The following is a 288358-nucleotide window of genomic DNA, read 5'->3' on the forward strand; positions in this document are numbered from 1 at the left end:
GGCAAGAGCTTTCCTTGGCCATGTTTAACTTGAAGCCATGAGGCTTCATGGAGTCCAGAGTCAATGCTGAGGCCTCCTAGAGCAACACTGTCCTGACTGCACACCACTGTGCCACCACCTCTGCTGGGTCTGTCCTGCCGGTGAGAGAGGACATATCCAGGGATGGTGATGGTGGAGTCTGGGACATTGTGTGAAAGATATTATGACTGTGTCAGACTGTTGATTAACTAATCTGTGAGACAGTTCTCCCAATTTTGGCACTAACCCCCAGATGTTAGTGAGGAGGACTTTGCATGGTCGACAGGGCAGTTTCTGCCATTGTCTTTTCTGGTGCCTAGGTCAATGCTGTGTGATTTATCCAGTTTCATTTCTTTGAGTCTAAGTAGTGGTTGGTCCAACTGAGTGGCTTGCGAGGCCATTTTAGAGGGCAGTTGAGAGTCAAGCTCATTGCTGTGGTCAGGAGTCATATGTGGGCCAGACCAGGTGAGGTTGGCAGATTTCCTCCCTTGAAGGACATTAGTGACAATGGATTCATGGTGATCGGTAGATTCTTAAGTCCAGACTTCTTTTTAAAATTAAACTTCCACCATCGAACCCAGGTCCCCAGAACATTTTCTGGGTTTCTGGATTAATAGGTTAATGATAATACCAGTAGGCCTTGAGGACTCATGCAAAGAATTTATTTAACTCTTCAGCCATTTCCTGGTTCCCCAATATTATTTCTCCAACCTCATTTTCTTAGGGGCTTGTATTAACTTTGGTCTGTCCTCCTTTCTATATATTTAACAAAGTTCCAGTTGCCTGTCCTGATATTATTTGCAAGTCCATCCTCAAAGTTTACCTAATCCCCTTCTTTTTTTGGTTGTTTTCTGCCTTTTAAGAATTTCTCGATCCTCTGGCTTGTGATTAATCTTTGCAACATTATATCTATTCTTTCTTTCCATTTGATAAAAGGATCCCTTTGCCTTGTCATGTAGGATAATACGATACAATGTTTTATTTGTCTCTTCTTGCAATACAGAGTTTTTATAGAACATTACAGCATAGTACAGGCCCTTCGGACCTTGATGTTGTGCCGACCTGTCATACCGATCTCAAGCCCATCTAACCTACACTATTCCATGTGCGTCCACATGCTTGTCCAATGACGACTTAAATGCTCCTAAAGTTGGCGAATCTACCACCGTTGCAGGCAAAGCGTTCCATTCCCTTACTACTCTCTGAGTAAAGAAACTACCTCTGACATCTGTCCTATATCTTTCACCCCTCAATTTAAAGCTGTGCCCCCTCGTGCTCGCTGTCACCATCCTAGGAAAAAGGCTCTCCCTATCCACCCTATCTAACCCTCTGATTATTTGATATGTTTCAATTAAGTCACCTCTCAACCTTCTTCTCTCTAATGAAAACAGCCTCAAGTCCCTCAGCCTTTCCTCGTAAGACCTTCCCTCCATACCACGCAACCTCCTCGTAAATCTCCTCTGCACCCTTTCCAAAGCTTCCACATCCTTCTTATAATGCGGTGACCAGAAATGTACGCAATACTCCAAATGCGGCCACACCAGAGTTTTGTACAGCTTCACCATAACCTCTTGGTTCCGGAACTCGATCCCTCTATTAATAAAAGCTAAAACACTATATGCCGCCTTAACAGCCCTGTCAACCTGGGTGGCAACTTTCAAGGATCTGTGTATATGGACACCGAGATCTCTCTGCTCATCTACACTGCTAAGAATCTTACCATTAGCCCTGTACTTTGCCTTCCAGTTACTCCTACCAAAGTGCATCACCTCACACTTGTCTGCATTAAACTCCATTTGCCACCTCTCAGCCCAGCTCTGCAGCTTATCTATGTCTCTCTGCAACCTACAGCATCCTTCATCACTATCCGCAACTCCACCGACCATAGTGTCATCTGCAAATTTACTAACCCATCCTTCTCCGCCCTCATCCAGGTCATTTATAAAAATGACAAACAGCAGTGGACCCAACACCGACCCTTGCGGTACACCACTAGTAACTGGTCTCCAGGATGAACATTTCCCATCAACGACCACCTTCTGTCTTCTTTCAGCAAGCCAATTTCCAATCCAAACTGCTATATCTCCCACAATTCCCTTCCTCCACATTTTGTACAATAGCCTATCGTGGGGAACCTTATCGAACCTTGCCGAAATCCATATACACCATACATCAACCGGTTTACTCTCATCTACCTGTTTGGTCACCTTCTCAAAGAACTCAATAAGGTTCCTGAGGCACGACCTTCCCTTCATAAAATCACATGATACACCAACTTTGGATGCTTGTATGCTTGCTTGTTTGCTGATCAAAATTAAATAAGTGAAACAATTGTACTGAGGTCACCAATCAGCCAGCACATGACCCTTCCTGTGCATTGGCTGCATGGTTACAAGGAGGAAGAATGAAGTGTCTGGTTCAGCTCAGTGAGACAGAAGCTGTATATTTTGGAAGTTTTGGATTTGACCTTTGAACAGGACAGTTCCATTTATGTATCTAAGTTATATTTATTCACTGCTTCACAGTGGAAGGACACAGTGGAAGGATGGCAAAATGGTCAACTCAAGGATGAATCTTGGGGATGTTTGCTAATAATTGCACAGTGTTTAGCATCAACAGCAAGATGTCGATAATACTCGGGCTTGGACTGATGAGTGCCAAATAATGTTTGCACCACAGAGGTGCCAGGCAATGATCATCTCTAACAAGAGAGAATCTCACCATCTTCCTTTGTTGAGTTTCAACACTGAAATTCTGTTATCAACTTCATGGGTGTTACTACTGACTTGAACCTGCATGAGATAAGCCATATAAATACTGTGGCTACAAGAGCACGTCTGGGAATCATGTGGTTAGTATCTCCTCTCCTTTCTCCCCAAAGCTTGTCCATCTCTGACAAGGCAAAGTTGGGAGTGTGATGGAATATGATTGCCTGGATGCCGCAGCTCCAGTAACACTCAAGAAGCTTGATGCCATCCATGCTTGATTGGCACCATTTCCATCACCTCAACATTGATGTTTGTCTACTGCTGATAGACAATGGGGGCATTGTGTACCATCTACAAAATGCACTGCAATAACTCATCTGACAGCAGTTCCCACTAGAAAAACAAGGGTAGTTCACCTGTATTGGGTACGTGTGACTGCAATAAATCAAATAAATCAGATCAAATGCTGGGCCAGAATCCTGGCCATCCCTATCTATCAGCCTTGTGCAGGGTATCTATCCCAGATGAACACTTGCGGTCCATGAAGTTAGTTCAGTGCCTTTGCAACAGTGATAATGTGTGACCAATGTATGCTGGCCTTGCGCAGGACCAACATAGAGCCATACAAATGATATAAACCAGAAGGGAGCCATTCAGCCATCTTTGTCCATGCTGACCCATAGACATCTGATGCCTTTTTTAATCCCAAATTGTTACAAACGTACATGGACCTGCAGCACTTAAAGTGCAGATCCAGGTACTTCTTAAAAGAGTTTAGAATCTCTTAGTCCAACACCAATTCAGGCAGCAAATTCCTGACACCCATCACCCTCTGCATAAAACGGATTTTCCCACATCCCCTCTAACCCTTCTGCCACTTAGCTTGACTCTGTAACTGCTGATTTTTGAATTCTCTGCCAAGGGAAGCAGCTTCCTCCTGTCTACACTAACTCTACCCTATCTCTGCCCTTCACTGTTTTGTATACCTCAATCATGTCATCCCTCAGACTTTTCTGTTCCAAGGAAAACAGCCTCATATTTACAATTCTCCAGCTTTGGCAATATTTGAGTAAATCTTTTCTGCACTGTCTCCAGAGTTATTATATACTTCCTGGATTGTGATGAACACAACTGCGCACACTACTCCAGTTGTGGCATCATCAGTATCCTGTACAGTTTTATCATGATGTCCTTACTTTGGTAATCTACACTTTTCCCAATGAGGCAAAGCATTCCCTGTGCCTTCGTCAGAACATTACTGACCTGTAGTGCTACCTTTAGGAACCTGTTCACTTCCATGCTTAGATCCCCCACTTCATCTACCCCTCTCAGTATGTTCCTATTTATTGTGTATTCCCTTTATGTCCTCATGAAAAGCAATGCATCACACTTGTCAGAGTTGTGCTCCATCTGTTGCTTTCCTGCCTTCTCCGCCAACCCATCTAATATCATTTTGGAACTTGGAGCTATCCTCTGTCCTATCCACCTTACATCCAATTTTTCAGTTGTCTGCCAATTTACCAATTGTGCCCCCCATGTTCAAGTCTGAATCGTTCATCTAGAAAATAAATTAAAGGGGCCCCAAAATCAAGCCCTGTGAAACACCAATGGAAATTGCTTTCCGTTCAGAAGCACAGCCATGAACAATTACCCTTGTTTCCTGCCACTAAGCCGATTAGTCAACACATTACTCCGTATCCCATGACCCATGAGCTTTCACTTTTTTGCACTTCTCAGGTGGGACGTTATCATTTGCTTTGCTAAAATCCATGTCGACAAATTCATTGCGCAACCCTCATCGATCCTCCTTGCCACTTTCTTAAAGAATTCAACTAAATTTGTAAGTAATGACCTTACCTTGACAAAGCCGTGCTGACTATCCATGACTAGTCCATGCCTTTCTCAGTTAGTTTATTTGATCTCTCAGATCGATTTTAAAATTTTCCCACCACTAACATAAGACAAGCAAGCTTTTAATAGTTTGGCATTTCCTTCGTACCCTTTATAAACAATGGAACCACATTTATATTCCTTCTCTAATTGATTTAAAACAAAATTTGCCCTGAGGATGATTAGTTTAGTCTTGCATGTGCTGGTGCTACCCTCCTAATGGAGGAAGGGGGACTTTTCATCCAAATTCCCTACTTGTTTCCTTTGTTTTAATTTTCTTTTCTTGTAAATATTTCACCCAGTTCCCTTTTAAGTGAAGCACTAGATTTTGCTTGAATAGTCACTTGCAGTAAAAGCATTCCCTATTCCATTATATGGAAACTTTTCCTCTAACTTTCCCATCATTGTTGTGTGAACAAATCCTGGCCTGAATCACAAGAAACAAACTGTGTCTCTTCAGAATTTTTTTTTGTTTGTTAGGGGTCTTACCTCATGAAAAAACAAAAATCAAGCTCTGTTTTTCTGAAACTGGAACAGCAACATTAGAAGCTGCAAGTTCTTCAGTATGTTTGGGAGATCTAGAGTGAATTGTCCCGGTAACCAGATGTTCCACAACATGGTTCTGTACTCGTGACCATTGGCCTTGAGATTGGTCTCATCTGTCCAGTATTGGAGAATCAGCCTTTGCCTGCTAGAATAGACCAATCATAAAGTCACCAATTGTAAGAGATGCAGTGTTTACCTTCCCTGCATTTGACCTTACTATTGAAATTTTTTTTACAATTATGTGGCTTCTGTCAGATGCTAGTAACTATTTGGAGCCACAGGTGAGAGCTGGTGAAGGTGAGGATGAACCCAGCATGAGCTGCTCAAAAAAAAAGTGAATCAAACAATTTTTTTTGCCCTCTCTCTTAGTCACTCCAAATCCTCTTGAAGCATCTTTGTATCTTCCTCTCAATTCTCATTTCCAACCAGTGATGTGATTTGTCAGTCACGGTGTTTTTCTGTAAATATGCCCATCTTCATCCTTTGTCCCCATCCACAGATTAGCACATTTAATATGAAGAACATAATATGAAAAACATATAGACCGCATCAGATGAATTTCCCTCTTCAACACTTCTGATATCTGATAAATAGAGGCCTTCTAATGGGCATTAACATGTTGTGTCAGCATTGCTTGACTGATGCTTAAGGTTGCGGTGGTAATTAGTCTTTCTGCATTAAATATACTTTCAATATTAGAAACTTAAGTGATTGACTACTTCATTGGAACCTAATACAATTATCAGTGTTCTTTTTTTTTGACAGTGCTGATTGATTGGATTTATTAAATGGAAATGTACAGTGTTGCTTTCAAATGGTGATAATTTCTTAATGGAATTTCACGTGCAGGCACTCAGACATGAACTAATGGATAAGGAGGAGACAATCATAACTGCTTTGGATTCAGCCCATAGAAGGGCCAGAGGAGTCGCGCTGACACCTTCACGTTTAAACAGGTCAGCCACTTAATCTATTGCAGGAACAACCACTTTTCTGCAGAACACTTGGCTTTATAGAGCAGTAAGAGATTAGAAATAAAGTAATGCTAAACTGGAGAGTGAGAAATAATGCAGGGACTCGTATGTTATTTAAAGAAACATGTTACAGCGCATGACAGAAGATTCTGTGACAGTTACTTAGAATTGTATGTTGTGGGAACAATTGAAAATGTTTCCACTCACCTAGTGATTGTGGTAACTTCAAATTATTAGAAAATTTATAGATCAGCATCTTGAAATATTTTTTTTTCATTTTCACAAAACGTTACATGACTTTACGTTCTGCAATGTGTTCTTAATTACCATATTCAAAAGCAAAAAGCATGTGTTTACTGTCCTACCATATTTTGGTGATGTATTGATGTGTCTCATTTTCAGAGGACACTTTTCTGCGTGCCACTAGATGTATATCAGCCATACCAAAATGCTGCCTTTGCCTGAGACAGGGAAGATGAAATGACTTTGGGGAAATGGAGAATCATTCATGAATCCAGTTACTTTCTGATCTGACAGCTTTGTGGCATCTGAATGGATAACAATTTGATCTGGTAATCTCAATTGATAGAGTGCAAATGTGTAGTGATGCATTTTGGGAGCTCTGGTAAGTGAAAGATGTTCACAATGACTAGTAGATCCCTAGAGAGCACTGAGAAACAAAGGGACCTTGATGTCCAAAAGCAAGAGTTCATGCCCTCTGCTTCTGGCCTTTCAGGCAATGTTGGATCCAACACTCCACTGAGCCTTAGATCCCATGAGCTCTTGTTTTGTTGACCAGTCTGCTATCACTGACCTTATCAAAAACATATAGACCACATCAGATGAATTTCCCTCTTCAACACTTCTGATATCTCCTCAATAAAAATTAGATAAAATTTGCAAACCATGGCATTACCTCAACAAAGCCATGCTGACTATCCCCGAACATTCCATGTTTCTCCAAGTGCAGCGACATTTTGTCCCTTAAAATTCTTTCTGATAACTTCCCTACCACCAAGGTTAGACTGGCTTGTAACTTCTGGATCTGTCCTTTCTTCTTTGAAATAAAAGTATGAGCGGTCCTCTGGCACCTTAGCTGTGGCCAGAAATGACTTGAAAAATCTTTGCCAGGACCTTTGATATCTCCTCCCCTGCTTCATAAAGTCATGCAGTATAGAAACAGGCTCACTTGATCAACATCAATGCCAACTAACAAACATCAAACTACTAATCCCATTTACCTGCACTGAGTCATTACCTACCATACCCTGGCCCTTTAAATGCTCATCTGTTGCTTCTTTAATATTGCAAGCGTATCTGCCTTCTCCACCTTGTCAGGCAGCATATTACATGTTTGTATCGCTTTTGGTGAAAACACTTGCCTCAGATCCCCTCTAAATAGCTGACAGTTCACCTGAAATCTATACCCCCTGACTTAAACTCGTCTACTGGTTCTCACAATCAATCTATGCCTCCTCATAATTTTGAATACGTCGATCAGATTTCCCCTCAGCCTCCTCTGCTGCATGGAAAACGCACTTAGCCTACCAGTTTCTCCTCATAAAACTTGCATTCAATCACAAAACAACACCCTGAAACATATACTATCAACCAACCTGGCCAACATCTCTGTCTCCGGCTTGCTACAGTGTTCCAGTGAAGCCCAGCACAAGCAGACAGAACAACACCTCATTTTCTACTTGGGGACCTGACAGCCCTCCAGACTTAATATTGAGTTCTGCAATTTTAGGGCCTAAACTCTCCCATATCCCAGCGCCCCCACCCCACACACCAGGCTTTGTTACCACGCAGCCTGCCACTACACACTCCCTGTTGTTAGTGACTAACAGTCCCCATTGACAACTTCCCAGCCTGATCGTTAGCAACTCCTTTATCTGTCCACCTGTCTTTCTCTCTCTTTGGGCTCTATCCTATTGTTTACTCCCCCCCACCCTCCTCCCTATTTTCGGCATAGAAACTGATGTTTTCCCAGCCACCATCAGTTCTGAGGAAGGGTCACCGGACTGGAAATGTAAACTCTGTTTTTTCCTCCAACATATGTTGCCACACCTGCTGAGCTTTTCCAGCAACTTTGTTTTTGTTCGTCGTTTACAGCATCCGCAGTTCTTGTGGTTTTTATCACTAAACCTGTCAGACTCATCAATGCTCTCTAATGCTCCAACTTGTTGCTCAAATTGCTCCAATAAGAGGCACCTGCTGTACACATGGTCATGCAGACCAGCAGGAGCACTCAGCATTTGACATGTAGCGTCGGATGTACCAATCATGGGTCAGATCTTAATTCCAGGCATACCTTAACTCAACAGAACACGGATCTTTGCTTTTAATTTACTCATTCTCCTGCTTAATTGTAGGGGACAAAAACCGGTGTTCACTCTCAGGTCTCTGCTGGTATGCCTGCTTTTCAGGGAGAGCCTTATCTCACCCACTCCTCTCAATAACATTCTCTGACTGTCACTGGGCCAACCCTCTGCTCTCAGTAACACTGTCTGCCCGTCACAGGGCCCTCACCCCCTCCTCTCAGTAATACTGCCCGTCACAGGGCCCTCGCCCCCTCCTCTCAGTAATACTGCCCGTCACAGGGCCCTCGCCCCCTCCTCTCAGTAACACTGCCCGTCACAGGGACATCACCCACTCCTCTCAGTAATACTGCTTGCCACAGGGCCCTCACCTGCTCCTCTCAGTTATGCACTGACTGACTGTCACAGGGCCCTCACCCCCTCCCCTCAGTAACACACTCCGTCACAGTGCCCTCAGACTGTCACAGAGCGCTCACCGCTCCGCTCAGTCACACTGCCAGTTACAGGGCCCTCACGCGCTCCTCTCAGTAACACTGCCTGTCACTGAACCCTCACGCGATCCTCTCAGTAACACTGCCCGTCACAGGGACCTTACCCGCTCCTCTCAGTAACACTGCCCATCACAGGGACCTCACCTGCTCCTCTCAGTAACACTGCCCATCACAGGGACCTTACCGCTCCTCTCAGTAACAATGTCCGTCACAGGGACCTTACCTGCTCCTCTCAGTAACACTGCCCATCACAGGGACCTTACCGCTCCTCTCAGTAACACTGCCTGTCACAGGGACCTTACCCGCTCCTTTCAGTAACACTGCCCGTCACACGGACCTTACCCGCTCCTCTCAGTAACACTGCCCGTCACAGGGACCTTACCCGCTCCTCTCAGTAACACTGCCCGTCACAGGGACCTTACCCGCTCCTCTCAGTAACACTGCCTGTCACAGGGCCCTCACCCGCTCCATTCAGTAACACTGCCCGTCACAGGGACCTTACCCGCTCCTCTCAGTAACACTGCCTGTCACAGGGCCCTCACCCGCTCCTTTCAGTAACACTGCCCGTCACAGGGACCTTACCTGCTCCTCTCAGTAACACTGCCCGTCACAGGGACCTTACCTGCTCCTCTCAGTAACACTGACTGTCGCAGGGCTCTCACCCGCTCCACTCAGTCGCACTACCTGTTACAGTGCCCCTACCCGCTCCTCTCAGTAACACTGATTGTCACCGGACCCTCACCCGCTCCTCTGTTCCACTGACTGACTGTCACAGGGCCCTCACCCGCTCGTCTCAGTAACACTGACTGATTGGAAAGGGCGCTCACCCACTCCTCTCAGTAACATCCCCTGACTGTCACTGGGCCCTCACCCGCTCCTCTCAGTAACACTGCCCGTCACAGCGCCCTCACCCACTCCTCTAAGTAACACAACTGTCACAGAGCCCTCACCCACTCCTCTCAGTAACACTGCCTGTCACAGGGCCCTCACCCGTGCATCTCAGTAATACTGCCTGTCACAGAGCCCTCACCCACTCCTCTCCGTAACATTGACTGCCTGTCACAGGGCCCTCACCCTCTCCTCTCAGTAACATTGACTGACAGTACAGGGCCCTCACCCCCCCCTCCTCTCATTAACACTACCTGTCACAGACCCCTCACCCGCTGCTCGCAGTAACACTGACTGACTGTCACAGGGCGCTCACCCCCTTCCTCAGTAACACTGTCCGTCACAGGGCCCTCACCCACTCCTCTCAGTAATACTGTCTGCCACAGGGCCCTCACCTGCTCCTCTCCGTTACACTGACTGACTGTCACAGGGCCCTCACCCCCTCCTCTCTTTAACACAGTCCGCCACCGTGCCCTCACCCCCTCCTTTCAGTAACACTGCCAGTCACAGGATCCTCACCCGCTCCTCTCAGTAACATTGACTGACTGCACAGGGCCCTCACCCCCTCCTCTCAGTAACACTGACTGCCTGTCACAGGGTGCTCACCCGTTGCCCTCAGTAACACTGACAGACTGTCACAGGGCTCTCACCCGCTCCTCTCAGTAACACTGCCCATCACAGGGCCGTCACCCGCTCCTCTCAGTAACACTGCCCGTCACAGGGACCTTAGCCGTTCCTCTGAGTAAGACTGCCTGTCGCAGGGCCCTCACCCACTCCTCTCAGTAACACGGCCCGTCACAGGGCCCTCAACTGCTCCTCTTGGTAACTCTGACTATCTCCCGGCCCGAAACCCCTCCTCTCAGAATCACTGACTGACTGTCACAGGCCTCTCACTCCCTCCTCTCAGTAACACTGCCTGTCACAGAGCCCTCATCCGCTGTTCTGAGTGACACTGGCTGACTGTCACAGTGCCCTTACCTTGCCCACTTATCTGAATTAGAGACAATATCAATGTGGTTGCTTTATCAAGAACAAATACGGAGAGAAATTAATGTCACAATCAAAGTGAACTTGATTAGTAAGAGAATGTGATGGAATGTCTTTATTTATTTAATATCAGTATGTTATGACTGATTTTATGACCTGAAGTCACAGCCGTATTCAATCAGCTTCCCTGTCTATATTTGCAACTCATTGATATAAAGTATTTAGTGACGTTCAAAATTGATCCCAATGTTTCCTAATCAGATTTTTTGAAAAGCCAGTGCCAGACTTTGTGAATAACAATACCTGACACCAGGTTTATAGCCAAAACAAAAGATTTTACAGTTTATGAACAATATAGTATCTTTTTTAAAAAAAGTTAAGCAAAAAGGTATTCTGACGAACGCCTATGACTTAAACATCATCTTCTTTGATTCTAGCCCCAATTCTAGCAAAGACAGAAAGACACACAAACAGATATAATTAAGGAATGTATCAAAGGGAAAAAACTAAATCAAGTGTAACTGGCCAGTTTACTTAACCAGACTGCATGATCTTTAAAATGGAAAGAACTGTGGATGCTGTAAATCAGGAACAAAAACAAAGCTGCTGGAAAAGCTCAGCAGGTCCAGCAGCATCTGTGAAGGAAAAAAAGAAGTAAGATTTCAGATCTGTCAACCCTTCTTCTGATCAGCTCTGAGGAAGGGCCACCAGATCTGACATCGTACCTCTTTTTGGCCTTCACAGATGTTTTCAGACCTGCTGAGCTTTTCCAGAAATTTTGTTTTTGTCCATCATCTAAAATCTCACAGTCAGATGAGATTGTATGTTAAGTTAAAATCTGAACAATCTACAGATGCTGTAAATCAGAAACAAAAACAGAAGTTGCTGTAAAAAACCAGCAGATCTGGCAGCATCTATGGAGAGAAAACAGAGTTAACATTTTGGGTCGTATCACCTTTCCTCAGAATTCCTTATTTCTAAGTGTCACAGGATCTGAAATGTTAATTCTAACTTCTGTCCATAGATGCTGCCAGACTCGCTGAGCATTTCCAGTAATTTCTGAGCTTCTGTCTTGGTTTCTGAAAACATTGAGCTATGCAAATACCTTTCAGTAGGCTTTGGGGGATATTTAATTATTACTTGTAACAGAGGACCTCTTAACTTAGAATAAGTTGATAATGGGAGGACAACCAGTTGGCAATCAAACGTCTGTCCTGTAGCTTTTGCAGGGACAATCCTTCTGATTTAAAGACAGTTCAATATTGGTTTCTCTTTGCTAGTGACTCATCAACAGAGTTTTCTTGGAAGAAGAATTGACCTGCAATTAACCTCCAGACCTAGCCTCATAAACAAATATCAAATTGTTTCTTCTTTTTTCACATAAGCTGCTGCTCACAGTCCAAAGGTCACTCTCAGCTCACAGTTCACAGCTCCAAACCAAAAATGATAATGAACTTAAGTACTAGGAGGAGTAAGACAATTCAGCTCCTCGAGCCCCGCTGTTTGATATGATTGTGGTTGATCTTATCTCTGCTGCAACTTTAGTTTCCTACCTGCTCTCCATAATTCTTGAACCCATTATGAACTCAAAAATCGTTCTATCTCCTCTTCAAATTTGCTCCATGTCACAGCCCTCCAATGCCTTCTCAGGGAGTGAATTCCAGAGATTCATGACCCTTCCGGTGTAGAAATTTTTCATCGTCCCTTTAAACCTTCTTTCCCTATGCTAAAACTATGACCTCTTGTTCTATTGCCTGCATGAGGAACCATCCTTTCCACGTCAACTTTATCAATCTGCTTGAACATATTATATCCCTCAATTAGATCCCTTCTCATTGTTCTGAACACCTGAGAATGTAGGCCGAAACTACTCTGTCTGTCTTAAGACGCATTCTCGTCTCTGGAATCATCCTGGTGAACCTCCACTGGACTGCTTCCAATACAATGACACCTCTCCTTAAGTAAGGAGACCAGAACTGTACACAGGGCTCCAGGTGTGGACTCACTAATGCCTTGCATAGTTGCAGCAACCTTCTTTTGTATTTGTATACTCTCTTTCTTGAGCAACAAATGCCAAAATTCCATTTCCCTGCCTTAATACCTGCTGTACCTGCTTACTGAGTTTCTGTGATTCATAAAACTAAAAAAAATGAAGGTTTCAATGCTGTTAAAATGAAATCCATCCAAGTAAAATTAAAATAATGATAAGAGGACATTAATAGAAAATGAAAACATTTTTCTCTCTCTGGAGAGCAATATTGAACAGGCTTCACATAATAATGTTATTTGTGAGCTTGGATTCTATACTGGAGGAATGCTGCGCAAGTTTTAAGTTTGAATTGTACACCTATACCGTGTGTAGTGAGAAGGACAAGACGTGGGTTTTAATCTAATAATTTTCTGTGTTCTTCTGTTATAAATATACATAGGCATCCGCTTGTGAGCATTTTCAGTAATTGAATACCACAGTAAAGAGAATGAAAATTTATCTCACCCTGGAATCTGAATTGTCCAGTATCACCATCAACTGGGATCATAACACTTGTCATTTCAAAGGCCAAACCTGATATTACCACTCGATTCCTCAACTAAAATGGAATTTGATTCATTCAATTGTCATACATGAATGACCTTGATAGTGTGTTGTAAATCATAAAGTGAAACAAAATAGCCCTTCACCATTTTTCTTGTAAAGCAAATCCATCATATTCGATTGTTGTAGTGGTATAAAACACTAGTAAGTCACACATTGCAAAGTCCTCCTGAATGTGAGCCAGACATTTACATAGATCTGTGGTTAACCTCAAGAGGCAACCCAATCTTGTATTTGTTTCCTTTTTAGGCCACTTTTCTGACAACAAAGACTTCACCAGTCTCCTTAAACAGCTGAGATCAGACTAATTACAAAGCTCTATTTTGTCCATAACCTACCCTTGATCAATGCTAAAGAAGATAGACTAGCATTTAAATAAAATTGTATTTATAGAGTCATAGAGTGATACAACACGAAACAGACCTTTCAGTCCAATTAGTCCATGCTGACCATAATCCCAAACTAAAGTAGTCCTGCCTGCCTCCTGCGCTCGGCCATATCCCTCCATTCATGTACTTACCTGGATGTCTTTTAAATAGTGAAACTGTACCCGCATCCACCAATTCTTCTGGAAGTTCATTCCACATATGAACAATCCTCTGTATAAAAATATTGCCCCTCATTTCCTTTTTAAATCTTTTTCCTCTCATCTTAAAACTATGCCCCATAGTTTTGAAATCCTCCACAGTAGGGAAAAGACATTTGGCGTTCACCTTATCTAGATCCCTCATTATTTTATAAACATTCATCGGGTGACCCCGAAACCTCCTAAGATGCAGTGAAAAAAGCCCCAGTCTATTCTCACCTTAAATCTCAAAACCTCCATTTCTGGCAACATCCTGGTAATTCTTTTCTGAACCCTCTCCAGCTTAATAATATCCTTCCTTGAACACCGACCAGAATTGGACACAACAGTGTAGAAGAGGCCTCACCAATATCCTGTACAACTTCAACATGGCATTCCAACTCTTCTCCTCAAAGGTCTGAGTCATGAAACACCTTCTTAACTACCGAAAGAACTACAGATGCTGTAAATCACGAACAAAAACAAAGTTGCTGTCAAATCTCAGGAAGTCTGGCAGCTTCTTTGAAGGAAAAAACAAAGTTAACGTTTCAGGTCCGGTGACCTTTCCTCATAACTGGCATTTCCCCTCTTTGCTGTGCACTGTACCACCGATTTTGGTATCATCTGCAAACTTACTAACCAGGCCTTCTATATTCTCATCTAAATCATTTATATAAACGACAACCAAAAGCAGACCCAGCAATGATCCCTGTGGGACACCGCTGGCAACAGGCCTCCAGTATGGAAAACTTCCTTGCATCACCACTCTCCATCTCCTGCCTTTTATCCAATTTTGTTTAGTTTCTACTTAATTAATATTCCAGTAATAAACATCCCTGATGAGCTGCGGAACGGTCACCGCACCCGAAACGTTAACGCTGTTTTTGTTTTCCGTCACAGATGTTGCCAGACCCGGTGAGCTATTCCAGCAACTTTGTTTTAGTTCCTGATGAGCTGCGACTTTGTACTTGACTGATTTCCAACATCAAAAGTTCTAAATGTTGGAAGAGATTGGTTTACCTTGACTTCCTAGCTTGAAAATGTGCCTTTTATGCAAAGAAACTGTACTCTGGGACAGTGGTTTTGCAGATTTACCTGCAGGTCCAGCTGTGAATCGGAGTTGAAGTAGTTGCAAGCACTGATGAATAGGCAGCTATTTAGCCTCTGGATGTAATCCTGTGGAAGCGACGAGGGTCTAGGCCATTGACTCGAGAACTGATGAGGGAACGGCTTGCCCCAACCAGCTTCCCTTCAGGGGAGCGCCAGCCTCAGGTCGCTCCCCTCAAGGGGTACGTCATCCTGACCTTGCTCCTCTCATGCGTAGGCAGCTACATCTTTCTCCCCTCTGGCACATAATAGACCGGCGGCAAACCTGGTGGGATGCCACTTTCCATGAGCGGTTGGCTAACCAGAACCCAGCAGGTGTAGTAAGCAGCAGTGTCACTTGGGAGGTGATGATCTCTGTTACCATTGGCAACCAACCTACGATTATTGCTCGATCTCGGGCCAGGATTGAGTGAAACACCATTAGCACGCCACTTCCCCTTCTTGATGTTGCACATTGAATGCCTTTGAAAGCCTGTTACATTTCTTAATGGTGACACCCCTGCCCACTGTTGAGTCAATACCAGTTGTTGTGGGATGATGTATGTGTACGTCAGTTGCTCAATTGGGGACTTTAACTCGCAATGAAGTTGGGAAGTTATGCACAAGTCTTCTCACCATGGATTTAATCTGGCTCTAAGCAGAATTGTAGGTGGTGCCATCCTTCCACCTGATTAAATGTCCTCTATTTTCAAACTTGCCACAAGGGAAAGTACAAAATCCCGCTGTTTTTGTTATCAATTCATGGTTTTTAATTTTGCAATCAGTGTCGTAAGCAGCAGATTAGTTCAGTCCTTGTGAAATTGAAGGCAATGCAACACTTTAATTGGTCACTTTTTAACATGGTAGGTTCTCAGACTGAGGAAATGGTGAATGTTGTTGATCTTTAATGCAACATAATGGAGGAGAGAAAAATCTGGACTACAGAGCCCACAGGAAGAAAATTATAATCTGTCAGTGCTGCCTCCATGAGAACAATGCCAAGTAAATACCCGTCCCCATATCGAACAATAGAAGTTTCCTGCATATCAGAACATACCCATTGAGTGGGGAACTGATGAATAATGCAGGAGCACCATCGGATTGAAATACTTTTATTCTAAGAATTTCAGAACATGCTGGGATTTTTATAGCAAGCAATACTTGTGATGGAATATTCTTTTAATGTCAAAATGCTGCAACAGTTTGGAAGAACCAATATTAAATGGATATTATTGCAGATAATATATGTGAATTAAATAAAATTGTTTGCTTAAAGTATTTTGTAATTCAAATTGAATGTCGCATTTTTGTTGTATCTTAGTTGTCTTCTGTTTCTACTTTTTCTTATTTTTATAGAGCAGGTATTGTCCTGGTCACTTGTAATGCTGCCAATTCAAGATTAACTACATGGATGGTCTCTATCAGTTGCTTAATCCCCGATGTCAGTTTGCAATCCTGAATCCAAGATTGTCACTTCATCTTTCAATTCTGTGTATAATCAAAGTCTGAGATCAACAGCTTTCATTTTACTATCTGGAAGTCAATCAGTGCAGATTTTGTTTGTAAACCAGCGTTCTGTATGTAAAACTGCTTCGTTTAATTAGATTAGTTAGTTAAGATTCATTTTAATGAAATGAATCATAACTAAGCTTCATCTCTTCCTCATTCTGAACACATGGTATGTCACGCAATGGCAATTCAATTTTGCATTGGTGCCGGTTCAAACCATGTGTATTCCAACTACAGATTGATACAGATGAAATTGTACCATTTCCTTTTTAGTACCATTCTCACCATACAGTGTTTCTGTTCATTACGTTTCTGTGTACAGTTCTGAACCAGTCCCCTTGCCCCTGAGCTTGCCAAATGTCTCAATGTTGTCGTGACATTGTCAAAGAATTCATTTCTTGGTAGATTCAGAGATAAATTAATGTAAACTAGTATGTGTTAATGCCTCTGCTGTAATCGGGCGAAACACTCAGGCCATTGTCTTAATTTTTCTCTCTTGTATTTATATTGAAATGTTGACCATGCCATTTGCGCCACTTACTGGAATTGGACTTGTTACAGAAGTGCTGAACGTCAACTTGCCAAATACAATTGGATGAAAAGTATGAGGCCAATCAGTCTCTTGAAACACTTTCTCTATGCAATCAACATAACAACATTCATTGACAATGAAAAATTACGTACGTGCTTAAGAAGATTAGATTTGAAACAGAGATTTGTGAATATGAATGGAGCTATATATGTCCCCATCTCAGGCACCCACCTCAAGTTCACCTGGACTATCTACAACACCTCTGTCACCTTCCTGGACCTCTCTGTCTCCATCTCAGGTAACCACCCAGAAACCGATATCCATTTCAAGCCCACCGACTCCCACAGCTACCTAGAATACACCACCTCCCACCCACCTTCCTGCAAAAATTCCATCCCCTATTCCCAATTCCTTCACCTCCGCCTCATCTGCTCCCAGGATGAGGCATTCCATTCCCGTACACGTCAGATGTCCTCGTTTTTCAACGACCGCAACCCCCCACCCCCCACCCAACCACACACAGTGGTCAAGAACCATGTCTCCCACATTTCCTGCAACTCATCCCTCACACCCCATCCCCGCAATAAGCACCAAAAGAGAACCCCCTCATCCTCTCATACCACCCTACCAACCTCTGGATACAACGCATCATCCTCCAACACTTCCACCATCTGCAATCTGACCTCACCACCAAAGACATTTTTCCATCCCCACCCTTGTCTACTTTCTGGAGAGACCACTCTCTCCATGACTCCCTTGTCGGCTCCACGCTTCCCTCCAACCCCACCACACCCGACATTTTCCCTGCAACTGCAGGAAGTGCTACACGTGCCCCCATACCTCCTCCCTCACCCCCATCCCAGGCCCCAAGAAGACTTTCCACATCAAGCAGATGTTCAACTGCACATCTACCAATGTGGTATACTGCATCCGCTGTACCCGCTGTGGACTCCTCAACATCGGGGAAACCAAGGAGAGACTTAAGTGTTCTGCAAAGCAGTCCCTATGCTCGGTTCACAACAAACAACTGCACCTCCCAGTCGCGAACAATTTCAACTTCCCCTCCTATTCCTTCGACGACATGTCCATCCTGGGCCTCCTGCAGTGCCACAACAATGCCACCCGAAGGTTGCAGCAACAGCAACTCATATTCTGCTTGGGAACCCTGCAGCCCAATAATATCAATGTGGATTTCACAAGCTTCAAAATCTCCCCTCCCCCTACTGCATCCCAAAACAAGCCCAGCTCGTCCCCGCCTCCCTCACCTGTTCTTTCTCCCACCTATCCCCTCCTCCCACCTCAAACCACACCCCCATTTCCTTCCTACTAACCTCACCCCTTGACCTGTCCGTCCTCCCTGAACTGTCCTATCCCCTCCCTACCACCCCACCCACACTCACCTCTACTAGCTTCAACTTGTCTGTCTCCTCTCCAACTATCTTCCCCTCTATCCATCTTCGATCCACCTCCCCCTCTCTCCCTATTTATTTCAGAATCCTCTCCCCCTCCCCCTTTTCTGATGAGGGGTCTCGGCCCAACATGTAAGCTTTTGTGCTCCTAAGATGCTGCTTGGCCTGCTGCGTTCATCCAGCTGCACACTTTGTTATCTCTATATCACGTAACAACCTCATTGAGTGAGTTCTAGAGCGAATTGTGCAGGGTAGACTTCGGGTTTATCATTCTAACTTGCCAGTCCTGAAAGATGAAACTTGGTTTGTGTTGGATGTTTGTTTTAATAGCTATGAAAGATATCCTGAAAGGATATGTCAAATCTTTTGTTGAGAATTTAACCCATTTAGTCACTCTAATCTTTTTCCTTTTTTAAAGTTTCCTTGGTAGTCATAAATTTCAAATATCTGCACAATTTTATTTGGCTTTGTATTGGTTCTCTGAGATTCTCTGTTAATGGCTCCGTGACCTGCTAGCTCATTACAGAATTTATCATTGATGTGCCTGTAACAAAATCTTTAGTCTTATACTATATATTCCCAATTTCAGGATAAAGTCCAGAGAGACCTTTTAAAGGAAAGGGGTTTCGAAAGAAAACTTCAGTTCCATCGATCAAAGTCATGAATAGTTGATAAATTATTTGCATTTCATATTTCCAGAACCTAACCCGGAAGAGAGAGCCCAGAGAATTGCCAAAGCTGTCCTCAAACAGTCAATAGAAGTGAAGGAAAATTGGGAGCAATTGAAAACCCATGCAAGCAACTGGCAGAAACAGGTGGAAAAGGCATTGGAGAAACTTCAAGAACTGCAGAAAGCTCTGGATGATCTTGAGGCTCGTGATAACAGCTGAGGGGGTCCACACTGATTGGCAACCTGTGGGTGACCTGCTTATTGACTCATTGCAGGATCACATTGATAAAACCAGACTAAGTGCAATTACATTACACTTCACTTATGAACAGATGTAACCGCAATGTTGTATCGAGACGATCAGTAATATGAGTACTTAAGTAATATTGATTGAATGGTTGTTAACTTAATTTGAAAATTAAAACTTAGTTGAGCATGCCTTCTGATGATATCACATCGGTAATATTAGTATAATTGAGGATTCTATTAGTCAGTGACATCAGCTGAGTTATCTGCTTGTTGCTAAGTTATCAGGATTAAAGGTAAAGTCTTAGCACGCCATTTGGCCACTCCTTAGAGAGAGACAACTGGTTATGATTTAACCTGAAGATCACCATGCCTCGGGCAAGTAGAGGTTGAGGCAAAGATCCTTTGTGGTCAGCTCACTGGTGTGGCAATTAAGCCCTCTCTGCAGGGCATCACTTTGCATCACAAACCAACCGTTCAGCCAACTGAATTTGAATGGAGTTTAGGATTGTAGAGTAATCCATGCAATTGTATTTTTTTGAATGAATGTTTCTAACTGGGACTCTCTCACTGGCAAACTTTTTAAAAGCCAGCTCAGCCATACAGGTTAGATAAGTTCCTGATCTCAGCTGAATTTTTTGATCTGGGGTGGGTCAGCGTTAGGAGTTCAGTGATTGGAATGAATTCTCATTAAATTAGCGAGAGGGATACTACACGTGAATAGACCGATGTTTTGAAAAGAGGATGAGATACGAGCAAAAGTTTAATTGATGGAGAAGACCAGCCACAATCATCATCAACGGTGGAGCAGGCTTGAGCAGCCATGCAACATTGTGCTGCCGCTATTTGACTTGCTCCGTGAAGAGGAAGGAAAAGGGTCAAAGTTTCAAAAATGCTGAAGACCACATCATTCTACAACCTCAAAATTTGATTGTGTTCAGCATATTATCAGTACTGGTACCCCTCTTTCCTGGTCTATCATCTCAGCAGCTCTACTCTGCCCAAAAGCTGGTTACCAGTGACATTTTTGAAGGCTCTTCCCAAGTCTGAAAATCATTTTTGTTACGTAGAATCAGAGTTGGCGTGTGGAAGGAGGTCTTCTGGCATATCACAGCTCTTTGAAATAACTCCCCAATTCATCCCCATCTGCTGTGCAATGTCTTCAACCACTTTATATCTCTTTAATGGAGGCAAAGTTTTGAAGGCATCTGAAAGGAGTATTAACGATCCCAGAATACAACTGAGCCTTATTAAGTTCTTAGTTCTGATGATCAAGAGCTTGATCAAAGAGGATTGTTTTAAAAAGTGCCTTAAAAGAGGAAAGGTACAGCGGCTAAGAGGTGGAGGAAGTCTCTTGTTGGGTTTGAAGCCTACACAATTAAATGTTTGACAACCAGTCGTGGGCCATTTAAAATCAAGAGTGGGCAAGAGGACATAATTAGACGAGTGCAGATATCCTGAAGTATGGTTGGACTGGTGGAGATTACCAAAATAGCGATAGGCGTAGCCAAGGAACGATGTGTAAACAAAAATGAGAATTTAATAAAATTACTGTTAATAGCATCAGTGAGTTAGAAAGTACGGAGAATAGGATTTGTTTCAAGATGAGACTCAGGCAGTGGAGTTTTAGATGACCTCATAACACTCTTGGTCACCTGTAGAGAGTTATTATCTGACACTCCACTCAGGCCAATTCTATGATCTTTTGATCTTTCTGCTTATAAATTGTGTGTCTGTGTGGTCACCTCACAAAATGCACCTGGTGAAGGTGGCTGCACTCCAAAAGCTTGTGTGATTTCAAATGAACCAGTTGGACTACAAGCTGGTGTCATGTGACTTCTGACTTCAAACAGTTATAGAATATGTTTTCAATCCTACCTTGACTTGATAATAAGACATCTTCCTAAAATTTATAAAATGAGAAGTATGTCTAACCCTGAGCCTTAGAGTGTTTTAGATGCCATGGGCAAATGTGGGACTCCAGCAGGGAATGCATTGGAATTGTCAGGTCCAGAAGTGAAGTAGTTCCAGATGAAGGTTTCACTGCTAATGAGCCAAGACAAGAGACAGGTAGGCAGTATTAAAAAGATGTAAAGAGACAGCTTTAGGGATTGCATGAATGTGTGGTCGGACCACAAACAGTGGTCTTCCCAGTTTTAAATTGTTGTCTCCACATAGTTCCGCAACTTCATGTTCTGTTCAAAGGGCATTACTGACAAGAACGCAGAAGTTAGCTTGATTTTCCCACCATGTTCTCCAATTATGAACACCACATGTGCACTGTACAAAGTGAACCATTCAAACCTTAAAAGGAAATGTTCAAATTGTGGAATATAAAGTTAAATTTATTTTATTGAAAATTTAAATAAATTACATGAGGGTTTGACCAAGACCGAAAGGAATTAGATGGAACACCAGCTGAATAAAACAAGCAGTAGTAAGGTGGTATTAGCTGGATGTTCCTGAAGAAAGAGAACGCAGCCAACCTTTCTTCCATCAGGGGGATTAATTGTGTGGTGTCAGACACAGTTGACTAAATCATTCCTTCTGTCTTTACTGTCTGACTGTACTATGGTTGTAATATTTCCTTTTTAAAAGGCTCAGGGTTAGACATATTTCTCATTTTATAAATTTTAGGAAGTTGTCTTATTATCAAGTCAAGGTAGGATTGAAAACATATTCTATAACTGTTTGAAGTCAGAAGTCACATGACACGAGCTTGTAGTCCAACAGGCTCATTTCAAGTCACACAAGCTTTTGGAGTGCAGCCCCTTCATCAGGTGCAGTTAGTGAGGTGACCACACAGACACACAGTTTATAAGCAGAAAGATCAAAAGATCATAGAATTGGCCTGAGTGGAGTGTCAGATAATAACTCTCTACAGGTGACCAAGAGTGTTAGAGGCAAGTAAAGTGTTTATAAAGTCAATGTCAGTGCTGTGCTGTCATGATAATCAGGCAGCGCAACAGGAATGCACAAAAGGTGACATCTCAGGTCAGACTCTGACTTGTAGTTTAGAGGCTTGTGTTCAGAATCTGTCTGAGAGTTTTAAGCTTTATTTCCAAAGCAGGAATTTATAAGATACCACACTGACTGTAACTACAAGTTGTGTGTTTCTTCAACAAAACATCTGCAAATAAACAGACATCCTGGATGAAGACTTATTATCTGACACTCCACTCACACCAGTTGTATGATCTTTTGATCTGTCTGCTTATAAATTGTGTGTCTGTGTGTTTTCCTCTCTGACTGCACCTGATGAAGGGACTGCATCCCAAAAGCTTGTGTGATTTCAAATAAACCTGTCAGATTATAACCTGATACCATGTGGCTTCTGACTTTGTCCATCCCAGTCCAACACCAGCACCTCCATATTGTAAGTGTTTGGAACCAAGTCAGTGCAACAGGTATATGTCGAACGTTTGACTTCGAAAGGATGCCTAGTGCTGAAAAGTTCATTAATAACAAAGGATTTCTCCATTATGCCATCTATCGTAACATGCTGCGTCTCACAGTCATAATGAAAGGATGGCCACTTCAATTTAGCAGGGCCAAGAACAGTTATGGACATTTTTAGCATGGGAGGAGGCCATTCAGCCTATTTTATCTGTACCAGCTCTCTCCCAGAGCAACAAAATTAATCCTTTTCTCGAACTCATTCCACCTATTTCACAGAATTGAAATATATAGGTACATACTTAGGACATTTTAACATCAAGTGAGCAGTTCTCGCACTTCACCTTGTCACTAAAAATTGAAAACGTGACTTACAAAGAGTGAGTTTTTATTTTGTTCTGTTGTGATGATGAAGAAGATGCAAGTCAAAGTGCTGGAACTGGCCTCTTGAACTAAGAAACTTTTAAATGTGTATAAAATGAATTCTGTGCGCATCTACTAAAAGCAGCTCTATGGAAGGATAAGGTGCCAAAGAAGATTTGGTGTATTGTACTTTACCCTATTATACTCCAACCTGTGAAAACAGAACTCTACGACTGTGAGTGTTGAGTTCTGAGAGGTTGCTATCTTGTTTGAATTTACATTGCTCAGTAGAGGCCTATTTTCCCAACAGCAAAATTGGCAATCCAGAAAGAAATGGATATTGGTTTCTCGCATTTGTTAGCTCTAAGTGTCTGTGTAAAGTTTGAGTACAGTTTCCTTATGTACAGGTGCTTAACCTGCTTTTACAGTTTGAACATTTATTATGCTAATGAAAATTTTTTGAATGGTTTCACCTCCAGTTTTCTTCTTTATGCCTATTTGGTATTTTTTCAGGGTAAGGACGACCTGCAAAATCTGACATTGGGTTTTGAAAGACGTCAGCCTTTATTTTAGAGAGATAATGGGAACTGCAGATGCTCGAGAATGCGAGATAACAACGTGTGGAGCTGGATGAACACAGCAGACCAAGCAGCATCTCAGGAGCACAAAATCTGACGTTTCGGGCCTCGACCCTTCATCAGAAAAGGGGGAGGTGGAGAGGGTTCTGAAATAAATAGGGAGAGGGGGGAGGCGAATTGAAGATGGATAGAGGAGAAGATGGTGGAGAGGAGAGTATGGGTGGGGAGGTAGGGAGGGGTTAGGTCAGTCTGGGGAGGCTGGACAGGTCAAGGGGGCGGGATGAGGTTAGTAGGTAAGAAATGGGGGTGCAGCATGAGGTAGGGGGCGTGGATAGGTGAGAGGAAGAATAGGTTAGGGAGGCAGGGACGAGCTGGGCTGGTTTTGGGATGCAGTGGGAGGACCGGAGATTTTGAAGCTTGTGAAATAAACATTGATACCATTGGGCTGCAGGGTTCCCAAGCGGACGATGAGTTGCTGTTCCTGCAACCTTCGGGTGGCATCATTATGGCACTGCAGGAGGCCCAGGATGGACATGTCATCTAAGGATTGGGAGGGGGAGTTGAAATGGTTCGTGACTGGGAGGTGCAGTTGTTTCTTGCAAACTGAGCATAGGTGTTCTGCAATGCAGTCCCCAAGCCTCCGCATCATTTCCCCAATGCAGAGGAAGCCACAACGGGTACAGCGGATGTTTTGGATGTTTCTTAAGCATTGATTTTCATTCAAAGTTGGTTGGATTTTGCTGAAGCAATAGACATAACTCACTCTGACGTAGACAATGCCAGAGATAACGTTTCGGGTCCTGTGACCCTTCCTCAGATCTCACTCTTCACTGATGCTGCCAGACCTGCTGAGCTTTTCCAGCAACTTCTGCTTTTGTTCCTGATTTACAGTGCCCACAGTTCTTTTGTTTTTTATGACACAGACAAAACTTGATCTCTGCAGGTAGCATGATGCTGCACTCTCCAACTTCCCTGTCTTTTTGTGATGTAATATTGTCTTTTTAGGGCAGAAGTGGCTTTTTTTTTTGTTTGTTTTAACTTCTGCACATACTTTCTTTGCAGGTTAAAAGTCTACACCTTTTTCAGTTCACTGCAGTGCTGCGTAATGAAGACATTCAACATTCTTTTTTTAAAAAAGCAGAAAATCAGTGTTGTTTGTTTTCCAAAATGTGATGTGCAAGTGCAACACTTAACAGTGTGTTCATCAAACTATTGTTTCCTTTGATATTTGTGTTGCAGAAATTTCTAGAACCATTTCATATATATTTTTCTTGATATATTTTAGCAGCTTTCCTGGAGCAAGTCTGTTTTCCTCAGGATGAGATGACTTTCAGACGTACTTCCTTTATTGTGAGATTTAATTGGGGTAAAATGAGGAGGATTTTTATTCACTGTTACACACATGACTATATATTGAAAGCATTGGAAAATGCATCCTGTTAGGACTGTCATGTTATCTGGTGTTTGTACCAGGCTTTCTGATTAACTGCAAGTGATTAAGGATGCTAATGGATGCTATATGTTATTACAAAAGGAAATGAACATACAAGTAAGGATTTTATGCCACAGTTATACATAGCATTGAAGCCGTACCTCAATTATGGCATATAATATAAGTTGCCTCATTTAAGGAGGCAGTTCAGATTTAGGTTTACAAGAACAATACTTGTAATTAATGGGTTGTCTTATGAAGTAAGATCAGAAGGACTGGGAAGGATTAGAAGGACCTCCTCACCTATACTCTCCTCTCTACCTATCTTCTTTTCTCTCTATCTTCAGTCTGCCTCCCCCTCTCTCCCTATTTATTCCAGTTCCCTCCCCCCATCCCCCTCTCTGATGAAGGGTCTAGGCCCGAGACATCAGCTTTTGTGCTCCTGAGATGCTGCTTGGCCTGCTGTGTTCATCCAGCTCCACACTTTGTTATCTTAGAAGGACTGGACTTGTTTTTGCTGAAATTGAGAAGAGTAAGGAGGTGATTTCCTTGAACTATATATGATTCTGAATGGTCTTCACAAGGAATATGTAGAAAGATTTTTCCTATACTTTGGCGAGCGCAGAACGAGGGACACATGCAAAATTTGAAGTTGCCACTCAAGGACAGATGAGCAGAGCATTTTTTCTCTGATAGTTGTATGACATTGGAAGTAGCTGCCTCCTAAGATGATAGAGTTGGGGTCATTGAATATTTTAAGGTGGACTTCGATTCTTGTAAGGCAGGGAAAAGGCCTCTATTAGTTGTAGTCATACCAAGCACAAAGGAAAACTTTTGTGGTTGTTAGACATAGTCATCTCACCTCCAGGACATCTCTGTAGGAGTTCCTCAGGGCAGTGTCCAGGGCCAAACATCTGTGCTGCTTCAGCTTCCTTCTATAAAGTCAGAAGTGGGAATGTTTGCTGATGACTGCACAATGTTCAGGACCATTTCCAACTCCGTAGACAATAAAGCAGTCCATGTTCAAATGTGGCAAGACCAAATATATTATCCAGGCTTAGGCTGATACAGTGCTAGGTAACATTTGCACCACACAAGTGCCAAGCAATGGCCATCTCCAACAAGGGAGAATTTAGCCATCATCTCTCGACATTTAATGCTGTTACCACCGCTGAATCCCCCACCATCAACACCACGGGTGTTACTGTTGACCAGAAACTGAACAAGATCAGCTACATAAATACTATCGATTCAAAAGCTGGCCACCTTGTTGTGTGCAGATGATTTTCATCACTCCATTTTTACCAAGATTTAACAGTGGAAATTTGGGATTTGCCATATTTCTGAAGAGTCAAACGGCAGCATGCTTTTCTTTTCGTGAATTCTTTGCAATTTATTGCATTAAAAACTCCTATTGCCAGAAAAAGAAATTATGTGGCTAAGCGACTTTCTTCCAATGTCTTGTGAGAAGTGCCATTCAGAGGTGGTTACATTCTTACCTTGTGATCAGTCGGGATCAGTCGGGCTGGATATGAGATGAGGCTGGTGGTGGGAAGATTTTGAAGCAGGTACTTCAGAGAAGGCAGCCCCAACCCATTCAGCCTCTCCCTACAGTCAGACTCTCCAACCCTGGCAATGTTCTTGTAAATCTTTTCTGAACCCTTTCAAATTTCACGACAACTTTGCAAAAGCAAGGAAACCTGAATTGAGTGCAGTATTCCAAAAATGGCCAAACCAATGTCCTTTGTAGCTGCAACGTGACTTCCCAACTTCTGTATTGAGTGCTGACCAACAAAAGCAAGCATATTAAACGCCTTCTTCACTACCTGCAACTCCACTTTCAAGGAACTCTGAACCTGCACCCCAAGTTTGTTTGGCGACACTGCCGAGGACCTTACCATTAAGTGTATAAGTTCTGCCCTGATTTGCCCAACCAAAACCTAAAAGCCTTTCCACATTAAACCTAATTGTCTGCTATTTGCTTGGTGGTATATAAAAAAAGGGAACAATTTATGCTTGTTCAGGCAACCCATACCCGACATCCAGAGGTTGATTTCCTAATGGCTTGAATTGGAACTGGTTAACAGATTGAGTTTTGGGATGCCTCAGGATGTCTTTATATATGCTGTGCCTCAGGCAGGTGTCAAATTGTATTTTCAAATACAGTTCTGCATATAGATAGCATAACATAAGAAGAACAGGACTAAGTAGAATTATCCTTCAAAGCCTTGTTGAGTTGATTTGTCCACTTTTTTTAAAGCATTCTTTCACAGGATGAGGGCACTGCTGGCAAGGCTAACATTTGTTTCCCATCCAGGAATGGCTTGGTGGGCCATTTTGGAAGTCAGTAGAGAGTCAGCCATATTCCTGTGAATTTGAAGTCAGATACCAGAATTGCTCAGGAAAGCAGATTCCCTTCCCTCAAGAATAGATTAGTGAATTCAGTTTTCTGTTACAACAATTTGTGATAGTTTCATCGACACTGTTACTTTGAGCTCGAAATCTTCATTAATTGAATGTCATTTCCAGCAGATGCTTTTGTATTTTGTATTTAATATTAGGATGTTAGTTTTAACTTAATTTCTTATTAACATTTAATCATTAATTTCAGGACGTTTCTCAGATTTTATATGCTTCCTCTCCATTAGGCTTTTAAAGAAGAAATTGCCCCAGTGAAACAAGAAGTCAAAATATTAAATGACCTGCCCAATCAGTTATCTCCACTTGATGTCTCTTTATCTCCAAGGATTTCTCACCAGCTTGATGACCGAAATATGAGGTGGAAATTTATACAGGTAATGGTGAAAACATTTTCAAAGCCAGCCAATCTGTTGTAGAAAGCATGTACAAATAATTTGGCTTCAAACAGATGAGCAAGATAAAGAACCCTTTCAATTTAAGCAAGCAATTAATATTTTATTATCATGGTTTATAAAGTTATTCAATTTTATAATATTTCTTTTTCAAAAATACAATGTTCTGGTCTGCAGTCTGCACTTTAGAATGTATTCGCAAAACAAAATCCAAATAGTGAGAGATGTGAGCATCCAAACCACAGTCTGAAATGGTTCAGGACTGGACAATTTGAATATATTCATAATGAAGCTGCAGGTAGCAGATATTTTTCCCGATCCATCCAAAAGAATTTGGAATTGGACCATTGTGATAACTGCTGTGCACTTCAGTATTATGTATTTTTTCATATATTTTAAGTCCCTGAGAAAGACAAACTTGAATGAATTACAACAAAGATATACTTGATGCATTGAAGGGAAGAACAACATAAAATTTTATGAACTGCATGTATTTCTTTCAATTGAGCAGATTTTGATTGATGTCAGCAAAGTAGTACATGAAAATTTCCTTTATCCCAAAAAGCCTCATGAAATGTTTTATTGAGCAAATTATTTCAGTCTTGTTCTGTGTCAGTAGCTCGCTTGGCCATGTAGCACAATAAAACTCCTTACTGGTTCTAGGAAGCAGACAAAAACATAAGAAATAGCACCAGGATCTGGATGTTCTACCTCTCGACCCTGACTCACCATCCAGAACATGGCTGACCGCCCCAGGACTCAACTCCTCTTCCATACCAGCTTCTCAGAGCCCTCAACTTCTCTATTTCAAAAATCTTATCTACCACCTTCTTTAAATACTTTCAGTGATCTACCTTTCACAATTCTCTTGTATTCTAAACAATCACTACCTGCTGAAAGAAGAAATTCCTTTGCATCTCAGGTTTCAATAAATGTTCCCTTCTTCTGTAACTATGTCGCTGAGTTTGAGATTTCCACACTAATGGAAACATTGTCTTCACATCTAGCCTGTCAAGCCCTCTCAAAATTTTGTGTTTCAGTAAGATCACCCCTCATTCTCCTAAACTTGAATGAATAAAGACGTTCTGTGTAACCATTCTTGATAAATCATGATCCGATGAATCAGCCCGGTGAATCTCTTTTGAACTGCTTCCCATGGCTGTGTATTCTTTCTTGTATTTCTCCAAGTGTGACCTCCTCAATAGCCTGATCAGTTGCAAAAAAGCTTCCCCTTTTTTGAACTAAAACCTCCTTACAATAAAGGCCAAAATTCCATTTGCCTTCTTAATTACTTGCATCACCATAATCATGGCTCACATCAACTCCAACATACCAAAGTGCTTTGATCCTCTGCAATTCACCTACCACTGCAACAGGTCTACAGCTGATCCCTGGCCTGACAGTCATCCTTGGAATGTCTGGATAACAAGGATACCTACATCAGGCTGTTACTTATTGATCAGAGCTCCACCTTCCACACTGTAATTCCAAACAAACTCCTCTCTGAACTCTGAGACCTCGGCCTCAGCATCCCTCTCTGTAACAGGATTCTCGACTTCCTGACCCAGAGACCGCAATCAGTAAGGATAGGTGACAACACTTCCTCCACCGTAAGCCTCAACGCCGGTGCCCAGCAAAGCTGCATACTCAGGCCCCTACTCTATACTCGTTATGCAATCATGACTGTGTGGTCCCAACTCTATTTATAATTTTGCTGATGACGCTTCCATTGTAGGTCGGACCTCAAACAACAATAAGTCAGATTACAGGAAAAACAATTGAGTGCTTGCTGGCATGATGGAAAGATAACAGTCTCTCCATCAACATAAGCAAAATGAAGGAGCTGGTCATTGATTTCAGGAAGCTTGTGTCTGCAGCAATGGTGCTGAAGTGGAGATGGTTGACAGTGTCAAGTTCCTGGGAATGTTGCTCACCAACAATCTGTCCTGGTCTACCCATGTCGACGCAATGGTCAAGGTGGCTAAGGAAATTCAGCATGTCCATGAGGAACCTATCTATTTTTGTCGATGCATCCTATCTGGATGCATCACTGTGTGGTATGGCAGTTGCTGTTCCCAAGACTGCAAGAAGCTGAAGAGAATCATGAGCACAGCCCAATCCATCACGCAAACTAGCGTTCCATCCATTGACTCCATCCACACTTCCCACTGCCTTGGGAAAGCAACCAACATAATCAAAATACCCCCTCACTCTGGTTATACTCTCTTCCGTCCTCTTCTGTCAGGCAGAGGACATCAGTTTGAAAACGCGTACAAATAGATTTAAGAACAGCCTCTATTCTGTTGTGACTTTTGAACGGACCTCTCAAATGTTAATTCTGATCTCTCTCTCTCAGCATCTTCTCTGTGGCTGTAACACTGTATTCTGCACGTTGTACGGTATGATTTGCCTCTACAGCATGCAAATCAACACTTTTCACAGTATCTGAGTACATGTGACAGCAATAAATCAATCAGTCACCTGCATGCTAGTATGTGTTTCATGGACTACAGCATCCAAGTCCCCTACCCTGCAATTTTTTAGAGTCTTCCCCCTATTTAAGTAATAGTCTATCTTTTGATACCCCCTACCAAAGTGTACTTTCCTACATTAAACTCTATCTGCCAACTTTTTCCGACTTGCTCAACCTGTCTATCCCCTTGCAGATTCTTTGTCCTCATGAGAACATTCCCTCCCACTATTTTTGTAGCATCAGCAAATTTGGATGGATTTATGCCTTGTCCCCTCCTCTAAGTTATGAATGTAGATAGTAAATAATTGTAGTCCTAGGACTGATCCGTGTGGCACTCCACTAGTTATGGCTTTCCGGCCTGATAAAGATGGTGGTTAGAAAATAATTGGCTGAACCATTGAAATGAAAAATGTGAAAAAAAAATGCATTTTCATTGTTTGTGAAATTGTCAAATTGTCGATAATAAAATATAAATATTACTGTAGTTCTTGATGAATACAGTTTATCATTGAGCTTTATGAAAATTCTGAATATAGTTCATGATTTATTATAGCATCAGTTTTCATGCATCTTTATCTGAGAATTCAGATTTTTTTGTCAAAAATTGTGCTGTGCCACACATGATATTTGCTAAATCTCTCCTGTCCCAGCAGTTCAACTTGTTCAGTTTTGACATTACTTTTGTAAGGACCCCACAGTTGAGCTACCTTGCGTTGATAGCTCACTACACACTTCTTGCAGTAAAACAAATGCTCCTCAGACCAAACTTCGGAACCCCGCCCACGGCCGACGGAACCCCGCCCATGGCCGACGACCTCATTGCTCCGCCCACAACCTCCACAGCCAGCAACCCCAGAGGAGACAGCCACACCGAGCCCTGCCGCATCTTTACCTTCCCCCCAGACCTCCCACTGACTGAGGACGAACGGTCAGTCCTCAGTAAGGGGCTCACCTTTGTCCCCCTACAACCACACATCAACGAATACTAGTCACAGTTGGACATAGAGCAGTTTTACCGCCGTCTTTGCCTCCATGCCTACTTCTTCAACCGGGAACCTAACCCTCCCTCCACTGACCCCTTCACCCGCTTCCAACACAAGTCCTCCTCCTGGACACCACCCCCAGGCCTCCTACCCTCCCTCGACCTCTTCATTTCCAACTGCCGTCGAGACATTAACCGCCTCAACCTCTCCACCCCTCTCACCCACTCCAACCTCTCCCCCGCAGAATGGGCAGCCCTCCGCTCCCTCCGCTCCAACCCCAACCTCACCATCAAACCCGCAGACAAGGGTGGCGCAGTGGTAGGATGGCGCACTGACCTCTACATCGCCGAGGCCAGACGCCAACTCTCCGACACCACCTCCTACCGCCCCCTCGATCATGACCCCACACCCGAGCACCAAACCATCATCTCCAACACCATTCACGACCTCATCACCTCAGGGGACCTCCCACCCACAGCCTCCAACCTCATTGTTCCCCAACCCCGCACGGCCCGTTTCTATCTCCTTCCCAAAATCCACAAACCTGCCTGCCCTGGTCGACCCATCGTCTCAGCCTGCTCCTGCCCCACCGAACTCATCTCCACCTATCTGGACTCCATTTTCTCCCCTTTGGTCCAGGAACTCCCCACCTACGTCCGTGACACCACCCACGCCCTCCACCTCCTCCAGGACTTCCAATTCCCTGGCCCCCAACACCTCATATTCACCATGGACGTCCAGTCCCTATACACCTGCATTCCGCATGCAGATGGCCTCAAGGCCCCCGCTTCTTCCTGTCCCGCAGGCCCGACCAATCTCCCTCCACCGACACTCTCATCCGCCTAGCTGAACTCGTCCTCACCCTCAACAACTTCTCTTTTGACTCCTCCCACTTCCTACAGACTAAGGGGGTGGCCATGGGCACCTGCGTGGGCCCCAGCTATGCCTGCCTCTTTGTAGGTTACGTGGAACAGTCCCTCTTGCGCACCTACACAGGCCCCAAACCCCACCTCTTCCTCCGGTACATTGATGACTGTATCGGCGCCGCCTCTTGCTCCCCAGAGGAGCTCGAACAGTTCATCCACTTCACCAACACCTTCCACCGCAACCTTCAGTTCACCTGTGCCATCTCCAGCACATCCCTCACCTTCCTGGACCTCTCAGTCTCCATCTCAGGCAACCAGCTTGTAACTGATTTCCATTTCAAGCCCACCGACTCCCACAGCTACCTAGAATACACCTCCTCCCACCCACCCTCCTGCAAAAATTCCATCCCCTATTCCCAATTCCTCCGCCTCCGCCGCATCTGCTCCCATGATAAGACATTCCACTCCCGCACATCCCAGATGTCCAAGTTCTTCAAGGACCGCAACTTTCCCCCCACAGTGATCGAGAACGCCCTTGACCGCGTCTCCCGTATTTCCCGCTACTCATCCCTCACACCCCGCCCCCACCACAACCGCCCTAAGAGGATCCCCCTCATTCTCACACACCCCCCTACCAACCTCCGGATACAACGCATCATCCTCCGACAATTCCGCCATTTACAATCCGACCCCACCACCCAAGACATTTTTCCATCCCCACCCCTGTCTGCTTTCCGGAGAGACCACTCTCTCCGTGACTCCCTTGTTCGCTCCACACTGCCCTCCCTCTCAACTTATGACGGTGAGTTCACTGCAATGCTTATTTCAGTGAGAGAAGCGCTTCAGAAGACAAAAATCTCAACTTGACCAAACAAATAAACTTTTGATGCTGGCTTCACTGAAATGCTTATTTCAGTGAGATAAGCAATTCAGAAGACAAAAATATCAACTTCACCAAACCACTCAACTTTTGATGCTGCGTTCACTGAAGTGCGTATTTCAGTGAGATAAGCAGTTCAGAAGATTAAAATCTCAACTTCACCAAACGATTCAACTGTCGATGCTGGGTTCACTGAAGTGCTTATTTCAGTGAGATAAGCCCATCAGAATACCAAAATCTAAACTTCACCAAACCACTCAACTTTCGATGCTGGGTTTACTGAAGTGCTTATTTCAGTGAGAGAAGCACTTCAGAAGACCAAAATGACAACAACACCGAACGACTCCATCTCTGATGCTCGTTTCACTGAAATGCTGATTTCAGTGAGATAAGCACTTTTTGAAGACCAAAATCTCAAGTTCACCAAACGACTCAACTTTCGAAGCTGGGTTAAATGAAGTGCTTATTTCAGCGAGATAAGCACTTCAGAATGCCAAAATCTCAACTTCACCAAACCACCCAACTTCCGATGCTGGGTTCACTCAAGTGCTTATATCAGCGAGATAAGCACTTCAAAAGGACAAAGTCCCAACTTCACCAAACGACTCAACTTTTGTCGCTGGTTTCACTGAATTGCTTATTTCAGTGAGATAAGCCCTTCAGAAGACCAAAATCTGAACTTCACTATACGACTCAACTTTTGATGTTGGAATTACCCAAATGCTTATTTCAGTGAGATATGCACATCAGAAGACGAAAATCAAAACTTCATCCAAACCACTCAAATTTCGATGTTGTTTTCAATGAAGTGCTTATCTCTGTGAGATAAGCTCTTCAGAAGGCCAAAATCCCAACCTCACCAAACGACTCAACTTTTCATGCTGGTTTCACTGAAATGTTTCTTTCAGTCAGATAAGCAATTCAGAAGACCAAATTCTCAACTTCACCAAACCACTCAAATTTCGAAGCTGGGTTAAATGAAGTGCTTATTTCAGCGAGATAAGCACTTCAGAAGGCCAAAATCCCAACCTCACCAAACGACTCAACTTTCAATGCTGGGTTCACTGAAGTGCTTCTTTCAGTCAGATAAGAACTTCAGAATACCAAAATCTAAACTTCACCAAACCACTCAAATTTAGATATTGTTTTGAATGACGTGCTCATCTCTGTGAGATAAGCTCTTCAGAAGGCCAAAATCCCAACCTCACCAAACCACTCAACTTTTGATGCTGGTTTCACTGAAATACGAGTTTCCGTCAGATAAGCACTTCAGAAGGCCAAAATCGCAACTTCATCAAACCCCTAAACTTATGATGCTGGGTTCACTGAAGAGCTTATTTCAGAGTGATAACCACTTCAGAATGCCAAAATCCGAACGTCACCAAACGACTCAACTATTGATGCTGGTTTCACTGAAATGCTTTTTTCAGTCAGATAAGCACTTCGGAAGGACAAAATCTCAACTTCACAAAACCACCCAACTTTCGATGCTGGGTTCACTCAAGTGCTTATTTCAGCGAGATAAGCACTTCAAAAGGACAAAGTCCCAACTTCACCAAACGACTCAACTTTTGTCGCTGGTTTCACTGAATTGCTTATTTCAGTGAGATAAGCCCTTCAGAAGACCAAAATCTGAACTTCACTATACGACTCAACTTTTGATGTTGGAATTACCCAAATGCTTATTTCAGTGAGATATGCACATCAGAAGACAAAAATCAAAACTTCATCCAAACCACTCAAATTTCGATGTTGTTTTCAATGAAGTGCTTATCTTTGTGAGATAAGCTCTTCGGAAGGCCAAAATCCCAACCTCACCAAACGACTCGACTTTAGATGCTGGTTGCACTGAAATGCTTATTTCAGTCAGATAAGCACATCAGAAGTCCAAAATCCCACCTTCACCAAACCACTAAACTTATGATGCTGGGTTCACTGAAGAGCTTATTTCAGTGAGATAAGCTCTTCAGAAGGACAAAATCCCAACCTCAGCAATCGACTCAACTTTTGATGCTGGTTTCACTGAATTGCTTATTTCAGTGAGATAAGCACTTCAGAAGACCAATATCAAATCTTCACTAAACGACTCAACTTTTGATGCTGGATTTTCCCAAATGCATAATTCAGTGAGATAAGCTTTGCAGAAGACCAAAATCTAAACTTCACCAAACCACTCAACTTTCCATGCTGGGTTGTCTGAAGTGCTTGTTTCAGAGTGATAACCACTTCAGAATGCCAAAATCCGAACCTCACCAAACGACTCAACTTTTGATGCTGGTTTCACTGAAATGCTTCTTTCAGTCAGATATGCACATCAGAAGGCCAAAATCTCAACTTCACCAAACCACCCAACTTTCGATCCTGGTTTTACCCAAATGCTTATTTCAGTGAGATAAGCACTTCAGAAGTCCAAATTCCAAACTTCACCAAACCACAAAACTTAGGATGCTGGTTTCACTGAAGAGCTTATTTCAGTCAGATAAGCACTTGAGAAGGCCAAAATCACAACTTCACAAAACCACACTTCTTTCGATGCTGAGTTGACTGAATTGCTTATTTCAGTCAGATAAGCACTTCAGAATGCCAAAATCCCAACCTCACCAAACGACTCAACTTTTGATGCTGGTTTTACTGAAATGCTTCTTTCAGTCAGAAAAGCACTTCAGAAGACCAAAATCTAAACTTCACGAAACCACTCAACTTTCGATGCTGGGTTCACTGAAGTGCTTATTTCAGTGAGATAAGCACTTCACGACGCCAAAATCCTAACCTCACCAAACCACAAAACTTATGATGCTGGAAACACTGAAGAGCTTATTTCAGTCAGATAAGCACTTCAGAAGGCCAAAATCACAACTTCACAAAACCACACATCTTTCGATGCTGAGTTCACTGAACTGCTTATTTCAGCGAGATAAGCACTTTAGAATGCCAAAATCCCAACCTTACCAAACGACTCAACTTTGGATGCTGGTTACACTGAAATGCTTCTGTGAGTCAGATATGCACATCAGAAGGCCAAAATCTCAACTTCACCAAACCAACCAACTTTCGATCCTGGATTTTCCCAAATGCTTATTTCAGTGAGATAAGCACTTCAGAAGACCAAAATCTAAAGTTCACTTGACCACTCAACTTTCGATGCTGGGTTCACTGAAGTGCTTATTTCATAGAGATAAGCACTTCACTACGCCAAAATCCCAAACTCACCAAACGACTCAAATTTTGATGCTGGTTTCACTGAATTGCTTATTTCAGTGAGATAAGCACTTCAGAAGGCCAAAATCTCAACTTCACCAAACCACCCAACTTTCGATCCTGGATTTACCCAAATGCTTATTTCAGTGAGATAAGCACTTCAGAAGACCAAAATCTAAACTTCACCAAACCACTCAAATTTTGATGTTATTTTGAATGAATTGCTTATCTCTGTGAGATAATCTCTTCAGGATGCTAAAATCCCAACCTCATCGAACGACTCAACTTTTGATGCAGGTTTTATTGGAATGCTTCTTTCAGTCAGATAAGCACTTCAGAAGTCCAAAATCCCAACTTCACCAAAACACAAAACTTATGATGCTGGGTTCACTGAAGAGCTTATTTCAGTCAGTTAAGCACTTCAGAAGGCCAAAATCACAACTTCACAAAACCACACATCTTTCGATGCTGAGTTCACTGAAGAGCTTATTTCAGTGAGATAAGCACTTCAGAATGCCAAAATCCCAACCTCAGCAATCGTCTCACCTATTGATTGTGGTTTCACTGAATTGCTTATTTCAGTGAGATAAGCACTTCAGAAGACCGATATCAAATCTTCACTAAACGACTCAACTTTTGATGCTTGATTTACCCAAATGCTTATTTCAGTGAGATAAGCTTTTCAGAAGACCAAAATCTAAACTTCACCAAACCACTCAAATTTCAATGCTGTTTTGAATGAAGTGCTTATCTTTGTGAGATAGGCTCTTCAGAGGGCCAAAATCCGAACCTCACCAAACGACTCAACTTTTGATGCTGGTTTCACTGAAATGCTTCTTAGAGCCAGATAAGCACTTCAGAAGGCCAAAATCTCAACTTCACCAAACCACCCAACTTTCGATGCTGGGTTCACTGAAGTGCTTATTTCATTGAGATAAGCACTTCAGAAGACCAAAATCTAAACTTCACCAAACCACTCAACTTTCCATGCTGGTTTCACTGAAGTGCTTATTTCTGAGAGATAAGCACTTCAGAAAGCCAAAATCCCAACCTGACCAAATGACTCAACTTTTGATGTTGGTTTCACTGAATTGCTTATTTCAGTGAGATAAGCACTTCAGTAGACCAAAAACTGAACTTCACTATACGGCTCAACTTTTGATGCTGGAATTACCCAAATGCTTATGTCAGTCAGAAAAGCACTTCAGAAGGCCAAAATCCCAACCCCAGCAATCGTCTCATGTATTGATGCTGGTTTCACTGAATTGCTTATTTCAGTCAGATGTGCACATCAGAAGGCCAAAATCCTAAACTTCACCAAACCACCCAACTTTCGATCCTGGATTTACACAAATGCTTATTTCAGTGAGATAAGCACTTCAGAAGTCCAAAATCCCAACTTCACCAAACCACAAAACTTATGATACTGTGTTCACTGAAGTGCTTATTTCAGTGAATAAGCACTTCAGAAGTGCAAAATCCCAACTTCACCAAACCACAAAACAAATGATGCTGGTTTCACTGAAGAGCTTATTTCAGTCAGATAAGCACGTCAGAAGGCCAAAATCTAAACTTCACTAAACGACTCAATTTTTGATGCTGATTTCACTGAAATGCTTCTTTGAGTCAGATATGCACATCAGAAGTCCAAGATCTCAACATCACCAAACGACTCAACTTTTGATGCTGGTTTCACTGAAATGCTTCTTTCAGTCAGATAAGCACTTCAGAAGGCCAAAATCTCAACTTCACAAAACCACCCAACTTTCGATCCTGGATTTACCCAAATGCTTATTTCAGTGAGAAAAGCACTTGAGAAGACCAAAATCTAAACCTCACCAAACGACTCAACTTTTGATGCTGGTTTCACTGAATTGCTTATTTCAGTGAGATAAGCACTTCAGAAGACCAAAATCTAAACTTCACCAAACCACTCAACTTGCGATGCTGGGTTCACTGAAGTGCTTATTTCAGTGAGATAAGCACTTCAGAAGTCCAAAATCCCAACTTCACTAAACGACTCAACTTTTGATGCTGGTTTCACTGAAATGCTTCTTTCAGTCAGATAAGCACTTCAGAAGGCCATAATCTCAACTTCACCAAACCACCCAACTTTCGATCCTGGATTTACCCAAATGCTTATTTCAGTGAGATAAGCACTTCAGAAAACCAAAATCTAAACTTGTCCAAACCACAAAACTTGTAATGCTGGTTTCACTGAAGAGCTTATTTCAGTCAGATAAGCACTTCAGAAGGCTAAAATCACAACTTCACAAAACCACACATCTTTCGTTGCTGAGTTCACTGAATTGCTTATTTCAGCGAGATAAGCACGACAGAATGCCAAAATCCCAACCTCACCAAACGACTCAACTTTTGATGCTGGTTTCACTGAAATGCTTCTTTCAGTCAGATAAGCACTTCAGAAGGCCAAAATCTCAACTTCACAAAACCACCCAACTTTCGATCCTGGATTTACCCAAATGCTTATTTCAGTGAGATAAGCACTTCAGAAGACCGATATCAAATCTTCACTAAACGACTCAACTTTTGATGCTTGATTTACCCAAATGCTTATTTCAGTGAGATAAGCTTTTCAGAAGACCAAAATCCCAACTTCACCAAAACACAAAACTTATGATGCTGGGTTCACTGAAGAGCTTATTTCAGTCAGTTAAGCACTTCAGAAGGCCAAAATCACAACTTCACAAAACCACACATCTTTCGATGCTGAGTTCACTGAAGAGCTTATTTCAGTGAGATAAGCACTTCAGAATGCCAAAATCCCAACCTCAGCAATCGTCTCACCTATTGATTGTGGTTTCACTGAATTGCTTATTTCAGTGAGATAAGCACTTCAGAAGACCGATATCAAATCTTCACTAAACGACTCAACTTTTGATGCTTGATTTACCCAAATGCTTATTTCAGTGAGATAAGCTTTTCAGAAGACCAAAATCTAAACTTCACCAAACCACTCAAATTTCAATGCTGTTTTGAATGAAGTGCTTATCTTTGTGAGATAGGCTCTTCAGAGGGCCAAAATCCGAACCTCACCAAACGACTCAACTTTTGATGCTGGTTTCACTGAAATGCTTCTTAGAGCCAGATAAGCACTTCAGAAGGCCAAAATCTCAACTTCACCAAACCACCCAACTTTCGATGCTGGGTTCACTGAAGTGCTTATTTCATTGAGATAAGCACTTCAGAAGACCAAAATCTAAACTTCACCAAACCACTCAACTTTCCATGCTGGTTTCACTGAAGTGCTTATTTCTGAGAGATAAGCACTTCAGAAAGCCAAAATCCCAACCTGACCAAATGACTCAACTTTTGATGTTGGTTTCACTGAATTGCTTATTTCAGTGAGATAAGCACTTCAGTAGACCAAAAACTGAACTTCACTATACGGCTCAACTTTTGATGCTGGAATTACCCAAATGCTTATGTCAGTCAGAAAAGCACTTCAGAAGGCCAAAATCCCAACCCCAGCAATCGTCTCATGTATTGATGCTGGTTTCACTGAATTGCTTATTTCAGTCAGATGTGCACATCAGAAGGCCAAAATCCTAAACTTCACCAAACCACCCAACTTTCGATCCTGGATTTACACAAATGCTTATTTCAGTGAGATAAGCACTTCAGAAGTCCAAAATCCCAACTTCACCAAACCACAAAACTTATGATACTGTGTTCACTGAAGTGCTTATTTCAGTGAATAAGCACTTCAGAAGTGCAAAATCCCAACTTCACCAAACCACAAAACAAATGATGCTGGTTTCACTGAAGAGCTTATTTCAGTCAGATAAGCACGTCAGAAGGCCAAAATCTAAACTTCACTAAACGACTCAATTTTTGATGCTGATTTCACTGAAATGCTTCTTTGAGTCAGATATGCACATCAGAAGTCCAAGATCTCAACATCACCAAACGACTCAACTTTTGATGCTGGTTTCACTGAAATGCTTCTTTCAGTCAGATAAGCACTTCAGAAGGCCAAAATCTCAACTTCACAAAACCACCCAACTTTCGATCCTGGATTTACCCAAATGCTTATTTCAGTGAGAAAAGCACTTGAGAAGACCAAAATCTAAACCTCACCAAACGACTCAACTTTTGATGCTGGTTTCACTGAATTGCTTATTTCAGTGAGATAAGCACTTCAGAAGACCAAAATCTAAACTTCACCAAACCACTCAACTTGCGATGCTGGGTTCACTGAAGTGCTTATTTCAGTGAGATAAGCACTTCAGAAGTCCAAAATCCCAACTTCACTAAACGACTCAACTTTTGATGCTGGTTTCACTGAAATGCTTCTTTCAGTCAGATAAGCACTTCAGAAGGCCATAATCTCAACTTCACCAAACCACCCAACTTTCGATCCTGGATTTACCCAAATGCTTATTTCAGTGAGATAAGCACTTCAGAAAACCAAAATCTAAACTTGTCCAAACCACAAAACTTATAATGCTGGTTTCACTGAAGAGCTTATTTCAGTCAGATAAGCACTTCAGAAGGCTAAAATCACAACTTCACAAAACCACACATCTTTCGTTGCTGAGTTCACTGAATTGCTTATTTCAGCGAGATAAGCACGACAGAATGCCAAAATCCCAACCTCACCAAACGACTCAACTTTTGATGCTGGTTTCACTGAAATGCTTCTTTCAGTCAGATAAGCACTTCAGAAGGCCAAAATCTCAACTTCACAAAACCACCCAACTTTCGATCCTGGATTTACCCAAATGCTTATTTCAGTGAGATAAGCACTTCAGAAGACCGATATCAAATCTTCACTAAACGACTCAACTTTTGATGCTTGATTTACCCAAATGCTTATTTCAGTGAGATAAGCTTTTCAGAAGACCAAAATCCCAACTTCACCAAAACACAAAACTTATGATGCTGGGTTCACTGAAGAGCTTATTTCAGTCAGTTAAGCACTTCAGAAGGCCAAAATCACAACTTCACAAAACCACACATCTTTCGATGCTGAGTTCACTGAAGAGCTTATTTCAGTGAGATAAGCACTTCAGAATGCCAAAATCCCAACCTCAGCAATCGTCTCACCTATTGATTGTGGTTTCACTGAATTGCTTATTTCAGTGAGATAAGCACTTCAGAAGACCGATATCAAATCTTCACTAAACGACTCAACTTTTGATGCTTGATTTACCCAAATGCTTATTTCAGTGAGATAAGCTTTTCAGAAGACCAAAATCTAAACTTCACCATCCACTCAACTTTTGATGCTGGGTTCACTGAAGTGCTTATCTTTGTGAGATAGGCTCTTCAGAGGGCCAAAATCCGAACCTCACCAAACGACTCAACTTTTGATGCTGGTTTCACTGAAATGCTTCTTAGAGCCAGATAAGCACTTCAGAAGGCCAAAATCTCAACTTCACCAAACCACCCAACTTTCGATGCTGGGTTCACTGAAGTGCTTATTTCATTGAGATAAGCACTTCAGAAGACCAAAATCTAAACTTCACCAAACCACTCAACTTTCCATGCTGGTTTCACTGAAGTGCTTATTTCTGAGAGATAAGCACTTCAGAAAGCCAAAATCCCAACCTGACCAAATGACTCAACTTTTGATGCTGGTTTCACTGAATTGCTTATTTCAGTGAGATAAGCACTTCAGTAGACCAAAAACTGAACTTCACTATACGGCTCAACTTTTGATGCTGGAATTACCCAAATGCTTATGTCAGTCAGAAAAGCACTTCAGAAGGCCAAAATCCCAACCCCAGCAATCGTCTCATGTATTGATGCTGGTTTCACTGAATTGCTTATTTCAGTCAGATGTGCACATCAGAAGGCCAAAATCCTAAACTTCACCAAACCACCCAACTTTCGATCCTGGATTTACACAAATGCTTATTTCAGTGAGATAAGCACTTCAGAAGTCCAAAATCCCAACTTCACCAAACCACAAAACTTATGATACTGTGTTCACTGAAGTGCTTATTTCAGTGAATAAGCACTTCAGAAGTGCAAAATCCCAACTTCACCAAACCACAAAACAAATGATGCTGGTTTCACTGAAGAGCTTATTTCAGTCAGATAAGCACGTCAGAAGGCCAAAATCTAAACTTCACTAAACGACTCAATTTTTGATGCTGATTTCACTGAAATGCTTCTTTCAGTCAGATATGCACATCAGAAGTCCAAGATCTCAACATCACCAAACGACTCAACTTTTGATGCTGGTTTCACTGAAATGCTTCTTTCAGTCAGATAAGCACTTCAGAAGGCCAAAATCTCAACTTCACAAAACCACCCAACTTTCGATCCTGGATTTACCCAAATGCTTATTTCAGTGAGAAAAGCACTTGAGAAGACCAAAATCTAAACTTCACGAAACCACTCAACTTTCGATGCTGGGTTCACTGAAGTGCTTATTTCAGTGAGATAAGCACTTCACGATGCCAAAATCCTAACCTCACCAAACGACTCAACTTTTGATGCTGGTTTCACTGAATTGCTTATTTCAGTGAGATAAGCACTTCAGAAGACCAAAATCTAAACTTCACCAAACCACTCAACTTGCGATGCTGGGTTCACTGAAGTGCTTATTTCAGTGAGATAAGCACTTCAGAAGTCCAAAATCCCAACTTCACTAAACGACTCAACTTTTGATGCTGGTTTCACTGAAATGCTTCTTTCAGTCAGATAAGCACTTCAGAAGGCCATAATCTCAACTTCACCAAACCACCCAACTTTCGATCCTGGATTTACCCAAATGCTTATTTCAGTGAGATAAGCACTTCAGAAAACCAAAATCTAAACTTGTCCAAACCACAAAACTTATAATGCTGGTTTCACTGAAGAGCTTATTTCAGTCAGATAAGCACTTCAGAAGGCTAAAATCACAACTTCACAAAACCACACATCTTTCGTTGCTGAGTTCACTGAATTGCTTATTTCAGCGAGATAAGCACGACAGAATGCCAAAATCCCAACCTCACCAAACGACTCAACTTTTGATGCTGGTTTCACTGAAATGCTTCTTTCAGTCAGATAAGCACTTCAGAAGGCCAAAATCTCAACTTCACAAAACCACCAAACTTTCGATCCTGGATTTACCCAAATGCTTATTTCAGTGATATAAGCACTTCAGTACGCCAAACTCACCAAACGACTAAACTTTTGATGCTGGTTTCACTGAATTACTTATTTCAGTGAGATAAGCACTTCAGAAGGCCAAAATCTAAACTTCAGTAAACGACTCAACTGTGATGCTGAATTCACTGAAATGCTTCTTTCAGTCAGAAATGCACATCAGAAGGCCAAATTCTCAACTTCACCAAACCACCCAACTTTCGATCCTGGATTTACCCAAATGCTTATTTCAGTGAGATAGGCACTTCAGAAGACCAAAATCTAAACTTCACCCAACCACTCAACTTTCGATGCTGGGTTCACTGAATTGCTTATTTCAGTGAGATAAGCACTTCAGAATGCCAAAATCTAAACTTCGCTAAACGACTCAACTTTGGATGCTGATTTCACTGAAATGCTTCTTTCATTTAGATATGCACATCAGATGGCCAAAATCTAAACTTCACCAAACCACCCAACTTTCGATCCTGGATTTACACAAATGCTTCTTTCAGTGAGATAAGCACTTCAGAAGACCAAAATCTAAACTTCACCATCCACTCAACTTTTGATGCTGGGTTCACTGAAGTGCTTATTTCAGTGAGATAAGCACTTCAGAAGACCAAAATCTAAACTTCACCTAACCACTCAACTTGCGATGCTGGGTTCACTGAAGTGCTTATTTTCAGTGAGATAAGCACTTCAGAAGTCCAATATCCCAACTTCACCAAACCACAAAACTTATGATGCTGGTTTCACTGAAGAGATTATTTCAGTCAGATAAGCACATCAGAATGCCAAAATCAGAACCTCACCAAACGACTCAACTTTTGATGCTGGTTTCACTGAAATGCTTCTTTCAGTCAGATATGCACATCAGAAGGCCAAAATCTCAACTTCACCAAACCACCCAACTTTCGATCCTGGTTTTACCCAAATGCTTATTTCAGTGAGATAAGCACTTCAGAAGTCCAAATTCCAAACTTCACCAAACCACAAAACTTAGGATGCTGGTTTCACTGAAGAGCGTATTTCTGTCAGATAAGCACTTCAGAAGGCCAAAATCCCAACCCCAGCAATCGTCTCATGTATTGATGCTGGTTTCACTGAATTGCTTATTTCAGTCAGATGTGCACATCAGAAGGCCAAAATCCTAAACTTCACCAAACCACCCAACTTTCGATCCTGGATTTACACAAATGCTTATTTCAGTGAGATAAGCACTTCAGAAGTCCAAAATCCCAACTTCACCAAACCACAAAACTTATGATACTGTGTTCACTGAAGTGCTTATTTCAGTGAATAAGCACTTCAGAAGTGCAAAATCCCAACTTCACCAAACCACAAAACAAATGATGCTGGTTTCACTGAAGAGCTTATTTCAGTCAGATAAGCACGTCAGAAGGCCAAAATCTAAACTTCACTAAACGACTCAATTTTTGATGCTGATTTCACTGAAATGCTTCTTTCAGTCAGATATGCACATCAGAAGTCCAAGATCTCAACATCACCAAACGACTCAACTTTTGATGCTGGTTTCACTGAAATGCTTCTTTCAGTCAGATAAGCACTTCAGAAGGCCAAAATCTCAACTTCACAAAACCACCCAACTTTCGATCCTGGATTTACCCAAATGCTTATTTCAGTGAGAAAAGCACTTGAGAAGACCAAAATCTAAACTTCACGAAACCACTCAACTTTCGATGCTGGGTTCACTGAAGTGCTTATTTCAGTGAGATAAGCACTTCACGATGCCAAAATCCTAACCTCACCAAACGACTCAACTTTTGATGCTGGTTTCACTGAATTGCTTATTTCAGTGAGATAAGCACTTCAGAAGACCAAAATCTAAACTTCACCAAACCACTCAACTTGCGATGCTGGGTTCACTGAAGTGCTTATTTCAGTGAGATAAGCACTTCAGAAGTCCAAAATCCCAACTTCACTAAACGACTCAACTTTTGATGCTGGTTTCACTGAAATGCTTCTTTCAGTCAGATAAGCACTTCAGAAGGCCATAATCTCAACTTCACCAAACCACCCAACTTTCGATCCTGGATTTACCCAAATGCTTATTTCAGTGAGATAAGCACTTCAGAAAACCAAAATCTAAACTTGTCCAAACCACAAAACTTATAATGCTGGTTTCACTGAAGAGCTTATTTCAGTCAGATAAGCACTTCAGAAGGCTAAAATCACAACTTCACAAAACCACACATCTTTCGTTGCTGAGTTCACTGAATTGCTTATTTCAGCGAGATAAGCACGACAGAATGCCAAAATCCCAACCTCACCAAACGACTCAACTTTTGATGCTGGTTTCACTGAAATGCTTCTTTCAGTCAGATAAGCACTTCAGAAGGCCAAAATCTCAACTTCACAAAACCACCCAACTTTCGATCCTGGATTTACCCAAATGCTTATTTCAGTGAGATAAGCACTTCAGAAGACCAAAATCTGAACTTCACGAAACCACTCAACTTTCGATGCTGGGTTCACTGAAGTGCTTATTTCAGTGATATAAGCACTTCAGTACGCCAAACTCACCAAACGACTAAACTTTTGATGCTGGTTTCACTGAATTACTTATTTCAGTGAGATAAGCACTTCAGAAGGCCAAAATCTAAACTTCAGTAAACGACTCAACTGTGATGCTGAATTCACTGAAATGCTTCTTTCAGTCAGAAATGCACATCAGAAGGCCAAATTCTCAACTTCACCAAACCACCCAACTTTCGATCCTGGATTTACCCAAATGCTTATTTCAGTGAGATAGGCACTTCAGAAGACCAAAATCTAAACTTCACCCAACCACTCAACTTTCGATGCTGGGTTCACTGAATTGCTTATTTCAGTGAGATAAGCACTTCAGAATGCCAAAATCTAAACTTCGCTAAACGACTCAACTTTGGATGCTGATTTCACTGAAATGCTTCTTTCATTTAGATATGCACATCAGATGGCCAAAATCTAAACTTCACCAAACCACCCAACTTTCGATCCTGGATTTACACAAATGCTTCTTTCAGTGAGATAAGCACTTCAGAAGACCAAAATCTAAACTTCACCATCCACTCAACTTTTGATGCTGGGTTCACTGAAGTGCTTATTTCAGTGAGATAAGCACTTCAGAAGACCAAAATCTAAACTTCACCTAACCACTCAACTTGCGATGCTGGGTTCACTGAAGTGCTTATTTTCAGTGAGATAAGCACTTCAGAAGTCCAATATCCCAACTTCACCAAACCACAAAACTTATGCTGGTTTCACTGAAGAGATTATTTCAGTCAGATAAGCACATCAGAATGCCAAAATCAGAACCTCACCAAACGACTCAACTTTTGATGCTGGTTTCACTGAAATGCTTCTTTCAGTCAGATATGCACATCAGAAGGCCAAAATCTCAACTTCACCAAACCACCCAACTTTCGATCCTGGTTTTACCCAAATGCTTATTTCAGTGAGATAAGCACTTCAGAAGTCCAAATTCCAAACTTCACCAAACCACAAAACTTAGGATGCTGGTTTCACTGAAGAGCGTATTTCTGTCAGATAAGCACTTCAGAAGGCAAAAATTACAACTTCACAAAACTACACATCTTTCGATGCTGAGTTCACTGAGGTGCTTATTTCAGAGAGATAAACACTTCACGACGCCAAAATCCCAACCTCACCAAACGACTCAACTTTTGATGCTGGTTTCACTGAATTGCTTATTTCAGTGAGATAAGCACTTCAGAAGGCCGATATCAAATCTTCACTAAACGACTCAACTTTTGATGCTTGATTTACCCAAATGCTTATTTCAGTGAGATAAGCTTTTCAGAAGACCAAAATCTAAACTTCACCAAACCACTCAAATTTCGATGTTGTTTTGAATGAAGTGCTTATCTTTGTGAGATAGGCTCTTCAGAGGGCCAAAATCCAAACCTCACCAAACGACTCAACTTTTGATGCTGGTTTCACTGAAATGCTTCTTAGAGCCAGATAAGCACTTCAGAAGGCCAAAATCTCAACTTCACCAAACCACCCAACTTTCGATGCTGGGTTCACTGAAGTGCTTATTTCATTGAGATAAGCACTTCAGAAGACCCAAATCTAAACTTCACCAAACCACTCAACTTTCCATGCTGGTTTCACTGAAGTGCTTATTTCTGAGAGATAAGCACTTCAGAAAGCCAAAATCCCAACCTGACCAAATGACTCAACTTTTGATGCTGGTTTCACTGAATTGCTTATTTCAGTGAGATAAGCACTTCAGTAGACCAAAAACTGAACTTCACTATACGGCTCAACTTTTGATGCTGGAATTACCCAAATGCTTATGTCAGTCAGACAAGCACTTCAGAAGGCCAAAATCCCAACCCCAGCAATCGTCTCATGTATTGATGCTGGTTTCACTGAATTGCTTATTTCAGTCAGATGTGCACATCAGAAGGCCAAAATCCTAAACTTCACCAAACCACCCAACTTTCGATCCTGGATTTAAACAAATGCTTATTTCAGTGAGATAAGCACTTCAGAAGTCCAAAATCCCAACTTCACCAAACCACAAAACTTATGATGCTGGGTTCACTGAAGTGCTTATTTCAGTGAGATAAGCACTTCAGAAGACCAAAATCCCAACTTCACCAAACCACAAAACTTATGAGGCTGGTTTCACTGAAGATGTTATTTCAGTGAGATAAGCACTTCATGACGCCAAAATCCTAACCTCACCAAACGACTCAACTTTTGATGCTGGTTTCACTGAATTGCTTATTTCAGTGAGATTAGCACTTCAGAAGGCCAAAATCTGAACTTCACCAAACCACCCAACTTTCGATCCTGGATTTTCCCAAATGCTTATTTCAGTGAGAATAGCACTTCAGAAAACCAAAATCTAAACTTCACCAAACCACTCAACTTGCGATGCTGGTTTCACTGAATTGCTTATTTCAGTGAGATAAGCACTTCAGAAGGCCAAAATCTAAACTTCACTAAACGACTCAACTTTTGAGATAATAAAATGTGAGGCTGGATGAACACAGCAGGCCAAGCAGCATCTCAGGAGCACAAAAGCTGACGTTTCGGGCCTAGACCCTTCATCAGAGAGGGGGATGGGGGGAGGGAACTGGAATAAATAGGGAGAGAGGGGGAGGCGGACCGAAGATGGAGAGCAAAGAAGATAGGTGGAGAGGGTGTAGGTGGGGAGGTAGGGAGGGGATAGGTCAGTCCAGGGAAGACGGACAGGTCAAGGAGGTGGGATGAGGTTAGTAGGTAGCTGGGGGTGCGGCTGGGGGTGGGAGGAAGGGATGGGTGAGAGGAAGAACCGATTAGGGAGGCAGAGACAGGTTGGACTGGTTTTGGGATGCAGTGGGTGGGGGGGAAGAGCTGGGCTGGTTGTGTGGTGCAGTGGGGGGAGGGGATGAACTGGGCTGGTTTAGGGATGCAGTGGGGGAAGGGGAGATTTTGAAACTGGTGAAGTCCACATTGATACCATATGGCTGCAGGGTTCCCAGGCGGAATATGAGTTGCTGTTCCTGCAACCTTCGGGTGGCATCATTCCTGCACTGCCACAATGATGCCACCCGAAGGTTGCAGGAACAGCAACTCATATTCCGCCTGGGAACCCTGCAGCCATATGGTATCAATGTGGACTTCACCAGTTTCAAAATCTCCCCTTCCCCCACTGCATCCCTAAACCAGCCCAGTTCATCCCCTCCCGCCACTGCACCACACAACCAGCCCAGCTCTTCCCCCCCACCCACTGCATCCCAAAACCAGTCCAACCTGTCTCTGCCTCCCTAACCGGTTCTTCCTCTCACCCATCCCTTCCTCCCACCCCCAGCCGCACCCCCAGCTACCTACTAACCTCATCCCACCTCCTTGACCTGTCCGTCTTCCCTGGACTGACCTATCCCCTCCCTACCTCCCCACCTACACCCTCTCCACCTATCTTCTTTGCTCTCCATCTTCGGTCCGCCTCCCCCTCTCTCCCTATTTATTCCAGTTCCCTCCCCCCATCCCCCTCTCTGATGAAGGGTCTAGGCCCGAAACGTCAGCTTTTGTGCTCCTGAGATGCTGCTTGGCCTGCTGTGTTCATCCAGCCTCACATTTTATTATCTTGGAATCTCCAGCATCTGCAGTTCCCATTATCTCTGACTCAACTTTTGATGCTGGTTTCACTGAAGTGCTTATTTCATTGAGATAAGCACTTCAGAAGTCCAAAATCCCAACTTCACCAAACCACAAAACTTATGATGCTGGTTTCACTGAATTGCTTATTTCAGTGAGATAAGCACTTCAGAAGGCCAAAATCACAACTTCACAAAACCACACATCTTTCGATGCTGAGTTCACTGAAGTGCTTATTTCAGCGAGATAAGCACTTCAGAATGCCAAAATCCCAACTTCACCAAACGACTCAACTTTTGATGCTGGTTTCACTGAATTGCTTCTTTCAGTCAGATATGCACATCAGAAGTCCAAAATTTCAACATCAACAAAGCACGCAACTTACGATCCTAGATGTACCCAACTGCTTATTTCAGTGAGTTATGCACTTCAGAAGACCAAAATCTAAACTTCACCAAACCACTCAACTTTCGATGCTGGGTTCACTGAAGTGCTTATTTCATAGAGATAAGCACTTCACTACGCCAAAATCCCAACCTCACCAAACGACTCATCTTTTGATGCTGGTTTCACTGAATTGCTTATTTCAGTGAGATAAGCACTTCAAATAGTCAAAATCTCAACTTCTCGAAACCATTCAACTTTCGATGCTGGGCTCACTGCAGTGCTTATTTCAGCGAGATAAGCACTTCAGAATGCCAAAATCCCAACCTCACCAAACGACTCAACTTTTGATGCTGGTTTCACTGAAATGCTTCTTTCAGTCAGATACGCACTTCAGAAGGCCAAAATCTCAACTTCACCAAACCACCCAACTTTCGATCCTGGATTTACCCAAATGCTTATTTCAGTGAGATAAGCACTTCAGAAGACCAAAATCCCAACTTCACAGAACCACAAAACTTATGATGCTGGTTTCACTGAAGAGCTTATTTCTGTCAGATAAGCACTTCAAGAAGTCCAAAATCACAACTTCACAAAACCACACATCTTTCGATGCTGAGTTCACTGAAGTGCTTATTTCAGCGAGAGAAGCACTTCAGAATGCCAAAACCTCAACCTCACCAAACGACTCAAATTTTGATACTGGTTTCACTGAAATGATTCTTTGAGTCAGATATGCACATCAGCAGGCCAAAATCTAAACTTCACCAAAACACCCAACTTTCGATCCTGGATTTACACAAATGCTTATTTCAGCGAGATAAGCACTTCAGAATGCCAAAATCCCAACCTCACCCAACGACTCAACTTTTGATGCTGGTTTCACTGAAATGCTTCTTTCAGTCAGATATGCACATCAGCAGGCCAAAATCTCAACTTCACCAAACCACCCAACTTTCGATCCTGGATTTACCCAAATGCTTCTTTCAGTGAGATAAGCACATCAGAAGACCAAAATGTAAACTTCACCAAACCACTGAACTTTCGATGCTGGGTTCACTGAAGTGCTTATTTCAGAGAGATAAGCACTTCACGACGCCAAAATCCCAACCTCACCAAACGACTCAACTTTTGATACTGGTTTCACTGAATTGCTTGTTTCAGTGATATAAGCACTTCAGAAGGCCAAAATCTAAACTTCACCACACCACCCAACTTTCGATCCTGGATTTACCCAAATGCTTATTTCAGTGAGATAAGCACTTCAGAAAACCAAAATCTAAACTTGACCAAACCACTCAACTTTCTATGCTGGGTTCACTGAAGTACTTATTTCAGTGAGATAAGCACTTCAGAAGTCCAAAATCCCAACTTCACCAAACCACAAAACTTATGATGCTGGTGTCACTGAAAAGCTTATTTCAGTCAGATAAGCACTTCAGAAGGCCAAAATCACAACTTCACAAAACCACACATCTTTCGATGCTGAGTTCACTGAATTGCTTATTTCAGCGAGATAAGCACTTCAGAAGGCCAAAATCTAAACTTCACTAAACGACTCAACTTTTGGTGCTGATTTCACTGAAATGCTTCTTTCAGTCAGATATGCACATCAGAAGTCCAAAATCTCAACATCAACAAACCACGCAACTTACGATCCTGGATTTACCCAAATGCTTATTTCAGTGAGTTAAGCACTTCAGAAGACCAAAATCTAAACTTCACCAAACCACTCAACTTTCGATGCTGGGTTCACTGAAGTGCTTATTTCAGAGAGATAAGCACTTCACTATGCCAAAATCCCAACCTCACCAAACGACTCATCTTTTGATGCTGCTTTCACTGAATTGCTTATTTCAGTGAGTTAAGCACTTCAGAAGACCAAAATCTAAACTTCACCAAACCACTCAACTTTCGATGCTGGGTTCACTGAAGTGCTTATTTCAGAGAGATAAGCACTTCACTACGCCAAAATCCCAACCTCACCAAACGACTCATCTTTTGATGCTGGTTTCACTGAATTGCTTATTTCAGTGAGATAAGCACTTCAAATAGTCAAAATCTCAACTTCTCGAAACCATTCAACTTTCGATGCTGGGCTCACTGCAGTGCTTATTTCAGCGAGATAAGCACTTCAGAATGCCAAAATCCCAACCTCACCAAACGACTCAACTTTTGATGCTGGTTTCACTGAAATGCTTCTTTCAGTCAGATAAGCACTTCAGAAGGCCAAAATCTCAACTTCACCAAACCACCCAACTTTCGATCCTGGATTTACCCAAATGCTTATTTCAGTGAGATAAGCACTTCAGAAGACCAAAATCCCAACTTCACAGAACCACAAAACTTATGATGCTGGTTTCACTGAAGAGCTTATTTCTGTCAGATAAGCACTTCAAGAAGTCCAAAATCACAACTTCACAAAACCACACATCTTTCGATGCTGAGTTCACTGAAGTGCTTATTTCAGCGAGAGAAGCACTTCAGAATGCCAAAACCTCAACCTCACCAAACGACTCAAATTTTGATACTGGTTTCACTGAAATGATTCTTTGAGTCAGATATGCACATCAGCAGGCCAAAATCTAAACTTCACCAAAACACCCAACTTTCGATCCTGGATTTACACAAATGCTTATTTCAGCGAGATAAGCACTTCAGAATGCCAAAATCCCAACCTCACCCAACGACTCAACTTTTGATGCTGGTTTCACTGAAATGCTTCTTTCAGTCAGATATGCACATCAGCAGGCCAAAATCTCAACTTCACCAAACCACCCAACTTTCGATCCTGGATTTACCCAAATGCTTCTTTCAGTGAGATAAGCACATCAGAAGACCAAAATGTAAACTTCACCAAACCACTGAACTTTCGATGCTGGGTTCACTGAAGTGCTTATTTCAGAGAGATAAGCACTTCACGACGCCAAAATCCCAACCTCACCAAACGACTCAACTTTTGATACTGGTTTCACTGAATTGCTTGTTTCAGTGATATAAGCACTTCAGAAGGCCAAAATCTAAACTTCACCACACCACCCAACTTTCGATCCTGGATTTACCCAAATGCTTATTTCAGTGAGATAAGCACTTCAGAAAACCAAAATCTAAACTTGACCAAACCACTCAACTTTCTATGCTGGGTTCACTGAAGTACTTATTTCAGTGAGATAAGCACTTCAGAAGTCCAAAATCCCAACTTCACCAAACCACAAAACTTATGATGCTGGTGTCACTGAAAAGCTTATTTCAGTCAGATAAGCACTTCAGAAGGCCAAAATCACAACTTCACAAAACCACACATCTTTCGATGCTGAGTTCACTGAATTGCTTATTTCAGCGAGATAAGCACTTCAGAAGGCCAAAATCTAAACTTCACTAAACGACTCAACTTTTGGTGCTGATTTCACTGAAATGCTTCTTTCAGTCAGATATGCACATCAGAAGTCCAAAATCTCAACATCAACAAACCACGCAACTTACGATCCTGGATTTACCCAAATGCTTATTTCAGTGAGTTAAGCACTTCAGAAGACCAAAATCTAAACTTCACCAAACCACTCAACTTTCGATGCTGGGTTCACTGAAGTGCTTATTTCAGAGAGATAAGCACTTCACTATGCCAAAATCCCAACCTCACCAAACGACTCATCTTTTGATGCTGCTTTCACTGAATTGCTTATTTCAGTGAGTTAAGCACTTCAGAAGACCAAAATCTAAACTTCACCAAACCACTCAACTTTCGATGCTGGGTTCACTGAAGTGCTTATTTCAGAGAGATAAGCACTTCACTATGCCAAAATCCCAACCTCACCAAACGACTCATCTTTTGATGCTGCTTTCTCTGAATTGCTTGTTTCAGTGAGATAAGCACTTCAGATGGCCAAAATCTCAGCCTCACGAAACCATTCAACTTCGATGCTGGGCTCACTGCAGTGCTTATTTCAGCGAGATAAGCACTTCAGAATGCCAAAATCCCAACCTCACCAAATGGCTCAACTTTTGATGCTGATTTCACTGAAATGCTTCTTTCAGTCAGATGAGCACTTCAGAAGGCCAAAATCTCAACTTCATAAAACCACCCAGCTTTCGATGCTGGGTTCACTGAAGTGCTTATTTCAGTGAGATAAGCACTTCAGAAGTCCAAAATCCCAACTTCACCAAACCACAAAACTTCTGATGCTGGGTTCACTGAAGAGCGTATTTCAGTCAGATAAGCTCTTCAGAAGGCAAAAATCACAACTTCACAAAACCACACATCTTTCGATGCTGAGTTCACTGAATAGCTTATTTCAGTGAGATCAGCACTTCAGAAGGCCAAAATCTAAACTTCACCAAACCACTCAACTTTTGATGCTGGGTTCACTGAATTGCTTATTTCAGTGAGATAAGCACTTCAGAAGGCCAAAATCTAAACTTCGCTACACGACTCTACTTGTGATGCTGGGTTCACTGAATTGCTTATTTCAGTGAGATAAGCACTTCAGAAGGCCAAAATCTAAACTTCACCAAACCACCCAACTTTCGATCCTGGATTTACACAAATGCTTATTTCAGTGAGATAAGCACTTCAGAAGACCAAAATCTAAACTTCGCTAAACGACTCATCTTTTGATGCTGGGTTCACTGAAGTGCTTATTTCAGTGAGATTAGCACTTCAGAAGACCAAAATCTAAACTTCACCTAACCACTCAACTTGCGATGCTGGGTTCACTGAAGTGCTTATTTCAGTGAGATAAGCACTTCAGAAGTCCAAAATCCCAACTTCACCAGACCACAAAAGTTATGATGCTGGTTTCACTGAAGAGCTTATTTCAGTCAGATAAGCACGTCAGAATGCCAAAATCAGAACCTCACCAAACGACTCAACTTTTGATGCTGGTTTCACTGAAATGCTTCTTTCAGTCAGATATGCACATCAGAAGGCCAAAATCTGAACTTCACCAAACCACCCAACTTTCGATCCTGGATTTTCCCAAATGCTTATTTCAGTGAGAATAGCACTTCAGAAAACCAAAATCTAAACTTGACCAAACCACTCAACTTTCGATGCTGGGTTCACTGAAGTGCATATTTCAGAGAGATAAGCACTTCACGACGTCAAAATCCCAACCTCACCACACGACTCAACTTTTGCTGCTGGTTTCACTGAATTGCTTCTTTCAGTGAGATAAGCACTTCAGAAGGCCAAAATCTAAACTTCACTAAACGACTCAACTTTTGATGCTGGTTTCACTGAAGTGCTTATTTCAGTGAGATAAGCACTTCAGAAGGCCAAAATCACAACTTCACCAAACGACTCAACTTTTGATGCTGGTTTCACTGAATTGCTTCTTTCAGTCAGATATGCACATCAGAAGTCCAAAATCTCAACATCAACAATCCACGCAACTTACGATCCTGGATGTGCCCAACTGCTTATTTCAGTGAGTTATGCACTTCAGAAGACCAAAATCTAAACTTCACCAAACCACTCAAGTTTCGATGCTGGGTTCACTGAAGTGCTTATTTCAGAGAGATAAGCACTTCACTACGCCAAAAACCCAACCTCACCAAACGACTCATCTTTTGATGCTGCTTTCACTGAATTGCTTATTTCAGTGAGATAAGCACTTCAAATGGTCAAAATCTCAACTTCTCGAAACCATTCAACTTTCGATGCTGGGCTCACTGCAGTGCTTATTTCAGCGAGATCAGCACTTCAGAATGCCAAAATCCCAACCTCACCAAACGACTCAACTTTTGATGCTGGTTTCACTGAAATGCTTCTTTCAGTCAGATAAGCACTTCAGAAGTCCAAAATCCCAACTTCACCAAACCACAAAACTTATGATGCTGGGTTCACTGAAGAGCGTATTTCAGTCAGATATGCACTTCAGAAGGCCAAAATCTCAACTTCACCAAACCACCCAACTTTCGATCCTGGATTTTCCCAAATGCTTATTTCAGTGAGATAAGCCCTTCAGATGACCAAAACCTAAACTTCACCAAACCACTCAACTTTCGATGCAGGGTTCACTGAAGTGCTTATTTCAGAGAGATAAGCACTTCACTACGCCAAAATCCCAACCTCACCAAACGACTCAACTTTTGATGCTGGTTTCACTGAATTGCTTATTTCAGTGAGATAAGCACTTCAGAAGGCCAAAATCTAAACTTCACTAAACGACTCAACTTTCGATGCTGATTTCACTGAAATGCTTCTTTCAGTCAGATATGCACATCAGAAGGCCAAAATCTAAACTTCACCAAAACACCCAACTTTCGATCCTGGATTTACACAAATGCTTATTTCAGTGAGATAAGCACTTCAGAAGACCAAAATCTAAACTTGACCAAACCACTCAACTTTTGATGCTGGGTTCACTGAATTGCTTATTTCAGTGAGACAAGCACTACAGAAGGCCAAAATCTCAACTTCACAAAACCACCCATCTTTCGATCCTGGATTTACCCAAATGCTTATTTCAGTGAGATAAGCACTTCAGAATGCCAAAATCCCAACCTCACCCAACGACTCAACTTTTGATGCTGGTTTCACTGAAATGCTTCTTTCAGTCAGATATACACATCAGCAGGCCAAAATCTCAACTTCACCAAACCACCCAACTTTCGATCCTGGATTTACCCAAATGCTTATTTCAGTGAGATAAGCACTTCAGAAAACCAAAATCTAAACTTGACCAAACCACTCAACTTTCTATGCTGGGTTCACTGAAGTACTTATTTCAGTGAGATAAGCACTTCAGAAGTCCAAAATCCCGACTTCACCAAAGCACAAAACTTATGATGCTGGTGTCACTGAAAAGCTTATTTCAGTCAGATAAGCACTTCAGAAGGCCAACATCACAACTTCACAAAACCACACATCTTTCGACGCTGAGTTCACTGAATTGCTTATTTCAGCGAGATAAGCACTTCAGAAGGCCAAAATCTAAACTTCACTATAAACGACTCAACTTGTCATGCTGAATTCACTGAAATGCTTCTTTCAGTCAGATATGCACATCAGAAGTCCAAAATCTCAACATCAACAAACCACGCAACTTACGTTCCTGGATTTACCCAAATGCTTATTTCACTGAGTTAAGCACTTCAGAAGACCAAAATCTAAACTTCACCAAACCACTCAACTTTCGATGCTGGGTTCACTGAAGTGCTTATTTCAGAGAGATAAGCACTTCACTCTGCCAAAATCCCAACCTCACCAAACGACTCATCTTTTGATGCTGCTTTCACTGAATTGCTTGTTTCAGTGAGATAAGCACATCAGATGGCCAAAATCTCAGCTTCACGAAACCATTCAACTTTCGATGCTGGGCTCACTGCAGTGCTTATTTCAGCGAGATAAGCACTTCAGAATGCCAAAATCCCAACCTCACCAAATGACTCAACTTTTGATGCTGGTTTCACTGAAATGCTTCTTTCAGTCAGATGAGCACTTCAGAAGGCCAAAATCTCAACTTCACCAAACCACCCAACTTTCGATGCTGGATTTTCCCAAATGCTTATTTCAGTGAGATAAGCACTTCGGAAGACCAAAATCTAAACTTCACCAAACCACTCAACTTTCGATGCTGGGTTCACTGAAGTGCTTATTTCAGAGAGATAAGCACTTCACGACGCCAAAATCCCAACCTCACCAAACGACTCAACTTTTGATGCTGGTTTCACTGAATTACTTATTTCCGTGAGATAAGCACTTCAGAAGGCCAAAATCTAAACTTCACTAAACGACTCAACTTTTGATGCTGGTTTCACTGAAATGCTTCTTTCAGTCAGATAAGCACTTCAGAAGGCCAAAATCTCAACTTCACCAAACCACCCAACTTTCGATCCTGGATTTACCCAAATGCTTATTTCAGTGAGATAAGCACTTCAGAAAACCAAAATCTAAACTTGACCAAACCACTCAACTTTCTATGCTGGGTTCACTGAAGTGCTTATTTCAGTGAGATAAGCTTTTCAGAAGTCCAAAATCCCAACTTCACTAAACCACAAAACTTATGATGCTGGTTTCACTGAAGGGCTTATTTCAGTCAGATAAGCACTTCAGAAGACCAAAATCACAACTTCTCAAAACCACACATCTTTCGATGCTGAGTTCACTGAATTGCTTATTTCAGCGAGATAAGCACTTCAGAATGCCAAAATCCCAACTTCACCAAACGACTCAACTTTTGATGCTGGTTTCACTGAATTGCTTATTTCAGTGAGATAAGCACTTCAGAAGGCCAAAATCTAAACTTCACTAAACGACTCAACTTCTGGTGCTGATTTGACTGAAATGCTTCTTTCAGTCAGATATGCACATCAGAAGTCCAAAATCTCAACATCAACAAACCACGCAACTTACGATCCTGGATTTACCCAAATGCTTATTTCAGTGAGTTAAGCACTTCAGAAGACCAAAATCTAAACTTCACCAAACCACTCAACTTTCGATGCTGGGTTCACTGAAGTGCTTATTTCAGAGAGATAAGCACTTCACTACGCCAAAATCCCAACCTCACCAAACGACTCAACTTTTGATGCTGGTTTCACTGAATTGCTTATTTCAGTGAGATAAGCACTTCAGAAGGCCAAAATCTAAACTTCACTAAACAACTCAACTTGTGATGCTGATTTCACTGAAATGCTTCTTTCAGGCACAGGCAGGCAGGCAGACAGAGACAGGCAGGCACAGGCTGACAGTTTAACAGAGACAGTCAGGCAGGCACAGGCAGAGAGACAGAGACAGTCAGGCAGACAGGCCAAGACAGTCAGGCAGAGTGGCAGAGCCGGGCAGGCAAGCCGACAGGCAGTCAGACACAGACTGTCAGACACAGATACAGGCAGACGGAGACAGGCAGGCACACAGGCAGAGACAGTCAGGCAGTCAGGCATACACAGTCAAGCAGAGACAGTCAGGCAGGCAGGCAGGCAGGCAGACAGACAGTCAGGCACAGGCAGTCAGACAGGCAGGCGGAGACAGCCAGGCAGAGACAGTCAGACGGAGTCAGACAGAGACAGTCAGGCAGGCAGGCAGAGACAGGCATACAGACAGACAGAGACAGTCAGACACAGAGAGACAGAGTCAGAGTCAGACAGAGACTGGCAGGCAGACACAGACTGTCAGACAGATATAGGCAGACGGAGACAGTCAGGCAGACAGACAGACAGGCAGGCAGAGACAGTCAGGCAGACAGGCAGGCAGACAGAGACAGTCAGGCAGGCAGGCAGAGACAGTCAGGCAGGCAGGCAGGCAGACACAGGCATACAGACAGGCAGAGACAGTCAGGCAGGAAGAGACAGGCAGACAGGGACAGACAGGCAGACAGGCACAGGCAGACTGGCAGAGACAGTCAGGCGGACAGGCAGGCAGGCAGACAGAGACAGGCCGAGACAGTCAGGCACAGGCAGGCAGGCAGGCAGGGACAGACAGGCAGAGACAGTCAGGCGGACAGGCAGGCAGGTAGAGACAGACAGACAGGCAGGCACAGGCAGAGACAGTCAGGCGGACAGGCAGAGGCAGTCAGGCAGCGACAGGCAGGCAGGCAGAGACAGGCCGAGACAGGCAGACAGAGACAGTCAGGCAAGCAGACAGAGACAGGCAGGCACAGGCAGACAGTCAGACAGACAGAGGCAGGCAGGCAGGCACAGGCAGAGGCAGGCAGGCAGAGACAGGCAGGCAGGCAGGCAGACAGAGACAGGCAGGCACAGGCAGACAGTCAGACAGACAGAGGCAGGCAGACAGTCAGACAGACAGAGGCAGGCAGGCAGGCACAGGCAGAGAGACAGACAGGCAGTCAGGCAGAGAGACAGTCAGGCAGAGACAGTCAGACGGAGCAGTCAGGCAGGCAGAGACAGACTGGCAGGCAGGTAGAGACAGGCAGGCAGAGACAGTCAGGCAGGCAGGCAGACTGAGACAGGCAGACAGGCAGAGACAGACAGGCAGAGACAGTCAGGCAGGCAGAGACAGGCAGACACACAGACACAAGCAGACAGACAGGCTGACAGGCAGAAACAGGCAGTCAGACACAGGCAGACTGTCAGACAGATACAGGCAGGCGGAGACAGGCACGCAGAGGCAGGCAGGCGGAGACAGGCACGCAGAGGCAGGCAGGCGGAGACAGGCAGAGGCAGGCAGACAGAAACAGGCAGACAATCAAACTGACATGGGCAGACAGAGACAGGCAGGCAGGCGGAGACAGGCAGATGCAGGCGGAGACAGGCAGTCAGACACAGGCAGACTGTCAGACAGTTACAGGCAGACGGAGACAGGCACGCGGAGACAGTCAGAGACAGGCAGGCAGACAGAGGCAGTCAGACACACAGACAGTCAAACCGATACAGGCAGAGATAGACAGGCAGGCGGGTGCAGGCAGAGGCAGGCAGGCAGACAGAGACAGTCAGACACAGACAGGCAGAGGCGCAGACAGAGACAGACAGACAGAGACAAACAGACAGAGACAGTCAGGCAGACATGTAGAGAGTCAGGCAGACACCAGAGAGTCAGGCAGACATATAGACAGGCAGACAGAGGCAGGCAGGTGGGCAGAGACAATCAGGCACAGGCAGGCAGAGACAGAGACCGTCAGGCAGACAGACAGAGACAGTCAGACACAGAGACAGAGTCAGACAGAGGCAGGCAGGCAGACAGACAGACACAGGCAGTCAGACACAGACTGTCAGACAGATATAGGCAGACAGAGACAGTCAGGCTGACAGGCAGAGACAGGCAAGCAGAGACAGGCAGTCAGACAGAGACAGGCGGAGACAGGCAGACAGAGGCAGGCATACAGACAGGCAGAGACAGTCAGGGAGACAGGCAGACACAGTCAGGCAGAGGCAGGCAGGCAGGTGGAGACATGCAGACAGGGACAGACAGAGGCACAGGCAGAGACAGTCAGGCGGACAGGCAGAGGCAGGCAGGCACAGGCAGACAGTCAGGCAGACACAGGCGGAGACAGTCAGACAGGCAGGCAGTCAGGCAGACACAGTCAAGCAGAGACAGGCAGGCAGGCAGACAGACAGACAGTCAGGCGGAGACAGGCGGAGACAGTCAGGCGGGCAGGCAGAGACAGGCATACAGACAGACAGAGACAGTCAGACACAGAGAGACAGAATCAGAGTCAGACAGAGACCGACGGCAGGCAGGCAGGCAGGCGGAGACTGTCAGGCGGAGACTGTCAGGCACACAGGCGGTCAAGCAGAGACAGGCAGGGAGGGACAGACATAGAGACAGGCAGGCAGGTAGGGACAGACAGGCAGACAGAGACAGGCCGAGACAGTCAGGCAGACAGGCACAGGCAGACAGGCAGGCAGGTAGAGACGGGCAGACAGGGACAGACAGACACAGGCAGAGGCAGGGAGGCAGATAGAGACGGGCAGACAGGGACAGGCAGAGACAGGCAAGCAGGTAGAGACGGGCAGACAGGGACAGGCAGGCAGGTAGAGACGGGCAGACAGGGACAGGCAGAGACAGGCAGGCAGGTAGAGACGGGCAGACAGGGACAGACAGACAGGCAGAGGCAGAGACAGGCAGGCGGACAGGCAGAGGCAGTCAGGCAGCGACAGGCAGGCAGGCAGGCACAGGCAGACAGTCAAACAGAGACAGGCAGACAGGCGGAGACAGTCAGGCAGACAGGCGGAGACAGGCAGTCAGACATAGACTGTCAGACAGATACAGGCAGACGGAGACAGCCAAACAGACAGGCGGAGACAGTCAGGCAGAGAGACAGACAGGCTGAGACAGTCAGGCACAGGCAGGCAGTCAGGCAGGCAGACAGTCCAACAGACAGGTGGAGACAGTCAGGCAGAGAGACAGAGACAGTCAGGCAGACGGATAGGTGGAGACAGTCAGGCAGAGACAGGCAGGCAAACCGACAGGCAGTCAGACATAGACTGTCAGACAGATACAGGCAGACGGAGACAGGCAGGCACACAGGCAGAGACAGTCAGACAGGCAGGCACACAGGCGGAGGCAGTCAGACAGGCAGTCAGGCAGACACAGTCAAGCAGAGACAGGTAGGCAGGCAGACAGACAGGCAGGCACAGGCAGACAGGCGGAGACAGTCAGGCAGAGACAGTCAGACGGAGTCAGACAGAGACAGGCAGGCAGGCAGAGACAGGCACACAGACAGACAGACAGTCAGACACAGAGAGACAGAGTCAGAGTCAGACAGAGACAGGCAGGCAGAGACCGACGGCAGGCAGGCAGACACAGACTGTCAGACAAATATAGGAAGACGGAGACAGGCAGTCAGACACAGACTGTCAGACAGATATAGGCAGACGGAGACAGCCAGGCAGGCAGGCAGAGACAGTCAGGCAGGCAGGCAGACAAGCAGTCAAGCAGAGACAGGCAGGCAGACAGAGACAGTCAGACAGAGACAGGCAGGCAGGCGGAGACAGTCAGGCGGAGACAGACGGAGACAGTCAGGCAGGCAGACAGAGACAGGCATACAGACAGGTAGAGACAGTCAGGCGGACAGGCAGAGGCAGGCAGGCAGACAGAGACAGGCCGAGACAGTCAGGCACAGGCAGGCAGACAGAGACAGGCAGACACAGTCAGGTAGAGACAGGCAGACAGGCACAGGCAGAGGCAGTCAGGCAGCGACAGACAGGCAGGCAGGCAGACAGAGACAGGGCGAGGCAGACAGGCAAACAGAGACAGGCGGAGACAGTCAGGCAGAGACAGGCGGAGAGACAGACAGTCAGGCAGACAGGCGGAGACGGACAGTCAGGCAGAGACAGTCAGACGGAGCAGTCAGGCAGGCAGAGACAGACTGGCAGGCAGGGACAGACTGGAAGGCAGAGACAGTCAGGCAAACAGGCACAGGCAGGCAGGCGGAGACAGACAGGCGGAGACAGACAGGCGGAGACAGACAGGCAGAGACAGTCAGGCAGACAGGCAGAGACAGTCAGGCACAGACAAACAGAGACAGGCAGACACACAGACACAAGCAGACAGAGACAGGCTGGCAGGCAGAGACAGGCTGTCAGACAGATACAGGCAGGTGGAGACAGACAGAGTCAGGCAGGCAGACAGAAACAGGCAGACAGAGGCAGTCAGACACAGACAGACAATCAAACCAACACGGGCAGACGGAGGCAGGCAGACAGACAGAGACAGGCAGTCAGACACAGGCAGACTGTCAGACGGAGACAGGCACCCGGAGGCAGGAAGGCGGAGACACACAGAGAGAGACAGTCAGAGACAGGCATGCAGAGACAGGCAGGCAGACAGAGGCAGTCAGATACAGACAGACAGTCAAACCGATACAGGCAGAGACAGACAGGCAGACGGATGCAGGCAGATGCAGGTGGAGGCAGGCAGGCAGACAGAGACAGTCAGACACAGGCAGAGACGCAGACGGAGATAGGCAGAGACAAACAGACAGAGGCAGGCAGGCAGACAGATAGACAGACAGGCAGAGACGGTCAGACAGACAAAGACAGGCAGGCAGTGAGACAGCCTGACAGGCAGACAGACAGAGGCAGGCAGGCCGCGGCAGACAGAGGCAGGCAGACAGGGACAGGCAGAGACAGTCAGGCAGGCGGAGGCAGACAGGCAGATGGAGGCAGGCCGACAGACAGTCAGACACAGACAGGCAGAGAGGCAGGCAGACACCGACAGGCAGAGACAGGCAGGCAGGCACGCAGAGGCAGACAGAGACAGAGAGGCAGGCAGGCAGAGACAGTCAGGCAGAGACACAGAGAGTCAGGCAGAGACGCAGGCAGTCAGATAAACAGAGGCAGAGAGTCAGGCAGGCAGACAGAGGCCGTCAGGCCGAGGCAGACAGAGGCAGGCGGGCAGACAGAGACAGTCAGAAGGCAGTCAGTCAGACAGAGGCAGGCAGAGACAGTCAGACAGACAGAGACAGACAGACAGTCAGACAGAGACCGCCAGTCAGGCAGGCAGAGACAGTCAGACAGAGACAGACAGTTAGACAGGCAGAGGCAGACAGAGATAGAGAGGCAGGCAGACAGAGGCAGGCAGAGAGTCAGGCACACACGCAGAGAGTCAGACAGACGTGCAGGCAGGCAGACACGCAGTCAGTCAGGCAGGCAGAGAGAGACAGTCAGACAGAGACAGGCAGAAGGCAGACAGGCAGCCAGACAGAGACAGGCCGCCAGACAGTCAGACAGGCAGAGACAGGCAGATAGACAGACAGTCAGACAGAGACAGGCAGGCAGAGACAGTCAGAAGACAGACAGAGGCAGGCAGACACGGACAGTCAGATAGACAGACAGACAGACAGACAGAGACAGTCAGGCAGGCAGGCAGGCAGAGACAGTCAGAAGACAGACAGAGGCAGGCAGACACGGACAGTCAGATAGACAAACAGACAGACAAAGACAGTCAGGCAGGCAGGCAGAGACAGTCAGAAGACAGACAGAGGCAGGCAGACACGGACAGTCAGATAGACAGACAGACAGAGACAGTCAGTCAGGCAGACAGACAGACAGAGACAGTCAGTCAGGCAGACAGACAGAGACAGTCAGGCAGGCAGAGACAGTCACAGAGAGACAGGCAGGCAGACAGAGGCAGGCAGAGACAGTCAGACCGAGATAGGTAGGCAGAAACAGTCAGATAGAAAGACAGTCAGATAGAAAGACAGTCAGACAGAAAGAGGCAGGCAGGCAGGCAGACAGGCCAAGGCAGAGAGAGACAGGCAGACAGAGACAGTCAGAAGGCAGGCAGACAGTCAGTCAGACAGAGGCAGGCAGAGACAGACAGACAGACAGTCAGACAGAGACAGGCAGGCAGGCAGGCAGAGACAGTCAGACAGAGACAAACAGACAGAGACAGGCAGGCAAACAGTCAGACAGAGACAGGCCGACAGTCAGACAGAAACAGGCAGGCAGGCAGAGGCAGTCAGACACAGACACCCAGTCAGACAGAGACAGAGAGACAGACAGGCAGGCGGCACCAGGCAGGCAGGCAGAGACAGTCAGACACAGACAGGCAGGCAGGCAGACAGAGACAGGCAGGCAGGCAGACAGACAGACAGAGACAGACAGACAGAGGGAGGCAGACACAGACAGACAGACAGTCAGACAGAGACAGGCAGGCAGGCAGAGACAGTCAGACACAGACAGGCAGGCAAACAGTCAGACAGAGACAGGCCGACAGTCAGACAGAGACAGGCAGGCAGGCAGACAGGCAGACACAGACAGGCAGGCAGACAGACAGAGGCAGGCAGGCAGAGGTAGGCAGGCAGACAGACAGACAGAGGGAGGCAGACAGAGACAGATAGACAGGCAGGCAGACAGACAGACAGACAGAGGCAGGCAGCCGGAGACAGACAGACGCAGACAGACAGACAGTCAGAGGCAGGCAGGCAGAGACAGACAGGCAGACAGAGACCTTTTTAAAATTAACAAGAACATGTGATTAACACACTTAATAGCTGCGACCGAGTGTGATTTAAAAGAATGCTGATTACCAGAAGTTAAATAGGGGTTGTAAGATCCACTATTTGAAACGAGTAAAGAGCCAATTCGATTGTACTTTGGATTTGGGTGTAATGAGAATGCACGTCGGTTGAAAGAGATTGATGTTTTAGTTTAAACTGTTCTGAGTCCTGCTTCATAAATATAAAGGAGGGCTTCATAACTTATAAAGCTGCTGTTCCTCCACCATTGTTCTGCAGAAATTACTGAATCAAACGACAGAGTATGACCAGCATCATAAGATAGGAGTAGAAGTAAGGCCATTCGGCCAATCAAGTCCACTCCGCCATTTAAATCATGGCTGATGGGCATTTCAACGACACTTCCCTCAACTCTCCCTGTAGCCCTTGACTCCTTTTGAGATCAAGAATTTGTTGATCTCTGCCTGGAAGGCATCCAACGTCCCGGCCTCCACTGCACTCTGCGGCAATGAATTCAGAAGCCCACCACTCTCTGGCTGAAGACGTGTCGTCTCGTTTCAGTTTTAAATTTACCCCCTCTAATTTTAAGGCTGTGCCCACGGGTCCTACTCTCCCCGCCTAACAGAAACAACTTCCCAGCGTCCACCCCTTCTAAACCATACATTATCATTGACGGTTCCCTAGTTAGATTTGACATATTGCATTTGAGAAGGAAATGGCCTGTTTCCATCATTCCAGAGTACTTTTCTTAATCATTGTATTTATTTGTCGGCCCAATAAAGGAATTAATTTTATTTGATAGCTCAATAAGTTAAAACTGTAATCGAAGTTAGTTTTCTTCCTCCTTTGTAGTGGATCTGTTGGAGTTGCACACAGCACAACACGTCTTTGATCGACACAAATTGACACAAAACGAGCAACTTCTAAATGTAACTGAAGTAATCAACTGTTTAACGTCCATTTATGATGGTTTGGAACAAAATCACAAAGACTAGGTCAATGTGTCACTCTGTGTCAACATGTGTCTGAACTGGCTGCTGAACGTCTTTGATACGTATGTATGATTTACACTTGAATGTAGTATGTTTAGATTGTCCTAAGGTGCATTAAACTGCATCCTACATTTTGGATTTTGATCAGTTAAGTAAATGTGAAGATTGTCAACTGATTAAAATCAATCCTAGTATTGTTGACATAAGGTTTCAGTATGTTCTAATTTCATTTCAGTGCAAGTGATAAAGTAGTTGAAAGTTTTAGCGACTTTTGTTTTAAATCATAAAATTGAAACTGATATAGAACGTAGAACGTAGAACAGTACAGCACAGAACAGGCCCTTCAGCCCACGATGTTGTGCCGACCATATACTTTTGATTCCATTTGGTCAGATCTGTACAGGATCATGGAGACATCTTGACACTCTGATTGTAATGCTCTTCACGGTGACAAATGTTAGTGCTGGAGAAAGAAGTGTATAAAGTACACAATATGAACATCATCCAGTTAATGTCAAGGAATAAACAGCCAGATGCAGAATAAGTTTTTATGTGACCCTCAATCTCGTAGAGTCATACAGCATAGAAACACCATGTCTATGCCTCCCAACAAACACCAAACTACACTAATCTCATTTATCTACACTTGGTCCATAGCCTACTTTGACCTAGCATTTTAAATGCTCATCCCAGATGCTTTTTAAATGTTGAGAATACCTGCCTCAACTACCCTCTCAGGCAGCGTGCTCCATATGTCCACTTTGTTGATGAAAAAGCTTTTCCTCAGACTTCCTCCAAAGCATTTAATCCTCACCTTAAACTTGTGCCATCTGGTCTTAGACACATGTGCCATGGGGAAAGGATTCTCACAATGTATTCTGCCAGGGCCTGTCATAATTTTGTCTGCCTCAATCAGATCCCAACCCCCACCTCAGCTTCCTCTGCTACAAGAAACACAAATCCAGCATACCAGTCTATCTCGTAACTGAGACTTTTTAACCTAGCCAGTATCTTGAAGAGCATTAACTGTGCCATTGTGGTATTTTCCAGACTAATTGTCGTTCAGCTTATCTCAGTCAGATTGTTTAGTAAGCTCCATTTAGGAATAATGTTATGCACTTCACTTGGAAATGTATTAAGACTGTGACAGTATATTGGGGAATCCTTGCAAGTGGAGAGATTTTTATTTTCTTTCAGTCCAAGCTGGATATAATTCTAGGATTTGGAGATGAACGTCCAGGGTTAAACCTCCGGTGTCCTTCTATCCACCCCAAATCACCTCCAATTTTCCATTTATATAAAATTGAGCTTTGTTTGCATGAGGTGTGTTCCAATATTAAATCGTTATTGCGACTGTAAATTTTGACATTCTTCATTAGGTACGTACCCTTCATATTGATAGCGGCTCAAGGTGCTTCAGGGTGTCAAAACCAAAATGTTGCATTTTCCAGTGAAATTGTAGACATTGAGCTGAAATTCTCGCGAGGGAGCACTGAACGGCATGCATTATTTCTGAGTACCGCCCTCATTAATACTTATTCCATTTTTGTACCTGCCAGACAGAAACTAGACGCTCAGAATTAGCGAAATGAAATTCTGAGTGGGTGTGTGATGCTTGCACATTGCTCAATGCTCCTCTGGACCTCCAGCTTGGGCAGTAGTCACCAGCATCTGCAGCCACACCCATCAGTAGCACCCCATGTCCACAGTTTTGACATGTGGCATGTTCCAGCCTCAGCACATCATGGCACATCTCAGATCTGCTTTCAGTACTCTTCTGTACTTCATTGCTGCATTTTGGATTGCAGCAGCCCCCCTCATTGCAGTGCTACTGCCAGGGCACTTTTATATGCAGGGACAGGCACCCATTCGTGTATTGGGCCACGTTACACATCAGGACACCTTGCTTGAGCTCTCCACTCTCATTTTGTCCCTGCATGAATGCTAACAGCTCCTCTGCCTTGTCTTCATTTGCTTTGTCTTTTTATGGGTTGCCCCCTCCGCCACATCTCTCAGACTCATAACACTAGTATGTTGATTAACCTTTTGGCATCGAGACAAAGCCAGACAGCTTGCCATGTTTGTCAGCAGTCATCAATCAAAGGAGTGGGTGTGTTGCCGTTTAGCACCGTGATATGTTGATCTCACACCTGCAGCATGTGCCAGCTGCAGAAGCACAGAACGCGTTGCATTGTCTCCAACCACATGGTCGTTCTTCAGGTTCTGAGGGGAATGGTCTGTAGTCAAGGGAGGCAGTTCCAGGCAGCAGATCGAGGTAACTCCAGGGCATTGTCTGATATCACTCAAAGGGCTTGGATGCAATCAGTTGGCTGCTCAGGATGATCATGGTCAGGACACTGTCCTCATAGGTTGTGAGAAGTCAAACGTTAGACACCTCACTACCTGTGTTGGCTCTTTCTGCCCTACGGTGGGCTGTTTTTCCTGGAATGAAACAAAGGGAGTGATTGAGTGAGATGAAATGAGCTGGTGCATTTGTTAGTGCTCATGTATGTTTGGGAAGGGAGGTGAGGTCTCCTGGGTGAGAGCAAGAGGCACAGAGAACATAGAGGATTAATCGCCTTGGGCCCTCAAGTAGGCGAGAGCAAGTGAAGACAGACATTGAATGCTTTGGTGAGAATGGTATTACATGAGCTGTGCTGAAGGGTGGTGCAGAATTAGAGAGAGTGTGAATGTGAGGTAGCACAGACCAATGATACCAGTCACGGTTGGACATAGAGCAGTTTTTCCGCCGTCTTCGCCTCCATGCCTACTTCTTCAACCGGGAACCTAACCCTCCTTCCACTGACCCCTTCACCCGCTTCCAACACAAGTCCTCCTCCTGGACACCACCCCTAGGCCTCCTACCCTCCCTCGACCTCTTCATCTCCAACTGCCGTCGAGACGTTAACCACCTCAACCTCTCCACCCCTCTCGCCCACTCCAACCTCTCCCCCGCAGAACGGGCAGCCCTCCGCTCCAAACCCAACCTCACCATCAAACCCGCAGACAAGGGTGGCGCAGTGGTAGTATGGCGCACTGACCTCTACATCGCTGAGGCCAGACGCCAACTCTCCGACACCACCTCCTACTGCCCCCTCGATCATGACCCCACACCCACATGACCAAACCATCATCTCCAACACCATTCACGACCTCATCACCTCAGGGGACCTCCCACCCACATCCTCCAACCTCATTGTTCCCCAACCCCGCACGGCCGTTTCTATCTCCTTCCCAAAATCCACAAACCTGCCTGCCCTGGTCGACCCATGGTCTCAGCCTGCTCCTGCCCCACCGAACTCATCTCCACCTATCTGGACTCCATTTTCTCCCCTTTAGTCCAGGAACTCCCCACCTACGTCCGTGACACCACCCATGCCCTCCACCTCCTCCAGGACTTCCAATTCCCTGGCCCACAACACCTCATATTCACCATGGACGTCCAGTCCCTATACACCTGCATTCCGCATGCAGATGGCCTCAAAGCCCTCTGCTTCTTCCTGTCCCGCAGGCCCGACCAGTCCCCCTCCACCGACGCTCTCATCCGCCTAGCTGAACTCGTCCTCACCCTCAACAACTTCTCTTTTGACTCCTCCCACTTCCTACAGACTAAGGGGGTGGCCATGGGCACCCGCATGGGCCCCAGCTATGCCTGCCTCTTTGTAGGTTACATGGAACAGTCCCTCTTCCGTACCTACACAGGCCCCAAACCGCACCTCTTCCTCCGGTACATTGATGACTGTATCGGCGCCGCCTCTTGCTCCCCAGAGGAGCTCGAACAGTTCATCCACTTCACCAACACCTTCCACCGCAACCTTCAGTTCACCTGGGCCATCTCCAGCACATCCCTCACCTTCCTGGACCCCTCAGTCTCCATCTCAGGCAACCAGCTTGTAACTGATGTCCATTTCAAGCCCACCGATTCCCACAGCTACCTAGAATACACCTCCTCCCACTCACCCTCCTGCAAAAATTCCATTCCCTATTCTCAATTCCTCCGCCTCCGCCGCATCTGCTCCCACAATAAGACATTCCACTCCCGCACATCCCAGATGTCCAAGTTCTTCTAGGACAGCAACTTTCCCCCCACAGTGATCGAGAACGCCCTTGACCGCGTCTCCCGTATTTCCCGCAACACATCCCTCACACCCCGCCCCCGCCACAACCGCCCAAAGAGGATCCCCCTCGTTCTCACACTCCACCCTACCAACCTCCGGATACAACGCATCATCCTTCGACACTTTCGCCATTTACAATCCGACCCCACCACCCAAGACATTTTTCCATCCCCACCCCTGTCTGCTTTCCGGAGAGACCACTCTCTCCGTGACTCCCTTTTTCGCTCCACACTGCCCTGCAACCCCACCACACCCGGTACCTTCCCCTGCAACCGCAGGAAATGCTACACTTGCCCCCACACCTCCTCCCTCACCCCTATCCCAGGCCCCAAGATGACATTCCACATCAAGCAGAGATTCACCTGCACATCTGCCAATGTGGTATACTGCATCCACTGTACCCGGTGTGGCTACCTCTACATTGGGGAAACCAAGCGGAGGCTTGGAGACCGCTTTGCAGAACACCTCCGCTCAGTTCCGAACAAACAACTGCACCTCCCGGTCGCAAACCATTTCCACTCCCCCTCCCATTCTCGAGATGACATGTCCATCATGGGCCTCCTGCACTGCCACAATGATGCCACCCGAAGGTTGCAGGAACAGCAACTCATATTCCGCCTGGGAACCCTGCAGCCATATGGTATCAATGTGGACTTCACCAGTTTCAAAATCTCCCCTTCCCCTACTGCACCCCTAAACCAGCCCAGTTCGTCCCCTCCCCCCACTGCACCACACAACCAGCCCAGCTCTTGCCCCCCCCCCCACCCACTGCATCCCAAAACCAGTCCAACCTGTCTCTGCCTCCCTAACCAGTTCTTCCTCTCACCCATCCCTTCTTCCCACCCCAAGCCGCACCCCCATCTACCTACTAACCTCATCCCACCTCTTTGACCTGTCCGTCTTCCCTGGACTGACCTATCCCCTCCCTACCTCCCCACCTATACTCTCTCCACCTATCTTCTTTACCCTCCATCTTCGGTCCGCCTCCCCCTCTCTCCCTATTTATTCCAGTTCCCTCTCCCCATCCCCCTCTCCGATGAAGGGTCTAGGCCCAAAACGTCAGCTTTTGTGCTCCTGAGATGCTGCTTGGTCTGCTGTGTTCATCCAGCCTCACATTTTATTATCTTGGAATTCTCCAGCATCTGCAGTTCCCATTATCTCCAATGAGGCTCCTCTTCTGTTGGAGCAGAAGTCACTGATCTTGCAGCACTGCTGTATGGCTCTTTTGGTGGTTGAGACTGCATTGACACTGGACAGACTCAGATGAGTCTGGCCGAGTCTTGTGTCGTGGCCTCCTGTGCTTGTCTTTGGGAAAGAGGACAGTCCTCCACTGCACCAATCCATCCACCAGGATTTCCAGGTCTCCAACTGTAAAGTAAGGTGCTAATTTCCCCTTTCCTGCCCTGTCTGGGACAAATGCTATGAACTGTATAAGGCAGTTCTGGATTCTGGGCATTTTACTGGTTCACAATAGCCTTTAAACATGGCACTAGTGCCAGTAATACCGGGATGTTTCAGTGGTGGCAAACACTTGCAGTTACGATGAGTGGAAAACTAACGAGCGTCGGCTGAGAGAGGCACAACAGGAGCATTATTGCTAGTTATTGAAAAGGTTTGCAACAACAGAGTGAGAAAATTTGTTAGGTGTTTTGGAGAGATACTGTCCTTGCAGTGCAATAAAAATAACACTGAACTGATTCACTCCAGTGTTTTGGACCTTCAGATTTCAGAACAGAATTAGACCATTCAGCCCATTGAGTGGGATCTATCATTCTCAACCTCCTGTGTCCTTACTAAGCAAGAACATGTCTATCTATGCCTGAAATCAACTCTGACTTGGCTTCCACAGCTTTCTGCATCAATGAGTTCCACAGATTCACAACTTTCTGACTGAAGAAATTCTTCCTCAACTCCATCCTGAAGGGTGGTCCCTTTGACTCTGAGGCTGTGCCCTCAGGTCCTGGTCTCTCCAACTTAGAACATAGAACATAGAACATAGAACAGTACAGCACAGAACAGGCCCTTCAGCCCACAATGTTGTGCCGACCATTGATCCTCATGGATGCACCCTCAAATTTCTGTGACCATATGCATGTCCAGCAGTCTCTTAAATGACCCCAATGACCTTGCTTCCACAACTGCTGCTGGCAACGCATTCCATGCTCTCACAACTCTCTGCGTAAAGAACCTGCCTCTGACATCCCCTCTATACTTTCCACCAACCAGCTTAAAACTATGACTCCTCGTGCTAGCCATTTCTGCCCTGGGAAATAGTCTCTGGCTATCGACTCTATCTATGCCTCTCATTATCTTGTATACCTCAATTAGGTCCCCTCTCCTCCTCCTTTTCTCCAATGAAAAGAGACCGAGCTCAGTCAACCTCTCTTCATAAGATAAGCTCTCCAGTCCAGGCAGCATCCTGGTAAACCTCCTCTGAACCCTCTCCAAAGCATCCACATCTTTCCTATAATAGGGCGCCCAGAACTGGACGCAGTATTCCAAGTGCGGTCTAACCAAAGTTTTATAGAGCTGCAACAAGATCTCACGACTCTTAAACTCAATCCCCCTGTTAATGAAAGCCAAAACACCATATGCTTTCTTAACAACCCTGTCCACTTGGGTGGCCATTTTAAGGGATCTATGTATCTGCACACCAAGATCCCTCTGTTCCTCCACGCTGCCAAGAATCCTATCCTTAATCCTGTACTCAGCTTTCAAATTCGACCTTCCAAAATGCATCACCTCGCATTTATCCAGGTTGAACTCCATCTGCCACCTCTCAGCCCATCTCTGCATCCTGTCAATGTCCCGCTGCAGCCTACAACAGCCCTCTACACTGTCAACGACACCTCCGACCTTTGTGTCGTCTGCAAACTTGCTGACCCATCCTTCAATTCCCTCGTCCAAGTCATTAATAAAAATTACAAACAGTAGAGGCCCAAGGACAGAGCCCTGTGGAACCCCACTCACCACTGACTTCCAGGCAGAATATTTTCCTTCTACTACCACACGCTGTCTTCTGTTGGCCAGCCAATTCTGTATCCAAGCAGCTAAGTTCCCCTGTATCCCATTCCTCCTGACCTTCTGAATGAGCCTTCCATGGGGAACCTTATCAAATGCCTTACTGAAGTCCATATACACCACATCCACAGCTCGACCCTCATCAACCTTACTAGTCACATCCTCAAAAAACTCGATAAGGTTTGTAAGGCATGACCTACCCCTCACAAAGCCGTGTTGACTGTATTTGATCAAGCCATGCTCTTCCAGATGGTCATAAATCTTATCCCTCAGAATCCTTTCGAACACCTTGCAGACGACAGACGTGAGACTTACCGGTCTATAATTGCCGGGGATTTCCCCATTTCCTTTCTTGAAGAGAGGAATTACATTTGCCTCTCTCCAGTCCTCAGGTACGACTCCAGTGGAGAGCGAGGATGCAAAGATCTTCGCAAGTGGCGAAGCAATTGCATTTCTCGCTTCCCAAAGCAGCCGAGGACAAATCTGATCCGGGCCTGGCGACTTGTCAATCTTAATGTTTGACAAAATTTTCAGTACATCAGCTTCCTCTATCTCTATCCATTCCAGCATGCACACCTGCTCTTCAAAGGTTTCATTCACTACACAGTTCGATTCTTTCGTAAAGACAGAAGCAAAAAACTCATTTAGGGCTTCCCCTACCTCCTCAGGCTCCACACACAAGTTCCCTATGCTATCCCTGATCGGCCCTACTCTTTCTTTGACCATTCTCTTATTCCTCACGTAAGTGTAAAATGCCTTTGTGTTTTCCCGGATTCCTTCTGCCAAGCCTTTCTCGTGCCCCCTCCTGGCTCTCCTCAGACCATTTTTGAGCTCCTTCCTTGCCTGCATGTAATCCTCTCTAGCTGAACTTGACCCTAGCTTCCTCCACCTTATGTAAGCTACCTTCTTCCTTTTCACTAGAAGCTCCACCGCTCTCGTCATCCAAGGTTCCTTTATCTTACCCCTTCTTGCCTGTCTCAGAGGGACATATTTACTCATCACTCCCAACAACTGTTCCTTAAACCATCTCCACATGTCTATAGTTCCCTTACCATGGAACAACTGCTCCCAGTCCATGCTTCCTAACTCGTGTCTAATCGCATCATAGTTTCCTCTTCCCCAATTAAATATCCTCCCATTCTGCCTAATCCTCTCCTTCTCCATAGCTATGTAGAATGAGAGAGTGTTATGGTCACTATCACCAAAATGCTCTCCCACCACAAGATCTGATACCTGCCCCGGCTCGTTTCCGAGCACCAAGTCTAGAATGGCCTCTCCCCTCGTCGGCCTGTCAACGTACTGCGTTAGGAAACCCTCCTGAACACACCTTACAAAAACAGCTCCGTTCAAATCTTCTGCTCGAAGGAGGTTCCAATCAATATTAGGAAAGTTAAAGTCACCCATTACAACAACCCTACTGCGTCCACACTTTTCCAAAATCTGTCGACCTATGCTTTCTACAATCTCCCTGCTGCTATTGGGGGGCCTGTAGTAAACCCCTAACGAGGTGACTACTCCCTTGCTGTTCCTAATTTCCACCCATACTGACTCAGTAGGCAGATCTTCCTCGACAATGGAAGCTTCTGTAGCTGTGATACTCTCTCTGATTAGTAGTGCTACACCCCCTCCTCTTTTTCCCCCCTCCCTATTCTTTTTAAATGTTCTAAACCCTGGAACATCCAGCAACCATTCCTGCCCATGAGAAACCCATGTCTCTGTTATGGCCACAACATCATAGCACCAGGTACTGATCCATGCTCTAAGTTCATCACTTTTATTCCTGATACTCCTTGCATTAAAGCAAACACACTTTAACCGATCCCTTGGTTCCTTCCCAGGAAAATCCTTCCCACTAGCTGGTCTACCTCTTGCTACTGCCTCACCTGCATCAACGCTCACCTCTGGTATACAGCTCAGGTTCCCACCCCCCTGCCATACTAGTTTAAACCCTCTCGAACTACTCGAGCAAACCTTCCACCCAGGACATTGGTCCCCTTCCAGTTCAGATGCAACCCGTCCTTCTTGTACAGGTCCCACCTTCCCCAGAAGGCATCCCAATTATCAACATATCTGAAGCCCTCCCTCCTACACCAGCTGCGTAGCCACGTGTTCAGCTGCGCCCGCTCCCTGTTCCTCACCTCGCTATCTCGTGGCACCGGTAGTAAACCAGAGAACACTACTCTGTTCGTCCTGCTCTGCAGCTTCCATCCTAACTCCCTGAAATCACTTTTTATATCCTCAAACCTATTTCTGGCTATATCATTTGTGCCAATATGTAACACGATTTCTGGCTGTTCACCCTCCCCTTTTAGAACTTTATACACCCGATCGGAGACGTCCCGGACCCTGGCACCAGGGAGGCAACATACCTTCCGGGAATCCCGATCTTGCCCACAAAATCTCCTGTCGATTCCCCTAACTATCGAGTCCCCTACCACGAGTACATTTCTATTCTGCCCCCTTCCCTTCTTTGCCACAGTGTCAGGCTCAGTGCGAGAGAACTGACTACTATGGCTTGTGGAAACATCATCTCCATGTCCACTCTATCCAGGCCTGAATTACCTTCAGTGTGACCCCCTTCATCCTTCTAAACTCCTTCAAGTACAGGCCCAGAGTTCTCAGCCACTCCTCACTTCATCCCCAGGATTATGTTTGAGAACCTCATCTAGACCCTGACAAAGGCCAGCACATCCTTCCTTAGATAGATGGCCAAAAACTGCTCTTAATATTCCAAATGCAATATGACCAGAGCCTTACACAGCCTCAGCAATACATCTCTGCTCTTGTATTTTTGCCGCCTTGAAATGAATGCTGACATTGCATTTGCCTTCCCAACTGCCAACTGAAACTGCATGTTAAAAGAATCCTGAATTGGGTCATCTTTGTGCTTCAGATTTCTGAAGCCTTTCCCAATTTAGAAAATAGTCTATGCCTGTACTTCCACTTCTCCACAGACTCTCTGTGACCTCCCCACTTCCTCAACACTACTTGCCTCTCCACCTATCATAGAACATAGAACACAGAAAATAGAACAGTACAGCACAGAACAGGCCCTTCAGCCCACGATGTTGTGCCGACCATTGATCCTCATGTATGCACCCGCAAATTTCTGTGACCATATGCATGTCCAGCAGTCTCTTAAATGACCCCAATGACCTTGCTTCCACAACTGCTGCTGGCAACGCATTCCATGTCCTCACAACTCTGTGTAAAGAACCCGCCTCTGACATCCCCTCTCTACTTTCCTCCAACCAGCTTAAAACTATGACCCCTCGTGTTAACTTTTTCTGCCCTGGAAAATAGTCTTTGGCTATCAACGCTATCTATGCCTCTCATTATCTTGTATACCTCAATTAGGTCCCCTCTCCTCCTCCTTTTCTCCAATGAGAAGAGTCCGAGCTCAGTCAACCTCTCTTCATAAAAGCCCTCCAGTCCAGGCAGCATCCTGGTAAACCTCCTCCTGAACCCTCTCCAAAGCATCCATATCTTTCCTATAATAGGGCGACCATAACTGGACGCAGTATTCCAAGTGCGGTCTAACCAAAGTTTTATAGAGCTGCAACAAGATCTCACGACGCTTAAACTCAATCCCCCTGTTAATGAAAGCCAAAACACCATGTGCTTTCTTAACAAACCTGTCCACTTGGGTGGCCAGTTTAAGGGATCTATGTATCTGCACACCAAGATCCCTCTGTTCCTCCACACTGCCAAGAATCCTATCCTTAATCCTGTACTCAGCTTTCAAGTTCGACCTTCCAAAATGCATCACCTCACATTTATCCAGGTTGAACTCCATCTGCCACCTCTCAGCCCATCTCTACATCCTGTCAATGTCCCGCTGCAGCCTACAACAGCCCTCTATACTGTCAACGACACCTGCAACCTTTGTGTCGTCTGCAAACTTGCTGACCCATCCTTCAATCCCCTCATCCAAGTCATTAATAAAAATTACCAACAGTAGAGGCCCAAGGACAGAGCCCTGTGGAACACCACTCACCACTGACTTCCAGGCAGAATATTTTCCTTCTACTACCACTCGCTGTCTTCTGTTGGCCAGCCAATTCTGTATCCAGACAGCTAAGTTCCCCTGTATCCCATTCCTCCTGACCTTCTGAATGAGCCTACCATGGGGAACATTCTCAAATGCCTTGCTGAAGTCCATATACACCACATCCACAGCTCAACCCTCATCAACTTTTCTAGTCACATCCTCAAAGAACTTGATAAGGTTTGTGAGGCATGACCTGCCCCTCGCAAAGCTGTGTTGACTGCATTTAATCAAGCCATGCTCTTCCAGATGGTCTTAAATCCTATCCCTCAGAATCCTTTCTAACACCTTGCACACGACAGACGTGAGACTTGTTCTATTGAAATGTCATCTGCAAACTTAGCAGCAACCCCCTTTGGACGACAATACCATTAGTTCCTTTGTCCGGATTGCTAATGTATAACGTGAATGGCTGTCGTCTGAACTCTGATGACTGCGGAACTCCTGTAGTTGCTGGCTGCCATCCTGAAAAAGACCCTTTTATTCCCACTTTCTGCATTCTGCCAGTTAGCCAATCCGCTATCCATGCCAGTACTTATTCTCGAACACCATAAGCTCATTTTTTATTTTGAAGCCTCCTGTGTGTCACCTTGCCAAAGGCTTTCTGGAATTCCAAATAGGTAAAGTTCAATGGCTCTCTTTGGTTTTAACTCACTGGTTACATTCCCAAAGGATCTAACAGAGACCTTCCCTTGACAAAGTTGTGTTTTCTCAGCCCAGTTTACCATGTACTTCCACGTATTCTCCGGTCTCATCCTTAATAATAGACTCTAAAATCTGACCCACTGACCAGTGCCAGGCTAACAGGTCTATAATTTCTCGTCTTTTGCCACCCTCCATTTTAAACAGGGGTGTTATGTTTGCCATTTTGCACTCCTTGGGACCCACCCTGACTCCAGTAATTCCTGAAAGATCACCAATGCCTGCATGGTCTTCTCACTTATCTCCTTCAGAACTCTTGGAGGCAGTCCATCTGGTCCATGTAATTTACCATCTTCTCGGAATTATACAATTCCTACAGTGCGGAATGAAACCATTGGGTCTGCACCACCTCCGCAAAGAACATCCCACCAAGACCCAGCCCTGTACTGTTTCCCCGCAAGCTCACATTTGCCATGGCTGATCCATCTTGCCTGCACATCTTTGGACTGTGGATGGAAATCAGAGCACCTGTCCGAGACCCGTGCAGACATGGAGAGAATGTACAAATTCCACACAGACCCTTGAGCTTCCCCTGTACCTTCTCCTTAGTGATGGCCACCACACTCACTTCTGCTTCAGACTCCCTTAAAGGTCTAATACTGGTGCCTTCCAACCTGAAGACTGATGCAAAATATTTGTTCAGTTCCTCTGCCATTTCTTTGTTTCCCAACACTACTTATTTGGCCCCTCTTGAAATTTCCTTTGGATTTTCAGGGGTGTTTTACAATAACAATATCTACTTTATTGTGTTGACAAATGGATTGTTTAGATCATCACAGAAACAATAAGAAAAATTCATCAGTCCTCTCATTTAACAATTATATATATATATATTAATATCACAATCAATGCATTTCCATCAGGTAAGTACATAGCTGGAACTTTCTAACCTGGCGTTTTCATTTTTCATTTCTCAGATTTCACTCTCAGACAGAACAGTTGATGTTGACACACTGTTCATTAAAAATAACATCCACTGTATTTTTCCCCATGTTGTAGCTCGTGGACTTGTGTAACCTTAACGTATAGAGTCCATGTTCATTTTCAAGGAAGTTATTACTTTAGTGATTTCAGGTGTTACATTCAGAAGGGTACCATGCTGCAATTCTAGCCTGCTGTTTGCAGAGTAATCCCAATGTGGAAGATTTTGAAAAGTATGTAAATTTCCCTAATTTACCTGTCTTTGCAATCCAAACTGATAGACACCACGGTCCAGATTTCTGTTGTTCACAAGAATGCCTGTTTATGACAACTGCGTAGATTCTAGCATCAGACAGACATTTACAAAGATTGGACACATATCTGTACGAATTAAAGCTGTCAAACCCCCTGTAAACTCATCTTGCTGCAGACAAACATCGAGGGGAGAGGGATAAAACATGGATATTATAGGTGTAAAAAAAAGGCAAAGTAGGCTGTTCACTGGTCCCTGTTCACAGGATTTGCGAAGATGATCTTGAGGATATAAAACAAATGAATAAATATCGCACAGTGACTTATTATCTTTTGCAACAAGTGTTGATGATATGGCATTTCTGTGATCATAAAATAGAACATTGTCCAATTTCCTAAGAGCATTACTGCAGTTTTCATTTGTATTCTCCATTTCGGGAACATACTTAATTGGTACTTTACTGACTAAGTGACCTTCGCTCATCTACAGTGTTCGGTTGCAAACAGCCAATATTTTATTATTCTAATTTAGTAACTTAGGTTTGGAATTTTGTCATGGAAATGTATTTCACTTATGCTACTCTGCGTAAACACACAACTACCGCAGTTAATAAAAGAAAGAACTGCATTTATGTAGCACATTTTATGGTCTAAGGCATAAAAAGTACTCTATAGGCAGCTAAACTACTTTTGAAATGCCGTCATTGATGCAGCATAAGAAAATGTGTAGTGTTTAAAATAGTCAGAAGTAAAGAAATATGAAATGAAGAAATCATAAATAGTTAAAAAAATGAAATTATGAATATGAAGAAATATAAAATCTTCAGTCCCTTGCGAGTGGAGACATAGAATCAGGAGATGTAGAGTCAGTATGGAGCCTATCAGGGAGGAGGCAATTCTGGATCTGGTGTTGTGCAATAAACCGGATTTGATCAGGGACCTCAAAGTAAAGGAGCCATTAGGAGGTAGTGACCGTAATATGATCATTTTTAATCAGCAATTTGAGAGGGAGAAGGGAGAATCGGAAGTGTCAGTATTGTAGGAACTATGGAGCAATGAGGGAGGAGCTGGCCAAAGTTCAATGGTTCAATACCGTAGCAGGGATGGCAGTGGAACAACAATGGCAGGTATTTCTGGATATAATGCAAAAGGTGCAGGATCAGTTCATTCCAAAGAAGAAAAAAGAACCGAAGGGGAGGCAGGGGTGGCTGTGGTTGACGAGGGAAGTTAAGGACTCTATAAAGATAAAAGAGAAGAAGTATAACAGAGCAAAGATGAGTGGGGAAGCCGGAGGACTGGGAAGCTTTTAAAGAGCAACAGAAGATAACTAAAAAGGCAATACGCAGAGAATAAAATGAGGTACCAAGGAAAACTGGCGAAAAATATAAAGGAGGATAGTAAAAGCTTTTTTTAGGTATGTGGAAAAAAAATGGTTAAGACGAGAATTGGCCCTTGAAGACAGAAACGAGTGAATTTATTTAATGGGAACAAGGAAATGGCAGAAGAGTTGAATAGGTACCTTGGATCTGTCTTCACTCGAGAAGACAGAAGCAATCTCCCAGATGTAATAGTGGCTGAAGGACGTAGGGTAATGGATGAACTGAAGGGTATTTACATGAGGCAGGAAATGGTGTTGGATAGACGGTTGGGTCTGAAGGCTGATAAGTCCCCGGGACCTGATGGTCTGCAATCCAGGGTACTTAAGGAGGTGGCTCTAGAAATCGTGAACACATTGGTAATCATTTTCCAATGTTCTGTAGATTCAACATCAGTTCCTGCGAATTGGAGGGTGGCTAATGTTGTCCCACTTTTCAAGAAAGGAGGGAGAGCGAAAACAAGAAATTATAGACCGGTTAGCGGGACGTCAGTAGTGGGAAAGATGCTGGAGTCAATTATAAAAGATGAAATTACTACCATTTGGATAGCAGTAACGGATAGGTCAGAGTCAGCATGGATTTACAAAGGGGCAATCATGCTTGACTAATCTTCTGGAATTTTTTGAGGACATAACTATGAAGATGGACAAGGGAGAACCAATGGATGTCGTGTACCTGGACTTTCAGAAAGCCGTTGATAAAGTCCCACACAGGAGATTATTGAGCAAAATTAGGGCACATGTTATTGGGAGCCAAATACTGAGTTGGATTGAAAATTGGCTGGCTGACAGGAAGCAAAGAGTAGTGATAAATGGGTCCCTTTCGGAATGGCAGGCGGTGATCAGTGGGGGACCGCCAGGTTCGGAGCTGGGACCGCAGCTATTTACAATATACATTAATGATATAGATGAAGGCACTAAAAGTAATATTCGAAAATTTGCTCCTGACACACAGCTGGGTGGCAGTGTGAAATGTGAGGAGGATGTTATGTGAATGCAGGGTGACTTGGACAGGCTCGGTGAGTGGATGGATGCATGGCAGATGCAGTTTCATGTGGACAAATGTGTGGTGATCCACTTTGCTGGCAAGAACAGGAAGGCAGATTACTATCTAAATAGAGTCAAGTTGGGAAAGGGGAAGTAAAACGCAATCTAGGTATTCTTCTACATGAGTCAATGAAAGCGAGCATGCAGGTACAGCAGGCAGTGAAGAAAGCTAATGGCTTAGAAAGATGAGAGGAAGTCTGATTGAGACGTATAAGAGTATTAAAGGATTGGACACTCTGGAGGCAGGAAGCATGTTTCTGCTGATGGTTGAGTCCAGAACCAGAGGACACAGTTTAAAAATAAGGGGTAGGCCATTTAGAACAGAGTTGAGGAAAATCTTCTTCACCCAGAGAGTGGTGGATATGTGGAATGCTCTGCCCCAGAAGGCAGTGGAGGCCAGGTCTCTGGACAGTTTCAAGAAAGAGATGGATAGAGCTCTTAACCGTTGATTCCACTATCTTTATGGGGATAAGGCAGGGACAGGATACTGATTGTGGATGATCAGCCATGATTATAATGAATGGTGGTGTTGGCTCAAAGGGCCGAATGGCCTACTCCTGCACCTGTTGTCCATTGTAAAAGTTAATTGTATAAGAATGATGAAGACTGTCCCTTTATATATGATGTTGGCAGCTTGTTCAGAGAGGGAAAACAACATGGTTGATCTTGATTCTGCTCCTATTTGTTACACAGAAGCCTCTTCGAACAACAATTCTTGAATGTTGATGGGACGTTGAAACACAGGTAGATTATCGTGATCACTTGTTGAAAATGGATAGCAGCCAGTAGTTCTCTTTCCACTCAACTAGTGACCAGTAGGCAATGGTCAAACGGTACCTAACCCAGAGGCCGCAAGCTCCCCTAAGACATGATGTCAGTTGAGCCTCATGAATAACTACCTGCAGATGAACTATCTGCAGATAAAGCATGGTATTAAATCTCACATATACTGCTCTCAACCGTTTTAATCAAAGTATTTATCACTCGTTGCATAGAAACAGATCACAAAACTGAAATGGCATATGCACAAATGCCAGCATAGAAGTTCTATACAGTAGCATTTTGTTTGAAGTTGTATTTGTAAAATAAAAGGGTGAAGTATTAACTTTCACAAATCATATTAACATGCTGGAGAAATCTGTGGAAGTGAGAAATTTGTTTTTTGATTCAATACATGTCTGACAAATGACAATTCAAAGATTTCTTTGTTTCAGCTGGAGTGGGTTGTGGAGTCGACCTCATTAGGGGCATTTAAGTGACTATTAGACAGGCATATGGGTGTTAATACAAGATAGGGGTGGAGGTTAGATAGACCTGAGGTTTAGGGTAAAAGTTCAGCACAACATCATGGGCTGAAGGGCCTGTACTGTTCGATGTTCTATGTATCTTATGCTGTATTCAAATAAGTAAAGTCAGTCAGTGACATTCTGGAACTTCCTTTTCCAGGGGTAGGAGTGGAAGAATCAGAGTGTTTCTTTGAAAATTGGCTTGATGTGTCTGTCCAAGGGTCATCTGGAGGAAAAAATACAAGTGTAAGTACTAAATCTATCATTGCTGATACACATGTAAACTGTAGATTTAACTGTACGTAAACTTTGTTTAACAAACTAGCCCACTCAATAAAGTGACAAAAATTACACACCAGATGTTTACTGTATTCTCATCATCTCTGTGATGTCTGGTGAGGGTGCAAGTGAGAAGGCTCTCTGCCATTAAGTTTTAGTTAAGGCAAAGTTGCATCATTGCTGAAGTTATTTATGCTGTAAATGAAGGAGAACAGTAATGCGTATATCCCATGCATTATGTTCCTATTATTGAGTGTGTGTTTTTTGTGTGTGTGGAAATATTGATCAACTGGAATTTTTGATTACTCAGCACATTCCTGGTACCACGGGTACCGTTTAACAAAAGGTTTGCTGTCTTAGTATATTTCTCTATTTAGTCACTGCCACTATTAATGTTTAGTTATAGCGTGGTCTTTACAGAACCTGCACAGTGCATTCCTGCTGGATAAATGATGCACTACATCTCTATGATGCCATTGCTTCTCAACGACACCAACTTAGCAGCTGTTTTTGTTACCAATAATGTTTTCATCATTAGAATACTTGGAAAATATTCAGAAGTGCTGTATGAATCTACTGCTCACTTGCAGCAGTGATAACACTTAATGTGAGGTCATGTTTTTCCCCATTTGATGTTCTGTTGTCAACAATGTATCTCACAACTAATGGGCATATTTCATTGAAACCTGGTCTGTACAGGTATGGTCCAAGGAAGAACTGATTAGTTTTTGACAGATCTAGATTTATTTCTCTATTTTTTAAAAACACCAGTTAAAATTCGTTGGATAGGCAAATGATCATCTTTCTAGAATATTGTTGATTGATTTCGAATGTTGTGGATTGTGACAGCCCTGATAGTAGAATTTTTCATAACTATCAAAATATGAGCAGAATTTTCAGAGCAGATTATCAAATTGGCCTGAAGCTTTCTCAGTGAGATGGAAGCTTTTAATAAAAGGATTTATTTTGTCGGCCTTGCTTTTACAAAGAATCAGTCAAGTGGAGAAATGCCTCAAAGAAAAGCTGTGTAATTATAGAGTCATGGATGTTTGTTGCACAGGAGGAGGCCGTGCGATCTGTCATTACTGCACTACTCAACAAAGATCTGTCTACATTGAACTCACAGTACATTGATTTCCTTTTTGATTGTTTGACCCATAGCCCTGGAGCCTACGGCAACAGAAGTGAATATCTAAATACTGCTTAAATATTCAGTCACTTTCTGAATCAGCCACACTTTCAGTCAGTGAGTTCATGTCAACTAATGGAAAAAGCAGCTTCCAGTTATCCTTTCTATGCCCTTCAAAATCTTAAAACACCTTTTACCAGGTCCCCTTGTCTGCTCCAATCTTGTCATCGGTCAGATGGGCAGGTCAGTGGCAGATTGATATAGCCTGAAGAAGGAATAAGATAAGAGAGTACTTAATGTGGCAAAGCCTGTCGTGCCTGATGGAGGTCAGCAACGGCAGTCAGCAGTGAAGTCCACTGGCAAGGATGGGTGGGTTTTAGCCCAGGGCAGGGAATACAAACCATCACGGGGGAAGCCTCGTTCAGAGTGTCTGCAAACTCGTGGCTTAGGAAAGGACTGTAATAGAACATAGAACACAGAACAGAACAGTACAGCACAGAACAGGCCCTTCAGCCCACAATGTTGTGCCGACCATTGATCCTCATGTATGCACCCTCAAATTTCTGTGACCATATGCATGTCCAGCAATCTCTTAAATGACCCCAATGACCTTGCTTCCACAACTGCTGCTGGCAACGCATTCCATGCTCTCACAACTCTCTGTGTAAAGAACCCGCCTCTGACATCCCTCTATACTTTCCTCCAACCAGCTTAAAACTATGACCCCTCATGCTAGCCATTTCTGCCCTGGGAAATAGTCTCTGGCTATCAACTCTATCTATGCCTCTCATTATCTTGTATACCTCAATTAGGTCCCCTCTCCTCCTCCTTTTCTCCAATGAAAAGAGACCGAGCTCAGTCAACCTCTCTTCATAAGATAAGCCCTCCCGTCGAGGCAGCATCCTGGTAAACCTCTTCTGAACCCTCTCCAAAGCATCCACATCTTTCCTATAATAGGGCGACCATAACTGGGCGCAGTATTCCAAGTGCGGTCTAACCAAAGTTTTATAGAGCTGCAACAAGATCTCCTGACTCTTAAACTCAATCCCCCTGTTAATGAAAGCCAAAACACCATATGCTTTCTTAACAACCCTGTCCACTTGGGTGGCCATTTTAAGGGATCTCCGTATCTGCACATCAAGATCCCTCTGTTCCTCCACACTGCCAAGAATCCTATCCTTAATCCTGTACTCAGCTTTCAAATTCGATCTTCCAAAATGCATCACCTCGCATTTATCCAGGTTGAACTCCATCTGCCACCTCTCAGCCCATCTCTGCATCCTGTCAATGTCCCGCTGCAGCCTACAACAGCCCTCTACACTGTCAACGACACCTCCGACCTTTGTGTCGTCTGCAAACTTGCTGACCCATCCTTCAATCCCCTCATCCAAGTCATGAATAAAAATTACAAACAGTAGAGGCCCAAGGACAGAGCCCTGTGGAACCCCACTCACCACTGACTTCCAGGCAGAATATTTTCCTTCTACTTGTCTTTCTGTTATGCCCCGAGCGAAAAAGCAATGAAAGTGCCGCTAATTTTTTGCACGGCGAGCTGCTGAATATTAACCAGTCTCTCACCATTGCCATCACCTTGCTCTTGTGAAGACAGACATGGATAAAGTTCTCAAAGCTGATAGAAAATTGAAAGCCCTCACATCCTGTGACGATGGTAAGTTTCCTTTCTTTAAAAAAAAATGCTTGCAGTTTAATTGGCATAATAAAGACCACAGTGGCTCTGGTTAACACTGCTGCCTCACGGCACCAGCAACTTGGGTTCACTTCCACCCTTTGGTGTGTGTGGAGTTTGCACGTTCTCCATGTGTCTGCATGGGTTTTCTCCGGGTGCTCCAGTTTCCTCCCACAGTCAAAAGATGTGCAACGTAGGTGGATTGGTCATGCTAAATTTCCCAAGGTGTTCAGTGATGTCTATGTTAGATGAGTTATAGGTGGATGGGTCTGGGTGGGATGCTGTGAGGGGCAGTGTGGACATGTTGGGCTGACGGACGTGTTTCCACGCTGTAAGGATTCTCTGATTCATGATTCTATGATCTTACTGAGTGCAAAGGTACAATATTGGCTGGTCATGTTTGTCTCACCTCTTTACACATGGACAGTAAAGCTTTAATTTCAGTTTCTATGCTTTTGCAACGTGTCTGCTGTCTATAACAAGGCTGACTATATCTCCTTCTCTAATGCGCATCTCCTGTCCCCTAACACCAGGAGGTGACACTTGCTTTTCACTTAGTACAATCAGTAAAACAATAGCCTCCATATTACATCCAGCGGTTTCTCTTAACGCTCACATACTGTTCTTTTTTAGCTCCAGGTATTGACTGCTCGTCATTTCTTATTCCTCATCTCATCTCTCTCTCACACACTGTCTCTCTCGCTCTCTGTCTGTATCTCTCCTCTCCCTATTCTCCCCCAACACTTCACTCAGGCACAAACAGAAGTTCACGGTCACACTATGTTGCACATACATATCCTATCCCTCATGCACAAACGTACTATCCACACACAGACACAGACACACACACACAGAGGCACACACGCACGCACAGGCACACAGTCACATTCTCACTCATTCATAGTCCATACTGTCACATAATCATGCATGGTCTTGCACACATTCCGTGGCACACTTGCATGCCCTGTTGTAGGATCTTTTGCCAATGTTCATACTCTCAACACACAGACACACGCACACTCCCACAAAACTCTCCCTCACACACTTAGGCTTACAAATTCACTTCCTCTCAAGCTCACTCGCTCTCACAGACACACTCACTCCCTCATGCATGCTGTAACACTCCCTTTTGTGCTGATTCTCGTTTACACACTCTCGAGCACAGTCACTGGCGCACACATTCTGTCGTGCGCACGCTCACACTTTGATGCACTGTCTTTGCACTCTTGAACACAATCATATGCTCACCTCTCTCTTGCACACAGTCAATTTGATTTGAGTCATCATTATCACATGTGCCTAGGTACAGAGAAAAGTTTTGCTATGCACGCAGTATAGACAGATCATACCATACAAGGTGCATTAGTGAAATGGAACATAGTGACAGCTACAGAGAGCGAGATCAAAATTAGATTTAAAATTTTAAGTGTTCTATTCAGATGTGCAGGAACAGCGGTGAAGAAGCTGTTCTGGGATCTGTTCACACGTGAATACTAACTTTTTGACATCTTCCCTTCAGAAAAGGGTAGAAGAGAGTGTAATTGGGGGGTGAGAAAGGCCTTTGATTATGTCAGTTGCTTTCCTGAGGCAGCGGTAAGTATAGGTGGATTCAATGAATGGAAGGCTGATTTGCATGGTGGACTATGTTATTTTCATGACTCTGGAGTTTGTTGTTTTCTTCGGAAGAGCAGCTGCCATACCATGCTGTGATATGCATCCAGATAGGATGCTTTCTCTGGTACATCAATGAAAGTTGCCCTTTATATTTGAATTGCCTTAGCCTCCTTGGAAGTAGACACATTGGTGTGCTTTTTTGCCCATTGCGACAATCTGGGTGGACCAGATTTTTCACAGTCATTGATGTGACTCCATTATGGCGTGTTAACCAGGTCAACCATGTCATTCAGGGTATCCTGAAGGAGGAGGACCGTAAGACACAGCTCAATGTACACATTGGTAAGATGAGTGATGAGGTCTTGCATCAAGCGTTCCGAGAGCTAGGCAGTGGGTTAAATAGCAGGACCTGTAAAGTTGCAATCTCTGGATTATTCGTGGTGCCACATGCTGAGAAGGCAAGAAAAAGGGGAAGAAAACAGATGAATGCTTGGCTCAAGTGTTTGTGTTTGGGGGTGGATTTAGACACTTGGATCTGAAGGACAATTTGTGGGGATGGTATATCCTCTACAAGTGGGCTAGTCTGCAGCTGAACCAGAAAGGAACCAAAATCCTTGCACGAGGGTTTGCTAATGTGGTGAGGAATTTAAGCAAGAGGCCTGCAAGCAGTGGGCAATGGAAGAGCAGGTAATTCACTGAGGGGTGAGAAACTAATAAAATAAAGATTATATTAGGGGATTTGAACTTTACAACATTGATTGAGATAACATAAAAGTTTGACTTGGGAAATAATTCTTTAAATACATTTGAGAGATGATTTAACATCAACATGTCGACGAGCTTGTCAGGGACAGTGCAATGCTGGACCTATTTCTGGGACACAAAGCCAGTGTTCAGGGTGACAGTGGCTAAGTGCATAAATCCCTGTGACCATGACAACAGACTTTTCAACATGGGAGAGGAGATCTGTTTAAAACAAATGTTTTTGGCTTAGGGTAAGGCATATTTTATTGAAACAAGGCAGGATCTGGGTAAAATATTTTGGGAAGTGACTTGCGGGCGAATCTACAGCTGTATAGTTGGATACGTCCAGAAAAGGAACTGGGAGAGTAAAGGCCAGTTATATTCCGTTTTGGGTGAAATTTATGATCAACAAGCCTGGAGAACCCTGGATCTTGAGGAATGTTCAGGACATGTTTATGACAAGTGCAAAGGGAGCAAATGAATGGATGACTAGTGACGTATAAAAATGAAGCGTGAAGAAACGGTGGTGGCCAAGATTGGAAAGAATATCAAGATATTCTACAGGCATATCAAGCAGGAGAATAACCAGGGAAAGAGTAGGGCCAATTAGAAACCGTGGTGTACGAGGGGTGATGGGGCAATCTGTGTTTGGAAGTGAAGGGCATTGATACAGTAGACAAGTGCCTCCCATCTGTCCTCCCTTCAAGGAGGAGCATTGAATTCTATAAAGCAGGAAGATGCAGTGTGAAATTGAAATTATTGGCTGGTTTAAAAGTGAACAAATCCCCAGTTGTTTCCAAGACTGCTGTGGGAGAAGAGAAAGAAAATCTCTTCAGAGATAGTAGGAACTGCAGAGGTAGCACAGAACAATGAGGCTCTTCCTCTGTTGGAGCAGAGGTCATTGATCTTGCAGCACTGCTGGATGGTTCTTTCGGTGGTTGAGACTGCATTGACACTGGACAGCCTCAGATCAGTCTGGCCGAGTCTTGTGTCGTGGTCTCCTGTGCTTGTCCTTGGGAAAGAGGACAGTCCTCCACTGCACCAATCCATCCACCAGGACCTCCAGGTCCCTAACTGTAAAATAAGTTGCTAATTTCCCCTTTCCTGCCCTGTCTCGGACAAATGCTATGAACTGTATAAGGCAGTTCTGGATTCTGAGCATTTTACTGGTTCACAATATCCATTAAACGTGGCACCAGTGACAGTAATACCGGGATGGTCCAGTTACGATGAGCGGGTGAACTAACTAGCGTCGGCTGAGAGAGGCACAACAGGAGCATTGTTGCTAGTTATTGAATAGGTTTGCCACAACAGAGTGAGAAAATTTGTTAGGTGTTTTGGAGAGATACTGTCCTTGCAGTGCAATAAAAATGACACTGAACTGATTCATTCCAGTGTTTTGGACCTGAAGATTGAAGAACAGAATTAGACCATTCAGCCCATTGAGTGGGATCTATCATTCTCAATCCCATTCTCCTGTGTCCATACTAAGCAAGAACATATCTATCTATGCCTGAAATCAACTCTGACTTGGCCACCACAGGTTTCTGCATCAACGAGTTCCACAGATTCACAACTTTCTGACTGAATAAATTCCTCCTCATCTCCATCCTGAAGGGTGGTCCCTTTGACTCTGAGGCTGTGCCCTCAGGTCCTGGCCTCTCCTACTCGTGGAAACATCATCTCCATGTCCACTCTATCCAGGCCTAAATTACCTTCAGTGTGATCCCCTTCGTCCTTCTAAACTCCATCGAGTACAGACCCAGAGTTCTCAGCCACTCCTCACATGACAGTGCCTTCATCCCCAGGATTATGTTTGAGAACCTCCTCTAGACCCTGACAAAGGCCAGCACATCTTCCTTAGATAGATGGCCAAAAACTGCTCTTAATATTACAAATGCAATGGGACCAGAGCCTTACACAGCCTCAGCAATACATCTCTGCTCTTGTATTTTTGCCGTCTTGAAATGAATGCTGACATTGCATTTGCCTTCCCAACTGCCAACTGAACCTGCATGTTAAAAGAATCCTGAACTGGGTCATCTTTGTGCTTCAGATTTCTGAAGCCTTTCCCCATTTAGAAAATAGCCTATGCCTGTACTGCCACTTCTCTACAGACTCTCTGTGACCTCCCCACTTCCTCAACACTACTTGCTTCTCCACCTATCGAAATGTCATCTGCAAACTTAGCAACAACGCCCTGTGGACAACAATACCATTAGTTCCTTTGTCCAGATTGCTGATGTATAACGTGAATGGCTGTTGTCTGAACTCTGATGAGTGCGGAACTCCTGTAGTTGCTGGCTGCCATCCTGAAAAAGACCCTTTTATTGCCACTCTCTGCATTCTGCCAGTTAGCCGATCCTCTATCCATGCCAGTACCTACTCCCTAACACCATAAGCTCATTTTTTTTTATTTTGAAGCCTCCTGTGTGGCACCTTGTCAAAGGCTTTCTGGAAATCCAAACAGATAAAGTTCAATGGCTCTCTTTTGTTTTTCACTCACTGGTTACCTTCTCAAAGAATCTAACAGAGACCTTCCCTTGACAAAGTTGTGTTTTCTCAGCCCAATTTAGCATGTATTTCCAAGTATTACCACGTCCTTCCAAGTACTTTCCGGTCTCATCCTTAATAATGGATTCTAAAATCTGACCTAATGACCAGTGCTAGGCTAACAAGTCTATAATTTCTCACCTTTTGCCTCCCTCCATTTTAAACAGGGGTGTTATATTTGCCATTTTGTACTCCTTTGGGACCCACCCTGACTCCAGTAGTTCCTGAAAGATCATCAATACCTGCGTGGTCTTCTCACTGAACTCCTTCAGAACTCTGGGGGGCAGTCCATCTGGTCCATGTAATTTACCGTCTTCTCGGAATTATAGAATTCCTACAGTGCGGAAAGAGGCCATTGGGTCTGTACCATCTCTGCAAAGAACATCCCACCAAGACCCAGCCCTGTACTGTTTCCCCGCAAGCTCGCATTTGCCATGGCTGATCCACCTTGCCTGCACATATTTGGACTGTGGAAGGAAATCAGAACACCTGTCCGAGACCCGTGCAGACATGGGGAGAATGTACAAATTTCACACAGACCCTTGAGCTTCCCCTGTACCTTCTGCTTTGTGATGGCCACCACACTCACTTCTGCTTCAGACTCCCTTAAAGTTCTACTACTGGTGCCTTCCAACCTGAAGACTGATGCAAAATATTTGTTCAGTTCCTCTGGCATTTCTTTGTTTCCCAACGCTACTTATTTGGCCCCTCTTGAAATTTTCTTTGGATTTTCAGGGGTGTTTTACAATAAGAATATCTACTTTATTGCGTTGACAAATGGATTGTTGAGATGATCACAGAAACAATAAGCAAAATTCATCAGTATTCTCATTTAACAATCATATATATATTAATATCACAATCAATGCATTTCCATCAGGTAAGCACGTAGCTGGAACTTTCTAACCCGGCAGTTTTCACTTTTCATTTCTCAGATTTCACTCTGGGACAGAATAGTTGATGTTGACACACTGTTCATTAAAAATAGCATCCATTGTATTTTTCCCCATGTTGTAGCTCGTGGATTTGTGTAACCTTAACACATAGAGTCCATGTTCATTTTTTCTTACTTTAGTGATTTCAGGTGTTACGTTCAGAAGGGTACCATGCTGTAATTCTAGCCTGCTGTTTGCAGAGTAATCCCAATGTGGAAGATTTTGAAAAGGATGTAAATTTCCCTAATTTACCTGTCTTTTAGATCCAAACTGATGGAGACCACAGTCCAGATTTCTGTTCTTAACAAGAATGCCTATTTATGACAACTGCATAGATTCTAGCTACAGACAGATATTTATAAACATTGGACACATAGCTGTACAAATTAAAGCTGTAAAGCCCCCTGTCAACTCATCTTGCTGCAAACGAACATCGATGGTAGAGGGATAAAATATTATAGGTGTAAAAAAAGCTTAAGTAAGCTGTTCAGTGGTCCCTGTTCACAGGATTTGCGAAGATGATCTTGAGAATATCAAGCAAATGAATAAATATCCCAGAGTGCCTTATTATCTATTAAAACATGTGTTGATGATATGGCATTGCTATGATCATAAAATAGAACATTGTCCAATTTCCTATGAACATTACCATAGTTTTCATTTGTATTCTCCATGTCGGGAACATACTTAATTGGTACTTTACTGACTAAGTGACCTTTGGTCATCTACAGTGTTCAGTTGCAAACAGCCAATATTTTATGATTCTAATTTCGTAACTTTGGTTTGGAATTTTGTCATAAGAAATGTATTTCACTTATGTTACTCTGCGAAATTGTAGCCAATCCTCCATTGGCAAAGAAACACACAACTACAGAAGTTAATAAAAGAAAGAACTGCATTTATGTAGCACATTTTATGGACTCAGGCATAAAATGTAGTTTATACGCAGCTAAACTGCTTTTGAAATGTCGTCACTGATGTAGCATAAGAAAACATGTCGTATTTAAAATAGTCAGAAGTAAAGAAATATGACATAATAAAGAAATAACAAATAGTAAAATATGAAATTATGAATGTAAAGAAATATAAAATCTTCAGCCCCTTGTGAGTGGAGACATAGAATCAGGAGATGCAGAGTCAGTATGGAGCCCACCAGGGAGGAGGCAATTCTGGATCTGGTGTTGTGCAAAGAACCGGATTTGATCAGAGACCTTGAAGTAAAGAAGCCATTAGGAGGTAGTGACGATAATATAATAATTTTTAATCAGCAATTTGAGACGGAGAAGGGAGAATCGGAAGTGTCAGTATTGTATGAACTATGGAGCTATGAGGGTGGAGCTGGCCAAAGTTCAATGGTTCAATACCGTAGCAGGGATGGCAGTGGAACAACAATGGCAGGTATTTCTGGATATATTGCAAAAGGTGCAGGATCAGTCCATTCCAAAGAGTAAGAAAGGTCCTAAGGGGAGGCAGGGGCGGCCGTGGCTGACGAGGGAAGTTAAGGACTCTATAAAGATAAAAGAGAAGAAGTATAACAGAGCAAAGATGAGCGGGAAGCCGGAGGACTGGGAAGCTTTTAAAGAGCAACAGAAGATCACTAAATAGGCAATACGCAGAGAAAAAAATGAGGTACGAACGAAAACTGACCAAAAATATTAAGGAGGATAGTAAGGATACCAAAGGGTCGTTTCGGGCCTGGGTGTAGGGTCTTGGCCCGAAATGTCAGCTTTTGTGCTCCTGAGATGCTGCCTGGCCTGCTGTGTTCATCCAGCTCCACGCTTTGTTATCTTGGATTCTCCAGCATCTGCAGTTCCCATTATCAAGGAGGATAGTAAAAGGTATGTGAAAAGAAAAGGTTAAGACTAGAATTGGGCCCTTGAAGACAAACGAGTGAATTTATTATGGGGAACAAGGAAATGGCAGAAGAGCTGAATAGGTACTTTGGATCTGTCTTCACTCGGGAAGACACAAGCAATCTCCCAGTTGTAATACTGGCTGATGGACGTAGGGTAATGAATGAACTGAAGGGTATTTATATTCGGGAGGTAATGGTGTTGGATAGACTGTTAGGTCTGAAGGCTGATAAGTCCTCGGGACCTGATGGTCTGCATCCCAGAGTACTTAAGGAGGTGGCTCTAGAAATCGTGAACACATTGGTAATCATTTTCCAATGTTCTCTAGATTCAGGATCAGTTCCTGCGGATTGGAGGGTGGCTAATGTTGTCCTACTTTTCAAGAAAGGAGGGAGAGAGAAAACAGGAAATTACAGACCGGTTAGCCTGACGTCAATCGTGGGAACGATGCTGGAGTGAATTATAAAAGATGAAATTACAACTCATTTGGATAGCCGTAACAGGATAGGTCAGAGTCAGCATGGATTTACGAAGGGGAAATTGTGCTTGACTTACCTTCTGGAATTTTTTGAGGATGTAACTATGAAGTTGGACAAGGGAGAACCAGTGGATGGAGTGGACCAGGACTTTCAGAAAGCCTTTGATAAAGTCCCACATATGAGATCAGTGAGCAAAATTAGGGCACATGGTATTGGGGGCAGAATACTGGCTTGGACTGAAAATTGGCTGGCTGACAGGAAGCAAAGAGTAGTGATAAACGGGTCCCTTTGGGAATGGCAGGCGGTGACCAATAGGGTACCACAAGGTTCAGTGCTGGGACCGCAGCTGTTTACAGTATACATTAATGATATAGATGAAGGCTCTAAAAGTAATATTAGCAAATTTGCCAATGACACAAAGTTGGGCGGCAGTGTGAAATGTGAGGAGGATGTTATGAGAATACAGGGTGACTTGGACAGGCTAGGTGAGTGGACGGATGCATGGCAGATGCAGTTTAATGTGGACAAATGTGTGGTGATCCACTTTGGTGGAAAGAACAGGAAGGCAGATTACTATCTAAATGGAGTCAAGTTTGGTAAAGGGGAAGTACAACAAGATCTAGGTGTTGTTGTACAGAAATCAATGAAAGCAAGCATGTCGGTCCAGCAGGCAGTGAAGAAAGCTAATGGCATGCTGGCCTTCATAACGAGGAATTGAGTATAAGAGCAAAGAGGTCCTTCTGCCGCTGTACAGGGACCTGGCTTAGAAGGATGAGAGTGGGTCTGATTGAGATGTATAAGATGATTAAAGTTTTGGACACTCTGGAGGTAGGAAGCATGTTTCTGCTGATGGGTGAGTCCAGAACCAGAGGACACAGTTTAAAAATAAGGGGTAGGGCATTTCGAACAGAGTTGAGGAAAATCTTCTTCACCCAGACAGTGGTGGATGTATGGAATGCTCAGCCCCAGACAGCAATAGAGGCCCAAGTCTCTGGATACTTTCAAGAAAGAGATGAATAGAGTTCTTAAAGATAGTGGAATCAAGGGTTATGGGGATAAGGCAGGGACAGGATACTGATTGTGGATGATCAGCCATGATTATAATGAATGGTGGTGCTGGCTCGAAGGGCTGAATGGCCTTATCCTGCACCTGTTGTCTATTGTAAAAGTTAATTGTATAAGAATGATTAAGACAGTCCCATATTTCTGGTGTTGGCAGCTTGTTCAGATAGGGAAAACATGGTTGATCTTGATTCCGCTCCTATTTGTTAGACAGAAGCCTCTTCGAGCAACAATTCTTGAATGTTGATGGGACGTTGAAACACAGGTAGATTATCGTGATCACTTGTTGAAAATGGATAGCAGCTAGTAGTTCTCTTTCCTCTCAACCAGTGACCAGTAGGCAATGGTCAAACAGTACCTAACCCAGAGGCCACAAGCTCCCCTGAGACATGATGTCAGTTGAGCCTCATGAAGAACAACCTGCAGATGGACTATCTGTAGATTAGACATGGTATTAAATCCCACATATACTGCTTTCAACCATTTCAATCGAAGTGTTTATTACTCGTTGCATCGAAACAGATCACACAAACTGAAATGGCATATGCACAAATACCAACTTACAAGTTCTATATCATGGCATTTTGTTCAAAGTTGTATTTATAAAATGATAGGGTGAAGTATAATCTTCACATCATATTAAGATGCGAAAGAAATCTATGGAAGTGAGAAATTTGTTTTTTGATTCAATACATGTCTGACAAATGACAATTCAAAGAGATCTTTGTTTCAGCTGGAGTGGGTAGTGGAGTCGGCCTCATTAGGGGCATTTAAGTGACTATTAGACAGGCATATGGATGGTAATATAAGATAGGGGTGGAGGTTAGATGGACCTGAGGTTTCGGATAAAGGTTCGGCACACCATCGTGGGCTGAAGGGCCTGTACTGTTCGATGTTCTATGTATCTTATGCTGTGTTCAAATGAGTCAAGTCAGTCAGTGACATTCTGCAACTTCCTTTTCCAGGCGTATGAGTGGAAGAATCAGAGTGCTTTCTTTGAAAATTTGTCTTGATGTGTCGATCCAAGGGTCATCTGGAGGAAAAATACAAGTGTCAGTTCTAAATCTGTCATTGCTGATACACATGTAAACTGTAGGTTTAACTGGAGGTAAACTTTGTTTAACAAACTAGGACACTCAATAAACTGACAAAAATTATATACCAGATGTTTACTGTATTCTCATAATCTCTGTGATGTCTGGTGAGGGTGCAAGTGAGAAGGCTCTCTGCCAGTAAGTTTTAGTTAAGGCAAAGTTGCATCATTACTCAAGTTATTTATGCTGCAGATGAAGTATAACAATGATGCGTATATCCCATGCATCATGTTCCTATTATTGAGTGTGTGTTTTTTGTGTGTGTGGACCGATTGATCAAATGGAATTGTTGATTATTCAGCACATTCTTGGTACCACAGGTGCTGTTTAACAAAAGGTTTGCTGTATTAGTATATTTCTGTATTTAGTCACTGCCACTGTGAATGTTAAGTCATAACTTGGTCTGTGCAGATCGTGCACAGTACATTCCTGCAAGATAAATGATGCGCTACATATGTATGATGCTATTGTTTCTCAAAGGCACTAACCTTAGCTGCTGTTTTTGTTACCAATAATGTTTTCGTCATTAGAATACTGGGAAAAATATTCAGAAGTGCTGTATGACTCTACTGCTCACTTGCAGCAGTGATAACACTTAATGTGAGGTCATGTTTTTGCCCATTTGTTGTGCTGTTTGTCAACAATGTATCTCACAACTAATGGGCATATTTTATTGAAAGCTGGTACATACAGATATGGTCCAAGGAAGAACTGATTAGTTTATGCCAGATCCAGATTTATTTCTCTATTTTTTAAAGCATCAGTTAAAATTGGTCGGATAGGCAAATGATCATCTTTCTAGAATATTGTTGATTGATTTAGAATGTTGTGGATTGTGTCAGCCCTGATAGTAGAATTTGTCATAACTATCAAAATATGAGCAGATTTTTGAGAGCAGATTATCAAATTGGCCTGAAGCTTTCTCAGTGAGGTGGAAGCTTCTAATAAAAGGATTTATTTTATCAACCTTGCATTTACAAAGAATCAGTCAAGTGGAGAAATGCCTCCAAGAAAAGCTGTGTAATTATAGACTCAAGGATATTTTTTGCAAAGGAGGAGGCCATGCGGTCTGTCGTTAGTGCACTGCTCAACAAAGATCTGTGTACATTGAACTCACAGTACATTGATTTCCTTTTTGATTGTTTGGCCCATAGCCCTGGAGCCTACGGCAACACAAGTGAACATTTAAATACTGCTTAAATATTCAGACACTTTCTGAATCAGTCACACTTTTTCAGTCAGTGAGCTCAGGACTCCCACCACACTCGGAAAATAGGTTCTCCTCAACTCCCCTCCTCGCCTTTTACCTGTGAACTTCAATCTGTGTCCCCTGTTTATTGACATGTCTACGAATGGAAAAAGCAGCTTCCAGTTATCCTTTCTATGCCCTTCAAAATCTTAAGCCACCATTCGTGGCTTCAGAAAGGACTGTAATGTTTGACTTTTTAAACTTTTGTTTTTATTTTTCTACTGTTATACTAAGAAGACTGTCGTGCTGAACTTTTAAACTTATTCATTTATTTTTAGAACATAGAGCACAGCACAGTGCAGGCCCTTCAGCCCACGATGTTGTACCGAACTTTTACCCTCATCCTAAGGTCTATCTAACCTCCACCCCTACCTTATAATGTCATCCATGTGCTTGTCTAGTAGCCGATGAAATGCCCCTAATGAGGCTGACTCCACGACCCTCTCCGGCATTGCATTCCACTCCCCTAAGACTCTGATTAAAGAAAGATGGATAAATTTTCTACTTCTGCAACTAAAATTTCGTACCTCGGTACTTTGTCCCTGAGGTGGCACCGTCTGAGGTGGCATTGTACTCTTGTACGCTGTATTGAATACATGTGATAATAAAACCTAAATCTAAATCTAATGCATAGCAGGACACTGGGAAGCTTAGAGGAGAAAAGGGATCCTGGGGTGATTGTTCATAAATTCCTGAAGAGGTCAGGTCAGGCTAGTAAGGGTTGTTACAAAGACATATGGGACATCTCCCTTTATCATTCATGGCATTGATTGTAACAACGGGGAGGCCACTTTGGAGCTGTTTCAAAGTTTGGTTAGGCCACAGCTGGAGTCGTGAGTGGCGTTTTGGTCACCACCCATTAGGAAGGATGTGATTTCACTGGAGGGAATGAAAAGTATGTTGCATGTGTTGGAGCATTTTAGCTGTGAAGAAAGGCTGGAAAAAGTCAGATTATTTTCTGTGAAGCAGAGAAGGTTTGCGGGTTGAGTGGAGGTCCTGATAGAGGCATATAAGAATATGAGAGGTATAGATAGGTTGAGCAGAAAGCATTGTTCCCCTTAGTTAAAGCATCAATAACAACAGGGCATAATTTTCAAGAGAAAGATTGGAAATTTAGAGGAGGTTTGAGGAAAATCGTTTTCATCCAGAGTGTGGTGAAGGTCTGGAATGCATTGCCTGGGAGGGAAGTTGAAACAGGAAACCTCACAACTTTTGAAAAGTACTTGGATGAGCACTTGAAATGTTGTAATATTTAAGAGAATGGTCCAGTGTGTAAAAATGGGACTAGTATATGTCGCAGTGTATTTTCAGAGGTACATCCTTAGTGGGCCGTGGGACCTCTTCTGTACTATATGATTCCATGAGAACCCCCAGCCCAGGCAGCATCTTGGTTTTTCAGTAATCTCCAGGATCACACCCTTCATAGTGTGATCCCCTGCCTTGTTAGCCCTCCCAAGTTGGTTAGATCACACTTTTCCTGGTTGAGTTCCAATTGCTGTGCCCAGCTGACCAGTCTGTTGATCTCCTCCTGAAGTTCATCCTTCCTGTCTGTCAACCAATTTTGGATCCAGTGTGCCACTTTGCCTTTGATCCCATGGCTGTTATTTACATGACCATTCCATCGATATCCTCCTCACTAAATTAGTCATTCGCTAGCGACACGGTCATACACACTGTGTTTAAGCCCAAACGATGAATCTAGTTGACAAATTTCAAGGGTCCTTGTGGCAAGCACTGCACAAGCCCAATCAAAGCACACATCCTGTCACATAGATATCCCTCTACCATCAATCACCCTGTGCTCTCTGCCTCAGCCAGTTTTGGCTCCAGTGTGCCTCTTTGCCTTTGATTCGTTGACTGTTGTTTTCTTGATCAGTCTGCCAAGGGGTCTTTACTAAGTCCACATCGAATGCATAAGCTCATCAGCTTTCCAACATCTCCTCAAAAAAGGATCAAATTTCTGAAATATGACCTCATCTTAACAAATCCATCCTGACTATCCCTGATTAATTCATGCAAGTACATTCTACCCCTAAGAATGCCTCTTTGTAGCTTCTCCAGTGCTGAGATTATTCTGACTGGCCTTTAATTTGCTGGTCTGTTCCTCTCTCTGTTTGTTAATAGTAGAACAATGTTCATAGACCTTCATCACTTCATTTCTGATTGGCAAGGGTTTGAAAATTGCTGCCAGGGGCCCAGATATCTCCTCCCTCACTTCCCTTGCGAGCTGGTATACATTTCAGTTAGGCCTGCGGATGTATCCACTTGTAAAGTTGCTAAACCAGCTGCGTCTCCCTGTGTCTTTACCTCTGATGTTCCTAGGCCCTCTGCCCTGATATCTATACTTGCAGTGTCCTTTTCCATTGTAAAGACTGACACAAAATATTCATTGAGGGCAGTGCCCATGTTTTCCAGGTCCACACAAACTGTACATCTCTGTGAAACGAATGAGGAGATATTCGAGAGGTTTGAGATTTACAATCAAGAAAGAAATTGACCAAATGACTTCCTTGGACAACATACATTGTCCATTGTTGTAAACAAACAGAAGTTTTTGTTTCCACAGTTGTTTGCAAATAGCCAATCAAGATCATACAATAATGTTTTAAGATAATTTACAAAGCAAGGCAATTGAGGAAGATGTATTGGATGTATTGAACTCTCAACTACCTCTCTTAAGTTTAGGAATATCAATATTTTTCTTCTGAATAACTTTTGCAGATCTCTTCAAACAAGTAGCTGAACCCACAGATTTATGTGACCAACGAAGCCTGAGCCTTTTGCTTCACAATGCAGTCCAGATCCCTCGGCAGCTCGGTGAGGTACCTTCATTTGGAGGCAGAAACATTGCACCAAGTGTCTGCAGTTGCTTCCAACATGTAAGTGTGCTCTGCGCCAATTCAATAGGTCTAGCGGGTCTACTTGCCAGTGTGAATTTTGTGCTCATTTTCGGTTTGATTTAGTTCCAGAGGCCAACATGTACCACGACTAATCCAAGGCTATCATGTTTATAAATAGTCAATGTTTTTATTAAATTAATGATTAAAAACAATGTCAGAAACCCCAGTGATAGTGTATTAGATATCACTGAGGATAGCGGATGTAAACTTGACATAATAAGTCATGCAGCTGATCTTTTATTTCCCTCTCGGGCCAGAACAAAAACAGAGATTGATATTAAACACTTTGTAGAGTGGGTGAGATTGGAGCCTCGATCCATGGTCTGGCTGCCTGTTCTACACCATGTGGCAGCTGCTGAAACTGCAAAACATCAGGCGAAGTGTAACATCTGCAAAGAGTACCCATTCGTAGGTTTCAGGTGAGATGTGCAAACCAGCAGAAAGTTAGTGGGAGTTAGTTTTTAAAGAAAGCTTTAACTTTAGATGTTCTTTTAGAAACTCGATCAGTCAACAACACAACTGAAATCATCAAAAATCCCAACAAACTCATGGACCAGAGAAGTAATTAGGACAAATTAAGTATCAACTTCTTTAACTTAATTTTTTGTGAGAGGTGAGTGCTGCATGCTTTTGGTATTTTGTTCACCGCTGCATTGATCACAGACACTGTGGCTCAGAATGGATTGTGACTTGACTTCCGGTTGGTTCTGTAATTTGCAATTATTGAGAATTTACAGAAAGGCCTTTTTATTAGTCCTGTAATCAGTGTGTGTGCATCCTATGAAAGTGATTGCTGTGTTGTTGCTAAATGATCGATAAAACTTCTTGTCCATAATTAGTAAATTAAATTGCATATTTGGACAGGATTTCTAAGGTGTAAATTGACCCTTTTCAGTTAACTATTCTCCTACATTTCTAAGATTGACCATCTTGGAGAAGGCGCATGTTACTGCCATTGATCTGATCAAACAACTCCCTGTCTAAGAAGAACTGGAGTGAGACCCCAACTGTGGATGAAACTATGACTGCCATAACTAAGTAAAGAGCAACAGCGACCCGGAGTCAATTGAATTCCATCTGAAGCTTGAGGAATGGTGGCCTAACTCTGAAGGCCAAGATCTGTTAGCTTTTCATGGACTATGAGGAACAGGGCAGGATTTCACAAAATCTTTAAGATGCCATATCTTATACAAAACTGAAGGAGAAATGTCAGATTGCTCAAAGAACCATGGGATCACCAGCCTTTCCATTGCTGGGAAGATTCTGGCAAGGTTACTTCTGAATAGGTTTATACCACCATGGCGAATGAAAACCTTCCATGCGAAGGGAACTTTGTGAAAATGTTGGAGACAGAGCAGGACTAATTTACAATAATGATTCCAGGGTTGAGATATCTCATTATGAAAATTGATTAGAGGAATTAGGACAGCTTTCCTCGAAGATGCTGAGACTTAGAAGAGATTATTTTGAATCTTGCAAAATCATTTGAAGTCTGGTCAGAGTAGACGAGGGGAAGACTTTCCTACTTGTGACAGAATTGAGAATAAGATGCAGAGGTTTGAAGTGATTGACTAAAGAAGTAACTGCAGTGTAAGAAATAGCTTTATCACAGTCTATAGAATGCATTACCTAGAGGAGGCAGTTTCAGTAAAAGATGCAAGAAAGCATTAGTTGATTAATTAAAGAGAAATAATGTGCAGGTTAAGGAAAAGGCACTAATTTGTGACATGTATTTGGAGAGCTAGTTCAAACATGATGGACCAAATGGCTTCCTTTTACTGTGATTTGAACCTAAAATTCATTAAAAGTAAAGTGTAATTGGCTCTGGGACACGGTGGAAAAGGATAAGGTAAACAGGACGTGTGTGATCGGAGACTTGATAGTTGGAGGGGCAGATAGGAGATTTTGTAGCCGCAATCAGGAATCCAAACACAGAACTTGCATGAATGAACAAAGAAGAGGAATCGATTCAGTTGCCTCCAGTGAAGACTGTGACCACACCTTCACCCGCTGTGGGAGAATCTGCCTGATATGAATGAACCAACCACCAATAGGTCCGCAACCAATAAGCACAACTTTCCTCGCGTGTTCATCCAGTGCGAAGCACCAAGAGGAAGGCAGCCTTTTTCCTACATTTTGTCAGCTTGACCATTTGGGAAGAGAGCCCCCCTTCTCTGACATTCTGTTCTATAAAGATCAAATGTATTGGTTCCTGATGTTGCGTGAGGCCAGTGAACTTCCACAATTCTACCACACTGTTGCTTCCAAATCTATTTCTTTCCTTCCCATCTCCTCAATGTTTCATCTTCTCAATCTACCGTCTGTCTGTATTTCTTCCGACTGTTGTTCAGAAAAGTAATTCCTTTCATCCCTTTCACTTCCAAATTATGTTTGTTCCTCACGGAAACTGGTATTCTGCTTCAGTTTATCTATTGCCTCGAAAATTCTGGACTAATCTGTAATTGACAGTGAGTTTCCTGTTAGCAGTGCTATTTATAAGAGGATTAACTGAACTTAACCACTTCAGTGCATAATTTAATATTGCCTTGCATAGCTCCAAAAATTTTAAGAGCCTGCTGTTTGTACTTTTATGTTGGTTTTCATGGCTATTTAGTTTCTGCTCATACATTTATGACTGCTTGCTGAGTCTCAGAGTTTGGCTTCATGACAGGAATCTGAAGGCAATATTCTTTGTTTTGCACCATCTCATCATATTGATGACCTGCATTCTGTATGCAGTTCCATCCATTCATCTGTTGATAATTTCACACGACATTGATCAAGTCCTTCCATTTCATTATGACATTTTCCATTCTTGCAAGGGATTTGGCTATCACCGGTGAAGTTATCATTTGTTGTCCTTCGCTAATTGCCGTTGAACTGAGTGGATAGCTGGGCGGGTGGTTCAGAGCTACCTACATTGCTGTGGCTCTGTAGCCACATGTAGATCAGATGGGGTAAGGATGATCGAATACTCCCCGAAAGGACAAGAGTGGATCAGATGGATTTTTACCAACAATTGTTGATAGTTTCATGATAGCGTTACTGGAAATGACTTTTAGTTCTGGGTATTTTTGTAATGAAATGTAAATTTGACCAGCTACAGTGTTTGAACGTGAACCTACATTCTCCAGAGCATCAGCCTGGGTCTCTGGATTTTTAGTTCAATGTATTTGCCACTTGCCCACTGTCTCTCAGCCATTATTACAGTTAATTTCTTGGCTTTTTTTTCTCTTTGCTTGGAGAACTTCCCTTCTGCCGTCTGAGCTGAAAATGTGTATCCTCCTCGTTTATTGTGGCCTTTACAGCTTCACATGTTACAATCGCTGCTCGTCAGATTTACCTTTTCCAGGAAGATTCTGGCAAGGTTACTTCTAAATAGGTTTATGCCACCGTGGCAGATGAAAACCTTCCATACAATGGGAACGTTGTGAATACGTTGGATGCAGAGCAGAAGCAATTGACAATAATTCCAGGGATGTGATATCCCATTATGAAAATCGACTGGGGGAGTTGGGACAGTTTTCCTCGACTTTGCTAGCATTTGTTTCTCCCCACATAATTTGCCGTTTCTTCAAAATAAAAAAAAATACATAATTTAACTACTTAACTTGCATTCCTTCGATGGTTAAAAATATCCAAACAAAAATGAACATTTCTCTTACTACTTGTTCTTCCTTTATAGGTACCGCAGCCTCAAACACTTGAATTATGACATGTGCCGAAGCTGTTTCTTTTCGGGGCGCACGTCAAAGGGGCACAAGTTACATTACCCAATGGTGGAGAACTGCACTCCAGTGAGTAATATATTATTCCACTTGATAGAATTGTTCCAATCTGTCGAAACTTAGGGATTTTACCATTTAAATACAATCTTCCCTCAAAGTTGAAGTAGTTTGCTAAAATGATAAAAGGCCAACAGCTTAAATCAGGCTTCAATACCAGAAATACAATATTGTGCAGAAGCTCTTTGATGTCAAGTTGAGGCTCAAGGAGGGATATGTCATCATGCCCACCCTTTTCTCCAACTTTGTCGCCACCACTCTTAATCTCATCAAGAACAAGCTTCCCAGTGACTTGGATAGGATGGATGGAAAACCTTTTCACCTCAACCACTTAAAATCACAGAAGAAAATGACACTGACCTCGCTTATGGAACTTCAGTATGTGGTTCACAATGTCATTTCCACTCTCAGAAGTCTTCAAATCTCCCTTCAGGCTTTTGCAAAAGTATCCTTGAAAAGATCCTTGAGTTCAAGGCATGCATCGTTCAGCCTCTCCTATATGACTGTGAAACCTGGATAACATCCAGCTGCCACTTCAAGACCCTTTCAGCACAGTTTTGTCATGGATTCTCCACATCAGCTAGGAGGAAAAACCTCCTAGCATCAGCATTGACGCCATGATGATTTGAAACAAACCCCATTGGGCTGGCCATGTACTTGGGATGCCTAAGTTACGACTACCAAAGTAAATTTTTGCCAACTGATTTCAAAGACCTTGAAATGTTCCTTCAAGAAATTCTACATCGAGGTCAAAGTATGGGATATCCCCATTCAGAAGAAACCAACTTGGGGGAATCTCCTGTCTGAAGATACATAATTCTTTATGAACACAGGCAAGAAGTTGAAGTGTGGGAAAGGAACTGGAGAAAGGAATGCTAGTGTTCTCAAGGCCAAGACCACTTCCATCACCCTGAAAGACCTGCTAAACGTGTGGCTCTAGTTCAGGCTAATCAACCCGCACAGAGCTCATGACCCGTGATACGGAATTTCCTAGCTGGGTAATCATACTCATCAGCCAGTGATGGCCCTTAATATTGTGCAGAATATAATTTGATCTCAAACAAGTACTGTATGTAGCTTTGAGCATTGCTATGGAAAGACCAGGTTTTATAGAATAATCAGAATGGTGCTGCATGAGAAACTGGAATTAAGAGGAGGTAGGTGATACTTAATTTTTATTTGTTTCTGGGCCACTGGCATCGCTAACTGGGGCAGCATTTATTTCCCATCCTTAGTTAGCCTTGTAATTGGTGAATCATTGTAGTCCATGTGCTGTAGGTAGACTCAGTCAGTCGGGGGTGAATTTCCAGGACTTTGACCCAGTGATAGTGAAAGAACAGCAATATATTTCCAAGTTGAGATGGTGAGTGGCTTAGACACAGGGTCTTGTTGGTGGTGCTGTTCTCATATATCTGTTACCCTTGCCCTTGTAGCTGAAATTTGTCATAGGTTTGGAAAGTCCTATCTCAGGATCTTTTGCAGATTTCTCAGCGCATCTCATAGATGGTACACACTGCTGCTAATGAGCACTGGAGGGAGTAGGCTGCTTTTTCCTGGATGGTGTTGAACTTGTTGAGTGCTTTTGCATCTGCACCCATCTAGGCAAGTGGGGATTATTCCATCATTCTTCTGACTTGTTCCATGTAGCTGGTAGACAGGCTTGGGGAATCAGGAGGTGAGTTACTTGATGCAGTAATCCGAGCTTTGGGCCTGCTACTGTAGCCACTGCATTTAAATAGGAAGTCCAGTTGAATTTCTGTTCACTGGTAAAACCCGGGATTTTGATAGCGGACAATTCAGTGATGGTTACACCATTGAATGTCAAGGGACAATTTATAGATTTTCTCCTACTGGAGATGGTCATTACCTGGTATTTGTGTAGTATAATTGCGACTTGCCACTTAGCAGCCCAAGCCGAGATATCGTTCTGGCCTTGTTGCATTTGGACATGGACAGGTTCAGTATCTGAGCAGTGGTGAATGATGCTGAATATTCTGCTATCACTGGTGAACATGCCCAGTTCTGACCTTATGATGGAGACAAGGTCATTGATAAAGCAGCTGAAGATGGTTAGGCTTAGGACTGTACCTTCAGGACCTCCTGCAGCTGACCTCCAACAACCAAAATGCCTCCCATTAGGAGAGGCGATGACCTAATGGTATTATGACTAGACTATTAATCCAAGCACTCAGGTAATGTTCTGAGGACCTGGTTCAAATTCCACGATGGCACATAATGGAATTTGAGTTCAATGAAAATCTGGAATTAAGAGTCTAATGATGATCGTAAATCCATTGCCAATTGTTGGAAAAACCCATCTGATTCACTTATGTTCTTTAGGGAAGGAAACTGGGCTAGGCCTGGTGTGGCCTACATGGAACTCCAGATATCAGTTAGGCAATTTGGGATGGGCAATAAAAGCTGGTCTAACCAGCAATGCCCTCTTTCCCATGAAAGAATGAAAAAGCATCGTCCTCTGTGCAGATATTATTCGAACCAGTGGTGAGTTTCTGCTGGATTCCCATCAGCTCCAGTTTTGGTAGCGCTCCTTGATGCCACACTCGGTCAAATGTAGCCATCCTTAGCTCACCTCCGGAATTCAAGTCTTTTGACCATGTTTGAACAACAGCTGTAATGAAGTCAGGAACTGATGAGGTAGCAGAATTGAGGATTTTGCATAGGGATCTGAGGGATGTGGCAAATCGAGATTTCCAGCAAGAATTTGACCAGTTGCTGCATAAAAAAGTGAACCAGAAGGTTAGATCCAAGGGGATTAAGGGTAGAATATTGGTTTGAATAAAGGCCTGGCTAACTGACAGAAAGCTGAGGGTCAGGATAAATGAGTCTTTGTCTGGATGGTGAATTGTTACAAGTGGGGTGCTGCGGGCTTCAGTTCTCTGACCTCGACTATTTGTAACATATACAAATGATATGTAAGCAGAGACAAAGTGTAATGTAACAGAATGCATGGATGATTCTGAAAGAGGTGGGAAAACAGCCTGTGATGTGAAATAGAACATACACAGCTGAATATTGATAGGCGAGGAGAATGGGCCAGAATCTGGCAGGTGGTTAATGTGGATAAGCATGAGGCTTGCCTATTTTGTCCAGGAAAAAAAGGGCAAATTATTATTTAAATGGAGGGGAGATTCAAAGTGTGTCAGTGCAAAGTTGTCTGGCTGTCTTTGTGCATGAATAGCTGAAAGTTGGTATGCGGGTTAGGCATAGCACAAGGAAGGCAGATGGAACTCTGGCATTTATCACAAAAGGACTGGATCATTAAAGTAACAAAGTGTTTTTCCGAACACATTGGGTGTTGGTGAGACCAGAGTCTTGTGTCCAGTTTTGATCCCCTCACTGAGGATGAATGCGTTTGCACTGGAGGCAGTTTGGAGGAGGTTGAACTGATTGATTCCAGGGATGAAAGGGCTGTCATATGAGAAGTGGCTGAGTAGCTTGGGCTTGTACTTGCTGGTGTTGGAAAGAATGAGCAGGGTGGTTCTGATTGAGGTATATAAAATAGTAAAGGGGATTGAAAAGATTGGCATTGAGCAAATGTTCTGCATTGTGGGACATTCTTAAACAAGAAGCTGTAGCTATCGAGTGAGGCATGGCATGTACAAAATAGAGACGAGGAGTGGGTTGTGAATCTATGGAATTCATTGCCCCTGAATGCAATGGAGGCAGCACCAATCGACCGATTCAAGAAAGAAATAAATATGTTTCTGATGAAAAATAGGGAGAAAGGGCCATGGGGAGCAGGCAGGAGAGTGGAGTTGAGATCAGGAAAAGATCAGCAACCACGACTAACAAGATAAGTCAAGGACAGGATGAAAGCAAAAGAAAAAGCATAAAATGTGTTGCGGTTCGTGGGAAGCCAGTGAATTGGGAAGCCTTTCGAAAACTGGCAGCGGACAGGTAAAAAGGTAATAAGGGGGAAGAAGATGAAATATGAGGGCAATATTAATGAGGGTAATATTAAAAAAATTGCAGGAGTTTCTTTCAGCTATAAAAGGTAAGAGAGAGGCAAGAGTACAAATAAAGAGAACAAAGAAAATTACAGCGCAGGAACAGGCCCTTCGGCCCTCCGAGCCTGTGCCGATCGAGATCCTCTGTCTAACCTGCCATCTATTTCCTAAGGGTCTGTGTCCATTTGCTCCCCGCCCATCCATGTACCTGTCCATAAGACCATAAGACATAGGAGTGGAAGTAAGGCCATTCGACCCATCAAGCCCACTCCGCCATTTAAATCATGGCTGATGGGCATTTCAACACCACCTCCCCGCACTCTCCCCGTAGCCGTTGATTCCTTACGAGATCAAGAATTTGTCGATCTCTGCCTTGAAGGCATCCAACGTCCCGGCCTCCATGCACTCTGTGGCAATGAATTCCACAAGCCCACCACTCTCTGGCTGAAGAAATGTCGTCTCATTTCAGTTTTAAATTTACCCCTCTAATTTTAAGGCTGTGCCCACGTGTCCTAGTCTCGCCGCCTAACGGAAGCAACTTCCTAGCGTCCACCCCTTCTAAACCATACATTATCTTGTAAGTTTCTAAATCTCCCCTCAACCTTCTAAACTCTAACGAGGACAATCCCAGGATCCTTCGCCGTTCATCATACGTTAAACCTACCATTCCAGGGATCATCCGTGTGAATCTTCGCTGGGCACGAACCAGGGCTAGCCTGTCCTTCCTGAGGTGTGGGGCTCAAAATTGGATACAGTATTCTAAATGGGGTCGAACTAGAGCCTTATAAAGCCTCAGAAGCACATCGCTGCTTTTATATTCCAACTCTCTTGAGATAAACGACAACATTACATTTGCTTTCTTAATTATGGACTCGACCTTCAAGTTAACTTGTACAGAATCCTGGACCACACTCCCAGATCCCTTTGCACTTCTGATTTGCGAATTTTCTCACCATTTAGAAAATAGTCCATGCCTGTATTCTTTTTTCCAAAGTGCAAAACCTCACATTTACTCACATTCAATTTCATCAGCCATTTCCTGGACCACTCTTCCAAACTGTCTAAATCTTTCTGCAGCTTCCCCACCTCCTCAGCACGGCCTGTCTGTCCACCTATGTTCGTATCATCGGAAAACTTCGCCAGAATGCCCCCAGTCCCTTCATCCAGATCATTAATGAAAATGGTGAACAGCTGTGGCCCCAACACTGAACCCTGCGGGACACCGCTCGTCACTGGTTGCCATTCCGAAAAAGAGCCTTTTAACCCAACTCTCTGCCTTCTGTCAGACAGCCAATCCTCAATCCAAGCCAGTAGCTCACGTCGAACACCATGGGCCATCACCTCGTTCAGCAGCCTCCCGTGAGGCACTGTATCAAAGGCCTTTTGGAAGTCTAGATCGATCACATCTACTGGGTTTCCCTGGTCTAACATACTTGTTACCTCTTCAAACAATTCTAATAGGCACGACCTCCTCTGACTAAATCCATGCTGACTTGTTTTAATCTGACCCTGCACTTCCGGGAATTTAGAAATGTCATCCTTGACAATGGATTCTAGAATTTTACCAACTACCAGGGTTAGGCTAATCGGCCTATAATTTTCCATCTTTTGCCTTGATCCTTTCTTAAACAAGGGGGTTACAACAGCAATTTTCCAATCATTTGGGACTTTCCCTGACTCCAGTGAATTTTGAAAGATCACGACCAAAGCCTCCGCTATTTCCTCAGCCACCTCCCACAGAACTCTAGGATGTAGCCCATCGGGGCCAGGAGATTTATCAAATTTTAGACCCTTTAGCTTTTCTAGCACTTTCTCTTTTGTAATGCCTACCGTATTCAACTCTGCCCTCTGGCTCTCCCTAATTGTTGGCATACTACTCATGTATTCCACTGTGAAGGCTGACGCAAAGTACTTATTAAGTTCTTCAGCTATTTCCTTATCTCCCGTCACAGGCCTTCCTGAATCAATTTGGAGCGGCCCAATATCTACCTTTGCCTCTCGTTTGTTTCTTATGTATTGAAAGAAGCTTTGACTATCATTTCTAATATTACGAGCTAGCCTACAGTCATATATGATCTTCTCCTTCCTTGTTGCTCTCTTTGTTATCCTCTGTCTGTTTTTGTAGCCTTCCCAATCTTCTGATTTCCCAGTGCTCTTGGCCACTTTATAGGCTGTCTCTTTTTCTTTGATATATTTCCTGACTTCCGTTGTCAGCCATGGCTGTCTAATCCCACCCCAGATAATCTTTGTTTTCTTTGGGATGAACCTCTGTCCTGTGTCCTCAATTACACCTATAAACTCCTGCCATTGTTGGTCTACTGTCTTCCCCGCTCGGCTCTGCTTCCAGTCGATTTTCATCAATTCCTCTCTCATGCCCCTGCAATTACCTTTATTTAACTGTAATACCATTCCATCCGATTTTGCCTTCTCTCTTTCAAACTGCAGACCGAACTCTACTGTATTATGATCGCTGCCTCCTACGTGTTCCCTTACTTTAAGGTCCCATGTGAGATCCTGTCCAAGTCTTTGCTGAAATCTGTTTTCACTGCATCAATTCCCATCTACACACTCCGTCACCTCTTTGAAAGGATCATCTAGGTTTGTGAGGCATGACCTCCCTCTGACAAAGCTATGCTGACCGTTGCTGATCAAACCCTGCTTCTTTCCAAGGAAATTAAGCCTGCCGTTCAGAATATTCTCCAATATTTTCCTATCTACTGATGTGATACTCACCAGACTGTAATACTCTGCTCTATGTTTGTCATGCATTTTGTTAAGTGGAACTATGTTACTTGTTCTCCAGGTAATTCTTCTGATTTTAAATTCACCAGATCACCTTACATGTCCCCAGTCTCTGTTAATTCTGCTCAGGAATTGTGTGCCGAAATGCTCCTTCTCACATGTAAAAGGTGATGTGAATTTCTCGTTTAACACCTGACAATTGCTGTCCAGTTCAAACCATACATTTTCCTCTTCATCCCTCATGAGACCTGGTTTTCCCTGGATTTTCTCTTTGGCTCTGAGACACTTGTAGAAGATTTTGAGATTCTCCCTGATCCTAATCCTGGTCACCAGCGTTCTGTTGCCCTCTATTTGTTCTCTTAATTGCTATGACAAGATCCCCCTGCACACTATACATCATCATCATGGTGGTTTCTCGCAGATGTGGATGACAGTCTCCCACTCTCAGGCTGAATCTACGGGTGGCTGTACAGACCGATGCAGCTACCGTAGGCTCTGTTGCACTTGGGGCAGAAGGTGGTCGTGGGAAGGGGTGAGGGCGTTGTTGATGTAGCTGCATGGCTTCCGCTGCTTCCAAATCAAGCCTCGAGGTGTTGATGCCTTCCCAGGTGCTCCTCAGGCATCGGACCGTCTTCAGCCAGTGATTCTCGGTGTCTGCAGGAATGTTGCACTTCACCGTTGAGGCCTTGAGTTTATCACCGAGTGCTTCCTCTGCACATCTGGGTCTCGCCTGCTGTTTTGAAGCTGGGATTAGAACATGCGGGGAGTCTCGTGTCAGTCATACAGATGAAGTGTCCAGCCCATTGTGGCTGATCGAGGATGGTCAGTGCCTCAGTGCTGGGGATGTTGGCCTGGTTGACGTTAGTGTGTCTACAGGGACTCTGTTGATTTATTCCCTTGATAACTGTTATACACCTCCCTTTTCCTTCTTATCTGATCCAAGAACAAAGAAAATTACAGCACAGGAACAGGCCCATCGGCCCTCGAATCCTACGCCAATCGAGATCCTCTGTCTAAACCTGTCGTCTATTTTGTCAGGGTCTTTGCTCCCTGCCCATCCATGTACCTGTGCAGGTACATCTTAAAAGACCCTATCGTGTCTGCTGGCAACGCATTCCAGGCACCCACCACCCTCTTCCTAAAGAACTTCCCTTGCATATCTCCTTGAAACTTTCCTCCTCTCGGTTTGAACTCATGACCCCTTGTAATTGAGTCAATAACTCTGGGGGAAAAAGCTTCTTGCTATCCACCTTGTCTGTATCCCTCATGATTTTGTAACCCTCAATCAGGTTCCCCCCTCAATCTCCGTCTTTCTCATGAAAATAATCCTAATCTACTCGACCTCTCTTCATAGCTAGCACCCTCCATACCAGGCAACATCCTGGTTAACCTCCTCTGCACCCTCTCCAAAGCATCCACATTCTTTTGGTAATGAGGCGGCCAGAACTGTACGTAGTACTCCAAGTGTGGCCGAACCAAAGTCTTATACAACTGCAAAATGACCTGCCAACACTTGTACTCGATACCCCGTCCGATGAAGGAAAGCACACCATATGCCTTCTTAACCACTCTGTTGACCTGCATTGCCAACTTCATGGAACAATGGACCTTAACACCCAGATCTCCCTGAACATCAATTTTCAGGGAGAGGGGGAAGGCAGATTGAAGATGGACAGAGGGGAAGATAGGTGCAGAGGAGACAGACGAGCAATAAGGAAGGAGAGGATCAAATATGAAGGAAGGCTAGCTAGTCATATTAGAAATCACAGTGAAAGCTTCTTTCAATACATAAGAAACAAACATGAGGCCAAAGTAGACACTGGGCCGCTCCAAATTGATGCTGGAAGGCTAGTGATGGGAGATAAGGAAGTAGCTGAAGGACTTAATAAGTACTTTGCGTCAGTCTTCACAGTGGAAGACATGAGTAGTATGCCAACAATTAGGTAGAGTCAGGGGGCAAAGTTGAGTATAGTAGGCATTACAAAAGAGAAAGTGCTAGAAAAGCTAAAAGGTCTAAAAATTGCTAAATCTCCTGGCCCCGATGGGCTACATTGTAGAGTTCTGAGGAAGGTGGCTGAGGAAATAGCAGAGGCTTTGGATGTGATCTTTCAAAAGTCCCAGATGGTTAGAAAATTGCTGTTGTAACCCCCTTGTTTAAGAAAGGATCGGGGCAAAAGATGGAAAATTACAGGCCGATTAACCTGACCTCGGTAATTGATAAAATTCTTGAATCATTGTCAAGGATGAGATTTTGAAATTCCTGGAAGTGCAGGGTCAGATTAGAACAAGTCAGCATGGATTTAGTAAGGGGAGGTTGTGCCTGCCAAACCTGTTAGAATTCTTTGAAGAGGTAACAAGTATGTTAGACCGGGGAAACCCAGTAAATGTTGTCTATCTAGACTTCCAAAAGGCCTTTCATAAGTGTCTCACGGGAGGCTGCTGAGCAAGGTGAGGGCCCATGGTGTTTGAGATGAGCTACTGGCTTGGATTGAGGATTGGCTGTCTGATAGAAGGCAGAGAGTTGGGATAAAAGGCTGTTTTTCGGAATGGCGACCAGTGACGATTGGTGTCGCAGGTTTCGGTGTCGGGGCCGCAGCTGTTCACCTTACGTGTTGATGATCTGGATGAAGGGACCGGGGTCATTCTGGCGAAGTTTTCCGATGATACGAAGACAGGTGGACAGCCAGGTAGTACTGAGGAGGTGGAGAGGCGGCAGAAAGAGTTAGACAGTTTAGGAGAGTGGTCCAGGAAATGGCTGATGAAATTCAATGTGAGTAAATGTGGGGTTTTGCACTTTGGTAAGAGGAATACAGGCAAGGACTATTTTCTAAATGGTGAGAAAATTCGTAAAGCTCAAGTACAAAGGAATCTAGAAGTGTTGGTCCAGGATTCTCTAAAGGTTAACTTGCAGGTAGAGTCCGTAATTAAGAAAGTGAATGTAATGTTGTCCTTTATCGCAAGAGGGTCGGAATATAGAAGCAGCGATGTGCTTCTGAGGCTTTATAAAGCTCTAGTTAGGCTCCATTTAGAATACTGTGTCCAATTTTGAGCCCCACACCTCAGAAAGGACATACTAGCCCTGGAGCGTGTCCAGCGGAGATTCACACAGAATATCCCTGAAGTGGTAGGTTTGACATACGATGAACGGCTAAGGATCCTGGGATTGTACTCATCAGAGTTTAGAAGGGTGAGGGGAGATCTAATAGAAACTTAGGACATAATGTCTGCCTTGGAAGGGGTGGACGCGAGGAAGTTGTTTCCATGAGGCCGGGAGACGAGGACCCATGGGCACAGCCTTAAAATTAGAGGAGGTAAATTTCAAATGGAAATGAGATGACATTTGTAAAGCCAGAGAGTGGCGGGCTTGTGGAAATCATTGCCACGGAGTGCAGTCGGGGCCAGGACGTTGGATGCCTTCAAGGCAGAGACTGACAAATTCTTGATCTCACGAGGAATCAAGGGCAACGGGGAGAGTTCAGGGAAGTGGAGTTGAAATGCCCCTGAGCCATGATTTAAATGGTGGAGTGGACTTGATGGGCCGAATGGCCCTACTTCCACTCCGATGTCTTCTGGTCTTAAGTAAAAGGGGCGGACATGAAGCCAGTAGAGGTGAGTGTGGGTGTGGAGGTAGGGAGGGGATAGGTCAGTCTGGGGAGGACGGACAGGTCAAGGGGGCGGGAAGAGGTTAGTAGGTAGGGAATGGGGGTTTGGCTTGAGCTGGGAGGAGGGGAATCGGTAAGAGGAAGAACAGATTAGGGGACGAGCTGGGCTGGTTTTGGGATGCAGTGGTGGGAGGGGAGATTTTGGAGCTTGTGAAATCCACGTTGATAGCATTGGTCTGCAGAGCTCCCAAGGCTCAGTTAAGGAAGGACAATAAACACTGGTCAGTCAGTCATACATCCAGCAAAAAACGTTTATTTTTTTCAAAAAATAGGATGCATCTGTTAATCAAGTGGCAAAGCATTATCGAGTTTTGAGAAGATTTGTAGCTCAGGGTTGAGGTTCTGGATGTAAGATTGCTCACTGAGCTGGAAGGTTAGTTTGCAGACGTTTCGGCACCATTCCAGGTAAAATCATCAGTGAGCATCCGGGGAAGCGCTGGAGTTAGGTCCCGCCTTCTCTTTAAGTGTTCCGGTTTCCTTGGGTTAGTAATGTCATTTCCGGTTCCTTTTCTCAGAGGATGGGAGATGGATTTGGCGCCAACGTGTTCTCCCGAGTGTAGTCTGTGTGTGGCATGAACTGCCAGAGGAGTGACAGAGGCTGTTATACTCACAGTATTTAGAAGTCACCTGCAGGGACACATGAATAGGAAGGGGCTGGAGGGATATGGGCTACAGGCTGGCAAACAGAACTAGTCAGTTCCGGTATCTGGTCGGCCTGGAGGAGTTGGGCTGAAGGGTCTGTTTCCCTGCTGTACAACTCGACGACTCTGTCTCTCTCTCTCTCTCTCTCCCATTTTCTCCAAACCCACCCCCCGCCACACACACAAATCTCTGTCTCTCCATCTCTCTGTGTGTGCCTCACTCTATGTCTCTGTCTCTCTCTGTCGTCTTGTCTCTGCCACCTCGCTGTGCACTTCTGTCTCTCTCCTCTTTCACTCTGTCTCTTTGGTCTCTGTGTGCGCCCCTCTCTATCTCTCGTCTTGTATCTGGCTCCGTCTGTGTGTGCTTTTGCCGTTCTCTCTCCCCTTCTCCCTGTCTCTCCGTCTCTCCCTGTGAACCTCTCTCTGTCCCCTCTCCCCCGCCCCCATGTCTCTCTCTTTCTCTCTATCCGAGCCTCTCCACCCGCTCAGCAGGGAGCGTTGTGAGTTTTTTGAACGAAGTTTAAAAATCTCTATTTAAACCCAACCCATCCGCAATCAGACTGCATTTCTAATCCCCTCTCTCCCTCACACACACACACACACACACACACACACACACACACACACACACACACACACACACACACACACACACACACACACACACACACACACACACACAGAGTCTGTCTCTTTCTCCCTCTCAGTCAATCCCCTTCCTCTCCTGTTCCGACTCACACCTTTCCCCCCCCCCTCCCTCGGCGACGAGTCCGCTGTCTGGATCCCTTTTCCCGGGAGGGTTCTGAGGACCCAGCTGTTCGGCAACGGGGATCATCGCACCACGCTCCCGTACCCCTACAACCTCCTGTTCTCCAGCATGACCACCGGGCTGGGAGCAGGCATCCGGGCTGCTGGAGCGCTCGCTGCTCAGTGGCTCGGCCCTGCGCCGCCTGTGCCGGGAGCGGGGATCCGAGTTGGGAGAAGGCCTCTTCGCCCGGCGCCTGGGCACAGCTGCCTGGCACCGAGCCCGCGCTCCCCGAGCACCCGGCTGCGGATCCGCGACGCCTTCCGTAGCTGAGCAGCCGACAACTATCTCCTACTGTAAGGTAAGCTGGGGTTGGTGGTTTGGGGTGAAGGGAGGATTGGGGACATGAGCACAGTCCCTGTTTCACATCCTGCGCCGCTCCTATCCCAAAGCGAGGGGTTGGGAATGGATGTTTTGGGGGTGAGAATTCCCCTCCCCGGGTGAGGGGAAGGCTGGGGACATCGGGAGGGTGTCTATTATCCAGCCTTGCACGGGTTTCCGTAGCCGACCAGCCTGCAGCTCTCGTACTACATGGTAAAGGGAAGGAGGCGGATGGGATGGGGTCGGGGTTGGAGGATAGCCGTCCTGGAAGTGATTGGACATGGGGAGAGTCACTATTGTACAGCCTAGTGACTGAGTGGCCTGCAGCTACTGCAAAAGGGTCGGATTAGGAGAGGGGTGTTGTAGGGAGGTTTGGGGTCACGGGCAGCGCCGCTTTCTGCAGCCGAACAGCCACTGCCACAAGATTGGATGGGAGGGGGTGTTTTAGGAGCGAACGGATGCCCCCTCCCCCTGCCGCTGTGGGAAGTAGGATCTTTATCGCACAGCCCTCCGTAGTCGAATAGCACCCCGGCGACAAAGTGAGAAGACAGGAGGGGCTCCCGGGGATGAGGGAAGGACACAACCACTGTCAGTATAAGGTTAGGGGGTGATCATACCCCTTCCTGGGGCTGAGGGGAGCTCCTGATGCCAAGCGAACAGCCGAGATCGACCCGCAGCTCTCCGACCTCAAGGGGACCCTGTCTCAGAGGCTGGAGCATTTCCAGCCGGAGCTCGGAGGGAAAGGGTCATCGCACCCAAAACGGTACCTCGGGACTTTTTCTTCACAGATGCTGAGCATTTCCAGCAACTTGTGTTTGCATTTCCACCCGGAGGTGGGTTTGTGGAGAGACACCATGGGACGGGAATGGGTGTGGGGTTTGATGGGGCAGTCACAGAGACTGTTGAGAGAGAGAGAGGCAACCCCCGTGTCAGGGTTTGGAAAATCTCCGGCAGTTATTCATTTCTCTCTCAGCCGAAGGCGCTGCGTGCTTTGGTTTCCTTTCCTCTTGTACTCTCTCCCCCTGTGAATAAAGCCAGAATGAGTTTGTGGGCGGAGAGAGAGAGAGAAGGGACAGAAAGATGGAAATAAGGGAACATGACAAGGGAGTGAAATTAGAGCCAGCAGAGGTGAGAATCAGAGGGAGGGAGGAAGAGCAAGAAAACACAAACAAAGGAGAATGGGGGGTAACAAGGTGTTGATGCGGATGAACACAGCAGGACAAGCAGCATCAGAGACGCAGGGAAGCTGATGTCAGAGATGATGGGAACTGCAGATGCTGGAGAATCCAAGATAATAAAATGTGAGGCTGGATGAACACAGCAGGCCAAGCAGCATCTCAGGAGCACAAAAGCTGACGTTTCGGGCCTAGACCCTTCTTCAGAGAGGGGAATGGGGTGAGGGTTCTGGAATAAATAGGGAGAGAGGGGGAGGCGGACCGAAGATGGAGAGAAAAGATGATAGGTGGAGAGAGTATAGGTTGGGAGGTAGGGAGGGGATAGGTCAGTCCAGGGAAGACGGACAGGTCAAGGAGGTGGGATGAGGTTAGTAGGTAGATGGCGGTGCGGCTTGGGGTGGGAGGAAGGGATGGGTGAGAGGAAGAACCGGTTAGGGAGGCAGAGACAGGTTGGACTGGTTTTGGGATGCAGTGGGTGGTGGTGGGGGGAAGAGCTGGGCTGGTTGTGTGGTGCAGTGGGGGGAGGGGACGAACTGGGCTGGTTTAGGGGTGCAGTAGGGGAAGGGGAGATTTTGAAACTGGTGAAGTCCACATTGATACCATATGGCTGCAGGGTTCCCAGGCGGAATATGAGTTGCTGTTCCTGCAACCTTCGGGTGGCATCATTGTGGCAGTGCAGGAGGCCCATGATGGACATGTCATCTCGAGAATGGGAGGGGGAGTGGAAATGGTTTGCGACCGGGAGGTGCAGTTGTTTGTTCGGAACTGAGCGGAGGTGTTCTGCAAAGCGGTCTCCAAGCCTCCGCTTGGTTTTCCCAATGTAGAGGAAGCCGCACCGGGTACAGTGGATGCAGTATACCACATTGGCAGATGTGCAGGTGAACCTCTGCTTAATGTAGAATGTCATCTTGGGGCCTGGGATAGGGGTGAGGGAGGAGGTGTCGGGGCAAGTGTAGCATTTCCTGCGGTTGCAGGGGAAGGTGCCGGGTGTGGTGGGGTTGGAGGGCAGTGTGGAGCGAACAAGGGAGTCACGGAGAGAGTGGTCTCTCCGGAAGGCAGACAGGGGTGGGGATGGAAAAATGTCTTGGGTGGTGGGGTCGGATTGTAGATGGCGGAAGTGTCGGAGGATGATGCGTTGTATCCGGAGGTTGGTGGGGTGGTGTATGAGAACGAGGGGGATCCTCTTTGGGCGGTTGTGGCGGGGGCGGGGTGTGAGGGATGTGTTGCGGGAAATACGGGAGACGCAGTCACGGGCGTTCTCGATCACTGTGGGGGGAAAGTTGCTGTCCGAGAAGAACTTGGACATCTGGGATGTGCGGGAGTGGAATGTCTTATTGTGGGAGCAGATGCGGCGGAGGCGGAGGAATTGGGAATATGGGATGGAATTTTTGCAGGAGGGTGGGTGGGAGGAGGTGTATTCTAGGTAGCTGTGGGAGTCGGTGGGCTTGAAATGGACATCAGTTACAAGCTGGTTGCCTGAGATGGAGACCGAGAGGTCCAGGAAGGTGAGGGATGTGCTGGAGATGGCCCAGGTGAACTGAAGGTTGGGGTGGAAGGTGTTGCTGAAGTGGATGAACTGTTCGAGCTCCTCTGGGGAGCAAGAGGCGGCGCCGATACAGTCATCAGTGTACCGGAGGAAGAGTTGGGGTTTGGGTCCTGTGTAGGTGCGGAATAGGGACTGTTCTACGTAACCGACAAAGAGGCAGGCATAGCTGGGGCCCATGCGGGTGCCCATGGCCACCCCCGTTGTCTGTAGGAAGTGGGAGGAGTCAAAAGAGAAGTTGTTGAGGGTGAGGACGAGTTCGGCTTGGCGGATGAGGGTGTCGGTGGAGGGGGACTGGTCGGGCCTGCGGGACAGGAAGAAGCGGAGGTCCTGGAGGCCATCTGCATGCAGAATGCAGGTGTATAGGGACTGGACGTCCATGGTGAAGATGAGGTGTTGGGGGCCAGGGAATTGGACGTCCTGGAGGAGGTGGAGGGCGTGGGTGGTGTCACGGACGTAGGTAGGGAGTTCCTGGACCAAAGGGGAGAAAATGGAGTCCACCTGGAGATGAGTTCGGTGGGGCAGGAACAGGCTGAGACGATGGGTCGACCAGGGCTGGCAGTTTTGTGGATTTTGGGAAGGAGATAGAAACGGGCCATGCAGGGTTGGGGAACACTGAGGTTGGAGGCTGTGGGTGGGAGGTCCCCAGAGGTGATGAGGTCATGAATGGTGTTGAAGATGATGGTTTGGTGCTCGGGTGTGGGGTCATGATCGAGGGGGCAGTAGGAGGTGGTGTCGGTGCATTGGCGTCCGGCCTCGGCGATGTAGAGGTCAGTGCGCCCTACTACCACTGCGCCACCCTTGTCTGCGGGTTTGATGGTGAGGTTGGGGTTGGAGCGGAGGGAGCGGAGGGCTGTCCGTTCTTCAGGGGAGATGTTGGAGTGGGTGAGAGGGGTGAAGAGATTGAGGCGGTTAATGTCTCGACGGCAGTTGGAGATGAAGAGGTCGAGGGAGGTTAGGAGGCCTGGGGGTGGTGTCCAGGAGGAGGACTTGTGTTGGAAGCGGGTGAAGGGGTCAGTGGAGGGAGGGTTAGGTTCCCGGTTGAAGAAGTAGGCATGGAGGCGAAGACGGCGGAAAAACTGCTCTATGTCCAATCGTGACTGGTATTGGTTGATGTGTGGTTGTAGGGGGACAAAGGTGAGCCCCTTACTGAGGACTGACCGTTCGTCCTCAGTCAGTGGGAGGTCTGGGGAGACGGTGAACATGTGGCAGGGCTCAGTGTGGCTGTCTCCTCTGGGGTTGCTGGCTGTGGAGGCTGTGGGCGGTGCGATGAGGTCGTCGGCCGTGGGCGGGGTTCCGTCGGCAGTTGGAGTATCGGGGGAGGCGGCAGCAGCTGCGGTGAGGGTGGTGTGTGAGGTGTTGTATCTGTGGAAGTGGAGGTGGTGAGTGCAGCAGCGGTTCCGGAAGTGGTGTGGCCGGCGGAGGCGGATGTGACGTCATCGGTGGGGTCTCCGGCCGTGTCTTCATGTTCAATGGCGGCGGGGCAGGTACAGACTCGGGATTTGGGAGGCGCAGGAATCCTCTTGTGGGTGGCAGGGGCCCGTGAGTTGGTTGTACTTAGGATTTTTGGTGTCCAGTAAAGCTGAGTGGAACTGGGTGTTCAGTCTGTGGATCCTGCGGCGGATAAAAAACAGCAGGGGTCCTGTGCAGGTCTGGGAGAGGGAGGCTCTGAGCTGGGGCAGGCTGGATTGCAGTGTGTGGAGGTGCCGGCGCATGGCTGCGAGTGTCTGTTTCAGGAGTCGCAGGGAGAAACGCTTCTGAAGGGTCTGAATATTCTGGGTGTAGAGGTGATGTCAGCCTGTCTGCTGTGTTCATCTCCCTTCCTCCTTCCCCCCCTCCCCCACCTCGTCCTGCTCCCTTCTCCCCCCCTCGTCCTGCTCCCTTCTCCCCCCATCGTCCTGCTCCCTTCTCCCCCCCTCGTCCTGCTCCCTTCTCCCCCCCCCGTCCTGCTCCCTTCTCCCCCCATCGTCCTGCTCCCTTCTCCCCCCCCTCGTCCTGCTCCCTTCTCCCCCCCCTCGTCCTGCTCCCTTCTCCCCCCCCTCGTCCTGCTCCCTTCTCCCCCCCTCGTCCTGCTCCCTTCTCCCTGCCTCGTCCTGCTCCCTTCTCCCCCCCCGCGTCCTGCTCCCTTCTCCCCCCCATCATCCTGCTCCCTTCTCCCCCCCCTCGTCCTGCTCCCTTCTCCCCCACCTCGTCCTGCTCCCTTCTCCCCCACCTCGTCCTGCTCCCTTCTCCCCCCCTCGTCCTGCTCCCTTCTCCCCCCCTCGTCCTGCTCCCTTCTGCCCCCCTCGTCCTGCTCCCTTCTCCCCTCCTCGTCCTGCTCCCTTCTCCCCCCCTCGTCCTGCTCCCTTCTCCCCCCCTCGTCCTGCTCCCTGCTCCCCCCCTCGTCCTGCTCCCTTCTCCCCCCCTCGTCCTGCTCCCTTCTCCCCCCCTCGTCCTGCTCCCTTCTCCCCACCTCGTCCTGCTCCCTTTTCCCCCCCTCGTCCTGCTCCCTTCTCCCCCCCTCGTCCTGCTCCCTTCTCCCCCCCTGTATTGATCTCATCTTTGACTCAATACAAAAAACCAAAAAAATGAAACCCAATGAGATGAATTTTGGATCAGTAATTATACATGGCATAATTTGACAGAAAATGCACTGTTGTTAAAATAATTAGCAATTCAACCAGAAAGGCCACTAATGTGAATCCTGGATCTGTGTATCATTTGAAATTACTTAATTGTATAGTTTTAGTATTTGACCACAAGATGGAGAATTCTGTTCAGGTGATGTTGTAGCCAGAAGATAGAAAGATGATAGAAATGTTTGGAGAAATATGGGCCAAGCACAGGCAGGTGGAACTAGTTGAGTTTGGGATTGTGATCAGCATAGACTGGTTGGGCCAAAGGATCTTTTTTCATGCTGTATGACTCTCTGAAACTCAAGCTTAATTGTTCGAAACTCACATTCAGACATATCTAACCTTTATCATAATCTTACAGAAAGATAGCGACTTTATCCCTCAGAATTGCAGAGTCTTTAATTTTACATCCTCAAGACATTTAGCAGGGATAGCATGGATTATAGAGTGAGTTGAGTAGATTGGTTCATGATTAATTCTGAACTGAATTTGATTTATTTTACATTTTTAGACAACATCAGGTGAAGATGTGCGTGATTTCAGCAAGGTGCTGAAAAATAAGTAAGAAATATTTTGCCAAACATCCTCGCTTGGGTTATTTACCAGTACAAACAGCTCTAGAAGGCGAGAACCTTGAGACGTAAGTTTATTGATGTGAGATTTACTAATGTATCAATGCCCATTTGGGAGTTGACAAATATTGCAGCATTATTCATTCTGCAGCTTTGCAGGAGAGTGAGGTTGTCCATTTGCGCATATGTCAGAAGTAGACAATACAAAAACAAGGGGGGCTTAACTGATATCATTGGTCCTCTCGCCTTCAAAACAGTGTAGTTACTCAGAGAGTACATTTGCTGAGGACTTGTTGATACTGTCACTAACGTGCAACCTTCCTTGATATCTTTCTCTGTCCTCCAGTTCTGTCTTTAAAAACGACAATCAATTACTCTCTCCTGAAAAGAAAAGAACCTTTGGCTGAACATAGAACAAAGAACAGTACAGGCCCTTCGGCCCACGATGTTGTGCCGTCCTATTATCCCATTAAGATCAAACTACCCTGCATACCCTTCATTTTACTGTCCTTCATGTGCCTATCCAAGAGTCGCTTAAAAGTCTCTAAATGTATCTGACTCCATTACCACTGCCAGCAGCGCATTCCACACACCCGCCACTCTCTGTGTAAAGAACTTAGGTCTGACATCTCCCCTATTCCTTCCTCCAGTCACCTTAAAATTTCTCCCCCTCGTGCTAGTCATTTCTGCTCTGGGAAAAAATCTCTGACTATCCACTCCAGCTATGCCTCTCATCATCTTGTATACCTCTATCAAGTCACCTCTCATTCTTCTTTGCTCCAATGAGAAAAGTCCTCGCCCCCTCAACCCTTCCTCATAAGACCTGCCGTCCATTCCATGCAGCATCCTGCTAAATCTCCTCTGCACCCTCTCTAAAGCTTCCACATCCTCCCTGTAATGAAGCGACCAGAACTGAAGGCAATATTCCAAGCGCTGCTCCATCCCCATGAACGAATGCTGGATTCCAAATCTCTTTCCTCTTGATGCTTTAAATTCATTGCTGTCTTTCGTGTAATTTCATACTTGAATTCACCGGATCAACTCGCCCCTGCATTTCTGAGACGCTCACAGGGACCGGCCCCCGCAGCCCTCTCCCGCTCACGGCGATTTGCCTCCGCAGCCCTGTCCCCCTCACGGGGACGGGCCCCCACAGCCCTGTCCCCCTCACGGGGACGGGCCCCCGCAGCCCTGTCCCGCCCACGGGCCCCGGCCCCCCGCGGCCCTGTCCCGCCCACGGGCCCCGGCCCCCCGCGGCCCTGTCCCGCCCACGGGCCCCGGCCCCCCGCGGCCCTGTCCCGCCCACGGGCCCCGGCCCCCCGCGGCCCTGTCCCGCCCACGGGCCCCGGCCCCCCGCGGCCCTGTCCCGCCCACGGGCCCCGGCCCCCCGCGGCCCTGTCCCGCCCACGGGCCCCGGCCCCCCGCGGCCCTGTCCCGCCCACGGGCCCCGGCCCCCCAGTCGGCATGGAGGAGTTGGACTGAAGGGTCTGTTTCACTGCTGTACAACTCTACGACTCTGTCTCTTTCTCTCTCTCTCCCATTTTCTCCAAACCCACCCCCTGCCCCACACACACAATCTCTGTCTCTCCATCTCTCTGTGTGTGCCTCACTCTCTGTCTCTGTATCTCTCTCTCTGTCGTCTTGTCTCTGCCACTTCGCTGTGCACTTCTCTGTCTCTCTCTTTCTCTGTCTCTTTGGTCTGTGTGTGTGTGCGCCCCTCTCTGTCTCTCCTCTTGTCTCTGCCTCCCTCTGTGTGTGCTTCTGCCGTTCTCTCTCCCCTGTCTCTCCGTCTCTCCCTGTGACCTCTCTCTGTCCCCTCTCCCCCGCCCCCCTGTCTTTCCCTGTGTCTCTCTTCCTCTCTGTCCGAGCCTCTCCACTCGCTCAGCAGGCAGCATTCTGGGTTTCGTTCGAACAAAGTTTAAAAATCTCTGTTTAAACCCAGCCCATCCGCAATCAGACTGCATTTCTAATCCCCTCTCTCTCTCACACACACTCTGTCTCTTTCTCCCTCGCAGTCAATCCCCTTCCTCTCCTGTTCCTACTCACGCCTTTTTCCCCCTCTCCCTCGGCGACGAGTCCGCTGTCTGGATCCCTTTTCCCGGGAGGGGCTGAGGACCCAGGGTTTCGGCAGCGGGGATCATCGCACCACGCTCCCGGACCCCTACAACCCCCTGTTCTCCAGCGGCCTCCAGCATGACCACCGGGCTGGGAGCAGGCATCCGGGCTGCTGGAGCGCTCGCTGCTCAGTGGCTCGGCCCTGCGCCGCCTTTGCCAGGACCAGGGATCCGAGGTGGGAGAAGGCCTCTTTGCCCGGCTCCTGGGCACAGCTACCTACCTGAACAGCTGCCTGGCACCGAGCCTGCGCTCCCCGAGTACCTGGCCGCGGTACGCGACGCCTTCCGTGGCTGAGCAGCCGACAACGATCTCCGACTGCAAGGTCACAGTGGGGTTTGGGGTGAAGGGAGGACTGGGGACATGAGCACGGTCCCTGTTTCACATCCTGCGCCGCTCCTATCACAAAGCGAGGGGTTGGGAATGTATGTTTTGGGGGTGAGAATACCCCTCCCCGGGTGAGGGGAAGGCTGGGGACATTGGGAGGGTGTCTATTATACAGCCCTGCGCGGGTTTCCGTAGCAGAACTGCCTACAGCTCTCCGACTACAAGGTAAAGGGAAGGAGCGGGATGGGATGGGGTAGGCGTTGGAGGATAGCCGTCCTGGAAGCGAGGGGACATGGGGAGAGTCACTATCATACAGCCCTGTGACTGAGTGGCCTACAGCTACTGCAAAAGGGGCGTGGTGGGGGTTGGGTTCGGAGAGGGGTGTTGTCGGGAGGTTTGGGGTCACGGGCAGCGCTGCTTTCTGCAGCCGAACAGCCACTGCCACAAGATGAGATGGGAGGAGGTTTAGGAGTGAAGGGATGCCCCCTTCCCCCGCGGCTGTGGGAAGTGGGATCTTTATCGCACCGCCCTCCGTAGCCGAATAGCACTCCAACGACCAGGTGAGAAGGCAAGAGGGGCTCCCGGGGATGAGGGAAGAACACAACCACTGTCAGTATAAGGTTAGGGGGTGAACATACCCCTTCCTGGGGCTGAGGGGAGCTCTTGATGCCCTGCGCCAAGCGAACAGCCGAGATCGACCCGCAGCTCTCCGACTATAAGGGGACCCTGTCCCAGAGGCTGGAGCATTTCTAGCCGGAGCTCGGAGGGAAAGGGTCATCGCACCCAAAATGCTACCTCGGGACTTTTTCTTCACAGATGCTGAGCATTTCCAGCAACTTGTGTTTGCATTTCCACCCGGAGGTGGGTTTGTGGAGAGTCACCATGGGACACGAATGGGTGTGGGGTTGGGTGAGGCAGTGACAGAGACTGTCGAGAGAGACAGAGAGAGGCAACTCCTGTGTCACGGTTTGGAAAATCTCCGGCAGTTCTTAATTTCTCTCTCAGCCGAAGGCGCTGTGTGCTTTGGTTTCCTTTCCTCTTGTACTCTCTCCCCCTGTGAATAAAGCCAGAGTGAGAGAGAGTGAATTTGTGGTGGGAGAGAGAAAAGGGACAGAAAGATGGAAATAAAGGAGCATGACAAGGGAGTGAAATTCGGGCCAGCAGTGGTGAGAGAGGGGGAGAGAATCAGAGTGAGGGAGGAACAGCAAGAAAACACAAACAAAAGAGAATGGGAGGTAACGAGGTGTTCATGAGCATGAACACAGCAGGACATGCAGCATCAGAGGCCAGGGAAGCTGATGTCAGGATGTCAGGATGTCTGCTGCGTTCAACTCCCTCCCCCCACCGGCTCCTCCTCCTCCCCCCCCACTCCCCGCTCCTCCTCCTCCTTCCCCACCCCCGTCCTCCTCCTCCTTCCCCACCGTCCTCCTTCTCCTTCCCCTTCCCCCCCCGTCCTCCTTCCCCCCCCCGTCCTCCTTCTCCTTCTCCTTCCCCCGCCGTCCTCCTTCTCCTTCCCCTTCCCCACCGTCCTCCTTCTCCTTCCCCTTCCCCACCGTCGTCCTTCTCCTTACCCCCCCCCCCGTACTCCTTCTCCTTCCCCTTCCCCACCGTCCTCCTTCTCCTTACCCCCCCCGTCCTCCTTCTCCTTCCCCCCCCCACCGTCCTCCTTCTCCTTCCCCCCCCACCGTCCTCCTTCTCCTTCCCCCCCCACCGTCCTCCTCCTCCTTCCCCCCCCACCATCGTCCTCCTCCTTCCCCCACCCCCGTCCTCCTTCTCCTCCCCCCCCCGCCCCCCACCCCGTCCTCCTGCTCCTTGCCCCGTCCATTCATCCATTCCTTCCTCCCGTCAGGCCTCACTCCCCCCCTCCAGCCATCCATTCCTCCCTCCCTCCCTCCCTCCAGCCATCCATTCCTCCCTCCCTCCCTCCCTCCAGCCATCCTTTCCTCCTTCCCTCCAGTCAGTCAAAACAACAAAGCAAATTACACCACACGAACAGGCCCTTTTGCCCTCCAAGCCTGCGCCGATCAAGATCCTCTGTCTAACTTCTCACCTGTTTGCTCACGGTCTGTGTCCATTTGCTCCCTGCCTGTCCGTGTACCTGTCCAAATATATCTTAAAAGATGCTAATGTGTCTGCGTCGCCCACCTCCACTGGCAATGCGTTCCAGGTGCCCACCAACCTCTCTGTAAAGAACTTTCCATGCATATCTCCCCTAAATTTTCCTCCTCTCACTTGGAACTCATGACCCCTAGTAATTGAGTCCTCCGCTCTGGGTGGCAAAAGCTATTTGCTGTTCACCCTGTCTATACCCTCATGATTTTGTCGACCTCAATCAGGTCCCCCCCAATCTCCATCTTTCTCATGAAAATAATCCTAATCTACTCAACCTCTCTTTGTAGCTAGCACCCTCCATACCAGGCAACATCCTGGTGAACCTCCTCTGTACCCTGTCCAAAGCGTTCACGTCCTTTTGGTAATGGACACAGTACTGTAAATGTGGCCGAACCAAAGTCCGATACAACTGCAACATGACCTGCCAACTCTTGTACTCAATACCCCGTCCAATGAAGGAAAGCATGCCATATGCCGCCTTGATCACCCTATTGACCTGTATTGTCACCTTCAGGGAACAATGGACCTGAACGCCCAGATCTCTCTGTTCATCAATTTTCCCCAAGACTTTTCCATTTACTGTATAGTTTGTCCTTGAATGTGATCTTCCAAAATGCATCACCTCGCATTTGCCTGGATTGAACTCCATCTGCCATTTATCTGCCCAACTCTCCAGTCTATCTATGTTCTGCTGTAACCTCTGATCGTCCTCTTCACTATCGGCTTCTCCATTCCTCCCTTATAAGGTGATTAGTCAAGACTTAGGAGGCATAGAATGGGTTAGCAAAATGCAGGGGATGGGGACAATTGAATTGTGGAGCTGGTTTAAGGAACAGATATTGCGTGTCCTTGATAGGCACGTCCCTTCAGGCAGGGAGGAAGCGATAAGCTAAGGGAACTGTGGTTAACTAAAAAAAACTTGTATCTCTTGTTAAGCAGAAGAGGGAGGCTGATGTGATGATGAGACCAGATGGTTCAGATGAGGTGATGGAGAGCTACAGATTAGCTGGGAAGGATTTAAAGAGAGAGTTAAGAAGAGCAAGGAGGGTACATGAGCAGACATTGGCAGGTAAATAAAGGAGAACCCGAAAGCTTTCGATAGGTATGTGAGGAATAAGAGGATGTCTGGGGTAGGCATAGGGCCAGTCCAAGACAGAAGTGGGAAGTTGTGTGTGGACGCTGTGGAGATTGGAGAGGTGCTAAATGAATATTTCTCATCTGTTTTCACTGAGGGACAGGAGAATATTGTAGAGGAGGTGACTGAGTTAGAGGCTACTAGAATTGAAAGGGTTAAGGTTAGGAAGGAGGAAGTGTTATCAATTCGACAACGTGTGAAGGTAGATAAAACCCCTGGGCCTGATGGGATTTTTCCGAGGATTGCCTGGGAAGCTAGGGAGGAGGTGGTGGAGCCTTTGGCCTTGATCTTGGAGTCCTCATTGTCTACAGGTTTCGTACCAGAGGAGTGGAGGATTGCAAATGTTGTGCCCTTGTTCAAGAGGGGTAGTAGGAATGACCCAGGCAATTATAGACCTGTGAGCCTTGGGTGTGTTGTAGGAAAAATTTTGGAAAGGATTATAAGAGATAGGATTTATAATCATCTAGAAAGCAACAATGTGATTGGAGATAGTCAACATGGATACGTCAAGGGCAGGTCATGTCTCAGAAACTTCATTGAATTTTTTGAGAAGGTGACCAAACATGTGGATGAGGGTCGGGCAGTTGGCGTGGTGTACATGGACTTGAGTAAAGCCTTTGATAAGTTTGCCCGTGGTAGGCTATTGGAGAAAATACAGAGGCACGGGATTGAGGGAGCTTTAGCCATTTGGATGAGAAACTGGCTTTCGGTAAGAAGGCAACGAGTGCTGGTTGATGGAGAATATTCAGCCTGGAGTCTGATTACTGGTGGTGTGTCTCAAGGATTTGTTGTGAGACCACTGCTGTTTGTCATTTGTGTAAATGACTTGGACGCAGGCAGTGGTGGATGGTTTAGTAAGTTTGCAGATGACACTAAAGTCGGTGGAGTGGTGGACATTGTGGAAGAATGTTGCATGTTGTAGGGAGACTTGGATAAACTGCAGAATTGTCCCTAAAGTTGGCAAATGGAGATTAATACGGATAAATGTGAGGTGATTCACTTTGGGAGGACTAATAGGAAGGCAGAACACCGGGTCAACGGAAAGATTCTTGACAGTGTAGGTGAGCAGAGGGATCTTGGTGTCCATGTGCATAGATTCCTGAAAATTGCTACCCAGGTAGATGGTGCTGTTCAGGAGTCTGATGGTGTGGTAGGTTGCAATGGTAGAAGGATTGAGTTCCGGAGACGTGATGTCATGCTGCAACTCTACAAACACTAGTGCGGCCTCGGAATCGTTGGAACAAGTGCAGAGGAGGTTTACCAGGATGTTGCCTGGTCTGGAGCGAAGGTCTTGTGAAGAAAGGCTGAGGATCTTGGGCCTGTTCTCATTGGGGAGAAGGATGCTAAGAGGGAATTTAATAGAGATAATACAAGATGATCAGTGGTTTAGATAGGGTGGACAGTGAGAGTCTTCTTCCGAGGACGATGACTTCAGCTTGTACAAGGGGGTGCAGCTACACATTGAGGGGTGATGGTTTTAAGACAGATGTCAGAGGTAGGTTCTTTACTAAGAGAGTGTTAAGGGCGTGGAATGCTCTGCCTGCCAATGTTGTTACCTCAGCCACATGTGGGGCCTTTAAACAGCCCTTGGATAAGCATATGGTTGACGATGGGGTAGTGTCGGGGAATAGGCTTAGATTAGTTCACAGCTCGGCGCAACATGGAGGGCCGAAGGGCCTGTTCTGCGCTGTGTTGTTATATGTTCTATTACAGTTCACAGATTACTCTCCCACACATTTTAGTGTTAAGTGTGAAGAGGATAATGAACGTCTGCAGAAGGACACAGAAAGTGTAAGTGAATGGACAAGGGTCTAGCAGATGGAGTGCAATGATGGAAAATGTGAGGCTATCCATTTTGGTGGCAATTCGGGCAAAATGGAGTATTACATAAATGGTGAAAAATTGTAGCATGCTGCTATGCAGAGGGAGCTGGGCAGCCTTGTGTATGAAGCACAAAACGTTTGCAGACGCAGCTGGTAATTGAGGCAACAAATGGAATAGTGTCCTTTATTGCTCGAGTGATGCAGTTTAAAAATCGGGAGGGGATGCTCCAGTTGTATAGGGTGCTGGTGAGGCTTGATGTAGAGTAGTTTGTACAGTTTTAGTCTCCTCACTGGAGAAAGGATGTACTGGCACTGGAGGGGGTGCAAAGGAGCTTCACAAGATTGATTCCAGAATTGAAAATGTTGCTGTATGGGGAGAGTTTGAGGAGACTAGGATTGCACTCACTGAAACTTCGAAGAATGAGGGATGTTCTAATAGCAACTTTTAAAATTACGAAAGAAATACACAGGAAAGGAGCACTGAAGTTGGTTCCACTGATGGGTGAAAGTACATCTCCGGGGCACAGCCTCAAAATAAGGGTGAACAGATTTAAGACTGAGTTGAGGATGAGCTTCTTCATCCAAAGGGTTGTGAATCTGTGGAATTCTCTGCCCACTGAAACAGTTGAGGTTCCCTGGTTGAATGTTTTAAAGGCCAAGACAGATAGATCTTTGAACAGGAAAGGAATTGAGGATTATGGTGAATGGGAGGGTAAGTGGAGCTGAGTCCGCAAAAAGATCAGTGATGACCTTATTGAATGGCGGAGCGAGCTGGAAGAGACAGATGACCTACTCCTGCTTTATTTCTTATGTCCATATGTCCTTAGATTGCCATCCTTGTCATTCCTCCTTTCCTGGAATAGGCCAGATCTGAACGCTGATCAGTAGGTCTTTAAATAACTTCCACGTATCAAATGTCGACATGTACAATAAAAGCTCCTCCCAATTAATACTGCTCTGCTCCTACCTGATACTCCTTCCCCCAATTTAGTAGCTTCCCACAAAGTCCTGATAATTCATAGCTATCTTAAAATGTAAGAAGAGGCGATCACCTCGTTTGAAGAAGCTCCTGGTTCAGTGTTTTTCCCCATGTGGGAGTCAGCTACAGGTTTTCTTGTTCCAAGATTGGGGAGGAAATGGCCGAGTGGTAGTATTACTGGACTGTTAATTCAGAGAGTTAGATAACATTCTGGGGACCTGTGTTCAAATCCCAGCACAGCAGATGGTGGAATTTGAATTGAATATAAAAGAAAATCATGAATGAAGAATCTAATGATGACCATGAATCCATTGCCAAATGTCAGAAAAACCCACCTGGTTCACTGATGTCCTTTAGAAAAGCAAACTGCCATCCTTACGAGGTCTGGCCTACTTGTGACTACAGACCCACAGCCATATGATTGACTCTGAACTGTCCCCTGGGCAACGAGGGATGGACAACAAACACTGCCGAGCTAGTGATGTCCTCCTCCCGTCAGCAAATAAATACAATTGGATTCTACGTCTTCCGATTGAAGATTGTTTCTTGTTCTCACAGTAATTTCATCGCTTAGTCAGTTTCCCTCCTGCCTGTCTTTTTGGAATGTCACGTAGCCCTGCACATTTACCTCCAGTGTTGATCTCTTTATAACCATGTCTTTGTAATAGCTCTCAAATCATGCCCGCCAACCTGTATGTGTGCTATTAATTTGTTGATTTTGTTCTGAATACAATGAGCACGTAAGCAAAGAGCCATTAATTTAGCTCTATAACTTTATTTCACCTCTTGACAGTATTTACAGCTGTTTTCTGTTTCTACATGCTGTCTTTTGCAATCCCACACTGAGTATTGTTATCTCAATAGTTCTTGAATGTCAGATCGTGTGTATTCCTGGGCGACTCTGCTCGTGTGGTCTGTGGAGTTGTGGAGGTCGCAGTTCTAGGACAGCCATTTCATAGGCCTCTGCTGCAGGTTAGAAGAAAAGACAATCTCTTGCTCTGAGCTCTGCAAACCAGGGCAATGTCAAAAAGGAAACAAGGTCAAAAGAATTTCAATAAGAATCTCAAAATTAACTGCTGAATTCACATAAGCATTCCGGGGATCGCCCAACTTAGTGGCCACAACATCCCACTTTCTATTCTTCACAAACAATCCAAAGGCTGAACTATCCGTATCCCTCTTAACGGTTATGTTTTTTGAGCTAATTTCTTGTTTCTAACTTGTGTGTATTTGTGGTGCCTTCTGACTTCTTGCATTTAGCAATTGATAAACTCACTCTCTCACTAATTTAGTAAAACCTGGTTTTATAGAATCCCCGGTGTGGAAACAGGCCATTCAGTTCAACAAGTCCGCAGCAACCTTGCAAAGAGCATCCCACCCAGACCCATCCCCATTCCCAACTCTATCCCTGTCAGCCTGCATTTCCCACGGCTAATATACCTAAACTACACGTATGTGGGCACTGTGGGTAATTCAGCATTCCCAATCCACCTAACCTGCACATCTCTGGACTGGTCAAAACAATGATTCAATATGAATTAGTTAGAATGCAGCTGTTAACAGCAATCCTCCGTCCCTGTGTTGGAGCGAGATTTAACATTCAAGATCCAAAATGATACACTTGAACAAGGTAGTTCAAAACAGCCAGCTCTCTGATTGAGGTTGTTGACTTGCTCGCCGAGCTGGCTTGTTTTCATTGAGACGTTTCGTCACCATGATGTGTGACATCATCAGTAGAGCCTCCAGCGAAACAATGTTACTCTACTCTGTCTGGAATTTATACTGTCCGGTCAGTTACCATGAGTACTGTCATTTCGGGTTTTGATCTGTATGGTTTTGTATGTGGGGGTCCAATTGTATCTGTTTGTTGGCTGCATTATGGGTGGAGGATCACGCCTCTCATACGAAACTGGGACAAGGTAACCATAGTAGCCCAAGCCAAGCATAGACCCGCAGAGGGATTCTCGAGGCATGGTTCTCCACCCATTCTCCAATCTCACATTGTTGGTCTCTTCAGTTTGAATATGATCACTCAACCATAGCCTTTATGACAAACAACGTAGTCTTAGTTCCCATAATCTTCAAACAGGACTGTCCAGACAGATCCACTTGTTCTCATGATTTCGTCTTCTGTTGGAGGGATTCTGAAATGTCTGCATTCTTCCTCAACTGAGCATTCCTTGCGTTCGTGGTTGACAGAGCTCTCAGCTGTGTCCAACCCATCTCCTACACTTTGGCCTCCCCCCTGATGATGTGCACTGGTCCTCAAAGCCCAACCCATCAATATCCACATCTAGAAGAACATCAGCCACGATTTCCAACAAGATTCCACCACCAGGCAAATATTCCCCTCCCCTCTCTTGTCAGCCTTCCGCAGAGACCATTCCGTCAGGACACCTCAGTCCACTCTTTATCCATTCGCAACACCTCCCCATTACCCGACAGCACTTTCCATGCCACCACAGAAGGCATAATATCTGTCCATTTACTTCCTCCCGCTTCATTATCCAAGGCTTCCAGGAGAAGCAGCGATTTACCCACACTTCACTCAATCTAGTCTACTGTATTCACTGCTCACAATATGGTCTCCCTCTGCATCGGGGAGACGAAACACAGACTGACCAACCGCTTGGCAGAACACCTATATTCTGTCCGTAAAAATGGCCCCAGGTTTCCAATTGCCTGTCACTTGAGCACTCCATCATGATCCCTGGGCAAAATCTCTGTCTCAGGCTTGCTGCAGTGCTCCAGTGAGTGCAAGCTAGAAGAAAAAAATCTCATGTTTGCGTTGCAGAACACCTCCGCTCGGTTTGCAATAAACAACAGCACCTCCCAGTCGCGAACCATTTTAACTCCCCCTCCCATTCCTCAGACGACTTGTCCATCGTGGGCCTCCTGCAGTGCCACAATGGTGCCACGCAAAGAGTGCAGGAACAGCAACTCATATTCCGCTTGGGAGCCCTGCAGCCCAATCGTATCGATGTGAAGTTCCCAAGCTTCAAAATCTCCCCTCCCCGACTGCATCCCAAAACGAGCCCAACTCATCCCCTCCCCGCACTGCATCCCAAAACCAGCCCAGCTTGTCCCGCCTCCCTAACCTGTTCTTCCTCTCACCTATCTCCTCCTCCCACCTCAAGCCGCACTTTCATTTCCTCCTGACTAACCTCATCCTGTTTGCTTGACCTGTCCGTCCTCCCTGGACTGACCTATCCTCTCCCGACCTTCCCACCGATACTCTCCTCTCCACCTATCTTCTGTTGTCTCCATCTTCGGTCCGCTTCCCCGTCTCTCTCCCTATTTATTTCGGAGCCCTCTCCCCAACACCCTCTCTGATGAACGGTCTAGGCCCGAAATGTCAGCTTTTGTGCTCCTGAGATGCTGCTTGGCCTGCTGTGTTCATCCAGCTTCACACTTTGTTATCTTGGATTCTCCAGCATCTGCAGTTCCCATTATCTCTGGATAAAGGAGAAGATAGGTGGAGTGGAGACAGACAGGTTAAAGAGGCGGTGGATGGAGCCAGTCAAGATGAGTGTACGTGGGGAGTTAGGGAGGGGATCGGTCAGTCCAGGGAGGACAAACAGGCTAAGGGGGTGGGATGAGGCTGGTAGGTAGGAGATGGGGGTAGGGCTTGAGGTGGGAGAGTGGGTAAGTGGGAGGAAGGACAGGTTAGGGAGGTGAGGATGAGCTGGGCTGGTTTTGGGATGTAGGTGGGGAGGGGAAATTTTGAAGCTTGTGAAATCCACACTGATACCATTAGGCTGCAGGGTTCCCAAGCAAAATAAGTGGTACTGTTCCTGCAACCTTTGGGTGCCATCGTTGTGGCACTGCAGGAGGTCCAGGATGGACAGTCCATCTGAGGATTGGGAGGGGTAGTTAAAATGGTTGGCGACTGGGAGGTGCAGTTGTTTAGTGTGAACCAAGCCTCCGCTTGGTTTCCCTGACGTAGAGGAGGACCACACAGATAGTGGGAACTGCCGATGCTGGGGAGTCTAAGATAACAAAGTGTAGAGCTGGATGAATCAAGGGCTATGGGGAGAGTACAGGGAAGTGGAGTTGAAATGCCCATCAGCCATGATTCAGATGCCAGAGTGGACTTGATGGGCCAAATGGCCTTACTTCCACTCCTCTGTCTTATGGTCTTATGAACACAACAAGCCAAGCAGCATCATCCAGCTCTACACCTGTTATCTCAGATTCTTTTGTGTCCGATTCCTGACAAAAGATCTGGACCAAAAACGTCAGCTTTCCTACTCCTCTGATGCTGCTCAGCCTGCTGTGCTCATTCAGCTCGACACCTTGTTATCATGGAGACAGCACATGTTAGGTGTCTTTGCTACATCAAGTTTCCTGAGTGTCATAACCTATATGACAATGTGTATCAGCTCTGAACTTATTTGTATGTTGAAGCCATTCATGTAATTTGCATGTGAATAAATTTACATTTGGACTCTGGTGAAATACAAAGAAACCTAGACTTGTTTGAAAATTAAATCGACTTAATTAATTCAGTCATATAATTGGCATAAAAATATAAGAAATTAATCCTACTCAAAATCTTGGAGATGTGTTTGTTTGGCATTAGGGTATTGAAGGTGGAGATGTGGTCAATAAGTAGGAGCTTGATGTAGATGCCCTTGTTATCTGGACGTTCCAGAGATGTGTGTAAAGCCAAAGAGAGGACATCGACGATGGATCTGCTGCATCAGTAGGTGAATTGCAGTGGATCAAGGTAATGTGGGAGGGTGGAGTTGATGTGACCCATGACCAACCTCTCAAAGCACTTCATAGTGATGAAAATGGATGTAAGAGCCACTGGGCAGCAGTCATTTGAGGCTTCTGGAAAAATTTGCTGACGTTCAGTGCGGGGATCTTAAAGCTTTAGCATGAACATCAGAAAATTGGAGAAGCCTCGAGCATATGAGTACAGGTAGCTGAGGGTAGGGAGGGCGGGAATTACAGAAATCAAAGAGGGCAAGACACAGAGAGAGAGAGCGAGAGAGACAGAGATCAGAGTGAAGAAATGATTGGCCTGGTAGGCAGTGGAAATTACATGATTTTCCATGGAACATGCAGACATCTTCGAAAAACAGGACATTGAGTTTTCAAAGTTTTGGAAATTAGTGTTATAGTTGATTTAGAGTGAATCAAATTGCTGTTCACACCATTGCCATCACCTTGCCCTTGTCAAGACAGACATGGATAAAGTTCTCAAAGCTGATAGAAAATTGAAAGCACTGGCATCCTGTGACGATGGTACGTTTCCTTCCTTTAAAAATAATGCTTGCAGCTTAATTGGCATAATAAAGAGCACAGGGGCTCTGCTTGACACTGCCGCCTCACGGCACCAGCAACTTGGGTTCAATTCCACCCTTTGACTATCTGTGTGGAGTTTGCACATTCTTCATGTGTCCGCATGGGTTTTCTCTGGGTGCTCCAGTTTCCTCCCACAGTCAAAAGACGTGCAAGTTCGGTGGATTGGCCATGCTAAATTTCCCAAGGAGTTCAGTGATGTGTAGGTTAGGTGAGTTATGGGTGGATGGGTCTCGGTGGGATGCTTTGAGGGGCAGTGTGGATGTGTTGGACTGACGGACCTGTTTCCACACTGTAAGGATTCTCTGATTCATGATTCTATGATTTTACTGAGCACAAAGGTACAATATTAGCCCGTCATATTTGTCTCACCTCTTGACACATTGACAAGAAAGCTTTAATTTCAGTTTCTGTGCATTTTCAATGTGTCTGCTGTCTCTAACAAGGCTTGACTGTATCTCCTTCTCTAATGCACATCTCCTGTCCCCTAACAAGTAGAGGTGTCACTTGCTTTTCATTCAGTACCATCAGTAAAACAATAGCCTCCATATTCCAAGATAATAAAATGTGAGGCTGGATGAACACAGCAGGCCAAGCAGCATCTCAGGAGCACAAAAGCTGACGTTTCGGGCCTAGACCATTCATGAAGCTTTTGTGCTCCTGAGATGCTGCTTGGCCTGCTGTGTTCATCCAGCCTCACATTTTATTATCTTGGAATTCTCCAGCATCTGCAGTTCCCATTATCTCTGATACTATTTTAGCCTCCATATTCTATCCAGCGGCTTCTCTTAACACTCACACACTGTTCTTTTTTTCCTCCAGGTATTGACCACTCATCATTTCTTATTCCTCTCCTCATCTCATCTCTCTCACATACGCTCTCTCGATCTCTCCTCTCCCTATTCTCCCCCAACACTTCACTCAGGCACAAACAGAAGTTCACAGTCACACTATGTTGCACATGCATATCCTATCCCTCATGCACAAACATACTATCCACACACACTGACCGCGGACAGACACACGCGGACAGACACACACACACACAGAGTCACGTTCTCACTCATTCATACTCCATACTGTCATACAATCATGCATGGTCTTGCACACATTCCGTGGCACACTTGCATGCCCTGTTCGCAGGATCTTTTGCCAATGTTCATACTCTCAACTACACACAGACACACACACACAAAACTCTCCCTCACACACTTGGGCTTACAAATTCACTTGCTCTCAAGCTCACTCGCTCTCACAGACACTCTCACTGCCTCATGCATGCTGTTACACTCGCTTTTGTGCTGACTCTCGTTTACACACTCTTGAGCACAGTCACTGGCGCACACATTCTGTCCTGCGCACGCTCACACTTTCGTGCACTGTCTTTGCACTCTTGAACACAATCATATGTTCACCTCTCTCTTGCACACAGTCAATTTGATTTAGAGTATTCATTATTACATGTGCCTAGGTACAGTGAAAAGTTCTGTGATGCATGCAGTATAGACAGATCATACCATACAAGGTGCATTAGTGAAATGGAACATAATGACAGCAACAGAGAAGATGCACAGAGCGCAAGATCAAAATTAGATTTAAAATTTTAAGTGTTCTATTCAGATGTCCAATAACAGTGGTGAAGAAGCTTTTCTGGGATCTGTTCACACATGAATACAAACTTTTTGACACCTTCCTTTCAGAAAAGGGTAGAAGAGAGTGTAATTGGCGGGTGAGAAAGACCTTTGATAATGTCAGTTGCTTTCCCGAGGCAGCAGGAAGTATAGGTGGAATCAATGAGTGGAAGGCTGATTTGCATGATGCACTGTGCTGTGTTCATGACTGTGGAGTCTGTTGTTTTCTTAGGAAGAACAGTTGCCAAACCATGCTATGATATGCATCCAGATAGGATGCTTTCTCTGGTACATCAATGAAAGTTGCCCTTTATATTTGAATTGCCTTAGCCTCCTGGGAAGTAGAGACATTGGTGTGCTTTTTTGCCCATTGCGACGATCTGGGTGGACCAGATTTTTCACAGTCATTGATGTGACTCCATTATGGCGTGTTAACCAGATCAACAATGTCATTAAAAATATCCTGAAGGAGGAGGACTGTAAGACGCAGCTCGATGTACACTTTGGTAAGATGAGTGATGAGGTCTTGCATCAAGTGTTCCGAGAGCTAGGCAGTGGATTAAATAGCAGAACCTCTAAAGTTGCAATCTCTGGATTATTCGTGGTGCCACATGCTGAGAAGGCAAGAAAAAGGGGAAGAAAACAGATGAATGCTTGGCTCAAGTGTTTGTGTTTGGGGAGGGATTTAGACACATGGATCTGAAGGACAATTTGTGGGGATGGTATATCCTCTACAAGTTGGCTGGTCTGCAGCTGAAGCAGAAAGGAACCAAAATCCTTGCACAAGGGTTTGCTAATGTGGTGAGGAATTTAAGCTGTCGGCCTCCAAGCAGTGGGCAATTGAAGAGCAGGTAATTCACTGAGGGGTGAGAAAATAATAATATAAAGATTATATTAGTGGATTTCAACTGCACAACATTAATTGAGATAACATAAAAGTTTGACTTGGGAAATAATTCTTTAAATACATTTGAGAGATTATTTAACATCACCATGTAGACGAGCTTGTAAGGGACCTACTTCTGGGACACAAAGGCAGTGTTCAAGGTGACAGTGGCTAAGTGCTTTAGTGATAGTGACCACGACAACAGACTTTTCAACATGGGAGAGGAGATCTGTTTAAAAAAAAATGTTTTTGGTTTGGGGTAAGGCATATTTTACTGAAACAAGGCAGGATCTGGGTGTAATATTTTGGGAAGTTAGTTGAGGGCGAATCTACAGCAGAAAAGGAACTGGGAGAGTAAAGGCCAGCTATGTTCCGTTTTGGGTGAAATTTATGATCAACAAGCCTGGAGAACCCTGGATCTTGAGGAATGTTCAGGACATGTTTATGACAAGTGCAAAGGGAGCAAATGAATGGATGACTAGTGACGTATAAAAATGAAGTGTGAAGATACGGTGGTGGCCAAGATTGGAAAGAATATCAAGATATTCTGCAGGCATATCAAGCAGGAGAATAACCAGGGAAAGAGTAGGGCCAATTAGAAACCGGGGTGTACGAAGGGTGATGGGGCAATCTGTGTTCAGAACTGAAGGGCATCGATACAGTCGACAAGTACCTCCCATCTGTCCTCCCTTCAAGGAGGAGCATTGATGTCTATAAAGCAGGAAGATGCAGTGTGAAATTGAAATTATTGGCTGGTTTAAAAGTGAACAAATCCCCACGCCCATATGAGTTGTTTCCAAGACTGCTGTGGGAGAAGAGAAAGAAAATCTCTTCAGAGATAGTAGGAACTGCAGATGCCGGATAATCTGAAGAAACAAGGTGTAGAGCTGGATGAGTGCAGCAGGCCAAGCAGCATTAGAGGAACAGGACGGCTGATGTTTGGAATCTGGACCCTTCTTCAGAAATGGGGCAGGGGAAGGGGATTCTGAAATAAATATGGAGAGAGGGGGAGGCGGATTGAAGATGGATAGCTGAGAAGATAGTTGGAGAGGAGACAGACAGTTCGAAGCGGCGAGGATGAAACCAGTGAAGATGAGTGCTGGTGGGGGGTTAGAACATAGAACGATACAGCGCAGAACAGGCCCTTCGGCCTTTGTTGTTGCACCGACCAGTGAACTAATATAAGCCCACCCCGCTACACCAGCCCATCAGCGCTCATCTGCTTACCCAAGGACTGTTTAAATGCCCCGAATGTGGCTGAGTGAACCACATTGGCTGGCAGGGCGATCCACGCCCTTACCACTCTCTGAGTAAAGAACCTGCCTCTGACATCTGTCTCAAATCTATTATCCCTGAATGTGTAGCTGTGCCCCTTTGTACAAGCTGAAGTCATCATCCTCGGAAAAAGACTCCCACTGCCCACCCGATCTAATCCACTGATCATCTTGTATGTCTCTATTAAATCCCCTCTTAACCTTCTTCTCTCCAATGCGAACAGACCCAAGTCCCTCAGCCTTTCTTCGTAAGACCTTCACTCCAGACCAGGCAACATCCTGGTAAATCTCCTCTGAACCTTTTCCAATGCTTCCACATCCTTCCTGTAATGGGGCGACCTGAACTGCACGCAGTATTTCAAGTCAGGCCGCACTAGCTACATCTTTTAATTTACTAGCACAGAGTACATCAGGTCCCAGATACCTATCGACCTTTAACCCCATTAGTTCCCCGAGCACCTCTTCTCTGGTGATATTTCTTGTCTGCTTTTTGCTCTTTGTTCACTAAATAGTTTTGAGATGGTATTTGTGCCTTTTGCTGTGAAGACTGACATAAAGCATTTATTTGTCTCATTTGCCATTTCCTGATTCCCCATTATTATTTTTGCAGCCTCCATTCTTTAAGGGATCTGCGTTCACTTTGACTTCTTCCTTCCTTTTCATTTGTTTAAATAAGCTCTTATTGTCAGTTTCTTTTCTATTTCTCGACTTTGAAATCTTTCCTTATTTCTGGTTTCCCACTAACCTTGGGCACTGACTGTTGAATTGGCAGAACATTGGAGAGAATGCTGAGGATATGGAAGTTTTGGTCTGGTGAATAGTACTCGACATGGTGCTGTTGCCCCCACTCCTGCTCAGGTGTCTCCCAGTTGAAATGCCAAATGGGACTCTGCCCATGCTCTTCACAGCTGCCCTGCAGCATTAAATGGCTGGAGGCAGGACATGGGGCGCCTCTTTGATGGAAGTTCTACCTTGTAGAACTCCTGGCCACTTAGAGCCCAGAAGAGTCTGAAGTTGCTGATGGCTGGATGGCAGGTCCCGGACGAGAGGTTCGGAGTGGTCGAGGGTTGTTCGGGGATGTTGAAACGTTGGATGAGAGTTTAAGGGCGTGAAGTGCCTTGGATCAGGCCAAGGGGCCTGTGGATGAGGATCCCCTACCAACTCAGTTTTTCGAGGCTGGATTGTGCATGTAAAGCTCACTGCCTTCCTGATTGACATCTATCTCCTTACGCAATAAATTGCCATCAATTGATCTCAGCAGGCCAAAGGATAGGCAGGCTGCTTGACAGTTCCCCAGAAGTTCCACACATGTACGCACAAGTGCCCTCCAGATTTTATGTGCTCCTTCCCACCTTTGTATTTGTGGGATGGGGCTGTATAATGGAGCTCGTACAGTGCTAAAACGAAGAAGTTATCCTGAACCTTGAAATAGGACTGGAATGATGCACCCAAATCTGGGACTAAACTTCAAGAGTAATAATTTTGGTAGTATTGAGTAATAATGATGAAATTTACCCAACCTGTTTTAGGATTGTGACATTTTATCAACAAATTTAGCTAATGCTATTTTCATTGGAGTACAGGGGATTAATAAGTAGTTAATGGAGACATAAAGGATTATGATTGGTTGGGATAAGATAAACGTGGAGAGGCTGTGTTCCCATGGCTGGTGGATGATGTTACAAGGAGAAGGGAATGCATTCATGTTTTGGGGAAAAGATGTAGGGCGATGTAGAGGGGAATTTTTTTCAAGCAGTGAACGTTCATGGGCCAGGATCTCTCTGCCTGTGAAAGGGTTAGAAGCCGAGAAAATCAACGATTTCACTCAGATGAATGCATATCTCTGGGAGCTTCATTCCTCATATTGCCATTAGATTTTATTTATGGAGGTTCTGTTGTATTTGGAGTGGTTCGATTGGCATTCCATGTTTTGACCATGTTTGCCAGATTTTGTTGGCATCATGTGAACTAAAATGAATTGATACTTGTTTAACTACTAATTGTTTTTGGTAGATGCTGTAGAACATACCATGTGTATGACAAAGGAGCAAAATTACAAGAGAAATCTAGTTCAAAACCGAGGTAACAGAGCGCCTTTTTAAAATGAACAAGAATGTGTGATTAACACACTTCATAGCTGCAACCTAGTGTGATTTAAATGAATGCTGATTACCAGCAGTGAAATAGGGGTTGTAAGATCCACTATTTGAAACGAGTAAAGAGCCAATTAGTTTGTACTTTGGATTTGGGTGTAGTGAGAATGCACGTCGGTTGAAAGAGATGGATGTTTTAGTTTAAATTGTACTGAGTCCTGCTTCATAAATATAAAGGAGGGCTTCATAACATACAAAGCTACTGTTCCTCCACCATTGTTCTGCAGAAATTACTGAACCAAACGACAGAATATGACCAGCATCATAAGACCATAAGACATAGGAGTGGAAGTGAGGCCATTCGGCCCATCAAGTCCACTCTGCCATTTAAATCATGGCTGATGGGCATTTCAACACCACTTCCCTGCATTCTCCCCCTAGCCCTTGATTCCTTTTGGGATCAAGAATTTGTCGATCTCTGCCTGGAAGGCATCCAACGTCCTGGCCTCCACTGCAATCTGCGGCAATGAATTCACAAGCCCACCACTCTCTGGCTGAAGACGTGTCGTCTCATTTCAGTTTTAAATTTACCCCCTCTAATTTTAAGGCTGTGCCCACGGGTCCTAGTCTCCCTACCTAACGGAAACAACTTCCTAGTGTCCACCCCTTCTAAACCATACATTATCACTGACGGTTCCCTAGTTAGATTTGACATCGTGCATTTGAGAAGGAAATGGCCTGTTTCCTTCATTCCAGAGTACTTTTGTGAATCATTGTATTTATTTCTAGGCCAAATACAGGAATTAATTTTATTTGATAGCTCAATAAGTTAAAACTGTAATCAAAGTTAGTTTTCTTCCTCCTTTGTAGTGGATCTGTTGGAGTTGCACACAGCGCAACGCGTCTTTGATCAACACAAATTGACACAAACCGAGCAACTTCTGAATGTGACTGAAGTAATCAACTGTTTAACGTCCATTTATGATGTTTTGGAACAAAACCACAAGGACTTGGTCAATGTGCCACTCTGTGTCGACATGTGTCTGAACTGGCTGCTGAACGTATTTGATACGTATGTATGATTTACACTTTAATGTAGTATGTTTAGATTCTCCTAAGGTGCATTTAAACTGCATCCGACATATTGGATTTTGATATGTACATGATCCGTTCAGTGAAGATGAAGATTGTCGACTGATTAAAATCAATCCTGGTATTGTTGACAGAAGGTTTCAGTATGTTCTAATTTCATTTCACTTAAACAGATAAAGTAGTTGAAAGTTTTAGCGATTTTTGTTTTAAATCGTAAAATTGAAACTGATATACTTTGGAATCCATTTGGTCAGATCTGTACAGGATCATGTAGACATCTTGACACTCTGATTGTAATGCTCTTCACGGTGACAAATGTTAGTGCTGGAGAAAGATGTGTATAAAGTACACAATATGAACATCATCCAGTTAATGTCAAGGAATAAACGGCCAGATGTAGAATAAATTTTTATGTGACCCTCAATCTCGTAGAGTCGTACAGCATAGAAACACTGTGTCTATGCCTCCCAACATACACCAAGCTGCACTAATCTCATTTATCGGCACTTGTTCCACAGCCTACTTGACCGAGCATTTTAAATGCTCATCCCAGATGCTTTTTAAATGTTGAGAATACCTGCCTCAACTACCCTCTCAGGCAGCGTGCCCCATATGTCTACCACTTTTTAGATGAAAAAGCTTTTCCTCAGACTTCCTCCAAAGCATTTAATCCTCACCGTAAACTTGTGCCATCTGGTCTTAGACACATGTGCCATGGAGAAAGGATTCTCACAATGTATTCTGCCTGTGCCTGTCATAATTTTCTTTGCCTCAATCAGATCCCAACCCCAACCTCAGCCTCCTCTGCTCCAAGGAAAACAAACCCAGCATACCAGTCTCTCTCATAACTGAGAATTTTTTACCTCGCCAGTATCTTGAAGGGCATTAACTGTGCCATTGTGGTATTTTCCAGACTAATTGTCGTTCAGCTTATCTCAGTCAGATTGTTTAGTAAACTCCATTCAGGAATAATGTTATGCACTTCACTTGGAAATGTATTAGGACTGTGACAGTATATTGGGGAATCCTTGCAAGCGGAGAGAATTTTATTTTCTTTCAGTCCAGGCTGGATACAATTCATGGACTTGGCAATGGACGTCCAGGGTTAAACTTTCGGTGTCCTCCTATCCACCCCAATCACCTTGAATTTACCGTTAATATAAAATTGAGCTTTGTCTGCATGAGATGTGTTCCAATATTAAATCGTTATTGCCACTGTCAATTTTGACATTCTTCATTAGGTGCGTACCCTTCATATTGATAGCAGCTCAAGCTGCTTCAGGATGTCAAAACCAAAATGTTGCCTTTTCCAGGGAAGTTGTAGATATTGAGCTGAAATTCTCGCTAGGGAGCACTGAACGACATGCACTATTTCTCAGTACCACCCTCATTAGTACTTATTCCCTTTTTCTACCTGCCAGACAGAAACTGGATGCTCCGAATTAACAACATGAAATTCTGAGTGGGTGTGTGGTGCTTCCACATTGCTCAATGCTCCTCTGCACCTCCAACTTGGGCACTAGTCCGCAGCATCTGCAGCCACACCCATCAGGAGCACCCCATGTCCACAGTTTTGACATGTGACATGTTCCAGCCTCAGCACATCATGGCACATCACAGATCTGCTTTCAGTACTCTTCTGTACTTCATTACTGCATTCTGGATTGCAGCAGCCCCCCACATTGCAGTGCTACTGCCAGGGCACTTTTATATGCAGGGACAGGCACCCATTCGTGTATTGGGCCACGTTACACATCAGGACACCTTGCTTGAGCTCTCAACTCTCATTGTGTCCCTGCATGCATGCTAACAGCTCCTCTGCCTTGTCTTCATTTGCCTTGTCTTCTTAAGGTTTGCCCCTCCGCCACATCTGACAGACTCATAACGCTACTATGTTGATTAACTTTTTAGCATCGAGACCAAGCCAGACAGCTTGTCATGCTTGTCAGCAGTCATCAATCAAAGGAGTGGATGTGTTGCCGTTCAGCACCGTGATATGTTGATCTCACACCCGCAGTATGTGCCAGCTGCAGAAGCACAGAAGGCATTGCATTGTCTCCAACCACATGGTCATGCTTCAGGTTCCGAGGGGAATGGTCTCCAGTCAAGCGAGGCAGTTTCAGGCAGCAGATCGAGGTAACTCCAGGGCATTGTCTGATATCACTCGAGGGGCTTGGATGCAATCAGTTGGCTGCTCAGAATGACCATGGTCAGGACACTGTCGTCATAGGTTGTGAGAAGTCAAACATTGGACACCTCACTACCTGTGTTGGCTCTTTCTGCCCTACTGTGGGCTGTTTTTCCTGGAATGAAACAAAGGGAGGAATTGAGTGAGATGAAATGAGGTGGTGCATTTGTTAGTGCTCATGTATGTTTGGGAAGGGAGGTGAGGTCTCCTGGGTGAGAGCAAGAGGCACAGAGAATATACAGGATTAATAGCCTTGGGGCCTCAAGTAGACGAGAGCAAGCGAAGACAGACATTGAATGCTTTGGTGAGAATGGTATTACATGAGCTGTGCTGAAGGGTGGTGCAGAATTAAAGAGAGTGTGAATGTGAGGTAGCACAGACCAATGAGGATCCTCTTCCATTGGAGCAGAGGTCACTGATCCTGCAGCACTGCTGTATGGTTCTTTTGGTGGTTGAGACTGCATTGACACTGGACAGCCTCAGATGAGTCTGGCCGAATATTGTGTTGTGGCCTCCTGTGCTTGTCCTTGGGAAAGAGGACAGTCCTCCACTGCACCAATCCATCCACCAGGACCTCCAGGTCCCTAACTGTAAATAAGGTGCTAATTTCCCCTTTCCTGCCCTGTCTGGGACAAATGCTATGAACTGTACAAGGCAGTTCTGGATTCTGGGTATTTTACTGGTTCACAATAGCCTTTAAACATGGCACTAGTGCCAGTAATACCGGGATGTTTCAGTGGTGGCAAACACGTGCAGTTACGATGAGTGTAGAACTAACTAGCGTCGGCTGAGGGAGGCACTATAGGAGCATTGTTGCTAGTTATTGAATAGGTTTGCAACAACAGAGTGGGAAAATTTGTGAGGTCTTTTGGAAAGATACTGTCCTTGCAGTGCAATAAAAATAACACTGAACTAACATTCCAGTGTTTTAGACCTTCAGATTTCAGAACAGATTTAGACCATTCAGCCCATTGAGTGGGATCTGTCATTCTCAACCTCCTGTGTCCTCACTAAGCAAGAACATATCTATCTATGCCTGAAATCAACTCTGACTTGGCCTCCACAGCTTTCTGCATCAATGAGTTCCACAGATTCACAACTTTCTGACTGAAGAAATTCCTCCTCACCTCCATCCTGAAAGATGGTCCCTTTGACTCTGAGGCTGTGCCCTCAGGTCCTGGTCTGTCCTACTCGTGGAAACATCATCTCCATGTCCACTCTATCCAGGCCTGACTGACCTTCAGTGTGACCCCCTTCGTCCTTCTAAACTCCATCGAGTACAGACCCAGAGTTCTCAGCCACTCCTCACGTGACGGTGCCTTCATCCCCAGGATTATGTTTGAGAACCTCCTCTAGACCCTGACAAAGGCCAGCACACCCTTCCTTAGATAGATGGCCAAAAACTGCTCTTAATATTCCAAATGCAAGATAACCAGAGCCTTACACAGCCTCAGCAATACATCTCTGCTCTTATATTTTTGCCGTCTTGAAATGAATGCTGACATTGCATTTGCCTTCCCAACTGCCAACTGAACCTGCATGTTAAAAGAATCCTGAACTGGGGCATCTTTGTGCTTCAGATTTCTGAAGCCTTTCCCCATTTAGAAAATAGTCTATGCCTGTACTTGCCCATCTCTACAGACTCTCTGTGACCTCCCCACTTCCTCAACACTACTTGCCTCTCCACCTATCGAAATGTCATCTGCAGACTTAGCAACAACGCCCTGTGGACAACAATACCATCAGTTCCTTTGTCGAGATTGCTAATGTATAACGTGAATGGCTGTAGTCTGATCTCTGATGAGTGCGGAACTCCTGTAGTTGCTGGCTGCCATCCTGAAAAAGACCCTTTTATTGCCACTCTCTGCATTCTGCCAGTTAGCCGATCCTCTGTCCATGCCAGTACCTACTCCCGAACACCATAAGCTCATTTTTTATTTTGAAGACTCCTGTGTGTCACCTTGCCAAAGGCTTTCTGGAATTCCAAATAGATAAAGTTCAATGGCTCTCTTTGGTTTTGACTCACTGGTGACATTCCCAAAGAATCTAACAGAGACCTTCTCTTGACAAAGTTGTGTTTTCTCAGCCCAATTTACCATGTATTTCCAAGTATTGCCATGTACTTCCAAGCATTGTCCGGTCTCATCCTTAATATTGGACTCTGAAATCTGACCCAATGACCAGCGCCAGGCTAACAGGTCTGTAATTTCTCATCTTTTGCCTCCCTCCATTTTAAACAGGGGTGTTATATTTGCCATTTTGCACTCCTTTGGGACCCACCCTGACTCCAGTAACTCCTGAAAGATCACCAATGCCCGCATGGTCTTCTCACTTACCTCCTTCAGAACTCTGGGGGACAGTCCATCTGGTCCATGTAATTTACCATCTTCTTGGAATTATAGAATTCCTACAGAGCGGAAAGAGGCCATTGGGTCTGCACCATCTCCGCAAAGAACATCTCACCAAGACCCAGCCCTGCACTGTTTCCCGGCAAGCTCAGATTTGCCACGGCTGATCCACCTTGCCTGCACATCTTTGGACTGTGGATGGAAATCAGAGCACAAGGCGGAGACACATGCAGACATGGAGAGAATGTACAAATTCCACACAGACCCTTGAGCTTCCCCTGTACCATCTCCTTAGTGATGGCCACCACACTCGCTTCTGCTTCAGACTCCCTTAAAGTTCTACTACTGGTGCCTTCCAACCTCAAGACTGATGCAAAATACTTGTTCAGTTCCTCTGCCATTTCTTTGTTTCCCAACACGACTTATTTGGCCCCTCTTGAAGTTTTCTTTGCATTTTCAGGGGTGTTTACAATAACAATATCTACTTTATAGTGTTGACAAATGGATTGTTTAGATCATCACAGAAACAATAAGCAAAATTCGTCAGTATTCTCATTTAACAATTATATATATTAATATCACAGTCAATGCATTTCCATCAGGTAAGCACGTAGCTGGAACTTTCTAACCCGGCAGTTTTCACTTTTCTGTTCTTAACAAGAATACCTATTTATTACAACAGCATAGATTCTAGCTACAGACAGATATTTACAAACATTGGACATACATCTGTATGAATTAAAACTGTAAACCCCCTGTCAACTCATCTTCCTGCAGACAAACATAGAGTGGAGATGGATAAACCATGGATATTATAGGTGGAAAAAAATGCTAACTAAGTCCTAACTAAGTGGTTCCGGTTCACAGGATTTGCCAAGATGATCTTGAGAATGAAAAACAAATGAATAAATATCGCAGAGTGACTTATTATCTATTAAAGCATGTGTTGATGATATGGCATTGCTGTGATCATAAAATAGAACATTGTCCAAATTCCTGTGAGCATTACCGTAGTTTTCATTTGTATTCTCCATGTCGGGAACATATTTATTTGGTCCTTCACTGACTAAGTGACCTTCGCTCATCTACAGTGTTCGGTTGCAAACAGCCAATATTTTATTATTCTAATTGAGTAACCATGGTTTGGAATTTTGTCATGGAAATGTATTTCACTTATGTTACTCTGCGTAATTGTAGCCAATCCTCCATTGGCAAAGAAACACACAACTACAGCAGTTAATAAAAGAAAGAACTGCATTTATGTAGCACATTTTATGGTCTCAGGCATTAAAAAGTACTTTATAGGCAGCTAAACTACTTTTGAAATGTCGTCACTGATGTAGCATAAGACAATGTGTAGTGTTTAAAATAGTCAGAAGTAAAGAAATATGAAATGAAGTAATAATAAAAATAGTGAAAAAATATGAAATTATGAATGTGAAGAAATATAAAATCTCCAGTCCCTTGCGAGTGGAGACATAGAATCAGGAGATGTAGAGTCAGTATGGAGCCTACCAGGGAGGAGGCCATTCTGGATCTGGTGTTGTGCAAACAACCGGATTTGATCAGGGACCTCTAAGTAAAGGAGCCGTGAGGAGGTAGTGACCATAATACAATAATTTTTGATCTGCAATTTGAGAGGGCGAAGGGAGAATTGGAAGTGTCAGTATTGTAGGAACTAGGGAGCTATGAGGGAGGAGCTGGCCAAAGTTCAATGGTTCAATACCCTCGCCGGGATGGCAGTGAAACAACAATGGCAGGTATTTCTGGATATAATGCAAAAGGTGCAGGATCAGTTCATTCCAAGGAGGAAAAAAGATCCTAAGGGGAGGCAGGGATGGCCGTGGCTGACGAGAGAAGTTAAGGACTCTATAAAGATAAAAGAGAAGTAGTATAACCGAGCAAAGATTAGCGGGAAGCCGGAGGACTGGGAAGCTTTTAAAGAACAACAGAAGATAACTAAAAAGGCAATACGCAGAGAATAAAATGAGGTACGAAGGAAAACTGGCGAAAAATATAAAGGAGGACAGTAAAAGTTTTTTTTAGGTGTGTGGAAAAAAAAGGTTAAGACTAAAATTGAGCCCTTGAAGACAGAAATGAGTGAATTTATTTAATGGGAACAAGGAAATGGCACAAGAGTTGAATAGGTACTTTGGATCTGTCTTCACTAGGCAAGACACAAGCAATCTCCCAGATGTAATCGTGGCTGAAGGACCTAGGGTAATGGATGAACTGAAGGATATTTATATTAGGCAAGAAATGGTGTTGGATAGACTGTTGGGTCTGAAGGCTGATACGTCCTGATGGTCTGCATCCCAGGGTACTTAAGGAGGTGGCTCTAGAAATCGTGAACACATTGGTAATCATTTTCCAATGTTCTCTAGATTCAGGATCAGTTCCTGCGGATTGGAGGGTGGCTAATGTTGTCCCACTTTTCAAGAAAGGAGGGAGAGAGAAAATGGAAATTATCGACCGGTTAGCCAGACGTCAGTGGTGGGAAAGAATTATAAAATTAAATTGCGACTCATTTGGACAGCAGCAACAGGATAGGTCAGAGTCAGCATGGATTTACGAAGGGGAAATTGTGCTTGACTTATCTTCTGGAATTTTTTGAGAACGTAACTATGAAAATGGACGAGGGAAAACTCGTGGATGTAGTCTACCTGGACTTTCAGAAAGCCTTTGATAAAGTCCCACTTAGGAGATTAGTGAGCAAAATTCGGGCACATGGTATTGTGGGCAAAATACTGACTTTGGTTGTAAACTGGCTGTCTGACAGGAAGCAAAGACTAGTGATAAACGGGTCCCTTTCAGAATGGCAGGTGGTGACCAGTGGGGTACCACAAGGTTCGGTGCTGGGACAGCAGCTGTTTACAATATACATTAATGATATAGATGAAGGCATGAAAAGTAATGTTAGCAAATTTGCCAATGACACAAAGCTGGGTGGCAGTGTGAAATATGAGGAGGATGTTATGAGAATACAGGGTGACTTCGACAGGCTAGGTGAGTGGACGGATGCATGACAGATGCTGTTTAATGTGGATAAATGTGTGGTTATCCACTTTGGTGACAAGAACAAGAAGGCAGATTACTATCGAAACGGAGTCAAGTTAGGTCAAGGGGAAGTACAACGAGATGCAGGTGTTCTTGTACATCAGTCAATGAAAGCAAGCATGCAGGTACAGCAGGCAGTGAAGAAAGCCAATGGCATGCTGGCCTTCAAGAGGAATTGAGTATCGGAGCAAAGAGGTCCATCTGCAGCTGTACCGGGACATGGCTTAGAAGGATGAGAAGGGGTCTGATTGAGACGTATAAGATTATGAAAGGATTAGACACTCTGGAGGCAGGAAGCATGTTTCTGCTGATGATTGAGTCCAGAACCAGAGGACACAGTTTAAAAATAAGGGATAGGGCATTTAGAACAGAGTTGAGGAAAAACTTCTTCACCCAGAGAGTGGTGGATATATGGAATGCTCTGCCCCAGAAGGCAGTGGAGGGCAAGTCTCTGGACACTTTCAAGAAGAGATAGATACAGCTTTTAATGATAGTGGAATCAAGGGTTATGGAGATAAGGCAGGGACAGGATACTGATTGTGGATGATCAGCCATAATTATAATGAACGGTGGTGCTGGCTCGAAGGGCCGAATGGCCTTATCCTGCCCCTGTTGTCTATTGTAAAAGTTAATTGTATAAGAATGATTAAGACGGTCCCTTTATGTATGGTGTTGGCAGCTTGTTCAGATAGGGAAAACAACACGGCTGATCTTGATTCTGCTCCTATTTGTTAGACAGAAGCCTCTTCGAGCAATAATTCTTGAATGTTGATGGGACGTTGAAACGCAGGTAGATTATCGTGATCACTTGTTGAAAATGGATAGCAGCTAGTAGTTCTCTTTCCACTCAACTAGTGACCAGTCGGCAATGGTCAAACAGTACGTAACCCAGAGATCACAAGCTCCCCTGAGACATGATGTCAGTTGAGTCTCATGAATAACTACCTGCAGATGGACTATCTGTAGATTAAACATGGTATTAAATCTCACATATACTGCTCTCAACCATTTCAATCAAAGTGTTTATCACTCGTTGCATCGAAACAGATCACACAAACTGAAATGGCATATGCACAAATACCAACATACAAGTTCTATATAGTGGCATTTTGTTTAAAGTTGTACTTATTAAATGAAAGGGTGGAGTATAATCTTCACAAATCATATTAAGATGCTGTAGAAATCTATGGAAGTGAGAAATTTGTTTTTTGATTCAATACATGTCTGACAAATGACAATTCAAAGAGATCTTTGTTTCAGCTCGAGTGGGTCGCGGAGTCGTCCTCATTAGGGGCATTTAAGTGACTATTAGACAGGCATATGGATGGTAATATAAGATAGGGGTGGAGGTTTGATAGACCAGAGGTTTAGGGTAAAAGTTCGGCAGAACATTGTGGGCTGAAGGGCCTGTACTGTTCAATGTTCTATGTATGTTATGCTGTATTCAAATAAGTAAAGTCAGTCATGACATTCTGCAACTTCCTTTTCCAGGGGTATGAGTGGAAGAATCAGAGTGCTTTCTTTGAAAATTCGCTTGACGTGACTCTTCAAGGATCATCTGGAGGAAAAATACAAGTGTCAGTACTAAATCTATCATTGCTGATACACATGTAAACTGTAGATTTAACTGTATGTAAACTTTGTTTAACAAACTAGCACACTCAATAAACTGGCAAAAATTATACACCAGATGTTTACTGTATTCTCATAATCTCTGTGATGTCTGGTGAGGGTGCAAGTGAGAAGGCTCCCTGCCAGTAAGTTTTAGTTAAGGCAAAGTTGCTTCATTACTGAAGTTATTTATACTGTAAATGAAGGAGAACAGTGATGCATATATCCTGTGCATTATGTTCCTATTATTGAGTGTGTGTTTTTTTTGTGCGTGTGGACCTATTGATCGACTGGAATTTTTGATTACTCAGCACATTCCTGGTACCACGGGTGCTGTTTCACAAAAGGTTTGCTGTATTAGTATATTTCTGTATTTAGTCACTGCCACTATGAATGTTAAGTCATAACTTGGTCTGTGCAGATCCTGCACAGTACATTCCTGCAAGATAAATGATGCGCTACATATGTATGATGCTATTGTTTCTCAAAGACACTAACCTTAGCTGCTGTTTTTGTTACCAATAATGTTTTCGTCATTAGAATACTGGGAAAAGTATTCAGAAGTGCTGTATGACTCTACTGCTCACTTGCAGCAGTGATAACACTTAATGTGAGGGCATGTTTTTCCCCATTTGTTGTACTGTTTGTCAACAATGTATCTCACAAACTGATGGGCATATTTCATGAAAGCTGGTACGTATGGGTATGGTCAAAGGAAGAACTGATTAGTTTTTGACAGATCCAGATTTATTTCTCTTTTTTTAAAGCATCAGTTAAAATCGGTCGGATAGGCAAATGATCATCTTTCTGGAATATTGTTGATTGATTTCGAATGTTGTGGATTGTGTCAGCCATGACAGTAGAATTTGTCCCAACTATCAAAATATGAGCAGATTTTTGAGAGCAGATTATCAAATTGGCCTGAAGCTTTCTCAGTGAGATGGAAGCTTTTAATAAAAAGGATTTATTTTGTTAGCCTTGCTTTTACAAAGAATCAGTCAAGTGGAGAAATACCTCCAAGAAAAGCTGTGTAATTATAGACTCATGGATGTTTGTTGCACAAGAGGAGGCCATGTGGTCTGTAGTTCCTGCACTACTCAACAAAGATCTGTCTACATTGAACTCACATGGCATTGATTTCCTTTTTGACTGTTTGGCCCATAGCCTTGGAGTCTACGGCAACACAAGTGAACATCTAAATACTGCTTAAATATTCAGACACTTTCTGAATCAGTCACAGTTTCAGTCAGTGAGCTCGGGACTCCCACCACACTGGGGTAAATATGGTCTCCTCAACTCCCCTCCCCTGTCTACGAATGGAAAAAGCAACTTCCAGTTATCCTTTCTAAGCCCTTCAAAATCTTAAACACCTTTACCAGGTCCCCTTGTCTGCTCCAATCTTGGCATCGGTCAGTTGGGCAGGTCAGTGGAAAATTGATATAGCCTGAAGAAGGAATAAGATAAGAGAGTACTTAATGTGGCAAAGCCTGTCATGCCCGATGGAGGACAGCAACGGCCGTCAGCAGTGAAGTCCACTGGCAAGGATGGGCGGGCCTGAGCCCAGCACAGGGGAATACGAGCCGTCACTGTGGAGCCCTCGTTCAGAGTGTCTGCAAACTCGTGGCTTCAGAAAGGACTGTAATGTTTGACTTTTTAAACTTTTGTTTTTATTTTTCTACTGTTATATTAAGAAGACTGTCATGCTGAACTTGTTAACTTATTCATTTATTTTCCTAACATAGAACATGGAACGGTACAGCACAGTACAGGCCCTTCAGCCCACGATGTTGTACCGAACTTTTACCCTCATCCTCAGGTCTATCTAACCTCCACTCCTACCTTATACTGTCATTCATGTGCTTGACTAATAGCCGATGAAATGCCCCTAATGAGGCTGACTCCACTACCCTCTCCAGCATTGCATTCCACTCCCCTACGACTCTGAGTAAAGAAGGATGGATAAATTTTCTACATCTGCATCTAAAATTTTGTACCGAGGTACTTTGTACCTGAGATGGCACCGTCTGAGGTGACATTGTACTCTTGTACCCTGTATTGAATACATGTGATAATAAAACCTAAATCTAAATCTAATGCATAGCAGGACACTGGGAAGCTTAGAGGAGAAAAGGGATCCTGGGGTACTTGTTCATAAATTCCTGAAGGGGTCAGGTCAGGCTAGTAAGGGTTGTTACAAAGACATATAGGACATCTCCGTTTATCAGTCGTGGCATAGATTGTAAGAGTGGGGAGGTCACTTTGGAGCTGTTTAAAAGTTTGGTTAGGCCACAGCTGGAGTCACGTGTGGAGTTTTGGTCACCACCCATTAGGAAGGATGTGATTGCACTGGAGGGAATGAAAAGGATGTTGCATGTGTTGGAGCATTTTAGCTGTGAAGAAAGGCTGGAAAATTTCAGATTATTTTCTGTGAAGCAGAGAACGTTTGGCGGGGTGAGTGGAGGTCCTGATAGAGGCATAGAAGATTATGAGAGGTATAGATAGGTTGAGTAGAAAGCATTGTTCCCCTTAGTTAAAGCATCAATAACGGTAGGGCACAATTTTAAAGAGAAAGACGGGAAATTTAGAGGAGCTTTGCGGAAAATCATTTTCACCCAGAGTGTGGTAAAGGTCTGGAATGCATTGCCTGGGAGGGAAGTTGAAACAAGAAACCGTACAACCTTTGAAAAGTACTTGGATGAGCACTTGTAATGTCATAATATTTTTGAGAATGGTCCAGTGTGTAAAAATGGGACTAGTATATGTCGCAGTGTATTTTTAGAGGTACAGCCTTAGTGGGCTGTAGGACCTCTTCTGTACTCGATGATTCCATGAGAACCCCCAGCCCAGGCAGCATCTTGGTTTTTTCAGTAATCTCCAGGATCACACCCTTCATAGTGTGATCCCTTGCCTTGTTAGCCCTCCCGAGTTCGTTAGCTCACACTTTTCCTGGTTGAGTTCCAATTGCTGTGTCCCGCTGACCAGTCTGTTGATCTCCTCCTGAAGTTTATTCTTCCTGTCTGTCAACCAATTTGCCAATTTGCCTTTGATCCCATGGCTGTTATTTACATGACCATTCCACCGATATCCTCCTCACTGAATTAATGATTTGCTCGCGACACGGTCATACAAATTGTGTTTAAGCCCAAATGAAGAATATACATGACGAACTTCAAGGGCCCTTGTGGCAAGCCCTGCACAACCCCACTGAAAGCAAACATCCTGTCAAATAGATATCCCTCTACCATCAATCACCCTGTGCTCTCTGCCTCAGCCAGTTTTGGCTCCAGTGTGCCTCTTTGCCTTTGATCCCGTTGACTGTTGCTTTCTTGATCAGTCTGCCAAGGGGGACTTTACTCAGTCAACATCAAATGCAGAAGTTCATCAATCTTCCAACATCTCCTCAAATTTGGATCAAATTTCTGAAATGTGACCTCATCTTAACAAATCCATACTGACTATCCCTGATTAATTCATGCAAGTACATTCTACCCCTAAGAATGCCTCTTTGTAGCTTCTCCAGTGCTGAGATTATTCTGACTGGTCTTTAATTTCCTGGTCTGTTTCTCTGTCCGTTTGATAATAGTGGGACAATGTTAATAGTCCTTCATGACTTCACGTGTGATTGACAAGGGTTTGAAAATTGCTGCCAGGGGCCCAGATATCTCCTCCCTCACTTCCCTCGCTACCCGAAACGTCAGCTTTTGTGCTCCTGAGATGCTGCTTGGCCTGCTGTGTTCATCCAGCCTCACATTTTATTATCTTGGAATCTCCAGCATCTGCAGTTCCCATTATCTCTGGTATATGTTTCAGTTCGGCCTGCAGATGTATCCACTTTTAAAGTTGCTAAACCAGCTGCATCTCCCTATGTCTTAACCTCTGATGTTCCGAGGTCCTCTGCCCTGATATCTATACTTGCAGTGTCCTTCTCCGTTGTAAAGATTGACGCAAAATATTCATTGAGGACAGTGCCCATGTTTTCCAGGTCCACACAAAGATTACCTCTGTGAAATGAATGAGGAGATATCAGAGAGTTTTGAGATTTACAATCAAGAAAGACATTGACAAAATGACTTCCTTGGAGAATCATACAACATACATTGTCCATTGTTGTAAACAAACAGAAGTTTTTGTTTCCACAGTTGTTTGCAAATAGCCAATCAAGATCATAAAATAATCTTTCAACATAATTTACAAAACAAGGCAATTGAGGAAGATGTATTGGATGTATTGAACTCTCAACTACCTCCCTGAAGTTGAGGAATATCAATATTTTTCTTCTGGATAACTTTGGCAGATCTCTTCAAACAAGTCGCTGAACCCACAGATTTATGTGACCAACGAAGCCTGAGTCTTTTGCTTTACGATGCAGTCCAGATCCCTTGGCAGCTGGGTGAGGTAGCTTCATTTGGAGGCTGCAACATTGAACCAAGTATCCGCAGTTGCTTCCAACATGTAAGTGTGCTCTGCACCAATTCATAAGGTCAAGCGGGTCCACTTGCCAGTATGATTTTTGTGCTCATTTTCGGTTTGAATTAGTTCCAGAGGCTAACATGTACCACCACGAATCCAAGGCTATCATGTTGATAGGTAGTCAATGTTTTTATTAGATTAATGACAAAAAACAATGTCAGAAACCCCAGTGATAGTGTATGAGATACCATATCACTGAGGATAGCGGACGTAAGCTTGACATAATTAATCATGCAGCTGATCTTTTATTTCCCTCCAGGGCCAGAACAAACCAGAGATTGACGTTGAACGCTTTGTCGAGTGGATGAGATTGGAGCCTCAGTCCATGGTGTGGCTGCCTGTTCGACACCGTGTGGCAGCTGCTGAAACTGCAAAACATCAGGCTAAGTGTAACATCTGCAAAGAGTACCCAATCGTAGGTTTCAGGTGAGATGTGCAAACCAGCAGAAAGTTAGTGGGAATTAGTTTTTAAAGAAAGCTTTAACTTTCGATGTTCTATTGGAAACTCTGTCAGTAAATGATACAACTGAAATCGTCAAAAATCCCAACAAATTTATGGACCAGAGAAGTAATTAGGATAAATTAAGTTTCAACTTCTTTACCTTAATTTTTGTGAGAGGTGAATGCTGCATGTTTTTGGTATTTTGTTCACAGTTGCATTGATCACAGACACTGTGGCTCAGAACGGATTGTAACTCGACTTGCGGTTGCTTCTGTAATTTGCAATTATTGGGAATTTACAGAAAGGCCTTTTTATTAGTCCTGTAATCAGTGTGTGTGCATCCTATGAAAGTGATTGCTGTGGTGTTGCTAAATGAATGATAAAACGTCTTGTCCATAATTAGTAAATTAAAATGCATATTTGGACAGGATTTCTACGGGGTAATTGAACCTTTTTGGTTAACTATTCTCCTACATTTCTAAGATTGACCATCTTGGAAAAGGTGCGTGTTACTGCCATTGATCTGACCAAACAACTCCCTGTCTAAGAAGTGAGACCCCAACTGTGGATGAAACTATGACTACCATAACTAAGTAAAGAGCAACAGCGACCCGGAGTCAATTGAATTCCATCTGAAGCTTGAGGAATGGTGGCCTAACTCTGAAGGCCAAGATCTGTTTGCTTTTCATGGACTATGAGGAACAGGGCAGGATTTCACAGAATCTTTCAGATGCCATATCTTGTACAAAACTGAAGGAGAAATGTCAGATTGCTCAAAGAACCATGGGATCACCAGCCTTTCCATTGCTAGGAAGATTCTGGCAAGATTACTTCTGAATAGGTTTATGCCACCATGGCAGATGAAAACCTTCCATGCGAAGGGAACTTTGTGAAAATGTTGGAGACAGAGCAGGACCAAATTACAGGAATGATTCCAGGGATGAGATATTGCATTATGAAAATTGACTGGGGGAGTTGGGACAGTTTTCCCCGACTTTCCTAGCATTTGTTTCTCCCCAAACAATTTACCGTTTCTTCAAAATAAAAAGAAATATGTAATTTAACTACTTAACTTGCATTCCTTCAAAGGTTGAAAATATCTAAACAAAAATGAACATTTCTCTTACTTCTTTATAGGTACCGCAGTCTCAAGCACTTCAATTCTGACATCTGCCAAAGCTGTTTCTTTTCGGGGCGCACATCAAAGGGACACAAGTTACATTGCCCCATGGTGGAGTACTGCACTCCGGTGAGTAATATAGTATTCCACTTGATAGAATTGTTCCAATCAGTGGAAACTTAGGGATTTAACCATTTAAATACAATCTTCCCTCAAAGTTGAAGTAGTTTGCTAAAATGATAAAAGGCCAACAGCTTAAATCAGGCTTCAATACCAGAAATGCAATATTGTGCAGAAGCTCTTTGAGGTCAAGTTGAGGCTCAAGGAAGAATGTGCCATCACGCCCACCCTTTTCTCCAGCTTTGCCACCGCCATTCTTAATCTCGTGAAGAACAAGCTTCCCAGTGGCCTGGACAGGATTGATGGAAAACCTTTTAACCTCAACCAGTTGAAATCGAAGAAGAAAATGACACTGACCTCGCATATGGAACTTCAGTATGTGGTTCACAATGTCATTTCCGCTCTCAGAAGTCTTCAAATCTCCCTTAAGGCCTTTGCAGAAGTATACTGAAGAATTAGCCTCAACCTTAAATTTGCCACCCAGGTTGATCGGGTTGTTAAGAAGGCATACGGTGTGTTAGGTTTTATTCATAGAGGGATTGAGTTTCAGAGCCATGAGGGCATGTTGCAGCTGTACAAAACTCTGGTGCAGCTGCACTTGGCATATTACGTACAGTTCTGGTCACCGCATCACAGGAAGGATGTGGAAGCATTGGAAAAGGTGCAGAGGAGATTTATCATGATGTTGCCTGGTATGGAGGGAAGGCGTTTTGAGGAAAGGCTGAGGGACTTGAGGCTGTTTTCGTTAGAGAGAAAAAAATTAAGAGGCGACTTAATGGAACCGTACATGATGATCAGAGCATTAGATAGGGTGGACAGTGAGAATCTTTTGGCTCGGATGGCCATGTTTGACACGGGCCGGACATAGCTTCAAATTGAGGGGTGATAGATATAGGACAGAGGTCAGAGGTAGGTTCTTTACTCAGAGAGTAGTAAGGGCGTGGAATGCCCTGCCTGCAACAGTAGTAGACTTGCCAACTTTAAGGGCATTTAAATGGTTGTTGGATAAACATATGGATGATAATGGAATAGTGTAGGTTTGTTGGGCTTCAGGTTGGTTTCATAACATCAAGGCCGAAAGGGCCTGTACTGCGCTGTTATGTTCTGTGTTCGAACCTCAAGATGACTCAAATCCTTTACCAATCTGTCATGTTGTGGTCCATCTTTTCATCAAAATTAATAGAGAAATCCTCCCAAATGTAGAACATTTCCCTTAGATGGGACGCTCTCTCTCTTTTAAGGCTGACATCGATACAGAGATTCTAACATTACGTCCAATCTGCGAGTGGCACCTTTGGACTCCTAAGGATGAGAATGCTCAATTGTGACATCTGTGCTGATCGCAAGATCCTTGAGTTCAAGGCATGCATCGTTCAGCCTCTTCTATATGACTGTGAAACCTGGATAACATAGAGCTGCCACTTCAAGACCCTTTCAGCACAGTTTTGTCATGGATTCTCCACATCAGCGAGGAGGAAAAACCTCCCAGCATCAGCATTGACGCCATGATGATTTGAAACAAACCTCATTGGGATTGCCATGTACTTGGGATGCCGAAGTTATGACTACCAAAGTAAATTTTTGCCAACTCAAGGAAGGCATCTGAACAAGAAGTCGTCAAAGGAAGCATTTCAAAGACCTTGAAATGTTCCTTCAAGAAGTAGTACTTGGAGGTCAAAGTATGGATATCCCCATTCAGAAGAAACCAACTTGGGGGAATCTCCTGTATGAAGGCACATAATTCTTCATGAACACCAGACAAGAAGTTGAAGTGTGGGAAAGGAACTGGAGAAAGGAATGCCAATGTTCTCAAGGCCGAGACCACTTCCACCACTCCGAAAGACGACCTAAACGTGTGGTCAGATATGTGGCTCCAGTTCAGGCTAATCAACCCGCACAGAGCTCAGGACCTGTGATATGGAATTTCCTAGCTGGGCAATCATACTCATCAGCCAGTGATGGTTCTTAATATTGTGCAGACTATGATTTGATCACAACTGAGTACTGTGTGTAGCTTTGAGCATTGCTATAGAAAGACCATGTTTTATAGATTAATCAGAATGGTGCTGCATGAGAAACTGGAATTAAGAGGAGGTAGGTGATACTTAATTGTTATTTGTTTCTGGGCCACTGGCATCACGAACTGGGCCAGCATTTACTTCCCATCCTTAGTTACCCTTGTCATTGTTGAATCATTGTAGTCCATGTGCTGTAGGTAGACTCAGTCAGTCGGGGCGTATTTCCAGGACTTTGACCCAGCGATAGTGAAAGAACAGCAATATATTTCCAAGTTGAGATGGTGAGTGGCTTAGACAGGGTGTTGTAGGTGGTGCTGTTCTCATATATCTGTTACCCTTGCCCTTGTAGCTGAAATTTGTCATAGGTTTGGAAAGTCCTATCTCAGGATCTTTTGCAGATTTCTCAGTGCATCTCATAGATGGTACACACTGCTGCTAATGAGCACTGGAGGGAGTCGGCTGCTTTTTCCTGGATGGTGTTGAACTTGTTGAGTGCTTTTGCATCTGCACCCATCTAGGCAAGTGGGGAGTATTCCACCATTCTTCTGACTTGTTCCTGTAGCTGGTAGACAGGCCTGGGGAATCAGGAGGTGAGTTACTTGATGCAGTAATCCAAACTTTGGGCCTGCTCTTGTAGCCACTGCATTTAAATAGGAAGTCCAGTTGAATTTCTGTTCACTGGTAAAACCTGGGATTTTGATAGCGGACAATTCAGTGATGGTTACACCATTGAATGTCGAGGGACAATTTATGGATTTTCTCTTACTGGAGATGGTCATTACCTAGTATTTGTAAAGTATAAATGCGACTTGCCACTTAGCAGCCCAAGCCTAGACATCGTTCTGGCCTTGTTGCATTTGGACATGGACAGGTTCACTATCTGAGGAGTGGTGAATGATGCTGAATATTCTGCTATCTCTGGTGAACATCCCCACTTCTGAGCTTATGATGGAGAGAAGGTCATTGATAAGGCAGCTGAAGATGGTTAGGCTTAGGACTGTACTCTCAGGACCTCCTGCAGGTGACCTCCAACAACCAAAATGCCTCCCATTAGGAGAGGCGATGACCTAATGGTATTATGACTAGACGATTAATCCAAACACTCAGGTAATGTGCTGAGGACCTGGTTCAAATTCCACGATGGCACATAATGGAATTTGAATTCAATGAAAATCTGGAATTAAGAGTCTAATGATGACCGTAAATCCATTGTCAATTGTCGGAAAAACCCATCTGATTCACTTAAGTTCTTTAGGGAAGGAAACTGCGTGGCCTGGTGTGGCCTACATGGAACTCCAGATATCAGTTATGCAATTTGGGATGGTCAATAAAAGCTGGTCTAACCAGCAATGCCCTCTTTCCCATGAAAGAATGGAAAAAATATCGTCCTCTGTGCAGATATTATTCGAACCAGTGGTGAGTTTCTGCTGGATTCCCATCAGCTGCAGTTTTGGTAGCGCTCCTTGATGCCACACTCGGTCAAATGTAGCCATCCTTAGCTCACCTCCGGAATTCAAGTCTTTTGACCGTGTTTGAACAAAAGCTGGAATGAAGTCAGGAACTGATGAGGTGGCAGAATTGAGGACCTTGTACAGGGATCCGAGGGATGTGGCATATTGAGATTTCCAGCAAGAATTTGACCAGTTGCTGCATAAAAATGTGAACCAGAACGTTAGATCCAAGGGGATGAAGGGTAGAATATTGGTTTGAACAAAGGCCTGGCTAACTGACAGAAAGCTGAGTGTCAGGATAAATGAGTCTTTGCCTGGATGGTGAATTGTCACTAGTTGGGTGCTGCGGGTTCAGTTCTCTGACCTCAACTATTTGTAACCTATACAAATGATATGTAAGCAGAGACAAAATGTAACATAACAGAATGCATGGATGATTCTGAAATAGGTGGGACAACAGCCTGTGATGTGAAATAGAACATACACAGCGGAACATTGACAGGCGAGGAGAATGGACCAGAATCTGGCAGGTGGTTAATGTGGATAAGCACAAGGCTTGCCTATTTTGCCCAGGGGAAAAAAGGGCGAATTATTATTTAAATGGAAGGAAGATTCAAAGTGTGTTATCTGGCTGCCTTTGTGCATGAATAGCCGAAAGTGGGTATGCAGGTATAGCATAGCATAAGAAAGGCAGATGGAACTCTGGCATTTGTCACAAAAGGACTGGATCATTAAAGTAACAAAGTGTTTTTCCTCATACATTGGGCGTTGGTGAGACCAGAGTGTTGTGTCCAGTTTTGATCCCCTCACTGAGGATGGATACGTTTGTACTGGAGGCAGTTCGGAGGAGGTTTAACTGATTGATTCCAGGGATTAAAGGGCTGTCGTATGAGAAGTGGCTAAGTAGCTTGCGCTTGTACTTGCTGGTGTTCGAAAGAGTGAGGGGGTGGTTCTGATTGAGATATATAAAATAGTAAAGGGGATTGAAAAGATGGGCATTGAGCACATGTTCTGCATTGTGGAACAGTCTCAAACAAGAAGCTGTGGCTGTTGAGTGAGAGATGGAATGTTCAAAATGGAGATGAGGAGAGGGTTGTGAATCTGTGGAATTCATTGCCCCTGAATGCAATGGAGGCAGCACCAATCGACCGATCCAGGAAAGAAATAAATATGTTTCTGATGAAAAATAGGGATCAAGGGCCATGGGGAGCTGGCAGGAGAGTGGAGTTGAGATCAGGAAAAGATCAGCAACCATGGCTAACAAGGTAAGTCAGGGACAGGATGAAAGCAAAAGAAAAAGGATAAAATGTGGTGTAGGTGAGTGGGAAGCCAGAGGATTGGGAAGCCTTTCAAAAACTAGCAGAGGACAACTAAAAAGGCAATAAGGGGGAAGATGATGAAATATGAGGGCAATATTAATGAGGGTAATGTTAAAAAAAAATTGCAGGAGTTTTTTTTCAGCTATAAAGGTAAGAGAGAGGCAAGAGTACAAATAAAGAGAAGAAAGAAAATTACAGCACAGGAACAGGCCCTTCGGCCCTCCAAGCCTGCGCCGATCGAGATCCTCTGTCTAACCTGTCACCTATTTTCTAAGGGTCTGTGTCCATTTGCTCCCTGCCCATCCATGTACCTGTCCATAAGACCTTAAGACAGAGGAGTGGAAGTAAGGCCATTCGGCCCATCAAGTCCACTCCACCATTTAAATCATGCCTGATGGGCATTTCAACACCACTTCGCTGCACTCTCCCCATAGCCCTTGATTCCTTTTGAGATCAAGAATTTGTTGATCTCTGCCTTGAAGGCATCTCACGTCCCGGCCTCCACTGCACTCTGCGGCAATGAATTCCACAAGCCCACCACTCTCTGGCTGAAGAAATGTCGTCTCATTTCAGTTTTAAATTTACCCCCTCTAATTTTAAGGCTGTGCCCACGGGTCCTAGTCTCCCCGCCTAACGGAAACAACTTCTGAGCGTCCACCCCTTCTAAACAATACATTATCTTGTAAGTTTCTATTAGATCGCCCCTCAACCTTCTAAACTCTAACGAGGACAATCCCAGGATCCTTAGCCGTTCATCATACATTAAACCTAGCATTCCAGGGATCATCCGTGTGAATCTCCGCTGGACACGCTCCAGGGCCAGTATGTCCTTCCTGAAGTGTTGGGCTCAAAATTGGACACAGTTTTCTAAACAGGGCCTAACTAGAGCCTTATAAAGCCTCAGAAGCACATGGCTGCTTTTATATTCCAACTCTCTTGAGATAAACGCCAACATTACATTCGCATTCTTAATTACGGACTCGACCTTCAAGTTAACTTGTAGAGAATCCTGGACCAACACTCCCAGATCCCTTTGCACTTCTGATTTGCAAATTTTCTCACCATTTAGAAAATAGTCCATGCCTGTATTCTTTTTACCAAAGTGCAAAACCTCACATTTACTCACATTGAATTTCATCAGCCATTTCGTGGACCACTCTCCTAAACTGTCTACATCTTTCTGCAGCTTCCCCACCTCCTCAGTAGGACCTGTCTGTCCACCTATCTTCGTATCTTCGGCAAACTTCGCCAGAATGCCCCAGTCCCTTCATCCAGATCAGTAATATATAAGGCGAACAGCTGCGGCCCCAAAACTGAACCCTGCGGGACAGCACTCGTCACCGGTTGCCATTCCGAAAAAGAGCCTTTTAACCCAACTCTCTGCCTTCTGTCAGACAGCCAATCCTCAATCCAAGCCAGTATCTCACCTCGAACACCATGGGCCCTCACCTTGCTCAGCAGCCTCCCGTGAGGCACTGTATCAAAGGCCTTTTGGAAGTCTAGATGGACAACATTTACTGAGTTTCCCTGGTCTCACATATTTGTCACCTCTTCAAAGAATTCGAATAGGCATGACCTCCCCTGACTAAATCCATGCTGACTTGTTTTAATCTGACCCTGCACTTCCAGGAATTTAGAAATCTCATCCTTGACAATGGATTCTAGAATTTTACCAACAACCGAGATTAGGCTAATCGGCCTGTAATTTTCCATCTTTTGCCTTGATCCTTTCTTAAACAAGGGAGTTACAACAGAAATTTTCCAATCATCTGGGACTTTCCCTGACTCCAGCGACTTTTGAAAGATCACGACCAAAGCCTCTGCGATTTCCTCAGCCACCTCCCACCGAACTCTAGGATGTAGCCCATCGGGGCCAGGAGATTTATCAGTTTTTAGACCCTTGAGCTTTTCTAGCACTTGCTCTTTTGTAATGCCTACCGTACTCAACTCTGCCCCCGGCTCTCCCTAATTGTTGGCATACTACTCATTTCTTCCATTGTGAAGACTGACGCAAAGTACTTATTAAGTTCTTCAGCTATTTCCTTTTCTCCCATCAATAGCCTTCCAGAATCAATCTGGAGCGGCCCAATATCTTCTTTTGCCTCTCGTTTGCTTCTTACGTATTGAAAAAAGCTTTGACTGTCATTTCTAATATTACTAGCTTGCCTACCTTCATATATGATCTTCTGCTTCCTGATTGCTCTCTTTGTTATCCTCTGTCTGTTTTTGTGGCCTTCCCAATCTTCTGATTTCCCAGTGCTCTTGGCCATTTTATAGGCTGTCTCTTTTTCTTTGATATGTTTCCTGACTTCCTTTGTCAGATGTCTCTTTTTTTTTTTTTTTCTTTTTTTTTTTTTTCTTTTTTTTTTTTTTTTTTTTTTGAGTGCGAGCAGCAGCGGAGGCAAGACGGACCCGGAAGACTGCAGCTAAGGTAAAGCAGTTTATTTTTAAAATTACTTACCGGTAGCGGGCAGCGGTGTTTTTTTTTTTCCTCTTTCAGAGAAGGAGCGGGAGCATCAGAGGAAGTGACGAGGACCAGAGGGGCAGCCGGGAAGGAAAGCAGTGACCATATATATCAGCAAGGCGGCTTAACCCGAGACTCTACAACTGTAGTGTCTCCCACCTGCCCTCCTCCTCTAACCTAGTTAATAAGGTAAGGTTCATTCTAAACTTTCTCTATTGAACATAAGTTTGTTATTATTACTTGAAGTAAGCTTTCTGCTTTAGTATTGAGTGGGTGTTCAGATAAGTCGGGTATGGATGCTAGGGCAGTTGCTTGCTCCTCCTGCAAAATGTGGCAGTTGGGAGATGTGGCACACGTCTCCGCTGGCTACATCTGCGGGAAGTGCACCCAGCTACAGCTCCTTGAAAACCGTGTTAGGGAAATGGAGCTGGAGCTGGATGAACTACGGATCATTCGGGAGGCAGAGGGGGTAATTGAGAGGAGTTATCGGGAGTTGGTCACTCCTAAGGCTCAGGACGAGGATAGATGGGTTACAGTTAGGGGGAGGAAAGGGGACAGACAGACAGTGCAGAGATCCCCTGTGGGCATTCCCCTCAGCAATAAGTATACCGTTTTGGATACTGCTGGGGGGGTTGACCTACCAGAGGAAAGCCATAGTAGTCAGTTCTCTGGCACTGAGCCTGACACTGTGGCAAAGAAGGGAAGGGGGCAGAATAGAAAAGTACTCGTGGTAGGGGACTCGATAGTTAGGGGAATCGACAGGAGATTTTGTGGGCAAGATCGGGATTCCCGGAAGGTATGTTGCCTCCCTGGTGCCAGGGTCCGGGACGTCTCCGATCGGGTGTATAAAGTTCTGAAAGGGGAGGGTGAACAGCCAGAAATCGTGTTACATATTGGCACAAATGATATAGCCAGAAATAGGTTTGAGGATATAAAAAGTGATTTCAGGGAGTTAGGATGGAAGCTGCAGAGCAGGACGAACAGAGTAGTGTTCTCTGGTTTACTACCGGTGCCACGAGATAGTGAGGTGAGGAACAGGGAGCGGGCGCAGCTGAACACGTGGCTACGCAGCTGGTGTAGGAGGGAGGGTTTCAGATATGTTGATAATTGGGATGCCTTCTGGGGAAGGTGGGACCTGTACAAGAAGGACGGGTTGCATCTGAACTGGAAGGGGACCAATGTCCTGGGTGGAAGGTTTGCTCGAGTAGTTCGAGAGGGTTTAAACTAGTATGGCAGGGGGGTGGGAACCTGAGCTGTATACCAGAGGTGAGCGTTGATGCAGGTGAGGCAGTAGCAAGAGGTAGACCAGCTAGTGGGAAGGATTTTCCTGGGAAGGAACCAAGGGATCGGTTAAAGTGTGTTTGCTTTAATGCAAGGAGTATCAGGAATAAAAGTGATGAACTTAGAGCATGGATCAGTACCTGGTGCTATGATGTTGTGGCCATAACAGAGACATGGGTTCCTCATGGGCTGGAATGGTTGCTGGATATTCCAGGGTTTAGAACATTTAAAAAGAATAGGGAGGGGGGAAAAAGAGGAGGGGGTGTAGCACTACTAATCAGAGAGGGTATCACAGCTACAGAAGCTTCCATTGTCGAGGAAGATCTGCCTACTGAGTCAGTATGGGTGGAAATTAGGAGCAGCAAGGGAGTAGTCACCTCGTTAGGGGTTTACTACAGGCCCCCCAATAGCAGCAGGGAGATTGTAGAAAGCATAGGTCGACAGATTTTGGAAAAGTGTGGACGCAGTAGGGTTGTTGTAATGGGTGACTTTAACTTTCCTAATATTGATTGGAAGCTCCTTCGAGCAGAAGATTTGAATGGAGCTGTTTTTGTAAGGTGTGTTCAGGAGGGTTTCCTAACGCAGTACGTTGACAGGCCGACGAGGGGAGAGGCCATTCTAGACTTGGTGCTCGGAAACGAGCCGGGGCAGGTATCAGATCTTGTGGTGGGAGAGCATTTTGGTGATAGTGACCATAACACTCTCTCATTCTACATAGCTATGGAGAAGGAGAGGATTAGGCAGAATGGGAGGATATTTAATTGGGGAAGAGGAAACTATGATGCGATTAGACACGAGTTAGGAAACATGGACTGGGAGCAGTTGTTCCATGGTAAGGGAACTATAGACATGTGGAGATTGTTTAAGGAACAGTTGTTGGGAGTGATGAGTAAATATGTCCCTCTGAGACAGGCAAGACGGGGTAAGATAAAGGAACCTTGGATGACGAGAGCGGTGGAGCTTCTAGTGAAAAGGAAGAAGGTAGCTTACATAAGGTGGAGGAAGCTAGGGTCAAGTTCAGCTAGAGAGGATTACATGCAGGCAAGGAAGGAGCTCAAAAATGGTCTGAGGAGAGCCAGGAGGGGGCACGAGAAAGGCTTGGCAGAAGGAATCCGGGAAAACACAAAGGCATTTTACACTTACGTGAGGAATAAGAGAATGGTCAAAGAAAGAGTAGGGCCGATCAGGGATAGCATAGGGAACTTGTGTGTGGAGCCTGAGGAGGTAGGGGAAGCCCTAAATGAGTTTTTTGCTTCTGTCTTTACGAAAGAAACGACCTGTGTAGTGAATGAAACCTTTGAAGAGCAGGTGTGCATGCTGGAATGGATAGAGATAGAGGAAGCTGATGTACTGAAAATTTTGTCAAACATTAAGATTGACAAGTCGCCAGGCCCGGATCTGATTTGTCCTCGGCTGCTTTGGGAAGCGAGAAATGCAATTGCTTCGCCACTTGCGAAGATCTTTGCATCCTCGCTCTCCACTGGAGTCGTACCTGAGGACTGGAGAGAGGCAAATGTAATTCCTCTCTTCAAGAAAGGAAATAGGGAAATCCCCGGCAATTATAGACCGGTAAGTCTCACGTCTGTCGTCTGCAAGGTGTTAGAAAGGATTCTGAGGGATAAGATTTATGACCATCTGGAAGAGCATGGCTTGATCAAATACAGTCAACACGGCTTTGTGAGGGGTAGGTCATGCCTTACAAACCTTATCGAGTTTTTTGAGGATGTGACTAGTAAGGTTGATGAGGGTCAAGCTGTGGATGTGGTGTATATGGACTTCAGTAAGGCATTTGATAAGGTTCCCCATGGAAGGCTCATTCAGAAGGTCAGGAGGAATGGGATACAGGGGAACTTAGCTGCTTGGATACAGAATTGGCTGGCCAACAGAAGACAGCGAGTGGTAGTAGAAGGAAAATATTCTGCCTGGAAGTCAGTGGTGAGTGGGGTTCCACAGGGCTCTGTCCTTGGGCCTCTACTGTTTGTAATTTTTATTAATGACTTGGACGAGGGAATTGAAGGATGGGTCAGCAAGTTTGCAGACGACACAAAGGTCGGAGGTGTCGTTGACAGTGTAGAGGGCTGTTGTAGGCTGCAGCGGGACATTGACAGGATGCAGAGATGGGCTGAGAGGTGGCAGATGGAGTTCAACCTGGATAAATGCGAGGTGATGCATTTTGGAAGGTCGAATTTGAAAGCTGAGTACAGGATTAAGGATAGGATTCTTGGCAGCGTGGAGGAACAGAGGGATCTTGGTGTGCAGATACATAGATCCCTTAAAATGGCCACCCAAGTGGACAGGGTTGTTAAGAAAGCATATGGTGTTTTGGCTTTCATTAACAGGGGGATTGAGTTTAAGAGTCGTGAGATCTTGTTGCAGCTCTATAAAACTTTGGTTAGACCGCACTTGGAATACTGCGTCCAGTTCTGGTCGCCCTATTATAGGAAAGATGTGGATGCTTTGGAGAGGGTTCAGAGGAGGTTTACCAGGATGCTGCCTGGACTGGAGGGCTTATCTTATGAAGAGAGGTTGACTGAGCTCGGTCTCTTTTCATTGGAGAAAAGGAGGAGGAGAGGGGACCTAATTGAGGTATACAAGATAATGAGAGGCATAGATAGAGTCGATAGCCAGAGACTATTTCCCAGGGCAGAAATGGCTAGCACGAGGGGTCATAGTTTTAAGCTGGTTGGTGGAAAGTATAGAGGGGATGTCAGAGGCAGGTTCTTTACGCAGAGAGTTGTGAGAGCATGGAATGCGTTGCCAGCAGCAGTTGTGGAAGCAAGGTCATTGGGGTCATTTAAGAGACTGCTGGACATGCATATGGTCACAGAAATTTGAGGGTGCATCCATGAGGATCAATGGTCGGCACAACATTGTGGGCTGAAGGGCCTGTTCTGTGCTGTACTGTTCTATGTTCTATGTTCTATGTTCTATGTTCTATGTTCTATGTCCAATAGCAGCGGTGAAGAAGCTGCTGTTGGGGAAATAAAGACATTGGTGTGCTGTTTTCACTCATTGCAACGATCTGGGTGGACCAGGAGAGATCGTTGGTGATTGACACTCTCAACTATCTCCACCTCAGCAACATCTCTCACACTGTCTGATGCAGGCACTCACACGCTCACATTCTGTCACCCATTCTGTCTGTCTGACTGTCTCTCTCTCTCTCCCTCATCGCCCATCTCTCTCTCTCTCTCTCTCTCTCTCTCTCTCTCTCTGTCCCTGTCTCCCTCCACCCCCGGCCCCGCCGACCAACCTCTCTGTCTTTGTCTCTCTCTCTCTCTCTCTCACACCAACTCATTGCTCAGTATTCCATGGTATCTCAATTGTTGGAAGAATTAACTTGGACTGAGCATGGATTTTCTCCCAATATAGTTATGACAAAGCAGAACCAATTCTGCCTTGAAGAAGAAAGGCAGGAGCCATAATAACTTGTGATTGTTTAGCTGAAGGAACCGTGCTGTGATATGCATCCAGATAGGATGCTTTCTGTGGTACATCAGTGAAAGTTGTCCTTGTGGACGCACAGAATGACCTTAGCCTCCTGGGAAGTAGAGACAATGGTGTGCTTTTTTGCCCATTGCAACAATCTGGGCGGACCGGTGAACTAATCTAAGCCCATCCCCCTACATGATCCCATTATCATCCATACCCAAGGACTGTTTAAGCGCCCCTAATGTGGCTGAGCCAACTACATTGGCAGGCAGGGGGTTCCACGTCCTTACCACTCTGAGTAAAGAACCTGCCTCTGACATCTATCTCAAATCTATCACCCCTCAATGTTTAGCTGTGCCCCCTCAAACAAGCTGACATCATCATCCTCGGATAAAGACCCTCACTGTCCACCCTATCTAATCCACTGATCATCTTGTATGTCTCTATTCAATCCCCTCTGAACCATCTTCTCTCCAACGAGAACAGACCCAAGTCCCTCAGCCTTTCTTCAGAAGTCCTTCACTCCAGACCAGGCAACATCCTGGTAAATCTCCTCTGCACCTTTCCAATGTTTCCACATCCTTCCTGGAATGGGGTGACCAGAACTGTACACAGTATTCCAAGTGAGACCGCACTAGCTTTTTGGACAGATGCAGCATGACATCACGGCTCTGGAACTCAATCTCTCTACCAATAAAACCTAATACACCGTAAGCCGCCTTAACAGCACTATCAAACTGGGTGGCGATTTTCAGGGATCTACGTACATGAACACCAAGATCCCTCTGCACAGCAACACTACCAAGAATCTTTCCATTGACCCAATATTCTGCCTTCCTATTATTCCTCCCAAAGTGAATCACCTCACATTTATCCACATTGAACTCCATTTGCCACCTTTCAGCCCAATTCTGCAGTTCATCCAAGTTTCCATGCAAGCTGCAACATTCTTCCACATTGCCCACCACTCCACCGACTTTAGTGTCATCTGCAAACTTAGTAACCCATCTACCAATGCCTCCGTCCAAGTCATTTGTGAAAATGACAAACAGCAGTGGTCCCAAAACAGATCCTTGAGACACACCACTAGTAATCAGACTCCAGGCTGAATATTTTCCATCAACCACGACTGGTTGCCTTCTTACTGAAAGCCAGTTTCTAATCCAACCTGCTAAATCTCCCTCAATCCCATGTCTCCATGTTTTCTCCAGTAGCCTACCATGTGGAACCTTATCGAAGGCTTTACTGAAGTCCATGTACACCACGTCAACTGCCCGACCCTCATCCACATGCTTCGTCAGCTTCTGAAATGACTCAGTGAGGTTTGTGAGACATGACTTGCCCTTGACAAATCCATGTTGACTATCTCCAATCAAATTGGTGCTTGCTCGATGATTATAATACCTATCTCTTATAACCCTTTCCAAAACATTTCCGACAACAGATGTAATGCTCAATGGTTTATAATTACCTGGGTCATCTCTACTGCCCTTCTTGAACAAAGGCACAACATTTGCAACCCTCCATTCCTCTGGTACTAAACCTGTAGACAATGAGGACTCAAAGATGAAGGCCAAAGGCTCCACCACCTCCTCTGTAGCCTCCCAGAGAATATCAAAGTTTCGAAGGAACTGATGCGTTGTATCCGGAGGTTGGTGGGGTGGTACGTGAGGACGAGGAAGACTTTGTTTTGGTTGTTGTTGTGGGGTGGGGTGAGACGGATTTGTTGCAGGAAATGCTGGAGACACGGTCGAGGGCGTTATCAACCACTGAGCGGGGGAAGTTGTGGTCCTTGAAAAATGAGGACATCTGAGATATACGAGAGCAGAATACCTCATCCTGGGAGCAGATGCAGAGTCAAAGGAATGGGGAAAGTGGATGAATTGTTGCGGGAATTTGGTGGGAGTTGGTGGATTTGAAATGGATATTTGTTTCTTGGTGGTTGGAAATAGAGGGGTCCAGGAAGGAGAGAGGTATCAGAGATTGTCCAGGTGAACTTAAAGTTCGGGAGGAAGGTGTTGCTGAAGTGGATGTTAGAGCCCCTTGTGGGAGCACGAGGCAGTGCCGATACAGTCACCAATGTAACGGAGGAAGACGTGGGGTTTAGGGCCAGTGTAGGTACGGAAGAGGGAGCGTTCCATGTAACCTACAAAGCGGCAGGCATAGCTTGGGCCCAGGTGGGTACACTGGCCACCCGCTTTGTCTGTAGGAAGTGGGAGGAATTGAAAGAGAAATTGTTGAGGGTTGTTCAAGGACCACAACATCCCCCTCCTCAATAGTCAAAAACGCCCTCAACCGTGTCACCCGCATTTCCCACAACTCATCCCTCATACCCGCTCCCCATAATAACTACCAAAACAGTGTCCTCCTCACCCTCACCTACCACCACACCAACCTCCGGATTCCAAGCATCGTCCGCCGACACTTCTGCCATCTGCGATCCGACCCCACACCAAAGACATTTTTCCCTCCACACTTAGGTGACTCCCTTATCCGCTCCACACTCGCCTCCAGCACCCCCTACACCCAGCACTTTTCCCTATATATCCACAAATATTGTCAGCATAATGTTTAAAATTCACTTGTCCCAATACCTCCCCCCTCACCCCCATCCCAGACCCCAGGAAGAATTTCCACATCAAACAGATGTTTACCTGCACATCTGCTAATGTGGTATACTGTATCCGCTGATCCCTTTGTGGCCCCCTCTACATCGGGGAAACCAAATGGAGGTTTGGGGACTGCTTTGCAAATCACCTATGCTCAATGCACTAAAGAACTGCACCTCCCAGTCGTGAACTGTTTTGACTCTCCCAATCCTCAGATAGGATGTCCACCCTGGGCCTCCTGCAGTGCCACAACGATGCCACCTGAAGGTTGCAGGAGCAGCACCTCGTATTGCGCTTGGGAACCCTGCGTCTCCGTGGTATCAATGCCGACTTCACAAGCTTCGAAATCTCCCCTCCCCCTCCCGCATCCCAAAACCAGCCCACCTAGCCCATCCTGCCACCTCAAGCCCCACCCCCATCTCCTACTTCCTAACCGCTTCCCACCCCCGAGACCTGTTCGTCCTCCCCGGACGAACCTATCCCCTCCCGACCTCCCCACCGACACTCACCTCTACTGGCTCCATCTCCACCTCTTTAACTTGTCTGTCTCCTCTCCACCTATCTTCTCCTCTATCTATCTTCGATCCGCCTCCCCCCTCTCCCTATTTATTTCAGAACCCTCTCCCCTCCCCGTTTTCTGATGAAAGGTCTCGGTCCAACATGTCAGCTTTTGTGCTCCTAAGATGCTGCTTGGCCTGCTGTGTTCATCCAGCTGCACACTTTGTTGTGTCTATATCTCTTAAGAACCTCATTAAGTGAGCTCTAGAGAGAACTATGCAGGGTAGACTTTGGGTTTATCATTCTAACTTGCCAGCCCTGAAAGATGAAAGTTGGTTTATGTTGGATGTTTGTTTCATAGCTACGAAAGAGATCCTGAAAGGATTGTTCGTATCTTTTGTTGAGAATTTTACCCATTTAGTCACTCTAATCCTTCTCCTTTTTTAAAGTTTCCTTGGGAGTCATAAATTTCAAATATCTGCAGAATTTTATTCGGCTTGGCATTGGCTCTCCGTGATTCCCTGTTAATGGCTCCGCGACCTGCTAGCTAATTAGAGAATTTGTCATTGATGTGCCTGTCATAAAATCTTTAGTCTTATACTATATATTCCCAATTTCAGGAGAAAGTCCAGAGAGACCTTTTAGAGGAAAGGGGTTTAGAAAGAAAACTTAAGTTCTATAGATCCAAGTCATGAATAGTTGATAAATTATTTGCACTTCATATTTCCAGAACCTACCCCGGAAGAGAGAGCCCAGAGAATTGCCAAAGCTGTCCGCAAACAGTCAATAGAAGTGAAGGAAACTTGGGAGCAATTGAAAACCCATGCGAGCAACTGGCAGGAACAGGTGGAAAAGGTGTTGGAGAAACTTCAAGAACTGCAGAAAGCTCTGGATGATCATGAGGCTCATGTGATAACAGCTGAAGGGGTCCGCACTGATTGACAACCTGTGGGTGAACTGCTTATTGACTCATTGCAGGATCACATTGATAAAACCACAGTAAGTGCAATTACATTACACTTCACTTATGAACAGATGTAACCACAATGTTGTATCGAGACGATCAGTAATATGAGTACTTAAGTAATATTGATTGAATGGTTGTTAACTTAATTTGCAAATTAAAACTTCGTTGAGCATGCCTTCTGATGATATCACATCGGTAATATTAGTATAATTGAGGATTCTATTAGTCAGTGACATCAGCTGAGTTATCTGCTTGTTGCCATGTTATCAGGATTAAAGGTAAAGCCTTACCACGCCATTTGGCCACTCCTTAGAGAGAGACAACTGGTTATGATTTAACCTGAAGATCACCATGCCTCAGGCAAGTAGAGCGGTTGAGGCGAAGACCCTTTGTGGTAAGGTCACTGGTGTGGCAATTGAGCCCTCTCTGCAGGGCATCACTCTGCATCACAAACCAACCGTTCAGCCAACTGAATTTTAATAGAGTTTAGGATTGGAGAGCAATCCATGCAATTCTATTTTTTTGAATGAATGTTTCTCACTGGGACTATCTCACTGGCAAACTTTTTAAAAGCCAGCTCAGCCATACAGGCGAGATCAGTTCCTGATCTCAGCTGAATTTTTTGACCTGGGGTGGGTCAGCGTTAGTTCAGTGATTGGAATGAATTCTCATGAAGTTAACGAGAGGGATGCTACACGTGAATAAATCGATGTTTTGAAAAGCGGATGAGATATGAGCAATAGTTTAATTGATGTGGAAGACCAGCCACAATCATCATCAACGGTGGAGCAGGCTTGAGCGGCCATGCAACATTGTGCTGCTGCTATTTGACTTGTTGTGTGGAAAGGAAGGAAGATGGTCAAAGTGTCAAAAATGCTGAAGACCGCATCATTCTACAATCTCAAAATTTGATTGTGTTCAGCATATTATCACTACTGGTACCCCTAAATCCTGGTCTATCATCTCAGCAGCTCGACTCTGCCCAAAAGCTGGTTACTTGTGACATTTTTGAAGGATCTTCCCAAGTCTGAAAATCATTTTTGCTTTTGTAGAATCAGAGTTGGCGTGTGGAAGGCGGTCTCCTGGCATATCATAGCTCTTTGAAATCACTCCCCAATTCGCCCCCCCTCTGCTTGGCAATGTCTTCAACCACTTATGTAATCTCTTTATTGGAGAGAAACTTTGAAGACATCTGAAAGGAGTATTAACGATCCCAGAATACAACTGAGCCTTATTAAGTAGTTAGTTCTGATGATCAAGAGCTTGATCAAAGAGGATTCTTTTAAAAAGTGCCTTAAAAGAGGAAATGTACAGAGGCTAAGAGGTGTCGGAAGTTAGTGAGTTTTGCGAAGATTTGTTACTCAGGTTGAGGTTCTGGATGTGAGTTTGCTCGCTGAAGGTGTAGGAAGTCTCTTCTTGGGTTTGAAGCCTACACAATTAAATGTTTGGCAACCAGTAGTGGGCCATTTGAAATCAAGAGTGGGCAAGAGGGCATAATTAGACGAGTGCAGATATCCTGAATTATGGTTGGACTGGTGGAGATTACGAAAATAGCGATTGGCAGAGCCAAGGAACGATTTGTAAACAAAAATGAGAATTTAATAAAATTACTGTTAATACTGTCAGTCAGGTAGAAAGTACAGAGAATAGGATTTGGTTCAAGATGAGACTCGGGCAGTGGAGTTTTAGACGACATCAAGCTTTCAATGGGCAAATGTGGGACTCAAACAGGGAATGCATTGGAGTTGTCAGGTCCAGAAGTGAAGTAGTTCCAGATGAAGGTTTCACTGCTAATGAGCCAAGACAAGAGACAGGTAGGCAGTATTAAAAAGATGTAAAGAGACAGCTTTAGGGATTGCATGAATGTGTGGTCGGACGTTCATCGTGGGATAAACAAGATGCCAAGGTTGTGCTGAGACAAGCGTAACATAACATTGTTGCCAAGGAGGAGTAATGCAGTCCGTAGGTAGTGAATAGAGATTGGTGTGGGGACCACAAACAGTGGTCTTCCCACTTTTAAATTGTTATCTCTATGTAGTTGCGCAACTTTATGTTCTGTTCAAAAGGCTTTACTGACAAGAAAGCAGAAGTTAGCCATTTGTTTACTTGTCAATATATCTTGATTTTTCCACCATCTTCTCCAATTATGAACACAACATGTGCAGTGTACTAAGTGAACCATTCAAACCTTCACAGGAAATGTTGAAATTGTGGAATATAAAGTTAAATTTATTTCATTGAAAATTAAAATAAATTACATGAAGGTTTGACCAAGACTGAAAGGAATTAGATGGAACACCAGATGAATAAAACAAGCAGTAGTAAGGTGGTATTAGCTGGATGTTCCTGAAGAAAGAGAACACAGCCAACCTTTCTTCCATCAGGGGGATTAATTGTGAGGTGTCAAACACAGTCGATTAAATCATTCGTTCTGTCTTTACTGCCAGACTGTACTATGAACATAGAACATAGAACATAGAACAGTACAGCACAGCACAGCACAGGCCCTTCAGCCCACAATGTTGTGCCGACCATTGATCCTCATGTATGCACCCGCAAATTTCTGTGACCGTATGCATGTCCAGCAGTCTCTTAAATGACCCCAATGACCTTGCTTCCACAGCTGCTGCTGGCAACGCATTCTATGCTCTCACAACTCTCTGTGTAAAGAACCTGCCTCTGACATCCCCTCTATACTTTCCACCAACCAGCTTAAAACTATGACCCCTCGTGCTAGCCATTTCTGCCCTGGGAAATAGTCTCTGGCTATCAACTCTATCAATGCCTCTCATTATCTTGTATACCTCAATTAGGTCCCCTCTCCTCCTCCTTTTCTCCAATGAAAAGAGACCGAGCTCAGTCAACCTCTCTTCATAAGATAAGCCCTCCAGTCCAGGCAGCACCCTGGTAAACCTCCTTGGAACCCTCTTCAAAGCATCCACATCTTTCCTATAATAGGGCGACCAGAACTGGATGCAGTATTCCAAGTGCGGTCTAACCAAAGTTTTATAGAGCTGCAACAAGATCTCACGACTCTTAAACTCAATCCCCCTGTTAATGAAAGCCAAAACACCATATGCTTTCTTAACAACCCTGTCCACTTGGGTGGCCATTTTAAGGGATCTATGTATCTGCACACCAAGATCCCTCTGTTCCTCCACACTGCCAAGAATCCTATCCTTAATCCTGTACTCAGCTTTCAAATTCGACCTTCCAAAATGCGTCACCTCGCATTTATCCAGGTTGAACTCCATCTGCCACCTCTCAGCCCATCTCTGCATCCTGTCAATGTCCCGCTGCAGCCTACAAACAGCCCTCTATACTGTCAACGACACCTCCGACCTTTGTGTCGTCTGCAAACTTGCTGACTCATCCTTCGATCCCCTCATCCAAGTCATTAATAAAAATTACAAACAGTAGAGGCCCAAGGACAGAGCCCTGTGGAACCCCACTCACCACTGACTTCCAGGCAGAATATTTTCCTTCTACTACCACTCGCTTCTTCTGTTGGCCAGCCAATTCTGTATCCCAGCAGCTAAGTTCCCCTGTATCCCATTCCTCCTGACCTTCTGAATGAAACTACCATGGGGAATACTATGGTTGTAATATTTCCTTTTTTAAAGGCTCAAGGTTAGACATACTTCTCATTTTATAAATTTTAAGAAGTTGGCTTATTGTCAAGTCATGGTAGGATTGAAAACATATGCTACAGCTGTGTGAAGTCAGAAGTCACATGACACCAGCTTATAGTCCAACAGGTTCATTTCAATTCACACAAGCTTTTGGAGTGCAGCCCCTTCATCAGATGCAGTTCGTGAGGTGACCACACAGACACACAGCTTATAAGCAGAGAGATCAAAAGATCATAGAATTGGCCTGAGTGGAGTGTCAGATAATAACTCTTTCCAGGCGACCAAGAGTGTTAAAGGCAAGTGAAGTGTTTATAAAGTCAATGTCAGTGCTGTGTTGTCATGATAATCAGGCAGCGCAACAGGAATGTACAAGGTGACATCTCAGGTCAGGCTCTGACTTGTAGTTGAGAGGCTTGTGTTCAGAATCTGTCTCAGAGTTTTAAACTTTATTTCAAAAGCAAGAATTTATAAGATACCACACTGACTGTAACTACAAGTTGTGTGCTTCTTCAACAAAATATCTGCAAATAAACAAACGTCCTGGATGAAGACTTATTATCTGACACTCCACTCACACCAGTTGTATGATCTTTTGATCTCTCTGCGTATAAATTGTGTGTCTGTGTGTTTTCCTCTCTGACCGCACGTGATGAAGGGACTGCACTTCAAATCTTGTGTGATTGCAAATAAGCCTGTCAGATTATAACCTGATGCCATGTGGCTTCTGACTTTGTCCATCCTAGTCCAACACCAGCACCTCCACATTATAAGTGTTTGGAACCAAGTCAGTGCAACAGGTACATGTCAAACATTTGACTTCGGAAGGATGCCTAGTGCCGACAAATTCATTAATAACAAAGGATTTCTCCATTATGCCATCTATCGTAACATGCTGCGCCTCACAGTCATAATGAAAGGATGCCCACTTTAATTTAGCAGCGCCAAGAATAGTTACGGATATTTTTAGCATGGGAGGAGGCCATTCAACCTATTTTATCTGTACCAGCTCTCTCCCAGAGCAACAAAATTAATCCTTTTCTCGAACTCATTCCACATATTTCACAGAATTGAAATATATAGGTACATAGTTAAGAGATTTTAACATCAAGTGAGCAGTTCTCGCACTTCACCTTGTCACTAAAAATTGAACACGTGACTTACAAAGAGTGAGTCTTTATTTTGTTCTGTTGTGATGATGAAGAAGATGCAAGTCAAAGTGCTGGAACTGGCCTCTTGAACTTTTCAACGTGTATAAAATGAATTCTGTGCGCATCTACTAAAAACAGTTTTATGGAAGGAAAAGGTACCAAAGAAGATTTAGTGTATTGTACTTGATGTGATTATACTCCAACCTGTGAAAACAGAACTCTACGACTGTGAGTGTTGAGATCTGAGAGGTTGCTATCTTGTTTGAATTTACATTGCTAAGTCTAGGCCTATTTTCCCAACAGCAAAATTGGTAATCCAGAAAGAAATGGATATTTCTCGCATTTGTTAGCTCTAAGTGTCTGGTCAAAGTTTGAGTACAGTTTCCTCATATACAGGTGCTTAACCTGCTTTTACAGTTTGAACATTTGTTGTGCCAATGAAAATTGTTTGAATGGTTTCACCTCCAGTTTTCCTCTTTATACATATTTAGTATTTTTCCATGGTAAGGACTGTCTGCAAAATCTGACATTGGGTTTTGAAAGACATCAGCCTTTATTTTGGAGAGATAATGGTAACTGCAGATGCTGGAGAATGCGAGATAACAATATGTCGAGCTGGATGAACACAGCAGGCCAAGCAGCATCTTAGGAGCACAAAATCTGAGGTTTCGGGCCTCGACCCTTCATCAGAGAGGCTGAAGGGTCTAGACCCGAAACATCAGCTTTTGTGCTCCAGGGATGCTGCTTGGACTGCTGTGTTCATCCAGCTCCACACTTTGTTGTCTTAGAAGGACTGGGCTTGTTTTTGCTGAGGTTGAGAAGAGTAAGGAGGTGATTTCCTTGAAGTATATATGATTCCGAATGGTCTTCATGAGGAATATGTAGAAAGATTTTTCCTCTCCTTTGGCGAGCGCTGAACTCGGGACACTTATGCAAAATTTGGACTTGCCACTTCAGGACAGATGAGCAGAGCATTTTTTCTCTGATAGTTGTATGACATTGGAACTAGCTGCCTCATAAGATGACAGAGTTGGGGTCATTGAATATTTTAAGGTGGACTTAGATTCTTGTAAGGCAGGGAAAAGGTCTTTGTTAATTGGAGTCATACCAAGCACAAAGGAAAACGTTTGTGATTGTTAGACATAGTCATTTCACCTCCAGAACATCTCTTTCAGCGTTCGTCAGGGCAGCATCCAAGGCCCAAACATCTGTGCTGCTTCAGCTTCTCTCTATAAAGTCAGAAGTGGGGATGTTCACTGATGACTCCACAATGTTCAGTACCATTTCCAACTCCTTAGATAATAAAGCAGTCCATGTTTAAATGCAGCAAGACCAGTATATTATCCAGGCTTAGGCTGATAAGTGCTCGGTAATATTTGCACCACACAAGTGCCAAGCAATGGCCATCTCCAACAAGGGAGAATTTAGCCATCATCTCTTGATATTTATTGCTGTTACCATCGCTGCATCCCCCACTGTCAACATCAGAGGTGTTACTATTAACCAGAAACTGAACAAGATCGGCTACATAAATACTATGGATTCAAGAACAGGCCACCCCGTTGCGTGCAGATGATTTTCGTCACTCCATTTTTCCCAAGATTTAACTGGAAATTTGGGATTTGTCATATTTCTGAAGAGTCGAACAGCAGCATGCTTTTCTTTTCGTTAATTCTTTGTAATTTATTGCAATTAAAACTTCTGTTGCCAGAAAAAGAAATGATGTGGCCGAGCGACTTTTTTCGAATGTCTTGTGAGAAGTGCCATTCAGAGGTGGTCACATTGTTACCTTGTGATCAGTCTGGATCAGTCGGGCTGGATATGAGATGAGGCTGGGGGGTGGGAAGATTTTGAAGCAGGTACTTGAGAGAAAGCAGCCTCTCCCTACAGTCAAACCCTTCAACCCTGGCAATGTTCTTGTAAATCTTTTCTGAACCCTTTCAAATTTCACGACAACTTTCCTATAGCAAGGAAACCTGAATTGAATGCAGTATTCCAAAAATGGCCGAACCAATGTCCTTTGTAGCTGCAACATGACTTCCCAACTTCTATATTTAGTGCTGTGACCAACAAAAGCAAGCATATTAAACGCCTTATTCTCTACCTGCAACTCCACTTTGAAGGAACTCTGAACCTGCTCCCCAAGTTTGTTTGGCGACACTGCTGAGGACCTCACCATTAAGTATATAAGTTCTGCCCTGATTTTGCCAACGAAAACCTAAAACCGTTTCTGCATTAAACCTAATTGTCTGCTATTTGCTTGGTGGTATATATAAAAAGGGAAGAGTTTATGCTTGTTCAGGCAACCCATACCCGACATCCAGAGGTTGATTTCCTAATGGCTTGAATTGGAACTGGTTAACAGATTGAGTTTTGGGATGCCTCAGGATGTCTTTATGTGTGATGTGCATCAGGCAGGTGTCAAATTGTAATTTCAAATACAGTTCTGCGTACAGATAGCATAAAGTAAGGAAGAAGAACAGGACTTAGTAGTATTATCCTTCAAAGCCTTTTTGAGTTGTTTTGTCCTGTTTTGTTACTTACTTCTACATTTATTAAATCCACTTTTTTTTAAAGCATTCTTTCACAGGATGAGAGCACTGCTGGCAAGGCTAACATTCATTTCCCATCCAGGAATGGCTTGGTGGGCCATTTTGGAAGTCAGTAGAGAGTCAGCCATATTCCAGTGAATTTGAAGCCATATACCAGAATTGCTTAGGAAAGCAGATTCCCTTCCCTGAAGAATAGTTTAGTGAATTCAGTTTTCTGTTACAACAATTTATGATAGTTTCATCATCACTGTTACTTTTAACTCGAGATCTATATCAGTGGATTTGGTGTACATGGACATCAGCAAAGCATTTGATAAGGTTCCCCACGGCAGGCACTTTCATAAAGTCAGGAGGTATGGAAATCAGGGTGACTTGGCTGTGTGGATTCAGAATTGGTTGGCTGACAGGATGTAGAGAGTGGTTGTAGATGGTAAATATTCTGCCTGGAGGTCAGTGCTGAGTGGTGACCCGCAGGGCTCTGTTCTTGGGCCTCTGCTGTTTGTAGTTTTTAGAAATGACTTGGATGTGGAGGTTGAGGGGTGGGTTAGTATGTTTGCTGCTGACACAAAGGTTGGAGGTGCCATTGATAGTATCGGGTTATTGCAGGCTTCAGCGAGACATTGACAGTATGCAGAGGTGGGCTGAGAAATGGCAGATGGAGTTCAACCTGGATAAATGCGAGGTGATGCATTTTGGAAGGTCGAACTTAAATGCTGAATATAAGATTAAAGGCAGATTCTTTGCAGTGTATAGGAATAGCAGGATCTTGGTGTTCAAGTGCAGAGCTCCCTCAAAGTGGCCACACAAGTGGATAAGGGTGTTAAGAAATCAGATGGTGTTTTGGCTTTCATTAACAGGGGGATCGAGTTTAAGAGCCGCGAGGTTATGCTGCAGCTCTACAAAACCCTGGTGAGACCACACTGGAATATTGTCTCCAGTTCCGGTTGCCCTATTATAGGAAAGATGTGGAGGCTTTGGAGAGGGTGCAAAGGAGGTTTACCAGGTTGAGGAGGTTGACTGAGCTCGGACTTTTCTCTCTGGAGAGAAGGAGGAAGAGAGGTGACCTGATCGAGGTGTACAAGGTAATGAGAGGAATGGATAGAGTCGATAGGCAGAGACCTTTCCCCAGGGCAGGATTGACTGCCACGAGGCATAGTTTTAAGATGTTAGGAGGAAGGTATAGAGGAGATGTCAGAGGGAGGTTCTTCACCCAGAGAGTTGTGAGTGCATGGAATACTTTGCCAGTGGTAGTGGTGGAAGCAGAGCCATTAGTGACATTTAAGCAACTGCTGGACATGCACATGGACAGCAGTGAATTGAGGGGAATGTAAGTTCGGTTCGGTTATTTTTGGATTGGGATTATTCCACGGCACAACATCGTAGGCCGAAGGGCCTGCACTGTGCTATACTTTTCTATGTTCTATGTTGTGTGTAAGAGTCAGAAGCCCAGTTGTTAGTTGCTTGGCTCTTTAGCTCAGTAGCTACCCCTTAATTTTTTGATGGCCAAAAGTGGCTGGCAAAGCAGACTTGCAACTTGAAAGCATGATGACATTTGCCAGGATGTGAAGCATTGACCAACATGGTTTTTTGCAGATGTCTATTACTGCATCCATGTCTGTGAATGATTTGTGTAGCAGCCTTGAAGTTTTCACAGAGTCCTTCAGAACTTAGATGTGGACCTTGGCAACTTTAAAGAAGTCTAAAAAATATCAACACACATACATTTTGGCAATGACTGGTATGAATATCGATAGAGAGTGGATAGCCAGAGACTTTTTCCGAGGGTGAAGGTAGCTCTTATGAGGAGGCAGAGTTTAAAAGTAAGTGGAGGTAGATATAGGGAAGATGTGAGAAGTAAGTTCTTTACTCAGAGAGTGGCAGGAGCGTGGAATGCATTGCCAGAGAGGGGAGTGGAGTCAGCTTCATTAGGAGCATTTAAGCAGCTATTAGACAGGCATATGGATGATAGTATAAGGTAAGGGTGGAGGTTTGCTCGACGTTAGGTTGAGGGTAAAAGCTCAGCACAACACTGTGTGCTGAAGGGCCTGTCCTGTGCTGTACTGTTGTATGTTTGTATGCTCTATGAATCCGTAAGTAATTAATCTGCAAGTAGCTGACAGTGTCTTTAAATAACTCTGGCAGAGGGGTTATTCATGTTCCTGGTGATCATACTTTCAGCAATGTGTCATTGAAGGACTTTAAGCGTTGAGCTCTGATATCCCAGTATTGGCAATATCTGGCCTCCTCTACGTCATTTCATCAGGTATTTGCTGCATGCAACGTAGAATTGTCAGAGTAGCATCCATGGCAACTTGCATTTGATGTGTGCTCATGAGTCAAATATATAATTTCAGATCTCAAAACCCTTTGTGGCCCTGAAAAACCAGGCGGCAAGAATGCAGGCTTTACACCAAGCGTGATTATCTGAATCGTTTCCCTCCTACTATAAAGCTGACAGTGAGACTTCCGTGAGTTCCACCAGATGCTGTTTGCCAGTTATGACATGAATTTCATGTAGCTTTTGACCACCTACATGAGGAATGGGTAACAAATGCTGGTCCTGTCAGTGATGTTCCCATCCCTGAAAATATGTGGAAATAAATTGAACCTAGTAGTTATCATTTCCTTTTACTGCGCCTTGTATTCTTTGGCAGATATTTATCCCCCTGTATTCATTGCAGAGTAGTTGAGCATGTGTTCCAATTGAAATGGTTTGTACTAACAGTTAGGAAAAATGTATCTAAAGATTTTTTTGAATGCAGGTGATTTAAACACCGTGCGTTTTTCTGCATATCGGCCAGCAATGAAGATCCGCCGACTCCAGAAAGCGCTCTGTTGTAAGTACATCCACACATTCCAGAAATTGTAATCTCGTGCTGTGTTTTGTTGTGAGCTTCCTTGCTTGCCTGTTGTCAGATGTCATTGATTACAATTAGCTTGGTTTTGCAGTTGTTGAGACATCAGTTCGGCATGACCTTACAACCTTCCACTCAAAGGACGTTTGTGTATAAAGTTGCTGAAAATGCAATCTGATAAGGGCAGACAGGCATCTTAGACTAGAGTGAGTGAGGAAAGCAACAGGATGTCTTCTTAATGATTGGGAAATAACTACATGAAGGACTGAGGAGGACAGTGAACTAAAAGAGGAATGGTTTGTTTCAAATCAGGTACAGCAAAAGAAATTAAGAGAACATAAGGAAGGTTGAAATTGAAAAGGCAAGTAATGGTTTATGTTCATTGGAAACCATCAACAACAAAAGTACAATGAAGAAAGTATTTGAGAAAATACAGGAGATTTCTTCAAATGAAAGGGAGACACTGTCTTCATGATGCCAATAGCACGGAGTGCAACTTTGGCGTTTAACCACATCATCCCTTGGCCTGAAGTCACTGTACTATTTACCCATTTTATAACAGAAAAATACTTTAATGATGAGTGTCATGGAGAATTTCAGCTCAGAATATAACCATATTCTGAGCAATTGCCACAACAGCTTCTATGACATGACTTTATAAAACATCCCAAGGCATGTCATAGGAGCTTTATAGAGTAAAAATTGATACTGAGTACTGAAAGAGATCCGAAGGTAGATGATTGAAACCTCACCAAAGAGGTAGATTTTAAGGACTGTTTTGAAGGAGGAAACAATGATACAGAAGTTCAGCAAGGTAATTCTAAAGTTTAGGCCCGAGGAAGTTGAATGTCAGGCTGTCGATGATGGAACAGCACAAATTGTGTTGAAAGGCTGGAATTAAAGGTGCTCATGTTCCTAGAGGGGCTATGAGTTGGACATTGTCAGGGGATGTGCATGGGTGTTGCCAGGTCAGGGAGGGATTTGAAAGCCAGGACAGCAATGTGAAAACCAAGGCACTGCTTAACTGTGAGCCATTGTAGATCAGAGTGAGCAGAGAAAGATGGGTGAATGGAACTTGGTGCGTGTTAAGTCAGAGTCAACGGACTTTTAAATGATGCCATGTTAAAGAAAAGGAGAACTTGGGAGGCCAACTTGATATTCATCAGAATGGTCATGTTCAGAGTTAATCAACGCGGTAGGATTTCAGAACTAACGGACTTACCTGGGGCCAAATGTTGTGGATGTGAAAATAAGTAGACTTTGTGACATCAGGCCTATGTGGCCAGAATTTAAACTCTGGGTCAAAATAACAAAGGGTACAATGAAAACTGGTAGCTAGCAAGCAGACGTCCTTTCAAGGACCAAAGATAATGGCTTCGTTCTGCACGAGATTTAATAGATGGAAACTGTCCGGTTATGTAGAGACAGTGGAAGAAATGAATGAGGGGGTGGTGAGATAGACCTGGGCATTGCCACCATGTATGTGGAAAGTGCAGTGCATTCACATGATATTGCTCTGGGGCAGTGTTCAGATGAGAAAAGGAGTGGGATTTTACTGATTTGGCCAGACCTAGGTGATTCACACCCACGGCCATGCTGTCAAAGATTTGTGGAAGCCAGAAAAACTGAACTTGACTGTTTGCAGTAAATGTACAGCATTTCAGATGTCACTTGATCCTGCAGATTGACTCCCTAGAATCTGCTTGTCAAATGATTTATATGGCTAAAAGGTTCAAGTATGAGTTTGCGCTGTGGAACTCATCTCGCACCGAAACTGGCCAGTTGTTATATCAAGATTTGGAGAAAGTATTAGTTTTTTGAAGAATGTTCTGATACAGAGAGAGACTGATAGTTTCCTGAGAAATCGTGGGGCATTGGCCAGGAAGTTAAACAAACAGTGGGGGAAAGAACAAACTTGACCTGAATCCTATGTTAAGTACATAATGGATTTGTTCGACAGTGAGGATATCAGAAGATATTCTCATTTTTAAGATTAGACACGCGGGATAATTTGGCTAGGATGCACTTCTTGAAGGGACCAGAAAGGTACAGAATTATCCATTGGATGTGAAAAATTTGAAATGAAGACAAAACTTTTTGAGGCTGGGGTGGGGAAGAAATGAAGGTCCGATTTTGCTCATTCAACCTCTCCCACGACAAAATGCACTTGTAGTGTCTATAAGATTGGTGACGGCACTTAAATGAAGAAAAATCAACATGGACATTTCTTCTGCTGTACATAAACCATGAACATTGAATCTCTTGGCAAGGATAATGTGACAGGGCATTTGAAAAGCCAAGTTATTGAAATTTGAATTAAGAGATCAGGCTGTAGAACCTGAGATCAATCTCAGAATAAAGTGTAACAACAGCGATGGATGAGGAACCTCTTCACTCACAGAGAGGTGAACTTTGTAATTCTGTACTCCAGAAAATGTGGCGCCTCAGCCAAGAAGTATGCTCAGAACGGGGATTGACATGCTGGGGTAGTCAGTGAAGCACTATTAATGTAACAGGATTAGTAATCCGGAGGCCTGGGACAATGCTGTAGAGTATAGGCTTAAATTCCACTGTAACAGCTGATGGAATTTGAATTCAGTTCAATATAATTTTGGGGGTAGGTAGGAATGTGGAGCCGACATTGCAGTCAAGTCAGCCACGACCTTATTGAATGGTGAAGCAGGCTTGAGGGGGCCAGTTATCCAACACATGCTCAAATTGATATAATCATAAACAAAGCTGGTCTCAGTGGTGGTTACACCGTCACTGTTACACTATTCACCGTTATAAAAACTTGACTCATTCACTGATGTTCTTTAAGAAAGCAGCTCTGCCATTCTTATTTGATCTCACCTCCATATGACTCCAGATCCACAATAATGTGGTTTATACTTAACTGCACTCTGAAATAGTCAAACAATTTGGAGGAACTATGGATGGGCAGCAAATACTGTCCTTGCTATTCCTGCTCCTTGTTGCTATGACCCTATATGCTCTAACATATTAACCAATTTCCTCTTTGAATCCATTTGAGGAGCAGTGTATATTTTGTATCGCTTGGTGATTCTCCAAGTATCTGATGGATTTTGCATAGTTCCTTCTACCTTCTAAATGTGAGCTCCTTCCAGTGTTTAACCTTTAAGGTAGGCAATCGTTCTCGAACCTTTTTGATTGAATGCCTGCATATTAATAGCAATCACTAACCTATCTATTATTAATTGCATATTCATAATACAAAGGGCTACATGTAAAGAAGTGTTCTACTCATCTTTTTAAAAAGCTACTTCCTGACGGTTATCATGGAGATTAGATTAGATTCCCGACAGTGTGGAAACAGGCACTTCAGCCCATCCCCCTATAACCCACACACACCCCTGAACACTATGGGCAATTTAGCATGGCCAATCCACTGAGTCAGCACGTCTTTGGACTGTGGGAGGAAACCGGAGCACCCGGAGGAAACCCACGCAGACACGGGGAGAATGTGCAAACTCCACACAGTTACCTGAGGCTGGAATCGAACCCGGGTACTTGGTGCTGTGAGGCTGCAGTGCTAACCCGCTGAGCCACTGTGCTGCCCCGATGTGTGTATTTGCTTCTAACTGTGATATCTGTCAGTCCCTGGACTGGTGTTTGATACGGGCACTCATAATATATATCCACTTGATCCAATTGCTCTTCTATTGTTAGCCTGATAAATCAAGAAAAGGTCTGGATCCTTTTGTATATTTTTCACATCACTATATAGTTGCGAGTTTCAAATTGCAATAAGTAAAAATTCATGACAAATAAAAGCATTCCAGAATTGTTTCGACTTGATGATAAATAGTGAATATCTGTTCATGACTGCAGCTTTCCCGCCTATCAGTGCAGAGAGGCATTGCTTAGCAAGGTTGGAAGAGGAATATTACTGTTCCAATTAGTTACATTTAATTTATCACCATTGAAGCTCGCGTCAGTTAGTATGCTTTTTTCCAATATATTTAATCTCAAGTTATGACAGATGATTTGGTTTGTAGATCTCCAATTACCTCTCTACTGTAGAACCCAGTTTGGAAACAATTGATATAAGGCACTTATTGTACTGTCACTGATGCTGTCATTATACTACCAGAGTATGGCTGTAATGCTGAATTACTTTAGCCTGCCTTCATGAAGCAGTGCAATCTTTCCTAGATAAGGATGAGGGGAAGGTGCACATAAAAGACTGATTTATAAAATTGAGATTCATGGAATATATAGGTCACTATCAAATTTGGTTAAAAAAGATGGCTGAAGGACAGAAGCAGCAAGTTATGATAAATAGATTAGAAGATCGCTATTAGCAGTTTCCCAAGTATTAGGACACTGATTTTTGGAGATAGATACATGATTTGAATTTGGGAATATGGCATACAAAAGGCCCTTCAGCCAATCAAGTCTATGCAAACCTAACTGCACTCATCCCACTTTGCAGCACTTGGAGAATAACCTTTAATTTCATGTGCTCATCCCAGCACTTTGTTAAAAGTTGTGAGCTCTCTTGTCTCAATGACCCTTCTGGGTAGTGCATTCCAGATTACCACCACCCTCTGGGTAAAAATATTTTCCTCAAATCCCCTCTACATCTCCTGCCCTTCACCTCATAATTGTGTCTCCTTGTTATTGACCCTTCAACTAAGGATACAGCTGCTTGCTAACCTTGCCCCTCCTAATCTTCTGCACCTCAGTCACGTCCCTCCTCAGCCTTCTCTGCTCTAAAGACGACAACCGGAGCTTATCCAGCCAGTCTTCATAGCTGAAGTGCTCCGCCCCAGGCAATATCCTAGTGAATAATCTCTGCACCCCCTCCAATTCAATCACATCCTTCCAACAGCATGGTGATGAGAACTGCATACAGTATTCCAACTTTGGCGCAACCAAAGTTCTATACAATTCCAACGTAACCTTCCAGCTGAAACCATCTGTGCCATGACTGATAAAGGCAAGTTCTCAGTCTGCATTCTTAATCATCGTGTTAACGTGTCCTGCCACCTTCAAGGTTCTGTGGACAAGCACCCCATGATCCGTCTGTGTCCCCTAAGCATCCTAGTGTCTTGCCATTCATTGAGTACCTCCTTGTCTTGTGACTTCTTCCGATGTGCATCACCTGATATGTTTCAGGATTAAATTCTGTCTGCCACTGATCTGCTCATCTGACCAACCCATCTATATCTCATTATGCTATATATATCACGAACAGTGAGGGACCCGATATGGAACACTGCAGTACGCCATTTGACACAAGCTTCCAGTCGCACAAACAGCCTTCTACCTCTGTGCTCTGTCTCTTACCACTGTGCCATTTTAGAACTACCTTGTCGCAACAGCCAGTGGTGCCAGATGTGTTTACCTTTATTATCAGTCTCACATGTGGGACCTTGTCAAAGGTGTTTTTGAAATCCGTACAAACGACATCAGCTGCAATATAAGCATAGAGCACAGAAGCAGAAATAGGCCATTCAGCCCTTTGAATCTGCCCTGCAATTCAAAGAGACCATGGCAGAACAGTTAATTCTCAAGTCTACTTTCCTGCCTTTTCCCAATATCCGCTGTCTATCTCAACCTTAAATTTACTTAATGACCAGCCTCAATAGTCTTTTGTGGCAAAGAATTCCACAGATTTTCAACCCTCAGAGGGAAGAAATTCCTCCCAATCTCTGTCTTAAATGTGTGACCCCTTATTCTGAGATTATGCCGTCTGGTCCTAGATTCTCCCACAAGGGAAAACAAACTCTCTGCATCTAACCTGTCAAGAATCTTCTAAGTTTCAATAAGGTGGCATCTCATTCTTCTGTATTACAACGAGAACAGACTCAATCTTCTTAACCTCCTGGAACTTATTTGAACTTCCTCCACATCCTTAGATATGTGTCCCAAAACTGTTCTCGGTGTTACAGCTGAGATCTGACAATTGCCTCGTACAATTTTAACAAAACCGCTATACTTTTATATTCCATTCCATTTGCCTTCCTCATTACCCAATGAACTTGGATACTTGCTTTTTGTGATTCGTAGATGAGAATATTTAAATCCCTCTGTTCTGTAGCTTTCTGCAGTCATTCTCCATTAAATAATAGCCAGCTTTTCTATTCTTCCTGCCAAAATACATTCGCTCAGATTTCCCTACATTATATTCCATCTGCTAAGTTTTTGCCCATTTGCTTAGCCTGTCAATATCTCTCTGCAGACTTTTTGATTAATCCTTACTAATTGCCTTCCCACATGGTTTTGTGTCATCAGCTACAGTATATTCTCTTTCCTCATTCAAGGCATTAATGTATTTCATAAATAATTGTGTCCCCAGCACTAATCTGTGCGGCGCTCCGCTAGCTGCAGGTTGCCAGTCTGAAAATGCCTCCCTTGTCCCAATTCTGTCTTCTATGAGTGAGCCAGTCCTCTGTTCATGATCATATACGACAGCAACATCATGGACTATTATCTTATTAAGTAGCCTAATGTGTTATAGCTTATCAAAACCCTTGTGAAAATCTGGGCACCTACTTACCTTGCAAAATTGTATCAAAATTGTGAAGTGTGACCTCACTTTGATGAAGCCATGCTGATCAGACCTTGCATTTCCAAGTGGAGATGAATTCTCTCCTCCAGAATTTCCCCAGTTGTTTCCCTCCCACTGATGTGAGATTCATTGGTCTGTAATTCCTGATATATCTCTCTCTCGCTCCTTGAAAAATGGTACCACATTAGTTGTCCTCTACCAATTCCCCTGTAGCCAGAGAAGAATTGAAAGTTTGGGTCAGAGCCCCTGTAATTTCCTCTCATCTCTCATTGCAGCATACGATACAACCCCTTCAGACCTAGAGAATTATTTACTTTTAGGCCTGGCAAAGCCTCACTCCCTACGTCAGTCTGCTCAAGTACCTCAGTCCCTGTCCCCGAGTTCTCTACGTCCATCTTCCTCCTCTTGAATGTAGACTAAAGTGAAACACTCTACCAGTGTCCTTCTGTACGGTATAAAGTTTTCCCCTGGACCCTAATGGGCCCCATTCTTTCTCTGGTTATCTTCTTCCCCTAAATGTACTTGTGAAATATCTTGGGATCTGTCAAATTTTATCTTCATGTTTTTTCATGCGCCTGTTTCCTCCTAACTGCTTTAAGTTCCCTCTGAGCTTTCTATACTCCACTGGGGCTTCCATCATTTGCTCCCTTTGCACCTACTGAAAGCCTTTTTTTTGTTCTTAACCAATTCTGAATATTCCTACACATCCAGGGTTCTTTGTCTTGTTATGTCCAAATTTCATCCCAAAGAAAACATGTTGGGCCTGTGCTTTCCCCATTTTCTTCTCAATCACACCTTCACTTTCTACTGTAGAATTTGCCAGACGTAGCTGAACCTGTTCTACTTTGGTCAGATCCTGCTTTATTTTAATAGCATCTGCCTTCCTCCAATCCAAAATTATTTTTTTTGCAAACTACCATTTTCTTTTTCATAACAGTGGTTGTTATCAATAAATTCTGCCCACTACCACCTTAAACAACTTGGCAACTTTGTTCCCAAGAATTAGATCTGGGACTGGACTGTCCCTTGATGGACCTTCTATATGTTGACACAATAAACTCTGCTGAACGCGTATTTAGAAATCCAACTCCTCTTTACACTGTGCGCTTTACACTCGATAACAAGGTGGACATTATTTTAAAATGAAAGGCAGTAGGTTTAAAGGGGATTAGGGGAAAACCTTTTTCACCCAGAGGGGTCTAAAATGCACTCTCTGGGATTATAGTTGAGACGGGAAATCTCAGAATCTTTAAAAAGCACTTGACGTGTCATTACGTTCAAGGCTATGACCTAGTGTGTTGACAGTGGGTCTAGTGTATATAGTAGTATGTCCTTGATAGTGCAGACTCAGTGGGTTGAAGGGCCTCATATATTGTATGATTCACTGATTATGACTATCTCAAGCAATGTTGAGGAAGTTGAAATCCCCTGGTATAGTTACCATCTTATTATTGCACACCTCAACATGAGTAATAGAGCGTGAAGTTCCAAAATTTACCACGATTGCCAAGCTTGCAGGAGCCCAAACAATGAGGATGATTCTGATCAGCTGCAATAGGCCAACAGAATGGGAAATGACATGGCAGATAGAGTTCAATACAGCAAAATGTGAGGGGATCTGGGATACAGTGTGGTTTAGTCAGCAGTGGCCCTCCTCCTGAGTCAGAAATGTTGGTGTGATTCTCACTCCAAGACAGAAGGACCCAGTATTCAGTGCAGGAAAGCAAACTTGTGTGGTAATGAATCCTCAGCCTGGATCGACGGGTTAGGTTAGTGGCAGATATATCTACGAAATCAAAAGATGATAATTGCAAAGAGTGGTGATCTTTGCTCACTGTTCTGAGTTCGTGTCACTAGACCCGAAATGTTAACTCTATTTTTCCCTTCACAGATGCTGCCAGACCTACTGGGATTTTTCCAGCAACTTTGCTCTTGTTCTTGTTGTTGTTGATCAACTTGCATTGTGTTACCCCATATAAAATGTGAAATGTCAAAAGCAAAACAAAACGATGCATGAGGTGAAGCAGTTTAACTAAAGGGATAGTGGCAAACAATAAATACTCGAAAGACATTGTTCCAAAGAGTGTGTGAGGACTGAAAAACCCAGGAATGTAGGGGTCATAAAGCCATAAAATGAAGGAATGGAAGTAGGCTTTTTAGCCCATTGAATTTGCTTCACCATTCGATCAGATCATGGCTATCTCTGTTTTGAATATTCTTAGTAACCCAGCTTCAACAGGCCTCTGGAGTAAACAATTCCACAAAATCAAGCCCTCAGAGGAAATAAATTCATCTTCATCCCTGTCTTAAATATGTCACACCTTATTCTGAGATGATGCCCTTTGGTCGTAGATTCTCCTCCAAGAGGAACCAAACTTTCTGCATCGACACTAACAGGTCCCCTAAGAATCCTGTATGTTTTAATAAGGTAACTTTTTACTCTTCTAAATTCTAAAGAGTACAAGTCCAACCTATTTGACCTCCTTAGAAAGAAGATCCTTCTGTACCTAGAATCAACTTAGTTAACCTTCTCTGGACTGCCTCCAATGTTGAGATTTCTTTCCTTTGATGAAGGGCCAAAACTATTTGCTGTGTTTGAGATGTGGTCTGTCTCGTACTTAGTATTGTTTTAGCAATACTTCCCTCTTCTTTTATTCCATTCCTTTTAAAGGCCAACAGGACACCTCCTTCTTAGTTGCTGAGCATGGTTGCTAACTTCTTATGATTCATGCACGAGGAGCTTCAAATTCCTCCTGCACTCCAGCTTTCTGCAATCTTTTTTCCATTTTAATAACATATAGCTCTTTTATTCTTCTTGCCAAAGTGCACAACCTGACATTTTCCACATTATATTCTATCTGCCAAGTTTGTGGCCATTCACTTTCCACGGAAACATAAGAAGTAGAATGAGAAATGGGCCATTTGGCCCTTCAGGCTTGCTTTATCATTCATTATGAATATATCCAATCATCCAACACAGTAGCCTGTTCCTCCTTTAACCTTATATCCTGTGATCCACTTAGTTCCAAGTGCTAAACCCAAACTCCTTTTTGAAACTGTGCAATGTTTTAGCATTGATTGATTTCTGTGGTAGTGAATTCTGTGGGCTCATCAGTCTCTGGGTGAAGAAATATCTCCTCGTCTTAGTTTAAGGGTATGAAGAATGACTGTGACTCCTTTGTTCTGTACATCCCTGCCATCAAGAACATCTGCCCTCCATTTGACTTGTCTAGTCCTGTAAGAATTTTAAGCTTCGATGAGAAGCCCCTTCATTCTTCTGAATGCCAGTGGTATAATCTTATCTGACGCAACCTCTCCTAATATGCCAGTCTGCCTTCCAGGAATCAGTCTGCTAAACCTTTGCTGCACTGTCCCTAGAACAAGAGTGTGCTTCCTCAGATAAAGAGGCCGAAACTGCACGTAATATTCTTGGTATGTAATGGTAGCGAGACATCCCCACTCCTGAATGAAAATTCTCTCACTATGAAGGCCCTTCTGCTATTTGCCATCTTTACTGCTTGCTGCACCTGCATGCTTACCTTCAATGACTGAAGTACAGGTTTGCCCAGATCTTATTCTACATTCCCATGTCTCAATTTATATCCATTCAGGTAATGATCTGCCTTTCCGTTTTTGCTCCCAAAGTGAATAATCTCTCATATATCCGTGTAATACTGTATCTGTCTCACATTTGCCCAGTCATTCAGCTTGTCCCAATGACACTGAAGCATCTCTGCATCCTCCTTACAGCTCACCCTCTCATCCAGCTTTGTGTCATCTGCAGATGTGGAGATAGTGCATTTGATTCCTTCGTTTGAATAGGTGGGTAGCCGGAGTCTGAGCACAGATCCTTGCGACACACCACCTGTCTCTGCCTTTGGAAAAAGACCATTTATTCCTATCCTTTGATACTTGCTGACCAGTTTTATTTCCATCTCAGTATATTACGACAATCCCATGGGCTTTAATTTAAAGCACTAATCTCTTATGTGGGATTTTGTTACAAGCCTTCTGAAAGCCCAAAGAAGCCACATCTAGTGGTTCCCCCCTCATCAACTGAATGAGTTACATCCACAAAGAATCCCAAAAGATTGTCAAGTATGATTTCCCTCTATCCCTTTCATAAATCCATGCTGTCCCTGTTTGATCTTGCCACAGTTCAGCTGTTAAATATTTTATAGTAAAGAGACCTGAAATTCCTCCACCCAGAGAATCCATTGTTCCTGGTATTATGGCAGGGTGTGGGAATGTCCTTCGTCGCCTGAGGAGCCTGGTACCGCTAGAGAAACCGGGTTTCAAAACTTATGAAGAAATAGTAGGAATAGTGGCAGCTGAGAGATGAGCACCAACACAGACTCACAACTGCCATTGGTGTGAAAGAGCACTTCACTCAACAGCAAATTGCTGGTATAAATTAGTCGTATGCAGAAACTGCGGCAATAAAGGGCCCATTGAATGGGTGTGTTTGAGAAAGAAATATGAACAGTGTACAGCAAAAGTACTGAAAGTGAAGAGTAGGAAAAAAATCTACATGTAACAATGACAGCATGGATAATCTGCTAGTTTCACTGGGAGGACCATGGCTGGAAAAAAAATCAAACTCAGTTGGGTTGAACTAAGTTGCTTGTCAGATTCTGAAACTGATTCATTGGAAAATTCTAAAGAAGCGTGCAATTATTTTCATTGGGATCTGGGAGACATGGAGAAGACATCTGTCGAATTGAAAATCAAGTGTGAGAGTCCAGCAAAATGTTGCAAGGCAGGATCAGTGCCTCGTGCAATCAGACTAAAGCTTGAGGCAGAATTAAACCTACTTGACAGGGCTCAGAAAGGATTTCCAATGATGTTGCCAGGGTGGAGGATTTGAGCTATGGGGAGGCTGAATAGACTACTTTCCCTGCAGTTTTGGAGGCTGAGGGGTGAACTTGGAGGTTTATGAAATCATGAGGGGCATGGATAGGATGAATAGCCAAGGTCTTTTCCTTCGAGTAGGGGAGTCAAAAACTAGAGGGCATAGCTTTAAGGTGAGGGGGAAAGATTTAAAATGAACATAAGGGGCAACGTTTTCCAAGCCGAGGATGGTGTGTGTAAGGAATGAGCTGCCGGAGGAACTGGCGGAGGCAGGTACAATTAGAATATTTAAAAAGCACTTGGATGGGTACATGAATAGGAAGGGTTTAGAGGATATGGGCCAAATACTGGTAAATGGGATTAGAAAAATAAGGATATTCTGTTCACGTAGATGAGTTGGACCAAAGTGTTCTGTTTCCATGCTGTACGTCACTATGACACTATGGCCATAATTGAGTGACACTGGTCAAGATGGGAATCCTTGAATCCAAAAATGATTGGCCCACACCTATCATTCCACTGATAGATGGAGTTATGCATCTGCACTGATTACAAGTTCGCTACTAATCCAGCATTATGCGCTGAGCAGTATGCTTTGCCTGTAATTGATGACATACTTGTTGGACCAGCTAGAGGTCTGCTTTTCAGTAAGATTGAACTTAGTCAAATCTATCTCCAGATGAATAGAGTTCCTGAGTCACGGAAATACTTGATTATTGTAACACGTAAAGTAGTATTCAATAACAAGAGATTCCATTTGAAATCCATCTGTGCTTGGATTATTCTAACATGCCATGGATCAGATTTGAAGTGGATTGAAAGGAGTCTAGTGTTACCAAGACAATATTTTACTCACAGGGAGAACCTAAAAAAGAGCATCCTCACAAGTTAGATTTGAAGAAGTGAGGAAAAATGACTATGATTTTTAAAAATAATTTCCATACAATACTAAGGCCATATCATTGATGCCGTGGGATTATACAAGCCCCCTTCAAAAGTAAAAACTGAAGTTCACTGTGGGATGCTGTAAATCAGAAACTTAGAGATTGCTGAAGGATTTTAGATTACCTTTGCCAAATGAGTTGACAACGAACAGTCCCTATGTAGACATTTTCTACTTCGAGCAAGTAGGGAACACTCTGGCAACGGTAGGACAAATTAAGAGAGACAGTCAAAATGACCCACGACTACGTGAGTGGTGGGTGTGGTACTGCAAAGGGAGCAACCGGAACTGAAACCATTTGTCACGTGGAAGCTAGAACTATCTATACAAGGAGGAGGTCTCCTGTGGGGAATGAGGGTCATCACTCCATCACAGCTAAGGAAACGCATGTTAAAGGTCAGGATCGGGATTCCCGGAAGGTATGTTGCCTCCCTGGTGCCAGGGTCCGGGACGTCTCCGATCAGGTGTATAAAGTTCTAAAAGGGGAGGGCGAACAGCCAGAAATCGTGTTACGTATTGGCACTAATGATAAAGCCAGAAAAAGGATTGAGGATATAAAAAGTGATTTCAGGGAGTTAGGATGGAAGCTGCAAAGCAGGACGAACAGAGTAGTGTTCTCTCGTTTACTACCGGTGCCACGAGATAGCGAGGCGAGGAACAGGGAGCGGGCGCAGCTTAACACGTGGCTGCGCAGCTGGTGTAGGAGGGAGGGCTTCAGTTATGTAGACAATTGGGATGCCTTCTGGGGAAGGTGGGACGTGTACAAGATGGACGGGTTGCATCTGAACTGGAAGGGGACCAATGTCCTGGGTGGAAGGTTTGCTCGAGTAGTTTGAGAGGGTTTAAACTAGTATGGCAGGTGGGTGGGAACCTGAGCTGTATACCGGAGGTGAGAGTTGATGCAGGTGAGGCAATAGCAAGAGGTAGACCAGCTAGTGGGAAGGATTTTCCTGGGAAGGAACCAAGGGATCAGTTAAAGTGTTTTTGCTTTAATGCAAGGAGTATCAGGAATAAAAGTGATGAACTTAGAGCATGAATCAGTACCTGGTGCTATGTTGTTGTGGCCATAACAGAGACATGGGTTTCTCAGGGGCAGGAATGGTTGCTGGATGTTCCAGGGTTTAGAGCATTTAAAAAGAATAGGGAGGGGGGAGAAAGAGGAGGGAGTGTAGCACTACTAATCAGAGATATATCACAGCTACAGAAGCTTCCATTGTCGAAGAAGATCTGCCTACTGAGTCAGTGTGGGTGGAAATTGGGAACAGCAAGGGAGTAGTCACCTCGTTAGGGGTTTACTACAGGCCCCCCAATAGCAGCAGGGAGGTTGAAGAAAGCATAGGTCGGCAGATTTTGGAAAAGTGTGGACGTAATAGGGTTGTTGTAATGGCTGACTTTAACTTTCCCAATATTGATTGGAACTACCTTCGAGCAGAAGATTTGAATGGAGCTGTTTTTGTAAGGTGTGTTCAGGAGGGTTTCCTAACTCAGTACGTTGACAGGCCGACGAGGGGAGAGGCCATTCTAGACTTGGTGCTCGGAAACGAGCCGGGGCAGGTATCAGATCTTGTGGTGGAGAGCATTTTGGTGATAGTGACCATAACTGCCTCACATTCTACAGAGCTATGGAGAAGGAGAGGATTAGGCAAAATGGGAGGATATTTAATTGGGGAAGAGGAAACTATGATGCGATTAGACATGAGTTAGGAAGCATGGACTGGGAGCAGTTGTTGCATGGTAAAGGCCCTATAGACATGTGGAGACTGTTTAAGGAACAGTTGTTGCGAGTGAAGAATAAATATTTCCCTCTGAGACAGGCAAGAAGGGGTAAGATAAAGGAACCTTGGATGACGAGAGCGGTGGAGCTTGTCGCCAAAAGGAAGAAGGTAGCTTACATAAGGTGGAGGAAGCTAGGGGCAAGCTGAGCTCTAGAGGATTACAGGCAGGCGAGGAAAGAGCTCAAAAATGGTCTGAGGAGAGCCAGGAGGGGGCACGAGAAAGGCTTGGCAGAACGGATTAGGGAGGACACAAAGGCATTTTACACTTAGGTGAGGAATAAGAGAATGATGAAAGAAAGAGTCGGGCCGATCAGGGATAGCATAGGGAACTTGTGTGTGTGGAGTCTGAGGAGGTAGGGGAAGCCCTAAATGAGTTTTTTGCTTCTGTCTTTACGAAAGAAACGAACTTTGTAGTGAATGAAACCTTTGAAGAGCAGGTGTGCTTGCTGGAATGGAGAGAAATAGAGGAAGCTGATGTGCTGAAAATTTTGTCAAACATGAAGATTGACAAGCCGCCAGGCCTGGGCCAGATTTGTCCCCGGCTGCTTTGGGAAACGAGAAATGCAATTGCTTCGCCACTCGCGAAGATCTTTGCATCCTCGCTCTCCACTGGAGTCGTACCTGAGGACTGGAGAGAGGCAAATGTAATTCCTCTCTTCAAGAAAGGAAATAGGGAAATCCCCGGCAATTACAGACCAGTAAGTCTCACGTCTGTCGTCTGCAAGGTGTTAGAAAGGATTCTGAGGGATAGGATTTAAGAGCATCTGGAAGAGCATGTCTTGATTAAATGCAGTCAACACGGCTTTGTGAGGGGCAGGTCATGCCTCACAAACCTTATCGAGTTCTTTGAGGATGTGACTAGAAACGTTGATGAGGGTTGAGCTGTGGATGTGGTGTATATGGACTTCAGCAAGGCATTTGATAAGGTTCCCCATGGTAGGCTCATTCAGAAGGTCAGGAGGAATGGGGTACAGGGGAACGTACCTGTCTGGATACAGGACTTGGATGAGGGGGTTGAAGGATGGGTCAGCAAGTTTGCAGACGACACGAAGGTCGGAGGTGTCGTTGACAGTATAGAGGGCTGTTGTAGGCTGCAGCGGGACATTGACAGGATGCAGAGATGGGCTGAGAGGTGGCAGATGGAGTTCAACCTGGATAAATGCGAGGTGATGCGTTTTGGAAGGTCGAATTTGAAAGCTGAGTACAGGATTAAGGATAGGATTCTTGGCAGCGTGGAGGAACAGAGGGATCTTGGTGTGCAGATACATAGATCCCTGAAAATGGCCACCCAAGTGGACGGGGTTGTTAAGAAAGCATATGGTGTTTTGGCTTTGATTAGCAGGGGGATTGAGTTTAAGAGTTGTGAGATCTTGTTGCAGCTCTATAAAACTTTGGTTAGACCGCACTTGGAATACTGCATCCAGTTCTGGTCACCCTATTGTAGGAAAGATGTGGATGCTTTGGAGTAGGTTCAGGGGAGGTTTACCAGGATGCTGCTTGGACTGGAGGGCTTATCTGATGAAGAGAGTTTGACTGAGCTCGGACTTTGTTCATTGGAGAAAAGGAGGAGGAGAGGGGACCTAATTGAGGTATACAAGATAATGAGAGGCATAGATAGAGTTGATAGCCAGAGACTATTTCCCAGGGCAGAAATGGCTAACACGAGGGGTCATAGTTTTAAGTTGGTTGGAGGAAAGTAAAGAGGGGATGTCAGAGGAGGGTTCTTTACACAGAGAGTTGTGAGAGCATGGAATGCGTTGCCAGCAGCAGTTGTGGAAGCAAGGCCATTGGGGACATGTAAGAGACTGCTGGACATGCATCTGGTCACAGAAATTTGAGGGTGCATACATGAGGATCAATGGCCGGCACAACATCGTGGGCTGAAGGGCCTGTTCTGTGCTGTACTGTTGTCTGTTCTATGTTCTAACTTTGGATTGTTGGACTCAAAGCATTGGCTTTGTTTTCTCTTCACTGATGCTGCCAGACCTGTTGAGTTTTTTTGTTTCATAATCAAGCTTCTGCTTTTGAACATTTCAGCCTCCTGGTCGTTCTTGGAACTGAATAGCCTTCCCACTTATTTTTATGTCATCTGCAAACCTGGCAATAGTATGTTTGCTTCAAGTATATAAGTCAGTAATATTTTATTGACAATAAGTATGGATCCAGCACTGATCCCTGTGGTACTCCATTAGTTACACCTCCCTTCAGCCTAACTAACACTTCCGCCATGTACGATCCAACCCCAGCACCCAAGACATTTTCCCATCCCCACCCTTGTCTGCCTTCCGGAGTGACTCCCTTGTCCACTCCACACTCCCCTCCAATCCCACCACACCCAGCACGTTCCCGTGCAAACGCAGGAAGTGCTACACTTGCTCCCACACCTCCTCCCTCACCCCCATCCAAAGCCCCAAGATGACTTTCCATATTAAGCAGATGCTCACCTGCACATCTGCCAATGTAGTATACTGTATCCACTGTACCCGGTGTAGCTTCCTCTACATTGGGGAAACCAAGCGGAGGCTTGGGAAGCGCTTTGCAGAACACCTCCACTCGGTTCGCAATTTCGTTAGAGAGAAAAAGTTTGAGAGGTGACTTCATTGAAACATATAAAATAATCAGAGAGTTAGAGCCTTTATCCTAGGATGGTGACGGCGAGCACGAAGGGGCATAGCTTTAAATTGAGGGGTGAAAGATACCGGACAGATGTCAGAGGTGGTTTCTTTACTCAGAGAGTAGTCAGGGAATGGAACGCTTTGCCTGCAACAGTCGTAGATTCACCAACTTTAGGTACATTTAAGTCGTCATTGGATAAGCATATGGACATACATGGAATAGTGTAGGTTAGATGGGCTTCAGATCAGTATGACAGGTCGGCACAGCATCAAGAGCCGAACGGCCTGTACTGTGCTGTAATGTTCTCTGTTCTATAAACACGTGCACCCCCCAGTTGCGAACCATTTTAACTCCCCCTCCCATTCCTTAGACGACATGTCCATCATGGGCATCCTGCAGTGCCATAATGATGCCACCCGAAGGTTGCAGGAACAGCCACTCATATTCCGCTTGGGAACCCTACAGCCCAATGGTATGAATGTGGGCTGCATGAGTTTTAAAATCTCCCCCTCCCCCACTGCACCCCAAAACCAGCCCAGCTCATCCCCTCCCCCCACTGCATCCCAAAACCAGCCCAGCTCATCCCCGCCTACCTAACCTGTTCTTCCTCTCACCTAACCCCTCCTCCCACCTCAAGCCACACCTCCATTTACCACTTAGTAACCTCATCCAGCCTCCTTGATCTGTCTGTCCTCCCTGGACTGACCTATCCCCTCTCCACCTCCCCACCTACACTCTCCTGTCCACCTATCTTCTCCTCTATCCATCTTCGGTCCGCCTCCCCCTCTCTCCCTATTTATTTCAGAACCTTCTCCCCATCCCTGATGAACAGTGTCGGCCCAAAACTTCAGCTTTTGTGCTCCTAAGATGCTACTTGGCCTAGACAATAAAATGTGAGGCTGGATGAACACAGCAGGCCCAGCAGCGTCTCAGGAGCACAAAAGCTGACGTTTCGGGCCTAGACCCTTCATCAGAGTTTATTATCTTGGATTCTCCAGCATCTGCAGTTCCCATTGTCACTGCTACTTGGCCTGTTGTGTTCATCCAGCTTCACACTTTGTTATCTTGGATTCTCCAGCATCTGCAGTTCCCATTATCTCTCCCTTCAGCCCAACTGCCTATTTTCTATTCTTTGACCAATTCTGAAAACATGCTAATATACTATCCCAAAATTATGTGTTTTTTTTCTTATATTAGGTAAACTTAGGGCGATATTTTTTCAAGTGCCATTTTAAAATCCAAACACAATACTTCTACTGGTTCTGTTTTATCCATCCTGTCTGTTACTTACTCAAAGAATTTTTAAAAAATTGTCAGGCACAATTTCCCCACCATGAAGCCATGCTGACTTTGCTTGATTATATTATCTACTTCCACAGTTATGGACTAGACCAAGTCCCCAACAAATATGTATCAAGGAGATAACCTAGACTCCAACTTTTATTTAAAGACAAGTCTAGGGTGCTGTGTTCTAGATGTAAATCGATTCGGCACACCACTCAGATTTAAGCAAAACCACTTTCCCCCTAGTTAAAATGCAGACAAAAGAAAGAAGAATTGAGATTAGTTTAACTCTACTGGAAAACTTAATTGAATAATATATTACTTAACTACCAAACAACAACTGTTCCAATATAATAATATCCCATAAACACACCTTGGCAAAGGCAAAGACAGTAAAACAGATTGTCTCACATGATTCTGGTCACAGAAAGAGAACCCCTGCTTTTAGCTGTAACACAGAGAGAGATGGGGAGATATGGAGAGAGATAACAGCTTCCACGGCCAACTTCAAACCTCAACAACTGTCGAAATCTAAACTAAAACCTTGGTTCTGTGGGAGCCTGACATGACCCATTCATACTGAGATAGTAAGAACTGCCGATGCTGGAGAATCTGAGATAACAAGGTGTCGAGCTGCATGAACACAACAGGCCAAGCAGCATCAGAGGAGCAGGAAAGCTGATGTTTTGGGTCGAGCCCCTTCTTCGGAAGTTACCCATTCATGCTGCTTTTGTTGTTACAACTTCAAAAAATAAAACCCCAAGGCCTCTCGGGCCTTTAGAGAAGAACACAAACCAGGACAAAATACACCTCTTAAAGCCATAGTATTGCCAGACCACATGACCTGCTGTTGCATCTTTTATAACAGACTGCAATATTTTCCTAATGAGAGGTTGCCTATTTTTTGTCATCCTTCCTTTTCATATGAAGTTGTTACATTGGCAGTATTCCAATCTACTGCTTGAAATGTTCCAGATTCCCGGGATATTTGGAAGATTACTGCTAGTGCATCCAGTATCTCTGTAGCTACATCTTTTAATATCCTAGTGCAGGGTACATCAGGTCCAGGATACCTATTGACCTTTAGCCCCATTAGTTTCCCGAGCACCTTTTCTCTGGTGATATTTCCTGTCTGCTTTTTGTACCTTGTTAAGTAAGTAATTTTGAGATTGTATTTGTTTCTTTTGCTATGGAGACTCATATGAAGTATTTATTTGTCTCATTTGCCATTTCCTGATTCCCCATTATTATTTTTGCCGCCTCCATCCTTGAAGGGATCTGCGTTCACTTTGACTTCTTTCTTTCTTTTCATTTCTTTAAATACGCTTTTGTTGTCTGTTTCTTTTCTATTTCTCGGCTTTGAACTCTTTCCTTATTTCTGGTTTTCCACTAACCTTGGGCACTGACTGTTGAATTGGCAGAACATTGGAGAGAATGCTTAGGATATGGAATTTTTGGTCCGATAAATAGTACTCAACATGGTGCTGTTGCCCCAGCTCCTGCTCAGGTCTCTCCCAGTTGAAATGCCAAATGGGACCCTGCCCATGCTCTTCACAGCTGCCCTGCAACATTAAATGGCTGGAGGCAGGACATCGGGGTGCCGTCTTGGATAGAAGTTCTACCTTGTAGATATCCTGGCCACTTAGAGCCCAGAAGAGTCTGAAGTTGCTGTTGGCTGGATGGCGGGTCCCCGACGAGGGGTACGGAGTGGTTGAGGGTTGTTAGGGGTTGTTAAAAGGGTGGATGAGCATTTAAGAGCGTGAAGTGCCTAGGATCAGGCCAAGGGACCTGTGAATGATGTTCCCCTACCAACTCACTTTTTCTAGGCTGGATTGTGCATCTCAACCTGACTGCCTTTCTGATTGACATCTATCTCCTTACGCAATAGAGGGGATCCCTTAAATTGCCATCAATTAGTCTCAGGAGGTCAAAGGATAGGCAGGCTGCTTGACAGTTCCCCAGAACTTCCACACATGTACACACAGTGCCCTCCAGATTTTATGTGTTTATTCCCACCTTCGTATCTGTGGGATGGGGCTTTATAATGTAGCTCATGCAGTGCTAAAACAAAGAAGTTATCCTGAACCTTGAAATAGGACTGGAATGATACACCCAAATCTGGTGACTAAACTTAAAGAGTAATAATTTTGGTAGTGTTGAGTAATAATGATGAAATTTACCCAACTTGTTTTAAGAATGTGACATTTTATCAACAAATTTAACTAATGCTATTTTCATTGGAGTACAGGGGATTAATAAGTAGTGAATGGAGACATAAAGGATTATGATTGGTTGGGGTAAGATAAACGTGGAAAGTCTGTGTTCCTATGGCTGATAGATGATGTTACAAGGAGAATGGAATGCATTGATGTTTTGGGGAAAAGATGTAGGGGGATGTTAGGAGGAATTTTTTTAAAGCAGTGAAGGTTCATGGGCCAGGATCTTGCTGCCTGTGGAAGGGTTAGAAGCCGAGAAAATAAATGATTTCAGTCACATGAATGCATATCTCTGGGAGCTTCATTCCTCATATTGCCATTAGATTTTATTTATGGAGGTTCTGTTATATTTAGAGTGGTTTGACTGGCATTCGATGTTTTGACAAAGTTTGCCAGATTTTGTTGGCATCATGTGAACTAACGTTGAATTGATACTTGCTTAACTACTAATTATTTTTGGTAGACGCTGTAGAACATACCATATGTATGACAAAATAGCAAAATTACAAGAGAAATCTCGTTCAAAACCGAGGTAACAGAGCATCTTTTTAAAATTAACAAGAACATATAATTAACACACTTAATAGCTGTGGCATAGTGTGATTTAAAAGAATGCTGATGACCAGAAGTGAAATAAAGGTTGTAAGATCCACTATTTGAAACGGAGAAAGAGCCAATTAGATTGTACTTTGGATTTGGATGTAGTGAGAATGAACATCGCTTGAAAAAGATGGATGTTTCAGGTTAAATTGTTTTGAGTCCTGCTTCATAAATATAAAGGAGGGCTTCATGACTTACAAAGCTACTGTTCCTCCACCATTGTTCTGCAGGAATTACTGAACCAAACAACAGAATATGACCAGCATCACTGACGGTTCCCTCGTTGGATTTGACATGTTGCATTTGAGAAGGAAATGGCCTGTTTCCATCATTCCAGAGTACTTTTGTGAATCCTTGTATTTATTTCTGGGCCAAATACAGGAATTAATTTTATTTAATAGCTCCAATAAGTTAAAACTATAATCGAAGTTAGTTTTCTTCCTCCTTTGTCGTGTATCTGTTGGAGTTGCACACAGCACAACGCGTCTTGGATCAACACAAATTGACACAAAATGAGCAACTTCTAAATGTGACTGAAGTAATCAACTGTTCAACGACCATTTATGATGGTTTGGAACAAAATCACAAGGATTTGGTCAACGTGCCACTCTGTGTCGAAATGTGTCTGAACTAGCTGCTGAACGTCTTTGATCCCTATGTATGATTTACACTTTAATGTAAGTTTAGATTGTCCTAAGGTGCACTAAACTGCATGCGACATATTGGATTTTGATATGTACAGGATCAGTTAAGTAAATGTGAAGATTGTGGACTGATTAAAATCAATCCGAGTATTGTTGACATAAGGTTTCAGTATGTTCTAGTTTCATTTCAGTTCAACAGATAAAGTAGTTGACAGTTTTAGCGACTTTTGTTTTAAATCATAAAATTTAAACTGATATACTTTTGATTCCATTTGGTCAGATCTGCCCAGGATCATGTAGACATCTTGACATTCTGATTGTAATGCTCTTCACGGTGACAAATGTTAGTGCTGGAGAATGACATGTATAAAATACACAATATGAACATCATCCAGTTAATGTCAAGGAATAAACGGCCAGACGTAGAATAAATTTTCATATGACCCTCAATCTCATAGAGTCATACAGCATAGAAACACCATATCTATGCCAACCAACAAACACCAAGCTGCACTAATCTCATTTGTCAACACTTGGTCCAGAGCCTACTTTGACCGAGCATTTTAAATGCTCATCCCAGATGCTTTTTAAATGTTGAGAATACCTGCATCAAAAACCCTCTCAAGCAGTGTGCTCCATATGTCTATCACTTTTTAGATGAAAAAGCTTTCAGACTTCCTCCAAAGCATTTAATCCTCACCTTAAACTTGTGCCATCTGGTCTTAGACACATGTGCCATGGGGAATGGATTCTCACCATGTATTCTGCCCGTGCCTGTCATAATTTTCTCTGCCTCAATCAGATCCCCACCCACACCACCGCCTCCTCTGCTCCAAGGAAAACAAACCCAGCATACCAGTCTATCTCATAACTGAGACTTTTTAACCTAGCCAGTATCTTGAAGAGCATTAACTGTGCCATTGTGGTATTTTCCAGGCTAATTGTCGTTCAGCTTATCTCAGTCAGATTGTTTAGTAAGCTCCATTTAGGAATAATGTTATGCACTTCACTTGGAAATGTATTAAGACTGTGACAGTATATTGGGGAATCCTTGCAAGCGGAGAGAATTTTATTTTCCTTCAGTCCAAGCTGGTTATAATTCTAGGACTTGGAGATGAAAGTCCGGGGTTAATCTTTCGGTGTCCTTCTCTGCACCCCACGTGACCTCCAATTTTTCATTTGTATAAAGTTGAGCTTTGTCTGCATGAGATGTGTTCCAATATTAAATCATTTTTGCGACTGTCAATTTTGACATTCTTCATTTGGTGCGTACCCGGCATATTGATTGCAGCTCAAGTTCCTTCTGAATGTCAAAACCAAAATGTTTCATTTTGCAGTAAAATTGCAGACATTGAGCTGAAATTCGCGCTAGGGAGCACTGAAAGGCATAGATTATTTCTCAGTACCACCCTCATTAATAATTATTCCCTTTTTCTACCTGCCAGACAGGAACTAGATGCTGAGAATTACCGAAATGAAATTCAGAGTGGGTGTGTGGTGCTTCCACATTGCTCAATGCTCCTCTGGACCCCCAACTTGGACACTAGTCACCAGCATCTCCAGCCACACCCATCAGTAGCACCCCATGTCCACAGTTTTGACATGTGGCATGTTCCAGCCTCAGCACATCATGGCACATCTCAGATCTGCTTTCAGTACTCCTCTGTACTTCATTGCTGCATTTTGGATTGCAGCAGCCCCCCTCATTGCAGTGCTGCTGCCAGGGCACTTTTATATGCAGGAACAGGCACCCATTCGTGTATTGGGCCACGTTACACATCAGGACACCTTGCTTGAGCTCTCCACTCTCATTTTGTCCCTGCATGAATGCTAACAGCTCCTCTGCCTTGTCTTCATTTGCCTTGTCTTTTTATGGGTTGCCCCCTCTGCCACATCTCACAGACTCATAATGCTAGTATATTGATTAACTTTTTGTCATCGAGACCAAGCCAGACAGCTTGTCATGTTTGTCAGCAGTCATCAATCAAAGGAGTGGATGTGTTGCCGTTCAGCACCGTGATATGTTGATCTCACACCTGCAGCATGTGCCAGCTGCAGAAGCGCAGAACGCGTTGCATTGTCTCCAACCTCATGGTCATGCTTCATGTTCTGAGGGGAATGGTCTGTAGTCAAGGGAGGCAGTTCCAGGCAGCAGATCTAGGTAACTCCAGGGCATTGTCTGATATCACTCGAGGGGCTTGGAGGCAATCAGTTGGCTGCTCAGAATGATCATGGTCAGGACACTATCCTCATAGGTTGTGAGAAGTCAAACGTTAGACACCTCACTACCTGTGATGCTGCTTGGCCTGCTGTGTTCATCCAGCCTCACATTTTATTATCTCTACCTGTGTTGGCTCTTTCTGCCCTGCTGTGGGCTGTTTTTCCTGGAATGAAACAAAGGGAGGGATTGAGTGAGATGAAATGAGCTGGTGCATTTGTTCGTGCTCATGTATGTTTGGGAAGGGAGGTGAGGTCTCCTGGGTGAGAGCAAGAGGCACAGAGAGCATACAGGAATAATAGCCTTGGGGCCTCAAGTAGACGAGAGCAAGCGAAGACAGACATTGAATGCTTTGGTGAGAATGGTATTACATGAGCTGTGCTGAAGGGTGGTGCAGAATTAGAGAGAGTGTGAATGTGAGGTAGCACAGAACAATGAGGCTCTTCTGTTGGAGCAGGGGTCACTGATCTTGCAGCACTGCTGGATGGTTCTTTTGGTGGTTGAGACTGCATTGACACTGGACAGCCTCAGATGAGTCTGGCCGAGTCTTGTGTCATGGCCTCCTGTGCTTGTCCTTGGGAAAGAGGACAGTTCTGCACTGCACCAATCCATCCACCAGGACTTCCAGGTCCCTAACTGTAAAATAAGGTGCTAATTTCCTCTTTCCTGCCCTGTCTGGGACAAATGCTATGAACTGTACAAGGCAGTTCTGGATTCTGAGCATTTTACTGGTTCACAATAGCCTTTAAACATGGCACTAGTGCCAGTAATACCAGGATGGTCCAGTTACGATGAGTAGGAGAACTAACTAGCATCGGCTGAGAGAGGCGCAATAGGAGCATTGTTGCCAGTTATTGAATAGGTTTGCCACAACAGCGTGAGAAAATCTGTTCGGTCTTTTGGAGAGCTACTGTCCTTGCAGTGCAATAAAAATGACACTGAACTGATTCATTCCAGTGTTTTAGACCTGAAGATTTAAGAACAGAATTAGACCATTCAGCCCATTGAGTGGGATCAATCATTCTCAATCCCATTCTCCTGTGTCCATACTAAGCAAGAACATATCTATCTATGCCTGAAATCAACTCTGACTTGGCCTCCACAGGTTTCTGCATCAACGAGTTCCACAGATTCACAACTTTCTGACTGAATAAATTCCTCCTCATCTCCATCCTGAAGGGTAGTCCCTTTGACTCTGAGGCTGTGCCCCCAGGTCCTGGTCTCTCCTACTCGTGGAAACATCATCTCCATGTCCACTCTATCCAGGCCTGAATTACCTTCAGTGTGCCCCCTTCATCCTTCTAAACTCCATCGAGTACAGACCCAGAGTTCTCAGCCATTCCTCACATGACAGTCCCTTCATCGCCAAGATTATGTTTGAGAACCTCCTCTAGACCCTGACAAAGGCCAGCACATCCTTCCTTAGACAGATGGCCAAAAACTGCTCTTAATATTCCAAATGCAATATGACCAGAGCCTTACACAGCCTCAGCAATACATCTCTGCTCTTGTATTTTTGCCGTCTTGAAATGAATGCTGACATTGCATTTGCCTTCCCAACTGCCAACTGAACCTGCATGTTAAAAGAATCCTGAACTGGGGCATCTTTGTGCTTCAGATTTCTGAAGCCTTTCCCCATTTAGAAAATAGCCTATGCCTGTACTGCCACTTCTCTACAGACTCTCTGTGACCTCCCCACTTCCTCAACACTACTTGCCTCTCCACCTATTGAAATGTCATCTGCAAACTTAGCAACAACGCCCTGTGGACAACAATACCATTAGTTCCTTTGTCCAGATTGCTGATGTATAACGTGAATGGCTGTTGTCTGAACTCTGATGACTGTGGAACTCCTGTAGTTGCTGGCTGCCATCCTGCAAAAGACCCTTTTATTGCCACTCTCTGCATCCTGCCAGTTAGCCGATCCTCTATCCATGCCAGTACCTACTCCCTAACACAATAAGCTCATTTTTTTTATTTTGAAGCGTCCTGTGTGGCACCTTGTCAAAGGCTTTCTGAAAATCCAAACAGATAAAGTTCAATGGCTCCCTTTTGTTTTTACCCACTGGTTACATTCTCAAAGAATCTAACAGAGACCTTCCCTTGACAAAGTTGTGTTTTCTCAGCCCAATTTAACATGTAGTTCCAAGTATTACCATGTCCTTCCAAGTACTCTCCGATCTCATCCTTAATAATGGATTCTAAAATCTGACCGAATGACCAGCGTCAGGCTAACAGGTTTTTCTCGTCTTTTAATTTCTTGTCTTTTGCCTCCCTCCATTTTAAACAGGGGTGTTATATTTGCCATTTTGTACTCCTTTGGGACCCACCCTGACTCCAGTAATTCCTGAAAGATCATCAATACCTGCATGGTCTTCTTACTTATCTCCTTCAGAACTCTGGGGGGCAGTCCATCTGGTCCATGTAATTTACCATCTTCTCGGAATTATAGAATTCCGACAGAGCGGAAAGAGGCCATTGGGTCTGCACCATCTCCGTCAAGAACATCCCACCAAGACCCAGCCCTGTACTGTGTCCCGGCAAGCTCACATTTGCCATGGCTGATCCACCTTGCCTGCACATCTTTGGACTGTGGATGGAAATCAGAGCACCTGGCGGAGACCCGTGCGGACATGGGGAGAATGTACAAATTCCACACAGACCCTTCAGCTTCCCCTGTACCTTCTCCTTAGTGATGGCCACCGCACTCACTTCTGCTTCAGACTCCCTTAAAGTTCTACTACTGGTGCCTTCCAACCTGAAGACTGATGCAAAATACTTGTTCAGTTCCTCTGCCATTTCTTTGTTCCCCAACACTACTTATTTGGCCCCTCTTGAAATTTTCTTTGGATTTACAGGGGTGTTTTACAATAACAATATCTACTTTATTGTGTTGACAAATGGATTGTTGAGATGATCACAGAAACAATAAGCAAAATTCATCAGTACTCTCAATTAACAATCATATAGCGCAGCTGAACACGTGGCTACGCAGCTGGTGTAGGAGGGAGGGCTTCAGATATGTAGATAATTGGGATGCCTTCTGGGGAAGGTGGGACCTGTACAAGAAGGACGGGTTGCATCTGAACTGGAAGGGGACCAATGTCCTGGGTGGAAGGTTTGCTCGAGTAGTTCGAGAGGGTTTAAACTAGTATGGCAGGGGGGTGGGAACCTGAGCTGTATACCAGAGGTGAGCGTTGATGCAGGTGAGGCAGTAGCAAGAGGTAGACCAGCTAGTGGGAAGGATTTTCCTGGGAAGGAACCAAGGGATCGGTTAAAGTGTGTTTGCTTTAATGCAAGGAGTATCAGGAATAAAAGTGATGAACTTAGAGCATGGATCAGTACCTGGTGCTATGATGTTGTGGCCATAACAGAGACATAGGTTTCTCATGGGCAGGAATGGTTGCTGGGTCTTCCAGGGTTTAGAACATTTAAAAAGAACAGGGAGGGGGGAGAAAGAGGAGGGGGTGTAGCACTACTAATCAGAGAGGGTATCACAGCTACAGAAACTTCCATTGTCGAGGAAGATCTGCCTACTGAGTCAGTATGGGTGGAAATTAGGAACAGCAAGGGAGTAGTCACCTCGTTAGGGGTTTACTACAGGCCCCCCAATAGCAGCAGGGAGATTGAAGAAAGCATAGGTCGACAGATTTTGGAAAAGTGTGGACGCAGTAGGGTTGTTGTAATGGGTGACTTTAACTTTCCCAATATTGATGGGAACCTCCTTCGAGCAGAAGATTTGAATGGAGCTGTTTTTGTAAGGTGTGCTCAGGAGGGTTTCCTAACGCAGTACGTTGAGAGGCCGACGAGGGGAGAGGCCATTCTGGACTTGGTGCTCGGAAACGAGCCGGGGCAGGCATCAGATCTTGTGGTGGGAGAGCATTTTGGTGATAGTGACCATAACTGCCTCACATTCTACATAGCTATGGAGAAGGAGAGGATGAGGCAAAATGGGAGGATATTTAATTGGGGAAGAGGAAACTATGATGCGATTAGACATGAGTTAGGAAGCATGGACTGGGAGCAGTTGTTCCATGGTAAGGGAACTATAGACATGTGGAGACTGTTTAAGGAACAGTTGTTGGGAGTGATGAGTTAATATGTCCCTCTGAGACAGGCAAGAAGGGGTAAGATAAAGGAACCTTGGATGACGAGAGCGGTGGAGCTTCTTGTGAAAAGGAAGAAGGTAGCTTACATGAGGTGGAGGAAGCTAGGGTCAAGTTCAGCGAGAGAGGATTACATGCAGGCAAGGAAGGAGCTCAAAAATGGTCTGAGGAGAGCCAGGAGGGGGCACGAGAAAGGCTTGGCAGAAGGAATCCGGGAAAACACAAAGGCATTTTACACTTAGGTGAGGAATAAGAGAATGATGAAAGAAAGAGTAGGGCCGATCAGGGATAGCATAGGGAACTTGTGTGTGGAGCCTGAGGAGGTAGGCGAAGACCTAAATGAGTTTTTTTGCTTCTGTCTTTACGAAAGAAACAAACTTTGTAGTGAATGAAACCTTTGAAGAGCAGGTGTGCATGCTGGAATGGATAGAGATAGAGGAAGCTGATGTGCTGAAAATTTTGTCAAACATTAAGATTGACAAGTCGCCAGGCCCGGACCAGATTTGTCCTCGGCTGCTTTGGGAAGCGAGAAATGCAATTGCTTCGCCACTTGCGAAGATCTTTGCATCCTCGCTCTCCACTGGAGTCGTACCTGAGGACTGGAGAGAGGCAAATGTAATTCCTCTCTTCAAGAAAGGAAATAGGGAAATCCCCGGCAATTATAGACCGGTAAGTCTCACGTCTGTCGTCTGCAAGGTGTTAGAAAGGATTCAGAGGGATAAGATTTATGACCATCTGGAAGAGCATGGCTTGATCAAATACAGTCAACACGGCTTTGTGAGGGGTAGGTCATGCCTTACAAACCTTATCGAGTTTTTTGAGGATGTGACTAGAAAAGTTGATGAGGGTCGAGCTGTGGATGTGGTGTATATGGACTTCAGTAAGGCATTTGATAAGGTTCCCCATGGTAGGCTCATTCAGAAGGTCAGGAAGAATGGGATACAGGGGAACTTAGCTGCTTGGATACAGAATTGGCTGGCCAACAGAAGACAGCGAGTGGTAGTAGAAGGAAAATATTCTGCCTGGAAGTCAGTGGTGAGTGGGGTTCCACAGGGCTCTGTCCTTGGGCCTCTACTGTTTGTAATTTTTATTAATGACTTGGATGAGGGGATTGAAGGATGGGTCAGCAAGTTTGCAGACGACACAAAGGTCGGAGGTGTCGTTGACAGTGTAGAGGGCTGTTGTAGGCTGCAGCGGGACATTGACAGGATGCAGAGATGGGCTGAGAGGTGGCAGATGGAGTTCAACCTGGATAAATGCGAGGTGATGCATTTTGGAAGGCCGAATTTGAAAGCTGAGTGCAGGATTAAGGATAGGATTCTTGGCAGCGTGGAGGAACAGAGGGATCTTGGTGTGCAGATACATAGATCCCTTAAAATGGCCACCCAAGTGGACAGGGTTGTTAAGAAAGCATATGGTGTTTTGGCTTTCATTAACAGGGGGATTGAGTTTAAGAGTCGTGAGATCTTGTTGCAGCTCTATAAAACTTTGGTTAGACCGCACTTGGAATACTGCGTCCAGTTCTGGTCGCCGTATTATAGGAAAGATGTGGATGCTTTGGAGAGGGTTCAGAGGAGGTTTACCAGGATGCTGCCTGGACTGGAGGGCTTATCTTATGAAGAGAGGTTGACTGAGCTCGGTCTCTTTTCATTGGAGAAAAGGAGGAGGAGAGGGGACCTAATTGAGGTATACAAGATAATGAGAGGCATAGATAGAGTTGATAGCCAGAGACTATTTCCCAGGGCAGAAATGGCTAGCACGAGGGGTCATAGTTTTAAGCTGGTTGGTGGAAAGTACAGAGAGGATGTCAGAGGCAGGTTCTTTACGCAGAGAGTTGTGAGAGCATGGAATGCGTTGCCAGCAGCAGTTGTGGAAGCAAGGTCATTGGGGTCATTTAAGAGACTGCTGGACATGCATATGGTCACAGAAATTTGAGGGTGCATACATGAGGATCAATGGTCGGCACAACATTGTGGGCTGAAGGGCCTGTTCTGTGCTGTCTCTGCGCCGCCCCTCCCCCCGCCTTTTCCTCCATCTCTCTTACTCAATCCGAGCCTCTCCACCCGCTCAGCAGGGAGCGTTGTGAGTTTCTTTCGAACAAAGTTTAAAGATCTCTGTTTGAACCCAAGCCATCCGCAATCAGACTGCATTTTTACTCCCCCCCCCACCTCCCTCCCTCCCTCCCTCCATCCCTCACATACACACACAGTCTGTCTCTTTCTCCCTTTCAGTCAATCCCCTTCCTCTCTTGGTCCTACTCAAGCCTTTTCCCACCCCCGACTCTGCCTCGGCGATGAGTCCGCTGTCTGGATCCCTTTTCCCAGGCGTGGGCTGAGGACCCAGCGGTTCGGCAGCGGGGATCATCGCACCACGCTCCCGGACCCCTACAACCTCCTGTTCTCCAGCGGCCTCCAGCATGACCACCGGGCTGGGAGCAGGCATCCGGGCTGCCGGAGCGCTCGCTGCTCAGTGGCTCAGCCCTGCGCCGCCTTTGCCGGGAGCGGGGATCCGAGGTGGGAGAAGGCCTCTTCGCCCGGCTCCTGGGCACAGCTACCTGCCTGAACAGCTGCCTGGCACCGAGCCTGCGCTCCCCGAGCACCCGGCCGCGGGTCCGCGACGCCTTCCGGGGCTGAGTAGCCGAAAACTATCTCCTACTGCAAGGTGAGAGCGGGGTTTGGGGTGAAGGGAGGACTGGGGACATGAGCACGGTCCCTGTTTCACATCCTGCGCCGCTCCTATCACAAAGCGAGGGGTTGGGAATGTATGTTTTGGGGGTGAGAATAGCCCTCCCCGGGTGAGAGAAGGCTGGGGACATTGGGAGGGTGTCCATTATACAGCCCTGCGCGGGTTTCCGTAGCCGAACAGCCTACTGCTCTCGTACTACAAGGTAAAGGGAAGGCGGGGGATGGAATGGGGTGGGGTTTCGAGGATAGCCGTCTTGGAAGTGAGAGGACATGGGGAGAGTCACTATCGTACAGCCCAGTGACTGAATGGCTTACAGCTACTGCAAAAGCGTCGTGGTGGGGGTTGGTTTAGGAGAGGGGTGTTGTAGGGAGGTTTGGGGTCACGGGCAGAGCTGCTTTCTTCAGCCGAACAGCCACTGCCACAAGATGAGATGGGAGGAGGTGTTTTCGGAGCGAGGGGATGCCCCCTCGCCCCGCCGCTGTGGGAAGTAGGATCTTTATCGCACAACCCTCCGTAGCCGAATAGCACTCCGACGACAAGGTGGGAAGGCAGGAGGGGCTCCCGGGGATGAGGGAAGGACAGAACCAGGGTCAGTATAAGGTTAGGGGCTGAACAGACCCCTTCCAGGGGCTGAGGGGAGCTCTTGATGCCCTGCGCCAAGCGACCAGCCGAGATCGACCCGCAGCTCTCCGACTACAAGGGGACCCTGTCTCAGAGCATTTCTGGCCGGAGCTCTGAGGGAAAGCGTCATCGCACCCAAAACGCTACCTCGGGACTTTTTCTTGACAGATGCTGAGCATTTTCAGCAACTTGTGTTTGCATTTCTACCCGGAGGTGGGTTTGTGGAGAGACACCATGGTAAGGGAATGGGTGTGGGGTTTGATGGGGCAGTCACAGAGACTGTCGAGAGAGAGAGAGAGAGAGGCAACCCCCGTGTCAGGGTTTGGAAAATCTCCGGCAGTGCTTCATTTCTCTCTCAGCCGAAGGCGCTGCGTGCTTTGGTTTCCTTTGCTCTTGTACTCTCTCCCCCTGTGAATAAAGCCAGAGTGAGAAAGAGAGAGAGTTTGTGGTGGGAGAGAGAAAAGGGACAGAAAGATGGAAATAAAGGAGCATGACAAGGGAGTGAAATTAGGGCCAGCAGAGGTGAGAGAGGGGGAGAGAATCAGAGTGAGGGAGGAAGAGTGATAAAACACAAACAAAAGAGAATGGGAGGTAACGAGGTGTTCATGAGCATGAAACAGCAGGACATGCAGCATCAGAGGCCAGGGAAGCTGATGTCAGCCTGTCTGCTGTGTTCATCTCCCTTCCTCCGTTCCCCCCCTCCTCCTGCCCCTTTGCCCCCCCTCCTCCTGCCCCTTTGCCCCCCCTCCTCCTGCCCCTTTGCCCCCCTCCTCCTGCTGCCCCTTTGCCCCCCCGCCCCCTCCTCCTCCTGCCCCTTTTCCCCCCTCCTCCTCCTGCCCCTTTTCCCCCCTCCTCCTCCTGCCCCTTTTCCCCCCTCCTCCTCCTGCCCCTTTGCCCCCCTCCTCCTCCTGCCCCTTTGCCCCCCTCCTCCTCCTGCCCCTTTGCCCCCCCTTCCTCTTGCTCCCTCCAGTCATCCATTCCTTCTTCCAGTCAGTCCTCGCTCCCTCCCACCAGCCATCCATTCCTCCCTCCCTCGCTCCCTCTAGTCAGTCAAAACAACTAAGAAAATTACAGCACAGGAACAGGTCCTTCAGCCCTCCAAGCCTGCGCCGATCAAGATCCTCTGTCTCACCTGTCACCTATTTTCTCACGGTCTGTGTCCATTTGCTCTCTGCCCATCCACGTACCTGTCCAAATATATCTTAAAAGACGCTAACGTGTCTGCGTCTCCCACCTCCGCTGGCAACACGTTCCAGGTGCCCACCAACCTCTGTGTAAAGAACTTTCCATGCATATGTCCCTTAAACTTTGCTCCTCTCACTTTGAACTCATGACCCCTCGTACTTGAGTCCTCCACTCTGGGGGTAAAAAGCTTTTTGCTGTTCACCCTGTCTATACCCTCATGATTTTGTTGACCTCAATCAGGTCCCCCCCAATCTCCATCTTTCTCATGAAAATAATCCTAATCTACTCAACCTCTCTTCATGGCTAGCACCCTCCATACAAGGCAGCATCCTGGTGAACTTCCTCTGCACCCTCTCCAAAGCATCCACAACCTTTTGGTAATGTGGCGACTGGAACTGTGCACAGTAGTCCAAATGTGGCCAAACCAAAGTCCGATACAACTGCAACGTGACCTTGGCAAGTCTTGTACTCAATACCCCATCCAATGAAGGAAAGCATGCCATATGCCTTCGAGACCACCCTATTGACCTGCGTTGTCACCTTCAGGGAACAATGGACCTGAACACCCAGATCTCTCTGTTCATCAATTTTCCCCAAGACTTTTCCATTTACTGTATAGTTCGTCCTTGAATTTGATCTTCCAAAATGCATCACCTCGCATTTGCCCGGATTGAACTCCATCTGCCATTTATCTGCCCAACTCTCCAGTCTATCTATGTTCTGCTGTAACCTCTGATCGTCCCCTTCACTATCGGCTTCTCCATTCCTCCCTTGTAGTGCGATTAGGCAAGACTAAGGAGGCATAGAATGGGTGTGCAAAATGCAGGGCAATGGGGACAATTGAATTGTGGAGCTGGTTTAAGGAACAGATATTGCGTGTCCTTGATAGGTACGTCCCTGTCAGGCAGGGAGGAAGCGATCAGCTAAGGGAACCGTGGTTTACTAAAAAACCTGTATCTCTTGTTAAGCAGAAGAGGGAGGCTGATGTGACGATGAGACCAGATGGTTCACATGAGGTGATGGAGAGCTACAGATTAGCTAGGAAGGATTTCAAGAGAGAGTTAAGAAGAGCAAGGAGGGTACATGAGCAGTCACTGGCAGGTAAATAAAGGAGAACCCGAAAGCTTTCGATAGGTATGTGAGGAATAAGAGGATGACTTGGGTAGGCATAGGGCCAGTCAAAGACAGAAGTGGGAAGTTGTGTGTGGACGCTGTGGAGATTGGAGAGGTGCTAAATGAATGTTTCTCATCTGTTTTCACTGAGGGACCGGAGAATATTGTAGAGGAGGTGACTGAGTTAGAGGCTACTAGAATTGAAAGGGTTAAGGTTAGTAAGGAGGAAGTGTCATCAATTCGACAACGTGTGAAGGTAGGTAAAGCCCCTGGGCCTGATAGGATTTTTCCGAGGATTGTCTGGGATGCTAGGGAGGAGGTGGTGGAGCCTTTGGCCTTGATCTTGGAGTCCTCATTGTCTACAGGTTTAGTACCAGAGGAGTGGAGAATTGCAAATGTTGTGCCCTTGTTCAAGAGGGGCAGTAGGAATGACCCAGGCAATTATAGACCTGTGAGCCTTAGGTGTGTTGCAGGAAAAATTTTGGAAAGGATTATAAGAGATAGGATTTATAATCATCCAACAATCAACAACTTGATTGGAGATAGTCAGCATGGATTCGTCAAGGGCAGGTCGTGTCTCACAAACGTCATTGAGTTTTTTGAGAAGGTGACCAAGCATGTCGATGAGGGTCGGGCAGTTGGCGTGGTGTACATGGACTTGAGTAAAGCCTTTGATAAGTTTCCCCATGGTAGGCTATTGGAGAAAATACAGAGGCACGGGATTGAGGGAGATTTAGCCAGTTGGAATAGAAACTGGCTTTCGGTAAGAAGGCAACCAGTGGTGGTTGATGGAGAATATTCAGCCTGGAGTCCGGTAACGCGTGGTGTGCCTCAAGGATCTGTTTTGTGACCACTGCTGTTTGTCATTTGTATAAATGACTTGGACGCAGGAATTGGTTGATGGGTTCGTGAGTTTGCAGATGACACTAAAGTCGGTGGAGTGGTGGACAGTGTGGAAGAATGTTGCAGGTTGCAGGGAGACTTGGATAAACTGCAGAATTGTCCCGAAATTTGGCAAATGGAGATTAATATGGATAAATGTGAGGTGTTTCACTTTGGGAGGAATAATAGGAAGGCAGAACACCGGGTCAACGGAAAGATTCTTGGCAGTGGAGATGAGCAGAGGGATCGTGGTGTCCATGTACATAGATTCCTGAAAATTGCCACCCAGGTTGATAGTGCTGTTCAGAAGTCTGATGGTGTTTTAGGTTTCATTGGTAGAGGGATTGAGTTGCGGAGACGTGATGTCATGCTGCAACTCTACAAAACGCTAGTGCGGCCTCAGTTTGAATATTGCGTGGTCGCTCCATTACAGGAAGGATGTGGAATCATTGGAACAGGTGCAGAGGAGATTTACCAGAATGTTGCCTGGTCTGGAGCGAAGGTCTTATGAAGAAAGGCTGAGGAACTTGGGTCTGTTCTCATTGGAGAGAAGGAGGCTCAGAGGGGATTTAATAGAGACATGCAAGATGGTCAGTGGATTAGATAGGGTGCACAGTGAGAGTTTTTTTTCCCGAGGATGATGACTTCAGCTTGTACAAGGGGGTGCAGCTACACTTTGAGGGGTGATGGATTTAAGACAGATGTCAGAGGCAGGTTCTTTACTCAGAGAGTGGTAAGGGCGTGGAATGCCCTGCCTGCTAATGAAGTTAACTCAGCCACATGAGGGGCATTTAAACAGCCCTTGGATCAGCATATGGTTGACAATAGGATAGTGCAGGGGAATGGGCTTCGATTAGTTCACAGGTCGGCGCAACATGGAGGGCCGAAGGGCCTGTTCTGCGTTGTGTTCTTCTATGTTCAGTTACAGTTCACAGATTACTCTACCACTCATTTTAGTGTTGTGTGAAGAGGATAATGAACATCTGCAGAAGGACGCAGAAAGTGTAAGTGAATGGACAATGGCAGATGGAGTGCAACGATGGTAAAAGTGAGACTATCCATTTTGGTAGCAATTAGGGCAAAATGGAGTATTAGTTAAATGGTGAAAAATTGTAGCATGCTGCTATTCCCCGGCTGCATGTTTTAAAGGCCAAGACGGACAGATCTTTGAACAGCAAAGGAATTGAGTTTAAAAATCGGGAGGGGATGCTCCAGTTGTATAGGGTGCTGGTGAGGCTTGATGTCGAATAGTTTGTACAGTTTTAGTCTCCTTACTTGAGAAAGGATGTGCTGGCAGTGGAGGGGGTGCAAAGGAGCTTCACAAGATTGATTCCACAATTGAAAATGTTGCTGTATGGGGAGAGATTGAGGAGACTTGGATTGCACTCTCTGAGACTTCGAAGAATGAGGGGTGTTCTAATAGCACCTTTTAAAATGATGAAAGAAATAGATAGGAAAGAAACACGGAAGTTGTTTCCACTGATGGGTGAAATTACAACTAGGCGGCACAGCCTCAAAATAAGGGTGAACAGATTTCAGACTGAGTTGAGGATGAGCTTCTTCATCCAAAGGGTTGTGAATCTGTGGAATTCTCTGCTCAGTGAAACAGTCAAGGTTCCCTGGTTGAATGTTTTAAAGGCCAAGACAGATAGATCTTTGAACAGGAAAGGAATTGAGTGTTATGGTGAATGGGAGGGTAAGTGGAACTGAGTCCGCAAAAAGATCAGCGATGACCTTATTGAATGGCGGAGCGAGCTGGAAGAGACAGATGACCTACTCCTTTATTTCTTCTGTCCATATGTCCTTAGATTGCCATCCTTGTCATTCCTCCTTCCCTGGAATAGGCCAGTTCTGAACGCTGATCAGTAGGTCTTTAAATATCTCCCGCGTATCAAATGCCGACTTGTTCAATCAAAGCTCCTCCCAATTAATACTGCTCAGCTCCTACCTAATACTGATGTAATTTTCCTTCCCCCAATTTCGTAGCTTCCCCCAAGGTCCTGATTATTCATAGCTATCTTAAAATGTAAGGAGAGGCGATCACCCTGTTGAAGAAGCTCCTGGTTCAGTGTTTTCCCCCATGTGGGAGTCAACTACAGGTTTTCTTGTTCCAAGGTTGGGGAGGAAATAGCCGAGTGGTATTATTGCTGGATTGTTAATTCAGAGACTTAGATAACATTCTGGGGACCGGTGTTCAAATCCCAGCACAGCAGGTGGTGGAATTTGAATTGAATCCAAAAGAAAATCATGAATGAAGAATCTAATGATGACCATGAATCCATTGTCAAATGTCAGAAAAACCCACCTGCTTCACTGATGTCCTTTCGGAAAGGAAACTGCCATCCTTACATGGTCTGGCCTACATGTGACTGCAGACCCACAGCTAGATGATTGACTCTGAACTGTCCCCTGGGCAATTCGGGATGGACAATAAACACTGCCGAGCTAGTGATGTCCTCCTCCCATTAGCAAATAAATAAAATTGGATTCTATGTCTTCCGATTGAAGATCGTTTCTTGTTCTCACAGTAATTTCATCGCTTACAGTCAGTTTCCCTCTTGCCTGTCTTTTTGGAATGTCACGTAGCCCTGCACATTTACCTCCAGTGTTGATCGCCTTATAACCATGTCTTTGTAATAGCTCTCAAATCATGCCCGTCAACCTGTATGTGTGCTATGAATTTGTTGATTTTGTTCTGAATACAATGAGCACGCAAGCAAAGAGTCATTAATTTTGATTTATAACTTTATTTCACCTCTTGACACTATTTACAGCTGTTTTCTGTTTCTACATGCTGTCTTTTCCAGTCCCATGCTGAGTATTGTTATCCCAATAGTTCTTTAATGTCAGTGTGTGTGTATTCCTGGGCGACTATGCTCGTGTGGTCTACGGAGTTGTGGAGGTCACAGTTCTAGGACAGCCATTTCATAGGCCTCTGCTGCAGCTAAGAAGAAAAGACAATCTCTTGCTCTGAGCTCTGCAAACCAGGGCAATGTCAAAAAGGAAACAAGGTCAAAAGAATTTCAACAAGGATCTCAAAATTAACTGCTGAATTCACATAAGCATTCCGGGGATCGCCCAATGTAGTGGCCACAACATCCCACTTTGTATTCTTCACAAACAATCCAAAGGCTGAACTATCCGTATCCCTCTTAACTTTTACGTTTTTTGAGCTAATTTCTTGTTTCTAACTTGTGTGTATTTGTGGTGCCTTATGACTTCTTGCATTTAGCAATTGATAAACTCACTTTCTCACTAATTCAGTAAAACCTAGTTTTATAGAATCCCCAGTGTGGAAACAGGCCATTCAGTTCGAGAAGTCCACAGCAACCCTACAAAGAGCATCCCACCCAGACCCATCCCCATTCCCTACTCTATCCCTGTCAGCCTGCATTTCCCATGGCTGATATACCTAACCTACACGTGTGTGGGCACTGTGGGTAATTCAGCATTCCCAATCCACCGAACCTGCACATCTCTGGACTGGTCAAAACAATGATTCGATTTGAATTAGTTATAATGCAGCTGTTAACAGTAATCCTCCGTCCCTGTGTTGGAGCGAGATTTAACATTCAAGATCAAAAATGAAACACTTGAACAAGGTAGCTCAAATTGAGGTTGTTGACTTGCTCGCCGAGCTGGCTTGTTTTCATTGAGACGTTTCGTCACCATGATTGGTGACATCACCAGCAGAGCCTCCAACGAAACAATGTTACTTTACTCTGTCTGGATTTATACTGTCCGGTCAGTTACCATGAGTACTGTCATTTCGGGTTTTGATCTGTATGGGTTTGTATGTGCGGTCCAATTGTATCTGTTTGTTGGTTGCATTATGGGTGGAGGATCACGCCACTCATACGAAACTGGGACAAGGTAACCATAGTAGCCCAAGCCAAGTGTAGACACGCAGAGGAATTCCTAGAGGCATGGTTCACCACCCATTCTGCAGGCTCACATTCTTGGTCTCTTCAGTTTGAATATGATCACTCAACCATATCCTTTATGACAAACAACAGAGTCTTACTTCCTAAAATCTTCAAACAGGACTGTCCAGACAGATTCACTTGTTCTCATGATATCGCCTTCTGCTGGAGGGATTCCGAAATGTCTGCATTCTTCCTCAACTGAGCATTCCTTGCGTTCGTGGTTGACAGAGCTCTCGGCCATGTCCAACCCATCTCGTACACTTTGGCCTCACCCCTGATGAGGTACCCTGGTCCTCAATGACCAACCCATCAATATCCACATCTAGAAGAACATCAGCCACGATTTCCAACAAGATCCCACCACCAGGCATATATTCCCCTCCCCTCCCTTGTCAGCCTTCTGCAGGGACCATTCCATCAGGACACCTCGGTCCACTCCTTATCCATTCGCAACACCTCCCCATAACCCGACAGCACTTTCCATGCCACCACAGAAGGCATAACATCTGTCCATTTACTTCCTCCGGCTTCACTATCCAAGGCTTCCAGGGGAAGCAGCGATTTACCCACACTTCACTCAATCTAGTCTACTGTATTCACTGCTCACAATATTGTCTCGCTCTGCATCGGGGAGACGAAACACAGACTGACCAACCACTTGGCTGAACACCTATATTCTGTACATAAAAATGGCCCCAGGTTTCCAATTGCCTATCACTTGAGCACCCCATCATGATCCCTGGCCAAAATCTCTGTCTCAGGCTTGCTGCAGTGCTCCAGTGAGTGCAAGGTAGAAGACAAAAATCTCATGTTTGCTTTGCAGAACACCTCCGCTCGGTTCGCAATCAACAACAGCACCTTCCAGTCTCCCACCATTTTAACTCCTTTAACTCCCCCTCCCATTCCTTAGACGGCATGTGCATCATGGGCCTCCTGCAGTGCCACAATGATGCCACCCGAAGGGGGCAGGAACAGCAACTCATATTCCGCTTGGGAACCCTGCAGCCCAATGGTATCAATGTGAACTTCACAAGCTTCAAAGTCTCCCCTTCCCCCACTGCATCCCAAAACGAGCCCAACTGCATCCCAAAACCAGCCCAGCTTGTCCCACCTCCCTAACCTGTTCTTCCTCTCACCTATCCCCTCCTCCCACCTCAAGCCGCACCTCCATTTCGTACCGACTAACCTCGTCCCATCTCCTTGACTTGTTCGTCCTCCCCGGACTGACCTATCCCCTCCCTACCTCCTCACCTACACTCACCTCTACTGGCTCCATCCCCACCTCTTTAACTTGTCTGTCTCCTTTCCACCTATCTTCTCCTCTATCCATCTTCGATCCGCCTCCCCCCCTCTCCCTATTTATTTCAGAACCCTCTCCCCCTCCCCCTTTTCTGATGAAAGGTCTCAGCCCAACATCTAAGCTTTTGTGCTCCTGAGATGCTGCTTGGCCTGCTGTGTTCGTCCAGCTGCACACTTTGTTATCTCTATGTGTCTTAACAACCTCATTAAGTGAGTTCTGGAGAGAACTATGCAGGGGAGACTTAGGGTTTGTCATTCTAACTTGCCTGTCCTGAAAGATGAAAGTTGGTTTATTTTGGATGTTTGTTTCATAGCTATGAAAGATATCCTGAAAGGATTTTTCATATCTTTTGTTGAGAATTTTACCCGTTTAGTTACTCTAATCCTTTTCCTTTTTTAAAGTTTGCTTGGTAGTCATAAATTTCAAATATCGGCCGAATTTTATTCGGCTTTGTATTGGTTCTCCGTGATTCCCCGTTAATGGCTCCGCGACCTGCTAGCTAATTACAGAATTTATCATTGATGTGCCTGTCATAAAATCTTTAGTCTTATACTATGTATTCCCAATTTCAGGAGAAAGTCCAGAGACCTTTTAAAGGAAAGGGGTTTAGAAAGAACACTTAAGTTCTATAGATCCAAGTCATGAATAGTTGATAAATTATTTGCACTTCATATTTCCAGAATCTACCCCGGAAGAGAGAGCCCAGAGAATTGCCCAAGCTGTCTGCAAACAGTCAATTGACGTGAAGGAAAATTGGGACCAATTGAAAACCCATGTGAGCAACTGGCAGAAACAGGTGGAAAAGGCGTTAGAGAAACTTCAAGAACCGCAGAAAGCTCTGGATGATCTTGAGTCTCATGTGATAACAGCTGAGGGGGTCCACACTGATTGGCAACCTGTGAATGACCTGTTTATTGACGCATTGCAGGATCACATTGATAAAACCACAGTAAGTGCAATTACTTTACACTTCACTTATGAACAGATGTAACCGCAATGTTGTATCGAGACAATCAGTAATATGAGTAGTGAAGTAATATTGATTGAATGGTTGTTAACTTAATTTGTAAATTAAAACTTAGTTGAGCATGCCTTCTGATGATATCACATTGGTAATATTAGTATAATTGAGGATTTTATTGGTCAGTGACATCAGGTGAGTTATCTGCTTGTTGCCATGTTATCAGGACTAAAGGTGAAGTCTTACCACACCATTTGGCCACTCCTTAGAGAGAGACAACTGGTTATGATTTAATCTGAAGATCACCATGCCTCGGGCAAGTAGAGGGGTTGAGGCGAAGATCCTTTGTGGTAAGCTCACTGGTGTGGCAATTGAGCCCTCTCTGCAGGGCATCACTCTGCATCACAAACCAACCGTTCAGCCCACGGAATTTGAATAGAGTTTAGGATTGGAGAGCAATCCATGCAATTATATTTTTTTTGAATGAATGTTTCTCAATGGGACTCTCTCACTGGCAAACTTTTTAAAAGCCAGCTCAGCCATACAGGCTCGATCAGTTCCTGATCTCAGCTGAATTTTTTGATCTGGGGTGGGTCAGCGTGAGGAGTTCAGTGATTGGAATGAATTCTCATGAAGTTAGCGAGAGGGATAGTACACGTGAATAGATCAATGTTTTGAAAAGCGGATGAGAACGAGGGGGATCCTCTTCGGGCGGTTGTGGCGGGGGCGGGGTGTGAGGGATGCATCTGCTCCCACGATAAGACATTCCACTCCCGCACATCCCAGATGTCCAAGTTCTTTAAGGACCGCAACTTTCCCCCCACAGTGATCGAGAACGCCCTTGACCGCGTCTCCCGATTTCCCGCAACACATCCCTCACACCCCGCCCCCGCCACAACCGCCCTAAGAGGATCCCCCTCGTTCTCACACACCACCCTACCAACCTCCGGATACAACGCATCATCCTCCGACACTTCGGCCATTTACAATCCGACCCCACCACCCAAGACATTTTTCCATCCCCACCCCTGTCTGCTTTCCGGAGAGACCACTCTCTCCGTGACTCCCTTGTTCGCTCCACACTGCCCTCGAACCCCACCACACCCGGCACCTTCCCCTGCAACCGCAGGAAATGCTACACTTGCCCCCTCACCCCTATCCCAGGCCCCAAGAAGACATTCCACATTAAGCAGAGGTTCACCTGCACATCTGCCAATGTGGTATACTGCATCCACTGTACCCGGTGCGGCTTCCTCTACATTGGGAAAACCAAGCGGAGGCTTGGGGACCGCTTTGCAGAACACCTCCGCTCAGTTCGCAACAAACAACTGCACCTCCCAGTCGCAAACCATTTCCACTCCCCCTCCCATTCTCTAGATGACATGTCCATCATGGGCCTCCTGCACTGCCACAATGATGCCACCCGAAGGTTGCAGGAACAGCAACTCATATTCCGCCTGGGAACCCTGCAGCCATATGGTATCAATGTGGACTTCACCAGTTTCAAAATCTCCCCTTCCCCTACTGCATCCCTAAACCAGCCCAGTTCGTCCCCTCCCCCCACTGCACCACACAACCAGCCCAGCCCTTCTCTCCCCCCCCCCCACCCACTGCATCCCAAAACCAGTCCAACCTGTCTCTGCCTCCCTAACCAGTTCTTCCTCTCACCCATCCCTTCCTCCCACCCCAAGCCGCACCCCCATCTACCTACTAACCTCATCCCACCTCCTTGACCTGTCCGTCTTCCCTGGACTGACCTATCCCCTCCCTACCTCCCCACCTATACTCTCTCCACCTATCTTCTTTACTCTCCATCTTCGGTCCGCCTCCCCCTCTCTCCCTATTTATTCCAGTTCCCTCTCCCCATCCCCCTCTCTGATGAAGGGTCTAGGCCCGAAACGTCAGCTTTTGTGCTCCTGAGATGCTGCTTGGCCTGCTGTGTTCATCCAGCCTCACATTTTATTATCTTGGACTTCTCCAGCATCTGCAGTTCCCATTATCTCTGATACTATTTATAACACACCACACTGACTGTAACTCCAAGCTCTGTGTTTCTTCAACAAAATATCTGCAAATAAACAAACATCCTGGATGAAGACTTATTATCTGACACTCCACTCACACCAGTTGTATGATCTTTTGATCTGTCTGCTTATAAATTGTGTGCCTGTGTGTTTTCCTCTCTGACCACACGTGATGAAGGGACTGCACTTCAAAAGCTTGTATGATTTCAAATAAACCTGTCAGATTATAACCTGATGCCATGTGGCTTCTGACTTTGTCCATCCTCGTCCAACACCAGCACCTCCACATTATAAGTGTTTGAAACCAAGTCAGTGCAACAGGTATATGTCGAACATTTGACTTCAGAAGGATGCCTCGTGCTGAAAAGTTTATTAATAACAAAGGATTTCTCCATTATGCCATCTATCATAACATGCTGCGCCTCACAGTCATAATGAAAGGATGCCCACTTTAATTTAGCAGCGCCAAGAACAGTTATGGACATTTTTAGCATGGGAGAAGGCCATTCAACCTATTTTATCTGTACCAGCTCTCTCCCAGAGCAACAAAATTAATCCTTTTCTCGAATTCATTCCACATATTTCACAGGATTGAAATATATAGGTACATAGTTAAGAGATTTTAACATCGAGTGAGCAGTTCTCGCACTTCACCTTGTCACTAACAATTGAAAACGTGACTTAGAAAGAGTGGGTCTTTATTTTGTTCTGTTGTGATGATGAAGAAGATGCAAGTCCAAGTGCTGGAACTGGCCTCTTGAACTTAGAAACATTTAAATGTGTATAAAATGAATTCTGTGCGCATCTATTAAAAGCAGTTTTATGGAAGGAAAAGGTACCAAAAAAGATTTGGTGTATTGTACTTGATGCTATTATACTCCAACATGTGAAAACAGAACTCTACGACTGTGAGTGTTGAGATCTGAGAGGGTGCTATCTTGTTTGAATTTACATTGCTAAGTCTAGGCCTATTTTCCCAACAGCAAAATTGGTAATGCAGAAAGAAATGGATGTTTCTCGCATTTGTTGGCTGTAAGTGTCTGTTTAAAGTTTGAGTACAGTTTCCTCATATACAGGTGCTTAACCTGCTTTTACAGTTTGAACATTTGTTGTGCCAATGCAAATTGTTTGAATGGTTTCACCTCCAGTTTTCTTCTTTATACATATTTTGTATTTTTTCAGGGTAAGGACTGCCTGCAAAATCTGAGATTGGGTTTTGAAAGACATCAACCTTTGCTTGCGAGAGATAATGGTAACTGCAGATGCTAGAGAATACGAGATAACAATGTGTGGAGCTGGATGAACACAGCAGGCCAAGCAGCATCTCAGGAGCACAAAAGCTGACATTTCGGGCCTCGACCCTTCATGCGAGAGAACGTAACGTAAGAAAGAAGAACAGGACTAAGTAGTATTATCCTTCAAAGCCTTGTTGAGTTGATTTGTCCTGTTTTGTTCCTTACTTTTACATTTATTAAATCCACTTTTTTAAAAGCATTCTTTCACAGGATGAGGGCACTGCTGGCAAGGCTAACATTCATTTCCCATCCAGGAATGGCTTGGTAGGCCATTTTGGAAGTCAGTAGAGAGTCAGCCATATTCCTGTGAATTTGAAGTCAGATACCAGAATTGTGAAGGGATGCAGATTCCTTTCCCGAAAGAATAGATTAGTGAATTCAGTTTTCTGTTACAATAATTTATGATAGTTTCATCGTCACTGTTACTTTTAACTCGAGATCTTTGTGAATTAAATGTCATTTCCAGCAGATGCTTTTGTATATTATATTTAATATTAGGATTTTAGTTTTAACTTAATTTCTTATTAACATTTAATCATTAATTTCAGGATGTTTCTCAGATTTTATACGCTTCCTCTCCATTAGGTTTTTAAAGAAGAAATTGCCCCAGTCAAACAAGAAGTCAAAATATTAAATGATCTGGCCAGTCAGTTATCTCCGCTTGATGTCTCTTTCTCTCCAAAGATTTCTCACCAGCTTGATGACCTAAATATGAGGTTGAAATTTATACAGGTAACAGTGAAAACATTTTCTAAACTAGCCAATCTGTTGAAGAAAGCATGTCCAGATAATTTGGCTTCAAATATATGAGCAAGATAAAGAACCGTTTCAATTGAAGCAAGCAATTAATATTTTATTATCATAGTTTATGAAGTTATCCAATTTTATAATATTACGTTTTCAAAAATACAATGTTCTTGTCTGTAGTCTGCACTTTAGAATGTAATCGCAAAACAAAATCCAAATAGTGAGACATGTGAGCATCCGAACTACAGTCTGAAATGGTTCAGGACTGGAACAATTTGAATATATTCAGGATGAAGCTGCAGGTGGCAGATATTTTTCCCGATCCATCCAAAAGAATTTGGAATTGGACCATTGTGCTCACTGCTGTACACTTCAGTATTATGTATTGTTTCATATTTTAAGTCCCTGAGAAAGACATACTTTAATGAATTGCAACAAAGATATACTTGATGCATTGAAGGGAAGAATGACATAAAGTTGTATGAACTGCATGTATTTCTTTCAATTGAGCAGATTTTGATTGATGTCAGCCAAGTAGTAGATGAAAGTTTTCTTTATCCCATAAAGCCGCATGAAATGTTTTATTGAGCAAATTATTTCAGTCTTGTTCTGTGTCAGCAGCTCGCTTGGCCATGTAGCGCAATAAAACTCCTTATCGGTTCTAGCAAGCAGACAAAAACATAAATAGCACCAGGATCTGGATGTTCTACCTCTTGACCCTACCTCACCATCCGATAAGACATGGCTGACCTGCCCGGGACTCAACTCCTCTTCCATACCGGCTTCTCAGAGCGCTCAACTTCTCTATTTCAAAAATCTTATCTACCACCTTCTTTAAATACTTCCAGTGATCTACCTTTCACAATTCTCTTGTATTCTAAACAATCGCTACCTGCTGAAAGAAGAAATTCCTTTGCATCTCAGGTTTCAATAAATGTTCCCTTCTTCTGTAACTATGTTGCTGAGTTTGAGATTTCCACAATAATGGAAACATTGTCTTCACATCTAGCCTGTCAAAAAATTTTGTGTTTCAGTAAGATCACCCCTCATTCTTCTAAACTTGAATGAATAAAGACCTTCTGTGCAACCATTCTTGATAAATCATGATCCGATGAATCGGCCCAGTGAGTCTCTTTTGAACTGCTTCCTATGGCTGTGTATCCTTTCTTGTATTTCTCCAAGTGTGACCTCCTCAATAGCCTGATCAGTTGCAAAAAAACTTGCCCATTTTTAAACTGAAACCTCCTTACAATAAAGGCCAAAATTCCATTTGCCTTCTAAATTACTTGCATCACCATCGTCATGGCTCACATCAACTCCAACCTACCAAAGTGCTTTGATCCTTTGCAATTCACCTACCACTGCAACAGGTCTCCAGCTGATACCGTCTCCCTGGCCTGACAGTCATCCCTGGAATGTCTGGATAACAAGGATACCTACATCAGGCTGTTACTTATTGATCAGACCACCACCTTCCACACTGTAATTCCAAACAAACTCCTCTCTGAACTCTGAGACCTCGGCCTCAGCATCCCTCTCTGTAACAGGATTCTCGACTTCCTGACCCAGAGACCACAATCAGTAAGGATAGGTGACAACACTTGCTCCACCGTAAACCTCAACACCGGTGCCCAGCAAAGCTGCCCCTACTCTATACTCCTTATGCAATCATGACTGTGTGGCCCCAACTCCATTTACAAGTTTGCTGATGACGCTTCCATTGTAGGTCGGACCTCAAACAACAAGTCGTCAGATTACAGGAAAAGCAATTGAGTGCTTGCTGGCATGATGGAAAGATAACAATCTGTCCATCAGCATAAGCAAAATGGAGGAGCTGGTCATTGATTTCAGGAAGCTTCTGTCTGCAGCAATGGTGCTGAGGTGGAGATGGTTGATAGTGTGAAGTTCCTGGGAATGTTGCTCACCAACAATCTGTCCTGGTCAACCCATGTTGACATGATGGTCAAGGAGGCTAAGAAAATTCAGCATGTCCATGAAGACCCTACCTGTTTTTGGAGATGCATCCTATCTGGATGCATCACTGTGTGGTATGGCAGTTGCTTTTCCCAAGACTGCAAGAAGCGAAAGAGAAGCATGAGCACAGCCCAATCCGTCACGCAAACTAGCCTTCCATCCATTGACTCCATCTACACTTCCCACTGCCTTGAGAAAGCAACCAACATAATCAAAATACCCCCTCACTCTGATTATACTCTCTTCCGTCCTCTTCTGTCGGGCAGAGGATATCAGATTGAAAAAGTGTACAAATAGATTTAAGAACAGCCTCTTTCCTGTTGTGACTTTTGAACGGACCTCTCAAGTGTTAATTCTGATCTCTCTCTCTCAGCCTCTTCTCTGTGGCTGTAACACTATTCTGCACTTTGTACGGTGTGATTTGCCTACACAGCATGCAAATCAACACTTTTCACAGTATCTCAGTACATGTGACAGCAACAAAGCAATCATTCACCTGCATGCTAGTATGTGTTTCATGGACGAGAGCATCCAAGTCCCCTACCCTGCATTTTTTTTTTAGTGTCTCCCTCTATTTAAGTAAGAGTCTATCTTTTGATTCTTCCTACCTAAGTGTACTTTCCTACATTAAACTCTCTCTACCAACTTTTTTCCGACTTGCTCGACCTGTCTATCCCCTTGCAGATTCTTTCTGTCCTCATGACAACATTCCCTTACTCTATTTTTGTAGCATCAGCAAATTTGGATGAATTTATGCCTTGTCCCCTCCTCTAAGTTATGAATATAGAGAGTAAATAATTCTCGTCCTTGGACTGATCCCTTTGGCACTCCACTAGTTATGGCTTTCCGGCCTGATAAAGATGGTGGTTAGAAAATAACTGGCTGAACCACTGAAATGAAAAATGTGAAAAAATATGCGTTTTCATTGTTTGTGAAATAGTTAAATCAGATTGTAGATAATAAAATATAAATATTACAGTAGTTCTTCATAGTTTATCATTGAGCTTTATGAGAATTCTGAATATAGTTCCTGATTTATGATAGCATCAGTTTTCATGCATCTTTGTCTGAGAATTCAGATTTGTTTTGTCAAAAATTGTGCTGTGCCACACATGATATTTGCTAAATCTGTCCTGTCCCAGCAGTTCAACTCGTTCAGTTTTGAGATAACTTTTGTAAGGACCCCACAGTTGAGCTACCTTGCGTTGATAGCTCACTACACACTTCTTGCATTGAAACAAATGCACCTCAGACCACCTGTCCGTCAGCATTCATCATCTGCTCTGTGTCTACTCTTCCTCTTGGTCACACTGACTTCATTATCTAGTTCCTTACAGGCTGTAGTTATTATCTTGTTACTGCCCACTAACCTGTGCATTTGGCTCCCATCCCCCTGCCACATTACGAGGTCTTACGAGGAAAGGCTGAGGGACTTGAGGCTGTTTTCATTCGAGAGAAGAAGGCTGAGAGGTGACTTAATTGAAACATATAAAATAATCAGAGGGTTAGATAGGGTGGATAGGGAGAGCCTTTTTTCTGGATGGTGACGGCGAGCGCGACGGGGCATAGCTTTAAATTGAGGGGTGAAAGATACAGGACAGATGTCAGAGGTAGTTTCTCGACTCGGAGAGTAGTAAGGGAATGGAACGCTTTGCCTGCAATGGTAGTAGATTTGCCAACTTTAGGTACATTCAAGTCGTCGTTGGATAAGCATATGGACGTACATGGAATAGTGTTGGTTAGATGGGCTTGAGATCGGTACGACAGGTCGACACAACATCGAGGGCCCAAGGGCCTGTACTGTGCTGTAATGTTCTGTGTTCTGTGTTTTATTTATTGTTGAATAGCAGCAGGAGGTGAGGAGGCAGAGACTGCAACCCTGAGGTCACGGAGGGAAGGAAAAGAGGCTCTTACTTGGAGATTGAGAAGCAGGAGAGGGCACAACCCAGAGGTTTGGGAGTGGAGAGAGGCTGCAAGTTGGAGGTCAAGGTGAGGAGAGGCACCAGTTGATGATGTAGATTAAATGTAATACAGAAAATTGTGAAGTTTGGTTCGAAAAACAGTACATAAAACAGAAGGAACCATTCTAAATGGGTGCAGAAGCAGATCGGTTTTGCTGTTCTGTGCATAAACCATTCAGTTAAACCACAGCTAGTCTGAGCTTCAACTCTGTTTACCTGCTGAAAAGGCATGTCGACTGAAAACATCAGCTTGCTTTCTCTCCATGGCTGCTGCCTGACCTACTGTGGTCTCCGGCATTTTTTGTCGTCAGTCTGTTTACCTCCCTTTCTTCTATATCCTTTCATAGCCTTAGCTATCAAAAATAATTTCAGTCACACTCATTCTTATTGATCCAGCACCCACATTCTTTTATGAGAGAGTATTTGAGATCTTGACTGTTGTTTGTATTAAGATAAAAGTGCTTCCTGATTTCAGTTCTGAATGGCTTGCCATTGAATCTCATATATTAATAGATAATACTTCTGATAAGAAATGTTTTCAGAGTGTTATAGTGGAAGCTTCTATGTTCTGTGCATCCTCTATCTAGCCACCAGACTCAGAGTACCTGTTGGGACCATCCAAAAATGACTGAACATTTTCACTCATTAGGTAAGTAGATTGATAATAGGACTCTGGTTCTGTGCCACTGTCAGATCATTGCGACTCCAAAAGGTACCAAAGTAAATTCTGGATTCTAGGCAAATATACCTATGTGTTTAGATCTATTTAGATGCATTCATGTAGGCTAAAAATACTTGAAATAATATATAATTAGGAGTGACAGACAACATCTGTGACATTAAATGAAAAACAAGAACAAAGAACTTTGGTTCATATTTCAGCTTCGACAGGCACTAAACAACTAAAAGCACTGTATAACCAATGAAGTAAGTTTTTGAAGTATGTTTGTAATGTCGGAAACACAGCAACAAATATATGCGCAGAAGGCTTTCACAAACAGAACTGTAAAAATGACCACTTACTTTGTGATATTGATTGAATGCTAAGTGTTGGCCAGAATGTAGATCCACTGAACTGAATACAGGTGGTTTGTGGGTAAGAAAGTCTTAACCCTTTGGACAAACCTAATTTTATTTGTAATTTATTAGCAATAACTGAATTGTGCAGTTTAAGTTCAGAAGTTCCCAATTTTAAGTGGAGTTTTAACAAATTCACCTTTGAAGAGCGTTTGGGCTTGATGAACCCAAGTCTCAACGGAGTTAACTCAGCCTTTTGTGTTAGGGATGTATAAATTATCCATCTTAGGGGAGGCGATGGCCTCACGGTATTGTCACTGGACTGTTCATCCAGAGAGACAAATCATGTTCTGGGGACCTGGATTCAAAGCCCGCTGTGGCAGATGGTGGAATTTGAATTCAATAAATATCCGGAATTCACAATCTGATGATGACCATGAATCTGTTGTTGCTTGTTGGAAAAGCTCATCAGGTTCCCGAATGCCTTTTAGGGAAGGAAACTGTCATCCTTACCTGGCCTGGTCTGCATGTGACTCCAGACCCACAGCAATGTGGTTGACTTTTAACTGCCCTCTGGGTAATCAGGGCTGGGCAATAAATGCTGCCTCGCCAGTGACGCCCTCGACGAGATTGAATCAAGAAAAAAAATTACGATTGCCTTTTCTAACTTCTCAGCCTTCAGTAATTGATTCTCCCAGTGCTAGAGAAGAAGTGGTGACTGTGGCTTATTCTATTCCCAAGGTTTAACATGATGCAACTGATGGTAAAGTTAATAAGCTTTATGAAAACATAAGTAAATATATATAATTAAATAAAAATAGCAAAGTCATTAATTAGAACTCGGCTACAACATGTAAGAGCTCCTGTGTTCCAGTATGGTCTGGTGCAAGCATGTTTGCTGTAAGCACTTAATGTTTGAGTAGCTTGTGTTTATGAGCTGGAGGCTGATCTAGGGATGCTGGGACACATCAGGAGGGGAGCAAGTTACCTGGATTCTTTGCACCAAGAGGCAGTCACAGCCCTTAAGTTTGTGTTTGTCTGATTTGGTCAGTCTTCAGGCGCAGGAGAGGTCGATGGTGGAGGTTCATTACGCTAATACTGGGGAAAGTAGGACTGTCCTGTGGTGAGTTATGGATTCAACTGGGCCTGTGTTCATGAGAGTTAAAAAAGATGAGGGGGGGATCTGATTGAAATATAGAAAGTTGGAACTGAGCCAGATGAACTCAATGCAGGGAAGCTATTTTCCCTGTTTGTGGTGCTGGGACCAGGGGTCACAGTCTCAGAATTTGGGGTAGATCAGTTAGGACTAGGATGAGGACAACATCTCGTCATTCAAGCAGAGTGAATCTGTGAAATTTTCAACCACAGAAGACCATGGGAGCCATCACTGAATGTATTCAAGAACAAGACAAGGTGGCTCGGTGGCTCACCACTGCTGCCTCACAGTGCCAGTGACCTGTTTTGATTCCACCCTTGGGTAACTATCCATGTGGAGTTTGTACATTCTCCCTGTGTCAGTGTGGGCTTCCACCAGGTGCTCCGGTTTCTTCCCACAGTCCAAAAATATGCAGGCCAAGTGGATAAGGCATGGTAAATGCATAGTTATGGAGCAAGGATGGAGGGGCCAGTCTTGGACACGATGCACTTCGAAGGGTCAGTGTCGACTTAATCAGCTGAAAACATTTTGCATTGTAGGGATTCTTTGATTTTGTGATAGATTTTTAGATGTTAAAAGATTCAATAAGTATACAGGAAAGTGGGAATATGATATCGAGATGTAAGATCGGCCATGATCTTATTGAATGGTGGACTTGGCTTGAAGGGCTGATTGGCTTATTCCTGCTTCTAGTTTCCATGTTCTTCTGTGACTGAATGAGGCTGATAGCGGAACTAGAATGCATGAGCTTTAGGGTGGATGTGCAAATTGACTATCGCACTGTGGTAAAAAACACACTTTCAAAGGGGCTTGATAAACGCAACCTAGTATAATCAGTGGGATTGACACTATTCTGTGCAGCAAAGAGTGAGAGTCTGTAACTGTGGAAGCCATTGCCACAGAAGACTGCGAAGGCTAAGTCATTGAGTGTATTTAAGACAGAGATAAATAGGTTTGTGGACTAGTAAGTGCATCAAGGGTTACGGGGAGAAGGCAGGAGAATGGGGTTCAGAAGTATGTCAGCCGTGCTTGAATGACAGAGCAGACTCAGTGTGCAGACTGGCCTAATTCTGCTCATATATCTTAGGGTCTTATTTGCTCAGACGGGAAAAGACCTTGCGGTGGGAGGTGGAGAATCCAGACATTGTAGGCAGGACAAAAAAGGAGTTTGTGAATAGTTGTAATGAGGAATTTGGCACCATGAAGCAGAGCCTTCAATGTCACAATCTCTGGATGCATAATGTGTTGGGCAGAAAGGCTTATTTCCATGCAGTGTGCCACCAAGATTCTAACTCCAGACAAACATATCCATCTTCTTTGCGCTCAATCTGACTCCTACGAGCAGGGAGCTTTCCCCCCATTCCCGTTAAAACCAGTTTTGCTCAGTTCCCTGGATGCCACATTTGGTCAAATGTGGCCTTGATGTCAAGAACAATCACTGTCGCCCTCACTCCCTCACCTCTTTTTTGTCCATTTTTGAACCAGGGCATCAATGAGGCCAGGAGCTGGGTGGCCCTGGTAGAAACCCAACTGAGTGTTAGTGAGTAGGTGATACCTTTATTTTCACCTACTGTAGTCCCAATCATGCAACTCTGTCAATTGCTGCCCCTGCCAAGCGCTGGAAGCCTCCCCAGCGTTATCCAGACAGCAGAAAATTTGTTTCAGGAAGACGAGGACATGCCCTGTCAAATTTCATGTGGATGTGCTGTTGCACATGCACAGAGCGTGATTAAAGGGAGTCAGCATGGCTTTGTGATGGGCGGGACATGCCTTACAAATCTGATTGAGTTCTTTGAGGAGGTGATGAGACAGGTTGACGAGGGGCGAGCAGTGGATGTGGTGTACATGGACATCAGCAAAGCATTTGATAAGGTTCCCCACGGCAGGCATTTTCATAAAGTCAGGAGGTATGGAAATCAGGGTGACTTGGCTGTCTGGATTCAGAATTGGTTGGCTGACAGGAGGCAGAGAGTGGTTGTAGATGGTAAATATTCTGCCTGGAGGTCAGTGCTCAGTGGTGACCCGCTGGGCTCTGTTCTTGGGCCTCTGCTGTTTGTAGTTTTTAGAAATGACTTGGATGTGGAGGTTGAGGGGTGGGTGAGTATGTTTGCTGCTGACACAAAGGTTGGAGGTGCCGTTGATAGTATTGAGGGCTATTGCAGGCTTCAGCGAGACATTGACAGTATGCAGAGGTGGGCTGAGAAATGGCAGATGGAGTTCAACCTGGATAAATGCGAGGTGATGCATTTTGGAAGGTCGAATTTAGATGCTGAATCTAGGATTAAAGGCAGATGCTCGGCAGTGTATAGGAACAGCGGAATCTTGGTGTTCAAGTGCATAGCTCCCTCAAAGTTGCCACACAAGTGGATAAGGTTGTTAAGAAAGCATATGGTGTTTTGGCTTTCATTAACAGGGGGATCGAGTTTAAGTGCCGCGAGGTTATGCTGCAGCTCTACAAAACCCTGGTGAGACCACACTGGAATATTGTGTCCAGTTCCGGTTGCCCTATTATAGGAAAGATGTGGAGGCTTTGGAGAGGGTGCAAAGGAGGTTTACCAGGTTGAGAAGGTTGACTGAGCTTGGACTTTGCTCTCTGGAGAGAAGGAGGAAGAGAGGTGACCTGCTCAAGGTATACAAGGTAATGAGAGGAATGGATAGAGTCGATAGCCAGAGACTTTTCCCCAGGGCAGGATTGACTGCCGCGAGGCATAGTTTTAAGGTGTTAGGAGGAAGGTATAGAGGAGATGTCAGAGGGAGGTTCTTCACCCAGAGAGTTGTGAGTGCATGGAATACTTTGCCAGTGGTAATGGTGGAAGCAGAGCCATTAGTGACATTTAAGCAACTGCTGGACATGCACATGAACAGCAGTGAATTGAGGTGAATGTAAATTAGGTTAGGTTATTTTTGGATTGGGATTATTCCACGGCACAACATGGTGGGCCGAAGGGCCTGTACTGTGCTATACTTTTCTATGTTCTATGTTGTGTGTAAGAGTCAGAAGCCCAGTTGTTAGTGGCTTGGCTCTTTAGCTCAGTAGCTACCCCTTAATTTTTTGATGGCCAAAAGTGGCTGGCAAAGCAGACTTGCAACTTGAAAGCATTATGACATTGGCCAGGATGTGAAGCATTGACCTACATGGTTTTTTGCAGATGTCTATTACTGCATCCATGTCTGTGAATGATTTGCGTAGCAGCCTTGAAGTTTTCACAGAGTCCTTCAGAACTTAGATGTGGACCTTGGCAACTTTAAAGAAGTCTAAAAAATATCAACACACATACATTTTGGCAATGACTGGTATGAACATCGATAGAGAGTGGATAGCCAGAGACTTTTTCCGAGGGTGAATGTAGCTCTTATGAGGAGGCATAGTTTAAAAGTAAGTGGAGGTAGATATCGGGTAAACGTGAGAAGTAGGTTCTTTACTCAGAGAGTGGCAGAAGCGTGGAATGCATTGCCAGAGAGGGGAGTGGAGTCAGCTTCATTAGGAGCATTTAAGCAGCTATTAGACAGGCATATGGATGATAGTATAAGGTAAGGGTGGAGGTTAGCTCGACGTTAGGTTGAGGGTAAAAGCTCAGCACAACACTGTGTGCTGAAGGGCCAGTCCTGTGCTGTACTGTTGTATGTTTGTATGCTCTATGAATCCATCAGTAATTGATCTGCAAGTAGCTGACAGTGTCTTTAAATAACTCTGGCAGAGGGGTTATTCATGTTCCTGGTGATCATACGTTCAGCAATGTGTCATTGAGGGACTTGAAGCATTGAGCTCTGATATCACAGTATTGGCAATATCTTGCCTCCTCGACATCCTTTCATCAGGTATTTGCTGCATGCAACATAGAATTGTCAGAATAGCATCCATGGCAACTTGCATTTGATGTGTGCTCATGAGTCATATATACCATTTCAGATCTCAAAACCCTTTGTGGCCCTGAAAAACCAGGCGGCGAGATTGCAGACTTTACACCAAGCATGATTATCTGAATCTTTTCTCTCCTACTATAAAGCTGACAGTGAGACTTCCGTGAGTTCCACTGTATTCACCAGATGCTGTTTGCCAGTTATGACATGAATTTCATGTAGCTTTTGACCACCTACATGAGGAATGGGTAACAAATGCTGGTCCTGTCAGTGATGTTCCCATCCTTGAAAATATGTGGAAATAAATTGAACCTAGTAGTTATCATTTCCTTTTACTGTGCCTTGTATTCTTCAGCAGATATTTATCCCCCTGTATTCATTGCAGAGTAGTTGAGAATGTGTTCCAATTGAAATGGTTTGTACTAACAGTTAGGAAAAATGTATCTAAAGATTTTTTTGAATGCAGGTGATTTAAACACCGTGCGTTTTTCTGCCTATCGGCCAGCAATGAAGATCCGCCGACTCCAGAAAGCGCTCTGTTGTGAGTACATTCACACATTGCAGAATTTGTAATCTCGTGCTGTGTTTTGTTGTGAGCTTCCTTGCTTGCCTGTTGTCAGATGTCATTGGTTACAATTAGCTTGGTTTTGCAGTTGTTGAGACATCAGTTCGGCATGACCTTACAACCTTCCACTCAAAGGACGTTTGTGTATAAAGTTGCTGAAAATGCAATCTGATAAGGGCAGCCAGGCATCTTAGACTAGAGTGAATGAGGAAAGCAACAGGATGTCTTCTTAACGATTGGGAAACAACCACATGAAGGACTGAGGAGGACAGTGAATTAAAAGAGGAATGGTTTGTTTCAAATCAGGTATAGCAAAAGAAATTAAGAGAACGTGAGGAAGGTTGAAATTGAAAAGGCAAGTAATGGTTTATGTTCATTGGAAACCATCAACAACAAAAGTACAATGAAGAAAGTATTTGAGAAAATACAGAAGATTTCTTCAAATGAAAGGGAGACACTGTCTTCATGATGCCAATAGCACGGAGTGCAACTTTGGCGTTTAACCACATCATCCCTTGGCCTGAAGTCACTGTACTATTTACCCATTTTATAACAGAAAAATACTTTAATGATGAGTGTCATGGAGAATTTCAGCCCAGAATATAACCATATTCTGAGCAATTGCCACAACAGCTTCTATGACATGACTTTATAAAACATCCCAAAGCATGTCATAGGAGCTTTATAGAGTAAAATTTGATACTGAGTACTGAAAGAGATCCGAAGGTAGATGATTAAAACCACATCAGAGGTAGATTTTAAGGACTGTTTTGAAGGAGGAAAGAACGATGCAGAGGTTCAGCAAGGTAATTCTATAAAGCTTAGGCTCCAAGAAGTTGAATGTAAAGCTGTCGATGATGGAACAGCACAAATTGTGTTGAGAGGCTGGAATTAAAGGCGTAAATGTGCCTAGAGGGGCTATGAGTTGGACATTGTCAGGGGATGTGCATGGGTGTTGCCAGGTCAGGGAGGGATTTGAAAGCCAGGACAGCAATGTGAAAACCAAGGCACTGCTTAACTGTGAGCCATTGTAGATCAGAGTGCGCAGAGAAAGATGGGTGAATGGAACTTGGTGCGTGTTAAGACAGAGTCAATGGACTTTTAAATGATGCCATGTTAAAGAAAAGGAGAACTTGGGAGGCCAACTTGATATTCATCAGAATGGTCATGTTCAGAGTTAATCAATGCGGTAGGATTTCAGAACTAACGGACTTACCTGGGGCCAAATGTTGTGGATGTGAAAATAAGTAGACTTTGTGACATCAGGCCTATGTGGCGGGAATTTAAACTCTGGGTCAAAATAACAAAGGGTACAACGAAAACCAGTAGCTAGCAAGCAGACGTCCTTTCAAGGACCAAAGATAATGGCTTCGTTCTGTACCAGATTTAATAGATGGAAACTGTCCGGTTCTGTAGAGACAGTGGAAGAAATGAATGAGGGGGTGGTGAGATAGACCTGGGCATTGCCACCATGTCTGTGGAAAGTGCAGTGCATTCACATGATATTGCTCTGGGGCAGTGTTCAGATGAGAAAAGGAGAGGGATTTTACTGATTTTGGCCAGACCTCGGTGATTCACACCCACGGCCATGCTGTCAAAGATTTGTGGAAGCCAGAAAAACTGAACTTGACTGTTTGCAGTAAATGTACAGCATTTCAGATGTCACTTGATCCTGCAGATTGACTCCCTAGAATCTGCTTGTCAAATGATTTATATGGCTAAAAGGTTCAAGTATGAGTTTGCGCTGTGGAACTCATCTCGCACCGAAACTGGCCAGTTGTTATATCAAGATTTGGAGAAAGTATTAGTTTTTTGAAGAATGTTCTGATACAGAGAGAGACTAATAGTTTCTTGAGAAATCGTGGGACATTGGCCAGGAAGTTAAACAGCAGTGGGGGGGAAAACAAACTTGACCTGAATCCTATGTTAAGTATATAATGGATTGGTTCGAGAGTGAGGATATCAAAAAATATTCCGATTTTTAAGATGAGACACTCGGGACAATTTGGGTAGGATGCACTTCTTGAAGGGACCAGAAAGGTACAGAATTATCCATTGGATGTGAAAAATTTGAAATGAAGACAAAACTTTTTGAGGCTGGGGTGGGGAAGAAATGAAGGTCCGATTTTGCTCATTCAACCTCTCCCATGACAAAATGCACTTGTATAAGATTGGTGACTATAAGATTGTTGACGGCACTTTAATGAAGAAAAATCAACATGGACATTTGTTCTGCTGTATATATAACATTAACATTGAATCTCTTGGCAAGGATAATGTGACAGGGCATTTGAAAAGCCAAGTTATTGTAATTTGAATTAAGAGATCAGGCTGTAGAACCTGAGATCAATCTCAGAATAAAATGTAACAACAGCGATAGATGAGGAACCTCTTCACTCACAGAGAGGTGAACTTTGTAATTCTGTACTCCAGAAAATGTGGCGCCTCAGCCAAGAAGTATGCTCAGAACGGGGATTGACATGCTGGGGTAGTCAGTGAAGCACTATTAATGTCACAGGATTAGTAATCCGGAGGCCTGGGACAATGCTGTAGAGTATAGGCTTAAATTCCACTGTAACAGCTGATGGAATTTGAATTCAGTTCAATATAATTTTGGGGGTAGGTGGGAATGTGGAGCTGACATTGCAGTCAAGTCAGCCACGACCTTCTTGAATGGTGAAGCAGGCTTGAGGGGGCCAGTTATCCAACACATGCTGAAATTGATATAATCATAAACAAAGCTGGTCTCAGTGATGGTTACACTGTCACTGTTAAACTATTCACCGTTATAAAAACTTGACTCATTCACTGATGTTCTTTAAGAAAGCAGCTCTGCCATTCTTATTTGATCTCACCTCCATATAACTCCAGATCCACAATAATGTGGTTGACACTTAACTGCACTCTGAAATATCAAACAATTTGGAGGAACTATGGATGGGCAGCAAATACTGTCCTTGCTATTCCTGCTCCTTGTTGCTATGACCGTACATGCTCTAACATATTAACCAATTTCCTCTTTGAATCCGTTTGAGGAGCAGTGTATATTTTGTATTGCTTGGTGATTCTCCAAGTATCTGATGGGTTTTGCAGAGTTCCTTCTACCTTCTAAATGTGAGCTCCTTCCAGTGTTTAACCTTTTAAGGTAGGCAATCGTTCTCAAACCTTTTTGATTGAATGCCTACCTATTAATAGCAATCACTAACCTATCTATTATTAATTGCATATTCATAATACAAAGGGCTACGTGTAAAGAAGTGTTCCAATCATCTTTTTAAAAAGCTCCTTCCTGACGCTTATCATGGAGATGAGATTAGATTCCCTACAGTGTGGAAACAGGCGCTTCAGCCTAAGAAGTCCACACCGGCCCTTGCAGCATCCCACCCAGACCCATCCCCCTATCACCGACACACCACCCTGAACACCATGGGAAATTTAGCATGCCCAATCCACCGAGTCAGCGCATCTTTGGACTGTGGAAGGAAACCGGAGCACCCGGAGGAAACCCACGCAGACACGGGGAGAATGTGCAAACTCCACACAGACAGTTACTTGAGGCTGGAATCGAACCCGGGTACTTGGTGCTGTGAGGCTGCAGTGCTAACCCGCTGAGCCACTGTGCTGCCCCGATGTGTGTATTTGCTTCTAACTGTGATATCTGTCAGTCGCTGGACTGGTGTTTGATACGGGCACTCATAATGTATATCCACTTGATCCAAATGCTCTTCTATTGTTAGCCTGATAAATCAAGAAAAGGGCTGGATCCTTTTGTATATTTTTCACATCACATATTCATGATTTACATATAGTTGAGAGTTTCAAACTGCAGTAATTAAACATTCATGACAGATAAAAGCATTCCAGAATTGTTTCGACTTGATGATAAATAGTGAATATCTGTTCTTGACTGCAGCTTTCCAGCCTATCAGTGCAGAAAGGCATTGCTTAGCAAGGTTGGATGAGGAATATTACTGTTCCAATTAGTTACATTTAATTTATCACCATTGAAGCTCGCGTTAGTTAGTATGCTTTTTTCCAATATATTTAATCTAAAGTTATGACAGATGATTTGGTTTGTAGATCTCCAATTACCTGTCTACTGTAGAACCCAGTTTTGAAACAATTGATATAAGGCACTTATTGTACTGTCACTGATGCTGTCATTATACTACCAGAGTATGGCTGTAATGCTGAATTACTTTAGCCTGCCTTCATGAAGCAGTGCAATCTTTCCTAGATAAGGATGAGGGGAAGGTGCACATAAAAGACTGATTGATTTATAAAATTGAGATTCATGGAATATATAGGTCACTATCAAATTTGGTTAAAAAAGATGGCTGAAGGACCGAAGCAGCAAGTTATGATAAATAGATTAGAAGATCGCTATTAGCAGTTTCCCAAGTATTAGGACACTGATTTTTGGAGATAGATACATGATTTGAATTTGGGAATATGGCATACAGAAGGCCCTTCAGCCAATCAAGTCTATGCAAACTTAACTGCACTAATCCCACTTTGCAGCACTTGGAGAATAACCTTTAATTTCATGTGCTCATCCCAGTACTTTTTTACAAGTTGTGAGCTCTCTTGTCTCAATGACCCTTCTGGGTAGTGCATTCCAGATTACCACCACCCTCTGGGTAAAAATATTTTTCCTCAAATCCCCTCTACATCTCCTGCCCTTCACCTCATAATTGTGTCTCCTTGTTATTGACCCTTCAACTAAGGATACAGCTGCTTGCTAACCTTGCCCCTCCTAATCTTCTGCACCTCAGTCACGTCCCTCCTCAGCCTTCTCTGCTCTAAAGACAACAAACTGAGCTTATCCAGCCAGTCTTCATAGCTGAAGTGCTCCGCCCCAGGCAATATCGGAGTGAATAATCTCTGCACCGTCTCCAATTCAATCACATCCTTCCAACAGTGTGGTGATGAGAACTGCATACAGTATTCCAACTTTGGCTTAACCAAAGTTCTATACAATTCCAACGTAACCTTCCAGCTGAAACCATCTGTGCCATGACTGATAAAGGCAAGTTCTGAGTCTGCATTCTGAATCATCGTGTTAACCTTTCCTGCCATCTTCAAGGATAATGGGAACTGCAGATGCTGGAGAATCCAAGATAATAAAATGTCAGGCTGGATGAGCACAGCAGGCCAAGCAGCATCTCAGGAGCACAAAAGCTGACGTTTCGGGCCTTGACCCTTCATCAGAGAGGGGGATGGGGTGAGGATTCTGGAATAAATAGGGAGAGAGGGGGAGGCGGACCGAAGATGGAGAGAAAAGAAGATAGGTGGAGAGGTAGTGAGGGGATAGGTCAGTCCAGGGAAGACAGACAGGCAAAGGAGGTGGGATGAGGTTAGTAGGTAGATGGGGGTGCGGCTTGGGGTGGGAGGAAGGGATGGGTGAGAGGAAGAACAGGTTAGGGAGGCAGAGATAGGTTGGACTGGTTTTGGGATGCAGTGGGTGGAGGGGAAGAGCTGGGCTGGTTGTGTGGTGCTGTGGGGGGAGGGGACGAACTGGGCTGGTTTAGGGATGCGGTGGGGGAAGGGGAGATTTTGAAACTGGTGAAGTCCACATTGATACCATTAGGCTGCAGGGTTCCCAGGTTCCCTCCTGCAGTGCCACAATGCACCTCCCAGTCGCAAACCATTTCCACTCCCCCTCCCATTCTTTAGATGACATGTCCATCATGGGCCTCCTGCAGTGCCACAATGATGCCACCCGTAGGTTGCAGGAACAGCAACTCATATTCCGCCTGGACTCTTTAATTTTACATCCTCAAAGACATTTAGCAGGGATAGCGTGGATTATAGAGTGAGTTGAGTAGATTGTTTCATTATTAATTCTTTACTAAATTTGATTTATATTACATTTTTAGACCACATCAGGTGACGATGTGTGTGATTTCACCAAGGTGCTGAAAAATAACTTCAGATCAAAGAAGTACTTTGCCAAACATCCTCGCTTGGGTTATTTACCACTACAAACAGTCCTAGAAGGTGAGAACCTTGAGATGTAAGTTTATTGATGTGAGATTTACGAATGTATCAATGCCCATTTGGGGGTTGACAAATATTGCAGCATTATTCATTCTGCAGCTTAGCAGGAGAGTGAGGTTGTCCATTTGCGCATACATCAGAAGTACACAATACAAAAACAAGGGGGGCTTAACTGATATCATTGATCCTCTCGCCTTGAAAGCAGTGTAGTTACTCAGAGTGCATCTGCTGTGGACTTGTTGATACTGTCACTAACGTGCAACCTTCCTTGATATCTTTCTCTGTCCTCCAGTTCTGTCTTTAAAAACTACAATCAATTGCCCTCTCCTCAAAAGAAAAGAACCTTTGGCTGAACGTAGAACAAAGAACAGTACAGGCCCTTCAGCCCGCAATGTTGTGCCGACCTATTATCCCACTCAGATCAAACTACCCTGCATACCCTTCATTTTACTATCCTTCATGTGCCTATCCAAGAGTCGCTTAAGAGTCTCTAAATGTATCTGACTCCACTCCCACTGCCAGCAGTGCATTCCACACACCCACCACTCTCTGTGTAAAGAACTTAGGTCTGACATCTCCCTTATTCCTTCCTCCAGTCACCTTAAAATTTCTCCCCCTCGTAATAGTCATTTCTGCTCTGGGAAAAAATCTCTGACTATCCACTCCAGCTATGCCTCTCATCATCTTGCATACCTCTACCAAGTCACCTATCATTCTTCTTTGCTCCAATGGAAAAAGTCCTCGCCCCCTCAATGTTTCATCATAAGACGTGCCGTCCATTCCATGCAGCATCCTGCTAAATCTCCGCTACACCCCCTCTAAAGCTTCCACATCCTCCCTATAATGAAGCGACCAAAACTGAAGGCAATATTCCAAGCGCTGCTCCATCCCCACGAACTAATGCTCTATTCCAAATGCCTTTCCTCTTGATGCTTTAAATTCCTTGCAGTCTTTCGTATAATTTCATATTTGAATTCACCTGAACAAATTTCACCTGCAGCCCTGACCCACTAACAGCGACTTGCCCTGCAGCCATGACCCGCTCACAGCGACTTGCCCCCTCTGTCCTGACCCGCTTGCAGCGACTTGCCCCCTCTGTCCTGACCCGCTTACAGCGACTTGCCCCTGCAGTCCTGACCCGCTCCCAGCGACATGCCCCTGCAGTCCTGACCCGCTCCCAGCAACATGCCCCTGCAGTCCTGACCCGCTCCCAGCGACATGCCCTTGCAGTCCTGACCCGCTCCCAGCGACATGCCCCTGCAGTCCTGACCCGCTCACAGCGACCTGCCCCTCCAGCCCTGACCCGCTCACAGCAGCATGACTCTGCAGTCCTGACCTGCTCCCAAGTCAGCGACTTCGATGTTGTGGCCATTTCAGAGACATGGATGGAGCAGGGTCAGGAATGGATGTTGCAGGTTCCAGGGTTTAGATCTTTCATTAAGGTAAGGGGAGGTGGTAAAAGAGGGGGAGGTGTGGCTTTGTTGGTGAAAAACAGATCAGAGTAAACCGGTTGATGTCGTGTATATGGATTTCAGCAAGGCGTTTGATAAGGTTCCCCACAGTAGGCTATTTTACAAAATGCAGAGGAATGGGATTTTGGGAGATATAGCAGTTTGGATCGGAAATTGGCTTGCTGAAAGAAGACAGAGGGCTGCAGTTGGTGGGAAATGTTCATCCTGGAGACCAGTTACTCGTGGTGTACCGCAAGGGGCGGTGTTGGGTCCACCGCTGTTTGTCATTTTTTTAAATGACCTGGATGAGGGCACAGAAGGATGGGTTAGTAAATTTGCAGACGACACTAAGGTCGGTGGAGTTGTGGATAGTGATGAAGGATGCTGTAGGTTGCAGAGAGACATAGATAAGCTGCAGAGCTGGGCTGAGAGGTGGCAAATGGTGTTTGATGCAGACAAGTGTGAGGTGATGCACTTTGGTAGGAGTAACCGAAAGGCAAAGTTCTGGGCTAATGGTAAGATTCTTTGTATTGTAGATGAGCAGAGAGATCTTGGTGTCCATGTACACAGATCCTTGAAAGTTGCCACCCAGGTTGACAGGGCTGTTAAGAAGGAATACAGTGTTTTACCTTTTATTGACAGAGGGATCGAGTTCCGGAACCAAGAGCTTATGGTGAAGCTGTACAAAACTCTGGTGCGGCCGCACTTGGAGTATTGTGTACAGTTCTGGTCGCTGCATTATAAGAAGGATGTGGAAGCTTTGGAAAGGGTGCAGATGAGATTTACTAGGATGTTGCCTGGTATGGAGGAAAGGCTGAGGGACCTGAGGATGTTTTCGTTAGAGAGAAGAAGGTTGAGAGGTGACAATTGAAACATATAAAATAATCAGAGGGTTAGATAGGGTGGATATGAGAGTGTTTTTCCTAGGATGGTGACGGCGAGCATGAGGGGGCACAGCTTTAAATTGAGGGGTGAAAGATATAGGACAGATGTCAGAGGTAGTTTCTTTACTCAGAGAGTAGAACATAGAACATAGAACAGTACAGCACAGAACAGGCCCTTCAGCCCACAATGTTGTGCCGACCATTGATCCTCATGGATGCACCCTCAAATTTCTGTGACCATATACATGTCCAGCAGTCTCTTAAATGACCCCAATGACCTTGCTTCCACAACTGCTGCTGGCAACGCATTCCATGCTCTCACAACTCTCTGCGTAAAGAACCTGCCTCTGACATCCCCTCTATACTTTCCACCAACCAGCTTAAAACTATGACCCCTCGTGCTAGCCATTTCTGCTCTGGGAAATAGTCTCTGGCTATCAACTCTATCTATGCCTCTCATTATCTTGTATACCTCAATTCGGTCCCCTCTCCTCCTCCTTTTCTCCAATGAAAAGAGACCGAGCTCAGTCAACCTCTCTTCATAAGATAAGCCCTCCAGTCCAGGCAGCATCCTGGTAAACCTCCTCTGAACCCTCTCCAAAGCATCCACATCTTTCCTATAATAGGGCGCCTAATAGTATATACTATAATAGTAGTAAGGGAATGGAATGCTTTGCATGCAACGGTAATAGATTTGCCAACTTCAGGTACATTTAAGTCATCATTGGATAAGCATATGGACGTACATGGAATAGTGTAGGTTAGATGGGTTTCAGATCGGTATGACAGGTCGTCACAACATCGAGGGCCAAAGGACCTGTGCTGTGCTGTAATGATCTATGTTCTATGACAGTATAACGGTGGCTGAAAGAACTTTTGAGGAGGACTCGTCTATTGAGGTGGTATGGACTGAGGTTGCCGAGGAAGGGTTATCGACTGAGTCAGTATGGATGGAAGTTAGGAACAGCAAGGGAGCAGCCACCTCACTGGGGGTGTTCTACAGACCCCCAAATCACAGTAGGGAGATCGAAGACCTCACTGGCCGGCCTATTGTTGAAAAGTGCAAACGTAGCAGGGTTGTTGTTATGAGTGACTTCAACTTTCCCAATGTAGATTGGAACCTCCTTCGTGCAGATGGTTTGGATGGAGCCGTTTTTGTCAGGTGTGTTCAGGAGGGTTTCCTTACTCAGTATGTGGACAGGCCGACGATGGGGGAGGCCATTTTGGATTTGGTGCTCGGCAATGAGCCAGGACAGGTGTCAGATCTCGTGGTGGGAGAACACTTTGGCGACAGTGACCACAACAGCCTGACATTTACCATAGCCATGGGAAGGGAAAGGAGCAGTTACCAGGGGAAGATATTTAACGGGGGAAAAGGAAACTATGACGCTATCAGACAGGAGTTGGGAAGTAGAGATTGGGACCAATTGTTACACAGAAAGGGCACAGCAGACATGTGGAGGCGGTTTAAGGAGCAGTGGTTGCGAGTGATGTATAAATTTGTTCCTCTGAGACAGGTAAGAAGGGGTAAGATTAAAGAACCTTGGATGACGGGTACAGAGGTGCTTCTTGTCAAAAAGCAAAAGGCAGCGTTCGTAAGGTGGAGGAAGCAAGGGTCCAGCACAGCTTTAGAGGATTACAGGCTTGCTCGGAAGGAGCTCCAAAGTGGCTGAGGAGGGCCAGAAGGGGGCAGGAAAAAGGCTTGGCAGGAAGGATTAGGGAGAACCCGAAGGCATTTTACTCATAGGTGAGGAATAAGAGAATGATCAGGGAGAAGGTAGGGCCGATCAGGGATAGCGTAGGGAACTTGTGCGTGGAGTCTGAGCAGATAGTGGAAGCCCTAAATGAGTTTTTTGCCTTGGTTTTCACTAAGGAAAGGGACGTTGTTGTGAATGAGAACTTTGAGGAGCAGGAAAACAGGCTTGAACAGATCAAGATTGAGGAAGTTGATGTGCTGGAATTTTGGCCGACATTAAGATTGATAAGTCCCCAGGACCAGATCAGATTTATCCTAGGTTGCTCCGGGAAGCGAGAAAGGAGGTTGCTAAGCCGCTGGCGAAGATCTTTGCTTGCTCATTCTCCATGGGAGTCGTATCGGAAGATTGGAAGGAGGCAAATGTTGTTCCTTTTTGCAAGAAAGGGAATAGGGAAATCCCTGAAAATTACAGACCAGTCAGTCGTCAGTCTTAGGTCTGTGGTCAACAAGATTTTGGAGAGATTTCTGAGGGATAGGATTGATGACTATTTGGAAAAGCCTAGCACGATTAAAGGGAGTCAGCATGGCTTTGTGAGGGGCAGGTCATGCCTTACAAATCTTATTGCATTCTTTGAGGAAGTCACGAGACAGGTTGACGAGGGTCGAGCAGTGGATGTGGTGTACATGGACTTCAGCGAGGTATTTGATCAGGTTCCCCATGGCAGGCTCATTAATAAAGCCAGGAGGTATGGGATACAGGGTGATTTGGCTGTCTGGATTCAGAATTGGTTGGCTGACAGGAGGCAGAGAGTGGTTGTAGATGGTAAGTATTCTGCCTGGAGGTCAGTGCTGAGTGGTGTCCCGCAAGGCTCTGTTCTTGGGCCTCTGCTGATTGTAGTTTGTATGAATGACTTGGACGAGGAGGTTGAGGGGTGGGTTAGTATGTTTGCTGATGACACAAAGGTTGGAGGTGCCGTTGATAGTATTGAGGGCGATTGCAGGCTTCAGCGAGACATTGACAGTATGCAGAGGTGGGCTGACAAATGGCAGATGGAGTTCAACCTGGATAAATGCGAAGTGATGCATTTTGGAAGGTTGAACTTAAATGCTGAATATAGGATTAAAGGCAGGATTCTCGGCGCTGTGGAGAAACAGTGGGATCTTGGTGTTCAAGTGCATAGCTCCCTCAAAGTTGCCACACAAGTGGATCAGGTTGTTAAGAAGGCATATGGTGTTTTGGCTTTCATTAACAGGGGGATCGAGTTTAAGAGCCGCGAGGTTATGCTGCAGCTGTACAAAACCCTGGTGAGACCACACTTGGATTATTGTGTCCAGTTCTGGTCGTCCTGTTATAGGAAAGATGTGGAGGCTTTGGAGAGGATGCAAAGGAGGCTTTCCAGGAGCTGCCTGGACTGGAGGGCTTGTCTTACGAGGAGAGGTTGACTGAGCTTGGACTTTGCTCTCTGGAGAGAAGGAGGAAGAGAGGTGACCTGATCACAAGATAATGAGAGGCATGGATAGAGTCGATAGGCAGAGACTTTTCCCCAGGCCAGGTTTGCCTGCCTCGAGGGGTCATAGTTTGAAGGTGGTCGGAGGAAGGTATAGAGGAGACGTCAGAGGGAGGTTCTTCACCCAGAGAGTTGTGAGCGCATGGAATAGTTTACCAGTGGTAGTCGTGGAAGCGGAGTCGGTAGTGACATTTAAGCAACTCCTGGACATGCACGTGGACAGCAGTGAATTGAGGGGAATGTAGGTTAGGTTATTTTATTTTTGGTTTAGGAATATTCCACGGCACAACATCGTGGGCTGAAGGGCCTGCACTATGCTGTGCTTTTCTATGTTCTATGTAGTTATAATCAGAGGCAGTATAGTTAGGGGAATGAACACTGTTCGTTGTGACTAGGATCGAGAGTCTCGAAAGTAGTGTTGCCTGCCTGGTGCCCAGGTTCAGGGTATTCCATCTCAGCAACAAAGGAACTTGAAGTGGGAGGAGTAGAAATCCAGCTATCGTGGTACACACATGTACCATTGATATGGAAGAAAGAGGAAAGAGGTTCTGCTGAGGGATTATGAGCACTGAGGTGAGAAAGCAGAACCCGAAAGGTTATAATCTCTGGATTCTTATCTGAGCAATTTGGCACGGTGTGAACAAAATTAAAGATGTAAATGCATTGTTCAAATGGTGGCATGGCAGAAATGTGTTTGAATTCATGGGACATTGGCATCGCTTTGGGGAAGGAGGAAGTTGTTCCGGTGGTACAGACTCGACCAGAATCATTTTGGGACAAGTGTCCTGGCAAAAGACATAGCTAGGTCTCGGGGTAGGGCATTAAAGTAAAAAGTGTGGAGTGGGTGAGTTCAGTTGCATGGAAAATTATGGAAAAAGTTAGAAGCTGGTAAGTGCTCAGCAAAGTTTCCAGAGCAAGTAATAGGACAAAAAGTATGGAAATGGTCAGGAGTCTCCTTTCAGGTGCAGCAAACAAGAAGAGTGTCCACCCTGGAAATGCCAGACTGAAGGTCTTGTATTTAATTGCAGGGAGTGTATGAAACAAAGTGAATGAGTTTGTGGTGCCGATTGAAATTGACAGATACATTGTTCTGGGTGTCACAGAGAGGTGGTTGTTAGGGGATACGTTTTGGCAACTAAATATCCAATGATACATGCCCTCTAGAAAGAACAGGCGAATGGACAGAGATGTCAGGGTTGGCTTGTCAGTAAGAAATGAGGTAGCGCTGAAGGAACCACAGCTCTTGAGCTTGTTTATTAATGACTTGGAGGAAAGAGGTGAATGTGCTGTGGCTAAATTAGTAGATGACTCAAAAATATTAGAAAGACAAGGCATGACACAGAAACAGAGATTTACCAGGATGTTACTTGGATTGGAATGTATGAGGTATAAGGAGGCTTTGGTGGAAATGTTGTATAATAATAAATGCAATGAGACCAACCATGATTTCACCGAATGGTGGAGGAAATTCAATGTGCCAAATGACATTTTTAGTGAGTCTTGTTGTTTGACAATGCATTGGTAAAGGTGTTTTTTTTTCTCTCTTGGATGAGATGTAAAAATGAAATGTGCACCCTTCCTTTTGATCTGGAAATAAATAATTGTTCTGAACGATTTCCATTGACTGGTAGCAATCTGACAAGCATGACGATGTAAAGAGATTCTTCGCTTCTTTTTAATTGTAAAGTTATACTTTGGAATTAATTAAGCATATATTAAATTCATCACTGCATCTCCAAAAGTGCTCTTGTATGATAACAACATTTGAAAGAACACTCTTCAATGGTGGTGATTTTCAGTTGCCATAACACACGTGAAATTACATTGTTGGCCAATCTGTCCATGATTATTTCATTATCTTACGTTTCAAACAGACAAGGAAATATTGGTGATGCAATGAAGAACTTGATGATAAAATATAATTGCTGTTAGAGTTTCCTCTTGCAAGAAATATTCGCAACAAATTGACTGGTCAAGGAAATGGGACACTGACTGAGTACTTTGAATGTTGAAGTGATTCCTAAAATGAAAATTATGACCTTGATGATTACTCTTGCATGCAGATTTGAAGAGAATATTTTAAAATATCCTCTAGGTTAGTGGTTCAGGCATAAAAGTGTCACATGTATATTTATGTATATACATGTACATGTGTAATCTGAAAAGAAAATGAATATAAATCACTTGTTACAAGGTGAGAATGAGCTATTCAGATAGTCAGAACTGCCAATGTTCGTGTCTGAGATAACACATTGTAGAGCTGGAGGAACACAACAGGGCAGGCAGCATCAGAAGCTCAAGAAAGTTGAGGGTTTGGGTTAGGACCCTTCCTCCAAAATGGAGGGTGGAAGGGAGCTCAGAAACAAATAGCGTGGAGAGGGAGGAGGTGCTGGGGAAGGTAGGTGGGATGGCGATAAGTGAGTACGATCCAGATTGGAACAGATTTCCCCCAGCAGGTATTGAATACAAATTCCAAATCACTGTCAAAATCTTGGTGACTGTGAACATTCATGTTTTTTGTCTGTGTGTTTCAGTAATTGCATGACAGTTTGAATGGTTCGGTGAGCGTGAGGAACCTATGGACTCTCACACACCAAGATGGAATTTAGTTCGAAGAGTGACTCCTCTTCAAAGTACTTACTTGCTTTTAAAATATTGACCATTTCTGCTGTCTAGTTGAACAAATTTAGCTTAATACTGCTTCAATAGGAATGAGTGTTTAATAGGAACATATTTGTGAAACTTAGAGTTCCTCAAGTTTTAGCATAAACTGGTGGAGACTTTCCGTGCTTGCAAAAAGGCTCACCTCTCCAATAATACCGAAGGAAAATTGGAGTTTAAAAGTACACCCCCTCCACCCTCCTCCTCCTCCTCCCACCTCCCTCCTCCTCCTTTTCCCTCCACCTCCCTCCTCCTCCTTTTCCCTCCACCCTCCTCCTCCTCCCCCACCCTCCTCCTCCTCTTCTCCCACCCTCCTCCTTCTTTACCCCCCACCCCCTGCTCCTTTCCTCCCCCACCCCCTGCTCCTTTCCTCCCCCACCCCCTGCTCCTTTCCTCCCCCACCCCCTGCTCCTTTCCTCCCCCACCCCCTGCTCCTTTCCACCCCCACCCCCTGCTCCTTTCCACCCCCACCCCCTGCTCCTTTCCTCCCCGACCCCCTGCTCCTTTGCTCCCCCGCCCCTTTCCCCCCGCCCCTTTCCCCCCGCCCCTTTCCCCCCGCCCCTTTCCCCCCCGCCCCTTTCCCCCCCGCCCCTCCCCCCCGCCCCTTCCCCCGCCCCTTCCCCCGCCCCTTCCCCCGCCCCTTCCCCCGCCCCTTCCCCCCGCCCCTTCCCCCCGCCCGTTCCCCCCGCCCGTTCCCCCCCGCCCGTTCCCCCCGCCCGTTCCCCCCCGCCCGTTCCCCCCCGCCCCTTCCCCCCGCCCCTTCCCCCCCGCCCCTTCCCCCACGCCCCTTCCCCCCCGCCCCTTCCCCCCGCCCCTTCCCCCCGCCCCTTCCCCCCGCCCCTTCCCCCCGCCCCTTCCCCCCGCCCCTTCCCCCCGCCCCTTCGCCCCCGCCCCTTCCCCCCGCCCCTTCGCCCCCGCCCCTTCCCCCCGCCCCTTCCCCCCGCCCCTTCCCCCCGCCCCTTTCGCCCCCGCCCCTTTCGCCCCCGCCCCTTTCGCCCCCGCCCCTTTCCCCTTTCCCCCCGCCCCCTTTCCCCCCGCCCCCTTTCCCCCCGCCCCCTTTCCCCCCGCCCCCTTTCCCCCCGCCCCCTTTCCCCCCGCCCCTTTTCCCCCCACCCCCTTTCCCCCCCACCCCCTCCTCCATTCCCCCCCAGCCCCGTCCTCCTTTCCCCCCAGCCACCTCCTCCTTCCCCCCCCACCCTCCTCCTTCTTTCCCCCGCCACCCTCCTCCCCCTCTCTCGCACCCTCCCGCTCTCTCGCACCCTCCCGCTCTCTCGCACCCTCCCGCTCTCTCGCACCCTCCCGCTCTCTCGCACCCTCCCCCTCTCTCGAACCCTCCCCCTCTCTCGAACCCTCCCCCTCTCTCGCACCCTCACCCTCTCTCGAACCCTCCCCCTCTCTCGAACCCTCCCCCTCTCTCGCACCCTCATGCTCTCTCGCACCCTCCCCCTCTCTCGAACCCTCCCCCTCTCTCGAACCCTCCCCCTCTCTCGCACCCTCATGCTCTCTCGCACCCTCCCCCTCTCTCGCACCCTCCCCCTCTCTCGCACCCTCCCCCTCTCTCGCACCCTCCCCCTCTCTCGCACCCTCCCCCTCTCTCGCACCCTCCCCCTCTCTCGAACCCTCCCCCTCTCTCGAACCCTCCCCCTCTCTCGCATCCTCATGCTCTCTCGCACCCTCATGCTCTCTCGCACCCTCCCCCTCTCTCGCACCCTCCCCCTCTCTCGCACCCTCCCCCTCTCTCGCACCCTCCCCCTCTCTCGCACCCTCCCGCTCTCTCGCACCCTCCCGCTCTCTCGCACCCTCCCACAGGCAGGCAGAGACAGGGAGACTGGCAGGCAGAGGCTGGCAGAGACAGTCAGGCACAAGCAGGCGGACAGTCAGTCAGACGGGCAGAGACAGTCAGGCACAGGCAGGCAGACAGACAGACAGGCAGAGACAGGCAGGCAGAGACAGGCAGACAGGCAGACAGGCAGGCAGAGACAGGCAGACCGGCAAAGGTAGGCAGAGACAGGCAGGCAGACAGAAACAGACGGAGGCAAGCAGGTGGAGACAGACAGAGGCCAGCAGAGACAGTCAGACACAAGCAGGCAGACAAACAGACAGAGACAGTCAGGCAGGCAGAGACAGACAAACCGGCAGAGACAGTCAGACAGAGACAGGCAGGCAGACAGAAGCAGACGGAGGCAGGCAGACAGACACACAGAGACAGGCAGATAGACAGAGACAGGCAGATAGACAGAGACAGGCAGATAGACAGAGACAGGCAGTCAGACACAGGCAGACTGTCAGACAGATACAGGAAGACAGAGACAGATGCAGGCAGAGACAGATGCAGGCAGAGACAGATGCAGGCAGAGACAGATGGAGGCAGAGGCAGATGGAGGCAGAGGCAGATGCAGGCAGAGGCAGATGCAGGCAGAGGCAGATGCAGGCAGAGACAGAATCAGGCAGAGACAGATGCAGGCAGAGACAGTCAGGCAGAGACAGATGCAGCTAGAGACAGATGCAGCTAGAGACAGATGCAGACAGAGACATGCAGGCAGAGGCAGATGCAGGCAGAGGCAGATGCAGGCAGAGGCAGATGCAGACAGAGGCAGACAGGCAGAGACAGTCAGGCAGACAGAGACCTTTTTAAAATTAACAAGAATATGTGATTAACACACTTAATAGCTGCGACCGAGTGTGATTTAAAAGAATGCTGATTACCAGAAGTTAAATAGGGGTTGTAAGATCCACTATTTGAAACGATTAAAGAGCCAATTCGATTGTACTTTGGATTTGGGTGCAATGAGAATGCACGTCGGTTGAAAGAGACTGATGTTTTAGTTTAAACTGTTCTGAGTCCTGCTTCATAAATATAAAGGAGGGCTTCATAACTTATAAAGCTGCTGTTCCTCCACCATTGTTCTGCAGAAATTACTGAATCAAACGACAGAGTATGACCAGCATCATAAGATAGGAGTAGAAGTAAGGCCATTCGGCCAATCAAGTCCACTCCGCCATTTAAATCATGGCTGATGGGCATTTCAACACCACTTCCCTCAACTCTCCCTGTAGCCCTTGACTCCTTTGGAGATCAAGAATTTGTTGATCTCTGCCTGGAAGGCATCCAACGTCCCGGCCTCCACTGCACTCTGCGGCAATGTATTCACAAGCCCACCACTCTCTGGATGAAGACGTGTCATCTCATTTCAGTTTTAAATTTACCCCCTCTAATTTTAAGGCTGTGCCCACGGGTCCTAGTCTCCCCGCCTAACGGAAACAACTTCCTAGCGTCCACCCCTTCTAAACCATACATTATCACTGACGGTTCCCTAGTTAGATTTGACATATTGCATTTAGAACATAGAACATAGAACATAGAACAGTACAGCACAGAACAGGCCCTTCAGCCCACAATGTTGTGCCGACCATTGATCCTCATGGATGCACCCTCAAATTTCTGTGACCATATGCATGTCCAGCAGTCTCTTAAATGACCCCAATGACCTTGCTTCCACAACTGCTGCTGGCAACGCATTCCATGCTCTCACAACTCTCTGCGTAAAGAACCTGCCTCTGACATCCCCTCTATACTTTCCACCAACCAGCTTAAAACTATGACCCCTCGTGCTAGCCATTTCTGCCCTGGGAAATAGTCTCTGGCTATCGACTCTATCTATGCCTCTCATTATCTTGTATACCTCAATTAGGTCCCCTCTCCTCCTCCTTTTCTCCAATGAAAAGAGACCGAGCTCAGTCAACCTCTCTTCATAAGATAAGCCCTCCAGTCCAGGCAGCATCCTGGTAAACCTCCTCTGAACCCTCTCCAAAGCATCCACATCTTTCCTATAATAGGGCGCCCAGAACTGGACGCAGTATTCCAAGTGCGGTCTAACCAAAGTTTTATAGAGCTGCAACAAGATCTCACGACTCTTAAACTCAATCCCCCTGTTAATGAAAGCCAAAACACCATATGCTTTCTTAACAACCCTGTCCACTTGGGTGGCCATTTTAAGGGATCTATGTATCTGCACACCAAGATCCCTCTGTTCCTCCACGCTGCCAAGAATCCTATCCTTAATCCTGTACTCAGCTTTCAAATTCGACCTTCCAAAATGCATCACCTCGCATTTATCCAGGTTGAACTCCATCTGCCACCTCTCAGCCCATCTCTGCATCCTGTCAATGTCCCGCTGCAGCCTACAACAGCCCTCTACACTGTCAACGACACCTCCGACCTTTGTGTCGTCTGCAAACTTGCTGACCCATCCTTCAATTCCCTCGTCCAAGTCATTAATAAAAATTACAAACAGTAGAGGCCCAAGGACAGAGCCCTGTGGAACCCCACTTGAGAAGGAAATGGCCTGTTTCCATCATTCCAGAGCACTTTTCTTCATCATTGTATTTATTTGTCGGCCCAATAAAGGAATTAATTTTATTTGATAGCTCAATAAGTTGAAACTGTAATCGAAGTTAGTTTTCTTCCTCCTTTGTAGTGGATCTGTTGGAGTTGCACACAGCACAACACGTCTTTGATCGACACAAATTGACACAAAACGAGCAACTTCTAAATGTAACTGAAGTAATCAACTGTTTAATGTCCATTTATGATGGTTTGGAACAAAATCACAAAGACTAGGTCCATGTGTCACTCTGTGTCAACATGTGTCTGAACTGGCTGCTGAACGTCTTTGATACGTATGTATGATTTACACTTGAATGTAGTATGTTTAGATTGTCCTAAGGTGCATTAAACTGCATCCTACATTTTGGATTTTGATCAGTTAAGTAAATGTGAAGATTGTCAACTGATTAAAATCACTCCTAGTATTGTTGACATAAGGTTTCAGTATGTTCTAATTTCATTTCAGTGCAAGTGATAAAGTAGTTGAAAGTTTTAGCGACTTTTGTTTTAAATCATAAAATTGAAACTGATATAGAACATAGAACGTAGAACAGTACAGCACAGAACAGGCCCTTCAGCCCACGATGTTGTGCCGACCATATACTTTTGATTCCATTTGGTCAGATCTGTACAGGATCATGGAGACATCTTGACACTCTGATTGTAATGCTCTTCACGGTGACAAATGTTAGTGCTGGAGAAAGACGTGTATAAAGTACACAATATGAACATCATCCAGTTAATGTCAAGGAATAAACAGCCAGATGCAGAATAAGTTTTTATGTGACCCTCAATCTCGTAGAGTCATACAGCATAGAAACACCATGTCTATGCCTCCCAACAAACACCAAACTACACTAATCTCATTTATCTACACTTGGTCCATAGCCTACTTTGACCTAGCATTTTAAATGCTCATCCCAGATGCTTTTTAAATGTTGAGAATACCTGCCTCAACTACCCTCTCAGGCAGCGTGCTCCATATGTCCACTTTGCTGATGAAAAAGCTTTTCCTCAGACTTCCTCCAAAGCATTTAATCCTCACCTTAAACTTGTGCCATCTGGTCTTAGACACATGTGCCATGGGGAAAGGATTCTCACAATGTATTCTGCCAGGGCCTGTCATAATTTTTTCTGCCTCAATCAGATCCCAACCCCCACCTCAGCTTCCTCTGCTACAAGAAACACAAATCCAGCATACCAGTCTATCTCGTAACTGAGACTTTTTAATCTAGCCAGTATCTTGAAGAGCATTAACTTTGCCATTGTGGTATTTTCCAGACTAATTGTCGTTCAGCTTATCTCAGTCAGATTGTTTAGTCAACTCCATTTCGGAATAATGTGATGCACTTCACTTGGAAATGTATTAAGACTGTGACAGTATATTGGGGAATCCTTGCAAGCGGAGAGATTTTTATTTTCTTTCAGTCCAAGCTGGATATAATTCTAGGATTTGGAGATGAACGTCCAGGGTTAAACCTCCGGTGTCCTTCTATCCACCCCAAATCACCTCCAATTTTCCATTTATATAAAATTGAGCTTTGTTTGCATGAGGTGTGTTCCAATATTAAATCGTTATTGCGACTGTAAATTTTGACATTCTTCATTAGGTACGTACCCTTCATATTGATAGCGGCTCAAGGTGCTTCAGGGTGTCAAAACCAAAATGTTGCATTTTCCAGTGAAATTGTAGACATTGAGCTGAAATTCTCACGAGGGAGCACTGAACGGCATGCATTATTTCTGAGTACCGCCCTCATTAATACTTATTCCATTTTTGTACCTGCCAGACAGAAACTAGACGCTCAGAATTAGCGAAATGAAATTCTGAGTGGGTGTGTGATGCTTGCACATTGCTCAATGCTCCACTGGACCTCCAGCTTGGGCAGTAGTCACCAGCATCTGCAGCCACACCCATCAGTAGCACCCCATGTCCACAGTTTTGACATGTGGCATGTTCCAGCCTCAGCACATCATGGCACATCTCAGATCTGCTTTCAGTACTCTTCTGTACTTCATTGCTGCATTTTGGATTGCAGCAGCCCCCCTCATTGCAGTGCTACTGCCAGGGCACTTTTATATGCAGGGACAGGCACCCATTCGTGTATTGGGTCACGTTACACATCAGGACACCTTGCTTGAGCTCTCCACTCTCATTTTGTCCCTGCATGAATGCTAACAGCTCCTCTGCCTTGTCTTCATTTGCTTTGTCTTTTTATGGGTTGCCCCCTCCGCCACATCTCTCAGACTCATAACACTAGTATGTTGATTAACCTTTTGGCATCGAGACAAAGCCAGACAGCTTGTCATGTTTGTCAACAGTCATCAATCAAAGGAGTGGGTGTGTTGCCGTTCAGCACCGTGATATGTTGATCTCACACCTGCAGCATGTGCCAGCTGCAGAAGCACAGAACGCGTTGCATTGTCTCCAACCACATGGTCGTTCTTCAGGTTCTGAGGGGAATGGTCTGTAGTCAAGGGAGGCAGTTCCAGGCAGCAGATCGAGGTAACTCCAGGGCATTGTCTGATATCACTCGAGGGGCTTGGATGCAATCAGTTGGCTGCTCAGTATGATCATGGTCAGGACACTGCCCTCATAGGTTGTGAGAAGTCAAACGTTAGACACCTCACTACCTGTGTTGGCTCTTTCTGCCCTACGGTGGGCTGTTTTTCCTGGAATGAAACAAAGGGAGTGATTGAGTGAGATGAAATGAGCTGGTGCATTTGTTAGTGCTCATGTATGTTTGGGAAGGGAGGTGAGGTCTCCTGGGTGAGAGCAAGAGGCACAGAGAACATAGAGGATTAATAGCCTTGGGCCCTCAAGTAGGCGAGAGCAAGTGAAGACAGACATTGAATGCTTTGGTGAGAATGGTATTACATGAGCTGTGCTGAAGGGTGGTGCAGAATTAGAGAGAGTGTGAACGTGAGGTAGCACAGACCAATGATACCAGTCACGGTTGGACGTAGAGCAGTTTTTCCGCCGTCTTCGCCTCCATGCCTACTTCTTCAACCGGGAACCTAACCCTCCTTCCACTGACCCCTTCACCCGCTTCCAACACAAGTCCTCCTCCTGGACACCACCCCCAGGCCTCCTACCCTCCCTCGACCTCTTCATCTCCAACTGCCATCGAGACGTTAACTGCCTCAACCTCTCCACCCCTCTCACCCACTCCAACCTCTCCCCCGCAGAACGGGCAGCCCTCCGCTCCCTCCGCTCCAACCCCAACCTCACCATCAAACCCGCAGACAAGGGTGGCGCAGTGGTAGTATGGCGCACTGACCTCTACATCGCCGAGGCCAGACGCCAACTCTCCGACACCACCTCCTACCGCCCCCTCGATCATGACCCCACACCCACATGACCAAACCATCATCTCCAACACCATTCACGACCTCATCACCTCAGGGGACCTCCCACCCACATCCTCCAACCTCATTGTTCCCCAACCCCGCACGGCCCGTTTCTATCTCCTTCCCAAAATCCACAAACCTGCCTGCCCTGGTCGACCCATCGTCTCAGCATGTTCCTGCCCCACCGAACTCATCTCCACCTATCTGGACTCCATTTTCTCCCCTTTGGTCCAGGAACTCCCCACCTACGTCCGTGACACCACCCACGCCCTCCACCTCCTCCAGGACTTCCAATTCCCTGGCCCCCAACACCTCATATTCACCATGGACGTCCAGTCCCTGTACACCTGCATTCCGCATGCAGATGGCATCAAAGCCCTCTGCTTCTTCCTGTCCCGCAGGCCCGACCAGTCCCCCTCCACCGACGCTCTCATCCGCCTAGCTGAACTCGTCCTCACCCTCAACAACTTCTCTTTTGACTCCTCCCACTTCCTACAGACTAAGGGGGTGGCCATGGGCACCCGCATGGGCCCCAGCTATGCCTGCCTCTTTGTAGGTTACGTGGAACAGTCCCTCTTCCGTACCTACACAGGCCCCAAACCGCACCTCTTCCTCCGGTACATTGATGACTGTATCGGCGCCGCCTCTTGCTCCCCAGAGGAGCTCGAACAGTTCATCCACTTCACCAACACCTTCCACCGCAACCTTCAGTTCACCTGGGCCATCTCCAGCACATCCCTCACCTTCCTGGACCTCTGTCTCCATCTCAGGCAACCAGCTTGTAACTGATGTCCGTTTCAAGCCCACCGACTCCCACAGCTACCTAGAATACACCTCCTCCCACCCACCCTCCTGCAAAAATTCCATTCCCTATTCTCAATTCCTCCGCCTCCGCCGCATCTGCTCCCACGATAAGACATTCCACTCCCGCACATCCCAGATGTCCAAGTTCTTCTAGGACAGCAACTTTCCCCCCACAGTGATCGAGAACGCCCTTGACCGCGTCTCCCGTATTTCCCGCAGCACATCCCTCACACTCCGCCCCCGCCACAACCGCCCTAAGAGGATCCCCCTCGTTCTCACACACCACCCTCCCAACCTCCGGATACAACGCATCATCCTCCGACACTTTCGCCATTTACAATCCGACCGCACCACCCAAGACATTTTTCCATCCCCACCCCTGTCTGCTTTCCGGAGAGACCACTCTCTCCGTGACTCCCTTGTTCGCTCCACACTGCCCTCCAACCCCACCACACCCGGCCCCTTCCCCTGCAACCGCAGGAAATGCTACACTTGCCCCCACACCTCCTCCCTCACCCCTATCCCAGGCCCCAAGATGACATTCCACATCAAGCAGAGGTTCACCTGCACATCTGCCAATGTGATATACTGCATCCACTGTACCCGGTGCGGCTCCCTCTACATTGGGGAAACCAAGCGGAGGCTTGGAGACCGCTTTGCAGAACACCTCCGCTCAGTTCGGAACAAACAACTGCACCTCCCAGTCGCAAACCATTTCCACTCCCCCTCCCATTCTCTAGATGACATGTCCATCATGGGCCTCCTGCACTGCCACAATGATGCCACCCGAAGGTTGCAGGAACAGCAACTCATATTCTGCCTGGCAACCCTGCAGCCTAATGGTATCAATGTGGACTTCACCAGTTTCAAAATCTCCCCTTCCCCTACTGCATCCCTAAACCAGCCCAGTTCGTCCCCTCCCCCCACTGCACCACACAACCAGCCCAGCTCTTGCCCCCCACCCACTGCATCCCAAAACCAGTCCAACCTGTCTCTGCCTCCCTGACCAGTTCTTCCTCTCACCCATCCCTTCCTCCCACCCCAAGCCGCACCCCCATCTACCTACTAATCTCATCCCACCTCCTTGACCTGTCCGTCTTCCCTGGACTGACCTATCCCCTCCCTACCTCCCCACCTATACTCTCTCCACCTACCTTCTTTACTCTCCATCTTCGGTCCGCCTCCCCCTCCCTCCCTTTTTATTCCAGTTCCCTCTCCCCATACCCCTCTCCGATGAAGGGTCTAGGCCCAAAATGTCAGCTTTTGTGCTCCTGAGATGCTGCTTGGCCTGCTGTGTTCATCCAGCCTCACATTTTATTATCTTGGAATTCTCCAGCATCTGCAGTTCCCATTACCTCCAATGAGGCTCCTCTTCTGTTGGAGCAGAGGCAGATCTTGCAGCACTGCTGTATGGCTCTTTTGGTGGTTGAGACTGCATTGACACTGGACAGACTCAGATGAGTCTGGCCGAGTCTTGTGTCGTGGCCTCCTGTGCTTGTCTTTGGGAAAGAGGACAGTCCTCCACTGCACCAATCCATCCACCAGGATTTCCAGGTCTCCAACTGTAAAGTAAGGTGCTAATTTCCCCTTTCCTGCCCTGTCTGGGACAAATGCTATGAACTGTATAAGGCAGTTCTGGATTCTGGGCATTTAACTGGTTCACAATAGCCTTTAAACATGGCACTAGTGCCAGTAATACCGGGATGTTTCAGTGGTGGCAAACACTTGCAGTTATGATGAGTGGAAAACTAACGAGCCTCAGCTGAGAGAGGCACAACAGGAGCACTGTTGCTGGTTATTGAAAAGGTTTGCAACAACAGAGTGAGAAAATTTGTTAGGTGTTTTGGAGAGATACTGTCCTTGCAGTGCAATAAAAATAACACTGAACTGATTCACTCCAGTGTTTTGGACCTTCAGATTTCAGAACAGAATTAGACCATTCAGCCCATTGAGTGGGATCTATCATTCTCAACCTCCTGTGTCCTTACTAAGCAAGAACATGTCTATCTATGCCTGAAATCAACTCTGACTTGGCTTCCACAGCTTTCTGCATCAATGAGTTCCACAGATTCACAACTTTCTGACTGAAGAAATTCTTCCTCAACTCCATCCTGAAGGGTGGTCCCTTTGACTCTGAGGCTGTGCCCTCAGGTCCTGGTCTCTCCTACTTGTGGAAACATCATCTCCATGTCCACTCTATCCAGGCCTGAATTACCTTCAGTGTGACCCCCTTCATCCTTCTGAACTCCATCAAGTACAGGCCCAGAGTTCTCAGCCACTCCTCACTTCATCCCCAGGATAATGTTTGAGAACCTCATCTAGACCCTGACAAAGGCCAGCACATCCTTCCTTAGATAGATGGCCAAAAACTGCTCTTAATATTCCAAATGCAATATGACCAGAGCCTTACACAGCCTCAGCAATACATCTCTGCTCTTGTATTTTTGCCGTCTTGAAATGAATGCTGACATTGCATTTGCCTTCCCAACTGCCAACTGAAACTGCATGTTAAAAGAATCCTGAATTGGGTCATCTTTGTGCTTCAGATTTCTGAAGCCTTTCCCAATTTAGAACATAGTCTATGCCTGTACTTCCACTTCTCCACAGACTCTCTGTGACCTCCCCACTTCCTCAACACTACTTGCCTCTCCACCTATCATAGAACATAGAACACAGAAAATAGAACAGTACAGCACAGAACAGGCCCTTCAGCCCACGATGTTGTGCCGACCATTGATCCTCATGTATGCACCCTCAAATTTCTGTGACCATATGCATGTCCAGCAGTCTCTTAAATGACCCCAATGACCTTGCTTCCACAACTGCTGCTGGCAACACATTCCATGTCCTCACAACTCTGTGTAAAGAACCCACCTCTGACATCCCCTCTCTACTTTCCTCCAACCAGCTTAAAACTATGGCCCCTCGTGTTAACCTTTTCTGCCCTGGAAAATAGTCTCTGGCTATCAACGCTATCTATGCCTCTCATTATCTTGTATACCTCAATTAGGTCCCCTCTCCTCCTCCTTTTCTCCAATGAAAAGAGACCGAGCTCAGTCAACCTCTCTTCATAAGATTAGCCCTCCAGTCCAGGCAGCATCCTGGTAAACCTCTTCTGAACCCTCTCCAAAGCATCCACATCTTTCCTATAATAGGGCGACCATAACTGGACGCAGCATTCGAAGTGCGGTCTAACCAAAGTTTTATAGAGCTGCAACAAGATCTCACGACTCTTAAACTCAATCCCCCTGTTAATGAAAGCCAAAACACCATATGCTTTCTTAACAACCCTGTCCACTTGGGTGGCCATTTTAAGGGATCTCTGTATCTGCACATCAAGATCCCTCTGTTCCTCCACACTGCCAAGAATCCTATCCCTAATCCTGTACTCATCTTTCAAATTCGATCTTCCAAAATGCATCACCTTGCATTTATCCAGGTTGAACTCCATCTGCCACCTCTCAGCCCATCTCTGCATCCTGTCAATGTCCCGCTGCAGCCTACAACAGCCCTCTACACTGTCAACGACACCTCCGACCTTTGTGTCGTCTGCAAACTTGCTGACCCATCCTTCAATCCCCTCATCCAAGTCATGAATAAAAATTACAAACAGTAGAGGCCCAAGGACAGAGCCCTGTGGAACCCCACTCACCACTGACTTCCAGGCAGAATATTTTCCTTCTACTTGTCTTTCTGTTATGCCCCGAGGGAAAAAGCAATGAAAGTGCCGCTAATTTTTTGCACGGCGAGCTGCTGAATATTAACCAGTCTCTCACCATTGCCATCACCTTGCCCTTGTGAAGACAGACATGGATAAAGTTCTCAAAGCTGATAGAAAATTGAAAGCCCTCACATCCTGTGACGATGGTAAGTTTCCTTTGTTGAAAAAAAAATGCTTGCAGTTTAATTGGCATAATAAAGACCACAGTGGCTCTGGTTAACACTGCTGCCTCACGGCACCAGCAACTTGGGTTCACTTCCACCCTTTGGTGTGTGTGGAGTTTGCACGTTCTCCATGTGTCTGCATGGGTTTTCTCCGGGTGCTCCAGTTTCCTCCCACAGTCAAAAGATGTGCAACATAGGTGGATTGGTCATGCTAAATTTCCCAAGGTGTTCAGTGATGTGTATGTTAGATGAGTTATAGGTGGATGGGTCTGGGTGGGATGCTGTGAGGGGCAGTGTGGACATGTTGGGCTGACGGACGTGTTTCCACGCTGTAAGGATTCTCTGATTCATGATTCTATGATCTTACTGAGCGCAAAGGTACAATATTGGCTGGTCATATTTGTCTCACCTCTTCACACATGGACAGTAAAGCTTTAATTTCAGTTTCTATGTTTTTGCAACGTGTCTGCTGTCTATAACAAGGCTGACTATATCTCCTTCTCTAATGCGCATCTCTTGTCCCCTAACACCAGGAGGTGACACTTGCTTTTCACTTAGTACAATCAGTAAAACAATAGCCTCCATATCACATCCAGCGGCTTCTCTTAACGCTCACATACTGTTCTTTTTTAGCTCCAGGTATTGACTGCTCGTCATTTCTTATTCCTCATCTCATCTCTCTCTCACACACTGTCTCTCTCGCTCTCTGTCTGTATCTCTCCTCTCCCTATTCTCCCCCAACACTTGACTCAGGCACAAACAGAAGTTCACGGTCACACTATGTTGCACATGCATATCCTATCCCTCATGCACAAACGTACTATCCACACACAGACACAGACACACACACACAGAGGCACACACGCACGCACAGGCACACAGTCACATTCTCACTCATTCATAGTCCATACTGTCACATAATCATGCATGGTCTTGCACACATTCTGTGGCACACTTGCATGCCCTGTCGTAGGATCTTTTGCCAATGTTCATACTATCAACACACAGACACACGCACACTCCCACAAAACTCTCCCTCACAAACTTCGGCTTACAAGTTCACTTCCTCTCAAGCTCACTCGCTCTCACAGACACACTCACTCCCTCATGCATGCTGCAACACTCCCTTTTGTGCTGACTCTCGTTTACACACTCTCGAGCACAGTCACTGGCGCACACATTCTGTCGTGCGCACGCTCACACTTTCATGCACTGTCTTTGCACTCTTGAACACAATCATATGCTCACCTCTCTCTTGCACACAGTCAATTTGATTTGAGTCATCATTATCACATGTGCCTAGGTACAGAGAAAAGTTTTATTATGCACGCAGTATAGACAGATCATACCATACAAGGTGCATTAGTGAAATGGAACATAGTGACAGCTACAGAGAGCGAGATCAAAATTAGATTTAAAATTTTAAGTGTTCTACTCAGATGTGCAGGAACAGCGGTGAAGAAGCTGTTCTGGGATCTGTTCACACGTGAATACTAAGTTTTTGACATCTTCCCTTCAGAAAAGGGTAGAAGAGAGTGTAATTGGGGGGTGAGAAAGGCCTTTGATTATGTCAGTTGCTTTCCTGAGGCAGCGGTAAGTATAGGTGGATTCAATGAATGGAAGGCTGATTTGCATGGTGGACTATGTTATTTTCATGACTCTGGAGTTTGTTGTTTTCTTAGGAAGAGCAGCTGCCATACCATGCTGTGATATGCATCCAGATAGGATGCTTTCTCTGGTACATCAATGAAAGTTGCCCTTTATATTTGAATTGCCTTAGCCTCCTGGGAAGTAGACACATTGGTGTGCTTTTTTGCCCATTGCGACAATCTGGGTGGACCAGATTTTTCACAGTCATTGATGTGACTCCATTATGGCGTGTTAACCAGGTCAACCATGTCATTTAGCGTATCCTGAAGGAGGAGGACCGTAAGACACAGCTCAATGTACACATTGGTAAGATGAGTGATGAGGTCTTGCATCAAGCGTTCCGAGAGCTAGGCAGTGGGTTAAATAGCAGGACCTGTAAAGTTGTAATCTCTGGATTATTCCTGGTGCCACATGCTGAGAAGGCAAGAAAAAGGGGAAGAAAACAGATGAATGCTTGGCTCAAGTGTTTGTGTTTGGGGGGGGATTTAGACACTTGGATCTGAAGGACAATTTGTGGGGATGGTATATCCTCTACAAGTGGGCTAGTCTGCAGCTGAACCAGAAAGGAACCAAAATCCTTGCACGAGGGTTTGCTAATGTGGTGAGGAATTTAAGCGAGAGGCCTGCAAGAAGTGGGCAATGGAAGAGCAGGTAATTCACTGAGGGGTGAGAAACTCATCAAATAAAGATTATATTAGGGGATTTGAACTTCACAACATTAATTGAGATAACATAAAAGTTTGACTTGGGAAATAATTCTTTAAATACATTTGAGAGATGATTTAACATCAACATGTAGACGAGCTTGTAAGGGACAGTGCAATGCTGGACCTATTTCTGGGACACAAAGCCAGTGTTCAGGGTGACAGTGGCGAAGTGCATAAGTCCCTGTGACCATGACAACAGACTTTTCAACATGGGAGAGGAGATCTGTTTAAAAAAAATGTTTTTGGCTTAGGGTAAGGCATATTTTATTGAAACCAGGCAGGATCTGGGTAAAATATTTTGGGAAGTGACTTGCGGGCGAATCTACAGCTGTATAGTTGGATACGTCCAGAAAAGGAACTGGGAGAGTAAAGGCCAGTTATATTCCGTTTTGGGTGAAATTTATGATCAACAAGCCTGGAGAACCCTGGATCTTGAGGAATGTTCAGGACATGTTTATGACAAGTGCAAAGGGAGCAAATGAATGGATGACTAGTGACGTATAAAAATGAAGCGTGAAGAAACGGTGGTGGCCAAGATTGGAAAGAATATCAAGATATTCTACAGGCATATCAAGCAGGAGAATAACCAGGGAAAGAGTAGGGCCAATTAGAAACCGTGGTGTACGAGGGGTGATGGGGCAATCTGTGTTTGGAACTGAAGGGCATTGATACAGTAGACAAGTGCCTCCCATCTGTCCTCCCTTCAAGGAGGAGCATTGAATTGTATAAAGCAGGAAGATGCAGTGTGAAATTGAAATTATTGGCTGGTTTAAAAGTGAACAAATCCCCAGTTGTTTCCAAGACTGCTGTGGGAGAAGAGAAAGAAAATCTCTTCAGAGATAGTAGGAACTGCAGAGGTAGCACAGAACAATGAGGCTCTTCCTCTGTTGGAGCAGAGGTCATTGATCTTGCAGCACTGCTGGATGGTTCTTTCGGTGGTTGAGACTGCATTGACACTGGACAGCCTCAGATCAGTCTGGCCGAGTCTTGTGTCGTGGTCTCCTGTGCTTGTCCTTGGGAAAGAGGACAGTCCTCCACTGCACCAATCCATCCACCAGGACCTCCAGGTCCCTAGCTGTAAAATAAGTTGCTAATTTCCCCTTTCCTGCCCTGTCTCATACAGTTCATAGCATTTGTCTAAGGCAGTTCTGGATTCTGAGCATTTTACTGGTTCACAATATCCATTAAACGTGGCACCAGTGACAGGAATACCGGGATGGTCCAGTTACGATGAGTGGGAGAACTAACTAGCGTCGGCTGAGAGAGGCACAACAGGAGCATTGTTGCTAGTTATTGAATAGGTTTGCCACAACAGAGTGAGAAAATTTGTTAGGTGTTTTGGAGAGATACTGTCCTTGCAGTGCAATAAAAATGACACTGAACTGATTCATTCCAGTGTTTTAGATCTGAAGATTGAAGAACAGAATTAGACCATTCAGCCCATTGAGTGGGATCTATCATTCTCAATCCCATTCTCCTTTGTCCATACTAAGCAAGAACATATCTATCTATGCCTGAAATCAACTCTGACTTGGCCACCACAGGTTTCTGCATCAACGAGTTCCACAGATTCACAACTTTCTGACTGAATAAATTCCTCCTCATCTCCATCCTGAAGGGTGGTCCCTTTGACTCTGAGGCTGTGCCCTCAGGTCCTGGCCTCTCCTACTCGTGGAAACCTCATCTCCATGTCCACTCTATCCAGGCCTAAATTACCTTCAGTGTGATCCCCTTCGTCCTTCTAAACTCCATCGAGTACAGACCCAGAGTTCTCAGCCACTCCTCACATGACAGTGCCTTCATCCCCAGGATTATGTTTGAGAACCTCCTCTCGACCCTGACAAAGGCCAGCACATCTTCCTTAGATAGATGACCAAAAACTGCTCTTAATATTACAAATGCAATGGGACCAGAGCCTTACACAGCCTCAGCAATACATCTCTGCTCTTGTATTTTTGCCGTCTTGAAATGAATGCTGACATTGCATTTGCCTTCCCAACTGCCAACTGAACCTGCATGTTAAAAGAATCCTGAACTGGGTCATCTTTGTGCTTCAGATTTCTGAAGCCTTTCCCCATTTAGAAAATAGCCTATGCCTGTACTGCCACTTCTCTACAGACTCTCTGTGACCTCCCCACTTCCTCAACACTACTTGCTACTCCACCTATCGAAATGTCATCTGCAAACTTCGCAACAACCCCCTGTGGAGAACAATACCATCAGTTCCATTGTCAAGATTGCTAATGTATAACGTGAGTGGCTGTAGTCTGAACTCTGATGACTGCGGAACTCCTGTAGTTGCTGGCTGCCATCCTGAAAAAGACCCTTTTATTGCCACTCTCTGCATTCTGCCAGTTAGCCGATCCTGTATCCATGCCAGTGCCCACTCCCTAACACCATAAGCTCATTTTTTTTTTATTTTGAAGCCTCCTGTGTGGCACCTTGTCAAAGGCTTTCTGGAAATCCAAACAGATAAAGTTCAATGGCTCTCTTTTGTTTTTCACTCACTGGTTACCTTCTCAAAGAATCTAACAGAGACCTTCCCTTGACAAAGTTGTGTTTTCTCAGCCCAATTTAGCATGTATTTCCAAGTATTACCATGTCCTTCCAAGTACTTTCCGGTCTCATCCTTAATAATGGATTCTAAAATCTGACCTAATGACCAGTGCTAGGCTAACAAGTCTATAATTTCTCACCTTTTGCCTCCCTCCATTTTAAACAGGGGTGTTATATTTGCCATTTTGTACTCCTTTGGGACCCACCCTGACTCCAGTAGTTCCTGAAAGATCATCAATACCTGCGTGGTCTTCTCACTGAACTCCTTCAGAACTCTGGGGGGCAGTCCATCTGGTCCATGTAATTTACCGTCTTCTCGGAATTATAGAATTCCGACAGTGCGGAAAGAGGCCATTGGGTCTGTACCATCTCCGCAAAGAAAATCCCACCAAGACCCAGCCCTGTACTGTTTCCCCGCAAGCTCGCATTTACCATGGCTGATCCACCTTGCCTGCACATATTTGGACTGTGGAAGGAAATCAGAACACCTGTCCGAGACGTGTGCAGACATGGGGAGAATGTACAAATTTCACACAGACCCTTTAGCTTCCCCTGTACCTTCTGCTTTGTGATGGCCACCACACTCACTTCTGCTTCAGACTCCCTTAAAGTTCTACTACTGGTGCCTTCCAACCTGAAGACTGATGCAAAATATTTGTTCAGTTCCTCTGGCATTTCTTTGTTTCCCAACGCTACTTATTTGGCCCCTCTTGAAATTTTCTTTGGATTTTCAGGGGTGTTTTACAATAAGAATATCTACTTTATTGTGTTGACAAATGGATTGTTTAGATCATCACAGAAACAATAAGCAAAATTCATCAGTATTCTCATTTAACAATCATATATATATTAATATCACAATCAATGCATTTCCATCAGGTAAGCACGTAGCTGGAACTTTCTAACCCGGCAGTTTTCACTTTTCATTTCTCAGATTTCACTCTGGGACAGAATAGTTGATGTTGACACACTGTTCATTAAAAATAGCATCCATTGTATTTTTCCCCATGTTGTAGCTCGTGGATTTGTGTAACCTTAACACATTGAGTCCATTTTCATTTTTTATTACTTTAGTGATTTCAGGTGTTACGTTCAGAAGGGTACCATGCTGCAATTCTAGCCTGCTGTTTGCAGAGTAATCCCAATGTGGAAGATTTTGAAAAGGATGTAAATTTCCCTAATTTACCTGTCTTTTAGATCCAAACTGATGGAGACCACAGTCCAGATTTCTGTTCTTAACAAGAATGCCTATTTATGACAACTGCATAGATTCTAGCTACAGACAGATATTTATAAACATTGGACACATAGCTGTACAAATTAAAGCTGTAAGCCCCCTGTAAACTCATCTTGCTGCAAACGAACATCGATGGTAGAGGGATAAAACATGGAAATTATAGGTGTAAAAAAAGCTTAAGTAAGCTGTTCAGTGGGCCCTGTTCACAGGATTTGTGAAGATGATCTTGAGAATATCAAGCAAATGAATAAATATCCCAGAGTGCCTTATTATCTATTAAAACATGTGTTGATGATATGGCATTGCTATGATCATAACAGAGAACATTGTCCAATTTCCTATGAACATTACCATAGTTTTCATTTGTATTCTCCATGTCGGGAACATACTTAATTGGTACTTTACTGACTAAGTGACCTTTGCTCATCTACAGTGTTCAGTTGCAAACAGCCAATATTTTATTATTCTAATTTCGTAACTTTGGTTTGGAATTTTGTCATAGGAAATGTATTTCACTTATGTTACTCTGCGAAATTGTAGCCAATCCTCCATTGGCAAAGAAACACACAACGACAGAAGTTAATAAAAGAAAGAACTGCATTTATGTAGCACATTTTATGGACTCGGGCATAAAATGTACTTTATACGCAGCTGAAGTGCTTTTAAAATGTCGTCACTGATGTAGCATAAGAAAACATGTCGTATTTAAAATAGTCAGAAGCAAAGAAATATGACATAATAAAGAAATAACAAATAGTAAAATATGAAATTATGAATATAAAGAAATATAAAATCTTCAGCCCCTTGTGAGTGGAGACATAGAATCAGGAGATGCAGGGTCAGTATGGAGCCCACCAGGGAGGAGGCAATTCTGGATCTGGTGTTGTGCAAAGAACCGGATTTGATCAGAGACCTTGAAGTAAAGAAGCCATTAGGAAGTAGTGACGATAATATAATAATTTTTAATCAGCAATTTGAGACGGAGAAGGGAGAATCGGAAGTGTCAGTATTGTATGAACTATGGAGCTATGAGGGTGGAGCTGGCCAAAGTTCAATGGTTCAATACCGTAGCAGGGATGGCAGTGGAACAACAATGGCAGGTATTTCTGGATATAATGCAAAAGGTGCAGGATCAGTCCATTCCAAAGAGTAAGAAAGATCCTAAGGGGAGGCAGGGGCGGCCGTGGCTGACGAGGGAAGTTAAGGACTGTATAAAGATAAAAGAGAAGAAGTATAACAGAGCAAAGGTGAGCGGGAAGCCGGAGGACTGGGAAGCTTTTAAAGAGCAACAGAAGATCACTAAAAAGGCAATACGCAGAGAAAAAAATGAGGTACGAACGAAAACTGACCAAAAATATTAAGGAGGATAGTAAGGATAACAAAGTGTGGAGCTGGATGAACACAGCAGGCCAAGCAGCATCTCAGGAGCACAAAAGCTGACGTTTCGGGCCTGGGTGTAGGGTCTTGGCCCGAAACGTCAGCTTTTGTGCTCCTGAGATGCTGCTTGGCCTGCTGTGTTCATCCAGCTCCACACTTTGTTATCTTGGATTCTCCAGCATCTGCAGTTCCCATTATCAAGGAGGATAGTAAAAGGTATGTGGGAAAAAAAATGGTTAAGACTAGAATTGGGCCCTTGAAGACAAACGAGTGAATTTATTATGGGGAACAAGGAAATGGCAGAAGAGTTGAATAGGTACTTTGGATCTGTCTTCACTCGGGAAGACACAAGCAATCTCCCAGATGTAATAATGGCTGAAGGACGTAGGGTAATGGATGAACTGAAGGGTATTTATATTCGGCAGGTAATGGTGTTGGATAGACTGTTAGGTCTGAAGGCTGATAAGTCCTCGGGACCTGATGGTCTGCATCCCAGGGTCCTTAAGGAGGTGGCTCTAGAAATCGTGAACACATTGGTAATCATTTTCCAATGTTCTCTAGATTCAGGATCAGTTCCTGCGGATTGGAGGGTGGCTAATGTTGTCCTACTTTTCAAGAAAGGAGGGAGAGAGAAAAGAGGAAATTACAGACTGGTTAGCCGGACGTCAATGGTGGGAACGATGCTGGAGTGAATTATAAAAGATGAAATTCCAACTCATTTGGATAGCCGTAACAGGATAGGTCAGAGTCAGCAAAGATTTACAAAGTGGAAATTGTGCTGGACGTATCTTCTGGAATTTTTTGAGGATGTAACTATGAAGTTGGACAAGGGAGAACCAGTGGATGGAGTGGACCAGGACTTTCAGAAAGCCTTTGATAAAGTCCCACATATGAGATCAGTGAGCAAAATTAGGGCACATGGTATTGGGGGCAAAATACTGGCTTGGACTGAAAAATGGCTGGCTGACAGGAAGCAAAGAGTAGTGATAAACGGGTCCCTTTTGGAATGGCAGGCGGTGACCAATAGGGTACCACAAGGTTCAGTGCTGGGACTGCAGCTGTTTACAATATACATTAATGATATAGATGAAGGCTCGAAAAGTAATATTAGCAAATTTGCCAATGACACAAAGCTGGGCGGCAGTGTGAAATGTGAGGAGGATGTTATGAGAATATAGGGTGACTTGGACAGGCTAGGTGAGTGGACGGATGCCTGGCAGATGCAGTTTAATGTGGATAAATGTGTGGTTATCCACTTTGGTGGAAAGAGCAGGAAGGCAGATTACTATCTAAATGGAGTCAAGTTTGGTAAAGGGGAAGTACAACGAGATCTAGGTGTTCTTGTACAGAAATCAATGAAAGCAAGCATGTCGGTACAGCAGGCAGTGAAGAAAGCTAATGGCATGCTGGCCTTCATAACAAGAGGAATTGAGTATAGGAACAAAGAGGTCCTTCTGCCGCTGTACAGGGACCTGGCTCAGAAGGATGAGAGTGGGTCTGATTGAGATGTATAAGATTATTAAAGTTTTGGACACTCTGGAGGCAGGAAGCATGTTTCTGCTGATGGGTGAGTCCAGAACCAGAGGACACAGTTTAAAAATAAGGGGTAGGGCATTTCGAACAGAGTTGAGGAAAATCTTCTTCACCCAGACAGTGGTGGATGTATGGAATGCACAGCCCAGAAGGCAATGGAGGCCCAAGTCTCTGGATACTTTCAAGAAAGAGATGAATAGAGTTCTTAAAGATAGTGGAATCAAGGGTTATGGGGATAAGGCAGGGACAGGATACTGATTGTGGAGATCAGCCATGATTATAATGAATGGTGGTGCTGGCTCCAAGGGCTGAATGGCCTTATCCTGCACCTGTTGTCTGTTGTAAAAGTTAATTGTTTAAGAATGATTAAGACGGTCCCATATTTCTGGTGTTGGCAGCTTGTTCAGATAGGGAAAACATGGTTGATCTTGATTCCGCTCCTATTTGTTACACAGAAGCCTCTTCGAGCAACAATTCTTGAATGTTGATGGGACGTTGAAACACAGGTAGATAATCGTGATCACTTGTTGAAAATGGATAGCAGCTAGTAGTTCACTTTCCTCTCAACCAGTGACCAGTAGGCAATGGTCAAACAGTACCTAACCCAGAGGCCACAAGCTCCCCTAAGACATGATGTCAGTTAAGCCTCATGAATAACTACCTGCAGATGGACTATCTGTAGATTAGACATGGTATTAAATCTCACATATACTACTCTCAACCATTTCAATCGAAGTGTTTATCACTCGTTGCATCGAAACAGATCACACAAACTGAAATGGCATATGCACAAATACCAACATACAAGTTCTATATCGTGGCATTTTGTTCAAAGTTGTATTTATAAAATGATAGGGTGAAGTCTAATCTTCACATCATATTAAGATGCTATAGAAATCTATGGAAGTGAGAAATTTGTTTTTTGATTCAATACATGTCTGACAAATGACAATTCAAAGAGATCTTTGTTTCAGCTGGAGTGGGTAGTGGAGTCGGCCTCATTGGGGGCATTGAAGTGACTATTAGACAGGCATACGGATGGTAATATAAGATAGGGGTGGAGGTTAGATGGACCTGAGGTTTCGGATAAAGGTTCGGCACACCATCGTGGGCTGAAGGGCCTGTACTGTTCGATGTTCTATGTATCTTATGCTGTATTCAAATGAGTAAAGTCAGTCAGTGACATTCTGCACCTTCCTTTTCCAGGGGTATGAGTGGAAGAATCAGAGTGCTTTCTTTGAAAATTTGTCTTGATGTGTCGATCCAAGGGTCATCTGGAAGAAAAATACAAGTGTCAGTACTAAATCTGTCATTGCTGATACACATGTAAACTGTAGGTTTAACTGGAGGTAAACTTTGTTTAACAAACTAGCACACTCAATAAACTGACAAAAATTATACACTAGATGTTTACTGTATTCTCCTAATCTCTGTGATGTCTGGTGAGGGTGCACGTGAGAAGGCTCTCTGCCAGTAAGTTTGAGTTAAGGCAAAGTTGCATCATTACTGAAGTTATTTATGCTGCAGATGAAGTACAACAATGATGTGTATATCCCATGCATCATGTTCCTATTATTGAGTGTGTGTTTTTTGTGTGTGTGGACCGATTGATCAAATGGAATTGTTGATTATTCAGCACATTCCTGGGACCACAGGTGCTGTTTAACAAAAGGTTTGCTGTATTAGTATATTTCTGTATTTAGTCACTGCCACGATGAATGTTAAGTCATAACTTGGTCTGTGCAGAATCTGCACAGTGCATTCCTGCTGGATAAATGATGCACTACATATGTATGATGCCATTGCTTCTCAACGACACCAACTTAGCAGCTGTTTTTGTGACCAATAATGTTTTCATCATTAGAATACTGGGAAAAGTATTTGGAAGTGTTGTATGACTCTACTGCTCACTTGCAGCAGTGATAACACTTAATGTGAGGTCATGTTTTTGCCCACTTGTTGTGCTGTTTGTCAACAATGCATCTCACAAACTAATGGGCATATTTTTTTGAAAGCTGGTACGTACAGGTATGGTCCAAGGAAGAACTGATTAGTTTTTGCCAGATCCAAATTTATTTCTCTGTTTTTTAAAGCATCAGTTAAAATTGGTCGGATAGGCAAATGATCATCTTTCTGGAATATTGTTGATTGATTTCGAATGTTGTGGATTGTGTCAGCCCTGACAGTAGAATTTGTCATAACTATCAAAACATGAGCAGATTTTTGAGAGCAGATTATCAAATTGGCCTGAAGCTTTCTCAGTGAGGTAGAAGCTTCTAATAAAAGGATTTATTTTATCGGCCTTGCATTTACAAAGAATCAGTCAAGTGGAGAAATGCCTCCTAGAAAAGTTGTGTAATTCTAGACTCAAGGATATTTTTTGCACAGGAGGAGGCCGTGCGGTCTGTCGTTACTGCACTGCTCAACAAAGATCTGTCTACATTGAACTCAGAGTACATTGATTTCCTTTTTGATTGTTTGGCCCATAGCCCTGGAGCCTATGGCAACACAAGTGAACATCTAAATACTGCTTAAATATTCAGACACTTTCTGAATCAGTCACACTTGTTCAGTCAGTGAGCTCAGGACTCCCACCACACTGGGAAAATAGGTTCTCCTCAACTCCCCTCCTCGCCTTTTACCTGTGAACTTCAATCTGTGTCCCCTGTTTACTGACATGTCTACGAATGGAAAAAGCAGCTTCCAGTTATCCTTTCTATGCCCTTCAAAATCTTAAAAACCTTTACCAGGTCCCCTTGTCTGCTCCAATCTTGGCATCGGTCAAACGGGCAGGTCAGTGGCAGATTGATATAGCCTGAAGAAGGAATAATATAAGAGAGACTTAATGTGGCAAAACCTGTCGTGCCGGATGGAGGTCAGCAACGGCAGCCAGCAGTGAAGTCTACTGGCAAGGATGGGCAGGCCTCAGCCCAGCACAGGGGAACACAAACCGTCACGGGGGAAGCCTCGTTCAGAGTGTCTGCAAATTCGTGGCTTCAGAAAGGACTGTAATGTTTGACTTTTTAAATTTTTGTTTTTATTTTTCTACTGTTATACGAAGAAGACTGTCGTGCTGAACTTTTAAACTTATTCATTTATTTTTATAACATAGAGCATGGAACGGTACAGCACAGTACAGGCCCTTCAGCCCACGATGTTGTACCGAACTTTTACCCTCATCCTAACGTCTATCTAACCTCCACCCCTACCTTATAATGTCATCCATGTGCTTGTCTCATCGCCGATGAAATGCCCCTAATGAGGCTGACTCCACGACCCTCTCCGGCATTGCATTCCACTCCCCTAAGACTCTGATTAAAGAAAGATGGATAAATTTTCTACTTCTGCAACTAAAATTTCATACCTCGGGACTTTGTCCCTGAGGTGGCACCGTCTGAGGTGGCATTGTACTCTTGTACGCTGTATTGAATACATGTGATAATAAAACCTAAATCTCAATCTAATGCATAGCAGGACACTGGGAAGCTTAGAGGAGAAAAGGGATCCTGGGGTGATTGTTCATGAATTCCTGAAGGGGTCAGGTCAGGCTAGTAAGGGTTGTTACAAAGACATATGGGACATCTCCCTTTATCATTCGTGGCATAGATTGTAAGAACGGGGAGGCCACTTTGGAGCTGTTTCAAAGTTTGGTTAGGCCACAGCTGGAGTCGTGAGTGGCGTTTTGGTCACCACCCATTAGGAAGGATGTGATTGCACTGGAGGGAATCAAAAGTATGTTGCATGTGTTGGAGCATTTTAGCTGTGAAGAAAGGCTGGAAAAAGTCAGATTATTTTCTGTGAAGCAGAGAAGGTTTGCGGGTTGAGTGGAGGTCCTGATAGAGGCATATAAGAATATGAGAGGTATAGATAGGTTGAGTAGAAAGCATTGTTCCCCTTAGTTAAAGCATCAATAACAACAGGGCATAATTTTAAAGACAAAGACGGGAAATTTAGAGGAGGTTTGAGGAAAATCATTTTCATCCAGAGTGTGGTGAAGGTCTGGAATGCATTGCCTGGGAGGGAAGTTGAAACAGGAAACCTCACAACTTTTGAAAAGTACTTGGATGAGCACTTGAAATGTTGTAATATTTAAGAGAATGGTCCAGTGTGTAAAAATGGGACTAGTATATGTCGCAGTGTATTTTCAGAGGTACATCCTTAGTGGGCCGTGGGACCTCTTCTGTGCTGTATGATTCCATGAGGACCCCCAGCCCAGGCAGCATCTTGGTTTTTCAGTAATCTCCAGGATCACACCCTTCATAGTGTGATCCCCTGCCTTGTTAGCCCTCCCAAGTTGGTTAGATCACACTTTTCCTGCTTGAGTTCCAATTGCTGTGCCCAGCTGACCAGTCTGTTGATCTCCTCCTGAAGTTTATCCTTCCTGTCTGTCAACCAATTTTGGATCCAGTGTGCCACTTTGCCTTTGATCCCATGGCTGTTATTTACATGACCATTCCATCGATATCCTCCTCACTAAATTAGTCATTCGCTAGCGACACGGTCATACACACTGTGTTTAAGCCCAAACGATGAATCTAGTTGACAAATTTCAAGGGTCCTTGTGGCAAGCCCTGCACAAGCCCAATCAAAGCACACATCCTGTCACATAGATATCCCTTTACCATCAATCACCCTGTGCTCTCTGCCTCAGCCAGTTTTGGCTCCAGTGTGCCTCTTTGCCTTTGATTCGTTGACTGTTGTTTTCTTGATCAGTCTGCCAAGGGGTCTTTACTAAGTCCACATCGAATGCATAAGCTCATCAACTTTCCAACATCTCCTCAAAAAAGGATCAAATTTCTGAAATATGACCTCATCTTAACAAATCCATCCTGACTATCCCTGATTAATTCATGCAAGTACATTCTACCCCTAAGAATGCCTCTTTGTAGCTTCTCCAGTGCTGAGATTATTCTGACTGGCCTTTAATTTGCTGGTTTGTTCCTCTCTCTGTTTGTTAATAGTAGAACAATGTTCATAGACCTTCATTACTTCATTTCTGATTGGCAAGGGTTTGAAAATTGCTGCCAGGGGCCCAGATATCTCCTCCCTCACTTCCCTTGCGAGCTGGTATACATTTCAGTTAGGCCTGCGGATGTATCCACTTGTAAAGTTGCTAAACCAGCTGCGTCTCCCTGTGTCTTTACCTCTGATGTTCCTAGGTCCTCTGCCCTGATATCTATACTTGCAGTGTCCTTTTCCATTGTAAAGATTGACACAAAATATTCATTGAGGGCAGTGCCCATGTTTTCCAGGTCCACACAAACTGTACATCTCTGTGAAACGAATGAGGAGATATTCGAGAGGTTTGAGATTTATAATCAAGAAAGAAATTGACCAAATGACTTCCTTGGACAACATACATTGTCCATTGTTGTAAACAAACAGAAGTTTTTGTTTCCACAGTTGTTTGCAAATAGCCAATCAAGATCATAAAATAATGTTTTAAGATAATTTACAAAGCAAGGCAATTGAGGAAGATGTATTGGATGTTTTGAACTCTCAACTACCTCTCTTAAGTTTAGGAATATCAATATTTTTCTTCTGAATAACTTTTGCAGATCTCTTCAAACAAGTAGCTGAACCCACAGATTTATGTGACCAACGAAGCCTGAGCCTTTTGCTTCACAATGCAGTCCAGATCCCTCGGCAGCTCGGTGAGGTACCTTCATTTGGAGGCAGAAACATTGAACCAAGTGTCTGCAGTTGCTTCCAACATGTAAGTGTGCTCTGCGCCAATTCAATAGGTCAAGCGTGTCTACTTGCCAGTGTGAATTTTGTGCTCATTTTCGGTTTGAATTAGTTCCAGAGGCCAACATGTACCACGACTAATCCAAGGCTATCATGTTTATAAATAGTCAATGTTTTTATTAAATTAATGATTAAAAACAATGTCAGAAACCCCAGTGATAGTGTATTAGATATCACTGAGGATAGCGGATGTAAACTTGACATAATTAGTCATGCAGCTGATCTTTTATTTCCCTCTCGGGCCAGAACAAAAACAGAGATTGATATTAAACACTTTGTAGAGTGGATGAGATTGGAGCCTCGATCCATGGTCTGGCTGCCTGTTCTACACCATGTGGCAGCTGCTGAAACTGCAAAACATCAGGCGAAGTGTAACATCTGCAAAGAGTACTCACTCGTAGGTTTCAGGTGAGATGTGCAAACCAGCAGAAAGTTAGTGGGAGTTAGTTTTTAAAGAAAGCTTTAACTTTAGATGTTCTATTAGAAACTCGATCAGTCAACAACACAACTGAAATCATCAAAAATCCCAACAAACTCATGGACCAGAGAAGTAATTAGGACAAATTAAGTATCAACTTCTTTAACTTAATTTTTTGTGAGAGGTGAGTGCTGCATGCTTTTGGTATTTTGTTCACCGTTGCATTGATCACAGACACTGTGGCTCAGAATGGATTGTGACTTGACTTCCGGTTGGTTCTGTAATTTGCAATTATTGAGAATTTACAGAAAGGCCTTTTTATTAGTCCTGTAATCAGTGTGTGTGCATCCTATGAAAGTGATTGCTGTGTTGTTGCTAAATGATCGATAAAACTTCTTGTCCATAATTAGTAAATTAAATTGCATATTTGGACAGGATTTCTAAGGGGTAAATTGACCCTTTTCAGTTAACTATTCTCCTACATTTCTAAGATTGGCCAACTTGGAGAAGGTGCGTGTTACTGCCATTGATCTGATCAAACAACTCCCTGTCTAAGAAGAACTGGAGTGAGACCCCAACTGTGGATGAAACTATGACTGCCATAACTAAGTAAAGAGCAACAGCGACCCGGAGTCAATTGAATTCCATCTGAAGCTTGAGGAATGGTGGCCTAACTCTGAAGGCCAAGATCTGTTAGCTTTTCATGGACTATGAGGAACAGGGCAGGATTTCACAAAATCTTTAAGATGCCATATCTTATACAAAACTGAAAGAGAAATGTCAGATTGCTCAAAGAACCATGGGATCACCAGCCTTTCCATTGCTGGGAAGATTCTGGCAAGCTTACTTCTGAATAGGTTTATACCACCATGGCGAATGAAAACCTTCCATGCGAAGGGAACTTTGTGAAAATGTTGGAGAAAGAGCAGGACCAATTTACAATAATGATTCCAGGGTTGAGATATCTCATTATGAAAATTGATTAGAGGAATTGGGACAGCTTTCCTCGAAGATGCTGAGACTTAGAAGAGATTATTTTGAATCTTGCAAAATCATTTGAAGTCTGGTCAGAGTAGACGAGGGGAAGACTTTCCTACTTGTGACAGAATTGAGAATAAGATGCAGAGGTTTGAAGTGATTGACTACAGAAGTAACTGCAGTGTAAGAAATAGCTTTATCACAGTCTATAGAATGCATTACCGAGAGGAGGCAGTTTCAGTAAAAGATGCAAGAAAGCGTTAGTTGATTAATTAAAGAGAAATAATGTGCAGGTTAAGGAAAAGGCACTAATTTGTGACATGTATTTGGAGAGCTAGTTCAAACATGATGGACCAAATGGCTTCCTTTTACTGTGATTTGAACTTAAAATTCATTAAAAGTAAAGTGTATTTGGCTCTGGGACACGGTGGAAAAGGATAAGGTAAACAGGACATGAGTGATCGGAGACTTGATAGTTGGAGGGGCAGATAGGAGATTTTGTAGCCGCAATCAGGAATCCAAACACAGAACTTGCATGAATGAACAAAGAAGAGGAATCGATTCAGTTGCCTCCAGTGAAGACTGTGACCACACCTTCACCCGCTGTGGGAGAATCTGCCTGATATGAATGAACCAACCACCAATAGGTCCGCAACCAATAAACACAAGTTTCCTCGAGTGTTCATCCATTGAGAAGCACCAAGAGGAAGGCAGCCTTTTTCCTACATTTTGTCAGCTTGACCATTTGGGAAGAGAGCCCCCCTTCTCTGACATTCTGTTCTATAAAGATCAAATGTATTGGTTCCTGATGTTGCGTGAGGCCAGTGAACTTCCACAATTCTACCACACTGTTACTTCCAAATCTATTTCTTTCCTTAACATCTCCTCAATGTTTCATCTTCTCAATCTACCGTCTGTCTGTATTTCTTCCGACTGTTGTTCAGAAAAGTAATTCCTTTCATCCCTTTCACTTCCAAATTATGTTTGTTCCTCACGGAAACTGGTATTCTGCTTCAGTTTATCTATTGCCTCGAAAATTCTGGACTAATCTGTAATTGACAGTGAGTTTCCTGTTAGCAGTGCTATTTATAAGAGGATTAACTGAACTTAACCACTTCAGTGCGTAATTTAATATTGCCTTGCATAGCTCCAAAAATTTTAAGAGCCTGCTGTTTGTACTTTTATGTTGGTTTTCATGGCTATTTAGTTTCTGCTCAAACATTTATGACTGCTTGCTGAGTCTCAGAGTTTGGCTTCATGACAGGAATCTGAAGGCAATATTCTCTGTTTTGCACCATCTCATCATATTGATGACCTGCATTCTGTCTGCAGTTCCATCCATTCATCTGTTGATAATTTCACACGACATTGATCAAGTCCTTCCATTTCATTATGACATTTTCCATTCTTGCAAGGGATTTGGCTATCACCGGTGAAGTTATCATTTGTTGTCCTTCGCTAATTGCCGTTGAACTGAGTGGATGGCTGGGCGGGTGGTTCAGAGCTACCTACATTGCTGTGGCTCTGCAGCCACATGTAGATCAGATGGGGTAAGGATGATCGAATACTCCCCGAAAGGACATGAGTGGATCAGATGGATTTTTACCAACAATTGTTGATAGTTTCATGATAGCGTTACTGGAAATGACTCTTAGTTCTGGGTATTTTTTTAATGAAATGTAAATTTGACCAGCTACAGTGTTTGAACATGAACCTACATTCTCCAGAGCATCAGCCTGGGTCTCTGGATTTTTAGTTCAATGTATTTGCCACTTGCCCACTGTCTCTCAGCCATTATTACAGTTAATTTCTTGACTTTTTTTTCTCTTTGCTTGGAGAACTTCCCTTCTGCAGTCTGAGCTGAAAATGTGTATCCTCCTCGTTTATTGTGGCCTTTACAGCTTCACATGTTACAATCGCTGCTCGTCAGATTGACCTTTTCCAGGAAGATTCTGGCAAGGTTACTTCTAAATAGGTTTATGCCACCGTGGCAGATGAAAACCTTCCATACAATGGGAACGTTGTGAATACGTTGGATGCAGAGCAGAAGCAATTTACAATAATTCCAGGGATGTGATATCCCATTATGAAAATCGACTGGGGGAGTTGGGACAGTTTTCCTCGACTTTGCTAGCATTTGTTTCTCCCCACATAATTTGCCGTTTCTTCAAAATAAAAAAAAATACATAATTTAACTACTTAACTTGCATTCCTTCGATGGTTAAAAATATCCAAACAAAAATGAACATTTCTCTTACTACTTGTTCTTCCTTTCTAGGTACCGCAGCCTCAAACACTTGAATTATGACATGTGCCGAAGCTGTTTCTTTTCGGGGCGCACGTCAAAGGGGCACAAGTTACATTACCCAGTGGTGGAGAACTGCACTCCAGTGAGTAATATATTATTCCACTTGATAGAATTGTTCCAATCTGTCGAAACTTAGGGATTTTACCATTTAAATACAATCTTCCCTCAAAGTTGAAGTAGTTTGCTAAAATGATAAAAGGCCAACAGCTTAAATCAGGCTTCAATACCAGGAATACAATATTGTGCAGAACCTCTTTGATGTCAAGTTGAGGCTCAAGGAGGGATATGTCATCATGCCCACCCTTTTCTCCAACTTTGTCACCACCATTCTTAATCTCATCAAGAACAAGCTTCCCAGTGACTTGGATAGGATGGATGGAAAACCTTTTCACCTCAACCAGTTAAAATCACGGAAGAAAATGACACTGACCTCGCTTATGGAGCTTCAGTATGTGGTTCACAATGTCATTTCCACTCTCAGAAGTCTTCAAATCTCCCTTCAGGCTTTTGCAAAAGTATACTGAAGAATTAGCCTCAACCTTAAATTTGCCACCCAGTTTGATGGGGTTGTTAAGAAGGCATACGGTGTGTTAGGCTTCATTGGTAGAGGGATTGAGTTTCGGAGCCATGAGGGCATGTTGCAGCTGTACAAAACTCTGGTGCAGCTGCACTTGGAGTATTACGTACAGTTCTGGTCGCAGCATCATAGGAAGGATGTGGAAGCATTGGAAAGGGTGCAGAGGAGATTTACCAGGATGTTACCTGGTATGGAGGGAAGGCGTTATGAGGAAAGGCTGAGGGACTTGAGGCTGTTTTCGTTCGAGAGAAGAAGATTAACAGGTGACTTAATAGAACCATACAAGATGATCAGAGGATTAGATAGGGTGGACAGTGAGAGTCTTTTGGCTCGGATGGCCATGTTTGACACGGTCAGGGGGCATAGCTTTAAATTGAGGGGTGATAGATATAGGACAGAAGTCAGAGGTAGGTTCTTTACTTGGAGAGTAGTAAGGGCATGGAATGCCCTGCCTGCAACAGTAGTAGACTTGCCAACTTTAAGGGCATTTAAATGGTCGTTGGATAAACATATGGATGATAATGGAATAGTGTAGGTTTGATGGGCTTCAGGTTGGTTTCACAACATCAAGGCCGAAAGGGCCTGTACTGGGCTGTTATGTTCTATGTTCGAACCTCAAGATGACTCAAATCCTTTACCAATCTCAAGTTGTGGCCCATTTTTTCATCAAAATTAATGGAGAAATCCTCCCAAATGTAGAACATTTCCCTTACATGGGTCGCTCTCTCTCTTTTAAGGCTGACATCGATACAGAGGTTCTAACATTACGTCCAATCTGCGAGTGGCACCTTTGGCCTCCTAAGGATGAGAATGCTCAATTGTGACATCTGTGCTGATCGCAAGATCCTTGAGTTCAAGGCATGCATCGTTCATCCTCTCCTATATGACTGTGAAACCTGGATAACATCCAGCTGCCACTTCAAGACCCTTTCAGCACAGTTTTGTCATGGATTCTCCACATGAGCTAGGAGGAAAAACCTCCTAGCATCAGCATTGACGCCATGATGATTTGAAACAAACCCCATTGGGCTGGCCATGTACTTTGGATGCCTAAGTTATGACTACCAAAGTAAATTTTTGCCAACTGATTTCAAAGACCTTGAAATGTTCCTTCAAGAAATACTACATCGAGGTCAAAGTATGGGATATCCCCATTCAGAAGAAACCAACTTGGGGGAATCTCCTGTCTAAAGACACATAATTCTTTATGAACACAGGCAAGAAGTTGAAGTGTGGGAAAGGAACTGGAGAAAGGAATGCTAGTGTTCTCAAGGCCAAGACCACTTCCATCACCCTGAAAGACCTGCTAAACGTGTGGCTCTAGTTCAGGCTAATCAACCCGCACAGAGCTCATGACCCGTGATACGGAATTTCCTAGCTGGGCAATCATACTCATCAGCCAGTGATGGCTCTTAATATTGTGCAGAATATAATTTGATCTCAAACAAGTACTGTATGTAGCTTTGAGCATTGCTATGGAAAGACCAGGTTTTATAGAATAATCAGAATGGTGCTGCATGAGAAACTGGAATTAAGAGGAGGTAGGTGATACTTAATTTTTATTTGTTTCTGGGCCACTGGCATCGCTAACTGGGGCAGCATTTATTTGCCATCCTTAGTTAGCCTTGTAATTGTTGAATCATTGTAGTCCATGTGCTGTAGGTAGACTCAGTCAGTCAGGGGTGAATTTCCAGGACTTTGACCCAGTGATAGTGAAAGAACAGCAATATATTTCCAAGTTGAGATGGTGAGTGGCTTAGACACAGGGTCTTGTTGGTGGTGCTGTTCTCATATATCTGTTACACTTGCCCTTGCAGCTGAAATTTGTCATAGGTTTGGAAAGTCCGATCTCAGGATCTTTTGCAGATTTCTCAGTGCATCTCATAGATGGTACACACTGCTGCTAATGAGCACTGGAGGGAGTAGGCTGCTTTTTACTGGATGGTGTTGAACTTATTGAGTGCTTTTGTATCTGCACCCATCTAGGCAAGTGGGGATTATTCCATCATTCTTCTGACTTGTTCCATGTAGCTGGTAGACAGGCTTGGGGAATCAGGAGGTGAGTTACTTGATGCAGTAATCCGAGCTTTGGGCCTGCTCCTGTAGCCACTGCATTTAAATAGGAAGTCCAGTTGAATTTCTGTTCACTGGTAAAACCCAGGATTTTGATAGCGGACAATTCAGTGATGGTTACACCATTGAATGTCAAGGGACAATTAATAGATTTTCTCCTACTGGAGATGGTCATTACCTGGTATTTGTGGAGTATAATTGCGACTTGCCACTTAGCAGCCCAAGCCGAGATATCGTTCTGGCCTTGTTGCATTTGGACATGGACAGGTTCAGTATCTGAGCAGTGGTGAATGATGCTGAATATTCTGCTATCACTGGTGAACATCCCCACTTCTGATCTTATGATGGAGACAAGGTCATTGATAAAGCAGCTGAAGATGGTTAGGCTTAGGACTGTACCTTCAGGACCTCCTGCAGCTGACCTCCAACAACCAAAATGCCTCCCATTAGGAGAGGCGATGACCTAATGGTATTATGACTAGACTATTAATCCAAGCACTCAGGTAATGTTCTGAGGACCTGGTTCAAATTCCACGATGGCACATAATTCCAGATTTTCATTGAATTCAAATTCCATTAAGAGTCTAATGATGATCGTAAA

At 44.8% G+C, this 288358-nt stretch overlaps 1 protein-coding gene, 1 long non-coding RNA gene and 1 pseudogene across 3 annotated transcripts; all 3 read left to right on the top strand.

Moving 5' to 3' along the window:
- Window positions 1-6541: 6541 nt before the first annotated feature.
- Window positions 6542-28269, top strand: LOC132209302 (uncharacterized). Of its 2 annotated transcripts, none has more exons than XR_009445404.1 (2): window positions 6542-6708; window positions 27851-28269. XR_009445404.1 is itself a non-coding variant. In XM_059644435.1 (2 exons), exon 2 carries the CDS (start codon window positions 17172-17174, stop codon window positions 18090-18092), a length of 921 nt encoding a protein of 306 aa, XP_059500418.1. In that variant the 5' UTR covers window positions 6542-6708; window positions 14882-17171; the 3' UTR covers window positions 18093-18451. The 2 variants fall into 2 exon arrangements, 1 of the variants encoding a protein (XP_059500418.1); XM_059644435.1 differs by lacking the exon at window positions 27851-28269 and adding an exon at window positions 14882-18451.
- Window positions 28270-33133: 4864 nt separating this feature from the next.
- LOC132209306 (utrophin-like) lies at window positions 33134-124957 on the top strand (annotated as a pseudogene).
- A 6964-nt stretch (window positions 124958-131921) lies between these two features.
- On the top strand, window positions 131922-234102 carry LOC132209304 (uncharacterized). The gene is made up of 13 exons (XR_009445408.1): window positions 131922-132008; window positions 143101-143302; window positions 145234-145458; window positions 152407-152492; window positions 156821-156978; window positions 157256-157422; window positions 158576-158687; window positions 174481-174749; window positions 225088-225356; window positions 228575-228774; window positions 229273-229419; window positions 233256-233397; window positions 233957-234102. It is a non-coding gene; the product is annotated as an uncharacterized LOC132209304 (long non-coding RNA).
- Window positions 234103-288358: the final 54256 nt, after the last annotated feature.

The sequence above is a fragment of the Stegostoma tigrinum genome, unplaced genomic scaffold (assembly GCF_030684315.1).
Source record: "Stegostoma tigrinum isolate sSteTig4 unplaced genomic scaffold, sSteTig4.hap1 scaffold_83, whole genome shotgun sequence".
In the NCBI taxonomy this organism is placed as follows: Eukaryota; Metazoa; Chordata; class Chondrichthyes; order Orectolobiformes; family Stegostomatidae; genus Stegostoma; species Stegostoma tigrinum.

What these genes read in the sequence shown, in the direction of transcription:
- LOC132209302 (XM_059644435.1), top strand. Translation starts at nt 17,172, where the DNA reads ATGAAAAGTATGAGGCCAATCAGTCTCTTGAAACACTTTCTCTATGCA.